Source organism: Artibeus jamaicensis, unplaced genomic scaffold, assembly GCF_021234435.1.
Source record: "Artibeus jamaicensis isolate MK-2021 breed Jamaican fruit bat unplaced genomic scaffold, CSHL_Jam_final contig_240, whole genome shotgun sequence".
Lineage (NCBI taxonomy): Eukaryota > Metazoa > Chordata > Mammalia > Chiroptera > Phyllostomidae > Artibeus > Artibeus jamaicensis.
The window spans coordinates 25,112,545-25,400,902 of NW_026521506.1; the positions used below are offsets into that span (position 1 = coordinate 25,112,545).

General features: G+C 41.8%; 2 protein-coding genes, 1 long non-coding RNA gene and 1 pseudogene across 8 annotated transcripts; 3 read left to right on the forward strand and 1 right to left on the reverse strand.

Moving 5' to 3' along the window:
* Positions 1-1,017: 1,017 nt before the first annotated feature.
* On the forward strand, positions 1,018-25,154 carry RLIM (ring finger protein, LIM domain interacting). 5 transcript variants are annotated; one of them, XM_037139555.2, is made up of 6 exons: positions 1,018-1,209; positions 2,590-2,688; positions 3,012-3,075; positions 15,938-16,130; positions 17,064-17,147; positions 18,368-25,154. In XM_037139555.2, exons 4-6 carry the CDS (start codon positions 15,962-15,964, stop codon positions 19,966-19,968), a joined length of 1,854 nt encoding a protein of 617 aa, XP_036995450.2. In that variant the 5' UTR covers positions 1,018-1,209; positions 2,590-2,688; positions 3,012-3,075; positions 15,938-15,961; the 3' UTR covers positions 19,969-25,154. The 5 variants fall into 5 exon arrangements, with proteins under 5 accessions (XP_036995450.2, XP_053518326.1, XP_036995452.2 ...); XM_053662351.1 differs by lacking the exon at positions 2,590-2,688 and adding an exon at positions 6,245-6,393; XM_037139557.2 differs by lacking the exon at positions 2,590-2,688.
* A 16,924-nt stretch (positions 25,155-42,078) lies between these two features.
* SLC16A2 (solute carrier family 16 member 2) lies at positions 42,079-160,828 on the reverse strand. Of its 2 annotated transcripts, none has more exons than XM_053662377.1 (6): positions 160,269-160,828; positions 53,891-54,035; positions 50,398-50,848; positions 49,281-49,424; positions 46,193-46,421; positions 42,079-44,579 (listed from the first exon to the last, which is right to left on the reverse strand). In XM_053662377.1, exons 1-6 carry the CDS (start codon positions 160,684-160,686, stop codon positions 44,359-44,361), a joined length of 1,608 nt encoding a protein of 535 aa, XP_053518352.1. In that variant the 5' UTR covers positions 160,687-160,828; the 3' UTR covers positions 42,079-44,358. The 2 variants fall into 2 exon arrangements, with proteins under 2 accessions (XP_053518352.1, XP_053518351.1); XM_053662376.1 differs by having other exon boundaries at positions 50,398-50,566; positions 160,269-160,781.
* Positions 111,846-114,830, forward strand: LOC119051365 (high mobility group protein B2-like; annotated as a pseudogene).
* A 112,202-nt stretch (positions 160,829-273,030) lies between the features above and the next one.
* LOC119044960 (uncharacterized) lies at positions 273,031-277,730 on the forward strand. The gene is made up of 4 exons (XR_005081705.2): positions 273,031-273,102; positions 273,308-273,414; positions 273,789-274,070; positions 274,611-277,730. It is a non-coding gene; the product is annotated as an uncharacterized LOC119044960 (long non-coding RNA).
* Positions 277,731-288,358: the final 10,628 nt, after the last annotated feature.

Consider the following 288,358-nt stretch of genomic DNA (forward strand, 5'->3'; position numbering starts at 1 on the left):
ATTCCAGCCTATGTAAAGTGGTATAGGTGGGAACAAGTTTGGTTTTTTGGAAAAATTGTTAAGAAAACCAGTATAGCTGGAGTGAGACTTGAAAATGCAGAAAACAAAAATGGAAAAGAAATGTGGAAACACTCTAAAAACTTGAATAAAGTGTTTTTTCTTTAACTGAGCAAACAAGTTACATTCTGTGTGAGTTATTCCCTAGCTGCCTACAGGCATTACCTTCAAAGGAAGGCCTTCCTTGACTGCCCTTTGACAAATTCCAACGTTATCGTATTTTCCAACCCTTTCACAATCCTCGCCCCTTTCAAGTATTTCAAAAATGTATGAGAACGCATCTCTGACCACTCTTTGAAATGGCAATTCGTGGCATTTCCTCACCCCCTTCCCCTGCTTTATTCTCTCTCAGTATATGTAAAATTGAACGTATAAACATATATATGTATATATAATTGTCCATGAGAACTGGTATTTTCGTCTAATTTTCGCCATATCCCCATTAGATCTACAACAGTGCCTGACATACAGTTGGCACCCACTCTTTATATATATGTATATATACACACACATATACCTACATGCATACACGTGTGTGTGTATATATGAAGAATGGTAGGATGATGTATGAATTAGTGTGGACTGATTGTGCGAAGCGGCCTCAGGTTACACTAATCCCACGTTTCTAGCCCTCTGAAAAAAAACAGGCTTCAAGTAGCATGAAGGTGACGTGCTTCAGTTCTCAAAATGGGAAAGCAAAGATTCCCACAATCCTCAGAACGAGAATTTCTCGCCACAATTCAAAATGGCGGAAGAAGGTGGGGCCTGTCCCACGGTGGGCGTCACAGCGGCGTTCCTTTTCCAGACCACGGCCCGCCTTGCCGCGTCGTCGGCTGCCCCGCACTCCTCCCGCCAAGCCTTTTTTGTGGAGTCACCTGGGATTGGTTAATCGGCTTGTGGGGCGGGGCTGCGGGGGTCGGGATGGGGTATCATCACTTCCTGTTGTGGGCAGTAGTTTCCTGTCGCTGCTTGGTAACAATGGGGGAGATAATGGCTGCCTGAGCAACGTTTCCCGAGCAGGCGCTGGGGTAGAGGCGGGTCTCAACGAGCGACTCATCGGAGGCGGGCTTGAGAGCAGCGACGAGGGAGGCGCGGAGGAGCCTCAGCGGCGGCGGCCCTTACGATCACTCGGATCCCGACAACTAAAACCGAGTAAGTGAAGCCTTGTGGGGACCCTGTGAGAAATGGATGGAGAGCGGGAGGAAGACAGCGAAGAGCTGGCTACCGCTTTTTCTCAAAATGACCTGAGTGGCCTGTTGTGGCCGAGGCTCAGCGCTGCTTCCGGACCCCAGGCGCCGGTCGGTGAGGGGGGCTCCGTGGCGTAGTCGCCGCTGCCATTTTAGTTGGGTGTACAGTCGACAGGCTCTCTGAAGGGGTTGGTGCCGGGTAAGTACTTTCCCTCATTTGCCCCTCTCGCCGCAGCCCGGGCCCTCCAGAGCCTAAAGAATTTGGGGGCGATTTTCGAGTGTTGGCCTCAGGCGTGAGAATCTCTAATCGGTTCAGGATTTTCTCTCCTTGGTTCTTTGGAGGTTTCCCTCGCTTCTCCCCGCCCCTCTTACACGATGGGCTTGAGTTTTGGAATAAGGGAGAATCAGACTGCTGTAAGTCAGATATTGGGAACTCTTGGGCCTTTAGATTTCCCAGGTTTTGCCAAACCCCATTTTGAGCACTTCTGCAGGGCACTATCAATTAGGCGCCCCCTGGGGCCATGATGACATCTTCCCTGAGGATCTGAGGCAAATGTGGTTAACTCCCTCGCTCGAAAAACCTTAGAATATCTCTTCCCAGATATCAGTGCAAATATCCCCCTACCCCCCAAAAGGAGGGAAAAGCCTTTGCGTGTTGGTTGTTTTTCTCTCGGAAAGGGTGGGAATTGGGCCAAATGCTTTTCAAGTTATTTTCCCTTCAATCAGCTAACTCCTCCCCCCTCGAAAAATGCCTAAGGGTCTTGGCTTCTGCGGGCGGTACCTGCCACGTACGCCCTAGCTTTAGTAACTAGTATTAACCGGTTGGGCTTCTGCTTCCTGAACACTCAGTCCCTTTTTCCCTTATGCTGATTAATTTCAAGATGGAGGAGACAGCCACGTTCCTTCCCTAGACAGTTTCACCATACTTATTCCACAGGTTAGTCCGGGAATCTGAGGCCTATCAGGCTTGCTAATTAGGTCAGTCTTTCGTTTGGGGGCAACTGGAAGCATTTATGTCAGGTTGTCATCCACTATTTCCAAAGCCCCACGATAATTTCTTGTTGGAAATAAGGAGCCTGCATTTCCTGAATGACAATTAACCGCAATATCTTGGGGTGATTGAAGGAAGAAATAAACGCACTACCACCAGTAATTTCTTTGATTCTTCATGATTAAAGACAAAAGGACTACTCATATCATTCTATCAGGTACATGATGTCCATCCAGGATTTCTTGAGAACAGGCAGGCATAGTTCCCCCACCACCAAAAAAAAGTCGGTTTTCTAAATTGTAAAAATGAAGTATCCAGGAAGACCAATCTAAATACTTTTTAAAATTATTTTAGGACCCACTTCTCTGAGTGAAAAGTATTTCATCCTGAAGATCTTTTATACTTTTTAGCTTCTGCCATAGGCCAGGCCACTGCTGGGACTACTTTACAGAGGTAACTGTAATGTGCCAAATAAGTTCTTTAAAGTAACTATCTAAATCTGCAAATACTGAACTGATAAAGTAAAGCCTATTTTTAAGCAAGCTTACATTAAAAGTTAAATTGGGAATCTTGTATCTAACATAAGATTCCTGATTCCTTCTGACCTTAATCTCCCCAAACATCTCAATACTAATAATGAATTAGAGTGGGTAGTGATGTGCATGTGTGCATGTGTTGTGTATGACTAAAGTATATAGGATATGTATTTGTTAAATGTGTCTATTTCAAAGAAAATTTATTAAAGAGGAAGAATAATGGATTCTTTTTTTTTCTAGAGCAGAGAGTGAAGAAAACTAAAATCCAGTTTATTGTATTACAATACTATGTCATAACAGTCAGGTAATTTATTTTTTTGTTGCGTCTCCTGATGATTTATGTATAGAATGCATGCTTTAAAATATTCTGTTTTGCAGGCCCTGTAATTGGATGGGCTTATTCGATATATGTTAGTTGCTGTTGGGCATGCTTCATGATGAGAATGTATTTTGCACTGGTGATTAAAAGGGTAGTGTTTCTGAGCAGCTGGAATTCACTAGTGCCTTATCTGTTAATTTCCCTCTTTTAAAATAATGTCTGAAGTTCGCCAGTACTTATGTAGAACAGAATGAATGAAATAGAAATTTGCTGGCTTAAATCATTGTTGAAATGGGGTGGGTATAAATAAATACTATTTATGTGTTCATCGAATAGCTAAGTAAAATGTCAGTAGACTTTCTTACAGGAATATAATCTTACATTATTTTGTGTGTTCTATTTTTTCTCCTTCAAGATCCAAAAAGTCATAATTGATATATAATACTCTAATTGGTATTAACTCTTTTCATCATCATCATCATCATCATCATCATCATCATAAAAGTAGCCACATAATTTATTGCCCTAGCCAGGATGTTTTTAAGAGCAAAAAGGACATTAATAATAATTATGCCTGGACAACAGGCACAAACAGGATCATCCCAGCCAAACTGGGATGGGTAGTTAGCCTAAGTTCATAAGTAACTTGTGTTGAATGCCTATGTGCTAGGTGGGTCCTGTGCTTCAGATGTATGATTTTATAATCATCACAGCAAACCTTCATGAGGATGTTAACTATTTTACAGAGGCAACTGAAGACTCCAGAAAGAGATTATTTATTAAGAAATGTGCCCTTAATTAAATAGCTAATAAGTGGTAGAGCCCCCATTTTAACCCAGGTCTGTCTAATGCCTGCAGTCACTGAACTTCTCTGCCTCTGAACTTAATTGCTCTCTATTAGATCAGAAATGCAAAGAAAATGAAAGGTTGTAATAAAAAAAATCTATAGGTTATATTGCATCAAGAACTTGTTAACACTTTTAAAGGGAAGCTGCTTTTATGAAGCAGGTGAGACATATTTAGCAATTATCCCCTCTTTTTTTGTCATGGTTCCTGTTTCAGCTATTACTGTATAATTTCATAAATAATTTAAAATCAGTGGCTTTATGAACTGTCTTAATTATAAAATGACATCTAGAAATGTTAGGCTGTTTGGGTATATTCTTTCAGGTTAGTGACCATGTAGTGAAGCCTTAAGTTACAGTAGGTCAAATGGAATAATAATGTGTATATTACTTTTTCCATAGCTCTAGTGGGTTGGGAAACAGAGCAAATCACTGATCAGGCTCCTGTTCTCTGAAGTTACAAATTACAATGTGAAAAGTCCTGTCAAACCCAGACCAATGAGGTGCTAGAATTTTAGGCCACTGTCTTGGTCTGGGACATGTTTTTTCTATTGTCAGTATAATTCCTTAACATTTCTGTATAACACAGAAGATTTCAGAAGGAGCCATTTTACATAATCTCTTGAGGTTTTGATAAGCAATGTTTAAAAAAAAAAAAAGCAATTGTACCTGTGTCGTCTTTTTGCTCATCCTTGAATATGGAAGTTTCCCAGAAAGTCCGTCATTTTTCTTTTTATCAAAAGAAATATCTATTGGATAAAAGTCTTGGCAGTTCTGAACAATTTAGGGATATATTTATGAACTTGTGGTTTTGTTTCTGAAATATATATAGTTGATATTTAGTTGTAGCTTTTTTTGTGTTTCAGTTCTCCAACCCAAGATTTTAATTTTATTAAGCCATAATAGTACCTACATGTGTTGAGACAGATAGCTGTAGACAGTGTGTGCTGTGTGTACAGATTTGTGGACCTCTTGCAATAATTTCATCATTACGGGTGGGCTTCTGTTAGGTTTGCATAGTGATCTATTTTCTGTAGGGTTAAGGGGATATAACCTTTTATGGAATGAAACAGTCTCTTTCCTCTTGCTCTCCACTTGCCTATAGGAAGAAAGGAGTTAATTCAATTACAGTTTCCTTTCTTTATTGACTAAAGTTACCATTTGTGTCCATTGCATCTAAGGTAACCATTTAATTTATCCAAATTGGGTCTTCTGAGAGTGAAAGAGTTCCCTGTTAAGTACAACAGGGCAACAGGACTGCTGCTGTACAAACTGGGGATATAGAGTCACCGTTGTCATTTCCATTTAGAAACACTGGTGCAGTAAGTACAGCTGTCAACATGTTTGGTTCTGTAACACAAAATTGATTTCCTCAAATAATGTAACAGCTGTTTGTGTAGATAATGTTTTCTTTCTTGGAAAAGTGATTTTAATTTTTAAAATTGGCGTCACTCTTAAAAAGTTAATTTTTTTCTCAAAAACTCATGTCCTTGAAAATACTATTTGATTTACCAATTATCACTGAAATTGGTAAATTTTGGTAAATTCATATCACCAGTAATCAGTGATTTTACATTAATAACTTTTTATAAATACACGAACCTCCTGAGCTTTGTGTCTTGTCTTTTTTGCTTCTTGTGAATACAGTCAAACCTCAGTTCTCAAATGTCTTGGTTCTGGGGTAATTTATCATGGTCTTGGTTCTTCAACCAGGTCCGTGAAAAAAAAAATGGCTTAGTTGTCTAACAAAACTTTGGGTCCCTACTCTCTACCTGATAACCTTTTCATGCTGAAACCTGTATGGTGAGTCACGTATCTCAGGTGACAGACAAATCACTTCTTCAGCAGTTTTCCACAACGAATTAAATTCAAGAACCAAGGTTCCACTGTAATGAGAAGCAAGTCAGAATTGAGTTTGTATGGGTAAGACCAAGTACTAATTTAGTGACTTAGCTCAGTGAAATGGGTAATCAAAGATTAAATTCTCTGTATAAAGTACTTGAGTGAATTGAAATGTCATCTAATGGCTTCCTTTTAAAACTAACTTGGCCCTATGAATTGGCAGTATTTGTCAATACTTTGATTTGACTTCCTTTTGATCCAACTGTTTCACAGGGTTATGGTAGTCAAAATTGTTTGTGAGCTGCAAGTCAGTAGATTTCTTGCAAAGAGATTGGACACATGAAGGGCATTTCTGAATCCTGTTGTATTGTTCCTCTCTAGTGATAGAAACAGAATGTAAGTGAGGTTAAACTAGCATTGCCATGCAAATAATATTTTATAATCTCATATTGCTATATTATCAGCAGTGATGGAGCCTTTGGTAGCAACCTCTGGTGGGCCAGTACTGGAAATAATCAACATTGTGTGGGTGGCAAGAGGTATCACAATAAGCAAAGACAGTGAACCATCAACCCAGCACTGTTTTTAAAAGAGGAGTGCTTCATATTTCACAAAGGTAAGATAGTCACAAAAAAGGAGATAGAAGTACATGAGTGAAATGGCATTGAGACAGCATAGCCTTTAAGCTTATGTCCCAGTTTCATGTTTCTTACTGTCTTATTCATAGTCATGGATTCACAGGACTGGAAGGTACTTCATAGATAGTTTAACCCAGTACTCTAATACTGATGGGGATCCTGAGGTGCAAGTGGTTAAATGAATTGGCCAAATTTATGTAACTAGTTAATGTGTGTAACTAGTTAATGTATGTTAATTTATGTAACTAGTTATTCCAGTGTCTCCTGTGGTTTTGTGGAGGTTTTTTGTTTTTTGTTTTCTTTTCACAGAGTTGACCACCCTGCTACTCACAAAATAAAAAAGGCTACCTGGTTGTTTTCAACCTTTTATTTGTCTGTTACAAACACCATAAAATTTTAAATAAACATTCTATATATGAATATTTCCCAACACTTTCGGTGCCTAAATATGTGATGGTACATTATGTCCTGACCTCAAGTTCAGCATTTCTTTGTGACTTGATTTTTTTAACTGCAATATTTCTTATTTTGGTGATGGTGTTACTGAGCTAACATTTTCTTTATTGACGAGGATAGCATACCATTAATTTACATCTACTCTGTGAGGTTCTTACCCCTGTGAAGTCTGCAGGTGATCTGAGAAATAGAAACTCTTTTCTTAAATATTGTTACATCTGTTGGGTGCATACGCATTTGTGCAGGACTAAGGTTAAGCCATAATGTCCCAGCTAGTCGTGATCTTGAACCTGTGCGCCTGATAGATGTAATGGTATTTCAGAAAAGAGTTTGTATCTTACACATCAGCCACCTCTTCAGGGAAACTGTTGCATACAGAATAATGCTTGTCCTTTTTTCAGTGACGCATTTTTATGTTGATATATATGTGCCTTTTTTTATACAATAAGCATATTCTGCTTGAGAACACTATTGAGTTTAGAACTTGTGTGAACATATGCAAAAAAAAATGCTCACCATACTTTAGTAGCTGGTCGATCTTAGGTTACCTTGATTCCTCCCTCCCTTTTTGTTTTGAAGACATTATTTCTTCCAGACTTAATAGATGTATGTGGCTCATTTTTAAATTCGTACTCAAGCAAGCATTTGAATTTCAAAATTCAGTTCTATAAAGCCTGTTGTTTTCTTATTAGTATAGTTTGTCCCTTAAATCTCCTTAATTGGGCGGTGTGATGCAGTATGTCCATTGAATACAACATGTGTGCTTACACTTAGCACCAGGTCTCTTAACCTGTTAGTGCTGATCAAAATGTTTTAAATGACTTGTCACCCTAATATCATAAAGAATTACGTTTTTTAAGCATTGGTGTACATGGATTAAGGGAATTAATGGAATACTTTTTAGAAGTGGTCAGAAACATAGTAAGTAGTCTGAATGATTTATGTTAATATATGTTAATAATTGTAGGAGCAATGGAGATTGCTAGCAGTGCTTTAACATTCTCAAGGTGAATAAATTCGGTTTTAAAGTCCCTAATTACAGTTAATAAATCTCAGGCTTGGTTTTCTTCCTGGCTCTTTCTCCTCAGAATTAAATTTACCTGACACAATCATACATTTAGTGGCAGTAGTTTTTGAAGTGACTGGGCAAAATTTCTAATTTGGCTGTTTGTTTCCAGGAGTGGATTTGTGTATGTTGGCACAAACTATGCTGACAGAGATAAGGTTAATAAAATATGTGGTTTATCCAAGGGACAGCTGTATTTAAATCAAATATACTGAAAGTTGACTGATTTAAACGTCAAGTCCTGCTAGGTTTATACTGCTTATAAAGGTGTTTGTCATTTTGGAAATTTTTATACCATGAGTGAACCTGGTATAAAAAGTTCATATGGAGATTGAATATTTTAGAAATGCCTGTTGGGGTAGAAGGAATTTATTTTCAAGTGTATATGTAGTCTTGGGATATATTGGGAGGCAGTTGTCCATTTAGTGGAAAGTTGACTGAATATGGAATCAGGACACCTGTATTTAATTACTGGCTCTTTCCACTTACTAGCCACATGGCCTTTGGTAAATCACTTCCTCTCTCTCTGCCTGTTTCTTATCTGTAAAATAGCGGTAATGAGACCTACTTCATAGGAATGTTGTGAGGGTTAAATGAAATACAGGTATAGGTGAAGGGGCTGTGTAAATAGAGTGGTGGGTATTGCTTATTATTAGTGGGAAGAACTAAGTGATTTAAGAACATTTGTATATTTTTCCTCGTAAGTTGTTCTATTGGTAAGTTTTTCATAGAAATAGTTAAGTTTAAATGTAGCCGGTGCTGATTGTATATGCAAATCAAATTTCATGCACACGAATATCATGACTGAGAGTGAGATGACAAATAGATTTAAATGCCTCTCTTTTACGATGATAGGAGCCCAGGGGTGTGTGGGGATTCTTTTTACCTCTTACTAGTTGAACTGGAAGTGTACCACAATGTTGTTGATCAGAGTAGACTCTAGGACTGATTTTATTAACATAATTCTTCACTAATATTTTCACACCAAAATGAACAGAGATGTATGTGATCATTTAGACTGTGGTTCCCTACATCTTTGGCATGGTTCTTTAACCTTTTAACATTTTAGTGTTCCTTTTCACTTAACAAGCACCAGTGACATTACATCTACCAGGGGCTGAACTTGTGGTTTAGAGCTATTATGTTTTTCCATTATATACCACTTAAGTGGTAAAAGAACTGTTTAAAATGAGACCAGGCTCTCATTGGGTATGTGTAAGACTATTTTACAAGGCATCTGAGGGCATTGCTTACGTTCAGGATTTCCTTCTCTTTCAAAATGCACACATGGGCACTGGACACTTGAAACGTCACTAGTGTAGCTGTGGAACTGAACTTTAAATTTTCTTTAATCAAGTGAAATAAACTGAAGCAATATAAAACTTGTTTTTCATTTAACACAACTCTTGTTCTGGTAGAACTGCATTTCACTTTAACCATTGCTGTAGCATCCAGTTTGAGATGTGCTGTGAGAATAAAATGCACATCAGATTTCAGAGACTTAGTATTAAAAAAAGAATGTAAAATACTTCACTAATTTATATATTGATAGCATGCTGAAATGATGTTTTTGTTATGTTGGATAAATGTAAATAAAATTAATATTTCAAAAATATGAAAGACTATATCAGGCACTGAAGGGGGGATAAAATGGGGAGGGTCTAAGAAGGGACTCAGGGAACAGCATTGGTAGAAGTGTGAAGGTATTGGGTTGGCCAAAAAGGTGTCATAGTTTTTTCTGTACAATGGCTCTTAATAGTGCTTAGGACTTTATTCAAAACAATTTTGTTAGATTGTATTGTGACAGCTGTCATATCAGCATGCGTTTTTTTAAAAAATCAAAATCTGTGAAGTTTTGTGCAACCATTTTAATATTGAAAATGGAAGAAAATATACAACATTTTTGGCATATTTATGCTTGATTTCAAGAAACGTAAAAATGCAACTGAAATGCAAAAAAAAAAAAAAGATTTGTTTAAGGTATGGAGAAGGTGCTGTGACTGATAGAATGTGTCAAAAATGGTTTACAAAGTTTCTTGTACTGTTGGCATTTTGACCAAATACTTCTTTGCCGTGTTATACATCAGAAGATGTTGAGCAGCACCACTGGCCTCTACCCACAAAGAAGCCAGTAGCAGGAAATAGCATACTCAGAATATCCGAATCAGTAAGTTATTGGTGAAAATGAAAAACGTGTCTTTTATTTTACAGGAGAAAACGTAATGGACCTTTTGACCAACCCAATAGTAAGGCGCAGGTTTGTTGGCAGGGGATGGGGCAACATAAGTGAATTGGTTTGTCAAGAAAGTGTCCTAACAGAATTCTGTCATTGGAATATGTAGCTTACTATGACCTGTAGGCCCAGAATTGAAAACCAAGAGACTTAAATGACTTTTTAGTTTAAAGGATTTTTTTGAAAACAGTCTGTTCAAACTCCTCCTTAATAAGGAATCCTCTCTTTAATATAAAGCCTCTGCTTGAATATTTCCAGAAATGGGTAGTTTGCTTCAAGATGCTGATTGCATCTCCACTTAGGGACAATTTCACTAGTTAGGTTATTAAAAGAAGGAATTAAATTGTATTAAGAGGAGGAATTATATGCTTCCATATTACTTCAACTATTGGCCCTAGTTTAACCCTATGCTTTTGCTCTTTCATGTTATAACTCTAAATATTTGAAGATGGTAATCATGTGCATTTTTAATCTTGTCTTCAAACTAGGTATTAAACACTGGTCTGAGAAAGCAACATATGACTATGTTAGTTTCATAGACAGCCAGGTCAAACAGGCTTTTTATTTAGCTTTTGTTAACTAAAAACTTTAGATCTTATTCATGTAAACTTCCAGGATAGCTTTTCCCCCTCCTCTGCAGTACTCTTACCATGGGGGAATTTTAGCTATATAACCCTTAGTAAAATGTTGAAGGTGACATTGCTCCATAATCTTTGAGAGTGGTAGACAATGATGTGAAACTTTAAGTCTTAAACTATTATCCTCAAGGTCCTTGGTACTCAAACTGATCCTAGGATCAGCCACATCACTTGGAGGCTTATTTAAAATGCAGATTCTCAAGCCCCACTCCCAGCCTACTGAATTAGAATCTACATTATAAAGATAGCATAAGAAACCTCAGTCTCATTACAGAAACCAAACCTAGAGTAGTCAGTGGTATTGTCTTGATGTCCCTGTTATAAAAAGGTTCTCCACTCTGGCTGCACAAGAGAATTACCTGTGAACTTTTAAAAATATTGCTGTGGGTGAACCCCAGAGTAGGCTCTTCAGGTGATTCTGTTGTGCAAACCAAGGTTAAGAACCATCCCTTGGTAAAGCATATGAGGTTAATTTGGCAGTGATCCTCACTTCTGGTGAATATATTTTCTTTCCTGGGTTTGCAGCATATCTGACAACATACTGCAGAATTTTCCCTTAGGTTTACCATCAGGTGTTTGCTGTGCTATAGTTTGTAGGCTTCACTTTGAAGATTAGATCACTTTTAAATCTAGTATTTTAGTATTCTAATTTCTATCATTTCTCAAAGCTTATCATTAGAGGTTTTGCAGTTTGGACTTTTGGTTCTCTCTTTGAAAAGTTTGGTTTTTACAAATTTCCAGTTGCAGGGTGGTTTTTCTTACTGAATAAAATAGAAAGAAAATAGACGTTGGGAGCTTCTACCCTACATCTTCTGTTACTATATCAACACCCACACCACCCACCCCCATACTCAGTATAAGACCCCTTTATTTCTTGTTTTAGATACTGTTTTTTTAAAATCTGTCATATTTTTCAGGCTTTTGTTCCTTATGGGCTTTAACTGCCATGAAGCTAGTAAGACTTTGTGCCGTTCCTGTAACAGTCATTGGTACATGAGTTTTCTGTTACCTTTGGTTCATGTCCTTTAACTGTCAGGATGTATGGGACATTTTCTGCCATGTTTGAAATATTTGTTTTTAAAGCCTTTCCACCCTACTAAGTTGTACTTTTTATAAATTAATTTCAGAACTCAGTGATCCTTCACAAGTGAACTTCATCCTAACTTGCATATTAGTAGCATTCAAAATATTAACTGCTTGAGTACATTAGCCAGATATTATTGTGGTTTTCTTTGACTTGAGGAATTACAGCTGAAGTACTTTTTCCTTTGTGCTTTTCCATATTTTTAAAATTAGCTGCTTACTATTACCAATACCTAATTGTATTACTTAGCTACATGTGGGAAAATGTAGTTTCCTTTTGTTACTTTTTTTTATTGCCTGGCCCATGTAACTTTTATGAGTGTTTTATTTAGGTCATCTTAAATTCTATTTTTCTTAAAGTTTCAAGTTAGGATAAAAAAGAACATCTTCCAGAAATTTCTATAGTTTAGGTTTACCAAAATCAACAATGCCTGGTTTGCAGGCATTGTCCTGCAAACCAACAAAAGGTCATGGATTTGATTCCCCATCAGGGCACATGCCCAGGTTACAGTTACAGTTCGGCCCTATTCGGGTTGGTTGCATGGGAAAGGCAGCCAGTCACTATTTCTCTCCTCTTTCTCCCTTCCTTCCCCTCTCTCTAAAATCAGTAAGCTGTCCTTGGGTGAGGATAAAAAATAAGGGTTCTTAGTTATGAGATGAAGGAGCTCTTTCCAAAAATACTAAGGTTACCTTCCCAACCCCTTCCTTGATGCCTCCATCTTTGTTTAAACAGTGATAGGATAGTTCTAAGAATAATGATCTAAGGAAAACAATGGAGATCTGGATATGCCTGTGTCTGGACTAAAATTTGTTTAGGCTCTGCAGACAGGTAGAGAGGCTTTTTATTGTTGTTTTTTTAATATATGAAAGGTTTAGTTTTATTTGTCTCTTTAGTATTAACTTGTGAACATCCAGGTGCTAAACTTATTACGAGCGAGATTAAATCTTAATACCAGTATAGATCACCTCTTTTCCACAAGTCAGATTATCATGTTCTTAGTATTAACTTTTTTATTTTGTTAATGTGAACTTAAGATCAATCTGAAGTTAGAAAAAATAGAGAATGAAATTTATTTGTAGTCTTTAGATTGTTTACTACCAGTTCATTGAGAGTGTGGGGAAATCTGCTAATATAGCAACTTCCTAAGGCACATAAGTAGTGAATGATAATTAAGAATTTTTGGCTAGCTTTGTGTACTATCCAGAGAAGGGCTTGTCAAACTTTTTCTGTAAAAGGCCAGAAAGGAATTTTTTTTTTGCTTTGCTGATCAAAAAGCAAAATTGAGCATATTATATAGTTATTTATGTAAAACGAGAGAAGCCACATTTCCACCAAGTTTTGATAAAACTGAAAATGTAAAAGAAATCGCATTTTTTCAAGTATTTTATTATAAAATGCAGTTTTAATGCTGAGTTTATAGTAGAAATAAATGTTAATAGAGAAACTTCAGAATGGATATTTCCCCCAAAATAAAGATTTTGGGAAACATGTATACAAAATTCTAAAAAAGTTAACTATTCTAATCAACAAAAGCAATGATTCATACCTTTTCCAGGGGCAACTTAGAAATAAATCAAGAAGACGTCTTTGATTTTTAAGATCCGTATAAATTATGCTGAATTCCAAGAAGGAGAGGGGCAGATGTATGAGTTACACATCCACAGTCACATGCATCAGAAATTAGGATGATGTTTTGTAATATATGTCTACTAATGAGAAGAATGGCATTCTTTGGGTGGGGGGGGAATAACATTTTGCTTAATTAGGGCTAAACATATTCCTTGTCATCAAAGTCATCTGCAAATGTTCATCTAGCACTACTCACTTAAAATGAGCTCTTCCATGTTTCATTTTTGGAAATGTCCTTTCATACATATCGGTGTTGCCATCTAATCAGTCCACAAGCATGTAATTTTAATTAAGTATATTCATTCCTTATAAGGCATTTATGGAATTCTGTTAGAGTCTTCTCTTGATATATTTACCTTTTAGCATATCCTTACACTGCAGGATTGTTATTTTCAGTTGAAGGTTAGGTGGAAGTTCCTCAGTTACACAGTTAAATGGATTTTGAAATGAGGAGATTTTTTTTTTTACTTGCCCAGAGCTCCAAAAATCCTTCTGGAACTGTAGTTTGTACTCAGAAAATACATCTGCTCCAAATTTGCATGGGGAAGCAGCTTGACATTGTGATTCCAGTGTTAGTCATTGTTGAAATGACTTTACTGCAGGTTAAGTGTTACATATAAACACTGTTTTGCCTGTAATTTTAGGTTGAATTCACTAAGAAACATCATGAAGTCTGTAGCAAAAGCTAATTTCCCAAGTCATTTATTTTTCTGTAATGGTAACTGAGGGTGGTCCTTCTCATTCAGAAAAAAATTCAGTCTTGGATCTGGGACTAAGAAATCACAATAAAACTTTACCAATGCCAAGCCATTAAAATGACCAAGTAGTAGAGTAAGTCAGGATATTTAGCTTTTATTTCTGACCAAAATTCTCAGAACTGATGATGGAGAAGTCCACGTTAATGAAGTTCATCGTTGACACTACCAGTTCAATAATACGGATTTAAATATTTTTCTGCATACTCCTTGTGATAAACAATATAATCAATAACCACAGACTTTACACACCTTACATTTTCACAAGCTTCATAAATTACAACTAGGTCTGTTTCTGCTGTACACATTTTGCCACTGTTTTAATTGTAGTACATCTTAGCAAATGCCACTTCAGGTTGTGCTGAATTAGTGTTTTCCCAACTTCTTTGAACAGTTAATCCATGCAGATTCATAGAGGTTACTTCTGTGGCTCAAACTCCTCGAATAATCAGCACTTGACTCCATGAATAAACAACAGTGAATATAGTGAATAGTATTAGTTACATTTGTGGACTCATTGTGAGCCAAGGAAAATCACTCAAAATCATTTGCTGCCTTGTATCTCAGTTGATTGTTGACATATCCCAATATCCTCAACTTTTTGAGCAACTGTAATCACCAAAACACTAATCTTAAACAAGTTTATCTTCTCTAGACACGTTTAACTTCTGCAATCAGGCACAATTTAACTCACCATCAGTAAATGATTTTCCTTGCTTAGCCAACAGATGAGCCACTGAAAACTTACTTTGAAGCCTCACTTTTTATTTTGTGGAGAAATATTTTGTGCTTAGATATTCCATTTTAATTTTTCAGACCATACCTTTTTTTTTCACATTTTTATTGTTCAAATACAGTTGTCTCCACCCCACCCTAGCCATCCCCACCTCCCACCCCCCCATATACCTTTCTTTTGAATTAGGAATATTGTGATGAATACTTAGTCTGATAATATCAATGTACATTTTATCACAGTGTGATGCTGCTGTTGCATAATAAACATAGTTACCATCTAATCTGGTAACAAAATAATCCACACTCCTCTGTACCTTTAAGGGTCACATTCAAAGTCCACCATCTCTTGATTTGACATGATGAGTGTGCACCCGTAATTTGTTTTAAGTGCCACAGTATAGTTATGTACATGGCACTTGAAATGCTGTCAAAGTATAATTGCATCACTGCAGTTTACAGTGCACACTTCACCATTGCAAAGCAGTGAGAGTGCCGCACCGTCTGTCACAACTGCTCAGTTCTGTCATAGCATGAAAGCCATAGACAATATACAAACGAATGTATATGACTATTGTAATAAAATGATGAACACTGAAATTTGAATTTCATATAATCTTCACACATGACAAAAAATTCTCCTTTAAAAAAAAACATTTAAAAGTGTAAAAACCATTCTTGGGTCTCAAGAAGAAAAAATAGGCACCAGTACTTAATTTGGCCCATGAGCCATAGTTACCCAGCCTCCGACCTAGTCTTTTTTCCTAGTATAACAGGGCTTTTGGGGAGTTTTTGTGTTAAGAAATTTCATGAGGTCTTAAAATCCACGTCTTGAACTGCATTCTGGATTTTCACATAATTGAAACTGTTCCATACATAGAATACATCCTGACTTGAGTTTTCAAAATTGATCTCCTTTCTCCTTTTAGATAATTTTCCACTTGTTCATCAAGATGGAAAGCTCAGATTCGAACGATAAAGGAAGTGGCGATCAGTCTGCAGCACAGCGCAGAAGTCAGATGGACCGATTGGATCGGGAAGAAGCTTTCTATCAATTTGTAAATAACCTGAGTGAAGAAGATTATAGGCTTATGAGGGATAACAATTTGCTAGGCACCCCAGGTATGCAATATGTAGTTTAAGAATTTATATATGTAATTGCTGGTCTTTAAAAAATAGCCTGTTTTGAAAATTGGTTTCTTTAGCCATTATCAGGTAGAATTGAATGCAAGAATATAGAATGACATTTACTGCTGTATTTGTTACCTGATTCTGTTGACTCACATTTGGAATTATCCTATATCATGTTTTTAGTTATGAATTATATTTTGAATTATAGTGATTTTGAAAGGAGAGGAGCTGAACAGTTTTTTGTTAAGTTTATTTAAATTACTAGAGATGAGTAAGTGTGGAAGAGCTATAATGGGAACTTGAGTTCCTAGGACAGACTTATTCTGTTTTGTGATCTCTGATTCTCTGAATATGCCCCAGTCATAATCCTCCAGAGCTAGCCTTGGGTAAAGTTATCAATTATTCAGAACTTCGTGTTTGGTTATTTTCTTTTGTCCAGTTAGGTCCCATTTGATCCTAGTTAAAAATCCACTGTTTTTCATCATCTTCATTTCTGTTTAATTTTACTAATCTTTGAGTGAGTGTGGAAATTTTAAAAGGTCAGGTGTTAGTTAATGAAAGGAAGTGCCTTTTAAATTAACAGCACCAAATATGAATCAAAATGTCTGAGTTGGCCTTCTGAGTCTGCCATTTATTAATATGTCAGTCTCTCATTCATTCAGTCTTGGTGTCCTTGTTTTAAAACACAGATAGTAATATCTACCTCCCAGAGCTACCAATTTAAAGAATGAGGTATTATATGCAAACGCATTTAGTAAGCTAGAAAACTTGTACAACTATAAGTTGTAATGTCATGCTCCCAAAGAAATGAATTTTACTCAGGTTCCCTACTCCTTGCTTTTCCTCTCCAATGACCATTGGAGAGGAAATAAGAGTCATTGGTTTTTATTTATAATTTGCCAAATATTTTAAAACCATTTTCAGGTGAAAGTACTGAGGAAGAGTTGCTGAGAAGACTACAACAAATTAAAGAGGGCCCACCACCACAAAGCTCGGATGACAATAGAGGTATATTTTGCTTTGCAAGGTGTGGGTAGAGAATGGAATGGATAAAGGACTTCCTAACAGTAAATGTCAGCCAGATATTATGCAGAAATGGCATAAATTAATTTGGTGCTAAGTAACTGCTCATAAAAAAGGGAAATAGCATTTTCTTGATACTTGGTAAGAATGTGAATATGTTTTTTTTTCTGTTTCATCTTTCAATTGTTTGTGTTCATTGGGACATGGTGAGAAATGGCCTATTTACATGATTTTTTTTTTCTTCATGATTTTCCACATCTGTTGAAATTTTCCTTCTACTTACTGGATTATTCCTTCCTAATAAACATGTGAGTTCCTCACAAGCATAAAGAAATGCTACCTCCTCTAACATGCATTTCTTGCCCCTTATGGGGCATTGGCAGTGCCTGGAGGCATTTTTGCTTGTCATGACTGGGAGTTTGTTATTGGCATCTAGTAGGTGGAACCAGGGATACAGCTACACATCCTAACATCCTGATGTTTCTCTCCCAATGTGAAGTAGAGAATTTCACTATGTAACCTAAGAGGCTTTAATAGTCTGGCCTTCAGTGTGCCATTATATGTACTGTGCTAGGTTCAGACTATTCATTTGGTTTCATCTCCAGTTTCATGTTATTTTAAAATCCTGGTAACACGATAAAGTACTCTAATACTTTTAAACCAGTAAACTTTGTTTATATTATATTTATGCAGTGGCTGCAACAGTCTTCTATTTTAAAATATCTTATGTTACCAAAGGCGCTTGAAACCAAGAACCTAGAAGAAATGTTACAAACTAATGAAAACTTGGCAAAAATGTAATTTGCACTAAAATACTAGTCCTATACCTTAACTGGTGTTTAACTTGTTTGATTACAAGAGAGTTTTGACAGTAGGCTGGAAAACATTGTTTTCTGACAGTCCACAGTGGCATGTTGGGCCCTTTTTATATGATGAAGCACTGAAAGTAGACTTCTTCCAGATTCCCTTTAAGAAAATTCTCTAAATTTTTTTGAGATTAGCTTGCTCTTTCAAAATGAAATGGAAAGTTTTCTGCTTTTACTTGCAAGTCTATGCAGTGTTGTTTCTAAAAATCTGTAAATGTGAAATCTGTTTGAATCTTTGTTCTTGTTTTCCTAATACAGACTTTCAGAGCACTATTCTATGATTGTCCTAATTTTAGCAGTTCTTTTTTCTCCCCTCTTTTCTCCCCTTTTTTTAAACAGGTGGAGGAGAATCTTCAGATGACGTGTCTAATGGTGACTCTATAATAGACTGGCTTAACTCTGTCCGGCAAACTGGAAATACAACAAGGAGTGGGCAAAGAGGAAACCAATCTTGGAGAGCAGTGAGCCGGACTAATCCAAACAGTGGTGATTTCAGATTCAGTTTAGAAATCAATGTTAACCGTAATAATGGAAGTCAAAATCCAGAGAACGAAAATGAGCCATCTGCAAGACGTTCTAATGGAGAAAGTGGGGACAACAACAGCCAAAGGCAAGTGGAAAATCCACGATCTGAGTCAACATCTGCAAGGCCATCCAGATCAGAACGAAATTCAACTGAAGTGGTAACTGCAGAAGCCCCACCTACTAGAGGTCAGAGAAGAGCAAGAAGCAGGAGCCCAGACCATCGGAGAACCCGAGCAAGAGCTGAAAGAAGTAGGTCACCTCTGCATCCCATGAGTGAAATTCCACGAAGATCTCATAGTATCTCATCTCAGACTTTTGAGCATCCTTTGGTAAATGAGACTGAGGGAAGTTCTAGAACCCGGCACCATGTGACACTGAGACAGCAAATAAGTGGACCTGACTTGCTAAGTAGAGGTCTTTTTGCAGCTTCGGGCATAAGAAATGCCTCACAAGGAGCAGGTTCTTCAGACACAACTGGCAGTGGTGAATCTCCGGGATCAGGACAGAGACCTCCAACCATAGTCCTTGATCTTCAAGTAAGAAGAGTCCGTCCTGGAGAATATCGGCAGAGAGATAGCATAGCTAGCAGAACTCGGTCAAGGTCTCAGACGCCAAACAACACCGTCACTTATGAAAGTGAACGAGGAGGTTTTAGGCGTACATTTTCACGTTCTGAACGGGCAGGCGTGAGAACCTATGTCAGTACCATCAGAATTCCAATTCGTAGAATCTTAAATACTGGTTTAAGTGAGACTACATCTGTTGCAATTCAGACCATGTTAAGACAAATTATGACAGGCTTTGGTGAATTAAGCTACTTTATGTACAGTGATAGTGATTCAGAGCCTAGTGGCTCAGTCTCAAGTCAGAGCGTGGAAAGGGCAGAGTCGCGGAATGGAAGAGGGGGTTCTGGTGGTAGTAGCAGCTCTGGTTCCAGTTCGAGCTCCAGTTTAAGTTCCAGTTCCAGTCCTAGTTCCAGTTCCAATGGAGAAAGTTCAGAGACTAATTCGGAGGTGTTCGAAGGTAGTAATGAAGGAAGCTCATCATCAGGCTCCTCAGGTGCCAGGCGAGAGGGTCGACACAGGGCCCCAGTAGCATTCGATGAAAGTGGCTCTTTGCCCTTCCTTAGTCTGGCTCAGTTTTTCCTCTTAAATGAGGATGATGATGACCAACCTAGAGGACTCACCAAAGAACAGATTGACAACTTGGCAATGAGAAGTTTTGGTGAAAATGATGCATTGAAAACCTGCAGCGTTTGCATTACAGAATATACAGAAGGCAACAAACTTCGTAAACTACCTTGCTCCCATGAGTATCATGTCCACTGCATTGATCGCTGGTTATCTGAAAATTCTACTTGTCCTATTTGTCGCAGGGCCGTCTTGGCTACTGGTAACAGAGAAAGCATTGTGTAATTAAGATCTGAGCTCTCAGCTATGTACCTGGTATAGTGATGGGCAAACAGGAATCACTTGCTTCATGTCCACTTTTTGAGTGGTGCTGAAATGAAAAGTTGCAACCTGACTGAGTCATTGCCTTCTGAATGAACCACCATCTTTACTCCACTTTCTGTCCCAGGATAAAAGGAAATATTGAAAAAAGCAACCTTTTAGGACATAAAATCTGATCTCAATATCAGTAACTTATATTACTGATGATTTATTGTATATGTTTATCAGGTTTTTTTGTTATCTTAAAAGATCTGCCTTAGCAATGGCTCTTATCTGCATCAAGTTGCCATAGGAGAGAGGGGCTAAGGAAGTTACCAGTTTAGACTAAGTTACAGTATGTGTTTCATAAGTGATTGCTTAAAGCTATACCATTCCCAGTTATTAGTTGGCACAAATTCAGCTCCATGCTGAATATCATTTGTTCACCTTTCAGACAAGGTGATATTGGACATGTCAGTGTAAATAACACTAAGGTTAGATCTAAGTGTATAACTGTCTCCTAAGCCCATCACTGTGGCACACTTTAGAGTGAGTTTATAGTTTAATTGAGATATTTATCTTGTGGAAATATTAAAAAAGCCTATGCTTGTGTAAGTGAAAAAAAATCACATTCATTTGTTTAAAAATGTAAAGCTATTTTGTAGAGGCTCAGTACTTTTCCAATGCACTGTTGTAATAATGCATAAAAAATTGTAAACTACCATGCATAGAAATGAAAGAAAAAAATGCTTTTTGTGAGCCAGCATAGTAAAAAAACACACACCAAACAAAGTACAAAGCTGCTTTTGTAAGTGTGTACATGTCAAGAGCAAGACATATCTATAATATTTAATGTATGTGAACAGCTACTGTGACATGCAAAGGAAAGGTCAGGGTGCAGAATTGAGCTGCACTGAAGACCAATGGAGAGTGTGTACTTTAACTTGGATTTAGGCAGGAAATGAAAGACTGGAGGAGAAAAGAAAACTACTCTGGAAGAATTTTTAAATTTTTCATGAAGACCATAATCATACTGGTTTCTTATGGTGAGATCTTTGACACAGTATTCTACTTGAGCAGATGAAGTAGATCAACAACTTTGGCAGAGCTTTGGTTTAAGAAAAACCACTACCACCTAGCACAAGTTACATTGTTTTTTACAAGTCTGCTCCTCAAAGAAGAAAGTGGAGGAAGGAGACCATAAACCACTTTTAACATAGGAATTGGTACAGATGTGTGTACTAATAGGAAAGTCTCGAATTTGCATTGTTTTCGAGATTTGTCATTAAAGGTACCAGTGCGCACTTGTTAATACTTCATTACTATATCTCTAACATAGACTTAACACTTCACATTTAAAGACCAGTTGAATAATTAAGAGATTTTTTTATCCTTTGTAGAAAGTGAGTTGTGTTGGGTTATTTGAAATTCAAAATTATAATTGTGCTGCCCATATTTGAAGATGGACCGCTATGGTTTGTGGGCCATGCACTTTATGTTGTTTCCTTAGTAGTAAAACAGGTTTGTGAAGAACCTCAGTACTCTCACTGAATTTCTCTTTTGAGGCTGGCTGGGATTAGGATTAGTCTGATAGTGAAGGACTGTTGTTTGTTTTTCTGGGAAAAGCTTATGGGTCCAAAGAGGAATTGAACACATCCTTGGCCTTTAAAAAAGTGAGCTGATGAGCCAGGCATAATCAGCTACTTAACAAAATAAACAAGTCTGCTTTAGGAACTATCTGGTTACCTTAACTGCTATCAAATTGGCTGTAAAGCTCACACTTTGTCATGTTTTCCTCTCACTTTCAATCCTACCTAAGTATCAAGGAAATTAACTTGTAAATATGGTAGTTGTTTGCTAAGGATATGTACTGCTCTTGCAAGGAAATAATGTTGAAACAAAGCTTCACTTATTTTTTTTAATATAAGCAGAATCACTGTTTATGGCGCTTATATAATACATTTTATCTTTTTAAAAAATTGTCCATGTAATAGTCAGGATTCCTTTATATTTGTGAGCCTCCTTGTCTTTTTCTAAGGGTGTAATCTATGGTTTTCAGATCTGCAGGGTAGTCCTGATTGGCTAAAAACAACCCCATTTTCTTCTTGGTACAAAGTATCTTCATTACTCTGGGGGTGTTCATTTTATATATAGTTTAAAAACAACTGCAGCTCATTCTAAGCATAAAAATTATTGACAACAGGTACCTCCCTAACCTCCCAAGATGTATTACTCATTTGTGAAGTATTAAAGTATGAAGTAACTCACGCAGAATTCTGGTTATGAATGTAGATATTGATGAACCTATTCATAAACACTGGAAATAAGATTTTAAGTTTTTAACCCTCCATAGAATGCACATACTGGGCATGTGCATGTGGACACCTTTTTCAATAGCACTCATTAATTTCCATTGGATTGTGTAGAATGGATACAAATATTTTAGTAGAATTTGCTACTTTTTTTTTTGCAAGATCCATGACTAATATATGCTTACTAGTAGACATTGAAGACAAGGTCATTTATAGGTGTGAGATGAACAATGAAGAAGAAGGATCTTTTCCCACCAGCATCCAAACACCTATTCCCTTGAGGGAGCATTTTCTTGCAAAAGACTTTACGTTTTGTTTTATATTGCACTTTTTCTTTATTAAAGAAATGTTCTGTCATGGAACTTCATGCAGTAATAGGAACAAGAAAAAACAATGTTGGGAGTTTACATTGTTAAAAGCATAGGGAAAAGTACTAAAAATGAATATCCTTGAATATTTCAGATATTTTTAAAAATTCACTTACTAATCTGAAACGTTTGAGGTGTTTTGTTTACCTCCAAGCAGCTGACAAGGTTGTGATTTATAAGTACCAAATCAAAATTGAACAAGTTAGGCTTAAAGTTTTCAGACTTTGTAGCAACACTAGAAGATGAGCCATGTTGTTAATTTGGAATATTTGCTCTGAAAAGAACACATTAGTTATACCTCAGTGGTGTTAATGGTTAATGGAGGTGGGGATTGAGAAAAGTGTTCACGTTAGTATCAGCGTGTAGGGAATAATTGCACAGTTAACAAAAATATTTACCACCATGTTACATATATGAAATCTCTGAAAACATGATCATAGGAAACTGGTTATCTTTAAGTGTTACCTCAAGTAATTTTGTCCTTTCTGTGCCAAGTATTCTCTTAGTGTCAGTGTCTCAAATTATATTTATGAAGCGTTATCAAGAACGCTTAATATTTAAACACCTGCTTCCCAAATGCCCATGATATGAAATGGGTCAAGCATCAGCCATGACTTTCGGTCAGTTCCCAAAATACCCATGTGGTAGGGAGGTGAATGTTGCAAAATGCCTCACAAAAGGCCGTTTTTACAGCTTGCTAGAATACAGGGGCACCTTGTAGTTGCTGATACTTTTAAAAATGGAGGATATTTTTAATTACCCCCTTTCTTTGTTCCTTTGAGAAGGAAAGATATTTGTAAATTGCCTTATTTGAATTTTTAAGTTTTACTGGCTTTCCTGTCAAATTTATTACCAACATTAAGTACTTAGAAGCCATGTTTGCAGGGCACTTTTATTCTTGTCTTATAAGACTATGCTGATTGCTACTTTCTAAAGTATTCTGTATCTTAGTAATGCAAGAGATTGATAAGGCACATGTTAAAGTGCCAGGCGTTTTCTTCCTTAGTATAATTTTTCAGATGTTTAATATTCACTAAGTGTTGTAATTCATTGAGTTAACTTAGTAAATGGTATGCTTTTGAAAAAATATTTGAAAATGTAAATCACCATAACATGCTTTATTTGGAAAGTTAAAGTGTAAGGTCTGAAGAACTAGTATTTAACTTATTTTTAAATCAGATTTTTAATAAGCAACTAAGAAACTGCTATGAAAACAACTTTAAAAATTTTAGCATTCTGAAATTGAGTTCTCAAGTGGAACATTTCTAAAATATCTAATATTTTCAACGAGTGGTGATCTCACTTGGTAAAAATCCATTTTGTATCTAAAATACAGCATAGAATAGAGTTATTATTGGAGTGTTGGAACTTTTAAGTGATAACAGTTTATCAGTCTTATGATTATTTTTATTTCCATATAAGTGTTTTAACTCAAATCTGAAGGAAATAGGCACACCCTCTAACACAAAATTATAGTGAGGTATTTGTTTTTGATTAGTATTTCTTGGCTAAAGGCCCACAATCTGCTTTCTAGTTAGTCACTTGGATTGAGTGATAGATATCTTAAAGACATGCGGTGAAAGTGAACCCCATAATACCACTGTGCCTAATTATTTCAGGGTTCCTCTATCAGTTCCTCATCTTGCAGATTTATTCCAATACCAAGGTATGGTTGAACCACCTGCCCAGCCTTAACTCCATTTAGTGCCCCTCTGCTAACATTCTTTTAACTGATTGATTTGTATGTGTTTTAACTTTCTGGTGTTTGGATTTTACCTCTTGATAGGTCCACTTGTCCCTGGTGCTGCTTTTAAAGATGTAGGGCCATGTGATCAGGTATCAAGTTGAGTAGGTACGCAGTTGGCCTGGATATGTCTCTGTGCCTGTTTTATCTTCTCCCAGGAAGAGCTGCTTTGGTATAGATGTTTACTTGGGTTTATTTAAGAACTGGGCAGCAATTGTGGAAAGCTTTCTGAAGTCTTAAGATCCTGAAGGGATTTGGAGGAGGAATAGTAACAAAGGCTGCCTTTACGTCTTTGAACACAAAGCACATATATGTATGTTGTATAAAGACTAAAATGATTGTTACACCAGGGCTTCCTGACCTCTGGGAGAGACTTGCAAAAAAGCAGAAAGGAGCACAAAATGATGTGAATTTGGTTAGCTTGTTTTATCCAGTTTCTCATTTCCTTTACATTTAAACCTGAACATTACACCCTTCTCCAGTATCTAGGCCACAGACTCCTGGTTGGGAAGCCCTGTATCAAATTTTCAGAATGTACCCAGTTTCCCTTTTTTTTTTTTTTTGTACAGTGCTTTACACCTGCTAAAAATTAACTTGTTTAATGCAAAACAAGACCTTGAAAGGTCATCATATTAAAGCTGGTTTAATTATAATAGTTATCTTTTAGGAAGAAGCTTTTTCCCTATGTAAGATGTCATACTGCAGATTTAAAATATAGACTATCAATAAAATGCATGAAGTGATTGATCATTTGTGCTTGATCATCTCTCCTTGGGGTTTTTTCTTCAAAGGGGGAATTTGATAAAGGTGCAGTTTCAAACTGATGTCAAATGGACTTGATTTTTAGACTCAAGTGGAATTAAGTACAACCTTGATTTTGATTCCCCTCAGAGCTATGGGTGTGGGGAGTTACTGGTTTATGGGATATAACTTCCATTATAATGACTTAATCTTGGAGTGGTAAAATAAAAGATTATATTCCAATACAAGAGTCCTGGAAAGATTTATGAAATGACATTTTAACTAGGTGCATCTTTGCTGTTTCACCATTGCCCTGAATTCCCTTGTTTGACCTTCAGTACAAAAACTTGTCTGGGCATGCATGTATGCTCATGCAGCTTTTGTCTTCCATTCCTACTTTCCAGCCTCTTAACACATGTTGCCTGAGCCACTAAGATGGCCTTGTTTCTAAGTAGCTTGTCACATTCTGATACCTGGGTAACCCCCTTGCTGTTGGTATTCATTTAGCTGATGGTAACTTACTATAATTTCATTTCCTCTGCTTCCCACAAAGTCGTCATTGACATAGGAACCCAGTTCCTTGCAGTAATTTTGGTGTGGTCAACTCTAACATTGTGACCTTCCCAGGATTTTACTTTTTAGAGCCGTTCATGATTCTTTGAAACTCAAGTACACCACTGGAAAAGTTTACATTCCTAGACCACAGAGTAAGTCAATGCACAGCCATCTTGAGGGATATTCAGTAATAAAGGACCATTACCTACAACAGGATCTGGTAAATCAGATTATAAGCTATACTCTTAATGGTCATTTGAAAAAATAGGAAATAAAAGCTAGGGTCCAGTTTCTCTGCAGCTCTTGAATTCAGGCAACATTAAAATCTAAAGCCTTGCAAATGGGTTACTAACAGCTAAATTTTTCTGATTGCTCTCAGGTAGTGTATTAAGCACTTTACAAATTATTTAACCCTCACAGTGTTTCCATGGTGTATTTTACCATCCTGTTTTATAAGTGATGCAGCTGAGTGAGATACAGGCATTCAGTAATTTGACCAACATCACCAAGTGGCAGTATTTGTAGGCAGATCTCTGATTCCAGAGCTTAGTTTCATTGTGTTCTTAATCCTGCTACTGTATGACCCCTGTTTTCTAATATTTATCTCGAGCCCCAGACTAGATTACTTATGAGGTACGATTTCTTAGGCTAAATAATGGTTTTGGCTAGTTTGCCAAGGAAAATTTAAAGGGCAAATCTGAGGAGAATTTAGATCATAAATTTTAGTAAATCACTTTGGGCATTACCAAATACACCTTTGCACTATACCGTATTTTGCCATGTATAACATTTTGCCCAAATTTTTGAGGGAAAAATAAAGGTGCACATTATACATGGGTGGTACTAATTCCATATCTACATAGATGTTTTCATGCTTGTGCATTAAAAAACTCTAGAAGGCAATAACAATATCTGCATGCAAAATAATACCCTGGGATATGATAATCGGTTTTGTTTCTAAATATACGGATAAAAATTGAGTTGAAATTAAAGGGGTTTGTTTCCCTGAAAGTTTGGGCAAAAAATGGGTGTGCATCATACACGGGAGTGTATTATACATGGCAAAATATGGTATTTCTGAAAGTCTCAAAGGGGACTGGAGTAGGTTTTGGGACTCTAGTATCAATGGTCTTCTCAGCCCCTCATTCTGTGTGCTCGGCCCCAGTTATTACTTGATTTGAGAATAGGAAATGAGTCCTGGCTGGTGTAGCTCAGTGGATTGAGTGCAGGCCTAGGAACCAAACAACCGCAGTTGGGTTCCCAGTCAGGGCACATGCCCGGGTTGAAAATAGGAAATTTTCTAGAAAAAAAAATTCAGCTTTTTTTTTTAGTATGCCAGCCAGCTTATTGGCATCCAAGTATATGCCCTTTAAAGTTGCCTTAGGCAGACATAGGCATTCCCAAAATGCCATTGCTCAGAAAATATTTGGAACTTGTTTAAAATTGCTTTTAGAAACAATTTTATGAGCATCTGAGAGATGAAGCCCTCTTCAGTATGTTCAAGTTATTTGCCACCCTTAAGATGACTTGGCTGTTTCCAAGAACTATCTTTTTCTCAGTGAATGGAGATTTGCCACCTTTAAGCATATTGAGAAGAATGCACTATTTAAAGGCAATCATACATAAGGCATGTCAAAATCATAGGTGCAGTAGTATTTAGAGTAAATGGCTATGGAGGAGAGTATTTTGAAAAGATTCACACCTCAATATTTGAAGCACAGGGAGAAAGATAAAGGCATCAGTGGGGAAATATGTAAAGGTTGGTAAAACTACAAAAACCTTAAAAATACACATACTATAGTTATGCATCCCCATTCAAATATTTGAAAGGAACAGTGAGCAGTAATGGAAACGGGCTCATCTGTTTAAGAGTTTGTTTCCTCAGCTAAAGAGATAAATGTGTATTGGCTTCCCACTACGTTCTAGGCATTGTGCTGGTGCCAGGTTTCTCTTTCCCCTGTGTTTGACAGAATGGGGACCTGAAGCCCCCAAAATATTGCTGGCTTTCTCAGTGGATAGTGTTGGTAGCTATGCTATACCTACTTGTTAAAAAGATTCACCACTTGGTCCCCTATCTGCACCAAATGTTCTAGAATAGCACTGTCCAGTAGGAATATAATCCAAGTCACATGATTTTAAAATTTCTAGCTCTGGCTGGTGTACCTCAGTGAATTGAGTGCTGACCTGTGAACCAAAGGGTCAGTCGCTGGTCTGATTCCCAGTCAGGGCACATGCCCGGGTTGCAGGCCAGGACCCCAGTAAGGGGCGTGCAAGAGGTAGCCACACATTGATGTTTCCCTCTTTCCCTCTAAAAATAAATAAACTAACATTTCTAGTAGCCACATTATAAGAGGTGAAATTAATTTTAAGGTTAAAATATTTTAACATGTAATCGATATAAGAATTATTCATGAGATTTACAACATATTTTCATACTGAGTCTTCAAAATCTGGCATTTTACACTTCAAAGTACATCTCATTTGAGACAACATACATTCCAAATGCTCAATAGCAGTAAGTGGCTAGCAGCTACTATGTTGGACAGTGCAGTTGTAGACCAATATGGGATAGAGTGATTAAAGTGGGTAGGATGCAAATGGCAAGGATTTAAAAGTTCACCTGTAGACACACACTATATCTGCTCATCTACATTACCCTAGAAGTAAATAGCATCATTCTGTGTGTCAAAGCTGTGGCTTGGAGTATCTATCCAAGTTTACAAAACACTCTGCTTTGAGGTTAAAAGCATATGCTGCCTACCAAAGCTTGAAATCTCACTACTAATAATTAGCAAAAGACCATAGCTAGTTGTGGGCCCCGTGATTAAAAAACCTTGGGAAGCCCATTATAACGAGAAGTATGTAGCAGCTAATAGTGATTGTTACAATTACTTATTGCAGGAACAAGCACCTACTGTTTTAGGTGGATTCTGTTAGTTCAGCTATGTTAAAATTGTACAAATAAATAATTTCCACATTTCAATATCCCCAGGTTAGCTCTATTAGAAAGAGCTAACCTGGATTTATAATCTGTTTCTGCATTGTAGTTCGATAGTAAGTAGTATATGTCTAAATGAGTTTCTTGGGATAGGAGGGGCAAGTTTGACAACATGTGAATATAGGCTACCAGATCAGACTTTAGTCCCAGTGAAAGCAAGTATTTCCCAACACCAAATCTCTGCTGCCATTGCTGACAGTTTATTTTGTTTGGCAACATAAAGTAAAATATTAACTCCTGTGAAAAAAAGAGCCTTTGAATTTGAAGGTTTGGAAAAAGCTGATTCATTTGGCTTGGCTTAGTTGTATTTTCTGTGTGGATATAACATTTTCTGTGGTCTTTTTTATTTAAGAGTGTGAAAACTCATTTAGTAGTATAGGATAAATGTTGGTTTCCAGCCTGGGTGATTCAAATCTATCTCTATAACTGCTTGCTTAAAAGAAGCCAGAGGAGCATGTCACTCAGCTTTTTTTTTAATTTTTTTATTTTTATTTTTATTTTTTTTTTCAGAATATTGGGTGCAGCCCTTCTACATTAAAGGTGAAAATTCAGAAAGAGTCACTCTCTTTTGTCATGGCCCTCTCCTTCCGTAGGAGAAGGAAAAGAATAGGAAAGTATCTGAGGCTTTGTTAGCAAAAAGGTACAGGATTATTCCCAAGAAGCAGAGACCAACTCAGCAACTAAACCCAAATTCTGCCCTATTGCTCTAATGAAAAAGAAACTTCTCCCCAATGATGCTGTCTCCTCTAGGTCTGAGTTAATCCCTTTTCTCCTCATTTCAGGACCATCTACATGTTTAATCAGGAAATCTTTTTAGCCTAATCTGCTAAATAGAAATACATTTTAACCTTCATTTTAGTATAGATATCTAACAGCCCTTGTACAGACATGGACACCAACTGGGCCCTTTCTGTTATTTTTTAAAAGTCTGAGGTCAAAGTCACTTGGGAAAAAAAGCTGGATAAGCCCTTCTACTTCTTTCTCTCCATTCCCCCTCCCAAGATTTTCTCTTCAGTTTACACTACTGGTACATTTGATTTTGAACATCTTATACATTAACTGTCCAACATATATATTAACTAAGACTACCCTAGGCCTTATTTCCTGCTTAAGATGCCAGTTTATAAATTGAGCCTAGAAATTTCAGTGTGCTAGATTCCTGACTCTGAAATCTTGTGGATGACCGAAATGTCTACCTGACTGTTCCAGAGAGGTATTGTAGGACCCACTAGAAAGCATACTGTGATTTACTGCACCTACCCTCCAATCAGCAACACTGTATACACACTTTAATTCCACTGAAAGGTTGTGAACTGCTAGCATGGTCCTGAAAGAAAGAGGAGGTGGAGAAATGGTTAAAGATTGAGATTAATCGATGTGTTGAATACCTACCTGTTCATAAGCCACTGGGCTAGGCCTTTTCCTATTTGTCCTCTTATTTGACACTCAAATAATAAATAAACAATTGGGGGGCAATTGAATATTTGCATTTTATAAACTAAATAGAATCAGAGGTTAGGTGACATACTCCAGGTTCCACTGCTAGTATTGGTTATCAAAAAATATTTTTTATTAGAATCTACATTTCAAGCACCATTGTAGGTATAGGGGGTACTGTGGTGAACAAGAAAATGCCCTTGCCTTCATGGAGCTTACATTCGAGTAAGGTAGAGGCAGATGATACATTTGTAAATACAAATTAAGACAGTGATTACATGCCAAGAAGAAAATAAAATGGTGTGGTGTAATTATGACTGCGATGGAGTAAGGTGGCTAGAGAAGACCTTTCTGAGGAGGTGACACAAGCTCAGACCTGAGTGAATAGGAAGCAGAACATTTCAGTTTCAGGAAATGAGTTTGGCTCAGTAGGTGGAGGGAAGAAAAGGAGCAGTGTTGAAATGGGGTGAGAGATGAGTCAGGGGCCAGTGTATGAGAGATTATTCTGAGACAAAAAGCTGTTGGAGTCTTCCTTGTACATGGAAGTGAAGGGTTCTGACTTAAATAACTCCTCGGTAGCAGAATCAGAGCTAGAAGACAGATCTGACTCTAGGGCCTCTGTATGTTCCATGACACTACAGAAGACACCCTTCCTTGCTCCTTTCCATCACCAAGTGCAAGTACATGGAATCTAGGTCCACAGTACCCTGGAGAGGGCTCTGCAATGATCTAGTAGGGGTGTCCAACCTTTTGGCATCTCTGTGACACGCTGGAGGAAGAGTTGTCTTAGGCCGCATATAAAGTACATTGTGACATGTAATCACACAAAAAGAAGTCTCATCATGTTTTAAGTAAATTTACAATTTTGTGCTGGGCCATATTTGCAGCCCTCCTGGGTTTTATGTGGCCCACAGGCCACAGGTTGGATACTCCTGCAAGCTTTTGACTTCCTTTTCTAGGTTTTCTTGTTTTCCTAAGAAACTCAGTTTGTGGGACTCGTATAAACAGAAGTTCAGTAATTTTATCTTATTTACTCTAATCTGATTTGAATGACTCTATTTTGCTATCACTGAGAAAATTCTCAAGTAGTGGAATTCAATGCCATAAATAAAATGAACACTGATAACGGCCAGTCTAGCATCACTCTGTTTTACTTGACTAAAACCTGCAGGGGGCAGGATTGCCCATATAATGAACCAAAGAGACAGCTGATTTTTAAGAGCTGTTAATTGAAACCTTTTCCATTAGATGCCTCTTGGTGACTTCTTGTGAGTGAGTTTACTAATGAGTAGACTAAATTCAACAAACTCAGGTAAATCTGGTAAATTTAACTTACATTTATGGAGTAGCTGATATGAGCTGGCATTTAAAAATGACAGTCACCTAGTTCAGTTTCCTATATCTAGGCAGGTCTACATTCAAACCATCCTGACAGAGAATTGGTAGGTGAAAGGCTGAAGACTCTGGATTTAATGCTTCCAGTTATTGAGGGGATACGAGCCCCTAACCTAACCATGGGTATAGAGGCCCCAACCTCAGTATCCAAGTTCCTAGTTCACCTTCTGGATTTCAGACACAGGAACAAACAGTGAAAGGAAATACGGCCAAAGGAAAAGCAGTTGCAGGCTACAACATAGGAATCAGGCCAAGCTACATGGAAATTGGCCCCTTTTCTGCTTGTTATGGTGGCATACGTTGCTTTCCTAGTCTAGTTACTAGATCCGTGTTGCAGTCCCACCTCATTTCTCTGCCACACCACCATTAACTGTTGGGATGGATCTGACAGGGACTTCATAGCCATATTCTTTCTGGACCTTAGGAAAGTCTATGGATTTTGAGGGCTGCAGGTGAGTGCACATGGAGCTTGACTCATTTGCAGAGTTGTCTTCTCAGGCTAAGCAACAAGTTTTGGGCAGAGGCTCTTCAATGGGTATGGCAAGAACTACTGATTCTAATCTTGCCCTAAGTTGCTATGACAAGGTGCTTTGCCAATAGCATATTTGATATGGACCCTAATCCTGTACAAGATACTTGCCTGGGAAAGTTAACACCTGGTGGTTTTTACCCCCTGAAACTTTCCCCTATCTTTGCTCCTTTGAAAGAATGTATTCACCTGGATATCTAACTGAACTATTAGAATTGAGTGTGGATAAGGACACATGGCTCCAGAAACTTTGTTTAAGAGGCAATATAGCTCTGGCTGGGTGGATCAGTTGTTGGAGAGTCATCCCATACACCAAAAGATTGGGGAATTAATTCCCAGTCAGGGCACATACCTAAGTTGAAGGTTTCATCCCCAGTCGGTGCACATATGAGAGGCAACTGATCTATGTTTCTGTCTCACATCAATGTTTCTCTCCCTTCCTCTCTAAAAGCAATGAAAAAGTGTCCTCAGATGAGGATACATAAAGAAATAAATAAAATGGAATTTTAAAAAAGAGACCATATAAAGGTCCAGGGCCTTAACAGTAATGAACACCAATGATCCTATTCAGCAAATGGCCCCTGAGAAAGACATCTGGGGACCCAAATGTACTGTGAAAAGAACATGGATTTAAGAGCCATCAGATTTAAATTCATGCTTCTTACAAGCTGTGTGGTTTTAAACGACTTTTATCTTCTTTTGAGTCTCAATTTTCCTTCCTATTAAGCCAGAATAATGATACCTACTTTGTTGCAAAGTTTGAAGGTTACATACGTAAATTTCCCAGCACTTTAATGGAGGGACATTCTATTGAGGTATTAATAATATATGAAAGCATTATTGCCCAGTATGAGACAGGTGCTGAGCTAACCTTCAATAGCTGTGAAGTCTGTACCTCTGACTTCAAGACATTTAAAAATCACTAAGCATGTGCTTTGGAAAACCAGTTTCAGTAAAGATGGATACATCTGTCCAATGTTGTTCTTCTTTTTCTTTAAGATATTTATTTATCTATTTTTAGAGAGAGGGGAGGGGAGGGGGAAAGAGAGGGAGAGAAACATCCATGAGTGGTTGCCTCTCACATGCCCCCTACTGGGGACCTGGCCCACAATCTAGGCATGTGCCCTGACTGGGAATCGAACCTGCAACACTTTGGTTCACAGGCCAGCACTCAATCCACTGAGCCACACCAGCCAAGGGCTATTTCTCCCTCAATTTTAAATGATAGCCTTGCTTGGTAATCTTGGTTGTTGGTCCTTACTTTTTATCACTTTGAATATTTCATGCCAATTCCTTCTGGACTATAATGTTTCTGTTAAGAAATTAGCTGACAGTCTTGAGGGAGCTTACTTGTAGGTAACTAGTTTCCTCTCTTTCTGCTTTTAAGATTTCCTCTCTGTCTTTAATCTTTGCCATTTTAATTATGATTGGTCTTGGTATGGGTTTCTTTGGCTTCATTTTGTTTGGGATTCTCTGAATCTCCTGAACATCTATCTCTTTTTTCTTTACCAGGATAAGGAAAGTTTCAGTCATTAGTTTTTTTAAAAGTTCTCAATTCATTTTTTTCTATCTTCTCCTTCTGGTACCCCTATGATGCAAATGTTTTGCTTCATGTTGTTCCAAAGATACCTGAACTATCCTTATTTTTTAAAATTCCATTTCTTTTTGGTACTCTGAGTGGGTGTTTTCTGCTACCTTGTCTTTCAAATCTCTGATTCGATTACCTGCTTTATCTAACCTACTGTTTATTTCTTCTAGTGTATTCTTCACTTTGGAAATTGTGTTTTTCATTTTGGACTAGTTCTTTCTTATGATTTGTATGTCCTTTTTCATGTTTACTGTCTCTTGTTTAAGATCTCTCCGAGTTCATCCATTCTTTTCCTAAGTTCCTTAATTATCCTTATAATCATTATTTTGAATTCTATATCTGGTAGATTGTTTGCCCCCATTTTATTTAGTCCTTTTGTGGGGGGGAATTTCTCCTGTTCTTTCATTTGGGGCATGCTTCTTTGTCTCCCCAGTTTGGTTGCCTCTTTGTATTTGTTTCTATGTATTAAATATATCTACTATGTCTTCCAGTCTTGGTGGGGTAGCCTTATGTAGTAGATGTTCCGTGGGACCCAGTGGTACACTTTACCTTATCACCTGAGCAAGGCGCTCTAGGAATGTCTCTTGTGTGTTTTGTGGACTTCGCTGATTTAGTTCAGTCTTGTTTGCTGTTGGTCCATTTCTTCATAGGGTTGGCTGTCAAGCTGGCTGACAATGAGGATTTACCCTGACAACAATGTATGAGGTGCTGTGTGGGGAATGGGCCAAGAAAGCAGAATTTGCCCTAGCAGAGTCTGCTGCCTACCAAAATCTCCCTTTGGAGGTGCCACTTGTAGAGCTAATTGGGTCCTGCTCTGATGTTGTCTGAAGTCTTCCACTGGGTTTGTTGGTTCTGGGGCTTCTTGGGAGGGACTCTGGTACAAGTCAATGTCAGATGCTGCCTGTGAGTGGGCAACCCATTTTAGCTACATAGTATTTCATAGTTTGTGAGTGTCTCTGTTTGGCCTGGTTGTGCATGGAAAGGACCAAACTGTGCACCAAAGCCAGCTTCCACCAGCACTGAGCACGGGGCAGGTCAGCTAAAGGCCTAAGATTCAAAAATCGGCCTTCACTACTAGTGTCTATTAGGCTCAGTCTCTGAAAGAGCCTCTGGAGGTACACAAGTTGCATGAGGTAGGTTCTCAGTGGGTCACAAGGTAGGGGCAAGTGGTGTTTACCAGACTGACACTGATTCAAACTTGGTGCAAGTGCTGTATCTGAAGCCACTCAACAAAAGTTCCAGGGTATACCAAGGCCTGCAGCTACCTCCTGAGTTCCTCTGGGCCTTTGTGGTTGGGCAGGATGTTAGAGAGTCATCGTGGTGGGGCCAGCAATGTTCATCAGGCCTAAAAAGACTGAGATTTGGCCATGTGAAGGGAAGGCTCTACATAGGAACTGTGGTGCCAGTCAGTCATGGGAAAGGAAAATGTGCCCCACTCTAGAGCCACACTACACACTCTCCTGGATTCTGCCCAAATCACCTTGAGAGCCTGAGACATACATGGAAGGTCTGCCTGTAGTGGGGAGGGTGAAGCTAGTGGACCTCTTGGCGGGGTAGTGCCTGTCAGACTCATGGAAAGTGGGAATAGCTCCTGCTCCAGAGTCACACAATTTAGTTTCTGACACCCCTGAGTCCACCCAGACCTCTGTACCAGGGACCCAGACAGCTGACTCCTCCACAGGGCATGAGCTTGGCAGGGTGGGGCCACAGGGAGTTGGGTGGTTGAGATTATTGCATTCCTTCAGGCTAATAACCTATGGAGAGGAGTTCTTGAGGCAAGAAACATAGTGTCTGTGGGTGGTGTGGGAGAGGGACTTAGCTAGGTGACCCTGGCAGCTGTCCCACAGCTCTGTCTTTAGAAGTACACAACCCAGTCCCTCCTTGCTCAACTTTAATCTTCTCCTAGCTGCTCTTCCTCTGCCAGAGCCCAGGGCAAGTGGCCGGGAATGAGATTTTGTGCACTGACCCTTTAAGAGGGCACCTGAGCCTTGGATGAGTGGCTCATTTGGTTGGAGAATCATCCTGCACACCAAAAGGTCATAAGTTTGATTCCCAGTCAGGGTACATATTAAGGTTGCAGATTCAATCCCTGGTCAGAGTGCATACAGGAGGCAGGAGGTAGTTGATCAATGTTTCTCTCATGTGTTTCTCTCTCTCCCCCTCCTATCCTCTCTCTGAAATCAATAAACATATACTTGAGTGAGGATTTTTCTTTTAAAGAGGGCACTTGGTTTTCTAGCAGACGCATGTCTCTCCCTGGCAGACAGAATTCCTTCTGATTTTCACAGTCAGATGTTACATGGGCACCTCTTCCCAGCTCTGGTACTTTGAGCTAGGGAGCTCGATTTTGAGTTGAGACCCATTGCTCCACAAGGGGGACCTTTGCAAGTGTGCTATCCCTTCAGATTCTCAGCCTCCACACATGGGTGTGGGGCCAGCTCTTTTCACATCTTCGCCCTTCCTACCAGTCTCAATGTGTCTGTAAAGTCTTGGTTATGAGATTTCTGTTCAGCTAGAATTCAGTTGGTTATTCATGTTCATTGTTCTATAATTTAGTTGTAATTCCAGTTTGGTCCTTGGAGGTGAGTGTAACTTCCACCTGTTCTACTACCATCTTGGATCTCTGATTTCAGGTATTTCGAACTTGTTGAAGTTGATTTTATGGCTCAGGGTATGGTCTATTGGGTGGGGTGAGGCCATAATTTTTCCCATGGTGTTTGACTGGAGTAGAATGGTTGTTGTGTAAGTTTTTCATTTTTCTAGGCTGTGCCTTTCCTGATTCTTTGGTTAGAGAGAGAAAGGTTTTCTTGGGATTCTTAATGTCAATTTCCATTGACATTTCTGGTTTCTGGGTTCTCCACCACCAAGTCTGGGATGTATAAGGCAAAAAGGAAATCTAGAGCACTCACCTCAAGTGAGCCATTCCACAGGTACTGCAGTCTCTAGCTGGTCTGCTTTCTTACCTCAACCTTTTAGAGCCTTCCTAGGTTTGTTGTTCCTCATGACAGTAATAGGGAAAAATCAATCCCAGAAATTTTAGTGGACTCTGAAGTTACTCTGTGACTCCCCCAGTCACAATATGCAGTATGAAAACTACTGGATCTGAAGCTCTCCACCATTTTAACTCTGGCCTTCTTTGGCTCTTTGGTTTCCTCCTGGTAAGATAGCCCTTAACTGTGTTGACAAAGGATTGTGAAAAAAAGAACTTAATTGGCTAGAAAAAGGGCATTAAAGTAAGTTTGTTAATAGGCCCTGTGATCTGTCAATATAATGCTTAAAGTTCTCCTGAAAATCACTAGTTACAACTATTTACAGAGTTTCTGAATAGGAGCTAGCTTTGACTAGAACTTGACTTTCCCTGAACTTGGCTCTTCCTGCACTCCAGACCCAATGTTCAAACGTTGGAGGACATGGCCTGGATTCTTGAAGCTATTCCCCTGAAGGAAAGGTTTAGGCTAGTACTTATTAGGATCTGGAAGTTTAGAGTCCACCAAACAATATGATACTAGGGGTGGCGGCGGTTAGATGAAACCAAGCTCCTCTGCAGATAGAGGGACTCTCTCAACTGGAACAGGGGAGACGAGGATGGTAATAGCCACAGTTCCTTGTGAAGCATGTTGAGGACAAGTCCACCTCACTGAGGTGTGTAGACAGGGGTTTAGGCATGGTCTCCACTTTTCTTTTCCCCAAGTGCTGCCATGGGAGTTCTCCTACACTTAATTGTATGTATTTGCTACTCTTCCCCATCCCCTCTCTGTAGCTTGTCAAAGCACTGGAAGTCTAGAACAGAGGGAGCTTCTGAGCTAGTTATATTGACCACTTAGCACATTAATCTTTTCAAAAAAAGCAGGGCCTCCCAATAATTGTTCCTCATACTCTCTCCCAATAACCAGCCCAGACAAAGGACCTTTTCAGGGCCTCTGGGCATCAAGAAAGGCTCTGGAAATTAGCCCTTACTGGTGATAATGTTATTGAATAATGAGAGGACTGGAGGAGTGAGGCACAAAAACAGCACATTTGGGAGTTTTACCTCCATTTTGTGGCAAAGAGGAACCCAGAAGACAATGTCCTGCACTCCCGGGGAAAAATAGATCAAAGACTCCCAATTCTTACACATTCCTCTCTCCCTCCATAGAAGAGGCTAAGGTGGGTGAATGGGAGGTGCACAAAGACTCTGGGTCACTTCTGCTGTTTTCCATGCCTCCATCTCAGGGCTCTGGTGCTGCTTACTATGCAGAGCTTTGCTTATGGGATGGGAGAAGAGTGGGCCTAGGGACTGCAGGTGCTGAGTCCAGGAGCAACAAGCAGGTTTTCTGAGGTGTCAGGGGAAAAGAAAAATTCACTTCCCTACTTTCTGGGAGGTGGACTGGAAAGAGCCTCGGAGAAGAGTTTTTTGTTTGTTTGTTTGTTTTGTTTTTAAAGGAAAATGGTAAAGACTTTATTTATTTATTTTTAGAGAGAGGAGAAGGGAAGGAGAGAGGGAAAGAAACATCAATGTGTGGTTGCCTCTCAAGTGTCCCCCACTGGGGACCTGGCCCACAACCCAGGCATGTGCCCTGACTGGGAATCAAACTGGCAACCCTTTGCTTCACTGACTTGTGCTGAATTCACTGAGCTACACCAGCCAGGGTGGAGAACAGGTTTGAAACCTGTCATTCAGTTTCCCCTCTGGGCCTCACTTTCCCAAATCTGTATAAAACAGGTATAAGAGCAGCAATTCCCAGGGCTGGGGAGAGGGTCAATCAATTGTGATAAGGAATATGGGAGCACCTATGAACTGTAAATTGCCCACTCAAAGCTGAGAGTGCCCTGTTATTATTGAAGGAGGCCACTGTGTCTAGATATGCTGGGTGTGGGCAGTAAGCCCTTGTGTTCATGGAGCTGAAGGATGAAAGGAGTGTGTCTGTGTATCTGCGCATGTGTATGGGGGTGGAGAGGAAGCCAATGAGGCAAGTAGCTGGAAGATCTAGGACTGACAGGAGAAAATTGGCCTTTGCAAGGCTTTAATGCCTGAAGATCTGCAAGGCTGTCCCCCACCAGAAGAATCCACCTTGGGGTAGGGAGGGTGTATGTGAGAGAGGAGTGGACCTGGTTACCCTGGTCCCCTCCTTCACCTCATTTAGGCAACCTGCTGAAGAAAGCAGGTTGGTGGAGTGACTGGAGGAGTGTTAGGTGGCAAACAAATTGATGAGCTCTTATCATTCTTGGTAGGAAGTGCCGCTAGTTCACCTGTGTGAATGTAGGGCAGCCAGTGTGTTTCGCTGCGGCAGGGCGGAGGGGTTCACCTTTTCACTGGGTGAGATCTGGAGTCTGTGTGGTGTGGAAGTGGGCCTGAGTTGGGAGCTCCCACCAGCGTGGTTGCCCCTGGGAGTTCTTGGACAACTTTTATGGTGACTGGGGAGGAAGGAGATTAATGGGTATGCCAATGCTTGGGCAAAAGTAACTACACTGTGCTGAGCTGCATGAATGAGGCGGCTCCACTGGCCCAGACTAGGGTTGGAGGTTGGAAATGAAGGCGGAGGACGATGGCTACTCTGACTCCAGTGTTTCCCAAAGCAGTTCATGTCCCTAGTCCCCTCATTCTGGCCCGCCTCCTGCTTGGAATCACTTAGGACTTCCATTAGCTGCTGCCAACATTGCCCTTGGGGCCTTGGGGCCAAATCTGTTCGGGAGGGGAGTAGCAGTTTCCCACTGGCTCAGCCCGGATTCCCTTGAGGGCTCTGGACCCAGCGCTCAGCAATGCTGCAGTCCGTGGTAACAGTGGCTCGGGCAGCTCTGTGGGGGCGGTGGATCAAGAAGCAGCTGAGCCCAGCACACAGGGCAGCTGCTGTCTCTGGCTCCGTGAACAGTTGGGTGCACCTGGCACTGGACTCTCCCACCTTCCTTCTGTTTCCCTTCCCCCAGGGTGGGAAAGGTGACTATCCTGACCTGGCATGATTCCCGTCTACCAGAGGCAGACGTATGTCCACGGCGCGCCTCCCGGGTTCTTCTTAATCCGCCCAGACCAGGTAATGGATGGAGGGCTACGGAGGGCCGGGAAGCGACCCGCTTTCCGCCCAAGGTGACCCGAGGCCAGTAGCAGAACCAGGAGCAGCAGCCACGGCCCTGTTCGGCCTGCCATCCCCCAGGCCCATCTCTATCCCCAGGCATTCCCCGAGTGTGGAGTGGGCGTGGGGACCTTGTGGAAAATGGCACTCGTTAGCACCCCCACCCTGTATCCCAGGGCCCAGTAGTTGCAAGGGCAGTGTAGGGTGGGTGTGTAGTAGAAAAGAGTTGCATTCACTCCCTGCACATCTCTAGCCCCTATCCCTGAGGCGTCTACGGTAGGAACCAGGGAGCCAGGTAGCGCGGAGGCTCTGGGTGTGGGCGCCAGACAGGTGTTGAACGTCTCTGACTGGCCCTGGCGGGAGCGGGCTGGGCTCAGCTATGCCCTTCCCTCCCGCAACTGGACGCAGGCTAGACGCTTGTTAGATTTGCACAATGGGCTAATTTTATCCGGCTCCCGCTCAGCAAGAAACCAACGTTGAGGAAAGCCTAGTTCTTCGGGGTGGCTCTGACCCCGCCGAGGCCAGTCAAGGGGGCCGTGAAGAAGGGCAATGCTGTGGCCTCCGTCCCAGAAGAGAAGCGGTCATCTTTTCCTGCTCCTAAGGCGCTGAGGTTGGTATGATCAGGGCCACTGGGGTCCAGAAGAGGAAAAAGTGTTCTGGTAAGAAGATAGTACAAATTCCTCCTTGTGTTTGTTCTCTTTGTTTTCTCTACCTCTGTTCCCATCAATCCTGAAATCCATGGGTTCTAGCAGAGTGACCATCACAAACCACGTCTTTAGAAAATATTGCTGAAATGACTTTAAAACTAGGCATGCAAGCCTGCTTTTGGTGACCACTGGGGAGAGCTGAAAGACAGGAATAAAAAAATCTTCTAAAGCAAAGGCTCCTCAGCTCCTGCAGGAGTTGGGCATGGAATTATTTTCCTTGTGCCTCTGGAGTCTCCTCCACATTTCATTTAAGAATTTACTTCTGGCTCTGGTTCAAACCAGCACCTACCCTATCTAGGTACTAGCTGTCAGACACCAGGGATTTGTTGGGGGCACCTGTAACCCATCAGCTGGCCTGCTCTGCTTCCATGAAGTGGCAGGGAGCTGCTGTCAGACATGAAAAGGCCCTAGAGGAAAGCATATGCTCATACAAATTATGGGATTCCACAGTTTTGAAATGTAATGATCACATACAAACTGGGGCCCTAGGGCCACTGGGGTTGGGGATGAGGGGCAAGTGAACTTTGCTGCAAGAGCCTGGGGCCAAGTCGCAGGACAAAATATTTAGTCTCAGTGGAAGATGAAGAGGCTGGCATACTAAGGATGTCTGCACTGAGTCAGGAGAGAATCCAACAATAGTCAAGAGTTAGGTGGTAAACCAGCCTCTCTCAAAAAGCTAGTCTCCTTTCTTTGCCTCTCCCTTGCCAGGTATGTGGTCATAGGGAGATGGACTTTATTTGTGCCTGTTTGTTTCTGAAGGTGAAAGGGCAGTAGGTGGGACCAGCTCTCCAGGCCAACACTGCATGAAGGTCTGGAATGCTTGGGAAGAAAGAATACCAAAAGTACGTCAGCTGGAAGTTAGAGAAGTCGTGAAAAGATGGGATGTGCTGAAAATAAGACTTGGATCAGATTTTATTTTCACTCAGAGCTGTTCCTGCTGACACCCCTATGGATATGGTCTCATTACATAGTCACTGAATGAAGTAGGCAACTCAGTTCCCCCTCCTTGGGTCAATTTTTCTCATCTGAAAATGAGGGGTTTGGTCTGGATTGGAAGTCAATTACCTTAGTTCAAGCCTCAACCTGCTCTGTCACTGATGAACTGCATGAACCCCTTCCTATCTGTAGGCCTCAGCTTTCGCACTTCAACTTAATGTACAGGATAGACCTGAGAGACCTGAAGGTTACCCCCAGCTTTATCATTGTTGTAGGCCTCTTCTGCATCACCATTAATGTCTTCTGTTGCTGCCTGGATGTGTAAGCCAGGTATACTAGTTCCTTCAGGTTCCCCCATCAGTAACGAGTGGTAGGAAAGGGGACTTGAACTGTGTTATTGCAAGGTCTTTGCTAATTTTCAACATGGAATGCTTGTAACAAGGTGGTGACCCTTGGGAAGGCCTGCATGCCCACTCAGCCACTAACCAGTCATGTTCCCATTTTGTGAAGTAACCACTTTTTCACTTCAGAGCTCCCTTAAAAATCCAATCCTCAACAGCCTGCCCAACTTCAAACCCCTAAGAAGCTCATTTTCAAATTTCTGCTCTCATAGAGAATAGAGAATTTAGACCCTGGCAGAAATTTGATTTGAAATCAGATGTCAGTTCTGAAACCAAACTTCCTGTTGTTAACCAGGTTGAAACTGTTTCACACTTGTAGGCAAGTTACATACCAAAGTTAGAGTTTTAGATGTTTATTTTGTTCCAAACCTTTTGAGGATTTAATTAATGTACCAGGTCTCAAGCTCCCAAATTTTATTCATTCTGCTAGATTTGACTATAAATTCATAAGAGGCTGCATCATACCCTAAATATTAATACTGTGCTGCTTTCGCCAACCAATATTCTCTCCAAAAGCATACAGGCCTACACATGCACATGCATGTGTGTAGAAGTAAATTGACACCCTGCTGTGTTATGTGACACCTGATAAGGCAGATTTGGGACCTATGAATGACTTTCCTTCACCTTGAGAGAAGTGGGTGGTAGCCTGATTCTTAAGAGCTATTCACACCATGTACAACAAAGGAGGCTCTGCAGAACTGCCCTCTAGTGAGTTGGTGGGTATGGGGCAGGAGAAATGGAAGCAGGGGTTTTTGTGCTCATTTTCAATGGTCTCTCCTGAGGCCCAGCTTCTCCTGTTTCACTGCTGTTTGAGCTATTAGGATAGTAATTAGGCCCCTTCCTACCCACAAAGCCAAGAATCAGTGTGTTTTTGTTTGATGAGTTGATAAGGGCCGAACTGGGACCAACAGAGCAGGATCGTGACTTTGACCTTGGTTCAGCCATCAGAGGCCAATGATGCCCCAGTTGCCAGTTTATAACAGAAAGACTCATTGATAGGGACCACTGTCTTCTTTGGAGCCCTTAAGCATCAACCTCATTCTCCTGACCCTAGGATGGCCCTGGCTCGGGAAGGCAAGTTACTATTAGCTCTAAGTCACAGCCAGGGATGCCTGGCAAGAAGATGAGAAAAAGTTTGAATGATAGGGACACAACATACCAAGGCACAGAATAGGGAGAAAGACACACAAAGAGGCTGAGTGAGGAGAGTGGTTGAGCTGCTAATGAGGTGAGTTGTGATAGCTAGACGCGGCAAGACTATTGCTTAGAGTGTGGGCATAGGAAATTGCCTGGCAGCAATTTTGGAAGGTGAGTGTGGTCTAGAGTCTACCTTTCCTGGCACGTTTAATGCCAGCCAACCAGAGTGACCACAAATGCACAACATGATGGACACATTTGTTGGTAAAGGCTAGCAAGGTTTCACCTTCCTAAAAGAAACTGTCTGAACCTTTGTGTAGCTGCCGCCTCTACCTTTTGGGGATCCAAGTTGGGAATTGGGTTTTCCCTAATAAAGTCTCTTTCCTGGCCTACCCCAGGTGGAAATATTGACCTGTCATGAGTCTGTACTTTACCAGGTCAATAACTATTGCCCCTTCCCCATACCATGCCATCTCTCTGTCATCAGGCCTCCTCTGCCTGCTGAGATGAAAGAGATTTCTTCACATTTTGACAGATGGATACAAGGATGGGGAGCTGGGCCTGCAGACTGCATTGGCTTGGGAAATCTGTAAAAATCAGTGAGTGCTGTTTAAGACCCCTTCTCTATGTGATATTCTACTCTTCCAGTCTATGATTATAGCAGCTTGAGCCAAAAGGTGAGGTGTGGCTCAGCCTGAGATGAGTGGGACTAATACTACTATTGGGGGTGGGCTGGACCAAGGTAAGGCTGATTGGCCCAAGCTCTGGGTTCCTCCTTTATTTAAGCACCCATGTGTCTATGACAGTCATAAAAAGAAATAGAAAGGGAAGAGAAATGATAAGGAAGTAGAGGAAAAAAAGGAGGAAGGGTAGAAGGAGGCAGACTGTTAACCAACCAGATAATAGGGAGACTATCTATATACTTGTAAACTAACAGCACCCACAGTTCTTGGGAAGCCACAGTCCTCAGAAACTCTAAGGCTAAACAAGGCTCCTTGTTTCATTTTACCTCTCTGCCCTCCCCCACCCCCTCCATCAGTGGCTCCTAAAGTAAGATGGCAAGGAGCTTCTCAGCACACAGAGGCTTGAGTCTTCCCACTAGGCTCCTGAGGACACAGTAGCACCTTTGATAGTTGCTTCTATTGGGTTACTAACAAGCTGGGGCCAAGAGGTCCCATGCCCCTCCCCCCCAGGGGTTAGAAAGTATACAGAGAGGTTCCAAAGGCCAGGGGGTGATCCAAAGGTTTTCTAGATCCTGGGAGAAAGACCCTGGCAAGTTTGAAGGCATTCACAAAGAGGATTTGGTTACTAAGTTTGGAACACCTGGAGCTTTGGCTCCAAAGGGATGGTCAGGTGGCTAAAATGCTGTGTGCATAGGTTTGGGGACAAGTGTGCTGGTGGCAAAAATTTAAATGCTGAGCAGGGTGGGGTAAAGGGTAGGGGTTGGAGAAGAGCACACGATGACAAGGAAGAGGCATTAGATTGGTTCCTCAGGGATGGGAGAGCCTGGCAGCAGCTCCCTACTGGGTTCTGGGTCAGAGGCCAACATCTTGTCCTTGCTGGAATCCCTTTGCTCTTTCTTGAACATCCTTTGATGCATCAGAGGGACGAAGAAGAGGATTACAGCTCCAATTATTGGGGGCACACCAGCAAAGTAGAAGGCCACATGGTAGTCCCCAAAACAGGTACGGAGGAGGCCTGAAATAATTGAGAGAGGAAAGTCAAGCTCAGCTTTGCCCTACTGTCCAAAAGTGCTTTCTGCCTCTTCTTAGGGCCATCACAATACCTGTACAGAGAATTTTGGCCTAAACTACCTTGACCTAAAAGACTTGAAATACTTCTAGTTGTAATAAATTAAACCTTTATTACAAAGGTGGATGACTCCTCCAAGGTAATGGGGCTGCAGTCCTTTGAGGTTAATGCTGATTATGAAAGAAGCTGATGAAACTTCTTTTAAAATTCTCCATTTGTGACTTTCATGAAACTACAGCTAACTTCTAGTCACTCCTAGGTATGGAGTTAATTTAAAAGAAGGAAGCTAATTTGGATGAACTTCATAGAATACGGCCAAGCCTTGTCTTGGTTCACAGTGACATAATCTTCCACCCCAAAGTTGGACTAAAGTGTTCTTATAGAACAATTCAGCCAAATTCCTACTCATACTTTCTCTTAAGTTCCCATTTGCCCTAACAGAGGGGCTGTATGTGTATCCTTCCTTCCAGGTACAGATATGGTTTGTCCCTCTCGGTTCCTCTAAGTTAAGAATACCACCTATATGTTTGGCATGGGATGCTAGGCCTCCTCAACTCACCTTCAGAAGCTAATGTGAGCCACCTCATAGGAGGAATGAACTCAGAAACACTACTGAGGAAAGGCAAGTAGGCTCTTGTGCTGCTTAGGAGGTAAGCAAATTGGAAAGGGATGTGGATCCTGGAACCCACCTTTGGGATCTGTGGCTGGGTAGAGGGTCCCCTCTCCCAGTGGACAATGTGATTGGCACAAAGGGTGTGAGTAGAAGCTTTTGCCAGTCATAGAACATGATGAGAGATGTTATAACATCTTGCACAGAATTTGTGTTCAAGGAATATTTGTTGAGTTAGCCTAGTTGGCCAGCCTAGGAAAGGCTAGCCTATAAATTAGTATTTGCAATAAATCCTAAAGAAAGGAAATGAAGTTCTCTTTCCATTGGTTTTCCTTGTTTCCTATGTTTCCTGGGGTACCAACAATGTCCTTCCTGAAGAGTGGAGAGAAAAACTGGAAGTGCTGAAATACAGCAAGCCAACACTTTGCTTACTCCTTATAGGAAGTGAGCCACACTAACCCAGTCCTGGGATGAGGTCATACTCAAATCTCTTCTACAGGCTCAGTTCAGAAGCCAGTAGAAGAGGAAGGGGTGTCTCTAAGTCTTGATAAAACAGGGCCCATTTTCTCTTCTCTTCCTTCCCAGCTACCTTGCAAATAATCACTTACCTGTAAAGAGAAAGGGGATACTAGATCAATAAAATGGTCAAGAAGGCCAAATCCTTTCTCTCTCCACCCTCTTGGAATCAGCCATGCTGCCCACAATAAAACTCCACTGAAACACATATATAGCTATGAAAAGCCTATTCCCCAAAATGAATCCATGCACATACACTGTGCTTAATCCCTTTCACTAATAGTTGTAACAGGTTCCATGCACTCTGACTAGGCTGCTTAAACAAAGAATAAGAAGAAGGGGAACTTTGAGTAGAGGTACTTAGGCAAGCTACCACCCAGAAAAGACAGGACTCCCACACTCCTACCTCCCACCCCCGTAAAATCAGCCTCACCTGCAATGGGGGGCCCAGCAATCATCGGCAGGGCCATCATGCCCAGGAGGTAGCCAATGGCCTGTGAGGCCTGCATTGGGCCCACCAGTTCAAATGCGATGGGGGCCATGATGGTGATGAAGAAGCCATCACACAGGCCCAGGAAGAGGCAGACAACGATGAGGCCCCCGAAGCCCCGGCACAGGGGAATCATCATGGACATCAGGCCCAAGAGCAGGAAGGAGATGACCTAGAGGAGCAAGGCCTGAGGTTGGTCATGTTATGCTTGCCAGTCAAGACCACATAGCAAATCATACCTCCTTTATCAGGGTCTCATTCCTACCATGCATAAAATGAGGTAGCAGGGTGACAACAGAGAAAGCAGCTAGACTAAATAGTTACTTAGGTCTCTTTTAAGTCCTACATTAAAGGATTCAAAGTTTTTTTTAAGAGAGCTCCTATTTAACTGCGAGTCTATGTTGTTGCTGTCAGTGGGTTTGTTAGGTTCATCAGTTGGTTTTTAGAAAGAATAAGAAGTGTCCTAGCCATGCCATGTGAGGAAATCTCTTTGCTGGGGGGACTTTTGAACTTTTCCAGGCTGTTTTGGGATATTTAGGCAAAATCTAGGAATAAGAACCCAGATACCCCAGCTTCTCTAGGAGATTCATGCATGATATCAACAACCAAGCCACAATGGTATAGCAATATAGCAAGAGTTAATACCATTATATAACACAAAAGCCCATTAACTGATTTCAATCAGTTTTAATTACTACCTATTTTATATAGCTGCCTGTTAACATCCTCTATGTGGCCCTGCCAAGGTTTGAAAATTAAAAATCCCTCTTAGAACTGAGAATCAGACCTGAAGAACTGGCCTAAAGTGAGGCTATTCTGTAGGTTGTCACTATTTCCTTCCCAACAGACTGTCCAGGGGCTTGACACCAGACACATGTACCTGTCTTCTGCAATAGTAGAAACTACAGGGTCTAGTGGATGGCTCTTCAGAACACCTGAAGCTATGTGCACACTCCTTTCTTCTCCCAGTCTTATACTCAGGGAGAAGGGCAGGGGTGGGGGACAAATTTCTGTGATAGAGTATTTTCAGTAGCTCAAGAGAAAGAAGTTCATCCATTGTCTTGTGCTCATAGACTTAGACACCAGCAGGATGAGTTTAGACAAGTCACTTTCCCTCTCTGGGCCTTGGTTCCTCATTTGTGAAATGAAGAAGTTGGACTCCAAGTTGATTGTTTCAGCTACAACACTCTAAGATTGTTTTATATTATTCTAGGTGGTAAAACTGGGTCAAATAAGAGTGGGAATGGGGAGAGAGTGGTGGGTGGGCAGGGTAAGTGGTCAGCAGAAGCACTGGGCCCTAAGCCTAGTTCTGCTTCTGACTAGCTAATTCTTCTGCTTCCATTGGAACTCACTCTGCTCAATAGAAAGCAAGAGCTGCTTGGGCCCTACCTCTCTCCTAGGGACTGTGGTGAGAAATGAGCTATATGGCTAGGCAAGAGCTACTGCCTCTTCTCAAGATAAAGCCCTGGTCCTGTGCTAGCTTCCCCAGATTTTCAGTACCCTTTGGTATCTTGGAGCTGCTAATACTGGCAGGAAAGACACACCGGGGTGGCATGTAGAAGAGGCTGGGAAATCCACACATAATCTAATGTAAAAATCCACCCAGATAAGGCACTTGCTAATATTTGCGCAGGAATTCAAACTTTCACAATTGGTTTATCTCAATTATAGGCTTTTGGTTTGACTTATTATCTCTGGGACTTGGCTTTGCCTTCTAGCACTTAAGGTAAAGTAGAATATGAAAAGAGCATTACATAGGAGTTCAGCTCTGCCACAACTGGCTGTAGGTCTTCCTGTTAGTCTACCCATCAGTACAATGAGAGATAGGACTAGATGAATCGTAAAGGCACTCCTAGCTCTGACAAAGCAGATTCACCAATTCTTGAAAACCTAACACAGAGTTAAATACAACAAAAAACTTTGTCCAAGACATCTGAGGGTATTTAAGAAAACCCTTGGGATTGTCAAAAGACAGAGAGATCCCTGCTGTGAGTGTAGTTAGGCCCCCTTGCAAATGATTTTAGGGCTTTCTTAGGGAGTCAGTACTCAAGTACTTCCTGATAGATTATTTGTGGTCACATGTTTTCTGGGACTGCCATTGCCCCTCCACAGGGCTTCACACTTAGGCATCTTCTAGTAAACTCAACTGCAGAAGCAATAAGAATGAGCCAGGTTAGAAAGGCAATATTGCTATCAGGTAGACGAAGATAGACAGCTTAAGCAGGAGTCTGTATTCAATCCAGACCAGAGTCCAATTCACACAGAAAGTGGCCTATTGATCTATTGCCCACAATATGAGGCTACTTGAGTCACTATCAGAAGGATTAAAACCTTGCATGGCTATAAGACTTTTCAACTTCCCAAAGCGTAGTCATGCCTATAATTGTTTTAGTCCTTACCTGTAAGGTGAGATAGGAAAAGCAAGAATTATTCTAATTGCACAAATGGCTAAAGTAAGGCCTAGAGAAAGGGAGTAGTCTGGCCTTGCATGGTACTCTTTTTGTGTCAAAGAAGAGGGTGGCATTTAACAGCCAGTGTTTTGTGCCAACTAGCTCTGGAAGTATAAGAGATTATGAACTTGACGCTGGGCCTACAGGAGACAGACATTGGGCCACAAGGTGTTACACATGTCCAAAACCCTCCAAGAGAATATAGGATGGCCATGAGATCACCCCTCACTGGTGGCAGCATCTAACTGCTAGCCTCACTTTCCCTCTTTCAGATGGGAGATCCATTATTAATAAAAACTTTCTTTGAAAATGTTCTAAAAGTTACATTTAGACTGTTCTCACTGGGTCCTCACTCCACCTTGATGAAAGAGGCAGAACAAGAATGATTATGTTTATTTGAAAGTGAGGCAAACTGAGGCTCAGAGAATTTTATTGACTTTCCAATGTTGCATAAGCTGGTGTCCAAGTTGAGGCCCAGGGCATAACAATGACATGACCTACCAGTATATCCTAAAAAGTGGGGATGAAGTAGCATCTGTGGCTGTATTCTTCCCCACAGTGGACAGGGTGGCCACACTCACCTGCAAGTAGATCTTCTTAAGTCCAGGAATGGAGTCACTGACACGGCCTGACACAAGGCGCCCAAGGCCTGAGGTAGCCCCAATACACACCAAGAGCACCCAGGTCTGCTTGATTTCCAAGAACTCCTCTTCCACATACTTCATCTGAAAAGCACAGCATCAGATCCCCCAAGACAAGAGAAAGAAGAGGAGCTGACTGATTAACTGTTGGAATATCCAGAACCCTCTATTGCTTACTTGTCTGGACTATGATAAGAACTACCTTCCTTGTAGCCCTAGCTCTGGGACAAACTCCATGGCTGCTTCTAAGCACTTAAAAGGCTGCATATTCCCTGGCTCTCTAAATTCTGGGCTATTTAACACAGCTGAGGGGAATGGGTATCTCCAAGCCCCTTCCAAGCCCTTGCAGGACAGAATACAGCCTTAACAACTGAGAAAAATCCAATGGTTCCCCTACAATCTCCCCATTCCCTGACCCAGAACTGACAGACTGGGGAAATAGCAGCTCACCAGGGGAGAAGGATCCATCAACTTTCAGGTACACTTCTAAAAGTGTGTTTTAAGAAACATGAGGTCTGTGGAAGATAATGAGAGTACAGCTGACAATTCCAGTAAAAAGTTGGGTGGATGCTGGTTAAACAAAACTGAAGGATTTGTTTACTGCAGGATTTTTTGGTACCTTTAAAAGATTGCTACATAATATGAAGCTAAAGAGATCTAATGTATGTTATTGCCTAAACAAAATCATTTGACCACAAAGACCAGCATTCCATAGAACACACTTTTAGACAACCCTATTCTTGGGTCATCTGGGCTAGTCTCCTCCACACCAGTGATGCTTATCTTCTGAAAACCTACCCATCTAGACTTATCAGTGGAAGAAACTTCATGCATAGGCTTTTCCCTAAAGAACTAACTCCCCTTATTTCCCACTGAAGTCTTCCCTCAACCTGTCCTCTTTCCCACTCTGAGTCTCTCCAACTACTGTTTGTCTGTTTTTCCAAAGGTCTCACTTTTGCCCTTTCAATATCCTCCACCCCTACCCTCTTGCACTACAGGCAGGTTAATGGCAGATTCTTGGGACCAGGTTGGGTGGGCCCACCCTGGTATTCCTCACCAGGTGTACATAGGGAACGAAGTAGCCAAGGGCAGCAGCAGCAATCCCAAAGGCCCAGATGCGGTAGGTACGTTGGCGAAACACTCGCATGTTGAAATACTTCCTGAGTTGAGCCAGAAAGCGTTGGCACACGGTATGGACACCTCTCTTGCTTGGGGTGTCCTGGGAGCTGGGCAGGAGGGGCCGGTAGGTGAGTGAAAGCAGTGTAAGGATAAACATGAAGGTACTCAGCACCTGGAAGGTTTGGGCGAGCTTTATCTTAGCCCCCAGCGTCTTGATGAGAAGGGGGAAGGATATGGAGAAGATGCTACTCCCAGCAGACACTACACCATTGGCCAGACCCAGGCGGCGTTGGAAGTAGTGGCCCAGGATGACGAGAGATGGCTGAAAGGCGAAGGAACAGCCACAACCAAAGAGAATCCCATAGGTGAAGTAACGCAGGCTTAATGAGCTGTGGGAGAGACACCAAGAGCTATCCTCAGCAGCCTTACCAAAAAATTTACCTGCCCTTTCCCCTTTACCCTCCTGAAACCTGCATGGCCCCCATCATTAACCCACAGCCCCACTTACCACTGACCCTCAAAACAGAAAAGAAGAACCTTCTGATCCCCATTTTGCAGATGGGGAGACAAGCTCAAAGAAGTAAAGTAATTTACCCAAGGTAGCATCACTGTGGATCAGCAAAGTTTGGACTTGACTCCAGATCTGTGTGACTCTTTTGAATCATAGCATTCAGAGATGATTGGTCAAAACAAAGTCAGAACCAGCCTATTCAAAGGCTGGATGAGGGGCTATTCAGTGCTTTAGAGAGAACAGTTTCACCTATTGCTCACCTAGGCAGCATGGGTTGGCTGGTAGCCAAAGCTTTATCCCAAGTAACAACAAAGGCCTGCAAGGAGCCAAGATCCTGGAAGGTTGACACCCTCCACAGGACTCTTCAGTATCTTTATCCATGCTCAGAGTTCTTAATATTTCAGAGAATGTCTGGTGGTCCCTTGAGAGATAGCCCATCCTCAACCTACCCAAAGTCTGAATATCTCAGCATAACCCAGCTGCTTGACGGGAAATGGAGCCTCAAAAAAGTTATGAGTCTCACAAAGTAACACAGGTTCTGGCTTAAAATTCTTAAGCCTGCAGGGGCCATAAGCCTCTGTAACAGAAGGCAAAGTGGTCAGCAGGGAAAAGGCCATGTGAAGGTTAGCTTGGCCAGCCATCTGTACCTCCAAAATATTGGCACAACCTAGTGAGAAATTTTATTTTCTTTTTGAAGCCTCCACATATTTTGCAATAGTTTTTATCTGACAACTTAATTATCTACTAATTTTCATGGTCAGGCAGTTTCTCCCCATAGATAGAGCCAGTCCTCACACTAAAAAGACTGGACCTATGCTGAGGGATAATATGGTGATTGCATGCATGATTCCAACCACAGCAATCATTACTATTGCTTTCCATCTGCTTGTATTCACTGGATATGAGCAAGGACTTTGGTTTCAAAAGGGTTGTCTCCACTTGGAGCACATAGCTAAGCCAACTGCTCCTCTTCCACCAGATTCCTTGGGGCCTGCTCTCCTGAGATCCTAGGGACTCAATGGTATGGCATGGGTGAAGGATTTTGTCTAAGGGACAGGAGTTAGACCAGCAGAGTGAGGGCTAGTGAGGGCAAAGCATGAGGTTCTGTCTAGGTTGTTATGTGGTAGATCTATTTCTAGCTGCACCCTAAGACAGGAGGCCTCTGAACAGGCTTGCAAGTCCTCCCAAGCCCTGTCTGCATTCTATTCCACATCATACCACCCAAAGGAATTCAGAGCCCTGATTCAAGGAACAGGAAGGATGACTTAGAGCCCCAGCCACAAGCAGAACCATTTTTCCACTGGGTGTGAAGCCACCCAGAAAATTTCTCAGCTTTGAAGAAGTTGTTATAGAAAAGGAAAAGAGGTTGAGCGAGGAGCTTAGGGGCCTGGAGAACAGAATGCCTACTCCAATGTGCCTAAAGATGAGTGCCAGAAAAAAACACACCTGAGCTTCTTCCCTTTCTGCAACAGCTCATGTGGATTACAAGGGAAATGGGATCCTTATGTTGCTAATTTGTTTACACTTTGCTATTCTTGTCCTTAAACACCAGGCCTCTACTGTGTAGTGCCAAGACTGGAGCTACTTCTGAGGCCTAGCTCTTTCCCACAAGGAGCCAGGCACCAGCTTGCTAAGGATGAATGAGACCAACCACTGGAGAGGTTCAAAAAGGGTTTGGAGCTGCTTGCTTGGGAGGACTGAGCAGGTTCCAGGTAGGACATGGTTTTCCTCTCCTCTGAATTAGGTGGGACTGACTCAAGAAAACATTGCAGGACACATCTAAGCTTTGCTGGAGGGTAGGCTGAGCAGCCAGAAATACTCAAGTCATAAAAAAAATCTGGCTCATCCTCAAAGGGCCCAGTTGTGGCAGAGCACTATTTATCATTCTCTGATGTGAGTGGAATATTAGACCTAGAAAGCATAACCATGGCCCTACTCTGGGGAACAAAGCTCAGAATGCAGATCTCTGACAAATTAACTGTATCTCCAGGCCAGCATTTTTCTACACAAACCCAGGCAGATTGGAAGTAGGAGCTACCATAACTTCCAAAGTGTTTTTGGCAGAAAGTCAGTGGAATCCCCTATTTCTCAGTTTGTAGTGGCGGGTTTTCACTTCTCCCCTCAACTACAGACATGCTTCTGCAGGGCTGGCAGAAAGTAAGCAGGAAATGAACCTGTAGCTTGCTCCTTGTCTGGTACTACTAACTTCTGCCAATGCAACCAACAGGACAAGAGTTTGACTTTAGCTTAGGCCTGGCTGAGTAGCTCAGTGCTAGGTTTGTACCTCAGTCGGGATGCTGCTAAATATCCCTTCTCATGCCCAAGATACGAATCTTTATCTGTTTCAAACCAACCATGCATTGGCAACCAGAAACGTCCTGAAAAAAGCCAGAAATGCTTAACAGCCTGGGGCTCAGCTGACCTCCTTCTCAGTATAAGATTCCCTCAGGAGTACTGTGATGGTAGGTGTCTACATGCCTTTGCTCTAAAAGCTCATTACCAAGAAGGCAGATGAGGTCATGAGATGTGTGGTACATTGAAGGGGAATAAAATGGCAGAGCTGGAAGAGACCCCAAAAGACCATCTGGCTTAATCCCCTCATATTAGAGATACAGAAATTGAGGCTCAGAGAGGGAAATAGTACTCATCAATTGTTCCATATCTATTTAGTGGCCAAAACTGGACATGGGCCCAGCTCTATAAACTCCCAAACTTAGATCCCTCCTACCAGTTTGTGTCTTCTTTGGGGATATTCCCTACCAATGGGCACTGGGGACCCTACCTAGATGAGTCCCATTGGACAATGAGTATTCTGCATGAAAAGGGTCACAGAAGACTCTGCAAGGAGAAGAGTGTCCCTAGTTAAGTCCAGAAAGAGGCCAACCCTCAGGCATAGGCTTCCACCAACTCCTAGCCTTACCTGGTGAAGGAGCTGGTATGGAGGCCGATGAAAGCGACAGCAGCACCTGCAGTTGCTGTGATTCGGCAGCCCAAACGATCAGTAAATATACTCACAATGGGAGAACAGAAGAAGATCATGCCCATTGAGAGGGCTCCTACCCATGCTGCAGAGAAAACAAGCACAAAGATGCCTTAGCTTAATGTGGTATCTGGTGGTATGACTGGTATCTCAATTCTTTTTCTCTCGCCTTTCACAGGGGCATTGCATTGGCCTGTGCTGCAAGCCAGCTACTCCCTAGTGGCCAGAGAGCTTGGGCAATTTTCAAAGTACTTGTAGCAGGGCAATGTAAGAACGAAGAGTCTAGTTTATAAACACACCCAGAACTTGAAAACTGAGGCAGAGGAGCTTTAAAGATCAAGCAAATAATGAAACCTAACTAGTTACCATGCAGCTGTACATTTCTCAGCCTCTTTGGCTGTTTAATAAAACCAAGTGACTGAATTCTAACCAACAGAACGTGGTTAAGTGATAAACACTACTTCCCGGCCTGGACCATAAAAATGTCCCATCACGTTTCTGTGTTCTGATGGGCTACAAATGCAGAGTGACTTTGGAAGCAATGTATTAAGACTGGCAGAACTGCCATCAGTTCTATCTGGGTCACTGAATAACTATATTGAGCAAAGTTCCCCTTCCCTCTCCAATATGGAATCCCTGTTCTGAATGATACATAAGTAATAGAGAAATATTTTGTCCTTTAAGCCATCAAATTTTTAAATTGTTGCATCCACTTTGAAAATCTTTTATTGAATTTATTGGGTTGACACTGGTTAATAAAATTATATTGGTTTCAGATATACAACTCTATAATACATCATCTGTATATTGTATTTGTGTGTTCACCACCCCAAGTCAAATCTTTCATCACCATTTATCTCCCTTTACCCTCGTCTACTTCCCCTAATCCCCTTTCCCTCTGGTAATCACAGTACTGTTGTCTGGGTCTATGAGATTTTTCTTTACTTAATCCCTTCACCTTTTTTACCCAGCCCCACCAACTCCCCACCCCTCTCACAGCTTCCAGTCTGTTCTCTGTATCTATGAGTCTGTTTCTATATTGTTCGCTTATTTATTTTATTCATTAGATTCCATATATAAATGAGATTACATGGTGTTTGTCTTCCTCTGGTTTATTTTACTTAGCATAATACTCTCCAGGTCCATCCATGCTGTCATGAAGGGTAAGATTTCCTTCTCTTTTACAGCTGAGTAGTATTTCACTGTGTAAAACATACCACAGCTTTTTAATCAACTCAATTTTTGAAGGCCATTTGTTACGGCAGTCAAACCAACAGAAACTAAAACAAAGATATCCCTCCACTACCATTTTATTGGTAAATAAGCAGATCCAGAAATGTGAAGGAACTTATCAAAGATCATGCATCAAGTAAGTGGCAGAGTTGGGACTCAAATCTAACTGTCCTTATTCCTAGTCCAAATTAATTGTATTATTTTATATCTTCCATTGGGATGAATAAAGTTTCCCATCATTGGAGGTGTACAAGCAGAAGCTAGATATAAAACAGGGGACTCAAGCATTGGGGTCATATTTAGACTAGTCTACTTTTTAGGCCCTTCCAGGAATGCTAAACCAGATCTATAGCCTTAAGCACTTAGCTACTTGGCTTTGGAGCCAAAAGGTATGGGCATTAAGCCTTTAAGAGCTAACGTAAGACTCATCTTAAAGATATTAAGACTAAGCCCTGGCTGGTGTAGCTCAGTGGATTGAGCGTGGGCCTGTGAAGCACACGATCTCGGTTTGATTCCCAGTCAGGGCACATGTCTGGGTTGCAGGCCAGTTCCCAGCAGGGGATGCACAAAAGGCAACCATACATTGATGTTTCTCTCCCTCTCTCCTTCCCTTCCCCTCTAAAGATAAATAAATAAAATCTTTAAAGAAAAGAAATAGATGTAATGAGAGTTTTTTAAAAAAAGATATTAAGACTAAGAAGCAAGGAAGGTCACAAACACAATACAGGTTCAGGAGCCACCCAAAGATTTCTAAAGACACTGTACAAGAGGATCATGTAACCATTATGCCGAAGTTTTTCATCGGAGCCCATGTTGGGCAAATCCCTGGCTCCAAACTTGAATAAGAAGAGTTTATTCTGTTTAAAAAGGCTCTTAAGTGTCTGTAACAAAGCTCACCAGAGAGAAAAAAAATTTGTCCTTTTAGTTAACATTCTTCTGCCCCATTTCTCCTTGTTCAACCCTCAGAACAAAAACCCAAGGATTTTTGTTTGTTTGTTTGAAGACTGTTATCAAGTTTCATCTTGGGCCTCTCTTTTCTAGGTTAAATAATTTTAGTTCCATTAACTTTTTTTAATCCTTAATTTCTAACTCTGTTATTACTTTCAGAGCTCTCCTCTGAACACATTCCAAGTCTTCATCATCATTATCAAAAAGCATCATTGAGTATCATCTGAGCAAGGCACCAAGCCAGCTTCTGGCTTTCATCAATTGTGGAGGCCCAGGTGGGCCAGAGAAGGGCAGTCTGAGTGAGGTCAGGGCTAGCTGACTGCCTTTGTCTCTTACTTCAGTGCCTAATAGGTGTTTCAGATCCCCATTGGGAAAATTTGCATTGCTGGGGTGCCATCTTGAGCCCTACCTGCCTGGCTCTTAAAGTACTGGTATGGGACAGCTGGGAGACCTGAACTCTCATCACAATTTTACCTCCTACCTTGCAAGTTCCCGTCTTATCATCTCTCAGACCTTGAGTAAGTCACACAGCCCTTCTCTAATCCTCAATTTTATCATCTGTAAAATGGGAATTAAAATTCCTTATGTGCCTTCCTCAAAGATTTTGTTAATGAGATCAGATGTAGGGATATGTATCACAGAGCTTTGTAAGTACTAATAGTCACATCATATTAAAAAATTTTAATGGAAATGGTCCATAGACTTAAACGTAAAACTTAAAACTAAAAAATTCTAGAAGAAAGTGTAGGAGAAATCTTTCTAACTTTTAGTTAGTCAAAAATTTCACAGATATTTACAAAAGCGAGATTCATAAAAGAAAAAAATTGATACACTAGACTTAAAAATTTGAAACTTATGCTCTTTGAAAAATACTGTTATAAAAATGAAAGGGCAAGCCACAGGCTTGGAAAAATATTTACAACACACACATCTGATAAAAGATTGGTATTCAGAATCCAAGTATGCATTGACTCTCACAACTCAATAAGAAGAAAACAATGCAATTTAAAACATGGGCAAAAGATCTGAACAGATATTTACACATATATACAATATGAATGGTAATTAAGCATATGAAAAGGTGTTCAATATCACTAATAATTCAAGAAATGTAAATGAAAATTACAATGGGATACCCTCTACAACCCACTAAAAAAGTTTTTTAAAAATGGCAATACCTAGTACTAATGAGAATAAAGAAGAACTGGAAATCTCATATACTACTGATGAAAATGCAAAATAGCCAAGTGCTGGAAGCAACCTAAGTGCCCATCAATAAATGAATGAATCAAAAAACCGTGGTACATTTACAGTTGGAATACTACATAGCAGAAAGAAAGAAGGAACTCTTACCCTTCATGACAGCATAGAAGGAACTGGAGAGCATTATGCTAAATGAAATAAGCCAGGTGGTGAAAGACAAATACCATATGATCTCACCAATAAGTGGAACCTAATCAACAAAACAAATGAGCAAGCAAAATATAACCAGAGACATTGAAATTAAGAACAAACTGACAGTAACCAGAGGGGAGAGGGGAGGGAATAATGGGGGAAAAGGGGAAATGGTTTTCAGAAACATGTATAAAGAATACATGGACAAAACCAATAGGGGGTAGGAGCAAGGGTGGGAAGTGGGGATGGCTGGGGTGGGGGTGGGGGAGTGGTGGGTGGAAAATGGAGAAAACTGTACTTGAACAACAATTAAATAAAAGTTAAAGAAAAAAATGCAGAATAGTATACCTACTTTGGTTAACAGTTTGGCAGCTTCTTATAAAGCTAAATATACAGCCCTGGCTAGTGTGGCTCAAACGGTTGCCAGTTCGATTCCCAGTCAGGGCATATGCCTGGGCTGAGGGCCAGGTTCTCAGGTGAGAAGGGTGTAGAGTCTGTGTTTAGATTCTTTTTTTTCTTTGGAAATGTACAGTTGTTCCAGCACCATTTCTTGGGAAAACAAAAACAAAAACAAAAAACCCACCTTTGCTCCACTGTATTGCTTCTGCTTCTTTGTCAAAATTCACCTGGTTATGTATATGTGAGTCTATCTCTGGGGTCTCTAATCTGTTTCATTGATCTGTTTGTCTGTTTTTAAACCAATAATACACTGTCTTGAATATTGTAGCTTTATAGTCATAAAGTCATAAGTCAGGTAGTGACCGTCCTTCAGCTTTGTTCATTTCCTCCAATACTGCATCAGCTATTTGGGGTCTTTTGCCTCTTCATATAAACTTTAAAATCAGTTTGTTGATATCCATGAAATAATTTACTGGGATTTTTATTAAGATTGCATTGAATCTATAGATCAAGTTGAGAAGAACTGATATCCTGACAATACTGAGTCTCCCTATGCATGAACATGGAATATCTCTGCATTTATTTAGTTTTTTTGATATTGTTCATCAGAGTTTTGTAGTTTTACTCATGCAGATTTTGTACATATTGTTAGATTTATGCCTCAGCATTTCATTTTGGGGATGCTAGTGTAAATTGTATGTGTTTTTCATTTCAAATTCCACTTGGTTATTGCTGGTATATAGGAAAGTGATTGATTTTTCCAGGAGTTTTTTTGGTTGATACTTTCAGATTTTCTACATAGATGACCATGTCATCTACAAAGACAGTTTTATTTCTTCCTTCCCAGTTTGTATACCTGTTATTTACTTTTCTTGTATTGAATTAACTAGAACTTCCATTATGATGTTGGAAAGGAGTGGTGAGAGGGAATATTCTTGCATAGACTTGATCTTGGTGAGAAACCTGCCTGTTTCTCACCATTAAGTATGATATTAGTATTAGGTTTCTTAGTATAGATTTTTAAAAAGTAACCTATTAAGTTTTTACCTTTTAAAATTAGAAATAATTGTAGATTCACAGGAAATAGTCAGGAAAATTCAGAGAGATTCCATGAACCCATCACCCAGTTTCCCCCAATAGCAAAACTTTGAAATTGACATATGTACAATATATGTATTAAATTGTATATCATTTTATCATGTGTAGATTCCTGTAACCACCACCACAATCAAGATACAAAACTATTATATCACTACAAAAATCTATTTTGTGCTACTCCTTCATAGTCACATCCAATCTACTCTTCCTTCATCCCTAACTTCTGGCAACCACATATGTTTCACATCTCTATATTATTTCAAAAAAGTTGTGTAAGTGGAGTCATATAGTATGTGACCTTTCCAAATTGGCTTTTTCACTCAGAATAACTCCCTAGAGATACATATTTAAAGTGACTTTCTTGCACACACCATATAGCTTGGGCATTTCTTTTAAAAGTTTCTGTCCATGCTGCCAATCTGTCTTTTAAATATTTGAAAAATGTTTCAATTAAAGTTGACATTTAATATTAATTTCAGGTGTACAGCATACTGCTTAGACATTTATATAACTTACAAAGTGATCCCCTCCAATAAGTCTTGCACCCACCTGACACCATATTTCTTTATTAAAATATTACTGATTAGCCCTGACTGTGTGGTGCACTTGGCTGGGTGTTGCCCTGCAAAGTGAAGTCGCTGGATCAATTAGAGTCAGGGCACATGCCTGGGTTGCAGGTTCAGTCCCCAGTCAGGGTACATGTGAGAGGCAACCAATCCATATTTCTCTCTCATATCAATGTTTCTCTCCCTATCTTTCTCCCTCCATTCCCCTATCTCTAAAATTTAATAAAAATAAAATCTTTATAAAATATTACTATATTCTCTATGCTGTATTTTACAACCCCATGACTATTTTGTAATTATCAATTTGGGGTGTTTTTTGTCTTTTACTTAGAGTTTTTATTGTATTTTTTCCATTACCATTCAGTTCCCATGTACTCCCCTCTCCCTCCACAATCACCACACTGTTGTCCATGTCCATGACTCCTTATTCCTTTTTGCTCAGTCCCTCCACCCCCAACCTCCCCTATTAGCTGTCATCCTGTTCTCCATCTATGACTCTGTCTCTATTTTGCTTGTTACTTGGTTCAGATTGTTCATTAGATTCCACATACAAGTGAAGTCATATAGTATTTCTCTTTCTGATGTGTTTATTTCCCTTAGCATAATGTTCCCCAGGTCCATCCATACTATTGCAAAAGGTAAAGTTTTCTATTTTATGCCTGAGTAGTATCCCATTGTGTAAATGTCCCATAGTTGTTTTATACACACATCTACTGGTGGACACTTGGGCTGCTTCCATATCTTGGCTATGTAAATAATGCTGCAATGAACATAGAGGTGCTTATGTTCTTTTGAATTAGTGTTTCTGGTTTCTTCGAATGTAATTATCAATTTGCACTTCTTAATCCCTTCACATTTTTCACCTAGCGCCCAACACTCTTCCCATCTGATAACCATCAGTTTGTCCTCTCTATGAATTTGTTTTTTTAAAGATATTATTTATTGCTTTTTAGAGAGAGGGGAAAGAAGGGAGAAAGAGAGGGAGAGAAACATAGATGTGTGAGAGACACATCAATTTGTTGCCTCTGATTCACTCCCACCTGGGGATCTGGCCTGCAACCCAGGCATGTGCCCTGACCAGGAATTGAACAGGCAACCCTTTGGTTTGAAGGCAGGCACTCAATCCCCTGAGCCACACCAGTTAGGGCTGTTTTCCTTGTTTATTTATTTTGTTTTTTAATTCCACATATAAGATAAATCATATAGTATTTATCTTTTCTCTGTTTGACTTATTTCATTAGCATAATACTCTCTAGGTCCATCCATTTTATCACAAATGGTAAGATTTCATTCTTTTATGGCTGAGTAATAGTCCATTTTATATATATATGATTTTATATATATAAAATATATTAAAAATATATAAAAATATATATGATTTTATATATATAAAAATATATATGATTATATATATATATATATAAAATCGCATCTTTATCCCTTCATCTTTTGGTTAGAAAATTTAATCTATTTACATTTAAAATAATTATTGAAAGGTATGTAGTTATTGCCATTTTATTAATTGTTATCTGTTTGCTTTTGTCATTCTTCTCGATTCCTTTCTCATTCTCTTCCTCAATTCTTTTCTATGTTGATGACATTCTATACTATTGTGTTTGGATTCATTTTTCTTTATTTCTTGAGTAACATTGTAGATTTTTGGTTTGTGGTTACCATGTGCTTCATATATGCTAAGCTATGTTTATAGCAGTTTATTTTAAGTTGATGGTCACTTAAGTTTGAACACATTCTTTTTTAAAAAGTATATATATTTTTATTATGCTATTACAGTTGTCCCAATTTTTTTCTCCCCTTTCTCCCCCTACTCCCTGCACCATCCCCCTCACCCTACTCCACAGTTCATGTTCTAGGGTTGTACATATAAGTTCTTTGGCTTCTCCATTACCTATACTATTCTTAACTGCCCCCTGTCTATTTTGTATGTACCATTTATGCTTCTTATTCCTTGTACCTTTTCCCCCATTCTCCCCCTCCCCACTAGTAACCCTCCATGTGATCTCCATTTTTGTGATTCTGTTCCTGTTCTAGTTGTTTGCCTAGTTTTTGTTTTTTAGGTTCAGTTGTTGATAGTTGTGGGTTTGTTGTCATTTTACTGTTCATAGTTTTGATTTTCCTTATCTTACATAAGTCCCTTTAACATTTCATATAATAAGGGCTTGGTGATGATTAACTCTAACTTGACCTTATTTGAGAAGCACTTTATCTGTCCTTCCATTCTAAATAATAGCTTTGCTGGATAGAGTCATCTTGGATATAGGTCCTTGCCTTTTATGTCTTCAAATACTTCTTTCCAGCCTCTTCTTGCCTGTAAGGTTTCCTTTAAGAAATCAGCTGACAGTTTGATGGGAACTCCTTTGTAGGTGACTGTCCCCTTATCTCTTGCTGCTTCTAGGATTCTCTCCTTCATTTGAATCTTGGCTAATATAATGATGATGTGCCTTGGTGTGTTCCTCCTTGGGTCCAACTTCTTTGGGACTCTCTGGGCTTCCTGGACTTCCTGGAAGTCTATTTCCTTCACCCAATTGGGGAAGTTTTCCTTCATTATTTGTTCAAATAAGTTTTCAATATCTTGCTCTTTCTCTTCTCCTTCAGCATTCACATGATTTAAATGTTGAAATGTTTAAAGTTGTTCCAGAGGTTCTTAAGCCTCTCCTCAGTTTTTTGCTCTCGTTTCTTCATTATGTTCCAGGTGGATGCTTATTTTTTTCCTTTTGTTCCAAATCATTGATCTCAGACCTGGTTTCCTTCCCTTCACTGTTGGCTCCCTATATATTTGGCTCTATTTCACTTCATGTAGCCTTTAGTTCTTCCTTCATTTTGTGTCCAAGCTCAATCAAGTCTGTGAGCATCCTGATTACCAGTGTTTTGAACTGTGCATCTGATAGGTTGGCTATCTCTTCGTTGCTTGGTTGCATTTTTTCTGGAGCTTCAATCTGTTCTTTCATTTGGGTATTTTTTTTTGTCTTGGTGCACCTGCTACATAGTAAGGGGTGGAGCCTTAGGTATTCACCAGGGCAGGGAAACCCATGTCGCTGCATTGTGGTGCTGTATGGGGGGAGGGGTCCAAGAGGGAGCAATGGTGCTTGCTCTGTTCTCCGCCGGATTTCAGTCACTTCCCCCACTACCCACAAGCAAAGTGGGCCCTCCTGGTTCTGATTCCCAGGTGGGTTGGTTTATGTACATTCTAGGACAATGTAGGTCTCTCCAACGAACTCTCCTGTGAGGCTGGGAGTCTCTCCCTGTGCCTCAACCCCCACAGGTGTTTTCAATCAGTGGTTTGAGGCTTTATTTCCCCAAGCTGGGACTCCAGGTTGTGAGGTCTGTCTCACTCCCCAATTGTTTCTCCCAGTTTATCTGAATGTAAATGTGGAACTGCAGGCTGAACCAGCTGCTGCCTTGCCACCCAGCTGCAGCATTGCCCACCCAGCTCCGCAGTCCACTGCCTTGCCCACCCCTGCCCTCCACTGCCACTTTGATGGGAGTCTTATCCATCTGGTGCGTCTCCAACTCTCCTACTGGTCTGGATGAATGTGTCGTCTTGGTTGTCAGACTTCCATACAGTTCGATTTTCTGGCAGTTCCAGTTGTTTTTTGCTTTTAAATTGTTGCTCTCTTTCTTTTGGTTGTGCAAGGAGGCACAGTGTGTCTACCTATGCCTCCATCTTGGCTAGAAGTTTCATTATTTTTTACTTCTTTTACGTGTGTGTTTGTGTGTATCCCTTAATTTACTGTTGTAATTTGACATGCTCTTCCTACTTTTTGCCCTTTAATCTTTATACTAGCTCTAGTGTTGGTTGATCCACTGACTTTTATTGTGTTTTCCCTTGTCAGTGAGAATTTTTTCATTGCAATATCTTCATATTAATATTTTTAATTTCTCCTTAAAGAAGTCCTTTTAACATTTCTTGTAATGCTGCTTTGGCAGTAGTGAATTACTTCAGCTTTTTCTTGTCTGGGAATGTTTTTATATGTCCCTTAATTCTAAATGATAGCTTTGTTGGGTAATCTTGGTTTTAGTCTCTTCCTTTCATTACTTTGAATATTTCATGCTATTACCTTCTGGCTTGCCAGCCTAAGGGTTAACCAGACCCACAGTTTTTAGTGGACTCCTGTCTCTCCCTGGTGGATGAAATCCCTGATAATCTTCATAGCCTGATGTTATGAGAGCTCCTCCTCCCAGCCCTGTAGCTATGTGCTGTGGAGGCCAGGAGGGTGTTGAAACCCCTCACTCTTTGGGGAGGACCTTTGTAGTTGGCATATTTCTCTCCATTTTCAACCACTCCATGGGACCCACCCATTTTTGCATCTGTCCTTCCTGCCAATCTCAATGTGTCTTCTTCTATAAAGCCTTAATTATAACACTTCTGTTCAGCTAGCCCTCAGTTGGTTACTCAGGTTGATTGTTCTATAATTTAGTTGTAACTATGTTTAGATCCTGGGAGGAGGTGACTTCCACTTGCTCCTTGGTGTATATTTCTTTCTCTTTTATTTTTGAAAGTTATTATCATTATTATTATTATTGTTATTTTATATTTATTTACTCCATTTTCCCACCACCACACCCACACCAACCTCCCACCCTCAATCCTACCCCACTTTCACTTTGCCCATGGGTCCTTTATACATGTTCTTTGATGATCCTTTCCCTTCCTTCCCCATTATTTCCCTCCCCACTGTGCTCTGGTTACTGTAGGTTTGTTCTTAATTTCATTGTCTCTGGTTATATTTTGCTTGCTTGTTTGTTTTGTTAATTAGGTTCAACTTATAGTTGAGATCATATGGTATTTGTCTTTCAACACCTGGCTTACTTCACTTACCATAATGCTCTCCAGTTCCATTCATGCTGTCATGAAGGGTAGGAGTATAAAATGGAGCAAAATACTTCTTTCCTTTGGTAGCATAGTATTCCATTGTGTAAATGTACCACAGTTTTTTGATCCACTCATTTGCTGATGGGCACCTAGGCTGCTTCTGGCACTTGGCTATTGTAAATAACACTGCCATGATCACTGGGGTGCATAGGTTCTTTTGAATTGGTGTTTCAGGGTTCTTAGGGTATAATCCCAACAGTGGAATTGTTGGGTCAAAAGGCAGTTCCAGCCCTGGCTGGTATAGCTCAGTGGACTGAGCAAGGGCCTGAAAACCAAACGGTTGCGATTTGATTCCCAGTCAGGGCACATGCCTGGGTTGTGGACCAGGTCCCCAGTAGAGGGCATGTGAGAGGCAGCCACACATTGATGTTTCTCTACCTCTCTCCTTCCCTTCCCCTCTAAAGATAAATAAATAAATAAAAATTTAAAGGCATTTTTAGTGTTTAATTTTCTGAGGAAATTTCATACTGTTTTCTATAGTGGCTGCACCAGTCTGCATTCCCAGCAACAGTGCACCAGGGTTCCCTTTTCTCCACAACCTTGCCAGCACTTCTTGTTTGTTGATTTGGTTTTGATGGTCCTTCTGTCCGGTGCAAAGTGGTATCTCATTGTGGTTTTAATTTGCATCTCCCTGATGGCTAGTGATACTGGGCATCCTTTCATATATCTCTAGGCCCTATGTGTGTCCTCCTTGGAGAAGTGTCTGTTCATGTACTTTGCCCATTTTTTACTTGGATTGTTTGTCTTCTTGGAGTGGAGTCCTGTAAGGTTTTTATATATTTTGGAAATTAACCCTTGGTCAGATGTATGTTTTGGAGACTAAGCCCTTATCCGAAGTATCATTGGGAAATATATTTTCCCATACAGGTGATTCCCTTTTCATTTTGCTAATGTTTTCTTTAACCATGCAGAAGCTTTTTATTTTGGTGAAGTCCCATTTGTTTATTCTTCCATTTATGTCCCTTGCTCTAGAGGATATAACAGTGAAAATATTGCTGCATGGAATATCTGCGATGTTCCTACCTATGTTTTCTTCTAGGAGTTTTATGGTATCATGACTTATATTTAAGTCTTTTATCCATCTTGAGTTTATTTCTGTGGGGTGTAAGCTGGTGGTTGAGGTTTTTGTTGTTGTTGTTGTTATTTTGTATGTAGCTGTCCAGATGTCCCAACACTATTTGTTGAAGAGGCTATTTTTGCTCCATTTTATACTTCTGCCCCTTTGTCAAATATTAATTGAGCATAGAAACTTGGCTTTATTTCTGGGCTCTCTATTCTTTCCACTGATCTATGTGTCTGTTCTTATGCCAGTACCAGACTGTTTTGATTACCGTGGCCTTGTAATATAGTTTGATGTCAAGTGTAGTGATCCCTCCTACTTTGTTCTTCTTTCTCAAAATTATTGCAGCTATTGTTGTTTCTTGGTCTTCCCATTATTTGTGAGACTCTTCTTTTTTGCTTCTGTGTCTAAAATTTATGTTTTGACTTTCTGACTTTGTGATGTGAACTTCTATGGTAGGAGGCCTGTGAGATTCAGTGGTGCATTCTTCTTGATCACCCAAACTTGATGGTCTTGGGATGCCCTTTATGCCTTTTATGCTGGTTCTCTGGGTGCAGATGGGTTTTGATTGTTGTTGTGTCTTTCTTTGGTGGGTCCTTTCCCTTCAGCTGGTTTACTCCACCCACCACATCTTGTGTGCTGTTGTGCAGGTGGAGACAGGTTGTGCTGAACCTGATTCTTTTGTCTGTCTGAAGTTATAAGGCTTCTCTCTTGCTATTGGTCAGTTATTTGTTCCAGGTGGGTTCTCCACAATTGAGTTGTAATTCCAGATTGGCCCTCATAGGAGGTTAGTGTGAGTTCCATTCACTCCCCCGCCATCTTCTCCTTCTCTAAACCTCGGCATAGATTTCTTTCAGTTCATTGCCTTTGATGTTCACTCAGCTTCTTCTTCTTTTTTAAAGATTTTATTGATTTATCTTTAGAGGGGAAGGGAAGGAGAGAGGGAGAGAAATATCAATGTATGGTTGCCTCTTGTGCGTCCCCTGCTGGGAACTGGCCTGCAACCCAGGCATGTGCCCTTATTGGGAATGGAACCACAATTCTTTGGTTCGCAGGCCTGCGCTCAATCCACTGAGCTACACCAGTCAGAATTCACTCAGCTTCTTGATATTGTAGGTTTGTCTTTTGCCAAATTTGTGCATTTTTCAGCCATTATTCTTTGAGCACCTTTTCAGCCCCTTGTTTCTCCTCTCAATCCAGGAAAACTCTAATGACAGGAATGTTACATCTTTTATTGTAGCCCCACAGTTCCTCTGTGTTGTTAATATTAGATAAGTTCTATTTTTCTATCTTCACGTTAACTTATTCTTTCCTCTGTCCTCTCCATTCTGTCATGGAGCCTATTCAGCAAGAGTTTTTTGCTATTGTTATAATTATTTCAGTTGTTGTATTTTTAGTTTTAAAATTTTAATTTGTTTCTTCTTTACAGCTTCTATTTATTTGCTAAGAGTTAGTATTTCTTCATCTGTTTTAAGGATGATTGAAATTGCTCTTTGAAACGTTTTTATGATGGCAGCTTTAAAATCCTTGCCAAATAATTCTAACATCTGTGTCATTTTGGAGTTGGTGTCAATTAATTTTTTCTCATTGAAGTTAAGTTTTTCCTAGTCTTTGATGTGACAAGTGGTTTTTTATTGTATACTAACATTTTGGATATTATATAGTGAGACTCTGGATCTTATTTAAATCTTATTTTTAGCAGGCCTTCATGGAGGCCTGATATTGTGCCAGCAAGGCACCCGCCTTATTATTGCTAGATGGAGTGGAAGCAAAGGTGAAGTCCATGTTCCCTGCTTAGCTTCCACTGATACCCTGGGGAGGATGGATGCTTTCTTACTGCTGATCAGTGGTTGGTGTACAAGATTTCCATTGGGATTTTTCTGATACCTTTTTTGCTGGGAGAGGTAAAGGTCCCTTGTGACTATTTCCTACAGTGCTTCAATTGATACTATACGAAGAGATGTTGAAAGCCCTACTTTCCTGCTTGACTATTATTACCATCACCTTAGCACCTCTCCCAGAAAGAGAAGAGAGTTGGAGAGTTGGAGATTACAGTTTGGCAATGGTGAAAGTCCAGGTTTTCTTTCATAGTCTCCACTGATTTCATGGTGGAGGAGTAGGGTGAAATTCCTGGCTCCCTACAAAGTTTCCTCTGACACTATCTCAGCATGGGAGGGGTTGGGCAGGTTTAGGGACCTTGTTACAGCCGGGTGAATTTACAAGTCTAGGCTCTCCACTAGGCCTTTGTTAGTAGAGGTCAGATGAAATGCATTTTCTCCATGGCATTTGGCCAGAGCAGGGCAGTTATTGTCTAAAACGTTTCTGTCTTCCTAGGTACTTCTTTCTAGATAAATCAAGCTTTTTTAAAAAAGATTTTATTCATTTATTTTTAGAGAGAGAGGAAAGAAGGAACAGACAGAGAGAAACATCAGTGTGTGGTTGCCCCTCATGCGGCCCCTACTGGGGACCTGGACTGCAACCCAGGCACGTATCATGACTGGGAATCAAACCAGCGACCCTTTGGTTTGCAGACCAGCACTCAATCTACTGAGCCACACCAGCCAGGGTGATAAATCAGGCTTTTAATGGGGCTTATTTTGTCTGTTCCTATTGGTATTTCTGGGTTGGTGGCTTCTTCACCTCCATGTCTAAGGTATATGATGCAAAAAGAAAACCTAGGTAATTCACTTCTGTGTTGTTCCTCAGGCCCTGAGGTCCTGAGACCATCAGCCTTTTTCTCTCTACCCTTCAGCAACCCAGTAGGGTTTTATATTTGTTTCATATATAATATGCAGGGTTTTTTAAAGCCATATTTCATGGGAGGAATAGGAAAAAAGAGCCTTAATATACTTTTCAATGTAAATGTATATATATTTAAAATGAAGCCATTCAAAGATGATATTCAGGTATTCGATAGTTATTGAACAGCCTCTGTGGCAGAAAGAAATGGCAATCCTACAGGTATTGAGGGTGCTAAATAACTCACATATGCCCCTTGCCTTAAAGGATATTAGAGTAAAATAGGAAACACATTTTTAAAAAAATAAAGCAATGAAATTTTAAAATTTTGTGGTTGAAGACCAGAGTAAAATTTTCTACTTAAAGATTTTGAGACAAGTCAAACATTCCAAGTGAAAGAAAATTTGCTATGTTAAGGGAAAGTAAGGTAATTAATAGTTAGATTAGTGATTGAAGAATAGCATGATGTAATGGTGTTGGGAGAACTGGACAGCTACGTGCAAAAAAATGAAACTTGAGCACCAACTTACACCATACACCAAAATAAATTCAAGGTGGATAAAAGACTTAAATATAAGCCATGACACCATTAAAGTCCTAGAGGAGAACATTGGCAAGAAAATCTCAGATATTCCACGCAGCAACATTTTTACGGATATGTCCCCTAGAGCAAGGAATATAAAGGAAAGAATAAACAAATGGGATCTCATCAAAATAAAAAGCTTCTGCATGGCTAAAGAAAACAGTATTAAATTAAAAAGACAACCAACTGTATGGGAAAACATATTTGCCAATGATACCTCAGACAAAGGTTTAATCTCCAAAATATACAAAGAACTTACACGACTCCACTCTAGGAAGACATCGAACCCAATTAAAAAATGGGAAAAGGACTTGAACAGACACTTCTCTAAAGAGTACATACAGAATATCCAGAGACACATGAAGAGATGCTCAATATCGTTAGCTATCAGAGAGATGCAAATGAAAACCACAATGAGATACCACTTTACACCAGTCAGGATGGCTATAATAGACAAAGCAACAAACAACAAATGTTGGAGAGGGTGTGGGGAAAAGGGGACCTTAGTTCACTGTTGGTGGGATTGTAGACTGGTACAACCATTATGGAAAACAGTATGGAATTTTCTCAGAAAAATAAAAATTGACCTGCCTTTTGACCCAGCAATTCCACTGCTAGGATTATACCCCAAGAATCCTAAAACATCAATTTCAAAGAACCTATGCACCACAATGTTCATAGCAGCACAATTTACAATAGCCAAGAGTTGGAAGCAACCTAGGTGCCCATCAGTAAATGAATGGATCCAAAAATTGTGGTACATATACACCATGGAATTTTATGCAGCAGAGAGAAAGAAGGAGCTACTACCTTTTGCAACAACATGGATGGAACTGGAAAGCATTATGCTGAGTGAAATAGGCCAGGCATTGAAGGACAAATACCATATGATCTCACCTTTGACAGGAAGCTAAAGAATAAAACAAACAAGCAAACAGAATAAAAACAAAGACGCTGAAATAGAGAACAAGTGGGCAGCGACCAGAGGGGGAGAGGGAAGGGAACTTAAGGGGAAAAAAGGGGTGGGATTTTGAGGAACAAGTATGAAAGACACAGAGATGAGGACCGGGGGGGGGAATGGGAGGGAGGGGGGAGATCGGGCGGGGGGGGGAGAGAAAAAATGTACTTGAAAAGTAACTAAATAAAAATAAATAAATAAATAAAAATAAAAATAAAAATAAAAATCCAGTCAAAAAAAAAAAAAGAATAGCATGATGTAAGAGAAAGTATGTAAAGGATTGTTATCAGAAAACATTATAATAGGAATTTAGTACAAGAAAAATAATTGAGGGATGACTATATTTTAAAAAGGAAAACTAAGCCTGATAATAACAATGATAATTACAAACATTTTGAGGATAAATAAGTGCTATTGGTTATCCTTTACCTTTCTTCTACTCAGTTTTCTTTTTTAGAAAATCTAAGGCATTGGTAAAGGTATTCTAGGACCTTGACAGTTCTTGAACTCAAAGCTAGGTGGTATTTGTTGTTCCCTATATTACTCTTGCTCTCATATGATGAAGACAAAGAGATTTTGCTGAAGCATCTGAGACATGGAAGAGTTTAGAAGGATGAAAAGTAGATTTTAACAGGAGATGTAGAGGGTCACCTTTCTAAACAAACGGCAAAATCATATGTGGCATCCCACAATTTTCCATCAGTCAAAGAGCATTATTTCAACCCACGGCTGCACTAAGAGCTAAACAAATGACTAACTTCTGACTAACAAACTTTCTGTCCAACAAAGCCCTAGGACTTTGAGGATTAACTATGTGTAAACCCACCATCCACAGCTTTCATCCAGTGACTCCCAGAGTTCTCTTGAGCCTCAACCACTATCGTCAGGTGGCTTAACTACTCCCAGACAGTTGGTCCAAAAAAAGCCTGTACCTGAAGTAAACTCAATGTCTATATTCAACAGGCACCCCCTCCTTTCCTGTTCTAGGCACCCACAGCCAGCTGGGATTCTGATGGACCTACAAAGTACAAGAGCAGAAACTTGATCTTTCTAGCTCCACACTGGGCCTGCTGGCCCTCAGTATTCCTTATGCTAGAAGTATTTTCCCTCACATGCCTAATAAGTGTCCTGACTCCTTACTCATACTCACAGACTTTGAGGTACAGGGAGACCTCTGTGAAAGAACTGAAATGTGAGACCAGATTCCTCACCTTTGGCTGGCAAAAGGTGCAACCTATGTGAGTTCTCCCTCTGGGTTCAAAGAAGAGAGGATACTCCAAGAGCCAAACTCTCCAAATATATTACAGGCTTTCAGAAATTCCTGTTGCTGTGGGGAAACTAGCAGAAACTCAAATGACAGAATGATGGAGCAAAGCCAAAGAAAAGGCAAAGCTAGGAAAGGAGTAGATGACAGAGAAAAGTGAAGGTGGTTGACACTGGGGCACATATGGCTCCATTGAAGAGCCCCTACTTCCTATTAAGCTGTGCAGTACTATGCAGGAATAACAAATAGGAGCTCATTTCTGGGGCTTAGCTATCCAACTGATGTGCCCAATGCTAAGTGGAAAGAATGGCATTGTGAAATGGAGTCTCTGTTGCCTGAAATATTCCCCGATTTCTGCCCCATTTCCACCCATCTTCAGGGTCCCCAGAACATGGTAAAGAAACTAAACCTAATTGTGATAGGTGGAGATGGTAAGAATGGCTTAGGTAGGGCATGGGGAACATGTGGGGTCAGTGGCAAGCAGCTCAGGAATGTGCTGATGGTGTGCTGGCACATCTGGCTAGGTAATCAGCACATATTAGTGAGATGACTGAAAACATTGGTGCAATACATTTAAGAAGAAGCAAGCAAAGACAGTTTAGTTGTCAGTCATGGAGCTCCAGAGGGAGAAATACAACCCCTTGGTCTTCCTTGGGGCAGGAGCCCTGACCTCATTTTCTCTGTGGCTGACCAAAGAATGACCTCCAGCTGAGTTTCTTTTATTAACTATTTCTTTAGCTTTGTGCAGGACCCAGAGTTGAGTGCCAGATACTTATTTTTCCAGTGAATATATAAAATACTCTTGTTCAGGAATTTCAAACCTTTTTTCATTTTCTGAAAAATACTGTGTTGAAAAGCTCTTTCAGCTCTTAGTCTCTCTTAGGCCATTTACTGCAGTAGCTACTCACCATCCATTGTGTTTATAACTCTATTTCAAATTTGTACCAAGTCTGTATTTAAAAATTCCAAAAGTATTTTTATATTTTCCTGATATTTGATCCTGCCAATATTTTCATTTTTTTATTAGAACATAGTGGTGTTTTTCTAGATTGGCACAGCAGTACTGGAAAACATTATTTTCAAAGCATTCTGAATCTAAACAAATCCCACTTTTAATCTTCCACACTGTTTCAAAACATACCAATTTTAATGGGCTACTTTTGAGTGTCAAAACTTGTAAAGTCAAATATCACTGAAAACATAAGTTGTTTTATTACCCCCTTATTAGGTTATTTGGCTTCCTTCTCTCTGCTTTTATTGTATGTTTAGTTCCATTTTTGGAATCAAAAGATCAAGGGATTCAGTTCCTAATTTTACAGATAGTCAGACTGAGGCCCAGAGAGACTCACACTTAGGAGCATCCACATCCAATCTGAAAATGCAGTCCTTCTAACTCCTGCCCCAGTCTTTCAGGGGAGACTGGGTTTTACTTACTGGCCTAACTACTTTGGGAACCACTGGCTTAGCACAATGATTAGTTATCTACTCCAGTAGCTAATATATATCACGCATAATTCTTGAACCAAAAACCATCAGTGTTTACAGGAGCTATGAACAATTTCTTCAGCTTTCTCTGAAAAGGCTAGCCAGCCCCTACAAACTCAAATTGTCAGAAATTCACCTGACAGAGGCTATGGGAAAGAGGCAGAAGGCAAAGACAAACAGACAAGAAATAAGAAGACAGGAGAGACACACATCTGAAACAGAACAGTTGATGACAAGGGCCTTTATTGGAACTGCAGAATGTTCAAAATAAAAGGGTCATCAGGAATCATAGGGAGTAACCAAGATGGCTTTACTGGGGAATTACAAACACTTAAGAAAGAAATAATATCAATCCTATGCAAACTCTTATAAAAAGCAGAAGCAGAAGAAACACTTTCTAACTCATTCTATGAGTACAGTATTAGCCTAATGCCAAAACCAGGCAAAAACATCACAAGAAAAGAAAACCACAGATGAATGTCCCTCATAAACAAAGTCACAAAACCCTTAACAACATTTTAACAAATTGAACCCAACAATATAGAATAAGAAAAAAAACATCATGACCAAGTAGTATTTATCCCAAAATACAAGGTTAGTTCAACATCCCCCAAATCAATCAATGCAGTATGCAATTATAACACTACATTTTTAAAAATCTCATGTGATTGACTCAACAGATGCAGAAAAAGTCTTTAACAAAATTCAATATCCATTCAAGATACAAACACTCAGCAAACTACTAACAGAAGAGGACTTTCTCAAACTGATAAAAGGCAACTATGGAAAAACCTATAGCTAACATACTTAATAGTGAAAGAATAAAATCTTTTACCTTAAGATTATGAATGAAGCAAGGATGTCTGATTCTGCGACTTTCTATTTATCATTGCATTGGAGGTTCTTGCCAGTACAATAAGACAAGAAGAAATGGAAGACATATAGTTTACAAGTAAGAAGCAAAACTATCACTGTTTACAGACAACAAGATTTTTTACCTACAAAATTCAAAAGTCTAGCAAAAAGCTACTAGAATTAATGAGTGAAACAAGTTCACAGGATGCAAAGTCAACTTACAAAAAAACAATTATATTTCTATAGCAATGAAGAATTTAAAACTGAAATTAAAATATCACAACATCATCAGAAATTTGAAATACTTATGGGTAAATTTGATTAAAAAATATGTACAAGACTTCTACATTGAAATGACAAAATGTTGATGAGAGAAATTAAAGAAGACCTAAATAAATGGAGGGGTATATCTTATTTATGGGTCAGAAAACTCAATATTTTTAAAGAATCTTTTTAATTTTTTAAAAGATTTTATTTATTTTTAGACAGAGAAGAAGGGAAGGAGAAAGAGAGGGAGAGAAACATCAGTGTGTGGTTGCCTCCCCTATGGGGACCTAACCTGCAACCAAGTCATATGTGGGAATCAAACGTGATCTTTTGGTTCCCAGGCTGAAACTCAATCCACCGAGCCACACCAGTCAGGGCAAGACTCAATATTTTTAACGCATCAATTTTCTCAAATTGTTTTCTAAATACAATGCACTCCAAATCAGAAACCCCAGAAGGATATTTTGGGTAGAATTCAGCAAACTGATTCTCATAACTATGTGTAAATAAAAAGGATATAGAGTTGCTAAAATAATTTTGACAATGAAGAACAAAGTTGAAAAAGCATAACGACCTGATTTTATGAATTACTTACTATAAAGACTTACTATGCAGTCATAACATTGTAGTACTGATATAAAGAAAGACATGTAGAGCAATGGAACAGAATAGTGTGACTAGAAATGGGCCTACACATATATAGCTAGTTGAATTTGACAAAAATATCAAAATGATTCAATAGGGAAAGAGTAATATTTTTTTAACAAATGGTGCTGAGTCAACTGGATATCCACATGGAAAAGAGTAAACTTGAAGTGCTACCTCATAACATATTCAGAAATTAACTCAAAATGGATCATAGACCTAAATGTAACAGCTAAAATAATAAAATTTCTAGAAAACATAAGAAAAAATCATAGTGATGTTGGTTTAGGCAAAGAGTTCTTAAATAAAACACAATGGGTACAAAGTATGAAAAATGCATAAAATTGACTTCATCAAAATTTTTAAAATTTACTCTTTTAAAAATATACTTTTAAGATAATTAAAACACTATAAACTATAATTGAAAAATAAAATTTAAAAAGTTGAGCAATAAAGTAAATTATGCTCTAAAAAAGATAATTGAAACATAAGCTACAAACTAGGAGAAATATCTGTGGATTATATATCTGATAAAGAAGGACTCCTATACTGTGTGCATGTATGTGTACTCTCAAAACTCAAAAATAAGAAAATAAAGAACCCAGTTGAAAACAGACAAAATACATAAACTGACCCTTCACCAAAGAACATAGATAGATGATAGATAGATAGATAGATAGATAGATAGATAGATAGATAGATAGATAGATGATAGATAGATAGATAGATGGTAAACAAATATATGAAAAGATGGCCCTGGCTGCTGTAGCTCAGTGGATTGAGTGCCAGCTGTGAAACAAAGGGCAGTGGGTTCAATTCCCAGTCGGAGCACATGCCTTGGTTGTGCGTCCCCAGTAGGGGGCGTGTGGGAGGCAACCACACAATGATGTTTCTCTCTTTCTCCCTCCATTCTCCTCTCTCTAAAAATAAATAATATATATATATATATATATATATATATATATATATATATATGTGAAAAGATGCTTATAATCAATAGACATTAGGGAAAGTTAAACCCCAATGAGATGCCACTATACACCTGTTTTAATAAACATCTAAAATTTTATAAAACTGACCAACTATAGGTGAGGATTTGGAACAACTGAAACTCTCAGCTCCATTTACAGATGCAGGAAATGTAAAAAGGTGTAATCACTTTGGAAAACAATTTGGAAGTACCTCAAATGTTTAAACATACAGTTACAATTGACTAAGCAACCAAAAAGAAATGAAAGCATATGTCCACATCAAGACTTGTACATGAATTTTATAGCAACTATATTTGTAAAAGTAAAATACTAGAAACAACAGAAGCATCCATCAATATTTAAATGGATATTTCATTTAGCATAATGCTCTCCATATCCACCCATGCTGCTACAAAAGGCAGGAGCTCCTTTCTTTCTGCTGCATAGTATTCCATGGAGTAAATGTACTGTAGTTTTTTGATCCCCTCATTTGCCAGTGGGCACTTAGGCTGTTTCCAGCACTTGGATATTGTAAAAAATGCTGCTATGAACATTGGGGTGTATATGTTCTTTTGAATTGGTGCTTCAGGATTCTTGGCATATAATTCCAGCAGTGGAATTGCCAGGTCAAAAGGCAGTTCCATTTTTAGTTCTCTGAGGAGATTCCATACCACAGTGGCTGTACCAGTCTGCATTCCCACCAACAGTGTATTAGGGTTCCCTTTTCTCCACATCCTTGCCAGTGCTTGTTTGTTTTCATGTTTATGATGGCCATTCTGACAAACTGACAGTGACCAGAGAGTATGGGGAAGTGGGATAATGAGGGAAAGAAGGGGAAGGGTCAAGTCAAGGAACATATACATAAAGGACCCATGAACAAGGATAATGGTGATATAGGAAGGACTGAATGTGGGAGGGAGGGTGGGCAGGGCAGGGGAAAACAATGGGGAGGAAATGGGGGCAACTGTAATTGAACAACAACAAAAAAACAATTTAAAAAATATGAAAAAGAGGTTAAAAAAACATGAACAGTGAAAGGACAGCAAACTCACAGTTATTAACAACCACACCTAAAACAAAAGCAAAGTAAAAGGACAGCTAGATCAGGAGTGGAAACATAGAAATGAAGATCTCAAGGAGGGTTAGCAACAAGGGAGTGGGAGGAGGAGAAGGGGGGAGAAGGTACAGAAAATAAGTAGCATAGACAGTAGATAGAAAATAGATGGGGGGCAAGAATAGTATGGGAAATATAGAATCTAAAGAACTTGAGACACACGGTCATAAACTAAAGGGGGGATAACGGTGGGGACGGGGGGTAGGGTGGAGGGGAATGAAGGGGGGAATAGAACAACTGTAATGGCATAATCAATAAAAATAAATTAATTTAAAAAATAAATAAAAAATATGTCAACGGATAAACACATTGTGTTACACCCATTTCAAGAAACAGTACTCAGCAATAAAAAGGAATAAACTAATGATACATGCACCAACTCAAATGAACCTCAAAAAAAAATATGGTGAGTAAAAGCAACCAGACTAAAAAATAGCTACTTTTTATTCCACTTACATAAAATTCTGGAAAATGAAAACTAATCTGTGTTAACAGAAGGAAGAGCAAGCAATGGTTGTCTATGGATGGGAGGAAGGACTTTTGAGGATGATAGGTATGCTCATCATCTTGAATACAGTGATGACTTCACTATATATACATATAAAAATATATCAAAACTTATCACATGGTGTACTTTAAATATGGGATGTTTCCTGCATGCCAGTTATACCTCAATAAAGCTGTTTTAAAATATATTAATATTGGAAGTCCTACCCACAGCAATCAGACACAAAGAAATAAAAGGCATTCACATTAGAAAGGAGGAAGAAAAACTGTCATTATTTGCAGATTATATGAGATTATATATAGAAAATCTTAAAGACTCCACCCCAAAACTACTAGACCTAATAAATGAATTCAGCAAAATAGCAGGATATAAAATCAATACTCAGAAATCGATGGCATTTTTATATGTCAATCAGAAAGAGAAACTAAAAAATTAATCCTGTTTACTATTGCAAAAACAACAAAAAAGCTACCTAGGAATAAATGTAACCAAGTTGGTAAAAGACCTGTACTTGGAAAACTATAGGACACTGAAGAAAGAAATTAAGATACAAATAAATAGAAGCATGTACCATGTTCATGGGTAGGAAGAATTAACATCATTAAAATATCCCTACCACCCAAAGCAATCTATACATTCAACAGAATCTTATTAAGGCACAAATGCTTTAAGGCACAACACCTCCCCAGAAGGAAGAATGGGGAAAAGGCAGGAAGAAAGGGAGGGGAGAGAGCAAGGGTGGGAAGGAAAGACAACAAACAAGTGAGATATTCAACAACATTGATGCATTTCAAAATAATTATGTTGAGTAAACGAATCCAGAGCCTGCCAAACAAATGCATACTGTATGACTCTAACTATGTAAAATTCTAGAAAATACAGACTTATCTAAACAGAAAGCATATTAGTGGTTGACTGGGGCTGGGGAAGGAGAGAGAGTGAAGATGGAGAGAGGTGAAACTTTTGGCTGGATCTGCTCATTACTTTGATTTCAATGTCAAAACTTGTCAAATTGTATAGTTTAAATGTATGCAGTTTATTGTATGTTAATTGTTACTCCATAAAACTTCAAAAAATCAGAGATGGGGAAATATAGGCTCAATGAGGACACAAACTACTCAAGGACACACAGCAGGTCCATTGCTGAGCCAGGACTAAAACCATCGTTGGACTCCTAATCTCCTATTCTTTCCACTGTACCATGATGCTTAACAGGCTCTGGTGAGATTGCTGTACTCAAATCTCCTCTTCCATTGCTCTACTCCTAGGTCTTTCACTCCTGAGGATCCATGAGAAAGTTCCTGAGATCCTCTTGCCCCACCACAGACCTGCTTTTCACTCTCTGTCCCCTAGGCCATTTACTTGGACCTCTTTCTCCTTAGACGTTAACCAAATCCCAGGTTGCTTTTCAGTCATGTTTTCCTGCCTCAGGGGCACTTTTCCTGTGCTCAGGTAGTCAATGACTGTGGACTTGGCACTTTTGGATTCTTGGGTACTGCCTCCCAGTCTGGATCTATATAATGATCTTGGGTCTTTCTCTACCCTCAAGCTCTCTGCTCCATACTACTAGGCAACTTAAAGGTATTAAGCAAGGGCTGATCAATGATCCTCCTGTTGTTTATAGATGAAGACACTGAGACCCACAGACTTAGTTCATGGCACAGTAGAAAACACAGCCTCCATCACAATGCACTGTCTATTCCCCTGACTGACTCTCTGACATTTTAGCATCTCTGCCTTGCTACATCTAGGTTAGCTGGAGGCCTTATTTGACCAGAACCCTGTGAGGTTGGGAAAGAAACTCAGAGCCCTTGTGCCAGAAGGAGTGAGTGCAGCTGGGACAACAATGGTATATAGAGCTCACCAGCTGCTACCTACTAGGTTAGCAGGTGTTTGCACCCTACATGGAAATAAGTGGCTGCTCCAATGATCTGCCCCACCACTATGCATGAGCAGCAGGGGTCAGATGGGTAATTTTTTAAGCTGTGCTTTCAGAAAGCATCAGGGCCTTTGCAGAGCCAAAACAAGAAAAATGCTGAAACAATGAGCCCCTTCCTGCCCTGAGATTAAAACTGGATAGAACGCTGCCCTCATCTTTGAGAACACTTTTGAACTAAGGAGGTAGCCAATTTGGGTAGCTCCTTCCAGTTAGCAACCCAAGAAGACAGGTGATCACTCTGTCTCCAAAAATAGCTCTCCCCACACTTGGAGTCCAGCATGAGGAAGGAAACCTTGGAGGGAAATCCTGGGACAAATGACAAGGTGATCAATCCAGGGAAGATATGCTGCCAAGATCACCAAGGCTTCAGTTCTCAGAGCTGAGATAAATAAAGCTGAGATAAATACTAATGTTGGCTCCACTGTCAGGGACCACCTTCTGTGACTTCATGAAGTGTCAAAGCCAGAGTAAATCTCACTTTTGAGATTAGGCTATATTCCAACCTCTGAGCAAGATCCTGCTGACAATCCCTAGCACCCTTGGATTCCTTGTCAAAGCATAGGGATGGAGATAGAGAAAAGTGGGCAGAGGGAGGGACTGTAAAAACAAGGGCAGAGCTCATTTTTCAATCTAAAATGCCCTTTTCACTCTCTTACACATATGCAAAAATAAACTGAAAATAGATTAAAGACTTAAATGTAAGGCCTAAAACCATAACACTCCTAGAAGAAAACATAGGTAGTAAACTATTTGATGTTAGTCTAAGTAATATCTTTTTGGATATGTTCCCTTTAAGCAAGGGAAACAAAAGCAGAAATAAACAAATGGGCCTTCATCAAACTAAGAAGCTTCTACACAGTGAAGGAAACCATCAACCAAACAAAAAGACAACCTATTAAATGAAAGAATATATTTGCAAATAATATATCCAATAAAGAGCTGATAACCAAAATATGTAAGAAACTTATACAGCTCAAGGACAAAAAAAATCCAATCCAAAAATAGGCAAAGGACATAACAGGACATTTCTCCAAACAAGACATACAGATGGCCACAGATGAAAAGATGTTCAATGTCACTAATCATTAGGGAGATGAAAATTAAAAACATGAGATATCACCTCACACCTATCAGAATGGCTGTCACCAATAAACCAACAAATAGATGTTGGTGAAGCTATGGAGTAAAGGGAACCCTAGTGACTGTCAGTTGGAATGCAGACTGGTGCAGCCACTGTGGAAAGCAGTATGGGGTTACCTGAAACAACAAAATGTAACTGCCTTTTGACCCACTGATTCCACTTCTGGGTGTTATCCAAAGAAAACAAAAACACTACTTTGAGAAGATATAGGCACCTCTATTTCATTGCAGTGTTATTTACAGTAGCCAAGATATGGAAGCAACAACCTAAGTGTTCATTAATACATAGATAAATAATGGTTAAAGAAGATGTTATATATATTAGAATATTATGCAGCACTAAAAAAATAATGAAATCTTTCCATTTGTGACAGCATGAGTGGACCTACAGGGTATTATGTTAAGTGAAATAGGGCAGACAGAGAAAGACAAATGCAATATGATTCCACTTATATGTGGAATCTAAAGAACAAAATAAATGAACAAACAAAACAAAAACAGACTCATAGTTGCAGAGACTAAGGGGATATTTACCAGAGAGGATGGGGTGGGGATATGGGTAAAAAAATGTGAAGGGGAAGATAGTCAATAATAGTGTGATAAGTTTCCATGGGGAGAGATGATTACTAGAATTAGTAAGGTGATCACATTGTAAGATATATAAATGTTGAATCACTATACTATACACCTGAAACTAATATAACTAATATAATATTTTATATCACCTATACTTAAATTTTTTCAAATGCCTTTTCTGGGGATACTGACACTTTCTGTTAAGTGTTTTCTGAGGGAGATGGGGAAAATGAGGGAAAGAGCAGAGGAAGGAAATTAAAAGTCTTTGCAGGCCACAGGATATTACAATGGTTGGCAACTTGCTTCCCAACTGAGAAATTTCTTAAGCCTCAGCTTGGCCATCCTGGAACCACACTTGGACTTTTACAGGAAGGTTCTGGGGTGGATTAGTATTTTATAATGTATTGTTTAAGAGTGCAGGTTCTGAACTTAGATTGACATGAATTTAAGAACAAGATCTTCTATTTATTTGCTGTATGACCTTGAGTAACTTATTTTATGTCTCCCTAAGCCTGTTTCCTCATCTGGATATTATAAAAGTATCAACTAAATGTTTGTTTTGTGAAGATTAAGTAAGGTGAAATAAAAGAGGTGGCATGCAGAAATGAAATGTTTTCCTGGGGAGAGAAGATGAGGACAGTCACTCCTTTCAAGCTGCTGCTAAAGGGAATCCCATACACATAACCTTCTTTAGCTAGCCCATGTTTGTTGAATGGCCCTCATATAACAGTTCATATTTGTGTGCAGAAGTTAATTACTGCTCAGAGCAATGAGTCCTCATGGCACCTCATGGGCTCCAGAATACCCCCAAACCTGAAATGCAGCAGAAGAAAGCCCAACTCCTATAGTATCCTTGCCCAAGGATACTATAGGAGCCAGACATTCAGTAGGACAAATGTGAAGTGCAGTCTGGGCCTGGGCCAGGAACTAGGTACTTACCTGAGATGTGCCTCTGCAGCAGGTATGAAAGTGGTACAGTTGGCAGAGGAACAGAAATCAAGGTTTTGAATTCCCTTTTCTAATTCAATCCACCAAGAAGAGCAAATCATTAAAATGGCAAGGATGAGTGGGTGGGAGAGGAAAGCAATAGCACTAATCATGCTAGTACTGAGCAAGCTAGAGCCTATAGACTCAAAATAAACTTCTTAGTAGCAAGAAGGAGAAGGTCCTAACACCACTGGCTTTTAATTTCAATTTCACTTCACTTTGAAGAGTCCTTTTATCCTCTAAAACCTTTTTCCAGCACGTATCTCATTATATCCTCCACTTATCTCATTATATCCTCCTAACAATTGTGTAACATAGATAGGCCAGCAAATGTTCTCCCCTATGTCTTCCTTCATAGTAGTAGTAATAGCTCACGCTTAATATAGGACTTAGTAGATGACAGGCACTATTCCTTATGTATATTAGCTATGTCATCTCATTTAATCCTTATAACGACCACATAGAGTAAATACTATCAATGATCCCATGTATTTTCCCTCAAGTAAGTTAACAAACCAAGAGAAATTTGCTGAGTAAACTAGGTCACACAACTAGTAATTGGTAGAGCTGAGAATCCAACCCTGGTTTCTCTGGTTTTAAAGCCCTTGCTCTTGGCTGTTATGCTTTATATACCCTATTTTTCAAAGGAAGAAATTAGAGTCAGAGAGCTTGAGTGGCTTGCCCAAGGATACTATAAAGCAAGCTATTACCAGAAGGAGGCCTAACTTTGGGACTTTTGACCCTCACTGTAGTATTCTTTCTCTTATTCCCAACTCTATCTTGCATCATCACTGCCATGACTTCCCAGTCATTAGTAGTATGCTCCAGATGCCCTTGGTCACCATGTGCTTGGAATGCCAAAGATCAAGTAGACATCCCATCTTCTAGAAAGTTCAGAGTTTAACCTCATTATTTTCATAACTGCTCAACAGATGAAGTAACCAAGGTGCAAAGAAGGCAAACAGCTTACCCCAGGTTCCCTGCTGTATCAGGAGCACAAAAATTCCTCAGAAGTTCTTAACTCTCAAGTCTGGGCTTGTTTCACTTGAATACTTATGTGTGTGCCCACAAGTCAGCAAAGAAAGCAGAATGGGTCAAAAGAAAGTCAGACAAAAGAAATATAGTATACTCCCTGTCTCCTTTTACTTATGTGTGGAGCCCTCAGGGCAGGGACAAAGGAAGCTGACATACACGTGAAGTAGTTGAAGAGAGAGTCAGGAGCTTGCAGGGATATAGAACAAGAGACGTTTGAAAAATATAATTTGGGTAGAGATAGAGGGAAGGTAATGTCAGGGTCTTGAAGGTTTAGAGTTTCTTCCTGTAGATGCTCTGTGGTGTGCCTGAAAGGAGCAATGAAAGGACAAAAACACAAGCAAAGTTGTAAACACATTTCCACCTTGGTCTTCAGCCAACACCGACTAAGAACCTGCCAGGACTTTGGCCTGGCACCAGGGCCTGAGGTGGCTATAAAGCAATGCAAGCCAAAGACCTAGACACTCCAAGCAGGAGGCTAGCACACATGTAAAAGGAGCTTTTCCAATGATTCCCAAATGCCAGCCTGGTGGCCATGCTTGGCTGGCTGTATCTGCACAACCTACGTAATTCAACAGCACTGCCAAGTTTAGGAACATCTGGATTGGCTCAACTAGAATTGTTCGTTGTCAGGGTCCATTATGGGGAGTGCAGAGAGCAGGGAGTCACAAGGGCCATTTGGCTGGAGATCTCGTTCAGAAAAGATCTTTAATATGGATTTTAATCCTGTAATTATCTTGCAAATGACATTCATTACATTGTATTTGCATGGTGTGTGTTTAAATATTTAGTTGTTAAAGGTATTCCAAAAGCATCACAATTTCTGATACCATAATTTGGCTTTTTTTTTCATTTAAAAATATCCAAAGAGCTTCACAAAATTGATGTATCCTGAGCCTGTCTCCAACTCTGAATGTAGAGAGCAGTGCCAGGAAAAGGACCTCGATCTCCAGGTACTAGAAAGTGTACGCATAGTTCAAGTGGAATGTTAAAAAGTTAACTGTGGTCACCCTGGCTGATATGGCTCAATTGGTTGGGCATCATCCCATAAAGTGAGAGGTCATTGGCTTGATTTGCTGGTCAGGATACATGTCTGGGTTGCTGGTTCAGTTCCTGGTCAGCGTACCTATGGAAGGCAATCGATCAATGTTTCTCCCTCACATCAAGATTTCTGTCCCTCTCTTTAAAAAAATAAAAAACAAAAAAAAAAATAAAAACATAGTTAACTGTGGTTATTGTATCCATAAGGGTGTGGAGGCAGCATTGTAAGCCACCACTGAGGAGGCTGGTGTCAGATTCTTAGGGAGGCTAGGGAGGAACTTGCCAATGGGAGCAGACTTAGGACTGAACCACACATACAAGAAATAGCAAACTTAGTGCTCATCTAAACCAGCCTCTTCATTTTTCACATGGAGAAAATGAGCCCAGAGAGATTAAAGTGTATCACCCAAAGTCATTAATCTGTCAGCGCCAGAAACTAAAGTAACATGTTATATTTTTCTAATACACCAGGACTTAAGATATTAAAAAGAGAGAGGACTCTTTCTGGAGAACAAGGAAGGGAGAGCTGAGTGGGACTCCAAGCATATATCTGCATCCTAGATAGAGCTTGGACATAATATCCCAAAGATGTTCTGTGGACCCTCCCACCCTGTGGAGGATGGGCATATTTTAGGGAACACTTCAAAGATAATAGCTGAAGTCCTACCCTTAGATCCAAGGCTGGGGTGCTTGGAAGACCCCAGGGGCTCTTTCCATATAGTGCACCAGGGACTGCTCTAAGTTCTGGATGAAGATCCCTGCCTGTTTTGTTTTGGTGGGGCAGCAGGTATCAGTAAAAGTCAGGCTTCAGAGCTCCCATTGTAGCCTATTTCATTCTTCTATGTGGGTGGCAATCCCCAAGAGCGGGGGTGGGGGCGAGATGAACAAGCTAGCAAGAGCCAGGGTGGAAGGAACAGGAGCTATTTGTTGAGACGTGCTCTTTGGAGAGGATGGCCTCTATGCCAAAACAAACTCCTTCAGAAGTAAATATTATACATAAAAGACTAATTATGTGTTTGAAGTTTGGGATAGTAGAAGAGAATTGGCTCTGCTCAGTCTGCAGTGCCAGGATGCACAGGGGAACATGAGAGAGCAAAGAGGAAAATAGGTGTCCCCAGTATCCCTCTGGCTAGGAAGTGATGTTTATGTAGGGGCAGAGAGTTTCACAAAGTTGGTTTTCCTGGGAATTGAAACAAAAGGGAGCCAGAGCAGAGATGAGGCCCACCAGAAGTAGCAGCAGCACCATTGGGTCTTGCCCCTTAACCTATTTGCTCAAAGGCCTACAGCTGCACCCTCTAACCTCCTTAATCATCTTGATTATGCTGTTATCATCAGCTGCTAATAAAAAGGCCTGGAGAGATTATCCCCCTGTACCCCCCCCACCCTCAGTTGCTTATTCTCTACATTGTCTGTCCAGCTCAGAAAAAATACCTTCTCTGGCACGGCACAAGTGGAGGTCAAGCAGCTAGCTGTTCTGTACGCAGGCCAGACCTTTATAGTAAGAGCTTGGTCTGCAGACACTAAAGAAGAGTCTGATAATTAAGTGTCTAGCACAAGCTTAATCATTTACCTTTTATAAACATACCTTCAGGTAAGTAACTTAACCCCCTCAAATTAGTTTACCTACTCTGTAAAATAGAATAATAGTAGTCCTCTTATGAGGTGATTGTAAGGACTATATATAATAATGCATATGAAGCAAAATGAATAGCATGTAAATAAGAGGAGCACATAATTTATTATAAAAACCATGCCAATTTTGAGAGTAAGTTTGAATTTCAATAATTACAGTGAAACAACATTCATAAAGTGGGGCACCTAGTTATTATACTTATAAAGGTTAACTATTACAAAGAAATGCAAATTTCAGTTCTGTAATTGATTGCTGTACAATATTAACCAAATGACCTCTTTCTCTGGAATCCACTTAGCCTATGTGTGAAATAAAACAGAGGGTAAAAAGGATAAATGCAGCATTGCACTGACTTGGATAATTGTTTCCTAGAGATTCATCAAGAATGTGTATTCTACTGCAGAATATAAACCTGCAATACCATTGCTTTAAATTACCAATAACTGAGTGAAATACAAGTTTCTGGATTTCCGATCATTGGAAAAATGGCAGGACCCTGTATTCTCTGAGCCATGCATCCCAGCTCAGAGAAAGAACAGGCTAGGTTGCTCCATACCTGTGCTTTATCCCTCCTCCAAGGTATGACAGGAGTGGGATTTGACATAGAGAAGAGAAGGGAGGTACAACCTGGGCCCCTAAAGGACTACAGGCCCACTGGGATCACTGTTTTCCCAGAGCACAGGCCTCCCACATCAGGGCCACTGGCAAGTACCCCCACATGGATGGAGAATCTCAGAGAGGTGTGCCCAAGGGACACAGAGGGTCTCTCTCTCTCTCTGTTCCAAGAAAGTGTATACCTTCTCAATAGCTCAGTACTTACAAAACTCCCTAGAAACAAGAAAACTCAGAAACCAAACAATGGGAATGACCAGGCAAATAAAACAAGGGATTTCCTTATTTTTTCCCCTGAAAGTTTCACTTAAACATCTCTGCGTGGCACTGAGCTCAGTGAATATAGAATCCACAGGATACCTTCCCATGCTTTTACCCCATTCCTTCCTGTGTCACTTCCTCCCACACACACAGGGGAACAGCAGCGGGGATGGAGAAAGGGGCAGCCTTGCTCAGTGTCCTTTATGTTCATTGCCACGATCAAGATAAATCACAAGCACGAGTTTGAAGAAGGAAACATCTCAGCCCACTGCATGAGTAGGGGCAGGAGAAAGAAAGCTTTTTGTCAGATCAGTTCAACTTTTGCCATTTTTTTTGAGACCTCACAGCCCACTCTTAGCACATCAGCACAACCAGCAAGAGAAAGTGCTCCCAGTTTGTATGCAACTTCTGCTCAGAAGAGCCACTGAAGACTCAAGAGTGAGCTCTGGGGTCCCAACCCGCTACTTCGAGAGCCTGCTGGTCTGAGGGAGGGGAGCCCCACCTCTCCTCCAAGACCCAGAATTTGCCCAGTTCTCACACCATATCTGCCCGACCCGACCAATCACTCCCCAAGGCTACCTTCCCAACCAACCAGAATTGACTCCTCCAGAAATGAGCACTACTGGGACAGTGCCGGCAGCACAGGATTTTTCCATGAGCCCCTGGCATGGGCTCTGCTGGGCTCCCACAGCCTCCAGCTGCCTTTGGCCTGGGGCTAAACTAACTTCCTGGGTCAGAATCTCCTTTTGAGCACTTGCCTGTCTAGCAAGGCTGCAAACTCTGAGGGGAGGGACCACATCCCACTTGCTCATTGTTTGGTTCCCAATAATCAGTCCCTATTTGCAAAACTAGCCAGAAGACTCAGTGGCTACCAGCTGAGTGGTCCTTAGTGTCCCAGCTCAGGCACTTGGTAGACAGACACGCTGTGACCTGCTCTCCTGTGGCATGCATGCTCGTGTGCCTGTGTGCCTGTGTGCATGTGTGCGTGTATCCTGTGTTCCCCAGGGAGAACCCAGGAGCTCCCTGGGGGTAGGTTTCACAACCTGGCTTCAGTTCATGCCACAACTTTGCTCCATAGGGGACTGGCTCTCCTCTTCACCATCCCCACATCTGCCCAGGAAAGTTACCTCCTGATGAGGAATCTGGCTCTTCCTCACCTCAAGCCCCTCACTGTCCCAAGTCTGTATGACCTTGGACACGTCCTTGTTTCCTTGTCTGGGAAATGAGGAGGCTGGGGCACAGGGAGGGCAGGGAGCCAATCAGTGCCACGACTGCTCATCTCCATGTCTGAACACTGCTGCCTCCTGAACACCATGGGGATTGGGGATCTGGAGCAGGCACTTGGGGACTCCAGAACCCACTCTCCCAACATTGTGACTTGAGTGTGTAGTGATGAAAATGCCTGATGCCCACCCAGGTACTTCTGGGACAATCAACATCCTTATCCAGGCCTGGGCCTCGGCCAGAGGAAATAAGGCTCAGAGAGAGTGGGAAGCAGGCAGGAAGACCCTTCTGACTGCAAAGATAATTAAGACCAGCAACCGTGTACCAGGGGAGGGTTGTGGGTCTCCCTTTCCTGGAGATCATAGAAACACGGAAGCTAATGAGACCCTAGAGACCATCTGTTCCAGCCCCTTCATTGTATAGAAAAGGAAAGTGAGACCCACAGGGAGGAAGTTGCCCACCCAGGGTCACAGATCAGGATAAGGAAAGAGCAAAGGACCAGCCCTGTTGCCAGGGCTCTCCAGCCAGAGCAGATTCCATTACTGCAAGCTGAGAGGCCTCCTTCAATCACAGGACAGACCTGTTGATTCTCTGGTGTGTCTTTCCTGCACAGAGGAGCACAGCCTGAGGCTCTCAGAGGGTAAATTGCTTATGGGAGGGGGTGAGGCCACAGAACCCTGTCCTCAGGATGCCTGAGACCAGGCTGCCTCCCTTCACACTCCCTCACCTCCTCAAGATGAAGACAGGCAGGCCTCCATCAGTCTGGAGTGGCAGACGGCTGCACCTGCCTGAGGTCCGGGATCTCACCTCTAACACAAGACTCACTTGTCCATCCAGCCCACCCACCTTCCAGGAGGCCCCCTCACTTAGGCGCTCAGTCAGTCAGTCAGTCAGTCAGTCCCTCACTGGGGAGCACCTTCCAAACGACTCTAGCTGACTCTGAGCTATCCAACACCAAGGTTCTGATGGGGAATTCAAATGTTGGAAAAAGTTTAGTTTCACGTAATAGCTATTAAGCTTAGTAATCAATGTAGGTAAAAAGCTATTGTTCCAAGAACTGAAGGTATGACCCACCCTGACTCCAGGAGACCATAAGCAGTTCCCCCTTTGTGCCTCAGGAGGACAGCAAGCAATCGAGATGGCATCTGAGCCACTGCACCCCAGGGTGAGATGCCCACCACCCCAGGCACAGATGAAGACCACCGCCCAGGACACAGATGAAAGAATGTTGCCACTTTTTATTTGATGAACTACGTCCCTGAATTCCAAACACCTTACCTACACTTTTCTTCTCCTTATAGAAAGGGTCCGTTTCAAATGGAATATAAGATGGCCTGATAGGGTATAAACCCACCATCTTCTCAGCTCGCCTGCCATCTGAATAAAGCACCCATAAAGTTTTAATCCCTGTCTCTGCTTATTGGGTCTGATAGGTGACAAGCAGCACAAACACTGGCTTTTCCCATTTCCCATTCTCGGGACTCCCCTGGGACAGACTTGGAAGTCTCTGGTAGGTCTGGCTATTTGGTGGGGAGTCGCATTGGCTGCCTGGACTAGGGGAACCTGGCGTGTGGATTTGGAGACTCCCTAGCAGCTGCCAAGTGATTTCACCTGGAGACTCTCCTCTGACTTGAGACCTACCATTGTTTTCACATTTGATTCAATCACTGTGCCTTCTGGTTCAGGTTGCAATCCTGGGCAATGATTTAGATCATTAGGAATTAAAGCGCCTTGCTCTTTTCCAGAGCTCTGTCTGGTAAAAAGGTGTCTTCTGGTTTAATTAAGGTGCTTTCTGGTTCTGGGTTTTTTTGTGTGTGTGTGACATTATAGAGCTCTGTCAGGTAGAATGGGGGGCGGGAGAAAGCCTCCATTCCAGGAAACAGCCCTTTCAGGTAAGTTTTGGCTGATTGGTCAACTTATGCTGATAAGCCTATGACTAAAGAAAAAGTGGTTTTTATTGTAATACTGTTTGGTTTACATACTGTATAATCTAGACTCAGAAGAGTGCTGGCCACTGGATGGGTCTTCAAATTACTGTATTATACTGTAACTAGTGTTGTTTCATCAAAGATTGGGGAAAAGGGGCAAAATGCCTTACCTAGAAACTTTCCTGAGTTTACATAATCAAGATAGAGGATTACAAGGAAATAGATTAATGGTCCAGAGAAAAGGGAACTTGCCTGTGAAAGACAGCAGAAACTCAGAGGAGAGGGCCCAGGAAGACCCTGATATTATGGCTGATGTGAGCATGGTCACGGTCCCCACCACCTCTCCAGACTTAGGAGATCTTCCTCCTTACTTGGCTGAGGGAACTGGGGCAAGTGAGCCTGAACTGATCTCACCACCTCAAACCCATCAGGGAACCAGATTTGGTGAAGGAAAAGCCACAGCCAGGGCAGAGCAATCCCCTTTGTGAAAACTTCCAGTGGGAATAGGGCCAGAGGGGCCAGCTGGCCAGCCCACTGGATGTTATTGGGCACAAACCCTGTTTTCTACATCAGATCTGTTAATCCAGAAGCACTCTGAAAGGACCAGATTATATCCCTTCAGGATGGACGAAACACTGCACCCAGGCTTTTGACTTCCTGAAGGCACACCTGGCTTCTGCATCAGCCTTGGGGCTTCCAAACCAACTAAAGCCCTCCTATCTAAACGTTCGTGAAAGGCAGGGCAATGCCCTAGGAGTCCTCACCCAAATGCTCAGTGACATCCTGCAACCCAGTGCGTACTCGTCAAGGAAACTGGATCACACAGTCCAGGGGTGGCCAGCCTGCTTGAGACTTGTGGCAGCTACCTGCGTGCTGTTAGGGGAAGCTGGGATTTTTCCTTGGGCTAGCCTGACCTTGTTATGCCCCCCAGCCAGTGCTGAGCCTGATGGAGCAAAAGGGGAAATATGTGGCTCACTGCTGGGAGTAGGGGCAGGTACCATGCAATTCTCCTTGACAATCCCAACTTCTCCCTCAAAAACGTAAGTAAGTTAAACCCTGCCTCCCTTCTCCCAGAGCCTGACTTGGCTGCACTCATTCATGACTCAGCTGAGATACCTGATGAACTTTATCTTAGCAGAATTGATTTACAAGACCATGCTCTAGAAGAGGGAGACTGGACTCTCTATGCAGATGGAAGCAGTTATACAAACAAAGGTAACAAAGGCTGGATATGGGGTTGTGACATTTGAAGGAGTAGTGGAGGCCAAGGCCTTGTCGCCAGGAACCTCTGCTCAGAAAGTTGAACTGATTGCATTGATGAGGGCACTGGAATTGTTGTGCAAAAAGAGAGTGAATGTGTATACCGACTCTCGGTAAGCTTTCCTAATTTTGCATGCACATGGTTCCACCTGGAAGGAAAAAGAAGCATTAACCACCAATAAAAAAAAAGGAGATTAAGCATACAGCAGGATTTTTTTTAATTACCAGAAGCTGGTAATTTTCAGGTCACTTTATAGGTGGTAGTTTTACACTGCCCCAGGCATCGGAAAGATGACACTGGGGTGGCTAGAGGAAACAATCTGGCTGATTGGGCATCGAAAGAAGCTGCTAAAGGGACGTTTATAATGCCTTTGGTACCTGTTCTAGACTTGTCACAACTTGACCCTGAATATTCGACTGCAGACTTAGAGCAATCTGAGAGCTGCTGGGCTTTTGATGAAGAAGGACCTGAAAGTGGATGGAGAAAGGATAAGAAGGGAGTGATACTGCTTCCCGAACATTCAGTAGAGCCAGGCATGAAGCATTCGCATGGGGCCACTCAGTATTGGAAGGGACTCATTAACCACGATTATTAAACTGTGGCTCACAGGTCCTGGAATCTCTAATGCCACATGAAAAGTAATTACTAGATGTGTTGTGTGCCAGAAGAAGCACCCCAAGACAGATTCCCATTGAAAGAAGGAGGGGAAATAATGCCAAGGACAGAGGACATCAGAGGAAGGCAAATAGACTGCCTAGATGCCAAGGGTCCAAGGGGTGGAAAAATTTGCTAGTCTTTGTGGACACCTTTTCTGGATGGATAGAAGCCTATCCCACTAGAACGGAGAACTCCTCAGAGGTAGTGAAAGCCCCACTGAAAGAAAGAATTCCCTCGCTTTGGCCTCCCTGGCAGCATCCAGAGCAATAATGGGCCTGCTTTTGTTTCAGAAATTACACAGAAGGCTAGTAAATTTTTAGGAATCAAGTGCAACTCCACACGGCATGGAGACCTGAGGCTTCTGGGAAGGTAGAGAAGATGAATCACACCTTGAAGGAAAATATAGCCAAGCTGTGTGAACAAGTTCATCTCCATTGGGATCAGGCTTTACCTACTGCCCTGCTCAGGCTAAGGGTGGCTCCTTCAAGTGGGATTCACTTGAGTCTGTATGAAATTGTGTGCAGGCAACCATTTCAGGCTATGATTGGGGTGGGAGATGTGCATAGAGATCAAGAAGTGAAGGTAAAGAAGATGTACAACACGTAAGTCAGACCTCAGCTGTAATCAGTGACCTTGCCTGTATTGGAGACCTCTCCCCCACAGGTTTGCTGCATTCCTTTGAGCCTGCAGACAAGGTGCTGCTCAAGACTTTGAGGACAGCAGCTCCAGAAAGACACCTAGAAGAAAAGTGGATGGGACCTTGGGACGTACTTCTCACCACACCCCACCACGTTGAAGTTGGCAGAAATAAAATCTTGGATTCGTCGCACCAGAGTAAAGAAAGCACCAGAGCAACAACGGACTGCTGAACCTCAAGAAGACCCAAAAGCCATCTTTCGAAAAACAATGACTTATATTCTTTTCAATACTTTTTCTTTAACCCTATGTTATAGAGAATGTGTTCCTTGCAAATGAGATAAAAATATTTGGGTACACTTAGCAAAAATGTTCTAAACATCTCTGACTTTTGTCTTGCAGGAGGAACTTATGTTGAACAAGCTTACACTGGACCTCTTAAAGGTGTTTGTACTCCCCTGGAAAGCCTTTGAAATTATACCTTGCTTCAGCATATCAGTAGGAAAAGAACCTACTCTGATATTTATCGTTGACAACCTGTGCTAGCTCTAAAGGACAGGGAAATGTTTTCCTTGAAAGTCACTAATGTAGTCTCAGCTGGACAGTGTGCAACTTTTGTCAATTGTGCTAAAAACTGTTCTGTGACTTCAGCATAGCTTGTGTGGTTGCATACAATGTGCAGCCTTATGTGGATCTGCAATTAAATGTACTCCTAAGCCCCCTACCAGATGGTCTAAAGCTAAGGCACGTGCTCAACAACAAAATGAGTATTTCCACATGAAACTGATCTCATAGAAATAAGATAGTTTAGACCAACAGTGGGGGAATGATGGGGGGAGGGAGTCACATGGTGGAAAAATGTTATTTTCAGGTAATAGTTAATAAGCTTAGCAATCAATGTAGGTAAAAAGCTGTTGTTTCAGGAACTGAAGGTATGACCCACCCTGACTCCAGGAGACCATAAGCAGGTTCCCCCTTTGTGCCGCAGGAGGACTGCAAGCAATCTAGAGGGCATCTGAGCCATTGTACCCCAGGGTGAGATGCCCACCACCCTGGGCACAAATAAATGTGCCCGGGGCACAGATGAAAGAGTGCTGCAGCTTTTATGTGATCAACTTTTCCCCTGAATTCCAAACTCCTTATCTACACTTTTCTTCTCCTTATAAGAAGGGTCAGTTTCAAAAAGAAATGCAGGATGGTCTGTTAGGGTACACACCCTCTGTCTTTCTAGATCATGGGCCATCTGAATAAAGTGCCCGTTAAGATTTAAGCCCTGTCTCTGCTTATTGGTTCTCCTGGGTGACAAGGCAGCACAAACACTGGCCTTTCCAGTTTCAGTTCCTACATTCAGGTAGCTTCTGAATGAGGGGCAGACTGAGGTATATGTATTCAAGGGAAGCCACTTGGGAGGAGAGAAATGGGCCAGGGAGCTCAGAGGAGGTGGGGTTTTGTGGGTCATTGACAGATGCTGGGTAGGACCTGGACTAGGAGGTGGGAGGGGGTAAAGGCCTCCCCTGCCTCCTTCCTAAAGCCTTTCCCCCTCACCTTTCTGGAGGTAAAACAGTTGGGGGGTGGCAGAGTGCAGTTGTCAGGGGGACACACAAGCATCAGGAGTTTGGACTCCTGACAGGAGTTAGGAGCCTGGGCCATTGCCTCCGAAGCTAAGGGATCTTGAACTCTTCATTTCACAGCTTCGAATCTCAGTCTCCTCATCCCCAAATCTGAGAACTGTGTAGTATTCCACTGTGTAAATGCACCACAGTTTTCTGACCCACTCATTTGCTGATGGGCACTTAGGCCGCTTTCAGCACTTGGCTATTGTAAATTGCACTGCTATGAACGTTGGGGCAATTAGGTTCTTTTGAAGTGGTGTTTCAGGATTCTACTGGTGCATAGCTAAGTGAAATAAGCCAGGCAGTGAAAGACAAACACCGTATGATCTCACCTATAAGAGGGGCCTAATGAACAAAACAAACAAACCAGCCAAATGGAACCAGAGGCATGGAAACAAGGAACAGACTGACATTGACCAGAGGGGAGCAGGGGAGTGGGATAAGGGGAGGACAGAAGGGGAAGGGCCCAGCTAAAGAAGAATGGCCCATGGACACTGTCAACAGGGTGAGGACTGACTGTGTGTGTGTGTGGGGGGGGTGGGAAGGGCAGAGGAGAACCACGGATGAAAATTGGGACAACTACAATAAAACGATAAGAAAATATTTATATAATAAAATCTGGGCACCAATGGTGCCTCCCAGAGCTCAAGGTGGAGCTTATGGAAGGAAGGTGTCAGGAAGAGCCTGGGGCCAGTGGTTTTTCATGATAATATCAGTTCCTTGCTATTTCAGTGTATTGTGGGGACCTCCTTGGAACCCCAGAGTTGGTATAAAGATTATTTAAAGGTGAAGACACTTGAGATTCAACAGATAACAGGAGGAAACAAGCCTTCTAAAAGCTTCCCTTATCTGGGAGATGTCCAGCCAAGATGGAGGTGTTGGTAGACACACTGTGCCTCCTCACACAACCAAAAGAAGGACAACAACAATTTAAAAACAAAAAACAATCAGAACTGACAGGAAATCGAACTCTGTGGAAGTTCGACAACCAAGGAGTTAAAGAAGATACATTCATCCAGACCCATAGGAGGGGCAGAGTCGGGCAGTTGGGCCAGAGAGGACTCAAGGCAAGGCAGGGGCTAGCGATTGGGCCATGCCACATTCCCTCACAGATAAACCAGGGGAGACTTGGGAGTGAGACGGACCGCACGGACCACTGTTCAAGCACAGGGAAATAAAGCCTCAAAACACTGACTGAAAACACGTGTGGGGGGTTGAGGCAGCAATGGGAGAAACTCCCAGCCTCACCAGAGAGTTCGTTGGGAGACCCACCCACATGGGAATCAGCACTGGAAGGGCCCAATTTGATTGTGGGAAGCGGGAGAAGTGACTGAAATCTGGCAGAGAGCAGAAAAAGCCCAATTGTTCCCTATCAGAACCCGTCCCCACGTATAACGTCACAAAGGAGCCACCACCTTGGGCCCTCAGTGGGTCCGCCCATTACTCCACACCTGGGATCCACCCATGGCTGCTGGCGCACCTGGGTTGTGCGCCCAACTTGGTCCGGTGCAACTATCCTGCCCAACCCTGCTGTGCTGCTGGTTGTGCCCCTCCTACTGGTTTGGCTGAAGGTTTCGTTGTTGTCAGATTTCTTTCTCAAAAGAGACCTCACAGGCAAGAAGGCGCTGGAAAGAAGTATTCCAAATCATGCAATCCAGAGACCTACATCCAAGATTGATCTATCCAGCAAAACTTTCATTTAAAATGGAAGGGCAGATAAAATGCTTCTCAGATAAGGTAAAGTTCAAGGTCTTCATACTCACCAAGCCCTTATTATATGAAACGTTAAAGGGACTTACCTAAGAAAAAGAAGATAAAAAAGATGAACAGTGAAAGGACAGCAAACTCACAGTTATTAACAACCACACCTAAAACAAAAGCAAACTAAGAGGACAGCTAGATCAGGAGCAGAACCATAGAAATGAAGATTACATGGAGGGTTAGCAACAGGGGAGTGGGAGGAGGAGAAGGGGGGAGAAGGTACAGAAAATAAGTAGCATAGATGATAGGCAGAAAATAGATAGGGGGAGGGCAATAATAGTATGGGAAATGTAGAATGTAAAGAACTTGAGACACGTGGTTATAAACTAAAGGAGGGATTGGTGGGGGAGGGGTATGCAGGGTGGAGGGGAATGAAGGAGGGAAATAGAACAACTGTAATGGCATATTCAATAAAATATATTTAAAAAAAACATCAAAGGAGCGACAGCAACGTGGGTTACCCAACCCTGGTGAACATATAAGGCTCCGCCCCTCACTAGGTAACAGGCACATTGAGACAAAAAAAAATATCGCCCAAACCAAAGAACAGATCAAAGCTCCAGAAAAGATACAACTAAGCAATGAAGAGGTAGCCAACCTATCAGATGCACAGTTCAAAACAGTGGTGATCAGGATACTCACAGAATTGGTTAAATTTGGTTGCAAATTAGATGAAAAAATGAAGGCTACGCTGAGTGACGTAAAGGAAAATGTACAGGGAACCAATAGTGATGGGAAAGAAACTGGGTCTCAAATCAACGGTGTGGACCAGAAGGGAAAAAAGAAACATTCAACCAGAACAGAATGAAGAAACAAGAATTCAGACCTGTGGCCAAGATGGAGGCATACGTGGAAATACTGTACCTCCTTGCACAACCAAGTTTAAACAGAACAAAGATTTAGAAAGAAAAACACAACCAAAACTGACAGAAAATTGAACTGTACGGAAGTCTGGCAACAACGAACCATTCAGCCAGATCAATAAGAGGGGCAGAGTAAGCGGCTGGTGGAGAGGGGTCTCGCAGGAAACCGCAGCGAGATAGACCCAGGTGCCCAGGTGGCAGTTGGCATATCCCAGGCGAGGGGTGGCAACGGGGAGGCCCAGTGAGGGTGCAAGGCGGCTGGCTGACTGCGGACACACATTCGTGCACAGATAAACCACGCAAAAGAGCGAGCAGTGAGACAGACCATGCAAACCAGGGCCCCAGCCACGGGAATAAAAGCCTAAAAGCACCCATTGGAAAAACTTTTGGTGGTTGAGGTGCCGGGAGAGGCTCCCAGGCTCACAGAGAGTTTGTTGGAGAGACCCACAGGGTCCTGGAGGGAGCACAAGCCCATACACCCAGGATCCACTACCAGAAGTGCCTAAGTTGCTTGTGGGAAGCAGCAGAGGGGACCGAAATCCAAGAGAGAGCAGAAAAAATGCCGTTGCCCCCTCTCTAACCCCGCCCCCACATACAGTGTCACAACCCAGGGACCTGGGTTACCCCACCCTGGTGAACACCTAAGGCTCCGCACCTCATAAGTAACAGGCGCAACCTGACCAAAACATTATGGCTCAAGCAGAAGAACAGCTCAAAGCCCCAGAGCCAATACTTCTAAGCACCAAGAGATAGCCAACCTATCACATGCACAGTTCAAAACACTGGTGATCAGGATGCTCACAGAACTGGTTGATTTTAGCCACAAATTAGATGAAAAAAAAAAATGAAGGTTACACTAAGGGAAATGAAGCAAAATGCACAGGGAACCAATAATGATGGGAAGGAAACTGGGACTCAAATCAATCGACTGGACCAGAAGGAAGAAAAAAATGACCAAACAGAAAAGGATGAAGAAACAAGAATTCCAAAAAATGAGGAGAGGCTTAGGAACCTCCAGGACATCTTTAAACGTTCCAACATCTGAATTATAGGCGTACCAGGAGGGGAAGAGGAAGAGCAACAAATCAAAAACTTATTTGAACAAATAATACAGGAGAACTTCCCCAATCTGGCAAAGAAAATAGACTTCCAGGAAGTCCAGGAAGCTAAGAGAATCCCAAAGAAGGTGGGCCCAAGAAGGAACACACCAAGGCACATCATAATTATATTAGCCAAGATTCAGATGAAGGAGAGAATCCTAGAAGCAGCAAGAGATGAGGGGCAGTCTCCTACAAAGGAGTTCCCATCAGACTGTCAGCTGATTTCTCAAAAGAGACCTTGCAGGCAAGAAGGGACTGGAAAGAAGTATTCCAAGTCATGAAATGCGAGGACCTACATCCAAGATTGCTCCATCCACCAAAGCTTTCATTTAGAATGGAAGGGCAGATAAAGTGCTTCTCAGATAAGGTCAAGTTCAAGGAGTTCATCATCACCAAGCCCTATTATAGGAAATGTGGAAGGTACTTATCTAAGAAAAAGAAGATCAAAAACATGTATAGTAAAATGACAGCAAGGTCACAATCATTAACAACTACAGCTAAAACGAAAACAAAAACAAACTAAGCAAACACCTAGAACAGGAACAGATCCACAGAAATGGAGATCACCTGGAGGGTTAGCAACAGGGGAGTGGGAGGAGAAGAGAGGGGGAGAAGGTATAGAAAATAAGTAGCATAGATGGTGGGGAGAAAATAGACAGGGGGAGGGCAAGAATCGTGTGGGAAATATAGAAGCCGAAGAACTTATATGTAGGACACATGGACATGAACTAAGGGGGGCGGGAATGTGGGTGGGAGTGGGTGTGCACAGTGGGGTAAAGTGAAGGGGGGAAAACGGGACAACTATAATGGTATAATCAATAAAATATATTTTTAAAAAAGCTTCCCTTGGCCCTGGCTGGTGTAGCTCAGTGGATTGAGCATGGGCCTGTGAACCAAAAAGTCACTGGTTCAATTCCCAGTCAGGGCACAAACCTGTCTCTCCCTCTCTTTCTCCTGTCCTTCTCCTGTGTCTAAGAATAAATTAAGAAAATCTTAAAACAAACAAGCAAACAAATAAAAAGCTTCCCTGAGCTGAGTAAAAGCAGCAACTTCTGTGAAATAAGGCTGCCACAAACTTCTTCTGGGGGTGCCTCCTCCCAGAAGGTAGACTGTGAGTGAAAATGACCCCAAATCCCTTCTGCAGTGGCCATTCTGTGGCCCTGAAAGACACAGAAAGACCACTGACACTTGTATAGACAAACCTTATCACACGCTGTCTTATGAAGTGCTGTTTCTCCAGAAAATCCATGTATCTTTACGAGAAGTCATTTATTTTCTCCACAGGTGCCTTTCCCCCCACCCCCTTTTCATGTATTAAGATGGTATATAAGCCCCAAATTCCAAACACCCCTTTCAGTTACCATCACTGAGTAGGCCCCCTGTGTATATGGAGGTTGAACATGTAAATAAACTGTTTTTCCTCCTGTCCATTTCTCTTTTATCAGTTTAACACACACACACCTCAGTTACTGAACTTAAGAGAGTAGAGCAAAAGTTTTTCCTCCTTTGCAATATTCAGAAAGGGGAATCTATCCATTGGTGTGTAGATTTTATTTAGGTCCTGACTCAGACACACTGGGAAAAAATATCCTTCATGATATGGATGAGACACTGATAGGGTTGTGGTGATATTATGGAATTATTGCTAATTGCTTTCGGTGTCATCAAAACACTCTAGTTGTGTTTTTTAAAAAAAAAAAGAGAATTCTTATGTTTCAGAGCTAGAACCCGAATACTTCCAGAGACAATGATGTCATATCTGGTGTCAACGTCAGAAACATCCAAAGCTTGGAAGAATTTTTATGAGTTCATTTGAGCCAAACTGACAATTGCCAGGAAGCAAAACCTCAGCAGATTGAGCAAGTGCTGTGGAAGATGGCAGTTTCGCAACTTATTTTATACATTACAATCAAAAGAGAAGATGTAAGTGGGTTCTGTGAAACCCACTGGTGACAGATTAGGGAGGCAGGAGAAAGCAAAGCAGGGAAACCTTGAGGATAGGATAGAAAGTAAAATGACAGAAGTGTACTTCTTTTATGTAGGTGGGTACAGGATGGTTAAGTCAACAATGAACAGGATAACAATAACAATGAGGGGATTAGAGGTCTCTGCTCTGGTGAGGCGGCTGAGCCCCAGGGGTTTGGAAAAAGGGGTTACTTTGACATTCCAAAGGTATGTTATCATAGATGCAAAACAACCCCAACAACAATAATAGAAGGACTGACTCCATTAAGGTCAAGACTGACTTTTGTCAGGGAAGATTCGAGCTTCGAACTAGGACGGGACTGCCGGCCCCAACCAGCTCCTAGTTAGAAAGCTCTGTCAGACCATCCTAGCGGGTCTTTATGTCTCTGAGTTTGTAAGGCCGTTATGCAGCCCTTCGCTGAGCGTGTCAGGTTTAGTGTGTGGCTCCTTCTCGTCCACCCTGGCCAGCTCTTGATAGTTGTTGAGGCTAGGTGTTGTGCACAAGAGGCCTCATTATGCTACTCCACTGGTGTGCAGGCTTGACATTTTCCGTAACAAAGCGTTTTCAGTATGAAATGGAGAAGGGTGGATCGCAGAGGTGTTTACCCCAATGTGGCTTATGTACTCAACTTTGGAAGGCTTTTCTTTGCTTGAAGAGAACAATTGTAAATTTAAGACACCGTGTGTGATTTGTGAACACCAGCAACATTGCTGGCAGAGGCTTATGACCGGAGACAGAAATTTCACCCCCCCCTCACTTCAGCCCCCTTCATCAGGCAGCATCTGTGCTGCTCCTCTCAGCCTGTGACGGCCTGTTCGTTGCCAGGCAATGGAAGCCAGGAGCCAGAAGCCCTTTTCTTGGGAGGGAGAAAGAGGGAGAGGGAGGGAGAGAAGCAAGGAGGGGGGAAGGTAGAAAGAAGCTGCCCAGGGGATGGCTTTCCTTGCCTAGGGACCGGGCCCAGGAGGAGAGATGGAGACTGGGGGCCCCCCATTGAATGCCAGTTTCCCACAGCCCCCACTTTCCGTGGAGTTTATTCCTGGGGGCAGCTCCATCTTCAGAGCTTGAGGCCGCTCGGAAGGGTTGGGGGAATGCATGCACTTCCCCCAAGTGCACTTCCTGTGGAGACCACTGAGATCTGTGATTGAGATACCTGTCAGCACCCATCCACAGGGCCAGAATGCCACACAGGCCTCTCCTGGGAGACATTCCCAAACTCTGATTAAGTTCAAACAGTCTATGAAGCAGCTCATCAAATGAAAAAACCTGCACCGCTGATCACCTGAGCTGGGACCATCCCAGAACATAGGAGGACTGGAGGCTTCTCCTTTGGGACAGAGAAACCTGCCCTCACTGACCTTTGGGGAAGGGAAGCAGGAGCATGTGGTGTTGCACAGTGGCCTGGCAGTCTCATACGCACTGACTGTGTGGAGGAACCAACCCTGTCTTCTGATATTGGTTCAGACTTAAGTGTCAACTGAAAGGTTGTGTGGGTGTGAGCCCATCCCTGGCTCTCAGTTTCCCGATCTTTGGAGGGGCAGTTCTCGTGCATGGTCCCTTGCCCCCTTTCAGGCACAGATGGGCTGGGATTATAATTCCCCCCACCCATGTGTACCCACCCTGCTCTCATTCACTAGGAAAAACTGGAAGCACCAACACAGCTAGTGACCTCTGTGTCTCTTTGGTCAGAGCACTTCCTACAGCCACCCGGCTGGGGATTCAGAGGGGCTCCAGGCTGTCATGGTGGAGGAATGCGGTCAAGCAGCTGCCTCAGACATCAACCTTGCAAGACCTGGCATCTCAGAGAGGAAGGGTGCCTGTATCCAAGGAGAAAAACATCAGGGGGGCCAGCAGTCAGGAGCTGAGCAAGAGCAAGGCCCAGACAGCCCCCGCCTTCGGCAGCATCTTTGTGGCTCCCGGTTGCTAGGAGCAGGCTATTCCATTGCTAAGCAACAGGAGCCTGGAGGATTAAATCCGATTTCCTGAGCTCACTGGAAGAGATGGGGGTGGGGGGACAGAAGGTGCAATGCAGATACCCTGGGGAAGCTCATCCTTGCTTCCAAGCTTTGTCGGGGGAAGTGGGTAGCTGGGGGTGGGGGTGGGGGGGTAAGGGAGGCACAGCTGGAAACTGATCCCTAGGGAGAGGTTCCAGAGGGTGGTAGTGGGTGAGCTGTACACCAGGTACTCCTTATAAAAACCAAAGGACCAAGGGTGAGACTAGCAATTAAGAGGCCAGTTAGAGAGCTAAGGAATGCTAATGATGATCCTTTTCTGAAAGCTCAGGATAGGCCTTGCAGTCCCTGGGGGTATTTCTGAGCCACCTGACCAGGCCAGAAGAGACTGGGCAGGCTTTGCCTCCAAATACGGGAGGATCAGAGCATTTTAGCGTCCAAGGGCCCCCAAGGGTCCTTGGGCCTACCTTCTTGCAGAACGACAGACTCTTTGAAAAGTGGCCCTCTGCTCTCTGCTTAGATAATAACCCAGGACGACAGGGAGCTCACTTCCTCCTATGACAACCCTTTCTGGACCTCACGCAGCCCAGTCGGCCTTCCTGTGGCTCCTTCTTGCAGAGGGCCAAGGGAGCTGGTCTAAATCTGCCCTGCTGTAGGGACCTGTATCCTCTCTCTTCTGTGAGCCTCACCTTCTGCCTCTTGCCACCTCTCAGGGGACAGGCTGTGTGGGCGCCTCACCATGGCTTGGTGCCCTCTGACTCCCCCGCACCCAAGCCTGGTACTTAGCTTCCTTATGGGCAAGGCAATAGGAGGACAAATTTACCAGAGTGTCCAGGACCCAACTTATGCCCCAGGGTCCAGGCTTCTGCCATGGCTTGGCTCATGTGGGGTCCTGCTGGCTCAAGGAAAGGTCTTGTTTCAAAGGGAAAACAGAAGAAAATATGTGTGGGTGGGCATGAGGGTGTTTACAAACCTAACAGGTGAATGGGCATGTGATGGATCCTGTAGACCCATTTTCTAGGAAAACAGTCATAAATGGTAAAATTATTTAAATTTGTTTAAAAGTTGTCCTAATGTGATGATAAACAGAGGAACATTTAATTAAGAAATCCCAAGAATCCCTGGCTGCTCTTGCTCAGTGGAGTGAGTGCCAGCCCGTGAACCCAAAGGGTCACAGATTTGATTCCCAGTCAGGGCACATGCCTGGGTTGTGGACCAGGTCCCTAACAGGAAGCATGGAAGAGATAACCAGACATTGATGTTTCTCTCCCTTTCTTTCTCCCTGCCTTCCCCTCTCTCTAAAAAATAAGTAAATAAAAAATCTTTTTCAAAAAAATCAGTAACCCTGAAGGCAGATGTGTGTGTGTGTACACACACACACACACACACACACACACACATACATAATATATATATTATGCAAACTGAGAAACATTGAGAACATAAAATGGTGAAAAATGAAGAGAGCTTCAGAGAAATGTGGAACACCATCAAGTACATCAATACACTTGCAATGGAATCACACAGGAGAGACAGAGACAAAACAAATAATTGAAAATAATAAAAATTCCTTAAATTTGAAGAAAACATTAATCTATATAGCTAAGAAGCTCTACTAATTACAAGTAAGAGAAACACAAAAGAGACACCCCATGCACATCACAATCAAAATGTGGAAAGTCAAAAACAAAAATCAAGAAAGCAGCAAGAGAAAAATGACTCATAATGGACAAGGAAAACTCTGATAAAATTAATTGCTGACATCTACCAAAAAGAATAGAAGCCAGAGGACAGTGGGATTACATTAAAAGTGATGAAAGGAAAAAAGTGTTAACCAAAATACTTTTCTGTAACATGTTTGAAATAGAAAAATTTATAGAAACAAAAATTAGATTACTGGTCACCAGAGGTTGGGAGATTGGAAGCTAGAGGAGAGACTGCTACTAGGTACAATCTCTTGGGGGTGATAAAAATGTTCTGGAATTAGATAATGGAAATGGTTGGAAAACATTGCAAATATACTAAAATCACCACGTTATACACTGTAAAATCATGAATGTTATGGTGGAGTTTTATCTTAATAAAAAAATTAAAATAAAGATCTCAGATCACTAATCTAACTTTTTAGTTAAATAAACTAGAAAAAGAAGAACAAACTCAACCCAAAGCAAGCAGAAGGAAGGCAATAATTAAGACTAGAACAGAAATAAGCAAAATAGAGAATAAAAAACAATGAAGAAAAATTTTTAAAAACGCAAGTTGGTTCTTTGAAACTATCTGCAAAATTAACAAATCTTTAACTAGATTGACCAAGAAAACATAGAGGTGACTCAAGTTAGCAAAATTAAGAATAAAAAAGAGCTATCACTACAACCTTATAAAAATAGGAAGAGCAAACAGGAACACTATGGACAATTTTGTGCCACTAAATTAAATAACTTGAACAAAATGGAAAAATTCCCACAAAGCCACAAGCTACCAAAATTGATGCAAGAAGAAACAGAAAATCTGAATGGAGATATAAAAACAGATTAAGTTTGTAATTAAAACACCCCCCCAAAAAATACCCAGAACAAATGTCTTGTACAGTTCATCTACTGGTGAATTGTACAAGTATTTAAAAGGGAATTAATACCAATCTTCACAAACTCTCCCAAAATAGTAAGGAACATCCCCCAACTCATTCTATGAGGCCAGTATTACTCTGATACCAAAGCCAGCCAAAGATATCACAAAGGAAGAAAACTACAGGCCAATATCTCTTATGAATATTAATGCAAACCATCTTCAGCAAAACACTAGCAAATTCAATACAGTAACATATAAACAAAATTACACACCACGACCAAGTGAGATTTATCTCAGGAATGCAAGGTTGACTTAACATCTGAAAATCAAACAATATATTGTAATATATCATATCAATAGAATGAAAGAAAAAAAACACATGATCATCTCAAGAGATGCAGAATAAGCATTTAACAAAACACATTTCCTCATGATGAAAACTTTTCACAACTAGGAATAAAAGGGAACTTCCTTGACCTGACAAAAGCCACCTGTGAAAAACCCAAGACTAATATAATATTTATTGGTGAAAGACTGATTGTTTTTCCTCTAAGATCAGAAGCAAGTCAAGGATGTCTGCTGTCATCATCTCTGTTCAACATTGAACTTAAGGTTGCAGCCAGACTAATTTACCAAAAAAACTGTTATCCACATTGGAAAGGAAGAAATAAAGCTATCTCTATTTGCAGATGACATTATCTTATATATAGAAAAGTCTAAGGAATCTACAAAAAAATCTATTAGAACTTATAAACTAGTTAAGCAAGGTTACAGGGTACAAGATAATATGCAACAATCACTTGTACTTTTGCATATTAGTAATAAACAATTTGAAAATAAAATGGATTAATTGTATTAACAATAACATTAAAATTTCAATTACTTAGAAATAAATTTAACAGAAGAAATATAAAACTTATGCTCTGAAAACTATAAAATATTGTTGAAAGAAGTTAAATAAAACCTAAATAAATGAAAAGAACTTCATACATCAACAACTTTAATACTGTTAAGGTGGAAATTTCTCTGAGTTGCTCTACAAGTTCAATTAAATCCCTATCAAAATCCCAGCTGCATTTTTTGCAGAAATTGACAAGTTAGTCTTAAAGTTAGTATTGAAATACAAGAGACCCAGATGGATAAAACAAACTTGAAAAAAGAAAAACATACTTGGAGGACTCATACTTCCTGATTTAAAATCTATAAAACTATAGTAATCAAGACAGTGTGGTACTGGTATAAGTATAGATGCATTCATTAATGGAACAAAACTGAGCATCTAGGAAAAAAAACACATTCATTATGAATTGATTGCGGCCGAGAGTACCAAGATAATTCAATGTGGACAAAATAGTCTTTTCAATAAATGGTGATGAGTCAATTGGATATCTACATGCAAAAAAAATGAAGTTGGATCTCTATACCACACTATATACAAACATTACCTCAAAATGAAACACAGACTTAAATGTAAGAAATAAAACTCTACAACTCTTAGAAGAAAGCACAGAAGTAAATCTTTATGACCTTAGAGTAGGCAATGGGTTTTTAGATATGACATAAAAGCATAAGCAACAAGAGAAAACAATAGATAAATTGGACTTTATAAAAATGAAGAACATTTTGGGGGGTTATATACTCCCTAAAATTAAAAACAGGGACTTGAACAATTCTTTGTATACCCATGTTCATAGCAACATAATTCAAAATAGTCAAAAAGGTATAAGTAACCCAAATGTCAATTAATGGATGAATGAATAAACAAAATGTGGTATATAATAAATGGAATATTACTCAACTTTAAAAAGAGAGGAAATTCTGACACATGCTACAACATGGATGAACCTTCTAAGTGAAACAAACCAGGTACAAAGGGCTAAATATTATGTGATTTTACTTATATAAGATACATAGAGTAGTCAAATTCATAGAGACAGAAAGTAGAGTTTTGATTGTCATGGGTTTAGGGGAGGAAGGATTAAGGAATGTTTGTTTAATGAATAGAAAGTCTCAGTATGGGAAGATGAAAAAGTTCTGGATATGGGTGGCAATAATTACCCAAAAATGTGAATGTACTTAATGCCACTGAAATGTACACTTAAATATGGTTAAAATGGTAATTTTTATGTTATGTACATTTTGCCACAACAAAATATTAAAAACCTTTTGTGCTTCAAAGCACAACAGTACCTTAGCAGATTACTCATGATACACATCACAGTCTGGTTTAATACTTATTCAATAATAAAATTGCTTTCTTCTCTTTTACAAACAAGCAAAAAAGAACCAAAGACATGGAAATAAAGAACAAACTGACAGTGACCAGAGGGGTGGGGGAAGGAGATAACAGGGGAAAGAAGGGGAACATATACAAAGGACCCATGAACAAGGACAATAGGGTGGGAAGTATTTTTGGGAGCAGGAGTTGGATGGGAGCAGGAGTTGGATGGGGCAGGGGAGAACAATGGGGGGGTGGGGACAACTGTAACTGAACAACAATAAAAAATAAATTAAAAAGAATAAAAGGAAAAAATAAATAAAAACAATATTGATGGAAAAAATAAAGTTGGAAGACTGACACTACTCAACTTCAAAACTTACTGTAAAGCTATGATAAACAAGACAGTGTGGCACTGGTGAAAGAATAGACAAATAGATCAATAAAACAGAAGAGAAAGCCCAGAAATAGACCCAGATAAGTATAGTCAACTGATCTTTGACAAAGAAGCAAATGCAATACAACAAAGCAAAGATAGTCTTTTCAACAAATTGTACAAGAACTAGGAAAAAATGTAAACACAGACCTTACATCCTTCACACAAATTAACTCAAAATTAATCATAGACCTCAATATAAAATGAAAACCTCTAAAACTCCTAGAAAATAATATAGGAAAAATCTAGATGATCTCAGTATGGTGATGACTTTTTACATATGATCCCTCAATGAAAGAAATGATAAACTGTACTTTTCCAAAATTAAAGTTTTGCTTTGTGAAAGACAGTGTCAAGAGAATGAGAAGATAAATCACAGGCTGAAAGAAGAAATTGCAGAATACCTATCTAATAAAGTCCTGTTTGTTGTTGAAAATATACAAAGAACTCTTGAAACTCAACAAGAAGGCCCTGGCAAGTGTAGCTTCGTGGATTGAGCGCAGGTTGCAAAGCAAGGGTCACAAAGTTCAATTCCCAGTCAGGACATATGCCTGGGTTGCAGGCCAGGTCCCCAGCAGTAGGCACAAGAAAGGCAACCACACATTGATGTCTCTCTCCCTCTCTTTCTCCTTCCCTTCCCCTCTCTCTAAAAATAAATAAATAAATTTTTTTAAAAAACTCAGCAAAAAGAAAATGAGCAACCCAAATAAAAAATGGATAACATCACTTCTCGGCCTTTTGGCTAAGATCAAGTGTGAAAAAAGGGTAACAGGCATCTTGCCACAGAAGATACACAAGTGGCAAATAGGCATATGGAAAGACGTTCCACATTGTGTGTCATTAGGGAATTTCGAATGAAAACAATAATGAGATACCATTACACCCCTATACTAGTGGGCAAAATCCAAAACACTAACACCAAATGCTGGCCAGGATGTGGAACAAGAACTTTCATATATTGCCAGTAGGAATGAAAGATTGTACAGCCACTAAGGAAGACAGTTTGGCAATTTCCTACAAAACTAAACATATGGTTACCATACAGTCCAGTAATTGTATTCCTTGGTATTTAACCCAATGAGTTTTAAAAAGCCTATCTCCACACAAAAATCTGCACATGATTGTTTATGGCAGCTGTATTTATAATCGCCTAAACTTGGAAGCAACCAAGATGTCTTTCAGCAGGTGAATGGCTAAATAAACTGTGCACATCCAGACATGGGAATATTATTCAGGGCTAAAAAAATGAGTGATCAAGCCATGAAAAAAAAATCATGGAGGAACCTTAAATGCATATTACTAAGTGAAAGAAGCCAAGCTGAAAAGTATGTATACTGTTTAATTCCAACTGTATGACAGTCTGGAAAAGGTAAAACTACAGAGACAGCAAAAGGATAAGTGGTTGCCAGAGATTCAGGGGATTAAAAGTAGGGCACAGAGAATTTTTAAAACCATGAAACTATTCTGTATGATAATCTAATAGGGGACACTACAGCATGGGAGTTTGATATGCATTAGATTTCACAGAATGTACAACACCAAGAGTAAACCTAATGTAAACTGTGAACTTTGGATGAAAATGGTGTGTTAGTATATATCCATTGATTGTGATAAATGTATCACTCTAGTGTGTGTGTTTATAATAGGGGAAGCTATGTGTTTGGGGGGGCAAGGGATATATGAGAAATCTCTGTAATTTCTGCTCAATTTTGCTGTGAATATAAAACTGCTCTAAAAATATAGTCTATAAATCAGGCAAAATATTTGAATAGACATTTTTACAAAGAAGATATATAAATGGCCAATAAATATATGAAAAGATGTCCAATATCATTAGGGAACTGCAGATCAAAATCAAAATAAGATACCACTTCACACTCCACTAGGATGGCTATAATAATAATAATTTTTAATGAAAATAAAAATATTGGTGAGAATGTGGAGAAAATGAAATCTCCATGCATTTCTGGTGAGGATGTAAAATTGTTCAGTTGCTTTGGAAAACATTTTGACAGTTCCTTAACATGTTAAATTTTACTCTCAGGTATATCCCAAAGACAAATGAAAACATATTTCTACAAAAAAAACTTGAACATGAGCCCTGGCTGGTGTGACTCAGTGGATTGAGTGCCAGCCTGAGAACCAAGGGTTTGCTGGTTCAATTCCTAGTCTGGGGCACATGCCTGGGTTGGAGGCCAGGTCCCCAGTAGGAGAGCTCATGAGAGGTAACTAACTGCACGTTGATATGTCTATTCCCCTCTCTCTCCCTAGGGGGCATGAGAGAGGCAACCACACATTGATGTTTTTCTCCCTCTCTTTCTCCCTTCCCTCCCCCTCTAAGAATTAATTAATTAATTAATTTTTAAAAATTAAAAAAAAGTGAACATGAATTTTCATGGCAGCATTATTTATAATAGCCAAAAAGTGGAAACAATACAAATGTTCATTAACTGAAGAATGGATAAACAAAATGTGAAATATCCATAAAATGGGATATTATTCAGGAATAAAAGACTAAATTATTAATACATGCTATGACATAGAAGAACCTTGAATATATTATGCTAGGTGAAATAAGTCAGTATAATTTCATTTATATAAACTATTTATAATATGCAGACATAGAAAGGAGACAAGTATTTGCCTAAAGCTGGGATGAAGGAATGGAAAAGTTGAGGGGTGATAGCTAATGGGTAGAGGTTTCTTTTTAGGAGATGACAATGTTCTAAAATTGATTATGGTACTTCACACTGGTCAGAATGGCCATCCTAAACAAATCAACAAAAAATAAGTGCTGGAGAGGTAGTGGAGAAAAGGGAACCCTAGTGCACTGTTGGTGAGAAGGTAGACTGGTGCAGCCACTGTGGAAAACAGTATGAATTCCCTCAAAAAATTAAAAATAGAACTGCCTTTTGTCACAGTGATTCTGCTGCTGGGAATATGCCCTAAGAATCTGAAACACCAATTCAAAAGAACGTCTGCACCTCTATGTTCATACCAGCATTATTTACAATAGCAAAGTGTTGGAAATAGCCTAAGTGCCCATGAGTAAATGAGTGGATAAAAAACTACAGTACATTTACACAATGGAATGCTACCCGGCAGAGAGAAAGAAGGAGCTCCTACCCTTTGTGACAGTATGGATGGAATTGGGGAGCATTATGCTAAGTGAAATAAGCCAGGCAGTAAAAGACAAATACCATATGATCTCATCTATATGTGGCACCTAATCGACAAAACAAACAAGCAAGCAAAATATAACCAGAGACATTGAAATAAAGAACAAACTGACAGTAACCAGAGGGAAGGGGGGAGAGGGATAATAGGGGATAATAGGGGAAGGGCCATCAAGGAACATGTATAAAGGACACATGGACAAAGCCAAATGGGGCAAGTTTGAGGGTGGGAGATGGGGATGGGTCGGGGGGACCTGGTGGGGGGAAAATGGAGACAACTGTACTTGAGCAACAATGAAAATAAATAAAATTGATTATGGTATTGTTTGTACAATTCTGTAAATATACTAAAAACCATTGAATTGTATACTTTAAATGGATTGATTATATGACCTATGAATTGTCTCAATAAGGATGTTATTTTTTTTTAAAGCTTAAGCAAACGGAAGGTGATCTTGAATTGAGCCCTGAAGCACAATCAAATAATCACACACTAAAGAAAGGTATTTCAAGCTGATGAACCAGCATGAGAAATGGTTTGGAGTCTTGAAATATGAATTATATGGTGTGAATGAAAAAAGTATGTGTGGGTGTTTAGGTAGGTGTTGGATAGAAGACAAACCTGGAAAGTAACATCGTGACTTGAAAGTTGTGTTCAGGCATTTGGATAAAAATCTCAACGACTCAATAGGGATTCATGAGTGGATTCTGGGATGGGAACTGACAAGATCAGATAGATTTCCATTTTATAGAGCAAGCCTTGACAACAACAATCAGTCTATAGAAATATATGGAAGGAGGCAAGAATACCAATTATGCTTTTGTAACCTGTGTAATCTACAAAGGCCATTATTGTGGGCTTTTTCAATATTTTCTCTCTTACTAATATTGGAGTTTTCACCGGAGTCACTAGGAATTTATAAGTCAACTGGGAGAATTGACATCTTTTGTATGTCATTTTCCTAGTCATAAGCATCAGCCATGTGTTCATTTTTTTAGGTCTTTGGTAGTTTATTTTTTAATACATTTTTATTTTCAATTACAGTTGATGTACAATATTATATTAGTTTTATGTGCACAACCCAGTGATTAGATATTTATATAACTTGCAAAGTGATCACCCCAATAAATCTAATAGCTATTTGGCACTATACATATTTATTACAATATTATTGACTATATTCTCTATTCTGTATTTTACATCCCCATGACTATTTTGTAACTACCAAGTTGTGCTTCTTAATTCCTTCACATTTTCCCCCCAGCTGTTCAAACCAGTTCCCATCTGGCAACCATCTGTAAAAAAAAAAATGTTCTCTGTATCTATGAGTATTTCTGTTTTGTGTTTTCATTTCTTTTTTCTTTATATCCTACATATAAGTGAAATCATATGGTATTTGTCTTTCTCTCTCTGACTTATTTCACTTAGGATAATAGCCTCTAGGGCCACACATGTTGTCAATGGCAAGGTTTCATTATTTTTATGGCCCAGTAATATTCCATAGTATGTATGTACCACCTCTTCTATATCCCCCCACCTATTGACAGACATTTAGGTTGCATCCATATCTTGGTTGTTGTAAATAATGCTGCAGTGAACATTTGAATGCATATGTCTTTTTGAATTAGTGTTTTTAAGTAAATACCCACAAGTGGGATTTCTGGGTCCTTCTTTGTCTCTTATTATAGCCTTTGTTATAAAGTCTATTTTGTCTAGTATAAGTATTGCTACCCCAGCTTTTTAAAAAATTTTATCTGCATGACCTTTCTTTTTCATCCCTTTATTTTCTATCTGTGTGTGTCTTTTGATCTGAAGTGCGTCTCTTGTAGATAGCATATATGTGGGTTTTGTTTTCCTATACATTTGGCAACCTGTGTCTTTTGATTGGAGCATTTAATCCATTTGCATTTAAAGCAACTGTGGATAGTATATATTTATTGCCATTTTATTATTCATATTTTTCATCTTTTTTCCTTCTTCTTAAAGAAGACCCTTTAACATTTCTTGTAATACTGATTTGGTAATAATGAACTCCTTTAGTTTTTTTTTGTCTGGGAAGTTCTTTATTTCTTCTTTGATTCTATATTATAGCTTTGCTGAGTAGAGTAATCCTGGTTGCAAGGTCTTTGCTTTATATTACTTTGAATTATTTCATGCCAATACCTTCTGGACTGCAAAGTTTCTGTTGAGAAATCAGCTGACAGACAATCTTTTGGGAGCTCCCTTGTAGGTAACTGACTGCTTTTCTCTTGCTGCTTTTAAGATTCTATCTTTGTCAAAACCAGTTCATGCCAGAGCCCAGCAAGAGAAGTGTTTTTGGTAAATACCGTCTGTCACCATGCCTAAAGGAGACCCCAACAAGCCTAGGAGCAAGATGTCCTCATATGCCTTCTTCATGCAAACCTGCCAGGAAGAGGACAAGAAGAAACACCCACACTCTTCTGTCAACGTTTCCAAATTCTCCAAGAAATGTTCTGAAAGATGAAAGACCATGTCTGCAAAGAAAAAGTCAAAGTTCGAATATATGGCAAAGAGTGACAAAGCTCTCTATGACAAGGAGATGAAAAATTATGTTCCTCCTGAAGGCGATAAGAAAGGAAAGAAAAAAGATCCCAATGCTCCTAAAAGACCTCCATCTGCCTTCTTCCTGTTTTGCTCTGAACATCGCCTAAAGATCAAAAGTGAACACCCTGGTTTATTCACTGGGGATACTGCAAAAATTGGGTGAAATGTGGTCTAAACAGTCAACCACAGATAAGCAACCATATGAACAAAAAGCAGCTAAGCTAAAGAAGTATGAAAAGGATATTGCTGCATACCATGCCAAAGGCAAAAGAGAAGTGGGAAAGAAGGGATCTGGCAGGCCAACAGGCTGAAAGAAGAACAAACCAGAAGATGAAGAGGAGGAAGAAGAGGAAGAGGACTTCCAGCCAAGAGGGAGGCTTAGGTATACACACTGTGCCACCTTGCACAATCAAAAGAACAAAAACAAATATCAAAACAAAAAACAACCAGAACTGACAGAAAATTGAACTGTATGGAAGTCCGACAACCAAGGAGTTAAAGAAAAAACATTCATCCAGACCAGTAGGAGCAACAAAGACAGGCAGCCGGGCAGAGAGGACTTGCAGCAAATCAGTGGCTGGAGAATTGGGGCAGGCAAGGAGGCCACTGATGGACCCCCCCCCCAGCGAGGCAGTGGATTGAGAACTGGGTGGTCCCACATTCACATGCAGATAAACTGGGAGGAACAATTGGGGAGCGAGACAGACCGCGCAACCCAGAGTTTCAGCGTGGGGAAATAAAGCCTCAAACCTCTGATTGAGAACACCAGTGAGGGTTGAGAAGCCAGCAGGAGAAGCTCCCAGCCTCACACAAGAGTTCGTTGAAGAGACCAACAGGGTCCTAGAATGTACACAAGCCCACCTACCTGGGAACCAGCACCAGAAGGGCCCAATTTGATTGTGGGAAGTAGGGGAAGTGACTGAAAACCTACAGAGAGCAGAGCAAGCACCATTGTTCCCTCTAGAACCCCTCCCCCACATACAGCATCAGAATGCAGCGACATGTGTTGCCCTGCCCTGGTGAGCACCTAAGACTCCACCCCTTACTCTATAACAGGCATGGCGAGACAAAAAAATGGCCCAAATGAAAGAACTGATCAAAGCTCCAGAAAAAATACAACTAGGCAACAAAGAGGTAGCCAACCTATCAGATGCACAGTTCAACAAACTGGTAATCAGGATGCTCACAGAATTGGTTGAATATGGTCGCAAATTAGATGAAAAAATTAAAACTACATTGAGTGAAATAAAGGAAAATGTACAGGGAACCAACAGTGACAGGAAGGAAACTGGGACTCAAATCAATGGTGTGGACCAGAAGGAAGAAAAAAACATTCAACCAGAACAGAATAAAGAAATAAGAATTTTTTTAAATGAAAAAAGGTTTAGGAACCTCCAGGACATCTTTAAACATTGCAACATCTGAATCATAGGGGTACCAGAAGGGGAAGAGGAAGAGCAAGAAACTGAAAACTTATTTGAACAAATAATAAAGGAAAACTTCCCCAATCTGGCAAAGGAAATAGACTTCCAGGAAGTCCAGGAAGCTAAGAGTCCCAAAGAAGGTGGACCCAAGAAGGAACACACCAAGGCACATCATAATTATACTTCACAGGATTAAAGATAAGGAGAGAATCTTCAAAGCAGTAAGAGAAAAGGAGACAGTTACCTACAAAGGAGTGCCCATAAGACTGTCAGCTGATTTTTCAAAAGAAACCTTACAGGCACGAGGGGCTGGAAAGAAGTATTCCAAGTCATGAAAGGCAAGGACCTACATCCAAGATGACTCTATCCAGCAAAGCTATCATTTAGAATGGAAGGGCAGATAAAGTGCTTCTCAGATAAGGTCAAGTTAAGGAGTTCATCATCACTAAGCCCTTATTATATGAAATGTTAAAGGGGTTTAATCTAAGAAAAAGAAGATAAAATATGTACAGTAAAATGACAGCAAACTCACAGTTATTAACAACCATACCCAAAACAAAAAACAAACTAAGCAAACAACTAGAACAGGAACAGAACTACAGAAATGGAGATCACATGGAGGGTTAGCAACAGGGGATTGGGTGGGGAGAGAAGGAGAAAAGGTTCAGAGAATATGTAGCATAAATGGTAGGTATAAAATAGACAGGGGGAGGTTAATAATAGTATAGGAAATGGAAGAGCCAAAGAACTTATATGTATGACACACGGACATGAACTAAAGGGGGAAATGTGGGTGGGAGGGGGTGTGCATGGCAGAGGGAAAAAGGGGGGAAATGGGACAACTGTAATGGCATAATCAATAAAACATACTTTAAAAAACTATTGTACATTTATACAATGGAATACTACACGGCAGAAAGAAGGAGCTCCTACCATATGCAACAGCATGGATGGAACTGGAGAGCATTATGTTAAGTAATATAAGCCAGGTGGTGAAAGACAAATATCATATAATCTCAACTTTAAATGGAACCTAATCAACAAAACAAACAAGCAAGTAAAATATAACCAGAGACATTGAAATTAAGAACAAGCGGACAGTAACCACAGGGGAGATGGGAGGAGATAATGGGAGGAAGGTGAAGGGTTTTCATAAACAACAGTAAAGGTCACATGGACAAAACCAAGGAGCAGTAGAATCAAGGGATAGAGATGGAGATGGCTGGGGTGGGAGGAAAGGTCAGAAGAAAGGGTAGAAAACTACTTGAACAACAATAAAATTTTTAAAAGAAGAAGAGGAAAAGGAGAAGGAAGAGGATGAAAATGAAGAATAAAAGGTTATCCTGTAATGCTGCATGTGGAGTATGTGGGTGTGCTCAATTGTTTTGCTAAGAATATGAATTCAAGCACAGCTCAATATTGGCTTCAGTATAAAAACTGTACAGATTTTTGTATAGCTAGTAAGATTCTTTGTAGAGAAAATACTTTTTTCAAAATGAGTGTTGTAGCTTTTTGAGGGGCTAGTACATAGAGTTAGATTTTAAGGCTTTGGATGTTAAATGTTTCTAAATATTTAATGGTTTCTTTAATTTCCTGACTTGTGTATGGTAGCACAGCAAACTTGCAGGAATTAGTATCAATAGTAAATTCTGGGTTATTTAGAATGTTGCATTTTGTATAATACAACATTCTAAATGTTGTATTATGTATATTTTAAAAGATTTTTCTCTTTGTCTTTAATCTTTATCATGTTAATTATAGTGCCCTGGTGTGGGCCTCTTTGGGTTCATCTTATTTGGGACTCTCTGTGCTTCTTGGACTTGTATGTCTATTTCCTTCACCAGGTTAAGGAAGTTTTCTGTCATTATTTCTTCAAATAGATTTTCAATTTCTTGCTCTTTTTCTTTTCCTTCTGGCACATCATACTGTGAGTGTTGGTATGCTTGATGTTGTCCCAAATGTTCCTTAGACTACCCTCATTTTTTTTTCTGCTGTGATTGGGTGTTTTCTGCTACCTTATCTTCCAAATCTCTGATTTGATCCTCTGCTTCATCTCATATACTGCTGATTCCTTCTAGTGTATTCCTCATCTCAGTTAGTGCATCCTTCTTTCTAACTGGTTCTTTTTGTTTCTTATCTCTTAGTTGAAGTTCTCACTGAGTTGATTTATTCTTCCCCTAATTTCATTGAGCATCCTCATAAACAGTGTTTTGAACTCTGCATGTTGTAGATTATTTGTCTCCATGTTTAGTTCTTTTTCTGGAGTTTTGTCCTGTTCTCTCATTTGGGACATGTTTCTTTATCTCCTCATTTTTACTGCCTTCCTCTGTTTGTTTCTATATATTAGGTTGAGCTGCTATATGTCTTCTAATCTTGGTAGAGTGACCTTAAGTAGGAGGTATACTGTGGGACCAAATGGCATGCCCTCCCCAGTCACCTGAGCTGGGTACTCCAGGTATGCCCCACACCCCTGTGTGGGCTATGTACATCTGCATGTTGTTGTTTAACCATAGTTGCTGTTGGCACCACAATGAGTGGAATTGATCCCAAGGTTTATCAGCTGTGAGGACTGGCCAAGACTGCAGTGAAGGAGATGCTACGTAGGGGCCCACCCTATAGACCAAGACTCACTTCAATGGGCCTCTGGTGCCTGCTGAGTCTACCCCTTGTGTGTGTCATTCATGGAGGTCCTTGGGTGGTGCACTCATGTAGTCTGAAGGTACATATTAGGTGTGCTGGTTCTGGTGACTCCAGGGATCTGCCCTGGAGAGGCCAAGCTGCAAACAGAGACTGGCTATTGCTAGTGCAAGGCTTCAGGTTGCTTAATAAGAAGTACAGGGCATGGATTCAACTTCCGCCAAGATGGAGGCATAGGTGAAAGCACTGCCCCTTCTTGTACAACTAAGTTTAAAAACAACAAAGTTTTAGCAACAAAAATGCAGCCAAACCACAGAAAATTGAACTACATGAAAGTCTGACAACAATGAACTCTTCAGCCAAACCGGTAAGAAGGGCAGAGCCAGCAGCAGAGTGGGGTCGGGCAGGAAAGATCCACCGGACCTACCAGTGCCCACAATCCAGGTGCGCCAGTAGCCGTGGGCTGATTCCAGGTGTGGAAAAGCAGGTGGACCCACTAAGGGCGCAAGGCGGTGGACCAACTGACGGCTGATGGCGGTCACACATTTGCGCACAGATAAACTGGTGAAGGAGCAAGCGGTGAGACTGACTGTGCAGGCCCCAGTGGCAGGAAGCGGCAGAGGGAACTGCCATTGTCCCTCTCTGACCCCGCCCCCACACACAGCATCACAAACCAGTGACCTGGGTGGCCCCGCCCTGATAAACAACTAAGGCTCCCCTCCTCATACATAACAGGCACAAACAGATAAAAAAAACGACTCAAGAACAACTCAGAGCCCCAGAGCCGATAAATCTAAGCAATGAAGAAATAACCAAACTTTCAGATGCACAGTTCAAAACACTGGTGATCAGGATGCTCACAGAACTGGTTGATTTTAGTCACAAATTAGAGGAACATATGAAGGCTAAACTAATTGAAATGAATGGAAATACACAGGAAACCAATAGGAATGAAAAGGAAACTGGGACTCAAATCAAGGGAGTAGACCAGAAAGAGGAAAAAAATGACCAAACGGAAAAGAATGAAGAAACAAGAATTCAAAAAAATGAGGAGAGGCTTAGGAACCTCCAGGACATCTTTAAACATTCCAACATCTGAATTATAGGGGTACCAGAAGAGGAAGAGGAAGAGCAACAAGTGGAAAACTTATTTGAACAAATAATACAGGAGAACTTTTCCAATCTGGCAAAGGAAATAGAGTTCCAGGAAATCCAGGAAGCTCAGAGAGTTCCAAAGAAGTTGGACCCAAGAAGGAACACACCAAGGCAAATCATAATTACATTAGCCAACATTAAAATGAAGGAGAGAGCCCTGGCTGGTGTAGCTCAGTGGATTGAGCACGGGCCTGCAAACCAGACAATCGCGGTTCGATTCCCAGTCAGGGCACATGCCTGGGTTGCAGACCAGTTCCCTGCAGGCCAATTCCCAGCAGGGGACGCATGAAAGGCAACCATACATTGATGTTTCTCTCCCTCTCTCCTTCCCTTCCCCTCTAAAGATAAATAAATAAAATCTAAAAAAAAAAAAGATTAAAAAATAAATAAATAAAATGAAGGAGAAAATCCTAGAAGCAGCAAGAGATAAGGGGACAGTCACCTACAAAGGACTTCCCATCAGACTGTCAGGTGGATTTCTCAAAAGAGATATTGCAGGCAAGAAGGGGCTGAAAAGAAGTATTCCAAATCATGAAAGACAAGGACCTACATCCAAGATTGCTCTATCCAGCAAAGCTTTCATTTAGAATGGAAGGACAGATAAAGTGCTTCCCAGATAAGATCAAATTCAAGGAGTTCATCATCACCGAGCCCTTATTATATGAAATGTTAAAAGGACTTACCTAAGAAAAAGAAGATAAAAAAGATGAGCAGTGAAAGGACAGCAAACTCACAGTTATTAAGAACCACACCTAAAACAAAAGCAAACTAAGAGGACAGCTAGATCAGGAGCAGAACCATAGAAATGAAGATCACATGGAGGGTTAGCAACAGGGGAGTGGAAGAAAGAGAAGGGGGGAGAAGGTACATAAAATAAGTAGCATAGATGGTAGGTAGAAAATAGATAGGGGGAGGGCAAGAATAGTATGGGAAATATAGAATCTAAAGAACTTGAGACACGTGGTCATAAACTAAAGGGGGGAATGGTGGGGGAGCGGGTGTGCAGGGTGGAGGGGAATGAAGGGTGGAAATAGAACAACTGTAATGGCATAATTAATAAAATATACTTAAAAAATAAGTACAGGGCATGCAGGGGCTAGATGATGCTTGTTCAGGGTTTGTGAACCCTTGAAAGATTCTAGGAAAATCTGTAGCATGAACCAAGATGATCAATTTGTATAGAAAAGCCACTGAATACAGTTTGGGTGTGCCTGAAAGTTGGGAGGGGAAGGGTCTCAGGGAATCACCAGGGTTGGGCAGTGTTAGCCAGGTTGATGTAGAACCTAGGCTGAAAAGTCTAAAACCTCTCTAAGGCCACATCACTAAGTATTGAGTATTGTGACAAAGCCATGAGCTTCTGTATCATGCAAAACCCATAGCAGCCCTAAGTTCTATCAGGACAACATCATGGTCTCAACCTGAACCACAAGTTCCAGAACTCCAAGACCCCTTTTACCAGATATTTCATTGTGTTCCCAGTGTCACTGAGCTGGTGCTCAGAATGACTGTGGCCAGGGTAGAGCTTAGTAAAATAATTTAGAGAAGGGCAACTTTGTTTTCATCAGGCACAATAGGTCAATGTCTTTGTGATGATTAGACACCTAGAAGAAGCGTGGGTCTGTAGCAAACCCTAGATAAAATACATTCAGATGTGAGGAATGGTGATTAGGGAGTCAAGGAAGCGGGTGGAGAACTCCGTAGCCTAAGCTACTGTTTATCTTTCATAGCTGTTTAGGAGCTAGGTCTAGAAAAAGCTCATAAAGACAATTAAAATAAAACGTTCACACCAGGTCCAAGCACCAGGGCTTTGAAGCTCTGGTGAGTATGGAGTCTGCATCCACCGCCCATCCGGACTGCTGGAACCCTGGGGCATTGGATGGAGCCTACACACTTCTTCCTAGACTTCCCTCAATGGCTTGCTGGGTTTACAGTTCTCCTTGTTCCCTTCTCCTCTCTCCTTGGAGGTAGTATTGACCAGCTTTCACACCAGATAAGAACATCACGTTCTTCCTGATCTAGAAGAGCAAAGCAGTCTGCAGTCCCTAGGGTTTGGGAGGGCCGGAGAGGGGAAGTTCTAATGTTTGTAAGTAGATCAGTCAGTCGCCTGGGCAGCCCCAGGGGCTCCTGGTCCAGATATCCTCCACCACCTCCTCATCTTTATCCTGCCCCCTCACACGGCCCCTTGACTGCTTTGTTCATTGCCCAGAGACGTGCAGTAAGCCAAGAACAATGCATCCCATCTCCCTGGAATTGTCACCACAATATGGGGGTTGGCTGAGGAATAAAAACTACAGTGTGCTGCTTACTAGGTCTCTTCCAACTCTCTCCAGTCCTTTCCTGCTTGCCTTTGGAGTCTGGTGCACAAACACTGTCTCCAACCTACAGGATGGGCTGAACAACACCCCCAGCCTCCCTAGCTGCCCAGCATAACAAAATACTATTCAAGCCAATTTGAGCGGCCTTGAAGCCCAGGGGAAGAATATGAAGGGTGAGCAAGGCCAGTGATAACCTGTGGGGTTGTAGAGGCTGATGAGTCAATAGTTTCTGAAGGGTTATGCTCTTGCCTTTCTCTGCAGTAACTCATTCTCAAGGACACATGCAGAAATTCCAGAGCTCAGAACAAAGTTTTTGTCCTCAGATTACCCATTTCAGACTACTCCTTTCTACCCCGAAGCAAAATCTCAAGGCATACTCTCTCCTAGCCTGAGAGTCACCCTTGGTTTCCAAATACTCCTATGGGGCTATTTTAAATTTTATTAAGGATCTATAAACTAAACTAAAATAAAAAGATAGGCCTTGGGGAGGCCTGAAAGGAAAACATGAGATAGATCTCAAATCTCATTTCATTAACAGTCCTATTAGCAGATGTACACCATGCTCTCTATCTCTCTCAATCCTCCTTCTGAAACAAGAGTTGTGTGCTGGCCATGAGCCTCCTCATCATTAAAGACCAACTTCCTCTGTGTTGCTATATTCCCTGGCTCAATGGCAAAGAAATAGATGTGAAATTGACTATGTTAGAATTGTGTTTTCTGCCCCAACTCTAGTCTCTCCTAGCTGGGTAAAGACCCTAGTCTTTACTAGGAGAGTGGGTTTAAAAAGAAATTAATACTGTCTTCATTTGATACTTCTTAGATTCTTTTAGTAAATGTATAATATTTACAAGTGCTTTGCATCTTGTTTCCCCCAAGACAGCTTTGTTTTCTTTTATGACATATTCTTTTTGGGGGCTACATTTTTTATTGTTCAAGTACAGTTGTCTCCAATTTCCCTTCACCACTCCCCCCACACCCCACCCATCCCTGCCTCCCATGCTCCATCCTACCCTCTTTGGCTTTGTCCATATGTCCTTTATACATGTTCCTTGACAACCCTTTTTATACAAAAATCTTAAGATTTCCAATTTGCATTCTTCCTGCATAGGTTTTCAGAAACCCATTCCTCATGCTTGCAGAAGTGATAGTGTATGATTAGCAATGAGTAGTTATTGTACATCAAAAGGATATAAAATATCATCACCAAAAACTGCCAAAATAACCTTGAGTACAAAAGAGAAACACAAATGCAATATTTGCCAAGTCAGTTTCTGCTAAAAACATTTTGAAATTGGAAGTAATCAGTTAAATTCAAAAGTACTTGTAAATGACACTCTCATTTGTAATACTCCAAAACTAGAAACAACCAAAATACCCATGAAGAAGTGAATGAATAAACAATGTTATGTTTCTACAATAGAATACTATGTAGCAATGAAAAGGAATGAAATATTAATCATACATTGAGTCCCAAATAATTATGCTGTGTGAAAGAATCTCTAGACAAAAAGAATTCATACTGTATGACTCCATTTATAGAAAATTCTTTTAAAATCCAACTAATTTGTAGTGACAGAAAATAGTTCACTGATTGCCTGGGATGGTGGTACTGCACAAGGGCAAGAAGAAATTTTTGTGGGTGATATGTTCATTATCTAGATTATTGCAATAATTTCATGAGTGTATACATTTTGCTAAAATTTACCAAATTATACTTTAAATATGTACAGTTTATTGTACATCAATTATAACTTCATTAGCTATAAAAATAATTAGATTTAGAGCAAAAAAATTAATTGTAGTAGGTGCTGTTGGGCTAACTCAACACCTATTTCAACTGTCTTCTCTATTTCTGTCACCATTACAGAAGTTGCTGAATGCTTATTTTTCCAGACTTGCAACTAGAAGTTAAAAAGTTTAAAATCTAAGTCCACAAAACCCCTTTTCTTATCCAACTGCAATCTTATAGTGAAGCACATTGTATAAATTATAAAGGCCAGGCTGCTGTGGTGTGATGGGGGTGTTTGTCAGGATATTGGAACATCCACTAATTTTTTTCTCATTTGCCTTCTCCTTATCCATCTTTTCTCTTTACTGTGGTCCCTGAGGTGTTCTGAATAATCTCTGCTTTTATACAGATCTTTTCTTTCCCAGGCCACTTACTATCTCACTATCTGTCCTAAAAAATGATAGAGCCTAGTCCTCCTCATTTCATAGGTGGGAAATTCAATCCACAAAGACATGAAGGGACCTACACATGGTCTCACAAGACAGAAGCAGAAGTTAGTGGCCCAGGTGTTTTGGGAGACCCAGGCCAGATCCCCATGTTGGACCTGTGGGCAGTGTTTCTGAAGGGCTTTATTTTGACAAGATTTTCCCTTTAGTTTCTTCACAGGTCTCTTGACCCCTAATGAATTCCTGCTACACCAGTTCTATGCACAACTACTTATATGGCCCATGCTCAGTTCTCTTTCTCTTTGGTGATGGTGTTCCAGGCTTGTGAACCTTCCTCCCCCCTTCTGGAGAAAAGCCCATTCTCCATAGATCTGTAGCAAAGTTTTGGTAGTGAAGTTATGATACGCTGGGACAAGAACAGAAAATTGGGAGCAAAAGCTGAAACACTAGCAGTCAGGAGACTATCTAGGAAACAAGTACCACCTCAAATGAAGAAGACATCAAGCCTCCAAAGGAGCCTGGAAACCAAAACACACAAAACAATCTTGAGTCCCAATCTTTCTCTGGATGGCTACAAGGGGCTCCACCCAAACTCAGAGGGTCAGCTCTGGACCCTCTTCAAACATACCAGGTCAATAGAGGTGGAGTTTCCTCCACTAGGGAGAAGAGGAGACAGGGAGAGAGACTTCAGGGGGAGGGGTGGCTATGAAAGGAGCTCTCCTGGCCTGGACTGAAAGACTCAGGAAGAGACACTCCAATGAGGGTAAGAGAGAATGAAGGCCACTGAAAGGGACAGGGTTAGATCTAGAGAAATCAGAAGTTCCGAAGAAAGCATCCTAGCCTCTCCAGATGGGACTGGTGTTAAATCTTTTTTAAAAGATTTCATTTATTTATTTTGAGACAGAGGGGAAGGGAAGGAGAAGCAGGAGAGAAACATCAGTGTGTGGTTGCCTCCCACACTCCACCCACTGGGGACGTGGCCCCCAACTCAGGGATGTACCCTGACAGAGAATCAAACCAATGACCCTTTGGTTTGCAGGCCGGCACTCAATCCACTGAGCCACACCAGCCAAGGCAAATAAATGAAATCTTTAAAAAAAAAAAAAAAAGCCTTGTTGTTGCAAATGTAGGTCACCATGTATGTTGCCTAACACTGAGTATGAGGGAAGCACCAATGAACACTGGAAATAAGCTGCAGGAGGAGATCTCTCCATCTCTCCATCTCTCCATCTCTCCATATTTCTTTCTCTCTCTCTCTCTCTCACACACACACACACACACACACACACACACACACACACACACACACTCCTTTTTCAACAGGGTGCTGTCCTTTAGAAGAACTTGAATACCACAAGTTAGATAAGAAAAGAACTGAAGAAACATAGAAAAAGTGGTAGTCACAAAAAAATGAGAGCTGAGGCCCAGAAAGAGAAGGTCATAGAGCATAAGAGAGTATAGGCACTAAGGTTGTAGAGAGTGTAAAAAACTTGTCCAAGGTGACAAACTTTGTCAGTGGAAAACCTGGAGCTAGATTTTCTGTACTCTCAATGCAAAATGGAGATCAGGATGAAATGAGTGATTCTTAGGCAACAATACTATAGCTAGACTAAAGAAAGATCTTCCTATGAAATCTTGCCATTTGTGACAACATGGATAGACCTTGCGGTCATTATGCTAAGTAAAATAAGTCAGTCAGAGAAAGACAAATACCACAGGATCTCATTTATATGTGGAATCTAAAAAATAAAAACAAATAAACATACAAGTGAAGTTCATGGATATAGAGAACACATCTGTGGTTGCCTGTGGCAGGAGGTGAAAGGTGGGCAAAATGGGTAAAGTGGTTCAAAAGGTACAAATTTCCAATTATAAAATAAATAACTCATGTGCACATAATGTACAGCATATTGAGTAGAGTTAATAATATTGTATTGCATATTTGAAAGTAGCTAGGAGAATAAATCTTGAAAGTTTTCATCACAAGAAAACAATTTTGTAGCCCTGGCTGGTGTAGCTCAGTGGACTGAGCGCAGGTCTGCGAACCAGAGGATCGCGGTTCAATTCCCAGTCAGGGCACATGCCTGGGTTGCAAGCCAGTTCCCTGCAGGCCAGTTCCCAGCAGGGGACACACTAGAGGCAACCATACATTGATGTTTCTCTCCTCCTCTCCTTCCCTTCTCCATTAAAGATAAATAAATAAATATTTTTAAAAAAGAAAAGAAAAAATTTTGTAACTATGTATGGTGATGGATGTTAACTGGACTTACTGTGGTGTTTATTTTACAATACATACAAATATTGAATTATCACATTATACACCTGAAACTAAAATACCGTTATGTCAGTTATATCCCAATTTTTAAAAGTTCTTCCTACATAAAAAGGCATATAAGATACTAACATGGAACACTGGGGAAAAAAAGAAAAAACAAAAACCTATTCATTTGAGATACTGATTTTGAGTAAAGCAAGGCAATAAATTTGGGTTATTCACAAAGTCTCACCAAATCCTACAGATTCTTCTCCAATGTTTGGAGACCTGCTGACTGTTTTCTAAGGTGGCAGATGGCATCTCATTTCATAGGACCTGGGTATAGGTCCACCACACTCCAGGCTAATAAATTTGATTTCATATTACTTAGTACTTTTGTTAGTGTGGGACCTCCAAGAATCATACAATTAAATGTGATTAATGTGCAAGGATTTATTAAGGGAAATGAAACCAAATGAGGAAGGAGCCTGGGAAAGCTAGGAGAGCCATGAGACTGCAAAAGAGAAAGGGAGTGAAGGTTGGGTGTAGTGTCCTAGTCTGCCTTATACTCTAAGAAAGTTTTAGCAAAACCATCAGGATTTCATTTCAGCTGGCAGTCAGAGGATCTCTATGTCTTTCAGGAATGAGCCTACCTTAATATCTCTGCTGTGTAACATGTGCCTCAGTAACAAATGCTGCAATGGATTTCAGAGTGTTGCAGTCAAGGCCCTTGGTCAATTATGCTCCTTGGAGTTGGAAGTCTGAAAGGTACTCTCGTGGGTGCATAAAATTCCACTTTAACCTTCTACTGAAACTTGGCACAGGCTCTTTGCCCAGCTGCAGCTGATTTCACCATGTCCACAGGCCCAAATGGGGCCTTGTATCTGCAGATAGGAAAAACAGAAGAGAACAGAAGCCAGAGAGCCTCTGCCTGAATCACTGAAATCAGGCCCACCATGAGCCATGGAAAGGAAGAACCATGGTTCTTCCTTTCCATGGCTCGGCCCTCTATCATGGGCTAACATGTTTATATCACTCATGTTAATTGTCAATCAAAGTCATTCAATTCTGGTAGCCTTTCTAGGTACTCTGAATGTACAGACCCTTTCTTGATAGAAGACAGCTCTTATCCTTCCTTTCTCTAGTCATCCAGGTCTGGAGAACACAGAGCAAAACAGAGAATGACCAAGAAGGTGGGGTGGGAGTTGGACAGAGTATCACATGCAACAGTTTTCCTCCAACAGAGGATCATTACATCACAATGTAACATAATATGTAACTATTGAAACCAGGAAAGGAAAAGGTTAAGAAACTAATATTTTATTAATGACCCCACCCTTACACATACCTAACCTGCATTACTCCATATACCTGCACTTATAGGTATTAGTGTGCCTGCTTGATGGATGAGAAAACTGAGGATACATGTAAGCCACTTACCTACAGTTATACAGCTCTAAGTGGCAGAGCCCTTAAACTCACAGTAAACCAGAATCCTAGTGGAAGAAGCCAGAACAGAGATGTGTAACTAGTTTGAGGGGATCCAGTGAGGGAGGGCTCTGGTGAGGCAGGGATTGCAGACTATCTTGGCTTTTTAGGTACCCCAGTCCACCCACCACCCACTGTAATGAACATAATAGGCTATTCTTCCACAACAAGGGCCCAAAGGGATTTCTTTATTGCTCTAGCTTTGATTTTACATTTTAAAAGCCCACATAATACCAGCTTAGAAGATTTAACAAGCACATTCTTGGGCACTGAATCATAGGTGGAAGGAGGTAGAGGAGGGAGCAGAAATCAGACCAAGGGAAGGTGTCAAAATACCGTAACATAGCAAATTGCCTATGTTGCCAAACAATCATTGATAATCCCTCCAGCCTGATTATTTGAAGATAGGTGTATGTAGTATGTTGACGAGGGTGTTTTGTTTATTTAGTATTAGTAATATTTACTTTTAGTACTGGAATATTTAGATAAATTTTACTTTTCTGAAAAAGGAAAGACCATTTGGTGGTGTGGGAGAAGATATTCAATATACATTTCTACTTTCTCATCCTTGGGCAAGTCAAGCTTACACATAACTATGGGCCCAGAGTCAACAAGAAGGCAGGCAAAGAGCTGAACAAGTATTGGGGGTCCCAGTGACCAGTGTCTCCTTTTCCCTGCTCTGTGCTAAACCTCTCTAAATGTCTGGTGCTTAGAAAGCAGGCTCTATGTGTGAGAACTGCAAGCAAATGGGGTGGAGGCTAGAGGGTGGTTCTAGATAGCATGAGCCCCTTGCAGAGAGCCAGAGAAGGGACATGCCATGTGTAGTGGGTCTCCAGGAAAATTCAGAAACTGGAGCCCACTGGAGGCAGGCAGTCTCTTCAGAGGCCTTTGTGATAGGTAAAGAAAGAGTACGAAAGCTGGAAATAAAATACTTCTAGAATGAGGGGGAACTTGATGGCAAGAGAGTCAATGGGGCTCTGGGTACCATCAGTGACACTGAAAATCAGGCTCCTGGGCCCTCTACATACTAGGATATAGGGGTTTGCTGACATACAAGATGGCCCAGAGTCAATGGAACAATGATTGCAAGGTCTGCTTTGTTGGGAGTCTGTCCCTCAGTTATAACAGATGTGAGGTTTAGTTTCTTTATAACATTGTTTTTCATCTTGACTGAATATTAGAAACACCTATACAGTTTTTAAAAATATAACTCCTCCACCCAGAGATGCTGACTCAACTGGCTTGGATAGGAACAGTGCATCAGAATATTTTAAAGCTCTCCAGTGGATTTTGATGGGCTGCTGGGGTTGAGAACAACTGCACTGAAAGAGGAATGTTGTCTCAGTGTGATTCCAGCTTAGGTGACATATCAACTCATTGGAGTTTGGTGGACATGTAAAATAGGAAATACCAAGAGGCATATGCTGGGAAAAGTGCACACTGGCCTATGTGAGCCAGGAGACCTAAGTCGGGGCCCTGTTTCTGACACTTCTTTACTGTGTAACCCTGGTCAAGTCCCTATCCAGAGCTGAACCACCATATCTCCACCAGTACAAAGAAGGAGTTGGACTGTATGACCTCTAAGGATCCTTCCAACTTCTTCAAATTTCTAGGAATTTATCAGGCAGGAGAAGGGATGGGAGATGGAAGATTGCTGCTGCTGCTGTGGATGCTGCTGCTGCTGTGGATGCTGCTGCTGCTGCTGCTGCATAGACAAGGCTTGGCATGCAGGCAGTGCAAAAGAGCACTGTTAATCCAGTACAGTGGGAAGGGCTGGTCCCAGGGGGCTGCCTACCCAAAATGGAAGGCATGGAAATTGTCCTCAGGTCCTTCTCAATTGTGAGCGTACTAGTCAGGGGCAGTGCCCAACTGCAGGCTCCCTTTGGTGGCACAACACAAATGTTTATTAATATAATTATTCTTAGTAGTAGTACTAGTCATAATGATCTTAATTTGACATCCAGCTTTCCCATCCTATAATAATGACTACTCAAATGTCTGCTGCAGCATCCAAAGGAACAGAAACCACATCAACTGCATCATCCTCTTCATTCTTATTATCTCCTCACTGGGGGGGGGGGGGAAGGCCCAGGGACACAAGGTAGTATATTTTACATGGTAACTCATATTTCAATGCCCTCATGCCTCCTGGAAGTTTCTTCATTTCTTGCCTCTCCCCACAGCTCAACTCATGGATTACACAACACAACTCATTAAATTTCACCATGCCACAACCACAACGCACACATAAGTCAATTACTTAGACTGGAAACTCCTTTGGAAAGAGATCTTGGTTCTTCTTTTGCTCAGTCTCCTACCTCTTAACACAGAACTGAGCAGATATCACATACCTTTCATAAGAGGTGAATTGGCTTATCTGAGCAAGTTGCCAGAGCTAATCAATTAAGGATTATAAGAGCTCAATGCATTAACCAAATATTCATGGATTTTGTGAGTAGGTATTTTAAAACACAGTTCCAAAGCCTTGACTTGCCACTACAGGTCCTCCTCCACCACCTCCCACACAGTATACTCCTACCCATGTCACAGAACTACTCATACCTGCTCCTCACATGGTTTCCATGCCCTGGTATCTCCTCTTTAGGTTCATTCTCCTCCTGACCCAGGTCCTCATACCAGAAGTATAGTGTAGGAGGAGCAACATGCCTCCTCCTTCACTACCCCCAACCCACTTGGGCCCCTTCTTCCTGGAATGGCCCAGCAGACTCTCATCAAGGCGAAATCTATCCTACCAATTCTTCATTGTTTCCTCAACAGCAGCAGCAAGCCTTCCCTACTCTTCCATCCAGAAGAACTTTTAAATTCCCAGGAGCCTTTTTCTCCCCGCCTCTTAATGGCCCTTGGCATCTTCTACTTTATAGTTAATCCTCCAATAACCCTAAGTCAGGTTACATGTTGTATGACTTTCAACAAGTCATTTAACTTCTTAAGCTTTAGTTATTTATTGAAAAATAGGGATGACAATCTCCACTTTAACCTCCTCCCAGATTAAATGAGATAAAATATGTGAAAGCATATAGCATATAATCCTAATAATAGTTAATATTTATTGAGTGCTTATATGTGCCAGGCACTGTTTTAAGAACTTTGTGTATATGGATTCACTTAAACCACCCAGCAACCTTATGCAATGCATATAGTTACTGTCCTGATTTTGAGGAAATTGAGACACACAGAGAGAAATGAGTTATATCCACAAGGACATACAACTAGTAAATTGCAGAACTGAATTTGAATCCAGGCAGTCATACAACCCACTTGCATGACTCAGTCAAACACCTCCAATGCAAGCAGTGAAATGTTAATTTATAGATATTCTTAGACCACTCAGCCATCCTGACAAAATATAAAGATATATATTCTTATGTAATATTAAGTATAAATCAATATCCAGAAATGCAATAGAAATTTAGGAATTCAAAGGCTAGATCAATGTGATTTAGAGCTCTTGAGCAAAGCATCATGGAAGATGAAGTGACTTAGGTTGGGTCTTCAAAAATGAATTAGAGCAAGGAGGGTATCATCACATGAGGGCTTAACATACTAAAAAGCCTGCAGGCAGAAATATGACTGCAGTATGGGAAGGAAAACAATGAGGACACTATCTTGGCTGCAGTGGGGGAATCATGGTAATCAGATGGAGAAAAGATAGATGAGCAGTAAAAGGGATGGTCTGGAAAAATATATATGGTCTGCTGACCAAGAGTCATATCAAACCCCTATGTGGGGTTTATATGCAGCTCTCTCCAAGCCAATGAAATCAGATTTAAATATTCATGAAGATGGTCATGAATGAGATGTATAAGTTGATTTTTGAAAAAGGTGAGTCAAGGTGAAAGGTAAATTATAACAAAGATAAATGACAGTTACTGTACTTGGATTAAAAAGCAACCTGCACAACTATAGAATAAGGGAACAGGGATAAAGGAATATGTCCAAGGTTAAAAGATGGGTCATTGGCTTATCTGGGTCTCCTGACTCAGCTAGCACTATTCCCTTTGGCTTTTAGGTCTGTATGATCTTCATTTGTTTAGCCATTATTCAATCAGCAAATATATATTGAGTATCTATTCTGTGTCATCCAGGCCTTGTGCTAGGCCCTGGGGCATACAATGGAAAAGTCCATAATTTCTCAATAAAACAGGCAGAAGGAAAACAATTTAGTTGGAAGGAGGTGACTAGAGGATTTATCTTAATGCTTTCTTGCATAGCAAGCACATGAGGCTTGGTTAGATTATCAGTTTATTAGTAATGGCTTTGGGGAACACTCAAGTTCCCCAAGCTAGCCCTTGCTGGTATCACTGGTGAAAAAAGGGTGGACCTCCTTCCACCACAGTGCCCCTTCCAAGACAAAGATCACCAATTATCCATAGGAGGTTGGGGCAGAAGGTGGAGAAGAGCAGGAGACTGGAAGTTGTTTGGAGGATAAGGGTTAGGCAGAGGAGAAATCCCCAGAGCAAAACTGTCAAACAGAAGAGTTCCCCATAACAGGATGAATCAAGGCCATTCCAGTCAGAGAAACCACAGGCTGATGGCACTGAGCCAGTGCCAGTAGGTGACCTAGTTAGAAGGGTAGGTAAATGAAAGGGTCAATGTCCTAAAAAGCCCCACAATGTTGTAGAGCAGACAAGAGAGAACTTGGGAGGAGATCCTGAAAGCAGAGTTAGCTATATCCTCTGGCACACACATCCAGTGGGAAAAAGCAGTTTTCTGTTAAACTGGCTGCCTTCAAGAAGCTGAAATATCCAGAGTGCAGTGGAACCTGGCTGCACTGAGATATTGTCTACATAAGTTCCACTAAAGCCAGCACAGGAGGGCATGAACATGTTATGGAAACTGCTTTGGAGGTCCTATCTTGAGCTTGGGGTAATAACACATCTCTTTCAAGAATGAACTCAAGATGTGGGATGAATAGGACACCATGAGGTCAGGAAATGGGAATCACCCATGAGGTGCCCCTCCCTGTTCCTACAGCTTGGCTTTTGGATTGGCACCATTAAATCAGAACTGAAAAGTTCTGGGTCCAACCTCCTCATGTGGGTGGGGAAACTGAGGGTTAGAGAGTTGATGGCCTACTCCACAGTCAAATAGCAAGTAAACATAGCACTAGTGAAGTAAGAATCTGTGTCTAATGATAGCGACTCCATATTCCTTCTTCGTCCATGTTCTCTTACCAACTAGGCACTGAACTCATCCCACAGCACAAAACTACAAACTACAGGTCAGCCCTGTCTTACCTACCACCAGCCATCTTTTCATTCTTTTTCTTGCCCTGGCCTTGAAGAATAGCAGGCCAAGGCTGTTGGCAGACTTGAAGAATTAGGCAGGGTGAAACACAGTAGGGTGAGAGTGATAAGCACAGCTTCAGATGTGGACATGAAGGAACAACTCCCAGGAGTTGTCTCAATGCTGGATAATGGAAGTTTGAGACATTTTTTAAAGCATGTCATTATCCTTGCAACTAAGGCTGCCGCCGGCGATACGGTAATGGGAATAAAGCCAAAATTCCTGGAGATGAACAAATAGACACTCAGCCTGAGCTCAAGCTTCAGGTAACCTGCCACTAGACATTCTGGCTCCCTCAGCTCAAGAACTGTGCTGCCAGCTCCCACAAAGCTCTGAACAGATCTCTGGCAGAACATACACTTGCAACTTTGCAGTCTGCTTTGCTCTTTTACAGGAAGGGGAAAGTGTAGCTTCTGCCCTAACCATTTACCTCTGGAAAATTGAGGTACAGGACCTAAGAATGTCTGCCCAGCATGTTGGGAGCCTGGCTTCAAGGAGCAAGCTCAAGGACTTTGAAGACTCAGAGATGGATCTTACATGGTCTCACCATCAAAGTACTCACAGTTCTGGGGACATGAAAAGATAAATAATGGCAGAATGAGGTAATGTGGGTGTTCTGTGCAAAGAAGGGATGGTGAAAACTGAGACAGAAGGGCTCTGCCCTTATTTTCCTATATGGCCACTTTGCTGAAGGCCACTGCCCCAGTGAGCCTCAGTTTCCTTATCTAAAAAGAATCAAAGGATGCAACCAAGCAGTTTCTAGCCCTTAGCTTATTATGGCTATTATCAGAATCACTGAATGAAATAAGTTAAAATACAAACTTTGGAGTCCCACCTCAGAAATTGTGAGTTAGTAGGTTTACCATGGGCTGGCCCTAGGAAACTGCACTTGAACACACTCCCTAGATGATTTTGATGGCCAGCCAGAGTCAGGTACCACTAGACTAGATGTCTGCTCAGGACTTTCTAGCCCCAACTTTATATGAATCTCAGTCAAGTATGGACCAAGTACTTTATTATGATTATCAATGTCACCATCCAAAAAGCCTTTATCATGCAACTGCCTTCACATAAGTCAGGTACGGGTATTTCACACAGATAGTTCACAGTCCTCTCTGAAAATGCACAAAGATTGAAATCAAACATATGTTCAAACACAAATGACATACTTAGAGTCTCCTAAACTTTGGGCCTTTTATTTAAACAAGTCAGGAACTTATTTAGTAAGAGGGCAAAAACCTATTGAGGGGTGGCAAAGGGAGAGGTATTCAGTTACAAGTTGGGGCAAAACTGGGTGGGGAGGAATGCATTCTCTATTGCAAACAGTTAGGTAACTCTGTCATTCTGTCATCCTCATCTTCACCCAGGCCCTCGGCCAAAATCTGAACTTCTCACAGTAAGAAAATAGAGACCTTCCTCTCTCTGGCATGACTGCAGGCAGGAAGCTCAATCCCAGGGCTATATCTGCAGCAGAGATTTATAATTCTCCAAGTTCAAAAGTTCTTTCTTCTACAATAATTTTCTTCGGCTGCAAGTTTACCTCCCTAGTACTCTAGTCTTTGTATGGGAGGTAGGCAAGCTTCAGTTAACAATCCCTGGATAATTATGTGTCAGAATCCACTTGAATGTGGGATGCAATCTGCTTGCTTCATTCAATGGTGTCACTGAGGTGGCAAGACAGGTGCCTGTTTCCCCTGCCAGCTTTTCTCATGGAGGGGAACAAAAGCAGAGAATTGACTTATGTTGAGTCTGGAAACTGAGGGCAGAGAGGCCAGGCTGTCCAAGGAAGGACTGTGCAGATGTCCAGCTACAACTGGAGTGCCAATTAGGCAGACCATGCTTTGGGAATTACAGACTCAGCCAGAAGATGAGTGAGAGTGTGGCTATACTCTGGAATTCAGAAACCTATTTAGTCCCAGGGGAAGGAGAAGAGAGGAAAAAATCTTGGCCCCACAGCTAAATTCAGAGTCCATAGGTAGAGGAAGGAGATTGAAAAGTCATTTGCCAGGAGTCTTGTAGGAAAGTACAGCTTGGAGGTTTCCTGTGGGATTTCTTAAGCAGAGTGGTATGGTCAGCAGTCAAAGGAAAAGCCAAAAACTTTGACTTGATTATTAAGAACAATGATTTGGAAAACAAATCCACCCATACATCGCTACTTTTAAAAGCTGCCTTGCAAATAAGACCTGAGTAGTCAGCAGTGGATCCCAGTTTTGGCTAGTATGGCTGGGGTAAACAAGTGGGAAACACTTGGGTCTTCTTGCCCACAATGCATTAACCTTTTCCTAAACATGCCCATGTTCTCCAACATTTGGCCCTCATTTCTTCATCACACATTTATCAAACATTTAGCATCTGTAGTGCATTGTGTTAGGTGCTGGGATCAGTACATCTCTCCTTATAAATCACTATACTTAATTGTATGTCTGTTCATACAGGCTTGAGACATGATGCTTAGTACTAAGTACTCTGTCTCCCCTTGATCCTCCAATTATAGCACCTAGCAAAATGTGAAATATAATTAATGTCCTTGCAGGAATTCAAACCATATAGAGAAGGAGATGTAAAGATACTACACAGTCAGTATTTTTTTGGTGCACTGCCTAATTTCAATTAGGCTTGCTGCCTGGTTTTATTTGAGTCTTAGAGACTGATGGTTATCTTAATAGCTAATCCAGACTTCTCGCCTCTCATATGCTTCTAGATGCACTTCCTTCTGACCTCAAAACACACACACACATACATATACCCCTTAGAACCTGCTACTTACTGTCTAAATGCCCTTTACTTCAGTTCTCTTAGCTTCAGTTTCTTCATCTATAATAATAGACTAATAATAACATCCTGAGACAAATTACATCTTCCCAAATAGATCTCTTCTACTAGTCTGCATTGAGTTGAGATTGCCATTGCTCCTGTGAGTGAGACAAAAAAGCCTTTCTGGCCCTGACCAGTGTGGCTCACTTGGTTGGACATCGTCCCACAAAGCAAGGGGTCATTGTTTGGGTTGGTAGTTCAATTCCCGGTTGGGGCACATGCCTGGGTTGTGGGTTCAGTCCTGGTTGAAGCATGTGCAAGAAGCAACTGATCAATGTTTCTCCCTCACATGAATGTTTCTCTCCCTGTCTTTCTCTCTCCCTTAACCTCTCTCTTAAAAAAGTTAATTAATTAATTAATTAATTAATTAATTATAAACAATAAATAAAGTGTTTTTTAAAAAAGAAAAGAAAGCCTTTCTGATGCAAAAAAAAAAAAAAAGCCCAGCTAAAGTTTGTCCCTGGGAGAAGAAAGAGGACTCTGTGGGAACCTTGCGATTCTCCACTATAGACTTAAAGATTGCAGAAGCATATGACTACCTAGTCTTTAAAGCAAACACCACAGGGGCACAGGACATTAACCAGGCTGAGTAAATTTGAATTACTGCATGTATGGAAAGGCAGCCAGGGAACAGGAAGTATTAACGATAGCAACTCCTACTGTATAAACAGTACTTTTTCCCAGTTTATTCTGCATTTCCAGTTTATTCTCTCATTTCACCCTTAAACAAGCAATAAGAATGCCCTAAATGGTTTGGCATTCATTTTTTTTTTCATTTAATTTCTAGTCAAACCTTAAAATACAGTCTGGTTTTTTTTAACCCGTTTTACAAATGAGGGAACTGAGGGAAGTTCTGGGCAGCGAAGTACCTAGCTCAAAGTCACACAGGGAGATTGTGGTGAAGTTTGTAGATAATGATAGAACCCATGTTTTCTGATTCTTTGTAGAGTGCTCTGTCCCTTGTACTACATAACAAAGTATGGAGATGGAGGTAGTATAAAACAGAGAGCATCAAAATGATGGAAGGTGAAGGGGAATGGGAAGGTATCTGAACCTAGCCCCTTCCCCATAGTAATTTCCCAAGAGCTGCTCAGGACCCATCTAGAGAAACTCCCTTCCCCATATGTTGCCTCCACAAACAACTTGGCTCATCCCAGACCCTGGCTACTAGGCACATCTAGGTATTCCTCTGAAGGAGTAGATCAATACCACCCCCACCAGGTACCAGACCTTGACTAATATCACTCTATGAGCCATACTGCCTTCTTCTGTTGCTCATGATTCAGAAAAAAATGAAAAATTCATCAGGAGATTTCAGGAGGAAATTGTCTAATGGAGTAGGCAGAAAAGGAAAGATCTCAGCCCACCAAAAGGAGGGCTATAGACAATGCAGAATCAAGGCTGGCCTCGGCAACTCCTGGGTGTACCATGCTCCCAGAAAAGCACACACAGAGACATAGGCACAATCACATATGGCACGGAGGCAGCTTCCCTGGGACCCTTTAGCAGGATTTTCTTATTTGTCAATTTAAGGAGCTATTTCCTGTTTTTCGCAGAGGAAAGGAGTTACAGTGACCAGACCTAGAGCCAAAGAGCAGCAGTTTCTGGAGACTGTTATAGAAAGCACCTCACCTAGAACCTGGGGCCAGAATTGGGAAAGCTAAGTCAGAGCCCCAGGCCACCTCAACCTGAACTGATTGGGGGCCACTTGTCCACTCTTCCTCTGTACCACACATGGAGAGACCCTAGTGAGAAGGGGAGCACAACAGGGGACTATAGCCAAGTAACTCAAGGCTGCTTGAGCTCATGGGAAAGGATTACTGTAGAGTTGCTGACCTCTAGAATGTCAAAGCTGGAAGGGGCTTTAGGAATCATCTAGATGGAGAATCTGATATGCATGGAGGAGATACCCTGGGCTCAGAAATCAACAGGTTATATCAATGCTATACTAACACTTGACCTTGTATAAGTCACCTAACATTTCTGCTCCTCAACACCTTTATCTGTAGAAAAAAGAGGTGAGTATCCCCCCATAAAGCTATTTTGAAGATTAAGTAAGAATCCACGGAAAAAATCTTAGCATAGTGCCTAACATGCAGTGGGCTCTCAATTTTTTTAATGTAAATGGATTTAGTACCATTAATCAAGCAGAGTTGGGGCTGAATTTAAATTACCTAAATGTCTCATTACTAGCCGCTTTACTTTGAGCAAACCAATTTACAGGCGATAGGCTCCCAATCCACATTATTGTGACTATTGCTAGTCTTCCCTCAACCACCAAGCAAAGCGTAAAAGTAAGTCTCAATACACATGCCTCAGCTTCCTCGCATGTAAAATGAGGTTGTGGTCTACATGATTGTTCTCTGGAAGGTAAGTATTCTGCAATTCAATGAACCAGGGAATCAGGGCTGGCTCTGCCATATCCATGCTCAATGCACACACATACACAAACCCTCATTTATCCTTACTACATCCACATTGCTACATTAACATGTCCATATATACATATATGCCCATACTTACAGTTACATATACTCATATTCTCACTCACATTCTCATACATTCTTTCAAAATTTTGACACATACAAAGCACAAAACCACAAACATACACACACACTTTTCAATCCATCTTGTGAGGAGCATTTACAGTTAGCCTTTTCTTGGTAAGATGGAGCAATATAACCTAAACCTAACATGAAAATTTTAGGTTTAGGCTATATTTTTGTTTGCCTGGGACAATCATGGTATTAGTAGTGCCCCTGTTCACTCTCAAAATTATTCCAGTTTGGATTATAAGTTAACTCATAGCCCTACCTAAACCTCTCCTCACCCTGGGATGGGGCCTGTCACATCAGACCTGTCCTATTCTCTTCCTGGAAAACTGTCTTGCTCTTTAACCATGCTTAACCCTTCAATTAGATCACTAAGGATTCTTTTTAGTGTTCCAACTTTGTATATAAGCAAAACAGTTTACTGGCCCATACCCCAGTGATTAAGGAGAGGCTGGGGTACTGTGCTATTCTAGTTGGCCTCAAAATGGGCTTTAAACCCTACTCTTTTGGTCTCGCCCAGTTTAACTCCCCAGCTATGTTCTTCCTATTTATAATCTTGGACACCCTAGCTTTTTTTTCTTCCTCTTCCTCCATCCAAAACCATTAGGCTCTGATGGCCTCAGGTTCTCTCTAAAGCAAATGTACTCTATGCTCCCTCTCTAAGGCTCAAAGATCCTTAGAATAAAAAAGGGTATCAAAAGGAGAGAGAGGTTGATTCAACCTCATTTAGGCTCTGTGGCTAATTTTTATTAGTCCTACTGCCTAATTTCTTTTAGTTTCAGGTCATGTGGGCCAGTAACTATTTTTATAGCTGGATTAACTGGCTTTTTTAAAAAAAATTTTTCTGGAAGTAGTACTATTTTTTGTGTGAACAGTTTATAAAACATTTTTTAAATTATTGTTCAAGTACAGTTTTCTGCCTTTTACTTCCATCCCATCCCACCCTCTAAGTGCTCCCCACCTCCCTCACATGTCCATCCCCCTTAGTTGTTGTCCATGTGTCCTTTATACTTGTTCCTGTGAATCCTTCCCCTTTTCCCCTGAAATTCTCTCCCCTCTCCCCTCTGGTCCCTGTCAGCCTGTTCTGTATTTCAGTGTCTTTGGTTATATTTTGCTTGCTTGTTTAGTTTGTTGGTTAGCTTCCTGTTAAAGGTGAGATCATATGGTATTTGTCTTTCACTGCCTGGCTTATTTCACTCAGCATAATGCTTTCCAGTTCCATCCATGCTGTTGCAAAGTGTAGAAGCTCCTTCTTTCTTTCTGCTGCATAGAATTCCACTGTGTAAATGTACCATAGTTTTTTGATCCATTCATTTACTGATGGGTACCTAGGTTGCTTCCAGCTCTTGGCTATTGTAAATTGTGCTGCTATGAACATTGGGGTGCATAGGTTCTCTTGGATTGGTGTTTCAGCGTTCTTAGGATATATTCCTAACAGTGGAGTTGCTGGGTCAAAAGGCAGGTCCATTTTTACTTTTCTTAGAAAATTCCATACTGTTTTCCATAATGGTTGTACCAGTCTGCAATCCCACCAACAGTGAACTAGTGTCCCCTTTTCTCCACAACCTCTCCAACACTTGTTGTTTGTTGCTTTGTTTATGATGGCCATTCTGACAGGTGTAAAGTGATATCTCATTGTGGTTTTAATTTGCATCTCTCTGATAGCTAGCGATATTGAGCATCTCTTCATGTGTCTCTGGATGGAGAAGTGTCTGCTCAAGTCCTTTTCCCATTTTTTAATTGAGTTATATGTCTTCCTAGAGTGGAGTCCTGTAAGTTCTTTGCATATTTTGGAGATTGTCTGAGGTATCTCCAGATACCTTTGTCTGAGGTATCATTGGCAAATATGTTTTCTTATACAGTTGATCCTTGTTCTATTTTAATACCGTTTTCTTTAGCCGTGCAGAAGCTTTTTATTTTGATGAGATCCCATTTGTTTATTCTTTCCTTTATGTTCCTTGCTCTAGGGGACATATCAGTAAAAATGTTGCTGCATGAAATATCTGAGATTTTCCTGCCAATGTTCTCCTCTAGGATTTCAATGGTGTCATAGCTTATATTTAAGTCTTTTATCCACCTTGAATTTCTTTTGGTGTATGGTGTAAGTTGGTGCTCGACTTTCTTTTTTTTGCACATAGCTGTCCAGTTCTCCCAGCACCATTTGTTGAAGAGGCTATTTTTACTCCATTTTATGTTACTGCCCCCTTTGTCGAATATTAATTAGCCGTAGAGACTTGGGTTTATTTCTGGGCTTTCTGTTCTGTTCCATTGGTCTATGTGCTTGTTTTTATGCCAATACCAGGCTGTTTTGATTACAGTGGCCTTGTAATACAGTTTGGTATCAGGTATTGTCATCCCTCCTACTTTGCTCTTCTTTCTCAGAATTGCAACTGCTATTTGGGGTCATTTATGGTTCCATATAAATTTTTGGAGTGTTTGTTCTATGTCTGTGAAATATGTCATTGATACCTCTAATAGGTATTACACTGAATCTATAAATTGCTTTGGGTAGTACGGACATTTTGATAACATTAATTCTTCCAATCCATGAACACGGTATATGTTTCCATTTGTTTGTGTCTAGAAGCAGTACTATTTTAACAGATAGAAAATACTTTATTTTATTTTTATTTTTTCATCCTCACCCAAGGACATGTTTATTGATCTTAAAGAGAGGTGGAGAGAGGAAAAGAGAGAGAGAATCATTGATGTGAGAAAGAAATGTCAGTTGGTTGCCTCCCATAAGCACCCCAATTGGGGACTGAACCTGCAACCTAGGCATGTGCCCTGACTGGGAATCAAACCCATGACCTTTTAGTTTGCAGGACAATGCTCCAACCAACTGAGCCACACTGACCGGGGTGACTTTTTTTTAACTGAAAAAGGTTGTCAGCTCTTTTAAAACATGTCTATAAATATTTTATGCAGAATAGAGTTGTAGTGCTATTCAAAGAAAGCAACTATACAAAGATCCATGTTCTACAGACACGTGGATAGTACATACTGCAGCTTGAATTTTGTCAGCAGGTGTGCTAATCTGCAAATAAGATGGAAGCAGAGAAGTGGTTCCAGCAAGGGCAAAAGGGACATCAACAGTATGAAGTGGGGGAAATTACAAACAGGGCCTTTCTCAGACCCTTAGAAAACTGAACAGTCTAGGAAGAAGCTGGATGGTATGGTATGCTTACCTGTATAGCTACGGGGCTGTACACATATGTACATATGATACACATACATACACATATACCTGCCTCCATGTGGGTTCATATGTGAGAAAAAGAGAAAGTAGCTATCCATGCAAATAAATGTGTATGTGTATGCATTTGAGTGTGTGCTTTTAGTTGTCTATGAGTTCAGTGTTAAGATTAGATTATGTGTATTGTTTTATATACACAAGTGATCATGCATACCTATATGCATCATTGCTGATACCTCAATCCAGCTATAATGCATGAGCACATGTGAAGATCTATAGATAAACTTATGTACATACCTCACAGCCATGATAATAATTCGTATGTCAGACTCAAAGCAGTTTTCAAAGGATTGTTACATCCATCTTCTCATTTGAACCTCATCACAAGACTGAGATAGAAATTATTACTCCTTTCCACCATTTTACAGATAGGAAAAGTGAGGCTCAGAGAGGCCAAGTGACTTGGCCAAGGTTACAGAAGCCTTTGCTTTTAGGTAAATAGCAAAGCCAGGACCCTAACACTGGTCTATGTGATATCATGTCCCATGCCTTACTTGATACCACAGAGCACAGGGAGAAATGAGACAAAGGGGATTTGAACTTTGGAGTCTTCTCTATGACCTACACTCCAAGGTCATCATTTCCGTTAATGTTGAAACAAATCCCATGAAAAGGAAGAGGGCCCCAGGGCCAGTGCTGTTCTTTGTTTAGCCATGGTATAGAGAGTGGCCTGCAAGTTGCTGGTCCTGCCTGGAGACACAGATGAGCCATGGCCTACTTGAATAAGTGTTCACTGGTGATACCATGGAGCCTATACAGGGGACTTCTTGGGGTTAGAGCTAAGACAGTAGGTTTGGTCCCTTCCTATTCTCTCTTCTTGCTATCTGTCTTTTTCTTCCTAAAAACCACAGGCTCCCAACATCTTATCTGACCAGTTCCACCTGAGCTTGCCATGTTTGAGGTGGTTTGGGAGGAGGACAGGTAGCACAGGCCTAGCTAGGCCTGAATGTGAGTGGTGCCATCTCAGGGAAAGACAGCAAATAAACCTGTCTGGCATCCTGCTAACTTCCCTTACCCTGGCCACCAGGTCCCTCCAGCTGGTTGGCCAGCAGATTTAAGAAAAAATTCCATTTAGCAGAGAGAGAGAAAAAAAATCAACTTACTGTTCCACATATTTATGCATTCATTGGTTGATTCTTGTATGTACTCTGACCAGGTATTGAACCCACAACCTTGGTGTATCATGATGACACTCTAACCAACTGAGCTACCTGGTCAGGGCTATAGCTTTTGTTTTAAAGTCTATGTTTTGTCCTATATAAGTATTGTTGCCCTGCTTTTGTTCATTACTATTTACAAAAAATATTTTCTTCAGCCCTTTACTTTCAGTCTGTATGTCTTTTTAAAAAATTTTTTTATTGATTATGCTGTTACAGTTGTTCTATTCCCCCTTTATTCCCCTCCACCCTACCCCTCATCCCCACCATTACCCCCCCCTTTAGTTTATGACCATGTGTCTCAAGTCCTTTAGATTCTATATTTCCCATGCTATTCTTGTCCCCCCCATCTATTTTCTATCTACTGTCTATGCTACTTATTTTCTGTACCTTCTCCTCCCTTCTCCTCCTCCCACTCCCCTGTTGCTAAACCTCCTTGAGATCTTCATTTCTATGTTTCCACTCCTGATCTAGCTGTCCTTTTAGTTTGCTTTCCTTTTAGGTGTGGTTGTTAATAACTGTGAGTTTGTTGTCCTTTCACTGTTCATGTTTCTTTAACTTCTTTTTCTTAGATAAGTCCCTTTAACATTTCATATAATAAGGGCTTGGTGATGATGAACTCCTTCAATTTGATCTTATCTGAGAAGCACTTTATCTGTCCTTCCATTCTAAATGAAAGTTTTGCTGGATAGAGCAATCTTGGTTGTAGGTCTTTGGATTTCATGACTTGGAATACCTCTTTCCAGCCCCTTCTTGCCTGGAAGGTCTCTTTTGAGAAATCCGCTGACAGTCTGATGGGGACTCCTTTGTAGGTGACTGTCCCCTTAGCTCTTGCTGCTTCTAGGATTCTCTCCTTCATTTTAATCTTGGCTATTGTAATTACGATGTGCCTTGGTGTGTTCCTTCTTGGGTCCAACTTCTTTGGTACTCTCTGAGCTTCCTGGATTTCCTGGAAGTCTATTTCCTTTGCCAGATTGGGGAAATTCTCCTTTATTATTTGTTCAAATAAGTTTTCCACTGGTGGCTGTGCCTTTCCCCCTTCTGGTACCCCTATAATTCGGATGTTGGAGCGTTTAAAGATGTCCTGGAGGTTCCTAAGACCCTCCTCATTTCTTTGAATTCTTGCTTCTTGACTCTTTTCTGTTTGGCAATTATTTGGTTTCTTCTGGTCCACTCCACTGATTTGAGTCCCAGTTTCCTTTTCATTGCTATTGGTGTCCTGTGCAATTCCATTCATTTCAATTAGTTTTGCCTTCATATATTTGTCTAATTTGTGGCTATAATCAACCAGTTCTGTGAGGATCTTGATCACCAATGTTTTAAACTGTGCGTCTGTGAGTTTTGCTATTTCTTCATCGCTTAGATCTATTGGCTCTGGGGCTCTGAGATCCTCCTGCGCCATTCTTGGTCTGTTCGGGCCCTTTAAGCGTGAGAAGCGGAGCCTTGGATTCCCAGGTCGCTGGGTTGTGACGCTGTATGTGGGGGCGTGGCCAGAGCGGGGAAATGGCGACCCCCCTCTGCCGCTTCTCACAGCTGGGTGCGGAAGAGCAGTGCCTTAGGTGGTTCACCTGGGCCGGGCCACTCAGAGTCGCTGGGTTATGACGCTGTATGTGGGGGTGGGGTCAGAGCAGGGAAATGGCGGAGCCCTCCACTGCCAATTGCCGTGGGGACCCGCCGGCCCAGTCCAACCGCCCACTCCCTCGCCTGTCCACCCGTGCACAAATGCGCGACCTCAGTCAACACGCAGCCCCGCTGCCCCGCTGTTTCCCCCGCGGTCGCTTGCCTGGTCGCTCGTTGGGTCGCTCACTAGGTCTGACCCTGCGCCTGGATTCCGCGGGCCTGAGTGTGTCTGGCCGAGTCCTCCTGTGCAACCCTGCTCCGCCAGCCGCTGGTTTCGCCCCTTACCGGTCAGGCTGAAGAATTTGTTGTTAACGGACTTCCGAAAAGTTTAATTTTCCGTGTTCTGGCTGTGTTTTCTGTTGCTAATATTTAGTTTTCTCTAATCTTGGTTGTGTGAGAAGGCACGGCACATCCACCTATGCCTCCATCTTGGCGGAAGTCCTTCAGTCTGTATGTCTTTAGATCTGAGGTGGGTTTCTTGGAGGTAACATATGTATGGGTCTTGTTTTCTTCATTTATTTAAATTATATTTTATTGATTATGCTATTATAATTGTCCCAATATTCCCCTTTTTGCCTCCCTCAACCCAGCCCCACCCCACTCCCTCGGGCAATCCCCACACTGTTGTCCATGTCCATGGGTCATGAATATGTGTTCTTTGGCTACTCTATTTATTAAGCTGTACTCTACATCCCCGTGACTGTTCTGTAACAATTAATTTGTGATTCTTAATCCCTTCACCTGTTTTGCCCATTCCCCTAAACCCCTCGCATCTGGAATCCATCAAAATGTTCTCTGTATCTATGATTCTGTTTCTGTTCTGCTTGTTTGTTTATCTTGTTTTTTAGATTCAACTGTTGATAGATATGTATTTTTTATCATTTTAGAGTTCATAATTTTTATCTTCTTCTTAAAGAAGACCCTTTAACATTTCTTATAATATGCATTTGGTGGTGATGAACTGCTTTCACTTTTTCTTGTTTAGGAAGCTCTTTATCTGTCCTTCAGTTCTAAATGATAGCTTTTCTGGGTAGAGTAATCTTGGTTGTAGGCCCTTGCTTTCACCACTTTTTTTTTTTAATTTTATTTTATTTATTTTATTTTTTTAACAGAGTTCTTTTTTTTTATTTAGTTATTTTTCAAGTACAGTTTTTTGTCTATTTTTCCCATCCGAGCCTCCCCCGCCCCTTGCTCCCCACCTCCCTCCCATTTCCACCCCCCTTAGTTCTCGTCCCTGTGTCCTTCCTATTTGTTCCTCCAAATCCCCCCCCCCTTTTTCCCCTTAACTTCCTTCCTTCTCCCCTCTGGTCACTATCCCCTTGTTCTCTATTTCAGTGTCTTTGTTTTTTTTTTTCCTGCTTGCTTGTTTGTTTTGTTGTTTAGCTTCCTGTTAAAGGTGAGATCATATGGTATTTGTCTTTCAGCACCTGCCTATTTCACTCAGCATAATGCTTTCCAGTTCAATCCATGTTGTTGCAAATGCTAGTAGCTCCTTCTTTCTCTCTGCAGCATAGAATTCCATTGTGTATATGTACCACAATTTTTGGATCCATTCATTTACTGATGGGCACCTAGGTTGCTTCCAACTCCTGGCTATTGTAAATTGTGCTGCTATGAACATTGTGGTGCATAGGTTCTTTGATATTGATGTTTTAGGATTCTTAGGATATAATCCCAGCAGTGGAATTGCTGGGTCAAAAGGCAGGTCGATTTTTATTTTTCTGAGAAAATTCCATACTGTTTTCCATAATGGTGTTACCAGTCTGCACTCCCACCAACAGTGAACTAAGGACCCTTTTTCCCCACAACCCCTCCAACATTTGTTGTTTGTTGCTTTGTTTATGACAGCCATCCTGACTGGTGTAAAGTGGTATCTCATTGTGGTTTTAATTTGCATCTCTCTGATAGCTAATGATATTGAGCATCTCTTCATGTGTCTCTGAATGTTCTGTATGTCCTCCTTGGAGAAGTGTTTGTTCAAGTCCTTTTCCCATTTTCTAATTGGGTTGGGTGTCTTCACCACTTTTTAAAAAATATATTTTATTGATTATGCCATTATAGTTGCCCCATTTCCCCCCTTCATTCCCCACCACCTTGCATACCCCCTCTCCCACCATTCCCCCTTTTTAGTTTATGTCCATGTGTGACACAGTTCTTTAGATTCTATATTTCCCATACTATTCTTGCCCTCCCCGTCTATTTTCTTCCTACCATCTATGCTACTTATTCTCTGTACCTTCTCTCTCCTTCTCCTCCTCCCACTCCCCTGTTGCTAACCCTCCATGTGATCTCCATTTCTACGGTTTTGCTCCTTATCTAGCTGTCCTCTTAGTGTGCTTTTGTTTTAGGTGTGGTTCTTAATAACTGTGAGTTTGCTGTCCTTTCACTGTTCATCTTTTTTATCTTCTTTTTCTTAGATAAGTCCCTTTAACATTTCATATAATAAGGGCTTGGTAATGATGAACTCCTTGAATATGATTTTATCTGAGAAGCACTTTATCTGTCCTTCCATTCTAAATGAAAACTTTGCTGGATAGAGCAATCTTGGATGTAGGTCCTTGCCTTTCATGACTTGGAATACTTCTTTCCCACCCCTTCTTGCCTGTAAGGTGTCTTTGGAGAAATCCACTGACAGTCTGATGGGAAGTCCTTTGTAGGTGACTGTCCCCTTAGCTTTTGCTGCTTCTAGGATTCTCTCCTTCATTTGAATCTTGGCTAATGTAATTATGATGAGCCTTGATGTGTTCCTTCTTGGGTCCACCTTCTTCGGGACTCTCCGAGCTTCCTGGACTTCCTGGAAGCCTATTGCCTTTGCCAGATTGGGGAAGTTCTCCTCACTATTTGTTCAAATAAGTTTTCTACTTGTTTCTGTTTCTCTTCCCCTTCTGGTATCCCTATAATTCGGATGTTGGAATGTTTAAAGATGTCCTGGAGGTTCCTAAGCCTCTCCTCATTTTTTTGAATTCTTGTTTCTTCATTCTTTTCTGTTTGGTCATTTTTTTTCTTTTTTCCGGTCCACTCAATTGATTTTAGTCCCAGTTTCCTTCCCATCATTGCTGGTTCCCTGTGCATTTTTCTTCATTTCCCTTAGTGTAACCTTCATTTTTTCATCTAATTTGTGGCTAAAATCAACCAGTTCTGTGAGCATCCTGATCACCAGTGTTTTGAACTGTGCATCTGATAGGTTGGCTATCTCTTGGTCGCTTAGAAGTGTTGGCTCTGGGGTTTTGAGCTGTTCTTCTGCTTGAGCCATAATGTTTTGGTCAGGTTGCACCTGTTATATATGAGGTGCAGAGCCTTAGGTGTTCACCAGGGTGGGGTAACCCAGGTCCCTGGGTTGTGACACTGTATGTGGGGGTGGGGTCAGAGAGGGGCAATGGTGTTTTTTCTGCTTTCTCTTGGATTTCAGTCCCCTCTGCTGCTTCCCACAAGCAAATTAGGCACTTCTGGTAGTGGTTTCTGGGTGTATGGGCTTGTGCTCCCTCCAGGACCCTGTGGGTCTTTCCAACAAACTCTGTGTGAGCCTGGGAGCCTCTCCCGGAATCTCAACTGCCGAAAGTTTTTCTAATTGGTGCTTTTAGGCTTTAATTCCCATGGCTGGGGCCATGGTTTTCACGGTCTGTCTCACTGCTCGCTCCTTTGCGTGGTTTATCTGTGCACAAATGTGTGACCGTAGTCAGCCAGCTGCCTTGTGCTCCCACTAGGTCTGCTCATTGCCACCTCTCGCCTGGGATCTGCCAACTTCCGTCTGGGCACCTGGGTCTATCTGGCTGCTTTTTCCTTCTTGATCCCTCTCCGCCAGCTACTGATCCCGCCCCTCTTACCAGTCTGGCTGAATGGTTCATTGTTCTCGAACTTCTATACAGTTCAATTTTCTGTGTTATGGTTGCGTTTTTGTTACTAAAACTTTGTTGTCTTTAAACTTGGTTGTGCGAGGAGGCACGATGTTTCCACCTATGCCTCCATCTTGGCTGGAAGTCGCTTTTCACCACTTTTAATAATTCTTGCGAATCCCTTCTGGACTGCAAAGTTTCTGTTGAGTAGTCAGCTGACAATCTTATGGTAGCTCTTTTGTAGGTAACTAACTGTATTTCTCTTCCTGCTTTTTTGATTCTCTCTCTGTCTTTAATCTTTGGCATTTTGATTGAAATGTTTCTTGGTGTAGGCTTCTTTGAGTTCATCTTGTTTGGGAGTTTCTGTGCTTCCTTAATTGTATGTCTATTTCTTTCATCATGTTAGAAAAGTTTTCCGTGATTATTTTTTCAAATAGGTTTTCCATCCCTTGCTTTCTCTCTTCATCTGTTACCCCTATGATGCAAATGTTTGTACACTTAATGTTGTCCCAGAAGTCCCTTAAACTATTTTCAATTTTTTTTCTTTGGGTGTTTTATGCTACCTTGTCTTTAAAGTCACTGATTTGATCCTCTGCTTCATTTAATCTACTGTTGATTTCCTCTAATGTATTGGTCATTTCAGTTATTGCTTTCTTCATTTGTTCCTATTTTTGTTTAAGTTCTCACTGAGTCTCTCTACCCCTAAATTTTTTAAGCATTGTTATAACCAATGTTTTAAACTCTGTATGTAATAGGTTGCTTGTCTCCATTTCATTTAGTTATTTTTTAGAGTTTTATCCTGTTCTTTTGCTTGGGACACATTTCTTTGTCTCCTCATTTTGGCTGCTTCCCTGTTTTGTTTCTGTGTATAAGGTAGACCTGCTATGTTTTGCAGTCTTGGCAGGACTGCCTTATGTACTAGGTATACTATGGGGCCCAGTCCTGGTCACCTGCACCAGATGTTCTAGGGATGTCCCTTGTGTGCCTTATATTTGTCCTCCTGTGGTATATGAGTCTTGATTGCTGTTGGCACATCAGTGGGTGGAGTTGACCCTCAGGCAAACTGGCTGTGAGGACCAGCCATGACTAAAGCAGATGAGCAGCTGTGTGGAGGCTGACCTCACAGAGTAGGATTTTCTTTAGTGGTTCTTTGATGCCTCCTGAGTCCTTCCTTTGGGTGTGTCACTTGTGGAGGTAACTGTGTAGTGTTCTATTGTGATCTGAAACCAGCCACTGTGTGTTGGTTCTAGGGCTTTGTTAGAAGGACTTTGGTGTTGCCCAAGTTTAGCTACTGCCTATGCCTGACCTGGGGCCTCCTGCTAGGAGCTAAAAAGTGATATGTGGTTGGTAGTTACCTCTGTTGGACTTGGGACACTTAGGTGAGACTATGCTGCAAACTGAGGTCACTTATCAGTAGAGCAGGGCTTGGTGCCACTTAGCAAGAGGTACAAGGTATGCTGAAGCCATATACTGCCTGTTTGGGGTTTGTGGACATTTGAGAGAGTTTAAGAAAGTCTGCAGTGCAGGCGGAGGCAGGCCAGTGACTTGTAAGGAACTGCTGCTGAAATAGGTTCAGGTTGGTGCATGAGTTGGGTGGGGCAGGGTCTCAGGAAATCACTAGGATGGAGTGAGAGGTGTTAGCCAGGTTGATATAGAGTCATTTGTGGTACCCACCTGCAGCTGAAAGCTTGGCTGGGGGCTGGATAACAAAGAAACAATGGCACTTGCTAGCACTTCTGTTCAGGGAGAGGTACCCCTGCAGCCCTCACCCTGACAATTCAGTTCATCCCTGAATGTCCTTAGAGCTTTTTGAGCTATTTTCCCTTCACTGGAGCCTAGGGTGAGTGTTTGCGAGTGACAGTCTCTGCTTGGGCTCTTTAAGAGTGCAAATAGGTCTATAACAGCCCTCCCTCTCATCCGGATCCAACCCACACTGATTTTCACAACCTAATGTTCTGGGGACTCCTCTTCCTGGCACTTGTGCTTTGGGCTTGGAAGCCTGGTATGTGGCTAGGACCCCTTACTCCTAAGGGGGTCTCCACAGCTGAGATATCCCTCCTAATTCTTAATCACCACATATAGGTGTGGGATCAGTTCATTTCCCATCCTGTCCATCCTACCAGTCTCAACATGGCTTCTACTTTATATGCTTAGTTATAAGACTTCTGTTCATCTAGTCTTCAGGTAGCTCTGAAGATTATAACTAACTGTTCTACAATGAGTTCTAATTTTTATGTTGTCATGGGTACTTCTTGGCAAGGGGTTGGCAGTGATGGTAAATGGTAAGTTAGTGAGTGTAAGAGAACAACTTCTCTGAGGACTATGAAAAACAGATACTCTCAGGACTTCTGGCCAAGATGGCAGAATAGGTAAATGCTGGATTTGCCTCCTCTGAAGGGGGCCTCTTTGGTTCAGAGAAACCATTAACTTGAAGCATCACTAAGCCTCGGAGAGGTCCAGTTTTGTCATTGCATAAGTGGAGAAATTGAGACCAAGAAAGGGGAAGGGACTTATAAGGACATTAGCAGAGCCAGAAGCAGAATGCAGGTCTCCTAACTCCCAGTCCAGTACTCTTTCTTGATCCAGTGCTAGCAGGCCTTAGCTATGCCTAGATCCTTTCTTCCATGACCTTAATTTCTGTCCCTCTTAACTTTCTGACTCCCAATTTCCTATTAATTTGTTTTTCATCATACCATAGCATTTCTCATCCATACCCTGAAACTCCAGGTTGCTATCAAGTTTAGAGAAAACTCTATTCTAGCTTTCAGGGAGCAACTACATGGATTTAGGAGAACTGGACTCTAGTCTTCTCAGCTTTGCTAAATATTGAGTGTATGACCTTAGGTCACTCACTTGCTTTCAATCTTCTCTCCATTTTCTACAACTATAAAATGGGAATATGAATCTTTATGCAGCACCTACCTGCCATGAACTTTTCCCTAAGTAATACAAACCACCTGCTCATTTTTTAGAACCCTTCAACATAGCACTTGTTGTGATCAAAGATGTTGGCACATGATGAAATTCAATTGAGTATTTTATTTTGTAACTGTCTCTGTTGCAAGGCTAAACATCAACTAAGATGTAAACTACAATGTGCCACATGCAGAAGAGATTATTATCACTCAATAATCTATTCCTCTCCTGGGGCTCACAGCATCTGGAGGCTAGTTCAGGACTCAGTGTGAGGGGCTAAGAGCTGCTGCTACTTCTATTCTCCGGACCTTTACTCCTCCTCTCAAACCTTTTAGAAAAAGTGCCTGGACTGCTGACATAGAAGAGAAGGTGATGTGGGCTGGGCAAACTATGCCATAAGCCATTTGCAGGCACCTCATTCTGTGGCCCAATGCCCAAACATCCCCCCACCCCATGATCTTCTCTCAAATATTCTAAGTATTTTCCTCTTCTCCTGCCCCTCCACTCCATCCCACCTGCTGGCTCAGAGCCTAACAAGGAACAGTGACTCACTGGACTCCCAGAGAGGGCAAAGATCCAGACTCTGAGCAACAACCAAACTGTCTAGTTCTCAACCCTCAACCAGCCACTGCCTGATTCATAGGGTCTCTCTCTACTTAGCTAAATTCCATTTCAAGTTATAACTCTACCAGCAAACTTTCTTAATTTCCCTGGCCCTCATACTTGTCTCTCTTTTTTCACATCATCACACAAAAATTGCATTCAATTTTGTATATACACATATTTTTACTACTTAGCAGTGATCTATGGTTGTTTGGAAGAGTACATCTTCTCAAAATAATTATAAACTTCTTGAGGGATACTTTTACTTCTCTGGCTCACCCAAAGTCCAGCCTAGCACATAATTTTTTATATGCCTCATCCACACCAATAATGACAATATTATTATTGTCAATATTTTATACATGAGAAAACTCAAACTTCAAAAAGCTAAAACCTTTGGCCAGCCATACAGCAAATAATTGAATCTATTGTTGTTTGATTCCAAAGTCCATATTCAAAGATTGGTAACAGCTTGAACTCTTATTAGCAAAGTGTTGATTAAATAAATTATAATATACCCATATTATGAAATACTGTGCAGTTATAAAAACAGAGTGAGAACTTTATGAACTTAATGTGTTTTGAAGTATAAAAGGCAAAATGGAGGATAATGTAAATTATAAGTTACCATTTGTGTTTTAAAAATAGGGTGTATAAACACACACACACACAATTGTTTGTACATATACAGAATATTTCTAAAAGGACACACCAGGCAACACTGGTGGCCTTTCTCAAGGGGTCAGGGTAGCTGGGAGGTAGAAGTGGGAGAGAGACTTCACCATTGTACCTCTTGAATTTTGACTAATATGAAATAAATGAAATTACATTTATTAAAATACAATATAATCTCTTTTCACAGAGTGGTGGCTGGGGATTGACTTTGGAAAAGTCCTGGGAAAGATAAAATGGTCAATATAATATGCCCATGATTGAATTGGGGAACTCACAGGGTGCCAATAGTCCCAATCTTTGCACTCACTTCCCAACCCCTGTGACAAACCAAGCTCTGCTACAATCATCTTCCCATAATGATGATCTCACTTCTTACCTATAAAATGGGAACCAGAAGGGGTAAGATCAGGTAGTCTCTAAAATATCTTCCAGCTCAGACATTTAAAAAACTGAAAATCAAAATAGTAAGTCCTAGTATATTTGAAATCTTAGTCTCAAAGAAGGTCTCGGGGATTTTGTTTTGTTGTTTGTAACAAAGAAAAGAAAGACTTCCATTCTGATTTGCCTATTAGATATTCTTTTTTAAAATATATATATTTTATTGATTTTGCCATTACAGTTGTTCTATTTGTCCCCTTTCCTCTCCACCCTGCACACCTGCTCCCCCACCAGTCCCCCCTTTACTTTATGACCACTTGTGTGTCTCAAGTTCTTTAGATTCTATATTTCCCATACTATTCTTGCCCTCCCCCTATCTATTTTCTACCTACCATCTATGCTACTTATTTTCTGTACCTTCTCCCCCCCTTCTCCTTCTCCCACTCCCTTGTTGCTAACCCTCCATGTGATCTTCATTTCTATGGTTCACTCCTGATCTAGCTGTCCTCTTAGTTTGCTTTTGTTTTAGGTGTGGTTCTTAATAACTGTGAGTTTGCTGTCCTTTCACTGTTCATCTTTTTTATCTTCTTTTTCTTAGATAAGTCCCTTTAACATTTCATATAATAAGGGCTTGGTGATGATGAACTCCTTGAATTTGATCTTATCTGAGAAGCACTTTATCTGCCCTTCTATTCTAAATGAAAACTTTGCTGGATAGAGCAATCTTGAATGTAGGTCCTTGTCTTTCATGACTTGGAATACTTCTTTCGAGCCCCTTCTTGCCCGCAAGGTCTCTTTTGAGAAATCCACTGACGGTCTGATGGGAAGTCCTTTGTAAGTGACTGTCCCCTTATCTCTTGCTGCTTCTAGGATTCTCTCCTTCATTTTAATCTTGGCTAATGTAATGATGATGTGCCTTGATGTGTTCCCCTATTACATGTTCTTAATGAAGGCTCCCTAAGTGGTAACTAAAATGTTTGCTCAAAATTCCTGTTGCTTTCTGTGGTCTATGTTCTTCAGGGTTATCCTGTTTAGAACACAAGGAAATTGGTCCACTCCAAAACTGAATACAAACAAACAAGGACCCTTCTGTGTTTAAAGTCCCCTGGCCCAGACCTTCTGACCCTAAATATCCCTTTTCTTCTTCCTCACTACCTGCAGGATAACAGAGGCTTGGTGAGAGATCCTCAGGAGGAAGTGACACCCTAACTCCACCCAGTAACCCCCTCTAATTCCTAGCAATTCTTACTAAAAGAACTCGGGCTTGACTCTCAGGGAGGTTTGTGAGCTCCTGCCAAGAGCTATAAATATTTCAATATGTCTTATTTCCTTGAATGTATATGACCCGGGATTTGGCCCCTCCCCTCCCTGAGCTCTTATAAAACTGAGGAACAACAACCAAAAAGAACACAGCCAGTTCTTAGCTACAGAACACCAGGGTCAAATTGCAGAAGAATATAAAGGAGAGATAGGGAAAAAATGGAGTGGGGAAGTGGAAGGGAGAGGGAGAGGTTCATTCATCTTCCAGAAATATTTACAGAAAGCTATAGCTGCTCAATTTCTAAGGGCTGAATAAGGTTACTGGATAGTAATAATAACAACAACATCTACCTCCTTTACAATTTACAAAGGTCTTTCACCTACCCAATCTCATTTGACCTTCATAGTCTTATCAAAGTAAATACTGTTAATCTCATTGTACAGATGAGAACACTGAAGCCTTGGAAACTAATGTGACTTATTCAGATCTAAACGAACAACTAAAAGACAGTTTCTCTGGCCATTTTTGGATCCAAGGATCATGACTATGGGTAGAGTAAGATGAATGGTTAGAGCAGGTTGTCACATATCACAAGACTATTGGACTTTTGTTTACCAAACATTTTTTAGTCATCTCTTTTTATCCCTTTGTCATCAGGATGCTATGAGGCTACAAGAATGAAAAACTCTGCAACAGTCCCCCTTGGTAGCTGCCTCCCCCACACATCTTTACTATGTAATAAGTAATATCCCAAAGCAGGAATTCTGAATCCATTCTCTGGATTCAAATCCTGGACCAGCCATTATTTGCTATAGGAGCTTAAGCAAGTTAATTAACTTCTGTGCCTCTATCTCTGTGTCTGGGAAATAGAGAAAATGTTATCTACCTCTTAGGGTTGTTTAGCATTGAAATGAGTTGGTACATGTATAATGTTTAATATAATGCCTGGCACAGAGTTATTTGCTAAATGCCAAATAAATGTTAGCTATTTATTATTATTATTATTATTATTATTATTATTATTAAACAAGAGTAAATGTCAAAAATCATACTGTGGAATGTAGCACAGCAGTTATCACTAAGCTATGTGCTTTGTGTTTTTTCCCCAGTAGCAAGGATAGTTTATAGGAAGTCATCCCCATACCTTTACTCAGTCTACTTAGGATTAATGGCAACCCCACATGAGGGGCATGCATGGGAAACAGAAGAGATTTTTCTTTGCGAGAAGCTCAGTGACTTGAACAAGTGACTGAACCTGTCAACTCAGTCTCATAGATATCATGTTCTAAGCAACTGTGCTAATTAGCCCAGACAGATATCACACACACACACACACACACACACACACACACACACATACACACACATCAGGGCACATGGGTGCATGCACATATCCTTTCAGCCTGGACAAACAGACTGTGTGGAGAGTGCTTTTTTAGTGACAGTTCCCTTGCTCTTCTCCCATCAGCTGCAGAGAAGTGGAGAAGCAACTAACCTAGGTAGGAAGAGGTTCACTTCCCTCTGTCCAGCCCCACTGAAGGTACTATTGACTGTAATTATGACCTGTGTATCTGTCTCCTCCTTTCTTCAATCCTTTGCAATCAATTCTGTAATGTTTTGACAAGATGATAAATGATGGCAGAACAAAATAGAATGAAGACTTCTGTTCTATCCAGAATTTCTGAAGATATTGAATACCAATCTGAACTCTCTGGAGGGTCAGTTGGCCCCAAAGATAGGGGACAATAATAGTGAGGATTTGAAGAGAAAGGGGTGCAACTGACCAGGATATTTTTGGATACTATTGGATAAGACCTGCTACAATACTATCTCCTTGGCTGGGGTCCTGGGGCTTTGAAAAGAAGAGGTGTGGAAATGACAAAAAGGGTTTCATAGCAGCTATCTTACTGCAAAAACCCAGAGGTGATAGCTTCCACACTTTTGGGTGCACCGTAGAAAGTCACCCTTTCCCCAGAAAGTGGAGAACAAGATGGGGGAGAAAGGGGAAAATGGAAGAGATGTCTCTGTGAGATGTGTAGAATTGGACCTGAGATCCAGGCTGGAGTTGGGCCTGTACTACATTCAACAGCCCAATTGTTCCTCTAATTGAGCAAGGAAAAAAAAGAGAAGAAAGAGAAAAACACTGGAGGAAGAAAAGGGCCATATCTAGCAAAGGTTGTACAACTGCACCATGGTAGATGGAGGAGCCAAGAAAATATGTGGTCAGGACAGCCAATTTCATTCCTTCTTCTCCTACCAACCTCAGAAACTGGAGCAAAGTATAGCATAGAGGAGGGCAAGACTATCACAGTAAAGAGGCATGTACTTCCTCAAGTCACCCAAATAGGCTACATTAGCCATCCACAAATAGGTGGCTGGTGATTTCACATTAGTTACCACAGCACCCATCTTCAAGGCAGATGATTATATGTCCCTCGGTTTGGTCCTCTTTTATCCTTAAAATGGAAGAAGGCTGGAGTGTCCTGAATCTCCTTTCCTTTAAGTCCTAAGAGAGATGCAGGATAAGGAGAGAATGGAAGCAAAAAGAAACTGTCAAGAAATGTTTCCAAGCCCCACTGTTGGGAAGTTGCAAAGGGGTACAGGCCAAGATATAACCAAGGATGGCCATATTCTCTTCATCACTCTCACCTAACAGGTTTTCCAGTCTGAGTCCTTTGCACTAGTCCCCCATTACCGCTACAGAAGCTTCTGTTACATTAAACCTGATCCCATAAACAGGTGGAAAAAGATTTTTTCAGATAAAATATTCATAATCTATGGCTTGAGGTATAGTGTGTGTGTGTGTGTGTGTGTGTGTGTGTGTGTGTGTGTGTGTGTGTGAGAGTAATAAAACATTTTCTCTAAGGTTTTACGAATAAAGGCTTTTCTCTAAGATTTACTCATTCAATCCTAGGTGAAACAGATCTTTTCAAGACAGGAAATCCTACTCCATTTTTCACACAATCTGAAAAGAGCTAATGATTCTTTCTTTTCAATATGCAACAGAACAAAAAGATGCTCATGGAAAAAGCAACACACTTCTGGGAAACTGGTCTGCTCAAAGCGTTGAGATGGCATCCTTTACATATTTCTGCAAATGTTGACAATCCAGCTGCTTGTTTACTCTTCATGACACTGGAAGAAATATTTCCAATGACAAGTAAGTATAAATTCAGAGAGAAGGAGAGAGAGCTCTGTGCCTGCTATTTCAGTAGCCACACTCTCAGCTAAGCCTTGAGTGAAGCTGCAGTTGAGCAGTGATTGTGGCTACCCAAGAGGGACTTCTCTAGGATCGCAAGAGGGAGCCTTCCCACACTCACCACTTAGGAATCTTGGTTTACTCTTCTATCTTGAAGTAACAGCAAATCAAGATCATAGAGTAACCATGAATTTCTGAGAAATGAGAATGAGATGTGAGAAATTAAGTTTCAGGAGAAGGGTCCAAATTTTTAGGCTTAAGGGAATGTTTACAGTATAAAGCTTTTTAGAACCAGTTCAAATGCTAGGAAACAGCAGCATACAGATCCACTCTGCTAACCTGCACCACGCCAAGTTGAGAAAATCCTCTTGAAGGCCCATTTCTAAGCAGAGCAGGATGTTCTGGGAGAAGCAGTTGTACATCTAGAGCTGCTTTTGGATACTGGGTAAAATAGGAGTGGGTTTTTTTTTCAACTACATCAGTACATATGAACAGCATCATAGTCTTTATATACGATGTGGAAAAATGATATCTACATGGCTTTTCATTTCTTTTCCAATTTCCTCCCAACCTAACTGTATCCTCATTCAGGAAGATTAACAAATTCCATTTGTCTGAATGAGTCGAAAATTATGCCAGGTAAGCATAAAGAATAAAATATCACAGAATTCTATAAAGATAGAATGGCAGAGCTAGAAAAATTCATCTAGTCTAGCCCTCTTATCTCACAGATAAACTGAGGTACAGAGTAGTAAAGTGCCTACTCAAAGCCACACGGCAAGTCAAGAATACAAGTCATCTAACTCATAGTCACTGCCTAGTTAGTATTACTGAGATCACCAGCCTTTTGGGATCCAGATTTAGACTTAGAATGAGCATTTGAGGCTGCTAGACAGTAAGCCAAGAATTCGGCCTCAACCGGCTACTCCAACTCAAACAAGGTTGAGTCCCCGGTTGAGTTCCAAATAGCCCAACCTCTCCTCCTCATGCCTTCCAGTATGAGTCAAGGCCTCAGTTTGGGACCCAGTTTGGTTGGAGAGGAGGCAGAGAGGAATTATTTGAAATATGCTAGGCCCTTCAACCTGAAGCTCCATAGCAGGCTCTGAGTCATCCTGATCTAGCTTCTCTGGACAATAGGCAAAGGCAAAGGCAAAACATTAGCAGGTTTGCTCAAAAGACACCTAGCTCCCAGTGTCAACAATTTAATGGTCAGCCTAGTGAGACAATGCACCAAACAATGAAAGCCCCTAAGGTGAAGAAGAGAAAGACAGCATAAATCTGCCACCGGCCTCACCTATACTTAGGAATCTGTTTGCCCAAAAGGCAGAGTGCACCATTTTCCCATGCTTAGAAAATTATATGTTTTTTTAAAGATTTTATTTATTTATTTTTAGAGAAGAAGAGAAGGAGAGAAACATCAATGTATGGTTGCCTATCGTGAGTCCCCTGCTGGGAACTGGCCTGCAACCCAAGCATGTGCCCTGACTGGGAATTGAACCTCGATTCTTTGGTTCACAGGCCTGTGCTCAATCCACTGAGCTACACCAGCCAGAGCAGAAAATTATATCTTCATCAGAGTAGCCCATGAGCCTGAACTATCTTGTGACCAACCTTCTTGACCATTGTCTTTGTTCCTGGGTGATGAAAGCCCTAGGCATACTCTCCCCACCTAGGAGTCTGGAAGGGCCATGCTTATAAACTGCCCAATAAAAGTCACCTCCCATCATATTTTATGGCTCAGTGCTAGACTGGCAGTCTAGGTGGGAAATGCAGGGTAATAGGTTTACTCTGGAGCACATTTAAAAAGACCTAAGCTTGGAGCTAGTGTTAACAACTCTGGCTTGTTCTGCCTTGTCCCCTGGACCTCCAACTCTAACCCTGCCCCAGCTCTAACTCAGAGTTCCAATAATGAGCTGGGACCCGAAACCAATGCCACCTTGCATCTCTTTCTCTTTTTCTTCAAAAGGCTTCTCTCTCATCCCAGGAAGACATGTTATACTTTTCACCATATTGCCTGGTTGCCTCTGTCCTGTCTGCTGCTTAGTCTGGGTTGAGGGACTCCCAAATTTCCCACAAGCTCTACAAAGAGTACAAGCTCATTTCTTTCCTGATCTTTTCCTTTTTTTCTCTAAATCAGACCTTGGTCACTTGCCTCCATTTCAGGAAACTTTTGCCTGGCAGTCCTCCCAGGCCTAAGACACAAGGAAAGTTGGCTTCCCTTTCAAAACAGGTGAAGAAAATGGACAAGATACACTGCTAGTGTCACGAACAACTGCACACATTAGAGTCTACAGAAACTATATATTGCATTCTCTGGGATGGCTTGAGTTTCACTTCCTTTTTACTCTTTGTGACTTTTCCCCATGCCCAGAGACCTCTATGATATGAATTTAGCCCCCAAATGTCAAAACTACCTTTCTCTAAGGGCTCCCTCACAACAGTCCAAATCACTTGCAGAAACGTACACCCATTAAGCCCATCAGTGCTGGTTTAAGGCTCTGAAGATATTAGGCCTAGCCAAAAAAAATTTTGGTTGTGGGGTGCATCCAAACATTACAGTCATAAATTTTAATAGATGGAAGGCATGTTACGCATTAATACAAATAGACAATGCTCCAACCTCCTTGACTGTGAGGGTGTATGTTCTTTGTTCCCCAGAATGGCTATTGGGAAAATACTGGCTGATAAAGATTTTGGCAAGCTTCTGCTGGCTTCTATCCCTTTGAGAAAACAGCCCTGTGGCACAGGTGGCTGGGAAATTTTGGATAAACTGCAGGAAGTATATGGAGGCAGACACATTTGGAATCTCAGGACCTAAACGGTTGCTTGAAAAGGCTGAGGGGCCCAAGAAAGGTAATTCTGAGGATGAGATTTTCTAGGAATGTGGGAATGAGGTGGGAATGTTCCTGACTTTTTCAAATTAAAAACCAAGATGTTCCCTAGAGCCTTCAGTATCAAAAAACAAAAACAAAAACAAAAACAAACAAACAAAACCCACCACCTTTCATGAATTCAAGACACACTCCAGCAAAGACCCAAGCCGAAGTATTCTGAGACGCTTGGGACATACCAAATTCCTTTCTGACCCTTCCTGACCTATACTAACCAGAATTTAAACCAGTAACTCCAGTCCCTCAATGCACCTAGTTGGTGTCAGAGTACCCATCAGCCGCACCTCTGCACAGCCCACCACACCCCCCTTCCCAGTTGCACTGTTAGGTCTTGACCGGAAAGTCCCAACCAGCCCTCCCTGTGAGTATCCTATGATCACCTACTTTGAAGTTTGCTCCCTAACAAACTTCAGTTAACCTCTTCCAGTGAACCTCTTCCTGGTAAAATGGTGGTTATTCCAAGTTTTACTACACACTCCTAAGGCCTCAGCTCTAGGCTTGCTCAGAAGACATGAGTGTGGGGCCTAGTTTCAACCCATTCCCCACTACCTCCCAGAGTAGTTTCACCCAGAATTTTCCACTGACCCCAAAAGCCAATGGCTTGCCTTCAACCATGCTCAGCAGGTGACCTCCTAGGTAACCTAGGCAATACCCAAAGGCCCTACCCTAGCTGCCTCCCCAAAAGCCCCTTGAGGGCATCAAAGCAGGAAAAGGTAATCCCAGGATTGAGCATGGCAGTAACTTCTGGGCAGAAGTTGTTCTACCCAGTCCAGCGACCCACTCCACTCAAGCATCAATGCCTCCTGGGCAATCCCGAGACTGCTCTGGACAGCTGCTGACACACACTCAAACTTTCAAGTGGGGCTCCCACACTGGCACCAATAGCTCACAATATCAGAGGCACCAAGAGCCCTTAAACCGCTTCTTCATTAGCAGCTCAGTGAAGCTAGAAAATAAAACAATGAGTCCTTGGTTGAGAGCTGTAGAAGCTCTCCAAGGGCCCCAGGGACCCACAGGTGGATGCCCTATAATTCAGGGTTTCTATCTCACGAAATAACGCTCAGACCTCCTCAGAGAGCAACGGATGAGTTGGGGGTGTGAGGGAACCCTTCAGCCCAGGGCAATACTGTGAGAAGCCACATATTCTGAGCTGCAAACTTGCAGCAGGTCACAAATGCAGCTGTCCTGAGGAGCCACAAGAGGGAGCGAGCCTTGAGGGAGAGGGCATGCCAAGCCTCTCAGCTCCCTTCTGAGACCCAACAGAACTGCTGAGGGGCTTTGTCGGTGGCTTGCTGAGAAAATGGGATGGCTCCTTTGACTTCTCTGAGCTCACATGCGGGCTAAATGCGAGGTGCGCACAAGCCCGAGGTCCTGGGGCCACCGGCCTGGAGAGTGAGGACTGTGCCTTCTAACCCCGCTTGTCTTAGGGGAAAGAGCGAGTTGGCCTCACGCGAAAGCGGGAGAGGAGGCGGGCATTACAATTAAGGGTGAAAGAGGCACCCCGAGGATAGCGGAGAGGCGCCGGGCACCCGAGAGGGCATGGCTGAAGTTGAGGGCGGCGCGGACTGAGCCACGGGGCCCAGCCTGCTAGCTGCTTCACGCCTCTCTGGGCACGAGACCTCGGAGACCGCCTCCTGCCTGCTTTGGGGTTCAGCACACAAGGGACAGAGATCCGCTTGCTCCCTCAGAGTGTCAGAGGACAGCCGGGCCCGGCTGGGCCGTAACCAAGGCGGGCAGAGACGTGCGCACACCCCCCACTCGCACTCCCTCCCTTCCTCTCTGTACTGCAGACACACACGCCTGCCTTGTGTTTGACTGTTCGCTCAGAGTCACCAGGATTCCTAAAGTGTCCGCCCCCCCCCAACAAGAACAGGGGCTGCTTGCAGAGAGTCCTCCCAACCTCCTAGCTGTCTTCTCTCTCCATGACTTCGACCCCACACACACCCCCAAAAAAATATTTTGCAAATATTTTCCCCAGTATACACGGTCAGGGTACTTAAAATTCAAAAGATGCGTCTGGATTTGTCCCAGGGCAATAAAGTTCATTCCTTGTCCCGTGATCAATAAATGTCCCATGTCTCACCCAGGGTGTCTTGCTCTTAACCCAGCAAGGCTGCCCGGAGCCCCCCAACACGCGCCTTAGCAGTTTTATGTGTAATGGGTAAGGGGAAGAATCGAAGCGGCGTGCTGGAAGGGCTCCTTGGAGCAGGAGGTATGGGGTCGGTAGCAGTGGGCACAGAAACCCTTGCCTTGAGAATGCCAGGTGGGGCGCTCGGGGGAACTCACCTGCTTGGAACTCCACTTGGCGATTCTTCTCTCTTTCCTCCTGCAGCAGCATGGAGTAGAGGATCCCAAAGGAGTTCTGGATGCCAAAGATAGAGCCGTTGCACCAGGTGGCAGCGAAGACCACCATCCAGCCAAAACCACCTTCGGGGGGCTGGAAGCCCCGCGCTGTACCACAGGTCTCCACGGTGGGCGTGGGCTCGGACTCATGCACCAGCTCAGGCTCAAACTCCAGCTCCGGCAGGGTGGCAGGGTCTGGTAGGGGCTGGGGCTCTGGCTGGGGCTCCGGCTGGGGCTCCGGTGGGGGCAGTGGCAAGGGCTCAGGCTCTGGCTCAGGGCTACCCACCCGCCCCTGCTGTTTCTCGTGTGCCTCCCGCTGGGGCCCCTTGGCTTCCTCGCTTGCAGCGCTTTTCAGCGCCATCGCGGCCAGGGTACTGTAGCTGCTCGGGCCGGAGAAGCTGCTGTGTGGCTGGTGCTTGTTTCTGCTGCTGCCGCCACAGCCTCCTCCTCCCGGCTCCTCGCCCCAGCTGGCCAGCCTGTCCCGCGACAGACGGCCCCTGGAGCCCTCTCCTCCTCCCCCTTCCAAGCCCCCTCCTCCTCTCCCATGTCATCTCTCTCCTCCCTCTCCTCCTCCCCCCACCCCCACCTCTTCCTCCCTCAACCGGCAGCCGCTACAGCCTCTCTTCTTCCCAGCCCTTCCTCCTCCTCCTACTTGTGTACCTACTCTAGCCGCCCCTGCGTACAACTCTCTTTCCAAACTCTTAAATCCTGTCGTCCTCGTCTAGACGCCCAGTAAAAGGAGAGTTAAAATGGAAAAACAAGGGCACAAAGTATCCTGTTCCCCTGCCCTCTTCTCCTCGCAAACTCCAAACGGATATCAATAAACTCCATCCCCAAGAAAGACCCCGCCTGTCCTTAGCTCCCACTTTTCTCCTTTCAAACAAGGAGTCTGGAACTGGGGTGCCTCTGGGGACCTCAGGATGAGAGCTGGCCAGTGAGAGACCCCACCCTGCGCTAGGGAATTTGTATACCCCCCTTGGACTTGAGGGGGCAACCTGGAGGGGACAACTTAGGCTTAGAACAGAGCGAGGACACAATCTTCTCGAGCCCAGGGCCTCAAACCTGCCTACACCCCCACAACCCTGTGTATTAACCCTCTAGCCTCTCCCCCTCTGCCCCCGCCCTTCCCGGCAAATCCCTTGTAGGGCGCGAAGGGGAGGAGGCGGCCCTGCTTTGAGGCCCGCCCCTCCCAGCAGTCAATCAGGGCTTTGTTTGCGCCAACCTGCAGCCCAACTGAAGTCTTAGAGGGCCGGGTCTGGGCCAGGGGCCGGACCAGGGAGGGAAAGAGGTGCAGTGGCGCCAAAGGGGGCCGGGCCTGGGCGGGGAAAGAGCAAGATTTAGCTCAGGCTCCTCCCAGCTGTCTGTAGTGCTGGGGGGGAACTAGGAATTGGCCTGATGTTAAGCCGCCAGGTTGGGCAAAAGCTGCCCGGCCCCGCCATCCCCGCTGGAGTGGTCCCTCAGGCCTCGGTCGCCGCAGTTTGGGCGCTCGAGAGTCGGAGCTGTTAGCAGAGGGATGTCTTCCCAACACACACAGCCCCCTTCCCGCCACCTTTGGTATGAGAGTTGTGAGTCCCGCTGAATGTCCTACACTAGGGGCCCAGCTCCAAGAGGGTAAAGGGGGGTTGCTCCCTCAGAGAGGCTCGGGCCCTGGGGAATGGGGGTGGAGCGAGGGAGAAGCGGGAGGGGTAATATGCCCTCCGGGAGGCCCAATCGGACTGTTCGGCTGTACTCAGCCTCAGCCCTTGGAGCCATCCCCGAGATCCCGGGAAGCTCTGCCTCCCCAATGGGCCCCGCTCTTCTAATACGACTAATCATGAGGTCGCAGCGTGGTTACCAAGCTACTCCGCTCCTCACCAGCGGGCGGGTGAGCGTCAAACCTTTTATACCCAGTATCTCATTAACCTTTTTGCTCAGTGAAAAGACTGCATGGCCTGCAGATCAGGGCTGCGCCAGCTGCCCAAGAACATGGAGTCATAAAGCACCTGAGGGCAGGCTAAACTAGGCGGACCTATAGGGAGGCTTTTGGTCTCACGAAAGGAATCGGCCAAATTCACAAATTACAGGGCAAGCATTGCTCCAGCAAACAGAGAGAGCACCCCCCTTATTGCCCTGAGGTAAGTATTATTATCATCAAATGTTTCCAAGCAGTAAACCTGAGACTCAAGAAGGTCAAGGCGTTTATTAGCCTAATGTTAAGGGGCAAGTCAAGTACAAGTGGGAATTCAAGGTAGGTCTCCATACCGCCAAGCCTCACACTCCACAGCAGCTCTAGGACTTGGTGCTCCCAGAGACAGTGACAGGCAGGAAAAAGCAGCATCTGGCTTACCTATCACAGTAGGCTTCTTGAGGAGGTAGTGACTTAGATGGACCTTAAAGGTTTGAGAAGTGTTTTAATAGGCTGGGGGTGCGGTGGGGTGTCCCTGCCTAAGAGGAACAAAGCACAGAGGCATACAAGGACTCTACTCATAGTAAGAGGTAAGTGAAAGCTAATCAGGCCAAAAGGTTTATATACAGGGTGGGGCAAAAGTAACTTTTGAGTTGCGGATATGCAAAACATACTTTATTCTTGTATTACTATGAATTATTGTTATTTTCAATACAAACTAAATCTACTTTTGCCCCACCTAGTATATGCTGCCTCTCCCAAAAAACGTTTGTATTTTAATAAAAATCCAGTGCTTCAACCATGAGGAGTGACAAATCATGGGTATTATGGGCACAGAGGCTTAAGATTTGCTAGTCAGGAATCTCACCATGACTGTTTTCCCAAGAGAACTCTAGCCGGAACCTGATTAAGAGCCTGAAAAAGGTTTTCTGCAACCCCAGACTAGGAATACACCCCAGAGCCTTACAGTTCATCCCACAACCCTACTGTCTAAATTCTGTTTTCCTCATTGTCTAAATGGAGTTTTTAGGCCACTGGAGTGGGGGTGACGGTAGGCGATGACACTCATTGAGATGCTCCTGTGAACCTAGAACTATGCTACTCCTTTGCATCTCATATAGTATTCATAATAACCCTTTAAGTTTTCTAAGTGAGTAAACAGAGGCTCTAAGGTTAAGTCAAATGTTCAAGTCTACAAAGCCATTAACAGATCTTTGCTCATTGTGTGAACTTCAAAGTATGTGCCCCACCCAGGAGACAGATTGTGTAACCATCCCACCATTTTAACAACACACATAGTACCTACCCTTTCTCCCCTCTTTAGAAGGTACTTTTATAATGGCTAGAGCACCAGCATGAGGCCACTTGAATTCTAATCTTGGTTCTGCTATTGTATACCTATGTGACCCTAAGCAAGCTGTTTCCTCTCTCTGAGCTTTTTTTTTAATCTGAAAAATGGAGTTAATACCAACTTCAAAGAGTTATTAAATGCTATGCTGAGAAGTATAGGCTTTATTTTGGATATTCAAAAGAACCACTGAAGATTTCTGAGTAAGATGTAACTTCCGCCAAGATGGAAGCATAGGTGGAAATACCTTGCATCTGCGCACAACCAAATCTAAAAACAACAAAGTTTTAACAACAATAAATGCAACCTAACCACACAAAAAAATTGACAACATGGAGTCTGAAAACAACGAAATGCTCAGCTAAACCAGTAGGAGGGGTGAAGCCAGCAGCAGAGCAGGTTGGCCAAAAAGATCCCCGACCGTGGTGGTGCGCAAGCAGCCAAAGGCCCGGATCCCAGGTGTGGGCTAGCTACGGGAGGTCACATGAAAGAGGCTTAGCTGGCTGTCTTTGGTCGGTCGCACATTTTTGCGTAGATAAACCAGTGAAGAGGCAAGCATTGAGACTGCATGGCGAAGGGCAGTGGGCTTGCACATTTCCACTCAGATAGGCAGGTGGGGGCGAGCAGTAGGACAGACTGGATGAGCAGAGAGGACCGCCATTGCTCCCTCTCTGACCCCACCGCCACATACAGCGTCACAAACCAGCAACCTGGGTGGCCCCACCCTGGTAAATAACTAAGGCTCCACTCCTCATACATAACAGGCACAAACAGATAAAAACATGGCTCAAGAACAACTCAGAGCCCCAGAGCCAATAAATCTAAGTGATGAAGAAATAGCCAAACTTTCAGATACACAGTTCAAAACACTGGTGATCAGGATGCTCACAGAACTGGTTGATTTTAGTCACAAATTAGAGGAACATATGAAGGCTAAACTAATTGAAATGAATGGTAATGCACAGAAACCAATAGTAATGGAAAGGAAACTGGGACTCAAATCAAGGGAGTGGACCAGAAGGAAGGAAAAAATGACCAAACTGAAAAGAATAAAGAAACAAGAATTTTAAAAAATGAGGAGAGGCTTAGGAACCTCCAGGACATCTTTAAATGTTCCAACATTTGAATTATAGGGGTACCAGAAGGGGAAGAGGAACAGTCACGAGTGGAAACCTTATTTGAACAAATAATAAAAGAGAACTTCCCCAATCTGACAAAGGCAATAGACTTCCAGGAAATCCAGGAAGCTCAGAGAGTCCCAAAGAAGTTGGACTCAAGAAGTAACACACCAAGGCACATCATCATTACATTAGCCAAGATTCAAATGAAGGAGAGAATCCTAGAAGCAGCAAGAGCTAAGGGGACAGTCACCTACAAAGGACTTCCCATCAGACTGTCAGTGGATTTCTCCAAAGACACCTTACAGGCAAGAAGGGGTGGGAAAGAAGTATTCCAAGTCATGAAAGGCAAGGACCTACATCCAAGATTGCTCTATCCAGCAAAGTTTTCATTTAGAATGGAAGGACAGATAAAGTGCTTCTCAGATAAAATCATATTCAAGGAGTTCATCATTACCAAGCCCTTATTATATGAAATGTTAAAGGGACTTACCTAAGAAAAAGAAGATAAAAAAGATGAACAGTGAAAGGACAGCAAACTCACAGTTATCAACAACCACACCTAAAACAAAAGCAAACTAAGAGGACAGCTAGATCAGGAGCAAACCATAGATATGAAGATCTCATGGAGGGTTAACAACAGGGGAGTGGGAGAAGGAGAAGGGGGGAGAAGGTACAGAGAATAAGTAGCATAGATAGTAGGTAGAAAATAGATAGGGGGAGGGTAAGAATAGTAGGGGAAATACAGAATGTAAAGAACTTGAGACACGTGTTCATAAACTAAAGGGGGGGAATGGTGGGGGAGGGGTGTGCAGGGTGGAGGGGAATGGAGGGGAGAATAGAACAAATGTAATGGCATAATCAATTTAAAAAATTTCAAAAGCTAAAAAAAAAAAAGATTTCTGAGTAAGAGACTAACACAAATCTCCATTTTAGACCGAAAACTGGCAGCAATGTAGAAAGATGCTGTTTTGGAAAGAAAAGAGGTAAGGATACTAAGAAATGAACCAGGTAAAAAAATGTTGATGGTCTAAAATAATGCACTCGCTGTGGGGATAAAGACAAAGGGATGGCTCTGTGAAGTTTATGGTAGAGTTGACAGAACAGATTTGCATCATAAAGGAAAAACAAGAAGTAAAGCCGATGCTGATATTTTTTCCTTGAGATAAGGAAAGGATGATGATAGTATTGATTGAGATACGGAATTAGGAGCCCAGGTCCAGAGATGCTTATGACTTCCTGTCCCTTTTTAAATTTTTTAATTGATTAACTATTTAAAAATATATTTTATTGGTTATGCTCTTACAGTTGTTCTTTTATTCACCTCCTCCTTCATCCCCCCTCCCACAAGTATACCCCCACCTTAGTTCATGTCCATGGGTTGTACATATAAGTTCTTTGTCTTCCGCATTTCCTATACTATTTTTTAAAGATTTTATTTATTTATCTTTAGAGAAAGGGGAAGGGAGAGAGACAAAGAGGGAAAGAAATGTGTGGTTGCCTCTCACATAGTCCCCACTGGGGACCTGGCCTGCAACTCAGGCCTGTGCCCTGACTGGGAATCGAACTAGTGACCCTTTGGTTCACAGCCCACACTCAATCCACTGAGTTACACCAGCCAGGGCCATTTCCTATACTATTCTTAACTTCCCCTGTCCATTTTGTACCTACCATTTATGTTTCTTATTCTCTGTACCCTTTCTCCTATTCTCTTCCCAGCCCCTTCCTGCTGATAACCCTCCATGTGATCTCCATTTCTGTGATTCTGTCCCTGTTCTATTTGTTTGCTTAAGTTTGTTTTCGTTTTTGCCTTTTAGGTTCAGTTGTCGACAGTTGTGAGTTTGTCATTTTACTATTCGTGTTTTTGATCATCTTATTTTTCTAAGATAAGTCCCTTGAACATTTTATATAATAAGGACTTGCTGATGAACCCCTTTAGCTTTACCTTTTCTGGGAATTACTTTATCTGTCCTTCCATTCTAAATGATAGCTTTGCTGGATAGAGCAATCTTGGATGTAGGTCTTTGGGTTTCATGACTTGGAATACTTCTTTCCAGGCCCTTTTGCCTGGAAGGTCTCTTTTGAGAAATCCGTTGACAGTATGATAGGAACTCCTTTGTAGGTGACTGTCCCCATATCTCTTGCTGCTTCTAGAATTCTCTCCTTCATTTGAATCTTGGCTAATATAATGATGATGTGCCTTGGTGTGTTCCTCCTTGAGTCCACATTCTTCAGGACTCTCTGAGCTTCCTGGATTTCCTGGAAGTCTATTTCCTTTGCCAGATTGGGGAAGTTCTCCTATATTATTTGTTCAAATAAGTTTTCCACTTGTTTCTGTTCCTCTTCCCCTTCTGGTATCCCTATAATTCAGATGTTGGAATGTTTAAAGGTGTCCTGGAGGTTCCTAAGCCTCTCCTCATTTTTTTGAATTCTTATTTCTTCATTTTGTTATGGTTGAGTGTTTACTTCTTCCTTCTGCTCTAAATTGTTGATTTGAGTCCCAGTTTCCTTCCCATCACTGTTGGGTCCCTGTACATTTTTCTTTATTTCATTTTGCATAGCCTTCACTTATTTCCCCATTTTGCAACCATACTCAACTATTTCTGTGAGCATCCTGATTACCAATGTTTTGAATTATGCATCTGATAGGTTGCCTATCTCTTCATCACTTAGTTCTATTTTGGAACTTTGATCTGTTCTTTCATTTGGGCCATATTTTTTGTCTCAGCACACCAGTCTGGATGAATGTTTCTTCTTTAACTCCTTGGTTGTCAGACTTCCATACAGTTCAATTTTCTGGCAGTTCTGGTTGTTTGTTTGTTTGTTTCTGAATTTGCAGTTGTCCTTCTTTTGGTTTTACAAGGAGGTAAAGTGTGTCTACCTATGCCTCCATCTTGGCCAGAAGTCCTTTTTCTTTTTCTTTTTAATTTTCAATTATATTTGATATTAAATATTATTTTATATTGGTTTCAGGTTTAGAGCATAGTGGTTTGACATTTACATAATTTACAAAGTCATCCCCCAATAAGTCACTATACACAGTTATTGAAATATAACTTTTAATAGTTATCTACAAAATAGAGCTATATTTTCTACTTAAAGGTGAGATCATATGGTATTTGTCCCTTACTACCTGGCTTATTTCACTTAGCGTAATGCTTTCCCGTTCCAGTCATGCTTTTGTGAGGGGTAGGAGCTCCTTCTTTCTTTCTGCTGCATAGTATTCTATTGTGTAAATGTACCACAGTTTTTTGATCCACTCATTTACTAATGGGCACTTAGTTTGCTTCCAGCACTTACCTATTGTAAATTGTGCTGCTATAAATATTGGGGTGCATAAGTTCTTTTGGATTGGTGTTTCAGGGTTCTTAGGATATAATCCCAGCAGTGGAATTGCTGGGTCAAAAGGCAGTTCCATTTAAAGAAAAAAGCAAGGAAAATATAACCAAGGACATTGAAATTAAAAACAATCTGACAGTAATCAGAGGGGAGGTGGAAGGTGATAATGGGGGGAAGGGTTTTCAGGAACAATTATAAAGGACACAAGGACAAAACCAAGGGGGAGGGTAGAAGCAAGGGAGGGAGGTGGGTTTGGCTGGGATGGGAGGAGTGGTAGGGAAAAAATGCAGACAACTGTAATTAACAACAACAAAATATTTTTTAAAAGTAAAGCAGAATAAAACCACCTATTAAAAATCCAGAAAATAATGAACTATATTTATTTTTAGGTATATTTTGATTATGCTATTATAGATGTCCCAATTTTCCCCTCCTATATCCCCCTTCTCCCTGCGCTGTCCCTCCACCCTCCAGCATCCCCTACCCACCTTAGTTCATGCCCATGAGCTATACATATATGTTCTTTGGCTTCTCCATTTTCTATACTATTCTTAACTTCCCCCTGTATATTTTGTGCCTACCTATTATGCTTCTTATTCCCTGTACCTTTTCCCCCCATTCTCCCTCTTCCCACTGATAATACTATATGTGACTATATTCCCCATGCTGTAGTTTATATTCCCAGCAATTGTAGCTACCAATTTATACTTTTTTTAAAAGATTTTATTTATTTATCTTTAGAGGGGAAGGGAAGGAGAGAGGGAGAGTAACATCAATGTATGGTTGCCTTTCGTGTGTCCCCTGCTGGGAACTGGCCTGCAGGGAACCTGCCTGCAACCCTGGCATGTGCCCTGACTGGGAATCGAACCAATTTATACTTCTTAATCCCTTCACCTTTTTCACCCAGTGCTTTAACCCCCTTACCCACCTTCCAACTGGCAACCACCACTCTGTTCTCTGTGTGAATGAGTCTCTTTCTTTTTTGTTTGTTCATTTACTTTGTTCTTTACATTCCATATATAAGTTAAATTATTTGGTATTTGTCTTTCTCTGCCTGACTTATTTCAGTTAACATAATACCCTCTAGGTCCATGTTGTTGCAAATGGTCAGATTTTATTCTGGCTCAGTAATATTCCATTATATGTGCACCACATCTTCTTTTTTCAGTCGTCTATTGATGGGACTTGGATTGCTTCCTTATCTTGGCTATTGTGAATAATGCTACAGTGAATATAGCAATGCATGTATCTTTTTGAATTAGTGTTTTGAATTTGTTCAAATAAATATCTAGAAGTGGAATTGTTGGGTCATAAGGCAGTTCTGTTTCTAATTTTCTGAGGAACCTCCATACTATTCTCTGTAGTTGCTGCACCAATATGCAATCCCACCAACAGTGCACAGAGGATCTCTTTTCTCCTGATCCTTGGCAATACTTGTTTGTTCATTTATTGATAACCATTCTGACATGTGTGAGGTGTTATTTCATTGTGGTTTTAATTTGTGTTTCTCTGATGATTAGTGATGTTGAGCATCTTTTTATATGTCTGCTGGTCATCTGTATGTCCTCTTTGGAGAAGTGTCTATTCAGCTCCTCTGGCCATTTTTTATTTTTATTTTTTCCACATTTTTTATTGTTGTTCAAGTACAGTTGTCTCCATTTTACCCCACCACTCTTCTCCACCCCAACCATCCCCATCTCCCACTCTCAATCCTACCCTCCTTTGGTTTTGTCCATGTGTCCTTTATACATGTTCCTTGATGACCCCTCCTCCTTTTCCCCCATTGTCCCCTCCTACCTCCCTTCTGGTTACTGTCAGTTTGTTCTTTATTTCATCTTTTCATATGTCTATTAGTCATCTGTATGTCCTCTTTGGAGAAGTGTTTATTCAACAGTGGACATTTTTTAATTGGATTGCTTGTTTGTTTTTGGTATTAAGTTATATGAGGTCTTTATCAATTTTGGATATTAACCCCTTAACACATGTATCATTGGTGAGTATGTTCTTTCATACAGTGGGTTCCCTTTTCATTTTGTTAATAGTTTCTTTTGCTTTGCAAAAACATTTTTTATGTAGATCCATTTGTTTGTTTTTTCTTCTGTTTTCTTTGCCTGAGGAGATATATCAAAAAATATTACTAAGAGCAATGTCAGGCAGTTTGTGATTTCTAGGTGACAAAGCTTGGTTTAGGGACTTCCAGCCAGATGGAGGCATAGGTAGAAACACTGTACCTCCTTGCACAACCAAGTTTAAATACAATAAAGATTTAGAAATGAGAACGCAATCAGAACAGAGAGAAAATTGAACTGTACGGAAGTTTGACAACAATGAACCATTAAGCCAGACCAATAAGAGGAGTAGAGTCAGCAGCTGGCAGAGAGGGGTCATGTAGGGAAAAGCGGCCTAACCAACCCAGGTGCACAGACATGGTTGGCAGATCCCAGGTGAGGGGTGACAATGGGTAGACCCAGTGCAGGTGCACGGCAGCTGGCTGACCATGGTCACACATTCACACGCAGATAAACCAGGCAAAAAAGTGAGCAGTGAGACACACCATGCAAACCAGGGCCCCAGGCACGGGAATTGACGCCTAAAAAGCACCAATTGAAAAAACTTTCAGGGTCAAGGTGCTGGGAGAAGCTCCCAGGCTCATACACAGTTTGTTGGAGAGACCCACAGGGCTCTGGAGGGTTCACAAGCCCATACGTCCGGGAACCAACACCAGAAGAGCCCAATTTGCCTGTGGAAAGCCACAGAGGGGACTGAAATATGAGAGAGAGCAGAAAAAAATGCCATTGCCCCTCTCTGACCCCACCCCCACATACAGTGTCACAACCCAGGGACCTGGGTTGACACACCCTGGTGAACACCTAAGGCTCCTCACCTCATACATGACAGGCACAACCTAAACAAAACATTATGGCTCAAGCAGAAGAACAGCTCAAAGCCCCAGAGCCAATACTTCTAAGTGACCAAGAGATAGCCAACCTATCAGATGCACAGTTCAAAACACTTGTGATCAGGATGCTCACAGAACTGGTTGATTTTAAGCACAAATTAGAGGAACAAATGAAGGCTACACTAAGTGAAATAAAGGAAAATGCACAGGAAACCAATAGTAATGGAAAGGAAACTGGGACTCAAATCAAGGGAGTGGACCAGAAGGAAGTAAAAAATTACCAAACAGAAAAGGATGAAGAAACAAGAATTCAAAAAATTGAGGAGAGGCTTAGGAACCTTCAGGACATCTTTAAACATTCCAACATTTGAATTATAGGGGTACCAGAAGGGGAAGAGGAACAGAAACAAGTGGAAAACTTATTTGAACAAATAATACAGGAGAACTTCCCCAATCTGACAAAGGCAATAGACTTCCAGGAAATCCAGGAAGCTCAGAGAGTTCCAGAGAAGGTGGGCCCAAGAAGGAACACACCAAGGCACATCATCATTACATTAGCCAAGATTAAAATGAAGGAGAGAATCCTAGAAGCAGCAAGAGATAAGGGGACAGTCACCTACAAAGGACTTCCCATCAGACTGTCAGTGGATTTCTCAAAAGAGACCTTCCAGGCAAGAAAGGGCTGGAAAGAAGTATTCCAAGTCATGAAAGGCAAGGACCTACATCCAAGATTGCTCTATCCAGCAAAGCTTATATTTAGAATGGAAGGGCAGATAAAATACTTCTCGGATAAGGTCAAGTTCAAGGAGTTCATCCTCACCAAGCCTCTATTATATAAAATGTTAAAGGGAATTATCTAAGAAAAAGAAGATAAAAAAACATGTTTAGTAAAATGACAGCAAACTCACAGTTATTAACAAGCACACCTAAAACAAAAACAAAGAGGACAGCTAGATCAGGAACAGAACCATAGAAATGGAGATCACGTGGAGAGTTAGCAACAGGGTGAGTGGGAGGAGGAGAGTTGGGGAGAAGGTACAGAGAATAAATAGCATAGACAGTAGGTAGAAAATAGACAGGAGGAGGGCAAGTATAGTATGGAAAATATAGAATCTAAAGTACTTGTGACACATGGACATGAACTAAAGTGGAGGGAATGGTGGGGTAAGGGGCATGCAGGGTGGAGGGGAATAAAGGGGGGAAATGGAATAACTGTAATGGTGTAATCAATAAAACATTTTTTAAAAAGCTTGGTTTAGGACTTCCGCCAAGATGGAGGCATAGGTGGAGATGCGGTGCCTTCTCACACAACCAAGTTTAGAGACAACTAAATATTAGCAATAGAAAACACAGCCAGAACACAGAAAATTGAACATTTCGGAACCCTGTTAACAACAAATTCTTCAGCCTGACCAGTAAGGGGAGAAACCAGCAGCTGGTGGAGCGTGGTTACACAGGAAAACTCGGTCAGACGGACTCAGGCACACGGAATCCAGGCACAGGGTTGGACCTAGTGAGAGACCGAGCAAGCGACCGAGCGAGCGACCGTGGGGAAACAGCGATGGAGCAGGGCTGCGGGTTGACTATGGTCGCACATTTGTGAGCGGATAGACAAGCAAGGAAGTGGGCGATTGGACCAGGACCCAGCGGGCCCCTGTGGCAAGCGGCAGCAGAGGGCACCGCCATTTCCCCGCTCTGACCCCACCCCCACATACAGCATCATAACCCAGCGACTCTGAGTGGCTAGGCCGTGGTGAACCACCTAAGGCTCTGCTCCTCACCCAGCAGCTCGAAACAGCAGACGGTACCACCGTTTCCCCGCTCCGACCACGCCCCCACATACAGCGTCACAACCCAGCGACCTGAGAGTCCAGGGCTCCGCTCCTCACACTTAAAGGGCACAAACAGACCAAAAATGGCTCAAGAAGATCTCAAAGCCCCAGAGCCTATAAATCTAAGTGATGAAGAAATAGCAAAACTCTCAGACGCACAGTTTAAAACACTGGTGATCAGGATCCTCACAGAACTGGTTGATTATAGCCACAAATTAGACAAACATATGAAGGTGAAACTAATTGAAATGAATGGAATTGCACAGGACACCAATAGCAATGAAAAGGAAACTGGGACTTAAATCAATGGAGTGGACCAGAAGAAAGCAAATAATGGCCAAACAGAAAAGAGTGAAGAAGCAAGAATTCAAAGAAATGAGGAGGGTCTTAGGAACCTCCAGGACATCTTTAAACGCTCCAACATCCGAATTATAGGGGTACCAGAAGGGGGGAAAGGCACAGCCACCAGTGGAAAACTTATTTGAACAAATAATAAAGGAGAATTTCCCCAATCTGGCAAAGGAAATAGACTTCCAGGAAATCCAGGAAGCTCAGAGAGTACCAAAGAAGTTGGACCCAAGAAGGAACACACCAAGGCACATCGTAATTACAATAGCCAAGATTAAAATGAAGGAGAGAATCCTAGAAGCAGCAAGAGCTAAGGGGACAGTCACCTACAAAGGAGTCCCCATCAGACTGTCAGCGGATTTCTCAAAAGAGACCTTCCAGGCAAGAAGGGGCTGGAAAGAGGTATTCCAAGTCATGAAATCCAAAGACCTACAACCAAGATTGCTCTATCCAGCAAAACTTTCATTTAGAATGGAAGGACAGATAAAGTGCTTCTCAGATAAGATCAAATTGAAGGAGTTCATCATCATCAAGCCCTTATTATATGAAATGTTAAAGGGACTTATCTAAGAAAAAGAAGTTAAAGAAACATGAACAGTGAAAGGACAGCAAACTGAGTTATTAAGAACCACACCTAAAACAAAAGCAAACTAAAAGGACAGCTAGATCAGGAGAGGAAACATAGAAATGAAGATCTCAAGGAGGATTAGCAACAGGGGAGTGGGAGGAGGAGAAGGGGGGAGAAGGTACAGAAAATAAGTAGCATAGACAGTAGACAGAAAATAGATTGGGGGGGCAAGAATAGTATGGGAAATATAGAATCTAAAGAACTCGAGACACGTGGTCATAAACTAAAGGGGGGGTAATGTTGGGGACAAGGGGGTAGGGTGGAGGGGAATGAAGGGGGGAATAGAACAACTGGAATGGCATAATCAATAAAAAATAAATAATTTTTTTAAAAAAGCTTGGTTTATACTCATGACAGTTAAGTGAGGTATGAACCCTGTAAGCACTTTAAATTATTTTCCTTTCTGACTGTGGACCTTGGGAAACTCCAGTGTAAGTTCCTGGTTTATACTGCAAGTGAAAGAATGTGCTCTTTTTGTCCACAATGGAGTCATTCCAATTATTTACACCCTTGATTACCCTTACTAGTGGGTGAACCACATCAGTGGTTCCCTTACATGGTTGCACACCAGAATCACCTGGATTTTGTAAGAGTATTGACTACTGGTGCCATTCCACACTTGCTAAATTAGAATATCTGGTGGTGAGAGCCAGGAATACATAGTTTTAACAAAGCTTCCAGTAGTATTAATGCATACCACATTTTTAAACCATTACACTAAAACAATAACCTAAAATTTGGATCTGAAAGACTAGTACAATTTCTTCCAAAATTTTGGGACCAACATAAAAACTTCAATTTTAATGTTGCTATGTGAAGACATGGTTCATCATACAATATTAATAAAATGATATATTTTTATTATATATTTTTATTTTTTTGATTATGCCATTACATTTGTTCTATTTCTCCCCCTCCGTTCCCCTCCACCCTGCGCACCCCTCCCCCACCATCCCCCCCTTTAGTTCATGAACACGTGTCTCAAGTTCTTTAGATTCTATATTTCCCATACTATTCTTGCCCTCCCCCTATCTATTTTCTATCTACTGTCTCTGCTACTTATTTCCTGTACCTTCTCCTTCCCCCACTTTCCTGTTGCTAAGCCTCCATGTGATCTTTATTTCTATGGTTCACTCCTGATCTAGCTGTCCTCTTAGTGTGCTTTTGTTTTAGGTGTGGTCCTTAATAACTGTGAGTTTGCTGTCCTTTCACTGTTCATCTTTTTTATCTTCTTTTTCTTAGGTAAGTCCCTTTAACATTTCATATACTAAGGGCTTGGTGATGATGAACTCCTTAAATTTGACCTTATCTGAGAAGCACTTTAACTGTCCTTCCATTTTAAATGAAAACTTTGCTGGATAGAGCAATCTTGGATGTAGGTCTTTGGTTTTCATGACTTGGAATATTTCTTTCCAGCCACTTCTTGCCTGTAAGGTCTCTTTTGAGAAATCAGCTGACAGTCTGATGGGAAGTTCTTTGTAGGTGACTGTCCCCTTATCTCTTGCTGCTTCTAGGATTCTCTCCTTCATTTGAATCTTGGCTAATGTAATGATGATGTGCCTTGGTGTGTTCCTTCTTGGGTCCAACTTCTTTGGGACTCTCTGAGCTTCCTGGATTTCCTAGAAGTCTATTGCCTTTGTCAGATTGGGGAAGTTCTCTTTTATTATTTGTTCAAATAAGGTTTCCACTTGTTTCTGTTCCTCTGCCCCTTCTGGTATCCCTATAATTCAGATGTTGGAGTGTTTAAAGATGTCCTGGAGGTTCCTAAGCCTTTCTTCATTTTTTTGAATTCTTGTTTCTTCATATTTTTCTGTTTGGTCATTTTTCCTTCCTTCTGGTCTGCTCACTTGATTTGAGTCCCAGTTTCCTTTCCATCACTATTGGTTTCCTGTGCAATTCCATTCATTTCAATTAGTTTAGCCTTCATATGTTCCTCTAATTTGTGACTAAAATCAACCAGTTCTGTGAGCATCCGGATCACCAGTGTTTTGAACTGTGCATCTGAAAGTTTGGCTATTTCTTCATCACTTAGATTTATTGGCTCTGGGACTCTGAGTTGTTCCTGAGCCATGTTTTTATCTGTTTCTGCCTGTTACGTATGAGGAGAGGCACCTTAGGTGCTCACCAGGGTGGGGCTACCCAGGTCTCTGGTTTGTGACACTGTATGTGGGGGCAGGGTCAGTGAGGGAGCAGTGGAGGTCCTCTCCACTCACCCTGTCCGCATCACCGCTCGCCCCACCTGTTTATCTGAGTGCAAATGTGCAAGCCCCCCACCCTGCCCTGCCGAGGCTGCGAGATCTGTCTCACTGCACGTCTTGTCACGGGTTCATCTGCTCGCAAATGCGCGACCAACTGCAGACAGCCAGCCCCTCCTCTTCCCAGTGTCCGCCAGTAGCTAGCCTGCACCTGGGATGCGCACGCTGCACCGTCAGCTGCCTGCGCACCACCGTGGGTGGGGGATCTTTTTTGCCCAACCTGCTCCGCTGCTGGCTTCACCCCTCTCACCGGTTTAGCTGAGCAGTTTGTTGTTTTCAGACTCCGTAGTGTTCGATTTTCTGTGTGGTTTGGTTGCGTTTATTATTGTTAAAACTTTGTTTTTAGATTTGGTTGTGCGAGGACACAAAGTGTTTCCACCTATGCCTCCATCTTGGTGGAAGTCCTAAAATGATATTTTAACACTGAAATATAGAAAATGTAGAAGGGACATAAGTCTTTTACTAAGGAAGGTCTTTTAATTTTTTTCCAGTTACAGTTTACATTCAATATTATTTTTGCATTAAGGAAACTATTTTTTTCCTTAGCCAAGAATATGTTTATATTGATTTTAGAGAGAGAGAAAGAAACAAACATTGATGTGAGAGAGAAACATCAATTGATTGCCTCCCATACACACCCTTATCAGTGACCAACTCATAACCTAAATATGTGCCCTGACTGGAATCCAACCTGCAACCGTTTGGTGTATGGGACGAGATGCTCCATTCAACTGAGCCACCTGGCCAAGGAAAAAAAGTCTTTCTTGAGAATGGTTAGTTGGCAACAATTTTTCCTATGTGTCAGCAGACTGATGAAAATGTCACAAACTGTCATGGATCTACAGGTTAAAGCTTGAGACTCATTGAACTGGATGATCTCTGAAAGCCCTTCTATTCCTGATGTTCTCTATTTTAGGCCAAAGGCACTTCCTTGTTTTAGGCCTCTCACGTTCTTCGGTAGTATTTTCTGGCTAAAGTGGAAACCAGTGGGTCATTTGCATTATTCCCTTGCCCTGTGCTTAAATCAGCCTACCTACCTGAGAATGAATAATATGTTGAGAAGTTATTCAAGAAGACAAGTACATCCCTGGCTGTTGTGGCTCAGTGGGTTGAGCACGGGCCTATGAACCAAAGGGTTGTCAGTTCATTTCCAGGTCTGGGTTATAGGCCAGGTCATGCAGTTGAGGGTATGTGAGAGGCAACCAATCAATGTTTGTCTCCCTCTGTTTCTTCCTCCTTTCCCCTTCTCTCTAAATAAATATATAAAATCTCTTTTTAAGGTGAGTACAAATATCTCTCTCCTTCATTCACTTTTTTAAAATTTAATCTTTATTGTATTTTTCCATTACCATTTAGTCCCTATACATCCCTCATTCGCTTTTATTTATTCATCTCTATGAGGGTCACTTAAGAGTTGTGATGTCACAGTATCACTATGGATCCAAGATCCAAATGGGTTGATTGTAAAAAGGAGCCAGGATGCTCTAATAGTTGCAAAAGAAGGCAGAGAAAAAACAGAGGAAGCCTCAGTTTTATTGTCCATAGTCATATAAGGGTATTGATGAGAACCTCATATTACTGGGAAATAAATATGAATGTTGACACCCTTTTGATGGCCAAAGTATAGGCATGGAAGGGAAAAGATATTGGTTGTAGTGTAATTTCAGCTTGAGTAGGCAGGCTATTCATAATAATAGGTGCATTAAAAACAAATCAATCAGTCATATTCATGAAACTGCTTCCTGAGTGCCAAAGAAGCAGTTCTGCTCAATAGTTGGTCTATTATTAGAGCATACATAGAGGGGGAAGATGCAGAAGCAATTGGAGCATTACAGAAAACAACATGACAAGAAATACTTAACCCTCTGAGGGAGAGCACAGAATAGCAAAGCTTCAAGTGTGAGGAAGGATGAAACAGATTGGTATCATGATCCAACAGAAAAATGGAACGGGCTATTTAAGCCATTTGTTCACTAAAGAGACATTTATTGAGTGCCTACTATGTGCTAAACATTGTGATAGACCCCATCTGAAAAGTTTCCTATCCTGAGAAGTGGAACCTTTATAGGGCTGGAACAGAGGTATCTCAGATATAGGGTTACAATGCTGTGTAACAATGGGCCTTGTCCTTGTTACATCTCAGTTTCCTCTCATAGACTGTGACCTCCTTGAGAATAGGGACAGCATTATTTATTTTTGTATCCTTAGCATTTAACACTATGCCTGATACAAAGAAGGTACTCCAAATACATACATATATATGAGTATATGAGTGTGTGTATATACATGTATACATGTATACATGTACATATATATACACACATATAACATACAGCTACTTGATGTAACAAAGCCTACAAACAATAAGCATAAGGCTCATCTTTTAGGTTTATTATAAAAATTAGAAATAAGTTATGTAAAACACCTAACATAGCACTTGTCATGTAGTAAGTGGTCAGTAAATATTAACAGCAATATGATTTGAATATTGCTTTCATTGGAAAAGGAAGAAAACAACCTAGTCATCTGGCATTGGTTCATTCCAAAATCTGGAGCATAGAATATCAGAACTGGAAGGGACCTTCCACAAAGTCCAGTCTCCTCATTTCACTGGTGGAAAAACTGAAACCTAAAGACAGAAACAGGCTTACTTAACTTGACGTCTAAATTATATAAGCTTTTCCTTCAAATTACCCCAAATCCTTATGGAACACAATATGATATACATATATACCAGATAGGGACATCACTTTATAATTAATACAGAGAAATATTAAATCATTTGTCCAAGGACCTATGATTCATATTGTGATATCTGACTTGAGTCTGTGATTTAACCACTACACATCTGTATCACACTTGTAAAGTTCTATTAAAATTACCCATTTAATATTTGTCTTCCCTAGAACCAAAGCTCCTTGAGGGCAGAAACTGTGTACAACTTCCATTGTGGTTAGATATTCATTCCCTTAACAAATATTTATTGAGCAAATATTATATACCAGGACCTGCTAGCCCTAAAGAACAGGTCATATCTTTGAAGCCAGATTATCTAGCTCTGTAGTTCTTTTGATGTTCATTTCTCTTTTTTTTTTTGTCATCTTCTTCCCTTTTCTAGTGTATTGAACATTTTAGCTTAGTTTTGTCTTTTGTAACAGGCAAAGTGCTCTATGTCCATGCTTGGTTTGTGTTGTAAAAGGAGAGTAATCAGTGAGAAACTTCAGGGGAAAAGTGAAATGTCAGAGACATGATGTGATCTGGGAGTTCCTCACCCCATGTAGAGGTTCGTTTTAGGAAAGACTTCGGGGTATTACACTTGGTTGGTTTTTTTGTTTCATTTTGTTCAATTCAGGAAATGCTCTGACCTTACAATATCCTTGGCCTGCCCCTTTGTTACTTGTGGTTGAGCCCAAAGAGAGCTCCTTGTCCCCCCTCCTCCCTGCAGCTCTGTGTTGCAGCATCTCAGCTGTGCGACTTCCCAGCCCAGAGGTGGCAGGAACCCTGGCAGACACCACAAGAACCGGGATGCTTCCTCCCGCAGTGAGAGCAGGGGTTGGGCTCAGCTGTAGTAGAGGCATTTACCTGGAGATGGTTGAGCTATTGCAGCTGCTGTGACACAGGCCAAGGCCCTGTCAAGACAAGCAGAGTCAGGGGTCTCCCCTACTGTTGGGATGGTGGCAGGGGGAGGTTCTTACACCGAGTGCAATGAAAGCTGGAAACATGAATAGACAGGGCCCAAGCACACACAGAAAGCTAGAAAGATGAATGGATGGGGCTGAGCATGCCTGGATAGAGTGATAAACGGATAGGACCCCAGGGCACTGAAAGCTAGAAAGATAATTGGATAAGAAGAAAAGCCTTTGCCCTTGGCCTTGCTCTTCTAGTACCAGATTGGGGGTGGGACTAGAGGAAGACAGGCACATGTGCCATAGAAGTCAGAATAGCAGCAAGGAGAGGTGCTGGACCAAAGAGGTCTGTCAGTCTAGCCTGGGGAAAGAAGGGATTGGTTAGGATACAAAGTGCAGGGAAGTTGAGGAAGTTAATTGGTCTTTCTGAGAAAGCATCTGACCCATCCCACACCCAAAACAGAGATAACCCAAGCTGAAAAAAGAAATGCTTTCTTGCTCATTGCTCACTGCTCAGGACCTTTACTCCAGTTGCTTGTTGCTCACTGCTCAGGACTGGCTCTCTCCCTTGCTGGTTGCTTGCTCTTCAGACCAGCTCTGCTTTCGCTTGTCACTTGCTTCTCAAGCCTGGCTCTACTCTTGCTCATCACTCGCTGCTCAGGACCTGCTCTCTGACTCATTGCTCACTGCTTGGGACCTGCACTCAGACAGTACTACACTGAACTGTCCTCTCCATGGGCCACGTGGCCATAGTAGCTGCATGGCCCGTGGGCTCAAGGAGCGAGTCTCTGTATCATGCCAATCTGGTGACGTATGTACCACAAGACCACATGATCCTAGCAGCAGCATGGCCCATGACCATGCCAGGTCCACAAATAACCTCCAGGAGGGAGCCTGAAGCCAGACAACTGGGAATAACCTAAGCTACCTGGATGACCACTTAGTAGCCACCCAAAAGCTCCAAAGAATTGTGCTTTAAAATGGAGCATAACTCTGGGCACACTGTCTTTTGTTTTGGTGTTGCTGAGGATAGCTGGGCTTGGTCTGGGTTTTGCAGAGGAGATGACCTTTGAGTCGGGGAGTCTGCCATTCTCCAAGATGGTGCAGCATCCGAATAAAACCTCTTTCCTTTTGCATTAGCACCCATCTCACAGGTTTGGCTTTTGTGGCAGCAGGCAGGTGAACCATCCTTTTTTGTCATTATTGTTCAGTAACACCCTCCCATTTGGCTTTCTACATATTCACAGTGTAGCTATAAAGATAAGTCATATTCATCCAGAAAAATAACTCCTTGGCACCAGGTCAGTAGCAGAGACACTAACTGCTATAGAGACCGAAGGAGGACAAGGCGAGGTTGAGGTAGAGGAGGAGGTAGAGTGGGTGGGCAGGGTGGTGTTCAAGGTAGCAAAGGAAGGCTGGAAGTAGACATTGTGTGCTTGGTCCACTTCTTTGGGTGTGACATCTCAGACTCCAAGATAGCCACAGAAATAGGGCCTTAAGAACCAGAAGGTTCTTGCACTGAACTTTCTAGAGAGTAAGAAACAGAAGGACAAAACAATGGTGGGCATTAGAGCCAGAATCAGGTATCAGCTACTACTGCATTAGAGGAAAGTGACTGGTGTGCTCTGGCTTAGTGGTCAAGTTTCAAATCCAACTTGCTAACCTTGCACATAAAGAAAGGCAGTTAAAGGGCAGGAAAAAAATCATTCAAATGGAGCAGGGGCAAGGGAATTAGGTGGAGGGTAAAGGACAAAGAACAGGCAGTTTATTTTTCTCCTTCAGTATGTACATAAATTCAAACCCCAGTTCTTGAATGGCTCCCATCTCAGACAATTTGGTTCTCAAATAGCCTTCCAGAAAGAATAGAGTTTGAGAACTGAGGTTCCACTGTATTTACAGAGTTCCTTCTGCGCCTCATTAAACTCAGTTTTTCCAAGGCCTCTCTCTGGATGAAGGAAGAGACAAAGGGAAGTAGTGCACTTCGTTGAAACTTTCCAAGACCTGAACTTGTTAATCCACTTATCCTGCATCATATTGTGAGTGGGGCCAGAACACTTGTCTCTTACCTTCTAACTATAAGACATTTTCTCTGTGCCACACTATCTCCTATTATGTCATTCAACTGCTTAAAAATCTGAAATTATTCCTTAATACCTAAAAGAGAAAATCCAAACACCTGAACTAACACATTGGGCCCCTTATTATCTGAGCCCTGTTCAACTTTCCAATTGATTCATGGGCCACTTCCCACAGAGAAGCAACACTGAGCCCTTTCCTACCTTACTGTCTCCAAATGTTCTTGTCTCCTTTTCCCCAACTCTTCCCCCTCACCACATTGAAAGAATTTTACCACCTGTATACCCACCACTGGATTCTACCATTAACATTTTACACTATTTGCTTGGTCACATATCTTTCCATCTATCCAACTCTCCATTGATTTATAAATCCATCTTATTTTTAATGCATTTCAAAGTAAATTGAAGACATTAGTGCACATCTTTATTCTAATATTTCTGCATGTATATTAACTAGAGTTCAATTTTAGCAGCTTTTTTCTTTTGAAGTAAAATTTGCATACAATGAAATATATAAATCTTAAAGGAATATTTACTAAGGTTTGACAAATGCACATTCCTCTGTAACCCAAACCCCTATAACTATATAGAACATCACCATCACCCCAGAATCTTCTGTAAAGCCTCTTCCCAGTTAATCCCATTCCTACCACATCCTAGAGAGAACAACCATGGATTAGTTGTATCTTTTCTATAGATTTATATAAATGGAATAATATATCATATGAAGTATGGCATATTTCAAAGCATAGTGTTTTTGAAATTCAGCTATGTTGTAGTGGGTGTTGTATGTATGTTGTATGTATGTGGTAGTATTTAATTATATTTGTATTATATTCACCAGTTGATGAACATCAGGATTATTCCTAGTTTGGGGCTATTATGAATAAAGCTGCTATAAACATTTATATACAAGTCTTTTCATGGGCATATTTTCATTTGAGTAGATACCTACAAGTATAACTGTTAAGACATAGAGTAAGATGTATATTTAGCTATATAAAAAACTGCCAGAACTGTGTCAAAAGAAGTTATTCCCTTTTACATTCCAGCAGTATATAAGAGTTCCACTTACTCCACATCCTCACCAATAGTTGGTATTTTCATTTCTTTTAAGTTTTATTTTAGTCATTCTAGTGGATGTATAGTGTTTTTTACTTGGAATTCACTGATGACTAATGATATTGAGTTTTTTTCTTTCTTTCTTTTCGTTCTTATTGGCTGTTCACGTCTTCTTTTGTGATGTATCCATTCAAATATTTTGTGCAATTTTAAATTGGGTTGTTCATTTTTTATTATTGAGTTGTTGGAGCTCTTTACATATCTTGCATACCAATCTTTTGTCAGATGTGTGCTTTGCAAAATTTTCTCCCAGTATACAGTTTGCTTATGATTTTCTTGACAATGTTTTGGATGGGCAGACATTTTAAATTTTGATAAAGTCTGATTTCATTTTTCTTTTCTTGTTAAGGTATTCCTCTCAGTGACCTGTTTAAGAAATCTTTGCATACCCCCAAAACATATTCTCATATGTTTTCTGCTGAAAGCTTTATAATTTCAGGTTTTATGTTTAGACTTATGATCTACCTCAATTAATTTTTGTGTATGGTGTAAAAGAAACATTGAGGTTTCATATGGATATTCAATCATTCTTGTACCATTTGTTGAAAAGACTTTGCTTTCCTGCATTGGATTGCCTTGATTTCTTATCTTTTTGTTGTAATCTGTATTATTTAGAAAAGTGGATACGTAATTGAATTTTCACAAATAAAACACTTACATTTAAGCAGCCCCATTTCCCAGAAACCATATCATTCATTACCAGCATCTCAGAAATTCTCTTTGTGCTGACACAATTACAACCTCTCCTGCTGCAGCAGTAACCACTATACTGATGTCTACTGCATAAATTAATTTTGCCTATGTCTATAGTTTATGTAAATGGAATCATATCTCGTGTACTCTTTTGTGTCTGACTTCTTTCTCAATATTATGTTTATGAGAGTCATCCATGTTGTGTATAGCAATAGTTCACTCATTTTCATTGTTGCATATTATTTATTGAATGAATATACTACATCAACATGGACATTTGGGTTGTTCCCAGTGTTTAACTATAAATTAATGGGGCTGCTATAAACATGTCTTTTGATGCACATATCTATGTATTGCTGTTCGATATATACTTAAGAAGTAGAACGACTAGGTTATAAAGCATAAATATCTTCACATTTTAGTAGATGTTGCCAAACACTTTTATGAACTACTTGGTCCACATTTTTAACAACACTTAGTATTGTTTACCTTTTTCATTTTATTTATTCTGGTGCAAATAGCATTGCACTATTAATTTCATTTTCTTAATTAAAATGATGAGTACCTTTTCATATGTTTATTTTTTTTAATATTAAATTTTATTTGGTTACTTTTCAAGTACATTTTTTTTTATCTATTTCTCCCATCCCACCCCACCCCCCCGCCCGGTCTCCCCCCTCCCTCCCATTCCCCCCCCCCAGTCCTCATCTCTGTGTCTTTCATACTTGTTCCTCAAAATCCCTCCCCCTTTTTCCCCTTAACTTCCCTTCCCTCTCCCCTCTGGTCGCTGCCCACTTGTTCTCTATTTCAGCGTCTTTGTTTTTATTCTGTTTGCTTGTTTGTTTTATTCTTTAGCTTCCTGTCAAAGGTGAGATCATATGGTATTTGTCCTTCAATGCCTGGCCTATTTCACTCAGCATAATGCTTTCCAGTTCCATCCATGTTGTTGCAAAAGGTAGTAGCTCCTTCTTTCTCTCTGCTGCATAGAATTCCATGGTGTATATGTACCACAATTTTTTGATCCATTCATTTACTGATGGGCACCTAGGTTGCTTCCGACTCTTGCCTATTGTAAATTGTGCAGCTATGAACATTGTGGTGCATAGGTTCTTTGAAATTGATGTTTTAGGATTCTTGGGATATAATCCTAGCAGTGGAATTGCTGGGTCAAAAGGCAGGTCAATTTTTATTTTTCTGAGAAAATTCCATACTGTTTTCCATAATGGTTGTACCAGTCTGCAATCCCACCAACAGTGAATTATGGTCCCCTTTTCCCCACACCCTCTCCAACATTTGTTGTTTGTTGCTTTGTCTATTATAGCCATCCTGACTGGTGTAAAGTGGTATCTCATTGTGGTTTTCATTTGCATCTCTCTGATAGCTAACGATATTGAGCATCTCTTCATGTGTCTCTGGATCTTCTGTATGTCCTCTTTAGAGAAGTGTCTGTTCAAGTCCTTTTCCCATTTTTTAATTGGGTTCGATGTCTTCCTAGAGTGGAGTCGTGTAAGTTCTTTGTATATTTTGGAGATTAAACCTTTGTCTGAGGTATCATTGGCAAATATGTTTTCCCATACAGTTGGTTGTCTTTTTAATTTAATACTGTTTTCTTTAGCCATGCAGAAGCTTTTTATTTTGATGAGATCCCATTTGTTTATTCTTTCCTTTATATTCCTTGCTCTAGGGGACATATCCGTAAAAATGTTGCTGCGTGGAATATCTGAGATTTTCTTGCCAATGTTCTCCTCTAGGACTTTAATGGTGTCACGGCTTATATTTAAGTCTTTTATCCACCTTGAATTTATTTTGGTGTATGGTGTAAGTTGGTGCTCAAGTTTCATTTTTTTTGCACGTAGCTGTCCAGTTCTCCCAACACCATTTGCTGAAGAGGCTATCTTTACTCCATTTTATGTTACTGCCCCCCTTTGTCGAATATTAATTGACTGTAGAGGGTTGGGTTGATTTCTGGGCTCTCTGTTCTGTTCCATTGGTCTATGTGCCTGTTTTTATGCCAGTACCAGGCTGTTTTGATTACAGTGGCTTTGTAATACAGTTTGATATCAGGTATTGTGATCCCTCCTACTTTGTTCTTCTTTCTCAAAAGAGCAGCTGCTATTCGGGCTCGTTTATGATTCCATATAAATTTTTGAAGTGTTTGTTCTATGTCTGTGAAATACGCCATTGGTACTTTAATAGGTATTGCATTGAATCTGTATATTGCTTTGGGTAGTATGGACATTTTGATGATGTTAATTCTTCCAATCCATGAACACGGTATATGTTTCCATTTGTTTCTGTCTTCCCTGATTTCTTTCTTCAGTGCTGTGTAGTTTTCTGCATACAGGTCTTTTTACCTCTTTGGTTAGGTTTATTCCCAGATATTTTATTTTTCTTTTTGCTATATCGAATGGGATTTTTTCCTTGATTTCTGCTTCTGCTGATTCATTGTTTGTATACAAAAATGCCTTTGATTTCTGGATATTGACTTTGTATCCTGCTGTTTTGCCAAATTCATTAATTAGTTTGAGCAGTTTTTGGGTAGAGTCTATAGGATTTTCCATGTACACTATCATGTCATCTGCAAACAGTGACAGTTTTGTTTCCTCCTTTCCTATTTGGATGCCTTTTATTTCCTTTTCCTGCCTGATCGCTGTGGCCAAAACTTCTAATACTATATTGAATAGAAGTGGTGAGAGTGGACATCCTTGTCTTGTTCCTGATCTTAGTGGAAAAGCTTTTAGTTTTTGTCCATTGAGTATGATATTGGCTGTAGGTCTCTCATAAATGGCCTTTATTATATTGAGGAATGTTCCCTCTATTCCCATTTTGCTGAGTGTTTTTATCATAAATGGGTGTTGTACCTTATCGAAAGCTTTTTCTGCGTCTATTGATATGATCATGTGGTTTTTGTCTTTGCTTTTGTTTATGTGATGAATTACATTTACTGTTTTGCGAATGTTGAACCATCCTTGCATCCCTGGGATGAATCCCACTTGGTCATGGTGTATAATCTTTTTGATATATTGTTGGATGCGATTTGCCAATATTTTGTTGAGGATTTTAGTGTCTATGTTCATCAGCGATATTGGCCTGAAGTTTTCTTTCTTTGTTGTATCTCTATCTGGTTTTGGAATTAGGATGATGCTGGCTTCATAAAAGGAGTTTGGGAGTTTTCCATCCTTTTGGATTTTTTGGAATAGTCTGTGAAGAATGGGGGTTAGCTCTTCCTTAAATGCTTTGTAGAATTCTCCTGTGAATCCATCTGGTCCAGGGCTTTTGTGTGATGGGAGTTTTTTGATTACTGCTTCAATTTCTTTTGCTGTTATTGGTCTATTCAGGTGTTCTACTTCTTTTTCATTGAGTTTTGGGAGATTATATTTTTCTAGAAATGTGTCCATTTCCCCTAGGTTCTCAAATTTCTTGGCATACAGTTCTTCATAGTAATTTCTTACAATCCTTTCTATTTCTGTGGTATCAGTTGTAATCTCTCCTCTTTCATTTCTGATTGTGTTTATTTGTGTCCGTTCCCTTCTTTTCTGGATGAGCCTACTTAAAGGCTTGTCTATTTTGTTTATTTTTTCAAAGAACCAACTCCTGGATTCATTGATCTTTAGAATTGTCCTTTTAGTCTCTATGTCATTTAGTTCTGCTCTGATCTTAGTTATTTTCTTCCTTCTACTTGCTTTGGGCTGTTTTTGTTGTTGTTCCTCGAGTTCTTGCAGGCGTAGAGTAAGGTCATTTGTTTGAAATGTTTCTGTTTTCTTTAGGTAGGCCTGTATTGCTATAAACTTCCCTCTCAGGACTGCCTTGGCTGTATCCCATAAGTTTTGGGTTGTTGTGAGATCATTTTCATTTGTTTCCAGAAACTTTTTGATTTCTTCCCTAATTTCATTCTTGACCCATTCATTGTTTAATAGCATACAGTTCAGCCTCCATGATTTTGGGTGTTTTGGGTTTTTTCCTTTGGGGTTGGTTTCCAGTTTCAGTCCCTTATGATCAGAGAAAATGCTTGGTATGATTTCAATATTCTTGAATTTGTTGAGGCTTGTTTTGTGCCCTATCATGTGGTCTATCTTTGAGAATGTTCCATGTGCATTTGAAAAGAATGTGTATTTAGCTTCTTTGGGGTGAAGAGCTCTGTATATATCAGTTAGGTCCATATCATCAAGGGTGTTGTTTAATGCCGCAATGTCTTTGTTGATATTTTGTTTGGAAGATCTGTCCATTTTTGATAGTGGGGTGTTAAAATCCCCCACTATAATTGTGTTGCTGTCTATATCTTTCTTGAATTCCTCTAAGATTTTCCTTATATATTTTGGTGCTCCTATGTTGGGTGCATATATATTTATGATGTTAATGTCTTCTTGGTGGATTATTCCCTTGAGTATTATGAAGTGACCTTCTGGGTCACTCTTTATGGCTCTTTTTTTGAAGTCTATTTTGTCTGATATGAGAATTGCTACTCCAGCTTTTTTTTCTTGTCCATTTGCTTGGAAAATTTGTTTCCAGCCTTTCACTTTTAGTCTGTGATGGTCTTTTGTCCTGAGGTGGGTCTCTTGTAGGCAGCATATGTGTGGGTCATACTTTCTTATCCATGACGCTATTCTGTGTCTTTTGATTGGAGCATTTAATCCATTTACATTTAAGGTTATTATTGATAAATACTTATTCATTGCCATTTTTGTACCTGTGTTCCTCTCTGTCTGTCTCTTTTCCTTCCTTTCCTTAAAGCAGACCTCTTCGTATTTCTTGTAGAGCTGGCTTGGTGGCAGCAAATTCTTTTAGACTTCTTTTGTCTTGGAAGCTCTTTATTTGGCCTTCTATCTTGATTGAAAGCCTTGCTGGGTAAAGTAGCCTTGGTTGTAGGCCTCTGGTTCTCATTACTTGGAATATTTCTTGCCAATCTCTTCTTGCTTGGAGTGTTTCCATTGAGAAGTCAGTGGCTAACCTTATTGGGACGCCCTTGTATGTTATTTCTTTTTTCTCCCTTGCTGCCTTTAAGATTCTCTCTTTGTCTTGGAATTTTGCCATTTTAATGATGATGTGTCTTGAAGTGGGCCTCTATGGGTTCCTCTTGAATGGGACTCTGTGTGATTCCTGGATTTGTGTGACTTTTTCTTTTGTCAAATTAGAGAAATTTTCTCTCATTACTCTTTCAAATATGTTTTCTATCTTTTGTTCTTCTTCTTCACCTTCTGGTATTCCTATTATTCGGATATTATTACGTTTCATATTGTCTTGCATTTCTCTTAATCTCTCTTCATTCTTTCTGAGCCTCTTTTCCCTTTCCTGTTCTTTCTGTGAGATACTTTCTACTTTGTCCTCCAATTCACTATTCTGATCTTCTGTTTCATCCACCCTATTTTTAATGCTTTCCACTGTGTTTTTTAATTCAGAAATTGTATTCTTCATTTCCTCTTGGCCCTTGCTAATAATTTCCATTTCCTTTTTCATGTTGATATAGTTCACAGTGAGATCACTGTAGCTTCCCTGTAGTTTCTGGTAGCTGATTGTGAGCTCTTTGAACTTCCTGATCACCAGTGCTTTGAATTCAGTATCTGATAGTTGACTTGCCTCTGTTTCATCTAACATTCTTTCTGAGGATTCCTCCTTTCCTTTCATTTGGGGATTGTTTCTTTGTCTTCCCATTGTTTGTGAGACTCTTCTTGTTAGCCTCAGCTTCTTAGATTAATCTGTTTTGACACCCTGGGTTTATGGTATGAACTTTTGTGGTGGAATGCCTGTGAATTTCAATGGTGCAGCCTCTTTTGGTTATCCTGTTGTTCTCTGCTTCCACCTACTCAAATATGCAGCAACTTGTGGCTTCTCTCCCACAACAATGTGCAATTTGTCTCTCTGACTCTACTATTGGGAGACCTCTTCTATGGTTCCAGCTCTGGTCTTTTTATATTTTTGAGTTGATTGTGACTCTTGTGGGTAAAAGAAAGAAATGATAAGGAAAGAAATAAAAGGAAGAAAGAAAAAAATGGTAGGGGAATGGAAGAAAGAGCAATAAGTTTAGAAAGAAAAGAAAAAGAAATAAAACAGAAAATCCGGGAAAAGAGGACAAAAGTATGGAAAGATGAAACAGTAATAAAGTTTTAAAGAAATAACAGATTACTTTAAAAAAGTAAAAAGATAAAGAAAAGGAATGGAGAAGGAAGAAAGGTAAATAAAAAAAGAAAGAATAAAAATAAAATAAAGTAAAAAAACAAAAAACAAAAAACGCACAAAAATAATCTCTCAAAAACAACCTCAGAAAAAGGAATGTCACTTGTTGGCTTCAAACTAGCCGAACCGGTTTTTCTCGTTGCAGTTGGCTGAGGGTCGATTGTTGTGATTTTTTCAGCCAGCCCCTCTCAGGATCCAGACACTTGGCGCCTCTCCCCCTGCTCCCTACAATGGGGAACTAGGACTTTCTCGCAGCGCTCCCCTCCCAGGGGTTACTGCCATAGTCTGGTTTACTGTGTTTGCAGGCACCTGCACTGGCCTAGTTGCCTGGTTCCCTCGGGATTGAGCACAGGCCTGCCCCCGTTCAGTTGGGAAGCCCCAGACCCTCTGCCCAATCCTGGGTTTGCTGCCAAGCTGGGTGTGAAGCAGACCAGGCTGCCGTGTCTACTGGATTCAGAGCCCCAGGCTGCACCTCTGAGTTCTCCTGGGCTGGCAACCACAGAGTCTTTGGTTGGGGCCCTTTGTCCTCCACACCCCCTCTGTAAACTCTATCAAACAAGTCTCTCCTGGCCCCCCACCTTGCTTGGCCAGAAAGGGAGGGGGTTGAGGGTCTCAGCTCTTTTCCCAGGACCCCTCAGCGCCCCGGGCTTCCAGATAGTCTGAGGGGGGTAGACTGGAAGCTGGGAGCCGATCTGAGGACTGGGCGCCGACCTAGAAACTCTGTGTGCTCGTCATGGCACGCTGCGTGGTGTGTATCCCTTTTGCTCCTGTGTTTGTCTGGGTTCCCTGGCCAACCTCTGGCAAAAAAAAAAAAAAAAACCCTAGGGATGTAGCAGCACCACGCCGGGTGCTGGACCCAGAACTGTGTGCAGGCTTAAATCTCCTCTGCTCCCATCTAGATGGGTCTCTGGCCGGTCCGGGCCCAAAAATCCTAGGGAGGGAGCTTTCTGGGCGCTGAACGTTGGCCTAGGCGCCCTCAGGCAATTGCCCAGACACACTGCGTGTGGAGCAACTAGTTCCCCAACTTGCGTGCAGGCTGAGGTTTCTTCCACACCTCTTTGCCTGGGCCACTCGGCCTGCCTGGCAGAAAAATTCCAGGGAGGGAGCCGTCCGGGCGCTGAACACTGTCCCAGGCGCCTTTAGGCACTCTCCCAGACACAGTTCCCACCAGGCGCTGAACCTCCGAGCTATGCACAGACTGAAATCACCTCTGCTCCCCTCTGGTTGGGCCACTTGGCAGGTCCCCGGCCCAAAAATCCTAGGGAGGGAGCTTTCTGGGCGCTGAACGTTGGCCTAGGCGCCCTCAGGCACTTGCCCAGACACACTGCGTGTGGAGCGACTAGTTCCCCAACTTGCGGGCAGGCTGAAATTTCTTCCACACCTCTTTGCCTGGGCCACTTGGCCTGCCTGGCAGAAAAATTCCAGGGAGGGAGCCGTCCGGGCGCTGAAGGCTGCCCCAGGAGCCGTTGGGCTCTCGCCACAGGGCGCTGGTTCCCCTACCCTGCACCGGCTGTTTCTCCCTGCTCTGTCCCAGAGACTACTGTACCGCTGCTGTCTCCCTACCTTCTGGTTCCTCCGTGACCGATGAGGTTTCTGGTCTCTTATTTTCATATATGCTTGGCAACTGCTGGCTTGCTGGCCTCACCTCCTCCGATCGGATAGGTTTCTGTCTCTTTTGTACTAGGAACTGGTATCTGCTCCGTCCTAGTCCACCGCCATCTTGAAACCCCCCTGTTTATTAAACATTTACTTATCCTCTTGGAATTGTCATATTGTTACTTGTGACCATTCTGGTGGGTGAATTACCTTCCTTTCTACTTACTAAAAATCTATTTTTTTAAGATTTTTTTCAGAAATTACTTTTATTTTATTTATTTTATTTTTAAGTATATTTTATTGGACTTCCAGCCAAGATTGAGGCGTAGGTGGAAACACTGCGCCTCCTCGCACAACCAAGTTTAAAGACAACAGAGTTTTAGTAACAAAAATGCAACCAAAACACAGAAAATTAAACTGCATGAAAGTCTGACAACAACAAACCATTCAGCCAGACCAGTAAGAGGGGCAGAGTTGGCGGCTGGCAGAGTGGGGTTGCACAGGAAAAACTGGCCAGACTGACTCAGGCACGCAGTTGCCAAGGCAGCAGTTGGCAGATCCCAGGCAAGGGGTGGCAACGGGCAGACCCAGTGAGGGTGCAAGGCAGCTGGCTGACCGAGGTCACACATTCGCACGCAGATAAACTACGCAAAGGAGCAAGCAGTGAGATAGACCACGCAAAACAGGGCCCCAGCCATGGGAATTAAAGCCTAAAAGCACAAATTGGAAAAACTTTTGGGGTCAAGGTGCCAGGAGAAACTCCCAGGCTCACAGAGAGTTTGTTGGAGAGACCCACAGGGTCCTGGAGGGAGCACGAGTCCTTACACCCAGGAACCACAACCAGAAGTGCCTAATTTGCTTGTGGGAAGCAGCAGAGGGGACCGAAATATGAGAGAGAGCAGAAAAATGCCATTGCCCCTCTCTCACCCCACCTGTACATCCAGCGTCACAACCCAGTGACCTGGGTTGACCCACTCTGGTGAACACCTAAGGCTCCGCATCTCATAAGTAACAGGTGCAACCTGACCAAAACATTATGGCTCAAGCAGAACAGCTCAAAGCCCCAGAGCCGATACTTCTAAGTGACCAAGAGATAGCCAACCTATCAGATGCACAGTTCAAAACACTGGTGATCAGGATGCTCACAGAACTGGTTGATTTTAGTCACAAATTAGAGGAACAAATGAAGGCTAAACTAATTGAAATGAAGAAAAATGCACAGGAAACCAATAGTAATGGAAAGGAAACTGGGACTCAAATCAATCGACTAGACCAGAAGGAAGAAAAAAATGACCAAACAGAAAAGAATGAAGAAACAAGAATTCAAAAAATTGAGGAGAGGCTTAAGAACCTCCAGGACATCTTTAAACATTCCAACATCCGAATTATAGGGATACCAGAAGGGGAAGAGGAACAGAAACAAGTGGAAAACTTATTTGAACAAATAATACAGGAGAACTTCCCCAATCTGGCAAAGGAAATAGACTTCCAGGAAATCCAGGAATCTCAGAGAGTTCCAAAGAAGTTGGACCCAAGAAGGAACACACCAAGGCGCATCATAATTATATTAGCCAAGATTCAGATGAAGGAGAGAATCCTAGAAGCAGCAAGAGATGAGGGGATAGTCACCTACAAAGGACTTCCCATCAGACTGTCAGGTGATTTCTCAAAAGAGACCTTACAGGCAAGAAGGGGCTGGAAAGAGGTATTCCAAGTCATGGAAACCAAAGACCTTCAACCAAGATTGCCCTATCCAGCAAAGCTTTCATTTAGAATGGAAGGAAAGATAAAGTGCTTCTCAGATAAGGTCAAGTTCAAGGAGTTCATCATCACGAAGCCCTTATTATAGGAAATGTGAAAGGGACTTATCTAAGAAAAAGAAGATAAAAAAGATGAACAGTGAAAGGACAGCAAACTCACAGTTATTAAGAACCACACCTAAAACAAAAGCAAACTAAGAGGACACCTAGATCAGGAGCAGAACCCTAGAAATGGAGATCACATGGAGGATTAGCAACAGGAGAGTGGGAGGAGGAGAAGGGGGGATAAGGTAGAGAGAATAAGTAGCATAGAAAATAGATAGGTAGAAAATAGACATGGGTGTGTGAAATGTAGAATCTAAAGAACTTGTGACACATGGACATAAACTAAAGGGGGGAATGGTGGGGGAGGGGGCATGCAGGGTAGAGGGAAATGAAAGGGGGAAATGGAACATCTGTAATGTCATAATCAATGAAAGATATTTTTAAAGTATATTTTATTGATTATGCTATTACAGTTGTCCCATTCTTTTTTCTCCCCTTTATCCCACTGTTCCTGGTACCCCCATTTCCTCCAGAATCCCCCTCCTTAGTTCATGTCCATGAGCTATACATATAAGTTCTTTGGTTTCTCCATTTCCTGTACTATTTTTACCCCCCCGTCTATTTTATAACTACCAATTATGCTTTTTATTCCCTGTACCTTTTCCCCCACTCTCTGCCCTCCCCCTCCCCACTCATAACCCTCCATGTGATCTCCATTTCTGTGATTCTGTTCCTGTTCTAGTTATTTGATTAGTTTTTTTTAAGGTTCAGTTGTTCATAGTTGTGTGTTTATTGTCACACAATAAATTGTTTATAGTTTTGATCTTCTTTTTCTTAAACTGTTTTTCTTAAACTGTTTTACTGTTTATAGTTTTGATCTTCTTTTTCTTAAATAAGTCCCTTTCACATTTATAAAATGAAGACTTGGTGATGATGATGATGAACTCCTTTAACTTGACCTTATCTGGGAAGCACTTTATTTGCCCTTCCATTCTAAATGATAGCTCTGCTGAATAGAGTAATCTTGGGTATAGGTCCTTGCCATCCATGACTTTGAATACTTCTTTCCAGCCCCTTCTTACCTGTAAGGTTTCTTTTGAGAAATCAGCTGATAATCTTATGAGAACCTCTTTGTAAATAACTCCTTTTCTCTCGCTTCTTTTAAGATTCTTTCCTTATCTTTAATCTTGGGTAATTTAATTATGATGTGTCTTGGTATGTTCCTCTTTGGGTTCAACTTGCTTGGTACTTTCTGTGCTTCCTGGACTTTTATATCTATTTCCTTATCCCATACTGGGGAAGTTTTCTTTCATTCTTTTTGCTTTTTTTCCTAGTGAAAAATACGTTATTTCTTTATTGTTTTTCAAGTACAGTTGACACCATTTTTACCCCACCGTGGCCCCCAGCCCCACCCATCCCCACCTCCCACCCTCAAACCTACCCCCTTTGTCTTTATCCATGTATCCTTTATACATGCTCCTTGATGGACCTTCCTTTATGTTCCCTCATTATCCCTCTCTCCCCTTCCCTCTGGTTACTATCAGTTTGTTCTTTATTTCAATGTTTTTCAAATAAGCTTTCAATGTCTTGCTCCTCCTATTCTTCTGACACCATTATGATTTGGATGTTGGGATGTTTAAAGTTGTCCCAGAGGTTCCTAAGCCCCTCCTCCTTTTTTGTGTCCTAGTTTCTTCATTCTGTTCCAGTTAAATGTTTATTTCTTCCTTCTGTTCCCAATCATTGATCTGAATCCTGGTTTCTTTCCCTTCAATGTTGGTTCCTGTTAAATTTTATTTTTTTAAGATTTTATTTCTTTATCTTTAGAGTGGAAGGAAAGGAAAGAGGGAGAGAATAACTGGTATGGTTACCTCTCTTGCGTCCCCTGCTGGGAACTGGCCTGCAACCCAGGCATGTGCCCGGACTGGGAATAGAACCTCAGTTGTTTAGTTTGCAGGCCCACGCTCAATCCATTGAGCTATACCAGCCAGGGCTAATTTTCTTTATTTTATTTGGTATAGCCTTCACTTTTTCCTTTATTTTGCAACCATATTCAACCAGTTCCGTGAGCATCCTGATTACCAGTGTTTCGAACTCTGCATTTGGTAGGTTGGCTATCTCATCATCACTGAGTCCTCATTCTGGAGTTTTGATCTGTTCTTTTTTGGGGGCCATATTTCTTTGTCATGGTACAGCTGTTACTTTGTAAGGGGTGGAGCCTTAGGTATTTGTCAGGGCAGGGCAACCCATTTCACTACATTGTGTCACTGTATGTGGGGGAGGGCTCAGAGAAGGAACAATGCCACCTGCTTGGCTCTCGCCCAGCTTTCAAAAAACTAGCAATTTCTCCTGCCACCACAACCCCCACAGTTTTTTTTAAAAAGATTTTATTTATTTATCTTTAGAGGGGAAGGGAAGGAGAGAGGGAGAGAAACATCAATGTATGGTTGCCTTTTGTGCATCCCCTGCTAGGAACTGGCCTGCAGGGAACCAGTCTGCAACCCAGGCATGTGCCCTGACTGGGAATTGAACCGCAATTGTCTCGTTTGCAGGCCCATGCTCAATCCACTGAGCTACACCAGCCAGGGCACCCCCACAGTTTTTTATAGCCAGAAGTTCTGAGGCTTTCTTTTCCCATGCTGGAACCCTGGGTTGTGCAGTCTGATTCACTCCCCATTTGTTCCTCCTGGTTTATCTACACATGAATGTGAGATTGCCGGGTAAACCAACCGCTGCCTTACCATGAGTCCTCTCTATCCCAGCTACCCATCTCTGCACCTCCTACCAGTCTGAATGAATGTTTCTTTTTTAACTCCTAGGTTATCAGACTTCCATACAGTTCAATTTTCTGGCAGTTCTGGGGAGGGGGTTTGTTTTGTTTTTAAATTGGTTGTTTCTTTCTTTTCATTTTGTGAGGAGGGGAAGCATATGTACCTGTGTGGTCAGAACACCTATTTATTTATTTATTTATTTATTTATTTATTTATTTATTTAGAGAGGGAGTGAAACACCAATGTGTGAGAGAAACATTGATCAGCTGCCTCTCATACAACCCCAACAAGGGACCTGGCCCACAACCCAGCCATGTGCCCTGAACTGGGAATTGAACCAGAGACCTTTCAGTTCTTGAGCTGGAGCTCAGTCCACTGAGCCACACCAGCAGGGGCTTAAAAATACACTATACCTTCAAGGTCCAGTTCAAATGTCACCTCTTTGATGAACTTTTCTCCATTCCTTAGTTCATGTAAAAATGAATCTCACAGCACTTTGCACTCCATTATAAATTTCACTTTTATTGGGCATCTATTTTCATTCATTACTGGGTTAAACTATTTGTTACAGCAACTCCAGCTTTGTGTCATGGGACCTATCTTTTTGTAAATTATTCCCCTTACTAGGTTGGTAGCTCTTCAAAGGCAGAAACTCCACCTTATTTAATTCTGTACACCTTCCTCCATTCACTATTGCCACACTTACAGAATGACAATCACATAGTGGACATTTAATATATATTTGTTGAGTTAAATGCTTGTTGTCGAATACATGACATTGAATACATGACATGACATGTCGAATAGATTTGCATTGGGAAAATGGTTGATATTGTTGAATTAATGTTAAGTTAGATTTTTTTGTGTCCTGGCTGGTGTGGCTCAGTGAATTGAGTGCAGGACTGTGAACCAAAGGGTCACTGGTTCGATTCCCAGTTTAGGGCCCATGCCTGGGTTGCAGGCCAAGTCCTCAGTGGAGGGTGTGCAAGAGGCAACCACACATTGATGTTTCCCTCCCTCTCTTTCTCCCTCTCCTCTCCTCCCTAAAAAATAAATAAATAAAATCTTTTTGAAAAAAATAGGTTTTGTAAAGGAAGGATTAAATCGACTCAAAGAAAGTTCTTCAAGAGCTCTGAGGCTGAAAACTAGACCTTGGATTCATTTTCCAAGGCTGGAAAAATAGGGGCTATTTTTCTTAGGTCTCTGCCATATTCCTAAAATGTCAGCTCAATGGAGACAGAGATATTTATCTCCAATATCTAGAAGAATGCTCAATGCATCGTAGATAATTTAATAATTGGTTCTCAAGTAAGTGATAATGAAGTCAACAAAATAGTCTGATCCACCATCTTCTATCCTACCCTTTCTTGATGTTTAAAATGCTGTATTAGTGGCTACTTCCTTCAAGATATTCTTTCAAAATACCAGGTCCAGAGATAGTTTACTCAGTTACCTTTTACATGTGCACTGTCATTGGCTCTTTACAGTACAACTTCTTATCCACTATTCCCTTTGAACTGTACAACAATTCTCTGAGGTTATCTGAGATTGGGCAGATATCATGTCTGAGATTATCATTCCCATTTTGCAAAGGAGAAAGTGAAGCTCAGGTAGGTAAATTATTTTCTTCCAAGTTACTCAGCTAAAAAGCGAAAAAGTCAAGACTTAAACCTAGGTTTTCTTTTCTCCATCCAGAATTTTTTTTATCATAAAGGAATTTATCAGATTGGTGAGGGTGGGGGTACTTGAGGTCTCTGGGGATATAAATGGAGTTAGAAGCAGTCAGGGAGAAAACTACAAACACAGAGAAGGATCCTGAAGGGAGAAATAGTTGAAGATGAATCTGGTGCTGTGGCTGGTCTGCCCCCTCCCTAATCATTGCCTCAGGAGTCCCAGTTCTGGCAGGGAAGAGGGCTAGCCTGGTAGCAATATCAGTGTAGCTCCCTCAGGTTGTACACTTCCCTGGCTGAGAGGAATACAATCCAGGAAATACTTTTCAAAGAAACAATATTCAGGCCCTTTTCCTATTAGAAGATCTAGGTTTTTAGGGGCTAGGAGACTTGGTGGAGTGCTAGGGGGTACAGGGATGGTGGTAAAACTAGTCCTCAAGGCCCTGCCAGGCAATCAGTAACAAAATCACTATGTCCATATTTCTGGGGTAGCACCACATGTATGGTGGGAGTGGGTCCCCAGCTTCTCATTCATCTAAGGAAAGCCAAATAGAGCTACCAGAATCAGACAATACTAATCAGTTAGAGACAGATTTTCAACACTTCCTTTTTGAAATGCCTCATGAACAAGTTTGAACAGGGGAGGAGGTTGGGAGGAGCCACAGCTCAGAGCTCACTATTCTTGGAGTTGAGTTTCTAGCCACATTGATTTCTGGCCTCATTTAGAGGGTGCATTCTGTGTTTGCATATGAGATGAAGGACTAGGGGAAAGGGAGGGACATGGGTGAAAAATGTCAGTGATTTTATAAAAAGCAAAGAAATGTATGGCCATAGCCTTTGTCTGGCATTAGTTTGCAAACCTCAGACTTTTTGAACACCTATCAGTCCCCATGGTTGAGAGAAGAGAAAATCAAGCCTTTGGAGTAAGGTTGCTGAACTTTTATATAGGACAGGGCTTATGCCTACTTTCTCCTCTGCTCTTTATTCCCATCAAGTTTTCCTCTGTGCTCTTCAGCACTTTATGCTCCACATTGCAGCACTCTAATCAGCTGTTTACTAAGCTGTTTCACCCACTAAAATGTGAGTTCTTTCCTGTGTCCTCAAGCACACGGTAGGTACTCTATAATTTTACATTGTACATATGAGCAAAACAAACCAGGCTTTGAAAGATTGGGCCTCACAAGTATTTAGCCCAGAGAGATATAGGAAATCATTGTACCTCATACTTGCCTGTTTTCCTGAACCACAGCTTCTCTACCAGTCCCAATTTAGTAGGCAAGTAGTTTTTTTCTTCTCCCTCTATTTCTTCCTTCTTTTCTTCCTTCCTATAGGAGAGTCTAGATGGTGGAAGGGCTTCCTAATGCCTTGGAATTTGGTATAGTGAAAAGAGCAAAGGACTGGGAGTCAGTAGACTTGGGATTAAGTCTCATCTCTATTGCTGTCACTGAGTGACCTTGAGTTGAGCCCCTTATCCCTTCTGCATCTCTTAGTGTATTTACCTGACAATAGAATACACTAGGATAAGTACTGTCACAACCGTGCTGTTTGGTGTCATTTTCCAAAGTGTAATACAAGCACATGAGACAATTTTGGGTGTTATCAGAAACAAATGTTAAATTTCAAGAGCTGTGGGTATATTTATTATAACTGGAAAAATATGCCTAGAGCATTAAATCTATGATATTATGTAAGTTGAAGCTGAATTTATTTAAGAAAATATTGAGTCATTTTAAAGAAACATATTAAATAAATATTAGCACATTGGCTGGCAGACATAGTAAAAATAATATAGATGTTCTGGGTGTGACTGAAAGTTGGACAACACTGTCCTAGAATTCTGTGATATCTTTACAGGACAGGGTTGTTCCCAGGGCCTCCCACTGTCAACCATTACCACTATCCTTTAACCAAAAGAGTCATACCTTTAGTTTGAAGAAAGAAAAATAAAAACCCCAAACCCAGGTCCAGGTAATCTCCAAGGGCCCTCCCAGCACTGATATTCTAAGACTTTAAATCACAGCAGCCAGACTTGGATGTTCTCCTGACCTGAGGGGTAACTAGATGACTATGTACAAGTCAGGTGATTTGAGAAGCTGCCCACTTTCCTGCAGTTCACTTCAGGCTCCAGGGTAAAGCTATGGGAAGAAATTTGAAGGCTGCCATCTCAAGTTATTCAGGAGGAAGGGGGAGGCAGTAATAGTCTCCAAAGTCCAGCTGCCCCCTGGTGGCCATAGACATGGATGTGTGTGAATGGAGAGTTCCTTTTGGCCTAGATTGACATCTATGCAGAGCAGCTCATTCCAGAGCATGGTGGTTCTCAACAAGCTTCAAAGACTGTGGATTTGGGGGAATTAGAGTGGGAATAAACTTGAGAAGTATTTACAGGCTATGTGCCTTCTTCAGCTCAAGAGCAGGACGATAGAAAACAGCTCAATAAACCATGGGATAACCCAAAATTCACACCAGTTTGATTGACTCCCAAATCCCTCTTAAGAAGAGGGACTATTGGTGGTTGACCAGGTTCATCTTCCAGTCCTGACATGTACTTCTTGAAAGCACCTTCCTAATTAAATAACTGCTTGCTACTAAAGCAGCACCAATAGAGGCCAGGGGAGAATTTAACACCTTGCCCCATAATTTTAATCAGTTCTCATACATGCAAGATATTGACAATTGGCATTTTCTCAAATGTATGCAATGTGCTTTGCAAACACATTTTGAAGAAAATTTCACCAGACCTCTCCTCTAACCAGCCCTTATGCCAACCTTAAAAATTGCCTATTTGGAAATTCTGGAGGCACTTCAGTAGCACTCATAAGTGTATATTTTGGCAAGCAAAATGGTTTAAAAATCAGGGTAGATCGGTGACTGAAAATGATGGAGGAAGGAACTTCAGGCATACCACCCTCCCAAAAAGCAACTAATGGGCTAGAAAAAAAATGTCAGAATCAGCTTTGGAAAAACTCTGGAATCAAAAACTTACAATTGCCCTGGCTGGTGTGGCTCAGTTGGTTGGGTGTCATCCCACAAACTGAAAGGTTGTGGGTTTGATCCTTAGTTGGGGCACATGCAGGAGGCAACCAATTGATGTTCCTCTCTCACATCAATGTTTCTCTCCCTCTCTTTCTACCTCCCTCCCTCACTGTGGAATCAACAAAAGAAAAACATTTACAAAGAAAGCTTACAACAACAAGGGGACTCACACCACTAAGATTTGGTGAAGAAAGACAATGTTGCTTTGTGGTAAGAGAGTGCTGTGCTGTGGTGTTTTAAATTATTCACTTACCATACGCCACAACCCAGATCAGCAGTAGCTATGAGGACCATAGCTGGCACAACTGGTACAAGTTGCTAGTGCCAAAGGAAGGAATATGGACTTTACTTTTAAAGAATTGCATTAAGGGTCTCAACTTGCCTATAGGCACCTTCAAGGACTGGCACATAGTTTTCTTTTTTGTTTTGCTTGACTCTGCATGTTCACAGGGCTCAGGAGGCTTTCAGGGAGGCTACTGTGGAAAGCATTTAAAGACATAGGTAATGCCCATAGCAGCCTGGGGCATGGGACAACACTTAAGAAAAGCAGTAGAGCCCTGGCTGGTGTAGCTCAGTGGATTGAGTGAGGGCCTGCGAACCACACGATCGCGGTTCAATTCCCAGTCAGGGCACATGCCTGGGTTGCAGGCCTGTTCCCTGCAGGCCAGTTCCCAGCAGGGGATGCACGAAAAGCAACCATACATTGATGTTTCTCTCCCTCTCTCCTTCCCTTCCCCTCTAAAGGTAAATAAATAAAATCTTAAATAAAAAAAAAAAGAAAAGCAATAGACAGACCTAGGAGACTGGGAAGGAGATATGCGTGGGCATAAGGGCTTTAAAAAACTTGTATGTATGCCAGGTAATCAAGAAACCCATGTGCTTAAACAGGAAAGGACATGTGCTTATTTATAAAGGGCTGAGAAGACCCTCTGCTTTCATCTCTGCCTGATCTTCAGGCTTGACATGTGCAGAAAGTGAAAGCTAAAGCAGAGTTATAAATGACCATAGCTAAGCATTGAAATAATGCCCCATGGGTCCTTTATACGTGTTCCTGAAAATCTTCCCCCATTCCCCCACATTATCTCCTTCCACCTCCCCTCTGGTTACTATCAGTGTGTTCTTAATTTCAGTGTCTCCGGTTATATTTTGCTTACTTGTTTATTTGGTTGATTAGGTTCCACTTGTAGAAGAGATCACATGGTATTTGTTTTTCACTGCCTGGATTATTTCACTTAGCGTAATGCTCTCCAGATCCATGGACAAAGCCCAAGGAGGGTAGGATCAAGGGTGGGAAGTGGGGATGGCTTGGGTGGGGGGAAGTGCTGGGGGGAAAATGGAGACAACTTCACTTGAACAACAATAAAAAATGTGAAAAAAAGAAAAAGGTAATAAGAAAAAAACAAAGAAAGAAAGAGTACCTCAACACAGAACCAACGGGCAGAGATTGGAATTTTTTTTCCTTTCTTGTTTTTTTTTTTTTTTTCATTTTCGACTGTAGATATTTAAGGTAACTGTGGAAACACCAGCTGGCCACCCTGGCCGGGTGGTTCAGTTGGTCCAAACAGGTGGAGGTGGATTTCTGGGTGCTTGGAAACATTTGCTGACCTGCTCCTGTGAGATCAGTGCTGATAAAGGCTGGCCTTGGTGCACAACTTGGTCCTTTCCACATATACCCACACCTCGCAGAGGCAACCACAAGCTATGGATTGCTGATAGCTCCAAACAGGTTGCCCAGGGCAAGTCACAGGCAGTATCTGATATATTACTGCACCAAATTCTTTACAGATCTGCCTAATACATAAAAACAAACACAAGGAAGCAGCCAAAATGGAGAGACAAAGACACAAGCCCCAAATGAAAGAACAAAAGAATTCTCCAGGGAGAAGGTACAGAAAATAAGTAGCATAGACAGTAGATAGAAAATAGATGGGGGGGGCAAGAATAGCATGGGAAATATAGAATCTAAAGGACTTGAGACACATGGTCATAAACTAAAGGGGGGGTGATGGTGGGGATGGGCGTAGGGTGGAGGGGAATAAAGGGGGAATAGAACAACTGTAACAGCATAATCAATAAAAAAAGTAAATAGTTAAAAAAAAAAGAATTCTCCAGAAGAAAAGCTAAATGAAATTGAGATAAGCAATTTATCAGATCTAGAGTTCAAAATAATTATAAGGATGCTCAACAGCATAAAAAAGTACATGGAAGTCTTACCAGTTGTCCATAAATCATCTACATATTGAACTAGCGTGGTGGGAAAATTCTTCTAGTCGTTTTATATATATCTAGGGAATATAATAGGCAAATTCATTACTGCATACATTGAAATCCTCCATAGGTAAACACAAAGAGGGACCTTGATTCCTAAGCTAAAGATGAGAGGGAAAAGCTGAAAATAAGTATATTACAAAAAAATATTTAGGTGATACAGTTATAAAAGTTAAGAGAGCCTCCTTGGGTTCCTCTTGATTGGGACTCTCTGTGATTCCTGGATTTGTGAGACTTTTTCTCTTATCAAATTAGGAAAATTTTCTCTCATTACTCGTTCAAATACGTTTTCTATCCCTTGTTCTTCTTCTTCTCCTTCTGGTATTCCTATTATTCGTATATTATTACGTTTCATATTGTCTTGCATTTCTCTTAATCCCTCTTCATTCTTTCTGAGCCTCTTTTCATTTTCTTGCTCTTTCTGTGAGATGCTTTCTACCCTGTCCTCCAACTCACTAATCCTATCCTCCGCTTCATCTATCCTACTTTGGAAACTTTCTACTGTGTACTTCAACCATTATGGAAAACAGTATGGATTTTTCTCAGAAAAATAAAAATCGACCTGCCTTTTGACCCAGCAATTCCACTGCTAGGATTATATCCAAAGAATCCTAAAACATCAATATCAAAGAACCTATGCACCACAATGTTCATAGCAGCACAATTTACAATAGCCAAGAGTTGGAAGCAACCTAGGTGCCCATCAGTAAATGAATGGATCCAAAAATTGTGGTACATATACACAATGGAATTCTATGCTGCAGAGAGAAAGAAGGAGCTACTACCCTTTGCAACAACATGGATGGAACTGGAAAGCATTATGCTGAGTGAAATAGGCCAGGTGCTGAAAGACAAATACCATATGATCTCACCTTTAACAGGAAGCTAAACAACAAAACAAACAAGTAAGCAGAAAAAAAGAACCCAAAAACCAAAGACACTGAAATAGAGAACAAGGGGATAGTGACCAGAGGGGGAGAAGGAAGGGAAGTTAAGGGGAAAAAGGGGGGAGGGATTTGGAGGAACAAATAGGAAGGACACAGGGACGAGAACTAAGGGGGGGGGGAGGAAATGGGAGGGAGGTGGGGAGCAAGGGGCAGGGGAGGCTGGGATGGGAAAAATAGACAAAAAACTGTACTTGAAAAATAACTAAATAAAATTTAAAAAAAATAAAATAAATTAAAAAAAAAAGTTAAGAGAGTAGCATGGGTGGGTATAACAGGTGTCAGGAATAACTAACTTCTTTTTTAAAATACTTTTCCATTTTTAAGACTTTATTTATTTATTTTTATTTTTAAAAATGTTTTAAAATTTTTTATTGATTATGCTGTTACAGTTGTTCTATTCCCCCTTTCATTCCCCTCCACCCTACCCCCCTATCCCCACCATTACCCCCTTTAGTTTATGACCATGTGTCTCAAGTCCTTTAGATTCTATATTTCCCATGCTATTCTTGCCCCCCATCTATTTTCTATCTACTGTCTATGCTACCTATTTTCTGTACCTTCTCCCCCCTTCTCCTCCTCCCACTCCCCTGTTGCTAACCCTCCTTGAGATCTTCATTTCTATGTTTCCTCTCCTGATCTAGCTGTCCTTTTAGTTTGCTTTCATTTTAGGTGTGGTTGTTAGTAACTGTGAGTTTGTTGTCCTTTCACTGTTCATGTTTCTTTAACTTCTTTTTCTTAGATAAGTCCCTTTAACATTTCATATAATAAGGGCTTGGTGATGATGAACTCCTTGAATTTGATCTTATCTGAGAAGCACTTTATCTGTCCTTCCATTCTAAATGCAAGTTTTGCTGGATAGAGCAATCTTGGTTGTAGGTCTTTGGATTTCATGACTTGGAATACCTCTTTCCAGCCCCTTCTTGCCTGGAAGGTCTCTTTTGAGAAATCTGCTCACAGTCTGATGGGGACTCCTTTGTAGGTGACTGTCCCCTTAGCTCTTGCTGCTTCTAGGATTCTCTCCTTCATTTTAATTTTGGCTAATGCAATTATGATGTGCCTTGGTGTGTTCCTTCTTGGGTCCAACTTCTTTGGTACTCTCTGAGCTTCCTGGATTTCCTGGAAGTCTATTTCCTTTGCCAGATTGGGGAAATTCTCCTTTATTATTTGTTCAAATAAGTTTTCCACTGGTGGCTGTGCCTTTCCCCCTTCTGGTACCCCTATAATTCGGATGTTGGAGCATTTAAAGATGTCCTGGAGGTTCCTAAGACTCTCCTCATTTCTTTGAATTCTTGCTTCTTCACTCTTTTCTGTTTGGCCATTATTTGCTTTCTTCTGGTCCACTCCATTGATTTAAGTCCCAGTTTCCTTTTCATTGCTATTGGTGTCCTGTGCAATTCCATTCATTTCAATTAGTTTCGCCTTCATATATTTGTCTAATTTGTGGCTATAATCAACCAGTTCTGTGAGGATCCTAATCACCAATGTTTTAAACTGTGCGTCTGAGAGTTTTGGTATTTCTTCATCACTTAGATCTATTGGCTCTGGGGCTTTGAGATCTTCTTGAGCCATTTTTGGTCTGTTTGTGCCCTTTAAGTGTGAGAAGCGGCTCCTTGGAATCCCAGGTCACTGGGTTGTGATGCTGTATGTGGGGGCGTGGCCAGAGCGGGGAAATGGCGACCCCCTCTGCTGTTTCTCACAGCTGGGTGAGGAACAGAACCTTAGGTGGTTCACCTGGGCCGGGCCACTCAGAGTCGCTGGGTTATGACGCTGTATGTGGAGGTGGGGTCAGAGCAGGGAAATGGTGGCGCCCTCCACTGCCGCTTGCTGCAGGGACCCGCCGGGCCCCGGTCCAACCACCCACTCCCTCACCTGTCCACCCGCGCACAAATGCACGACCACAGTCAACACGCAGCCCCGCTGCCCTGCTGTCTCCCCCGCGGTCGCTCACCTGGTGGCTTGCTCGGTCGCTCACTAGGTCCAACCCTGCGCCTGGATTCCGCGCACCTGAGTCCGTCTGGCCCAGTCCTCCTGTGCAACCCGCTTCACCAGCCACTGGTTTTGCCCCTTACCGGTCAGGCTGAAGAATTTGTTGTTAACGGACTTCCGAAAAGTTCAATTTTCCGTGTTCTGGATGTGTTTTCTGTTGCTAATATTTAGTTGTCTCTAAACTTGGTTGTATGAGAAGGCACGGCACATCCACCTATGCCTCCATCTTGGCGGAAGTCCCTATTTATTTATTTTTAGAGAGAGGGGAAGGGATGGAGAAAGAGAGGGAAAGAAACATGGATGTGTGAGAGAAACATCAATCAGTTGCCTCTCGCACGCAACCTAGGCATGTGCTATGACCTAGAATCTAACTGGTGACCTCTAGGTTTGCAGGAGAATGCCCAACCCACTAAGCCACACTAGTCAAAGATTGTTTTCTTTTTTTTTGGAATGTATTTATTTATTTTTAAAGATTTTATTGATTTACTTTTAGAGAGAAGGAAAGAGAGGGAGAGGAACATCAATTGGTTGCCTTTTGCACGTCCCCAACTGGGGATCTGGCCTGCAACCCAGGCATATACCCTGACTGGGAATCAAACCAGCAGCCCATTGCTCAACCCACTGAGCTACACCAGCCCGGAACAACTTCTTTATTTATCTCAGATCTTGTAAAAACTATAGTAAGTCAGACTTTTTATGTCAAAGTTTTTTGTTTTTCAGAGATAAAATAAAAATTTCCCCTATTTAATTATGTCTTTTCTTTCTAGTTCTCAAATTACAGGTCCTAATTCTTGTTTTGAGCTAGCAAGAGAGAATATTTTGTGACAATGGCCATGGTTTTTATTGTCGTAAGATATAACATTGGTGTTGATCCCTTTTATTAAAGTTATCATTTGTTCCTAGGATTTATAAATTATAATTTCTAAAGATGAATCTATTTTCACCCTGGATGGTGTGGCTCAGCAGATTTAACTGCTGAACTGCGAATGGTTCTGTTCCCAGTCAGGGCACATGCCTCAGTTGCTGGCCAAGTCCCTAGTAGGGGGTGCTCAAGAGGCAACCACACATTAATGCTTCTCTCCCTCTCTTTCTCCCTTCCTCTCTCTAAAAATAAATAAATAAAATTAAGAAAAACAATACTAGCAGATTCTTGTTTTAGAAAATAAAAATAAATCTACTTCCTATAATTCAAGGTGATTTTCCAGCATCAGGTCAAAATGTTACTCTCCTATGCTGCTTTTGTTTCAGAAGGATATACTTACTGGCTGAGGTGCTTTGCATCCTAAGCACCTCATAAAACTCCATCCAGAGCACAAAACATGGTAACCCTTAGTTTATACACCAGCACAGTAACCTAAGAGGAGATGAAACAGGTAGGAGGCTCTCCAGATGTATCCACAACTTAGATATTTTTATGGGCTAAGGAAAAATTATAAATTAGAAAACAGCATTCACAAGAACAATCAGGGAAAGAGTAAGGAAAAAGAAACATACAGTATAAGTTTTTCACAATCTCAGCTACAAGACTCCATGATTATGCCAATTTTAATCGTTAATTTGCACCATTTGCCACATATTTCCTGTATGAATGGGGGTAAGGGTAATCTCTTTGAGGCAGTTAAAAAGCTTCTGAGTTAGTTCCCATCCCTTGTGTCTTCCTCAGTTTTTTCTGGTATTCATTTTTCCAATGCCCTGTCTTCTTTTAATAGTGACATAATTATATTAAAAGTAAGGAACTCCCCCTTACATGCTAAGAGCTCCAGAAAAGAGTTGGTTCCCTTAAAGAGTAATTCTAACTAAGAAGCTAACACTGAAGTCTTAAGTTCCTTTTTGTCTTGTTTAGCTTTCTCCGTATTTTCCCAAAATTCAGTTGGTGCTGCCAATATCTGAGAAACTATCCTTGCCATCCAATACTTTTCCCCTTACTTGTGTTTGAGTTCAGGGCAAAAATGCTGCCACAAAAGTGGAGAGGACCAAGGTTTTTTTTCCAGTCTGCCTCTGAATCCATCTGTGTAAACTTAGATGATGCCTCAATAAACTACTGGTGAAAATCAATGAGGATTCATCCAGCTTCTTAGTGCAGCATTGTAGTTCCTTCCAGTTTACCTTCTACAAAAAGGCTTTCAAGGATTACCAACATTAATTCCTGCATTGAGTTGCCAAGGCACAAAGAGTAGCCTGAGTTGGAGAAAGCAAACGACAGGCTTCTTGAGGCCATGGCACTCCCTGATGAGTTATTATTTGATTTCTGTTAGGAACTGAAATATCTCTCCCAAAAAGATAAGTTCTAAACCCTGGTACCTGTGAATGTAACCTATTTGAAATTAGGGCAGATGTCCTCAAAGCAATGGTAGGCTCTAATTCCATATGACTGCTGTACTTTTAAGAAGAAGAAAGCAGCATATGAAAACAGAGATGTGTGGAGAATGAATGTCATGAGGCAGAAATTGGATTAATGCAGCTGCAAGCCAACAGAACCAAAGATTTATAGCCAATCACCAGAAGCTAGGAAGTGACAAGGAAGGACTCTACTCAATCTCAGAGGGAGCATAACCATGTCGACACATTTATTTCAGACTTCTTTTTTTACTGTTGACATTACAAATGTCTCTCATTTCTCCCCCTTCCCCCTCTCAGCACCAGCCTTCACCATATTGTTGTCTGTGTCCATGGGCTATGCATATATGCATATATGTTCTTGGGCTAATCTCTTCCAGTCCTCCCCTCCCCCCTCACCTCAGATATGTCAGTATGGTCCATGTATCCATGCCTCTGGTTTTATTTTGTTCATCGGTTTATTTTGTTCATTAGAATCCACATATGAGTGGGATCATATGGTATTTGTCAGTCTCTGACTGGTTTATTTTGTTTAGCATAATAATCTTCAAGTCCATTCATGATGTCGCACAGGGTAAGAATTCCTGTTTTACAGCCATGTAGTATTCCATTGCATAAATGCACCACATTGTTTTTTATCCACTCATCTGATAGGCACATAGGCTGTTCCCAGATCTTGGCTATTGAAAATAACACTGCTATGAATATAGGGATGCATATATTCTTTGTGGTTAGTGTTGTAGGATTGTTAGGAAATATTCCCAGCAGTGGGATCACTGGATCAAAAGGAAGTTTCATTTTTAGTTTTTTATCACCCTCACCACCACTTGTTTGTTGATTTATTGATAATAGACATTCTGACAGATGTGAGATGATATCTCATTGTGGTTTTAATTTGCATCTCTCTGATGATTAGTGATGTTGAGCACTTTTTCATATGTCCATTGGCCACTTGTTTGTCCTCTTTGGAGAAGTCTAAGCTCTTCACATATTTTGTAAAGTAACCCCTTTATCAGAGGTATCATTGACAAATGTTCTCCCATAAAATGGGTTCCAACTTCATCTTGTTTTTTTGTTTTTTAAAGTATATTTTATTGCTCATGCTATTACAGCTGTCCCATTTTTTCCTCTGCTATATTCCCCTACACCCTGTACCCCTCTCCTACCAGCATTCACCCCCCCTTAGTTCATGTCCATGGGTCATACATATAAGCTCTTTGACTTCTCCATTTCCTATACTGTTCTTAACTTCCCCCTGTCTATTTTGTACCTACCATTTATGCTTCTTATTCCCTATATCTTTCCCCCAATCTCCTCCCACCCCCTCCCTGCTCATAACCCTCTATGTGATCTCCATTTCTGTGATTCTGTTCCTGTTCTAGTTGTTTCCTTGGTTTGCTTTTATTTTTGGTTTTGTTTTTAGGTTCAGTTGTTGATAGTTGTGAGTTTGTTGTCATTTTACTGTTCATAGTTTTGATCATCTTCTTTTTCTTAGATAAGTCCTTTTAACATTTTATGTAATAATGGCTTGGTGATGATGAACTGCTTTAACTTGACCTTGTCTGGAAAGCATTTTATCTGCCCTTCCATTATAGATGATAGCTTTGCTGGATAGAGTTATCTTGGATGTAGGTCCATGCCTTTCATGACTTAGAATACTTCTTTCAAACCCCTTCTTGCCTGCAAGGTCTCTTTTGAGAAATCACCTGATAGTCTTATGGGAACTCCTTTGTAGGTAACTCCTTTTCTCTTGCTGCTTTTAAGACTCTCTCCTTACCTTCGATCTTAGGTAATGTATTTATGATGTACTTGGTGTGTGCATCCTTGGGTCCAAATTCTTTGGAACTCTCTCAGCTTCCTGGACTTCCTGGAAGTCTCTTTCCTTCCCCAGATTGGGGAAGTTCTCCTTCATTATTTCTTCAAGTAGGTTTTCAATTTCTTTCTTTCTTCTCCTCCTTCTGACACCCCTATGATTTGGATGTTGGAATATTTAAAGTTGTCCCAGAGGCACTGGATGGTGTGGCTTAGTGGAGTGAGTGCCAGCCTGTGAACCAAAGGGTCGCTGGTTTTATTCCCAGTAAGGGAACATGCCTGGGTTGTGGGCCAGGTCCTCAGTACAGGGTGGGCAAGAGGCAACCACACATTGATGTTTCTCTCCCTCTCTTTCTCTTTCCCTTCTCCTCTCTATAAAAATAAATAAATGAAATCTTAAGAACAAAAACTTGTCCCAGAGGAACAACTAAGCCTCTCCTAAGCCACTTCTCCTTTTTTTGAATTAGCCTTTCTTCATTCTGTTCTGCTTGAATGTTTATTTCTCCCTTCTGTCCTAAATCATTTTTTTTCTTACAGTTTGGGTTTAGGTACCCAATATTTTTAAATATATTTTATTGATTATATCATTACAGTTGTTCTATTTTCCCCCTTCATTCCCCTCTACCCTGCACACCCATTCCCCACCACTCCCCCCTTTAGTTTATGGCCACATGTCTCAAGTTCTTTTTTTTTTTTTGTCCTAAATCATTGATTTGAGTCCCAGTTTTCTTCTCTTCACTCTTGGTTTCCTGTATATTTTCCTTTATTTCAATTTTTTATGGCCTTCACTATTTTCTCGATTTTGCCACAGTACTCAACTATTTCTGTGAGCAACCTAATTACCAGTGTTTTTAAGTATTTTTATTGATTGTACTATTATAGTTTTTCCAGTTTTCCCCCTTTATTCCCCTCCACCCTGCCCCCAACCCTCCAGCATTCCCCACCCCCCTTATATCATGTCCATGGGTTGTACATATAAGCTCATTGAGTCCTCTGTTTCCCATACCATTTTTGTCTCCCACCCGTCTATTTTATGCCTACTAATTATGCTTCTTCTTTCCTGTACCTTTCCCCATTATTCCTCCATTCCTCTTCCCACTGATAACCCTCCATGTGATCTCCATTCTCTGATTCTGTTTCTGTTATGGTTGTTTGCTTAGTTTTTGTTTTTGTTGTTTTTCTTTTCTTTTAGTTTCATTTGTTGATAGCTGTGAGTTTGTCGTCATTTTACTGCTCATATTTTTATCTTTTTGTTAGATAGGTCCCTTTAACATTTCATATAATAATGGCTTGGTGGTGATGAACTCCTTTAACTTGACCTTATCTGGGAAGCGCTTTATCCACCCTTCCATTTTAAAATATTTTATTTATTTGTTTTTTAGAGAAGGGAGGGGAGGGAGAAAGAGAGGGAGAGAAATATCAGTGTGTGGTTGCCTCTCACATGCCCCCAACTGGGGACCTGGCCTGCAACCCAGGCATGTGCCCTGACTGGGAATGGAACCAGCGACCCTTTAGTTAGCAGGCTGGCGCTCACTCCACTGAGCTACACCATCCAGGGCTGCCCTTCCATTTTAAATGAAAGCTTTGTTGGATAGAGTAATCTTGGATGTAGGTCCTTGCCTTTCGTGACTTTGAATACTTCTTTTCAGCTCCTTCTTGCCTGCAAGGTTTCTTTTGAGAAATCAGCTGATAGTCTAATGGGAACCCCTTTGTAGGTAACTCTCTCCTTTCCCCTTGCTTCTTTTAGGGTTTTTTCTTTATCTTTAATATTGAGTAATTTAATGATGATATGTACCTTGGTGTGTGCTTCCTTGGGTCCAATTTCCTTGGGACTCTCTGAGCTTCCTGGACTTCCTGGAAATCTATTTCCTTCACCAGATTGGGGAAGTTTTCCTTTATTATTTGTTCAAATAAGTTTTCAATTTTTTATTGTTCTTCTTCTCCTTCTGGCACCCCTATAATTCAGATATTGGAACATTTCAAGTTGTTCCAAATGTTCCTAAGTCTCTCTTCATTTTTTTTGAATTCTTGTTTTTTCCTTTCCTTCTGGATGGATGTTTAGTTCTTTCTTCTATTCCAAATCGTTGCTTTGAGTCCTGGTTTCCTTCCTGTCACTGTTGGTTCCCTGAATATTTTGCTTTATTTCACTTTGGGCATCCTTAATTTTTTTTTAATTTTTTGACCAAGCTCAATCAGATCTGTGAGCATTTTGATTACCAGGGCTTTAAATTCTCCATCAGATAGGTTGGTGATCTCCTTGCTTAGTTCTCCTTCTGAGGCTTTGTTCTATTCTTTCATTTGGGCCATATTTCTTTGTCTTGGCACAGCTGACTTGTTGTAAGGGGGTGGGGCCTTAGGTATTCACCCAGGAAGTGCAGTACTCTGTGGTGCTGCCTGTGGGGGAGGGGCCAGAAGGGAACAGTGCAACTGGTTTCCTGGTCTCCAGTGCACTTTTCAATGAACTCTCATGTGAGACTGGAAGCATCTCCCACCGTGGCAACCCTGGCTATAGCTCGCAGTCAGCTCTGAGTCTCACTTTTCCCCTTAAGTCAGCCCCTCCAGTGCAGCTCACTGAGCTTGGCAGCCAGCTCTGCCCCACGGTCTACCAGGTTGCCATAGTTTTTGTGAGTCAGCCAGAGTGGTCCGCTGCCTTACCAGTCTGGTTATTCTGGTTGATTTTTTCTTTAATTCCTTGGTTGTCAGAGTTCCATGCAGTTTGAGTTTTCTGGCACTTTTGGTTGTTTATTGATTTTAGATTGGTTGTTACCCTCCTTTTACTTGTGCAAGGAAGCGAAGGTTTCTACCTACACCTCCATCTTGACCAGAACTCAGAACTTTCTTGGCACACATCATTCACATGAACCTCGCACTACTGCATGTCCTTCCTGGGGCCATTCCTCCTGAGTCCAGGGGGTGTGCTGCCAAATGACTACCAGTGTTTTGAACTCTGCATTTGATAGGTTGGTTATCTCTTCATCACTTAGCTCTTTTTCTTCGGTTTTGATCCTTCATTTGGGCCATATTTCTTTCTCTCAGAGCATCTTTTACATTGTAAGGGACCGAACCTTAGATATTCACTAAGGCCAGACAACCCACATTACTGCATCGTGACATTGTATGTGGGGAAGGGGTCTGAGAGGGAACCATACCAGTTGCTCAGCTCTCGGCAGGTTTTCATTCATGTCTCCTGATACCCACAAGCAAATTGAGCCCTTCTGGTGCTGATTCCCAATGGGAGGGTTTTTGTGTACATTCTAGGACCCCGTGTGTCTCTCCAACATACTCTCCTGTGAGGCTGGAAGTTCCTCCTGCTGCCATAACCCTCACAGATTTTTTTCAGTCAGAAGTTTTGAGGCTTTATTTTCCCATGCTGGAAACCTGGGTTGTTTGGTCTGTCTAGCTCCCCAGTTGTTCCTCCTGGTTTATCCGCATGCAAGTGTGAGATCACCAGCCACCACCTCACCCGCCTGGTCTTCCAGCTGCTGTCTTGCTGCTCATCCTCTCCACCCCAGCTGCCCGACTCCACCCCTCCTACCAGTCTGGATGAATGTTTCCTCTTCAACTCCTTGGTTGTTGGACGTTCATACAGTTCACTCTTCTGGCAGTTGTAGTTGTTTTTGTTGTGAAATTTGTTCTTCTTCTTTTGCTTGTGTGAGGAAGCAAAGTATATCTACCTATGCCTCCATCTTGGCCAGAAGTTGTCATTTCATTTTGTTGATGATTTCTTTAGTTGTGCAGAGCTTTTTAATTTGATGTAGTCCCATTTATTTTTTTTCCTTTCTTTCCCTTGTCCTACAAGATATATTGGCAAAAAAAAAATATTGCTACACAAGATTTCTTGAGATTTTACTGTCTTTGGTTTTTTTCTATTATTTTGATGGTTTTGTGACTTACGTTTGTCTTTTACCCATTTTAAGTTTATTCTTTCTATGGTGAAAGTTGATAGTCTAGTTTAATTGTTTTGCATGTACCTGTCTTATTTTCCCAGTACCATTCATTGAAGAGAGTGTTTATTTACTTACTTACTTACTTGTTTATTTTAGAGAAGGGGAAGGGAGGGAGAAAGAATGGGAAAGAAACATTAATGTGTGAGAGATATATCAGTCGGTGGCCTCTTACATGCCCCCAACTGGAGACCTGGCCCACAACCAGAGTCATGTGCCCTAGTTGGAAATCAAACTGGAAACCTTTCAATTTGCAGGCTGGCACCCAATCCACTGAGCCACACCAGCCAGGGCAAGAGAGTATTTTTGAGATCTATTCTCCAGAATGCTGAGAGGATAAATTTCTATTATTTAAAGATACCCAGAACTTCCAGCCAATATGGAGGTGTAGGTGGAAATACTGTACCTGCTTGCTAAACCAAATTTAAGGACAACAAAGACTTAGAAACAAAAACAAAAGAAGAACAGACAGAGATTGAACTGTACTAAAGTCCGACAACAAGGAACCATTCAACCACTCTGGTAAGAGGGGCGAAGTCAGTGGCCAGCAGAGGGGTCCCGGCAAGAAAAGGTGGTGGTTGGTGACCCAGGCATGGGCAGAAAACCAGCAAACCCAGTAAGGCATGCAAGGCGGTTGCCTGACCTTGGACACACATTTGTGCACAGATAAACCAGGCAAAAAATGGGCAATGAGACAATCCATGCAACCCAGGGCCCCAAGGATAAAAAATAAAGCCTAAAATCACCGACTGAAAAAACTTTTGGGGCTTGAGGTGCTGGAAGAGATGCCCAGCCTCACAGGAGAGTTTGTTGGAGACACCCGCAGGGTTCTGGAGAGTGCACAAGCCCACACATCCAGAACCAGCACCAGAAGGGCCCAATTTGCTTATGGGAAGCAGTACAGTGGACCAAAATCTGAGAGAGAGTAGAAAAAACGCCACTGATCCCTTTCTGAACCCACCCCTACATATACTGTCACAACCCAGCGACTGGGTTGCCCCATCCTGGTGAACACCTAAGCAATAATGGGCAGCAAGACAGACAAAGCAATCCACGGCCACAGTGACGGGAAATAAAACCTAAAAGCACCAATTGAAAAGGTGCCAGTTTGTGGGAAGCAGCAGAGGGCACAGAGTACCGGGAGAGCACCATTGCTCCCTCTCTGATCCCGCCTACACATACAGTGTCACAACCCAGGGACCTGGGTTGACCAACCCTGGTGAACACCTAAGGCTCTGCCCCTCATACTTAACAGGTGCAAACAGACCAAAAATGGCTCAATCAGAAGAAGAGTCTAAAGCCCCAGAGCCAATAATTTTAACTGACCAAAAGATAGCCAACTTAACAGATGCACAGTTCAAAATACAGGTGATCAGGATGCTCACAGAACTGGTTAATTTTAGTCGCAAATTAGATGAAAAAATGAAGGCTACACTAAGGGAAATGAAGCAAAATGCACAGGGAACCAATAGTGATGGGAAGGAAACTGGGACTAAAATCAATCGACTGGACCAGAAGGAAAAAAAAATGACGAAACAGAAAAGAATGAAGAAACAAAAATTCAAAAAATGAGGAGAAGCTTAGGAACCCCCAAGGACATCTTTTCTTTCTTCTTTTTAATATATTTTATTTATTATGCCACCACAGTGTCTTATTTCCTCCCCTTAATTCCCCTCAACCCTGCATACCCACTCACCCACCATTCCCCCCTTTAGTTTATGCCCCTGTGTCACAATTCTTTAGATTCTATATTTCCCATAGTATTCTTGCCATCCCCCCTGTCTGTTTCCTACCTACCATCTATGCTACTTTTTCTCTGTACCTTCTCCCCCCTTCTCCTCCTCCCATTCCTCCTCCATGTTCCGCTCCTGATCTAGCTGTCCTCTTAGATTGCTTTTGTTTTGGGTATGGTTATTAATAACTGTGAGTTTGCTGTCCTTTCACTGTTCATGCTTTCTTATCTTCTTTTTCTTAGATAAGTCCCTTTCACATTTCATATAATAAGGGATTTGTGATAATGAACTCCTTGAACTTGACCTTATCTGAGAAGCACTTTATCTGCCCTTCCAATCTAAATGATAGCTTTGCTGGACAGAGCAATCTTGGATGTAGGTCTTTGGGTTTCATGACTTGGAATACTTCTTTCCAGCCCCTTCTTGCCTGCAAGGTCTCTTTTGAGAAATCAGCTGACAGTCTGATGGGCACTCCTTTGTAGGTGACTGTCCCCTTATCTTTTGCTGCTTCTAGGATTCTCTCCTTCATTTGAATCTTGGCTAATATAATGATGATGTGCCTTGGTGTGTCCCTTCTTGGGCGCACCTTCTTTGGAACTCTCTGAGCTTCCTGGACTTCCTGGAAGTCTATTTCCTTTGCCAGATTGGGGAAGTTCTCCTGTATTATTTGTTCAAATAAGTTTTTGATTTGTTGCTCTTCCTCTTCCCCTCCTGGTACCCCTATAATTTGGATGTTAGAACGTTTAAAAATGTCCTAGAGGTTCCTAAGCCTCTCCTCATTTTTTGGAACTCTTGTTTCTCCATCCTTTTCTGTTTGGTCATTTTTTTCTTCCTTCTGGTCCAGTCGATTGATTTGAGTCCCAGTTTCCTTCCCATCATTATTGGTTCCCTGTGCATTTTGCTTCATTTCCCTTAGTGTAACCTTTTTTTTTTTTCATCTAATTTGTGACTAAAATCAACAAGTTCTGTGAGCATCCTGATCACCAGTGTTTTGAACTGTGCATGTGATAGGTTGGCTATCTTTTGGTTGCTTAGAAGTATTGGCTCTGGGGCTTTGAGCTGTTCTTGAGCCACAATGTTTTGGTCTGTTTGTGCCTGTTATGTGTGAGGGGCAGAGCCTTAGATGTTCACCAGGGTGGGGCGCCCCAGTTGCTGGGTTGTGACACTGTATGTGGGGGTGGAGTTAGAGAGGGGCAATGGCATTTGTTCCACTCTCTCTCCCATTTTGGTCCACTCTGCTACTTCCCGCAAGCAAACCAGGCTCTCCTTGTGCCAGCTCCCGGGTGTGTAGACTTGTGCACCCTCCAGGACCCTGTGGGTCTCTCCGAAAAACTCTCTGTGAGCCTGGGAGCTTCTCCCAGCACCTTGACCCCGAAAGTTTTTCAAATTGATACTTTTAGGCTTTAATTCCTGTGGCCGGGCCCTGGTTTGCGTGGTCTGTCTCACTGCTCGCTCCTTTGCCTGGTTTTTCTGTGCATGAATGTGTGACCGCAGTCAGCCAGCCCCCTTGCACCCTCAGTGGGTCTGCCCGTTGCCACCCCGCACCCGGGATCTGCCAACCACCGCCTGCATGCCTGAGTCATTCTGGCCACTTTTTTCTGCGCAAGCCCTCTCCGCCAGCCGCTGATTCTGCCCCTCTTACTGGTCTGGTTGAATGGTTCATTGTTGTTGAACTTTTGTACAGTTCAATTTTCTGTGTTTTGGTTGCATTTCTGTCACTAAAACTTTGTTGTCTTTAAACTTGGTTGTGCAAGGAGGCACAATGTTTCCACCTACGCCTCCATCTTGGCCGGAAGTCCCAGGACATCTTTAAATGTTTCAACATCTGAATTATAGGGATACCAAAAGGGGAAGAGGAAGAGCAACAAGTGGAAAACTTATTTGAACAAATAATAAAAGAGTACTTCCCCGCTCTGGCAAAGGAAATAGACTTCCAGGAAGTCCAGGAAGCTCAGAGTTCCAAAGAAGGTGGGCCCAAGAAGGGACACACCAAGGCACATTATCATTATATTAGCCAAGATTCAAATGAAGGAGAGAATCCTAGAAGCAGCAAGAGATAAGGGGACAGTCACCTACAAAGGAGTGCCCATCAGACTGTCAGCTGATTTCTCAAAAGAGACCTTGCAGGCAAGAAGGGGCTGGAAAGAAGTATTCCAAGTCATGAAACCCAAAGACCTACATCCAATATTGCTCTATCCAGCAAAGTTTCATTTAGAACAGAAGGGCAGATAAAGTGCTTCTCAGATAAGGTCAAGTTCAAGGATTTCATTATCACAAATCCCTTATTATATGAAATGTGAAAGGGACTTATCTAAGAAAAAGATGATAAAAAAGATGAACAGTGAAAGTACAGCAAACTCACAGTTATTAACAACCACACCTAAAACAAAAGCAAACTAAGAGGACAGCTAGATCAGGAGCAGAATCATAGAAATGAAGATCACATGGAGGGTTAGCAACAGGGGAGTGGGAGAAGGAGAAGGGGGGAGAAGGTACAGAGAATAAGTAGCATAGACGGTAGGTAGAAAATAGATGGGGGAAGGGCAAGAATAGTAGGAGAAGTATAGAATCTAAAGAACTTGAGACACACAAGTAGTCATAAAGTAAAGGGGGGACTGGTAGGGGAGGGGGTGTGCAGGGTGGAGGGGAATGAAGGAGGGGAATAGAACAACTGTAATGGCATAATTAATAAAATATATTTTAAAAAATTTAAAAAGACACCCAATTTGTGGTACTGTGTTATAGCATCCTTAGAACACTAATACAGCCACATCGTGTTTACTCCATTAGTGAAGCAAAGTCAGCTAGAAGCAACAGTTTATGCAATAGCTAGTGTACATCCCATGCTTATGGCTGTAGATTGAAAACAGTATATGAAGCACCTCAACAAGAATACACAGATTTTTCTGGAGCACTGGAAAAATTCTTAAAAGAGTAATATCAGGTGATAAAAGTATACATGGACTTTATACCATTTCTTCCCAGTAGTCCTGGGAAACTTCTAAGAGGCATTTGAATCATTGGAGGTCCAAAGGGGTAGGACTGATTTTCTTTATGTTAAGATGAAGAATGGGGAGATTTCGAAGACACCGTGGTTTCCATTCTCACTTTTTCACGTTAGTACCACACTGCTCTTTTTAAACTATTTTTGCAAGTTACTAGACTAACCATTTGTCAATAAAACACCTTAATCTTAAGGCACGGTGTCTTCACCAAATTGTCAATGACTCCTTGTTCTTTCCTTTTAATCACTCCTGCTTCCATAACAATATTTTGTATGTTTGGTTTTCTTTAATTCTCAGAGGTGAAATTGAGAATTGGGCTGCCCATATCAGGGTATTTGAATAAGGCTAGCAATTCTTCCCTTCCAAAAGGAAGTAATCTCTGGGCCCCATACCCATTGAGAACCATCAATCTAAGAGGTCATCACCCCTCCACCTAGGTCCAACACTGAATGAAGCAAGGAATAGTAAAAGGAACAAAGGGCACAGAAGAAGCAAAAGTAGGGAAGGACTGCAAACCTGGAGAAAGAAAAAGTTTTCAGTTTCTTAATTTCTTCCAATATATTAATTCACTATTTATGAGTACCCAATTAATTCTTACATTTATTTCCTGAGAAATATTCATCTCAGAGATACCAATAGCCCATTTAGTTGGATAGGGTTTTTTCTAAAAAACCCTGTATGTATACCAATTTGTCTGCCTTGGAAGAGCCTTCCTGTAGCCATTGAAATATAGGGCTTTCATAAGAATCTGCATTGCAAATATGACAGTGAAATGAGCCTTTAAATAGAGACCTGCCAGCAACATTCCTGGCTTTCCATATTTTTCTACCATTGAAGCTAATGGTGAACCAGATGGGATATTAGAACCTATATATTACCAATTTTCTCATTAGTAACTAAAGAATATTTGTGGGCATTTGGAATTTCCCTCAGGAATCTAAGCTCAAGAAGCCAAAATAGTCAATTCTGATCAAAGGTGGCCACATTTCCTGTCACAAATTCATCCAGAAGGGTTCACTTACATAATCCTATCATCATTGCTAAATTATTGGGAGGGGAGAAAACAAACCCAAAGAAACATACCAGTTAATAAATATAGAATTATCATTGAACAAAACAAATATTTGGAATGCATGTAGGTAATCAACAAGTGACTACAAAGTTTAGTGAATTTTGAGCTGTATTTGTATGAAATTAAAGCCATAGCTGTTGTGCATCACCCTACTGTTAACAAACAATCAGCTGATATTCAATTTATATAATTGTTACTGAAAAGTTTTTTCAGGCTCCGCTGAGGAAGAAAATGCCAATCAACCACAAAGTTAGGCAATATATTGAGCTTTATTGGGGTATGTGCACCTGGGTGAAGTTCTCCAATCTGCACATAGATTGGATCACAGAAGTTGACGCGTGAATAGGGAAAATGGCGGGGTTTTATTTTCGTTTGCTCCCCGTGGGAGTTGGGGATTGGTCCCCTCTGAACAAAGTGGCAACACAGCATTGGTGGTTTCTTCCTCCAACTCAGGTCACTACACAATATCCGTTTCAGCAAATCCCACCCTTCCGGCTTTCTGGTTTGACGTCAGCCATCTTTTCCGGATTTTAGTCTGGGCACCATTTTGATTATAGTCTGGCCGACATTTTATCCCACCCCGTCCACCCTAACAGTTACATATTCAGAAGTCTTATTTTTCATAATTCTTTTTAAGACTTATTTTGGCATTCTGTTCTTTCATAATGCTTTATCAGGATTATTCTGAACTTTTGTTTTTCATAATTCTTATGGTTTCCCTGACAGTGTATCTAGCACATATAATTAATCACATCCTTCAACATTTTTCAGAAAGGTTAGGTTAAATTCAGTTTTCCACAAAACATGACTTTAATGGCTGCATGATATTGTATCATATGATCATGTAATAAGTTACTTTAATACCATTTTCCTCTTGTTAGACATTATATGATTTCAAATATTTTCCCATTATAAACAACACTAAAATAAATATCCTATGCTTAAAACATGCTGCAGATTTCTAATATTTTCCTTAGGCTATCTAGAAATTGATGCTCATGGGGATGAATATTTTTAAGCTTTAGTACATATTGATATATCACCTTTCAGGAAAAACCCGTACTAATTTATACTCCCAAGGGCAGTGAATTAGAGGGTTTATCATCAAAGATATATATGTCTTCATGTTGCAGAAAGGGAAAAGAATAATAAGCTTTGATGTGAGAATGAGGTACTGCTGATTACAAATAATGCAGCTGAAAATGTTTGGCATATAATAAGAACTTGTTTGTTTCAATATAACAACTTGACATGGGCAAGTGATTACTCATAATAAAATATAGAATGCCTAAGATGGGAGTCAGGGGAATCGCATGATATAGGCCCATAAGATGCGGATCTGTCAAGATGACACGCATTAGTGCCTGAGGTTGTTGGAGGTGACTCAGAAAGTTGGCTTTTATTTTTGAGGTTTCGAAATTCTTTCTAACCTTTAAAAAATTGTTTTTAAGAAGATTTTATTTATTTATCTTTAGAGAGGGAGAGAAACATCAATGTCTGGTTATCTCTTCCATGCTTCCTGTTAGGGACCTGGCCCACAACCCAGGCATGTGCCCTGACTGGGAATCAAATTTGTGACCCTTTGGGTTCACAGGCTGGCACTCACTCCACTGAGCAAGAGCAGCCAGGGATTCTTGGGATTTCTTAATTAAATGTTCCTCTGTTTATCATCACATTGGGACAACTTTTAAACAAATTTAAATAATTTTACCATTTATGACTGTTTTCCTAGAAAATGGGTCTACAGGATCCATCACATGCCCATTCACCTGTTAGGTTTGTAAACACCCTCATGCCCACCCACACATATTTTCTTCTGTTTTCCCTTTGAAACAAGACCTTTCCTTGAGCCAGCAGGACCCCACATGAGCCAAGCCATGGCAGAAGCCTGGACCCTGGGGCATAAGTTGGGTCCTGGACACTCTGGTAAATTTATCCTCCTACTGCCTTGCCCATAAGGAAGCTAAGTACCAGGCTTGGGTGCGGGGGAGTCAGAGGGCACCAAGCCATGGTGAGGCGCCCACACAGCCTGTCCCCTGAGAGGTGGCAAGAGGCAGAAGGTGAGGCTCACAGAAGAGAGAGGATACAGGTCCCTACAGCAGGGCAGATTTAGACTAGCTCCCTTGGCCCTCTGCAAGAAGGAGCCACAGGAAGGCCGACTGGGCTGCGTGAGGTCCAGAAAGGGTTGTCATAGGAGGAAGTGAGCTCCCTGTCGTCCTGGGTTATTATCTAAGCAGAGAGCAGAGGGCCACTTTTCAGAGTCTGTCGTTCTGCAAGAAGGTAGGCCCAAGGACCCTTGGGGGCCCTTGGACGCTAAAATGCTCTGATCCTCCCGTATTTGGAGGCAAAGCCTGCCCAGTCTCCTCTGGCCTGGTCAGGTGGCTCAGAAATACCCCCAGGGACTGCAAGGCCTTTCCTGAGCTTTCAGAAAAGGATCATCATTAGCATTCCTTAGCTCTCTAACTGGCCTCTTAATTGCTAGTCTCACCCTTGGTCCTTTGGTTTTTATAAGGAGTACCTGGTGTACAGCTCACCCACTACCACCCTCTGGAACCTCTCCCTAGGGATCAGTTTCCAGCTGTGCCTCCCTTACCCCCCCCCCCCCCCCCCCAGCTACCCACTTCCCCCGACAAAGCTTGGAAGCAAGGATGAGCTTCCCCAGGGTATCTGCATTGCACCTTCTGTCCCCCCACCCCCATCTCTTCCAGTGAGCTCAGGAAATCGGATTTAATCCTCCAGGCTCCTGTTGCTTAGCAATGGAATAGCCTGCTCCTAGCAACCGGGAGCCACAAAGATGCTGCCGAAGGCGGGGGGCTGTCTGGGCCTTGCTCTTGCTCAGCTCCTGACTGCTGGCCCCCCTGATGTTTTTCTCCTTGGATACAGGCACCCTTCCTCTCTGAGATGCCAGGTCTTGCAAGGTTGATGTCTGAGGCAGCTGCTTGACCGCATTCCTCCACCATGACAGCCTGGAGCCCCTCTGAATCCCCAGCCGGGTGGCTGTAGGAAGTGCTCTGACCAAAGAGACACAGAGGTCACTAGCTGTGTTGGTGCCTCCAGTTTTTCCTAGTGAATGAGAGCAGGGTGGGTACACATGGGTGGGGGAATTATAATCCCAGCCCATCTGTGCCTGAAAGGGGGCAAGGGACCATGCACGAGAACTGCCCCTCCAAAGATCGGGAAACTGAGAGCCAGGGATGGGCTCACACCCACACAACCTTTCAGTTGACACTTAAGTCTGAACCAATATCAGAAGACAGGGTTGGTTCCTCCACACAGTCAGTGCGTATGAGACTGCCAGGCCACTGTGCAACACCACATGCTCCTGCTTCCCTTCCCCAAAGGTCAGTGAGGGCAGGTTTCTCTGTCCCAAAGGAGAAGCCTCCAGTCCTCCTATGTTCTGGGATGGTCCCAGCTCAGGTGACCAGCGGTGCAGGTTTTTTCATTTGATGAGCTGCTTCATAGACTGTTTGAACTTAATCAGAGTTTGGGAATGTCTCCTAGGAGAGGCCTGTGTGGCATTCTGGCCCTGTGGATGGGTGCTGACAGGTATCTCAATCACAGATCTCAGTGGTCTCCACAGGAAGTGCACTTGGGGGAAGTGCATGCATTCCCCCAACCCTTCCGTGTGGCCTCAAGCTCTGAAGATGGAGCTGCCCCCAGGAATAAACTCCACGGAAAGTGGGGGCTGTGGGAAACTGGCATTCAATGGGGGGCCCCCACTCTCCATCTCTCCTCCTGGGCTCGGTCCCTAGGCAAGGAAAGCCATCCCCTGGGCAGCTTCTTTCTACCTTCCCCCTCCTTGCTTCTCTCCCTCCCTCTCCCTCTTTCTCCCTCCCAAGAAAAGGGCTTCTGGCTCCTGGCTTCCATTGCCTGGCAACGAACAGGCCGTCACAGGCTGAGAGGAGCAGCACAGATGCTGCCTGATGAAGGGGCTGAAGAGAGGGGGTGAAATTTCTGTCTCCGGTCATAAGCCTCTGCCAGCAATGTTGCTGGTGTTCACAAATCACACACGGTGTCTTAAATTTACAATTGTTCTCTTCAAGCAAAGAAAAGCCTTCCAAAGTTGAGTACATAAGCCACATTGGGGTAAACACCTCTGCGATCCACCCTTCTCCATTTCATACTGAAAACGCTTTGTTACGGAAAATGCCAAGCCTGCACACCAGTGGAGTAGCATAATGAGGCCTCTTGTGCACAACACCTAGCCTCAACAACTATCAAGAGCTGGCCAGGGTGGACGAGAAGGAGCCACACACTAAACCTGACACGCTCAGTGGAGGGCTGCATGACGGCCTTACAAACTCAGAGACATAAAGACCCGCTAGGATGGTCTGACAGAGCTTCCTAACTAGGAGCTGGTTGGGGCCGGCAGTCCCGTCCTAGTTCGAAGCTCGAATCTTCCCTGACAAAAGTCAGTCTTGACCTTAATGGAGTCAGTCCTTCTATTATTGTTGTTGGGGTTGTTTTGCATCTATGATAACATACCTTTGGAATGTCAAAGTAACCTCTTTTTCCAAACCCCTGGGGCTCAGCCGCCTCACCAGAGCAGAGACCTCTGATCCCCTCATTGTTATTGTTATCCTGTTCATTGTTGACTTAACCATCCTGTACCCACCTACATAAAAGAAGTACACTTCTGTCATTTTACTTTCTATCCTATCCTCAAGGTTTCCCTGCTTTGCTTTCTCCTGCCTCCCTAATCTGTCACCAGTGGGTTTCACAGAACCCACTTACATCTTCTCTTTTGATTGTAATGTATAAAATAAGTTGCGAAACTGCCATCTTCCACAGCACTTGCTCAATCTGCTGAGGTTTTGCTTCCTGGCAATTGTCAGTTTGGCTCAAATGAACTCATAAAAATTCTTCCAAGCTTTGGATGTTTCTGACGTTGACACCAGATATGACATCATTGTCTCTGGAAGTATTCGGTTTCTAGCTCTGAAACATAAGAATTCTCTTTTTTTTTTTTAAAACACAACTAGAGTGATTTGATGACACCGAAAGCAATTAGCAATAATTCCATAATATCACCACAACCCTATCAGTGTCTCATCCATATCATGAAGGATATTTTTTCCCAGTGTGTCTGAGTCAGGACCTAAATAAAATCTACACACCAATGGATAGATTCCCCTTTCTGAATATTGCAAAAGGAGGAAAAACTTTTGCTCTACTCTCTTAAGTTCAGTAACTGAGGTGTGTGTGTGTTAAACTGATAAAAGAGAAATGGACAGGAAGAAAAACAGTTTATTTACATGTTCAACCTCCATATACACAGGGGGCCTACTCAGTGATGGTAACTGAAAGGGGTGTTTGGAATTTGGGGCTTATATACCATCTTAATACATGAAAAGGGGTGAGGGGAAAGGCACCTGTGGAGAAAATAAATGACTTCTCGTAAAGATACATGGATTTTCTGGAGAAACAGCACTTCATAAGACAGCGTGTGATAAGGTTTGTCTATACAAGTGTCAGTGGTCTTTCTGTGTCTTTCAGGGCCACAGAATGGCCACTGCAGAAGGGATTTGGGGTCATTTTCACTCACAGTCTACCTTCTGGGAGGAGGCACCCCCAGAAGAAGTTTGTGGCAGCCTTATTTCACAGAAGTTGCTGCTTTTACTCAGATCAGGGAAGCTTTTTATTTGTTTGTTTGTTTGTTTTAAGATTTTCTTAATTTATTCTTAGACACAGGAGAAGGACAGGAGAAAGAGAGGGAGAGACAGGTTTGTGCCCTGACTGGGAATTGAACCAGTGACTTTTTTGGTTCACAGGCCCATGCTCAATCCACTGAGCTACACCAGCCAGGGCCAAGGGAAGCTTTTTAAAAAATATATTTTATTGATTATACCATTATAGTTGTCCCGTTTTCCCCCCTTCACTTTACCCCACTGTGCATACCCACTCCCACCCACATTCCCCCCCCCTTAGTTCATGTCCATGTGTCCTACATATAAGTTCTTCGGCTTCTACATTTCCCACACGATTCTTGCCCTCCCCCTGTCTATTTTCTCCCCACCATCTATGCTACTTATTCTCTATACCTTCTCCCCATCTCTTCTCCTCCCACTCCCCTGTTGCTAACCCTCCAGGTGATCTCCATTTCTGTGGATCTGTTCCTGTTCTAGGTGTTTGCTTAGTTTGTTTTTGTTTTCGTTTTAGGTGTAGTTGTTAATGATTGTGACCTTGCTGTCATTTTACTATACATGTTTTTGATCTTCTTTTTCTTAGATAAGTACCTTCCACATTTCCTATAATAGTGCTTGGTGATGATGAACTCCTTGAACTTGACCTTATCTGAGAAGCACTTTATCTGCCCTTCCATTCTAAATGAAAGCTTTGGTGGATGGAGCAATCTTGGATGTAGGTCCTTGCATTTCATGACTTGGAATACCTCTTTCCAGCCCCTTCTTGCCTGCAAGGTCTCTTTTGAGAAATCAGCTGACGGTCTGATGGGAACTCCTTTGTAGGAGACTGCCCCTCATCTCTTGCTGCTTCTAGGATTCTCTCCTTCATCTGAATCTTGGCTAATATAATTATGATGTGCCTTGGTGTGTTCCTTCTTGGGCCCACCTTCTTTGGGATTCTCTTAGCTTCCTGGACTTCCTGGAAGTCTATTTTCTTTGCCAGATTGGGGAAGTTCTCCTGTATTATTTGTTCAAGTAAGTTTTTGATTTGTTGCTCTTCCTCTTCCCCTCCTGGTACGCCTATAATTCGGATGTTGGAACGTTTAAAGATGTCCTGGAGGTTCCTAAGCCTCTCCTCATTTTTTGGAACTCTTGTTTCTTCATCCTTTTCTGTTTGGTCATTTTTTTCTTCCTTCTGGTCCAGTCGATTGATTTGAGTCCCAGTTTCCTTCCCATTATTATTGGTTCCCTGTGCATTTTGCTTCATTTCCCTTAGTGTAACCTTCATTTTTTTCTTCATCTAATTTGTGGCTAAAATCAACCAGTTCTGTGAGCATCCTGATCACCAGTGTTTTGAACTGTGCATGTGATAGGTTGGCTATCTCTTGGTTGCTTAGAAGTATTGGCTCTGGGGCTTTGAGCTGTTCTTCTGCTTGAGCCATAATGTTTTGGTCAGGTTGCGCCTGTTACTTATGAGGTGCGGAGCCTTAGGTGTTCACCAGGGTGGGGTAACCCAGGTCCCTGGGTTGTGACACTGTATGTGGGGGCGGGGTTAGAGAGGGGCAACGGCATTTTTTCTGCTCTCTCTTGGATTTCGGTCCCCTCTGCTGCTTCCCACAAGCAACTTAGGCACGTCTGGTAGTGGATCCTGGGTGTATGGGCTTGTGCTCCCTCCAGGACCCTGTGGGTCTCTCCAACAAACTCTCTGTGAGCCTGGGAGCCTCTCCCAGCACCTCAACCACCAAAAGTTTTTCCAATGGGTGCTTTTAGGCTTTCATTCCCGTGGCTGGGGCCCTGGTTTGCATGGTCTGTCTCACTGCTCGCTCCTTTGCGTGGTTTATCTGTGCACGAATGTGTGTCCGCAGTCAGCCAGCCGCCTTGCACCCTCACTGGGCCTCCCCGTTGCCACCCCTCGCCTGGGATATGCCAACTGCCACCTGGGCGCCTGGGTCTATCTCGCTGCAGTTTCCTGGGAGACCCCTCTCCACCAGCCGCTTACTCTGCCCCTCTTGTTGATCTGGCTGAATGGTTCGTTGTTGCCGGACTTCCGTACAGTTCAATTTTCTGTCAGTTTTGGTTGTGTTTTTCTTTCTAAATCTTTGTTCTGTTTAAACTTGGTTGTGCAAGGAGGTACAGTATTTCCACGTATGCCTCCATCTTGGCCACAGGTCTGAATTCTTGTTTCTTCATTCTGTTCTGGTTGAATGTTTCTTTTTTCCTTCTGGTCCACACCGTTGATTTGAGACCCAGTTTCTTTCCCATCACTATTGGTTCCCTGTACATTTTCCTTTATGTCACTCAGCGTAGCCTTCATTTTTTCATCTAATTTGCAACCAAATTTAACCAATTCTGTGAGTATCCTGATCACCACTGTTTTGAACTGTGCATCTGATAGGTTGGCTACCTCTTCATTGCTTAGTTGTATCTTTTCTGGAGCTTTGATCTGTTCTTTGGTTTGGGCGATATTTTTTTTTTTGTCTCAATGTGCCTATTACCTAGTGAGGGGCGGAGCCTTATATGTTCACCAGGGTTCGGTAACCCACGTTGCTGTCGCTCCTTTGTTGTTTTTTTTAAATATATTTTATTGATTATGCCATTACAGTTGTTCTATTTCCCTCCTTCATTCCCCTCCACCCTGCATACCCCTCCCCCACCCATCCCCCCTTTAGTTTATAACCACGTGTCTCAAGTTCTTTACATTCTACATTTCCCATACTATTATTGCCCTCCCCTATCTATTTTCTGCCTATCATCTATGCTACTTATTTTCTGTACCTTCTCCCCCCTTCTCCTCCTCCCACTCCCCTGTTGCTAACCCTCCATGTAATCTTCATTTCTATGGTTCTGCTCCTGATCTAGCTGTCCTCTTAGTTTGCTTTTGTTTTAGGTGTGGTTGTTAATAACTGTGAGTTTGCTGTCCTTTCACTGTTCATCTTTTTTATCTTCTTTTTCTTAGGTAAGTCCCTTTAACGTTTCATATAATAAGGGCTTGGTGAGTATGAAGACCTTGAACTTTACCTTATCTGAGAAGCATTTTATCTGCCCTTCCATTTTAAATGAAAGTTTTGCTGGATAGATCAATCTTGGATGTAGGTCTCTGGATTGCATGATTTGGAATACTTCCTTCCAGCGCCTTCTTGTCTGTGAGGTCTCTTTTGAGAAAGAAATCTGACAACAACGAAACCTTCAGCCAAACCGGTAGGAGGGGCACAACCAGCAGCACAGCAGGGTTGGGCAGGAAAGTTGCACCGGACCAAGTTGGGCACACAACCCAGGTGCGCCAGCAGCCATGGGTGGATCCCAGGTGTGGAGTAATGGGCGGACCCACTGAGGGCCCAAGGTGGTGGCTCCTTTGTGACGTTATACGTGGGGACGGGTTCTGATAGGGAACAATTGGGCTTTTTCTGCTCTCTGCCAGATTTCAGTCACTTCTCCCGCTTCCCACAATCAAATTGGGCCCTTCCAGTGCTGATTCCCATGTGGGTGGGTCTCCCAACGAACTCTCTGGTGAGGCTGGGAGTTTCTCCCATTGCTGCCTCAACCCCCCACACGTGTTTTCAGTCAGTGTTTTGAGGCTTTATTTCCCCGTGCTTGAACAGTGGTCCATGCGGTCCGTCTCACTCCCCAGTCTCCCCTGGTTTATCTGTGAGGGAATGTGGCATGGCCCAATCCGCTAGCCCCTGCCTTGCCTTGAGTCCTCTCTGGCCCAACTGCCCGACTCTGCCCCTCCTATGGGTCTGGATGAATGTATCTTCTTTAACTCCTTGGTTGTCGAACTTCCACACAGTTCGATTTCCTGTCAGTTCTGATTGTTTTTTGTTTTTAAATTGTTGTTGTCCTTCTTTTGGTTGTGTGAGGAGGCACAGTGTGTCTACCAACACCTCCATCTTGGCTGGACGTCTCCCAGATAAGGGAAGCTTTTAGAAGGCTTGTTTCCTCCTGTTATCTGTTGAATCTCAAGTGTCTTCACCTTTAAATAATCTTTATACCAACTCTGGGGTTCCAAGGAGGTCCCCACAATACACTGAAATAGCAAGGAACTGATATTATCATGAAAAACCATTGGCCCCAGGCTCTTCCTGACACCTTCCTTCCGTAAGCTCCACCTTGAGCTCTGGGAGGCACCATTGGTGCCCAGATTTTATTATATAAATATTTTCTTATCGTTTTATTGTAGTTGTCCCAATTTTCATCCATGGTTCTCCTCTGCCCTTCCCACCCCCCCACACACACACACAGTCAGTCCTCACCCTGTTGACAGTGTCCATGGGCCATTCTTCTTTAGCTGGGCCCTTCCCCTTCTGTCCTCCCTTATCCCACTCCCTGCTCCCCTCTGGTCAATGTCAGTCTGTTCCTTGTTTCCATGCCTCTGGTTCCATTTGGCTGGTTTGTTTGTTTTGTTCATTAGGCCCCTCTTATAGGTGAGATCATACGGTGTTTGTCTTTCGCTGTCTGGCTTATTTCACTTAGCTATGCACCAGTAGAATCCTGAAACACCACTTCAAAAGAACCTAATTGCCCCAACGTTCATAGCAGTGCAATTTACAATAGCCAAGTGCTGAAAGCGGCCTAAGTGCCCATCAGCAAATGAGTGGGTCAGAAAACTGTGGTGCATTTACACAGTGGAATACTACACAGTTCTCAGATTTGGGGATGAGGAGACTGAGATTCGAAGCTGTGAAATGAAGAGTTCAAGATCCCTTAGCTTCGGAGGCAATGGCCCAGGCTCCTAACTCCTGTCAGGAGTCCAAACTCCTGATGCTTGTGTGTCCCCTGACAACTGCACTCTGCCACCCCCAACTGTTTTACCTCCAGAAAGGTGAGGGGGAAAGGCTTTAGGAAGGAGGCAGGGGAGGCCTTTACCCCCTCCCACCTCCTAGTCCAGGTCCTACCCAGCATCTGTCAATGACCCACATAACCCCACCTCCTCTGAGCTCCCTGGCCCATTTCTCTCCTCCCAAGTGGCTTCCCTTGAGTACCTGTACCTCAGTCTGCCCCTCATTCAGAAGCTACCTGAATGTAGGAACTGAAACTGGAAAGGCCAGTGTTTGTGCTGCCTTGTCACCCACGAGAACCAATAAGCAGAGACAGGGCTTAAATCTTAACGGGCACTTTATTCAGATGGCCCATGATCTGGAAAGACAGAGGGTGTATACCCTAACAGACCATCCTGCATTTCTTTTTTAAACTGACCCTTCTTATAAGGAGAAGAAAAGTGTAGATAAGGAGTTTGGAATTCAGGGGAAAAGTTGATCACATAAAAGCTGCAGCACTCTTTCATCTGTGCCCCGGGCACATTTATTTGTGCCCAGGGTGGTGGGCATCTCACCCTGGGGTACAATGGCTCAGATGCCCTCTAGATTGCTTGCAGTCCTCCTGCGGCACAAAGGGGGAACTGCTTATGGTCTCCTGGAGTCAGGGTGGGTCATACCTTCAGTTCCTGAAACAACAGCTTTTTACCTACATTGATTGCTAAGCTTATTAACTATTACCTGAAAATAACATTTTTCCACCATGTGACTCCCTCCCCCCATCATTCCCCCACTGTTGGTCTAAACTATCTTATTTCTATGAGATCAGTTTCATGTGGAAATACTCATTTTGTTGTTGAGCACGTGACTTAGCTTTAGACCATCTGGTAGGGGGGCTTAGGAGTACATTTAATTGCAGATCCACATAAGGCTGCACATTGTATGCAACCACACAAGCTATGCTGAAGTCACAGAACAGTTTTTAGCACAATTGACAAAAGTTGCACACTGTCCAGCTGAGACTACATTAGTGACTTTCAAGGAAAACATTTCCCTGTCCTTTAGAGCTAGCACAGGTTGTCAATGATAAATATCAGAGTAGGTTCTTTTCCTACTGATATGCTGAAGCAAGGTATAATTTCAAAGGCTTTCCAGGGGAGTACAAACACCTTTAAGAGGTCCAGTGTAAACTTGTTCAACATAAGTTCCTCCTGCAAGACAAAAGTCAGAGATGTTTAGAACATTTTTGCTAAGTGTACCCAAATATTTTTATCTCATTTGCAAGGAACACATTCTCTATAACAGGGTTAAAGAAAAAGTATTGAAAAGAATATAAGTCATTGTTTTTCGAAAGATGGCTTTTGGGTCTTCTTGAGGTTCAGCAGTCCGTTGTTGCTCTGGTGCTTTCTTTACTCTGGTGCGACGAATCCAAGATTTTCTTTCTGCCAACTTCTATGTGGTGGGGTGTGGTGAGAAGTACGTCCCAAGGTCCCATCCACTTTTCTTCTAGGTGTCTTTCTGGAGCTGCTGTCCTCAAAGTCTTGAGCAGCACCTTGTCTGCAGGCTCAAAGGAATGCAGCAAACATGTGGGGGAGAGGTCTCTAATACAGGCAAGGTCACTGATTACAGCTAAGGTCTGACTTACATGTTGTACATCTTCTTTACCTTCACTTCTTGATCTCTATGCATATCTCCCACCCCAATCATAGCCTGAAATGGTTTCCCGCACACAATTTCATACAGACTCAAGTGAATCCCACTTCGAGGAGCCACCCTTAGCCTGAGCAGGGCAGTAGGTAAATCCTGATCCCAATGGAGATGAACTTGTTCACACAGCTTGGCTATATTTTCCTTCAAGGTGTGATTCATCTTTACCTTCCCAGAAGCCTCAGGTCTCCATGCCGTGTGGAGTTGCACTTGATTCCTAAAAATTTACTAGCCTTCTGTGTAATTTCTGAAACAAAAGCAGGCCCATTATTGCTCTGGATGCTGCCAGGGAGGCCAAAGCGAGGAATTCTTTCTTTCAGTGGGGCTTTCACTACCTCTGAGGAGTTCTCCGTTCTAGTGGGATAGGCTTCTATCCATCCAGAAAAGGTGTCCACAAAGACTAGCAAATTTTTCCACCCTTGGACCCTTGGCATCTAGGCAGTCTATTTGCCTTCCTCTGATGTCCTCTGTCCTTGGCATTATTTCCCCTCCTTCTTTCAATGGGAATCTGTCTTGGGGTGCTTCTTCTGGCACACAACACATCTAGTAATTACTTTTCATGTGGCATTGGAGATTCCAGGACCTGTGAGCCACAGTTTAATAATCGTGGTTAATGAGTCCCTTCCAATACTGAGTGGCCCCATGCGAATGCTTCATGCCTGGCCCTACTGAATGTTCGGGAAGCAGTATCACTCCCTTCTTATCCTTTCTCCATCCACTTTCAGGTCCTTCTTCATCAAAAGCCCAGCAGCTCTCAGATTGCTCTAAGTCTGCAGTCGAATATTCAGGGTCAAGTTGTGACAAGTCTAGAACAGGTACCAAAGGCATTATAAACGTCCCTTTAGCAGCTTCTTTCGATGCCCAATCAGCCAGATTGTTTCCTCTAGCCACCCCAGTGTCATCTTTCCGATGCCTGGGGCAGTGTAAAACTACCACCTATAAAGTGACCTGAAAATTACCAGCTTCTGGTAATTAAAAAAAATCCTGCTGTATGCTTAATCTCCTTTTTTTTTTATTGGTGGTTAATGCTTCTTTTTCCTTCCAGGTGGAACCATGTGCATGCAAAATTAGGAAAGCTTACCGAGAGTTGGTATACACATTCACTCTCTTTTTGCACAACAATTCCAGTGCCCTCATCAATGCAATCAGTTCAACTTTCTGAGCGACAAGGCCTTGGCCTCCACTACTCCTTCAAATGTCACAACCCCATATCCAGCCTTTGTTACCTTTGTTTGTATAACTGCTTCCATCTGCATAGAGAGTCCAGTCTCCCTCTTCTAGAGCATGGTCTTGTAAATCAATTCTGCTAAGATAAAGTTCATCAGGTATCTCAGCTGAGTCATGAATGAGTGCAGCCAAGTCAGGCTCTGGGAGAAGGGAGGCAGGGTTTAACTTACTTACGTTTTTGAGGGAGAAGTTGGGATTGTCAAGGAGAATTGCATGGTACCTGCCCCTACTCCCAGCAGTGAGCCACATATTTCCCTTTTGCTCCATCAGGCTCAGCACTGGCTGGGGGGCATAACAAGGTCAGGCTAGCCCAAGGAAAAATCCCAGCTTCCCCTAACAGCACGCAGGTAGCTGCCACAAGTCTCAAGCAGGCTGGCCACCCCTGGACTGTGTGATCCAGTTTCCTTGACGAGTACGCACTGGGTTGCAGGATGTCACTGAGCATTTGGGTGAGGACTCCTAGGGCATTGCCCTGCCTTTCACGAACGTTTAGATAGGAGGGCTTTAGTTGGTTTGGAAGCCCCAAGGCTGATGCAGAAGCCAGGTGTGCCTTCAGGAAGTCAAAAGCCTGGGTGCAGTGTTTCATCCATCCTGAAGGGATATAATCTGGTCCTTTCAGAGTGCTTCTGGATTAACAGATCTGATGTAGAAAACAGGGTTTGTGCCCAATAACATCCAGTGGGCTGGCCAGCTGGCCCTCTGGCCCTATTCCCACTGGAAGTTTTCACAAAGGGGATTGCTCTGCCCTGGCTGTGGCTTTTCCTTCACCAAATCTGGTTCCCTGATGGGTTTGAGGTGGTGAGATCAGTTCAGGCTCACTTGCCCCAGTTCCCTCAGCCAAGTAAGGAGGAAGATCTCCTAAGTCTGGAGAGGTGGTGGGGACCGTGACCGTGCTCACATCAGCCATAATATCAGGGTCTTCCTGGGCCCTCTCCTCTGAGTTTCTGCTGTCTTTCACAGGCAAGTTCCCTTTTCTCTGGACCATTAATCTATTTCCTTGTAATCCTCTATCTTGATTATGTAAACTCAGGAAAGTTTCTAGGTAAGGCATTTTGCCCCTTTTCCCCAATCTTTGATGAAACAACACTAGTTACAGTATAATACAGTAATTTGAAGACCCATCCAGTGGCCAGCACTCTTCTGAGTCTAGATTATACAGTATGTAAACAGTATTACAATAGAAACAGTATTACAATAGAAACCACTTTTTCTTTAGTCATAGGCTTATCAGCATAAGTTGACCAATCAGCCAAAACTTACCTGAAAGGGCTGTTTCCTGGAATGGAGGCTTTCTCCCGCCCCCCATTCTACCTGACAGAGCTCTATAATGTCACACACACACAAAAATACAAAACCAGAAAGCACCTTAATTAAACCAGAAGACACCTTTTTACCAGACAGAGCTCTGTAAAAGAGCAAGGCGCTTTAATTCCTAATGATCTAAATCATTGCCCAGGATTGCAACCTGAACCAGAAGGCACAGTGATTGAATCAAATGTGAAAACAATGGTAGGTCTCTAGTCAGAGGAGAGTCTGCAGGTGAAATCACTTGGCAGCTGCTAGGGAGTCTCCAAATCCACACGCCAGGTTCCCCTAGTCCAGGCAGCCAATGCGACTCCCCGCCAAATAGCCAGACCTACCAGAGACTTCCAAAGTCTGTCCCAGGGGAGTCCCAAGAATGGGAAATGGGAAAAGCCAGTGTTTGTGCTGCTTGTCACCTATCAGACCCAATAAGCAGAGACAGGGATTAAAACTTTATGGGTGCTTTATTCAGATGGCAGGCAAGCTGAGAAGATGGTGGGTTTATACCCTATCAGGCCATCTTATATTCCATTTGAAACGGACCCTTTCTATAAGGAGAAGAAAAGTGTAGGTAAGGTGTTTGGAATTCAGGGACGTAGTTCATCAAATAAAAAGTGGCAACATTCTTTCATCTGTGTCCTGGGCGGTGGTCTTCATCTGTGCCTGGGGTGGTGGGCATCTCACCCTGGGGTGCAGTGGCTCAGATGCCATCTCGATTGCTTGCTGTCCTCCTGAGGCACAAAGGGGGAACTGCTTATGGTCTCCTGGAGTCAGGGTGGGTCATACCTTCAGTTCCTGGAACAATGGCTTTTTACCTACATTGATTACTAAGCTTAATAGCTATTACGTGAAACTAAACTTTTTCCAACATTTGAATTCCCCATCAGAACCTTGGTGTTGGATAGCTCGGAGTCAGCTAGAGTCGTTTGGAAGGTGCTCCCCAGTGAGGGACTGACTGACTGACTGACTGACTGAGCGCCTAAGTGAGGGGCCTCCTGGAAGGTGGGTGGGCTGGATGGACAAGTGAGTCTTGTGTTAGAGGTGAGATCCCGGACCTCAGGCAGGTGCAGCCGTCTGCCACTCCAGACTGATGGAGGCCTGCCTGTCTTGATCTTGAGGAGGTGAGGGAGTGTGAAGGGAGGCCGCCTGGTCTCAGGCATCCTGAGGACAGGGTTCTGTGGCCTCACCCCCTCCCATAAGCAATTTACCCTCTGAGAGCCTCAGGCTGTGCTCCTCTGTGCAGGAAAGACACACCAGAGAATCAACAGGTCTGTCCTGTGATTGAAGGAGGCCTCTCAGCTTGTAGTAATGGAATCTGCTCTGGCTGGAGAGCCCTGGCAACAGGGCTGGTCCTTTGCTCTTTCCTTATCCTGATCTGTGACCCTGGGTGGGCAACTTCCTCCCTGTGGGTCTCACTTTCCTTTTCTATACAATGAAGGGGCTGGAACAGATGGTCTCTAGGGTCTCATTAGCTTCCGTGTTTCTATGATCTCCAGGAAAGGGAGACCCACAACCCTCCCTGGTACACGGTTGCTGGTCTTAATTATCTTTGCAGTCAGAAGGGTCTTCCTGCCTGCTTCCCACTCTCTCTGAGCCTTATTTCCTCTGGCCGAGGCCCAGGCCTGGATAAGGATGTTGATTGTCCCAGAAGTACCTGGGTGGGCATCAGGCATTTTCATCACTACACACTCAAGTCACAATGTTGGGAGAGTGGGTTCTGGAGTCCCCAAGTGCCTGCTCCAGATCCCCAATCCCCATGGTGTTCAGGAGGCAGCAGTGTTCATACATGGAGATGAGCAGTCGTGGCACTGATTGGCTCCCTGCTCTCCCTGTGCCCCAGCCTCCTCATTTCCCAGACAAGGAAACAAGGACGTGTCCAAGGTCATACAGACTTGGGACAGTGAGGGGCTTGAGGTGAGGAAGAGCCAGATTCCTCGTCAGGAGGTAACTTTCCTGGGCAGATGTGGGGATGGTGAAGAGGAGAGCCAGTCCCCTATGGAGCAAAGTTGTGGCATGAACTGAAGCCAGGTTGTGAAACCTACCCCCAGGGAGCTCCTGGGTTCTCCCTGGGGAACACAGGATACACGCACACATGCACACAGGCACACGAGCATGCATGCCACAAGAGAGCAGGTCACAGCGTGTCTGTCTACCAAGTGCCTGAGCTGGGACACTAAGGACCACTCAGCTGGTAGCCACTGAGTCTTCTGGCTAGTTTTGCAAATAGGGACTGATTATTGGGAACCAAACAATGAGCAAGTGGGATGTGGTCCCTCCCCTCAGAGTCTGCAGCCTTGCTAGACAGGCAAGTGCTCAAAAGGAGATTCTGACCCAGGGAAGTTAGTTTAGCCCCAGGCCAAAGGCAGCTGGAGGCTGTGGGAGCCCAGCAGAGCCCATGCCAGGGGCTCATGGAAAAATCCTGTGCTGCCGGCACTGTCCCAGTAGTGCTCATTTCTGGAGGAGTCAATTCTGGTTGGTTGGGAAGGTAGCCTTGGGGAGTGATTGGTCGGGTCGGGCAGATATGGTGTGAGAACTGGGCAAATTCTGGGTCTTGGAGGAGAGGTGAGGCTCCCCTCCCTCAGACCAGCGGGCTCTCGAAGTAGCGGGTTGGGACCCCAGAGCTCACTCTTGAGTCTTCAGTGGCTCTTCTGAGCAGAAGTTGCATACAAACTGGGAGCACTTTCTCTTGCTGGTTGTGCTGATGTGCTAAGAGTGGGTTGTGAGGTCTCAAAAAAAATGGCAAAAGTTGAACTGATCTGACAAAAAGCTTTCTTTCTCCTGCCCCTACTCATGCAGTGGGCTGAGATGTTTCCTTCTTCAAACTCGTGCTCGTGATTTATCTTGATCGTGGCAATGAACATAAAGGACACTGAGCAAGGCTGCCCCTTTTCTCCATCCCCGCTGCTGTTCCCCTGTGTGTGTGGGAGGAAGTGACACAGGAAGGAATGGGGTAAAAGCATGGGAAGGTATCCTGTGGATTCTATATTCACTGAGCTCAGTGCCACGCAGAGATGTTTAAGTGAAACTTTCAGGGAAAAAATAAGGAAATCCCTTGTTTTATTTGCCTGGTCATTCCCATTGTTTGGTTTCTGAGTTTTCTTGTTTCTAGGGAGTTTTGTAAGTACTGAGCTATTGAGAAGGTATACGCTTTCTTGGAACAGAGAGAGAAAGAGACCCTCTGGTCCCTTGGGCACACCTCTCTGAGATTCTCCATCCATGTGGGGGTACTTGCCAGTGGCCCTGATGTGGGAGGCCTGTGCTCTGGGAAAACAGTGATCCCAGTGGGCCTGTAGTCCTTTTGGGGCCCAGGTTGTACCTCCCTTCTCTTCTCTATGTCAAACCCCACCCCTGTCATACCTTGGAGGAGGGATAAAGCACAGGTATGGAGCAACCTAGCCCGTTCTTTCTCTGAGCTGGGATGCGAGGCTCAGAGAATACGGGGTCCTGCCCTTTTTCCAGGAAACATAAGGGAAATATGATGAAAAGTTTAAAATTTTCTATTGAATTTGTCTAGTGATATAGGTTAATGAAATTATGTAAGTTCAAGTGTACAATTCTATGATCCATCATCTATATATTATGTTGTTTGTTTACCACTTCAAGTCAAGTCTCTTTCCATACATTTATCCCCCATTTCCCCTCATCTACTTGTCCCATCTCCTATTCCTCTGCTAATCACCCATTGTCTGTGTCCATTAGTTTTGCTTTTTTGTTGTTGAATTTATTGGGTTGACACTGGTTAATAAAGTGGTATAGGTTTCAAGTGTACAATTCTATAATACATCATCTGTATGTTGTATTGTGTGTTTATCACCAAAAGTCGTTTCCTCCCATCACCATTTATTTTTACATTACCTCTTCTATCTTTGTTCAGCCCACTTCTTCTCTGGTCATCCCCATATTCTGTCTGTCTCTGTGAGGATTTTTTCTTTGTTTTTTACATAATACCTTCACCCTTTTCACCCAGCCCCCAAAACCCATCTTTCTGACAGCTGTCAGTCTGTTTTTCATATCTGTGAGTCTGTTTCTATTTTGTTTGTTACTTTATTTTGTTCATTAGGTTCCAGATATAAGTGAAATTATGTAGTGCTTGTCTTTTTCTGACTGACTAATTTCACTCACGATAATACTCTGCAGGTCTATCCATGCTGTTTGAAAGGGTAAGATTTCTTCTTTTTTATGGTGGAGTAGTACTTCATTGTGTAAATATACTACAGCTTTTTTATCCACTCATCTACTGATAGACACTTGGGCTGCTTCCAAATCTTGGCTTTGTAAATAATGCTGCAATGAAAGAGGGATGCATATATTCTTTCAAATTGGTGTTTCAGGTTTCTTCAGATAAATTGTCAGAAGTGGAATCACTGGGTTATAAGGCTGTTCCGTTTTTAATTGTTTTTTAAGGAAACTCCATACAGCTTACCACAGTGGCTGCACCAATCTACATTTCCACAAAGAGCGCAAGATGGTTCCCCTTTCTCCACATCCTCCCCAGCACTTGTTGTTTGTTGACTTATTGATAATAGCCATTCTGACAGGTATGAGGTTATATCTTACTGTAATGTAAATTTTCTTTGAGTAATGACACTGAGCATCTTTTCACATGTCTACTGTCCTTCTCTATGTCTTCTTTGCAGAAGTGCCTGTTCAGGTTCTTTGACCATTTTATAATTAGATGTTTGTTTTTTGTGTGTTGAGTTTTTAAATTTCTTTATAAAATTTGGATATTAACTTCTTAGCAGATCTATCTATGAATATGTTCTCCCATTTACTGGTAACCCAGGCTAAAAGAGAACAGGGGGGGAAATGGGTGGCTGATTTTTAACTTCGGCTTCTCAATTGGAATTGCTTTCTGAGAGACTGAACTACTTTTTTTTTACTGCATAAATGACAGCTTGAACTCTTTTCGCTCTGAAGATAAAGGGCACTCCCTCCCTCCAGCTCAAATCTTGGGTGGTTTTAGGAGACTAACAATCAATGTAGAGGTGTCAGAAAGCATACCTCTTGATGTGCAGGAGCCCCATTGGAAATTCTAACTCAACTGTAATTAAATACTTGATTTGTCAGGGGACATGCATACAAAGGTTGGTTTTTTAGCATTCTAAGTCCTCAAGGCTGTTAGACAACCAGGGACAGAACCAAGATATGTAAGAGGATTAAGGTTGGTGAGAGTCCTTTGGAGCTCAACCCATAAGCAGCACACTTGAACCCACCACACAATATCCCTAGAAATTTGTTCAGACTCTGTATATATGCAAAGAAAACAAAAATCAACATAGGAAATCATGCCTCCAAGGCTAAAAACTCCAAGCTCCAGGCTTTATTAATACTTCTACAGGTATACAATAAATAGGAAAGCTTTAGTTGTATTACAGAAATAGGAATACTTAACTAGAAGTAATATCAACTTAAGATGGTCAAAATGGAGAGTTTTTTGGCACCTTAATCAAAATTTTGTGTGCACAATTACAAAGTGTCAGCTCTAAGTATAAAGTAAATGAATGAGCTTATCTTTTATTGAAAAATTTTATTGATTGATTTTAGAGAGAGAGAGACATTGATTTGTTGTTTGTTCCTCTTATTGATACATTCATTGCTTGATTATTGTATGTTCCCTCATGAGAGAATCAAATCCACAACCTTGGTGTATTGGGGATGACACTCTAACCAACTGAACTACCTAGCCAGGGCTGAGAAGCTTACCTTAATTGGAAACTAGAAAATCCTAGGAGGAGCACAGATAAATTCTTCTCCACAAGAGGTTTACCAGAGCTCTGGCTGGCATGGCTCAGTGAGTTGAGCACTGGCCTTCAAACTGGAAGGCTGCTGGTTTGATTCCCAGTCAGGACACATTTCTGTGTTGTGGGCCAGGCCCTCACTTGGGGGTGTGTGGGTATGTGAGAGACCACCAATCAGTGTTTCTCTCCTTCTCTTTCTCCTCCCTAAAATACAAGTAAATGAAATGTTCTTAAAAAGGAGTCGATCAGAACTTTTAGAGCCTGTGTCTGAATAAGGAAGTCTTCTGAAGCTGCTCAATGCCAACATCCCACTCTTTCCCATTCTTCAACTGCCCTGCTGTACCATTTACTTTATTGTCTGGACTTACTCTCCCTTCCTCCTTCTCATTCTCTCTCTTTTCTTACTTCCTCCACCCCAGTTCCCTATTGACCTCAGGGACAATGAGAATGGAAAACCAAACCTGTATAGAGTAGGAACAAAAAAAAACCCCAGAAATTCTGGAAGCTTCCTTTAGAGAAAAGCTGATTTCAGGCAGATGGAAACAAGTATTTGTATAATTGTGTACATTCCTTGGACTAGAACAAAGTTAAGAAATTTACATACAGATTTTCACTACTTTCTCTTGAACCCTAATGGGTTCACAAAAGAACTTAATTTAGTTGTTAAAACATGTGATCCTGGCTATTCTTGCCTTTTCTGGGAGAAAAGCAACAGAATTACTAAGAAGGGTTTGCTGGGAAAGCCCTGTAGGGAAGTCTGTTTTTATTGTAGAAAGCCAGGTCACCTGAAGAAGGGTTATAGAAAACTGAAATTGGATTTAGGAAAAAACAGAAGCAAGCATATGGTTGCTCTGACTCAGTTGCCTTTCCCCTCAGAGTAAAAATTCTGTGCAAATGGTAGGGATATGTAATCAACCAATGACTGTTTTAAAATCAGAAACTGTTTCCTTCCAACTGGGTAAAGTTGTGAAAGAATATGCATTTTTGCTAATCTAATCTGCCCCAATTCACCTGATAGGGCAAGATTTTCTTGAAACCAATGACACCCACATACTCTTTTTCAGAAGAGTGAAATATATTTTTTTATTGATTATGCCATTACATTTGTTCTATTCCCCCCTCCCTTCCCCTCCACCCTGCATACCCCTCCCCCACCATTTCCCCCTTTAGTTCATGAACACGTGTCTCAAATTCTTTAGATTCTGTATTTCCCCTACTATTCTTACCCTCCCCCCTATGTATTTTCTATCTACTGTCTATGCTACTTATTTTCTGTACCTTCTCCCCCCTTCCCCTCCTCCCACTCCCCTGTTGCTAACCCTCCCTGAGATCTTCATTTCTATGGTTCTGCTCCTGATCTAGCTATCCTCTTAGTTTGCTTTTGTTTTAGGTGTGGTTCTTAATAACTGTGAGTTTGCTGTCCTTTCACTGTTCATCTTTTTTATCTTCTTTTTCTTAGGTAAGTCCCTTTAACATTTCATATAATAAGGGCTTGGTGATGATGAACTCCTTGAATTTGGTCTTATCTGAGAAGCACTTTATCTGTCCTTCCATTCTAAATGAAAGTTTTCCTGGGTAGAGCAATCTTGGTTGTAGATCTTTGGTTTTCATGACTTGGAATACCTCTTTCCAGCCCCTTCTTGCCTGGAAGGTCTCTTTTGAGAAATCAGCTGACAGTCTGATGGGAACTCCTTTGTAGGTGACTGTCCCCTTAGCTCTTGCTGCTTCTAGGATTCTCTCCTTCATTTTAATCTTGGCTAATGTAATTATGATGTGCCTTGGTGTGTTCCTTCTTGAGTCCAACTTCTTTGGGACTCTCTGAGCTTCCTGGATTTCTCGGAAGTCTATTTCCTTTGCCATCTTGGGGAAATTCTCCTTTATTATTTGTTCAAATAATTTTTCCACTGGTGGTTGTGCCTTTCCCCCCTTCTGGTACCCCTATAATTCGGATGTTGGAACGTTTAAAGATGTCCTGGAGGTTCCTAAGCTTCTCCTCATTTTTCTGAATTCTTATTTCTTCATTCCTTTCTGTTTGATCATTTTTTTCTTCCTTCTGGTTCTCTCCCTTGATTTGAGTCCCAATTTTCTTTCCATTACTATTGGTATCTTTTGTATCAGCATTCATTTCAATTAATTTAGCTTCCATATGTTTCTCTAATTTGTGACTAAAGTCAACCAGTTCTGTAAGGATCCTGATAACCAGTGTTTTGAACTGTGCATCTGAAAGACTGGCTATTTCTTCATCACTTAGGTCTATCGGTTCTGGGGCTCTGAGTTGTCCTAGAGCCATTTTTGGTCTATTCGTGCTGTTAAGTGAGCGGAGCGAAGCCTTAGTTGTTTACCAGGACGGGGCGACCCAGGTCGCTGGTTTGTGACGCTGTGTGTGGGGGCGGGGTCAGAGAGGGAGCAATGGCGGTCCTCTCCGCTATCCCAGCGCATCCAGTCACTCTCACACCTTGGGCTTGTTTATCTGATCCTAATTGTGCGAGCCTGCTGCACCGCGCGGTTTTCCCTTCTCACTGGTTTCTCCGCACGTAAATGCGCGCGACCGACCGACCCACTGCGTCTCTTCCCTGTGCGCTCCGGCAGCCAGCTCGCTGGCGATCAGTGCCCTCGGTTGCCTGCGCGCACCGCGCACCGCCCCGGGAATTTTTTCTTGCTAACCTGCTCTGCTTCTGGCCTCGCTCCTCGTACCGGTCCAGCCGAGTATCTAGTTGTCCTTTGGACTCCGTATTGTCGATTTTCCGTGTGGCTTGGTTGTGACTGCTGTTAAAAATAGTTGTTCTTAGATTTGGTTGTGCACAGAGGCGAGGTGGATCCTCCATCTACGTCTCCATCTTGGCGGAAGTCCCAGAAGAGTGAAATATATTTTTAGAAGTAAATAATATACTGAAACAATTTGAAAAATGATAATATTTTTAAAAACCTCCACAAGACGAAACTAATCTTGAGACTGAATGTTTGCTGCAGGACATTCCAAGGCAAATTTGGCCCTTTCTAGTACAGATAGTGGCAAGGTTAAGTCAGCCATTCCTATTAAAATAACTATTATATTGATAATACTTTGCCTCTACCTAATATTTGTATTCACCAATATCCTTTAAAATCTGATGCACTAGCTGAAATTAATCCAAATATACAAGATTACTTTTCTTTTTTCCTTTGTTTTTTTATTGATTATGCCATTACATTTGTTCTATTCCCCCCCTCCGTTCCCCTCCACCCTGCACACCCATCCCCCACCATCCCCCCTTTAGTTCATGAACACGTGCCTCAAGTTCTTTAGATTCTATATTTCCCCTACTATTCTTACCCTCCCCCTATCTATTTTCTATCTACTGTCTATGCTACTTATTTTCTGTACCTTCTCTCCCCTTCTCCTTCTCCCACTCCCCTGTTGCTAACCCTCCTTGAGATCTTCATTTCTATGGTTCACTCCTGATCTAGCTGTCCTCTTAATTTGCTTTTGTTTTAGATGTGGTTGTTAATAACTGTGAGTTTGCTGTCCTTTCACTGTTCATATTTTTTATCTTCTTTTTCTTAGGTAGTCCCTTTAACATTTCATATAATAAGGGCTTGGTGATGATGAACTCCTTGAATTGGGTCTTATCTGAGAAGCACTTTATCTGTCCTTCCATTCTAAATGAAAGATTTGCTGGATAGAGCAATCTTGGTTGTAGATCTTTGGTTTTCATGACTTGGAATACCTCTTTCCAGCCCCTTCTTGCCTGGAAGGTCTCTTTTGAGAAATCAGCTGACAGTCTGATGGGCACTCCTTTGTAGGTGACTGTCCCCTTAGCTCTTGCTGCTTCTAGTATTCTCTCCTTCATTTTAATATTGGCTAATGTAATGATGATGTGCTTTGGTGTGTTCCTTCTTGGGTCCAACTTCTTTGGGACTCTCTGAGCTTCCTGGATTTCCTGGAAGCCTATTTCCTTTGCCAGATTGGGGAAGTTCTCCTGTATTATTTGTTCAAATAAGGTTTCCACTCGTGACTGTTCCTCTTCCCCTTCTGGTACCCCTGTAATTCAGATGTTGGAATGTTTAAAGATGTCCTGGAGGTTCCTAAGCCTCTCCTCATTTTTTTTGAATTCTTATTTCTTCATTCTTTTCTGTTTGGTCATTTTTTTTGTTCCTCTGGTCTGCTCCCTTGATTTGAGTCCCAGTTTCCTTTTCATCACTATTGGTTTCCTGTGCATTTCCATTCATTTCATTTAGTTTAGCCTTCATATGTTCCTCTAATTTGTGACTAAAATCAACCAGTTCTGTGAGCATCCTGATCACCAGTGTTTTGAACTCTGCATCTGAAAGTTTGGCTATTTCTTCATCACTTGATTTATCGGCTCTGGGGCTCTAAGTTCTTCTTGAGCCATGTTTTTATCTGTTTGTGCCTGTTATGTATGAGGAGCGGAGCCTTAGTTATTTACCAGGGCGGGGCCACCCAGGTTGCTGGTTTGTGACTCTGCATGTGGGGGTGGGGTCAGAGAGGGAGCAATGGCGGTCCTCTCTGCTCGCCCAGTCAGTCCTAACGCTCGCCCCTGCCTGCCTATCTGAGCAGAAATGTGTGAGCCACCGCCGTGTGCCATGTGGTCTCAATGCTCACCTCTTCACTCGTTTATCTGCATGCAAATGCGCAACCGACCAAGACAGCCAGCTGTGCCTCTTCCTTGTGTCTGCCTGTAGCTAGCCCGCACCTGGGATCCATGCCCTCGGCTTCCTGCACACTACCTCGGTCAGGGATCTTTTTGGCCAACCTGTTCCGCTGCTGGCTTCGCCCCTCTTACAGGTTTAGCTGAGCATTTCGTTGTTTTCGAACTCTGTATTGTCGATTTTCTGTGTGGTTTGGTTGTGTTTATTGTTGTTAAAACTTTGTTGTTTTTAGATTTGGTTGTGTGCGAACGCAAGGTATTTCCACCTACGACTCCATCTTGGCAGTAGTCCACCACAAGATTACTTTTCAAAAGGTGCTTATAGTTTCATGTACAAGCCCCTGTAATTCTGGTGTCCATCCAGTAAGGAAACCAACATAAAAGGATGGAGATTCATATAGAATCTCATAGTTATAAATAAAATAGCTTTTCCCACACTACCTGTGGTTCTAATCCAATCCAGTGTAACTTATTATCAGGCATTCCTGTGGACTGCCAATATTTTTCAGTGATAGATATATATAGTGCCTTTTTTAAGCACTTCTGTAAAGAGAGACAGGAGAGAGAGAGAGATCTTGTTTTTCACCTGGGAAGATCACAAGTTTAATTGAATAGTAATGCCCCAGGGTTATGCAGAGTCCCACTTGTTGTCTTAGATACGAAAAGCTGATTTGGATTGAATTAATTTACCAGAGATTTCACTCTAATCCAATATGTAGATGCTTTATTTTTATGCTCTAGGACATATTAGACTCCCAACAGGATACAATTTACGTACTGCAATAACTAGCCCTAAAGGGACATAGGATATTAAAGAACAAACTCTGATTCTGTTTACCCCAGGTAAAATATTTTGGTTATCTAATATCTACAGATAGGCTACTAATTAACCCTAAAAGACTCAGAGTATGTCTTGTAAAATCAAAATGACCTGATCCAATGCAGTGAAACCCAGAAAGGGAACCCAGTAGGAAAATAAGCCATAAAATATCTAAAGAATTATCTAAAGCTCCCACTCTGAGATACCTTACTTATAAACTTGATGGCTTTTTTAAAAATTATATGTTTATCAATTTCAGAGAAAGAGGAAGGGAGAGAAACATTAGTCAGCTGCCCCCCACACATGCCCCAACCTGGGGATGAAACCTGAAACCCAGGCATGTGTCCTGATTGGAGATTAAACTCTCAACCCTTTCATATAAGGGGTGACACTCTAACCAACTGAGCCACACCAGCCAGGACTAAACTCGATAACTTTTCACATAAAAATAAAGGAAATACTTTAGAAGTTTTAACTAAGAAACATGGAAATTATCATAGACCTACAGGATATTATAGTCAGCAATAAGACAGTACCCAAAGGGTAGTAGCTTTTCTGCATGACAGCCATCTCTCCTGTAGGCAAATATGTGATAGTTATGATTTGTATGTCTCTTTCACTGGGTAGAGGTATTTCTCTGCAGGAGAGCAACAGCCTTAATGGTAGATAAATTATTATTGGGAAAAATTATTTCCCAATTGGGAATTCCCTCTGAGTTACAGTGACTGGGGGACTCATTTCACTGGGCAAATAATGCAATTCTTTTGTAATGTTTGGCCTATTCTGCAGTATTTTCATGGTGCTTATCGCCTCCAGTTCTCTGAATTGGCAGAATATACAAATGATACAGTTAAAACTCAACTAGTCAAATTTTCAGAAGCTTTTAATCTCCCTTGGCCAAAAAGTCTCCTTACAGTACTCCTCAACATGACATCTACTTCTTTTGGTAAACTTATGGCTTTTCTCCTCATTAAATAGTCACTGGTCACCCTTTGCATCTAGATAAAGGGACATATAAATCAATCTTACTAAACAGAAACATTCTGCATATTGTCAAGAACTTATTAACCAGCTTATAGAGACTGATAAATCAGTAACATTCACTTCACAAGTATGCTTGTGAAGACTTCAAAAACCATGACTTACAACCATGAGATTTTTGTCCATTGGAAAAGACATTAATTAAAGACCCTTTCTCCAACATTGTTGGAAGGGATCTTATCAGGTGCCTAACAACAAATGGAACTCTACCTCTGTCTCTGACGCCTCCACCTACAGCAGAGATCAAAGACCTCCTGAAGATAAGCTACCAACAGCAGAAATAAACAGCTTTCCCAAGATATCAATTAGGCCTGTATACCTACAAATTGTTGTTGAACTTTATTAGCTTGTCTTTACCTATCTGCTAATATTACTATTAATAATAATATTTGTTCTTTGGGCTTTTCTCAAACTTTGTGTATATAGCTCAACTGTTAGTAATCGCTAAAGGTATATAAGATAATTTGTATCATCAGTAACACACTTTTTATGGTTTCTCCTTGAAACTAAAAAGAAATGCTGTTGCAAGAGGAAGAAAACGGATGTGTGTGTGCTTTTTAAAAATATTTTTTATTAATTATGCTATTACAGTTGTCCCAATTTTCCCCTTTGCCCACCTCTGCCAAGTACCCCCCTTACCTCCAGCAATCCTCCCTCTTAGTTCATATCCATGGATCATGCATATAAGTTCTTTGGCTTCTTCATTTCCTATACTGTTCTTAACATCCCCCTCTCTATTCTGTACCTACCAATTTGTACTTCTTAATTCCTTTACCATTTCCCCCATTCTCTCCCTTCCCCCTCCCAACTGATAACCCTCCAAATGATCTCTATATCTATGTTTCTGCTCCTGTTCTGCCTGTTTGGGCAGACCTCATATAGGTTCCAAATGTACATTTTTATGATATATCATCTGTATATTGCACTGTGTGCCCACCACCCAAAGTCAAATCATATTTCAGAAAGTTCAGTGTTCTCAGAGCTTTTTGTAGCCTGATCATTTCCTTATGTCAGTAAACGTTCTGCTAAAACATGATTTTTAGTGGCAAAAAAGTATTTTATCTAATACATTTGCTATATTTTCATTTTCTACTAATTAACAATAAATATATTATTTACTCTGTAATAAATAATGCTGGGCTAAATATTATTTTAAATATATGTTTTGAGTATGTGTTTATGATTATTTTCTTAAGATAAATTTTTGGAAATATAATTACTTTTTCAAAGAATAGCACTTTTTAAAGGTTTTTTATCTATAATGCCAAATTGCCTTCTATAAATGTTATACTAATTTCTGCTTCCAATAGAAGTGTATGGGAGTTCTCATTTCTCTATATTCTTGTCAATAAAATGATTTGACTTTGGGTGGTGGGCATAGAATGCAATATGCAGATCATGTATCATAGAAATATACACTTGTTTATAAGTTTTATAAAATTTATTAACAAATATCACCCTAATGATTGTAATAAAATTGTATATATTATGTCTTGCCTAGATTGGTGTGGCTCACTGGGTTGAGAGCCAGCCTGCAAACCAAAAGGTTGCTGGTTAGATTCCCAGTCAGGGCACATGTCTGGGTTGTGGGCCAGATGGGCGCATGCAAGAGGCAACAAAACCATGTATCATATCTCTCACACATTGATGTTTCTTTCCCTCTTTTTCTTTCTCCCTTCCCCTCTTTCTAATAATTAAATAAATACATTCTTTTTTAAAAGGAAGACAAATAAGATGATGAGGTTCCAGCCAAGATGGAAGCATAGGTAGAAACCCTTTGCTTCCTTGCACAACCAAAAGGAGGATAACAACCAACCTAAAATCAATAAACAACCAAAGATGCCAGAAAATCAAATTGCATGGAACTCTGACAACCAAGAAATTAAGAAAAAATCCACCAGAACAACCAGACTGGTAAGGCAGACCTCGAGGGTCAACTCAGAAAAACTGCAGGAGGCAGCTGGGGGGCAGGGCTGACTGCCAAGCTGCATGGGAGGAGCTGACTTAAGGGGAAAACTGAGACTCAGAGCTGACTGTGGGCTAAGGCTGGGGTTGCCACAGTGGGACATACTTCCAGTCTGACATAAGAGCCTGTTGGAAAGTGTGCTAGAGATGAGCAGGCAAGCTGCATTGTTTTCTCTTTGGCCCCTTCCCCACAGGCAGCACAGCAAAGAGGGTTGCCTCAACCAGGTAAATATCTAAGGCCCCACTCCTTACAATCTATGAGGTGCTCCAAGACAAAGAAATAATGGCCCAAATGAAAGAACACAGCAAAACCTCAGAACTAAGCGATGAGGACATTGCCAACCTAACTGATGGAGAATTTAAAGCCCTGGTAGTCAAAATGCTCACAGAACGGATTGAGCTTAGTTGAAAAATAAAAGAACAAATGAAAGACACCCAAAATGAAATAAAGCAAAATATTCAGGGAACCAACAATGACGAGAAGGAAACCAGGACTCAAAGCAACAGTTTGTAACAAAAGGAAGAAATAAACACCCAACTGAATCAGAAGGAAGAAACAAGACTCTAAAAAAATGAAGAGAGACTGAGGATTCTTTGGGACAACCTGAAATATTCCAATATCTGAATTATAGGGGTGCCAGAAGGGGAAAGAGGAAGAGCAACAAGTGGAAAACTTATTTGAACAAATAATGAAGGAAAACTTTCTCAATCTGGCAAAGGAAATAGACTTCCAGGAATTCCAGGAAGCTCAGAGTCCCAAAGAAGTTGGACCCAAGGAGGAACACAACAAGGCCCATCATCATTAAGTTAACCAAGATTAAATATAAAGAGAGAATCCTAAAAGCAGCAAGAGAAAAGGAGACAGTTACCTACAAAGGAGTTCCCATAAGGCTAACAGCTGATCTCTCAAAAGAAACCTTACAGGAAAGAGGGGCTGGAAAGAAGTATTTGAAGACATGAAAGGCAAGGACCTACATCCAAGATGACTCTATCCATCAAAGCTTTCATTTAGAATGGAAGGGAAGATAAAGTGCTTCTCAGATAAGGTCAAGTTAAAGGAGTTCATCACCACCAAGCCCTTATTTTATGAAACATTAAAGAGACTTATATAAGAAAAAGAAGATAAAAAATAAACAATAAAATGACAGAAAACTCACAACTATTAACAAATGAACCTAAAAGAAAAGAAAAACAAAAACTAAGCAAACAACCAGAACAGGCACAGAATCAGAGAAATGGACATCACACAGAGGGGGGTCAGGGGGGAGGGTTATGAGAGGGTTATGGGGAGAAAGGTACAGGGAAGAAGAAGCATAGTTAATAGGCATAAAATAGATAGGGAAAGATAAAATGGTATAGGAAACAGAGGACTCTAAGAACTTACATGTATGACCCATGGACATGAATTAAGGGGTGGGGAATGCTGGGGGGTTGTGGGAGCAGGGTAGAGAGGGGATAAAGTGGGAAAAATTGGAAAAACTGTAACAGCATAATCAATAAAAATACTTTAAAAATAAAATTAAAAAAATCTAGATACGGAGACTTCCGCCAAGATGGAGACGTAGGTGGAGGAACCACCTTGCCTCTGTGCACAACCAAATCTAAGAACAACTATTTTTAACAACAATCACAACCAAGCCACACGGAAAATCGACAATACGGAGTCCAAAGGACAACTAAATACTCAGCTAAACCGGTACGAGGAGCGAAGCCAGCAGCGGAGCAGGTTAGCAAGAAAAAATTCCCGGGTGGTGCGTGGTGCGCGCACAAGCAGCCGAAGGCGCTGATCGTGAGCGAGCTAGGTACAGGAGCACGCAGGGAAGAGGCGCTGCGGTCGGTCGGTCGGTCGCGCATCTGCGTGCAGAGAAACCAGTGAGAAGGGAAGCCTGCGCGGGGCAGCAGGCTCGCACAATTCCAATCAGATAAACAAGCCCGAGGCGTGTGGTGCGACTGGATGGGCTGGGCTAGCGGAGAGGACCGCCATTGCTCCCTCTCTGACCACGCCCCCACACACAGCATCACAAACCAGCGACCTGGGTCGCCCCGTCCTGGTAAACAACTAAGGCTTTGCTCCGCTTACTTAATGGCACAAATAGACCAAAAATGGCTCTAGGACAACTCAGAGCCCCAGAACCAATAGATCTAAGCGATGAAGAAATAGCCAGTCTCTCAGATGCACAGTTCAAAACACTGGTGATCAGGATGCTCACAGAACTGGTTGATTTTAGTCACAAATTAGAGAAACACATGGAAGCTAAACAAATTGAAATGAATGGCAATACAAAGGAAACCAATAGTAATGGAAAGAAAATTGGGACTCAAATCAAGGGAGTGGATCAGAAGGAAGAAAAAAATGATCAAACAGAAAGGAATGAAGAAATAAGAATTCAGAAAAATGAGGAGAAGCTTAGGAACCTCCAGGACATCTTTAAACATTTCAACATCCGAATTATAGGGGTACCAGAAGGGGGAAAGGCACAGCCACCAGTGGAAAACCTATTTGAACAAATAATAAAGGAGAATTTCCCCAAGCTGGCAAAGGAAATAGAATTCCAAGAAATCCAGGAAGCTCAGAGAGTCCCAAAGAAGTTGGACCCAAGAAGGAACACACCAAGGCACATCATCATTACATTAGCCAAGATTCAAATGAAGGAGAGAATCCTAGAAGCAGCAAGAGCTAAGGGGACAGTCACCTACAAGGGAGTTCCCATCAGACTGTCAGCTGATTTCTCAAAAGAGACCTTACAGGCAAGAAGGGGCTGGACAGAGGTATTCCAAGTCATGAAAACCAAAGATCTACAACCAAGATTGCTCTACCCAGCAAAGTTTTCATTTAGAATGGAAGGACAGATAAAGTACTTCTCAGATAAGATCAAATTCAAGGAGTTCATCATCACCAAGCCCTTATTATATGAAATGTTAAAGGGACTTACCTAAGAAAAAGAAGATAAAAAAGATGAACAGTGAAAGGACAGCAAACTCACAGTTATTAAGAACCACACCTACAACAAAAGCAAACTAAGAGGACAACTAGATCAGGAGCAGAACCATAGAAATGAAGATCTCATGGAGGGTTAGCAACAGGGGAGTGGGAGGAGGAGAAGGGGGGAGAAGGTACAGAAAATAAGTAGCATAGACAGTAGATAGAAAATACATAGGGGGGAGGATAAGAATAGTAGGGGAAATACAGAATCTAAAGAATTTGAGACACGTGTTCATGAACTAAAGGGGGAAATGGTGGGGGAGGGGTATGCAGGGTGGAGGGGAATGGAGGGGGGAATAGAGCAAATGTAATGGCATAATCAATAAAAAAGTTTTTAAAAAAATCTAGATACTTTGAAAGTGACAGAACTAGTAAAAACTGAAAACTTTGTGAATAAGTTTACGGTTAAAAGCAACAGCTGAACAGAAAAATAGTGAACTGGAACATACATAAAAGGAAATTATTCACAATGCACCATGAAGAGACAGGCAGAAAATTTATTTTGTAATAGAAGTTAAGAGACATGAAGAATGGAGTGAGAGGGCCTTAACTATATGTATTCCAAGTCCCCCCCAAAAAGGAGAGTGAAATATGGCAAAAGGAATATTTAAAGATATAATGGTGAAATTGCCAAGTTTTACAAAATTGATGAGAAACTAGTCCGAAGATACAAGAACAACAAATAGGATAACCATAAAGAAATTCACACCTAGAAACATAATTGTATATTTGAAGAATACCAAAAGCAAAGATCTCAATAGCAGTTAGAGAAAAGAGATGTTCTTCACAAGACCAGTCATTAGGTAGCAACTGACTTCTCAACAATAACCATGGAAGCCAAAATAAAATGAGTTTGCTGATAGAGACTGCCAGTTTTATACCCTAGAAAATAAATTTCAAGAATAAGATCAAAATTCATTTTGGAGTTAAACAATGAAGATTTGGACTTCTGGCCAAGATGGAGGCATGGGTGAAAACACTATACCTCCTCGCACAACCAAATTTAAGAAAAAATATTTAGAAACAAAAACACAGCCAGAACAGACAGAAAATTTAACTGTACGGAAGTCTGACAATGAACCATTCATCCAGGCCAATAAGAGGGGCGGAGTTGGCGGCTAGTGGCAGACGGTGGAGAGAGGTCCCAGCAGAAAAAAGTGGTGCTTGGCAGACCTGGGCATGGGGAGGAAACGAGCAGACCCAGTGAGGTGGGCAAGGTGATTGGCTGACCACAGATACACATTCGTGTGCAGATAAACCAGGCAAAAATGAGCAGTGAGACAGATGGCACAACCCAGGGCCCCAGCGACAGGAAATAAAGCCTAAAAGCACCAATTGAAAAAACTTGTGGGAGTTGAGGTGCTGGGAGAGAGTCGCAGCCTCAAAGGAAAGTTCATTGGAGAGACCCACAGAGTCCTAGAATGTATACAAGCCCACCCACCTGGGAACCAGCACCAGAAGGGCCCAATTTGCTTGTGGGAAGCCACAGAGGGGACTGAAATATGAGGGAAAGCAGAGCAAGCACCATTGTTCCGTCTCTGACCCCTCCCCCACATACAGTGTCACAACCCAGGGACCTGGGTTACCCCACCCTGGTGAACACCTAAGGCTCTGCCACTCATTGTAACAGGCAAGACAAGACCAAAAAATTACGGCTCAAGAAGAACAGCTCAAAGCCCCAGAGCCAATACTTTTAAGTGACCAAGAGATAACCAACCTATCAGATGCACAGTTCAAAACACTGGTGATCAGGATGCTTACAGGACTGGTTGATTTTAGTCACAAATTAGAGGAACAAATGAAGGCTATGCTAAGTGAAATAAAGGAAAATGAACAGACAACCAATAATGATGGAAAGAAACCTGGGACTCAGATCAATGGAGTGGACCAGAAGGAAGAAAGAAACAACCAAACAGAAAAGAATGAAGAAACAAGAATTCAAAAAAAAGTGAGGAGAGGCTTAGGAACCTCCAGGACATCTTTAAATGTTCCAACATCCAAATTATAGGGGTACCAGAAGGGGAAGGGGAACAGCAACAAGTGAAAAACTTATTTGAACAAATAATACAGGAGAACTTCCCCAATATGGCAAAGGAAATAGACTTCCAGGAAGTCCAGGAAACTCACAGAGTCCCAAACAAGTTGGACCCAAGGAGGAACACACCAAAGCACATCATCATTACATTAGCCAAGATTAAAATGGAGAGTATCCTAGAAGCAGCAAGAGAAAAGGAGACAGCTACCTACAAGGGAGTTCCCATCAGACTGTCAGCTGATTTCTCAAAAGATACCCTGCAGGCAAGAAGGGGCTGGAGAGAAGTATTCCAAGTCATGAAAGGCAAGGACCTACATCCAAGATTGCTGTATCCAGCAAAGCTTTTCTTTAGAATGGAAGGGAAGATAAAGTGTTTCTTAGATAAGGTCAAGCTAATGGAGTTCATCATCACCAAGCCCTAGTTATATGAAATATTAAAGGAATTTATCTAAGAAAAAGATTAAAAAACCATGTATAGTAAAATGACAGCAAACTCACAATTATTAACAATCACACGTAAAACAAAAACAAAAAACTAAGCAAACAACTAGAACAGGAATAGAACCATAGAAATGGAGATCACATGCAGGGTTATCAACAGGGCAGTGGGAGGAGGAGAGAGGGGGAAAAAGGTACAGAGAATAAGTAGCATAGGTGGTGGGTAGAAAAGAAATAGGGGAAGGCAAGAGTAGTGTGGGAAATGTAGAAGCTAAAGAACTTATGACACACGAGAACTTATGACACATGGACATGAAATAAGGGGGGGGATGTGGGTGGGAGAGAGTGTGCAGGGTCGAGGGGAACGAAAGGGGGAAATAATGGCATAATCAATAAAATATATTTTTAGAAAAAGACAATTCCAGACCTCTTATCACTGGAAAAAAAATGAAGAGTTAATGCTAGCAGCAGATCCTTGTAAAAGATATTCTAAAGAATATAATTTAAACAGAAAAACAAAGTAATCCCAGATGAAATATTTGAGATGGAAAAAGAAATAAAAGCAAAGAAAGTGAAAAATATGTGAGTAAATCTAAATAAATTCTGGGTGTGTAAAACAACAATAATATTATATATTAAAGAAAGAACATAAGCACATAACAAAAACACAGGAGAGGTTACATGTATTAAAGTATTCTAAACTTGTTTGTCTAAGAGATAAATAGAGTTGATTAATTATAAAAAATAAGATGATTAATTGCTTTAAATTCTCATGAAATCTTCATGAGAAATCTAAATATGGTTGTTTAAAACAAATGATTTAACTAAAGATAAGTGGGATAAGGGTTTTTAAGTGAATTTTCAACCAATATTTCCCAAATTCTTTGGTTACTCAAACCCTTAAAGTCTGCTAAGTGATTAATTAAACTTTAAAGAAGATCTCCAAGGATTTCATGCATGCCATTGAGATCATGAGAAAACATTGGTGTTTTTATGTTGGGCAAGATATTACAGAAAATCTGCAGCTGTTCCTAGGGGAATTTCTACCCAAGCTTCTAGATCCTTGTGCAGTAATAATTATCGTGAAGGAGCCTCCAACTATTTGACCAAATTCTCCTTATGACCTCTGCAGCCAACTTGCAGTTACCATGGAATAAATTTGGTTTCACCTGTGACATTGAAATGAGTCCTCATGTATTCAAGGCCCATTCTGGTCTTTGTTTGCCTACCTGTTGCACAGAAATCTGTAACAGTATTTACCTTGGAAAAGGAATTAGGTAAAAAAGTAAGATTCAGATCCATACTCCAACCATGCTGTGTATAACAAAGGATTGAAAATAAAATTGCACTTTTTAGAACAAAATCACAAAAGCAATTTTACTAAAAAAGGCAGAAACCAGTGTATTAACGTATTGAATTATGCCAGAAAACCTAAAATGGCGTCTTGTACCTGTGAAAATTTTTTAGCTTTTCTAAGCCTTTAGCCACTTTTTAAATTACCTTTCAGGCACAAATATTTTTGACAGCAGAATAGATGGATGATTTATCAGAACCTGAACCAGATGAACAGCTACTAGTTATTTTATCAAATACAGATGACAGTAAAATATTATTAACTTCAAAACATGAGAAATATAAATCTTGCCTGGCTCTTGAAAGATCACAAATTGGATTGCTGATGAACCACCACCATTCGTTTACATGTGGATAGAATATAAGGTCATGTGTCATTAAGATGTTGAAAAGTCAAAAGAAAGCTGACTCTCCTTTCTTTCTTCTCTCTCTTTCATATTTTAAAATAAATCAGAAAACATTATGCTTAGTACTGAGTGAAATAAAGTGTTGGGGTGGTTGGAGACTAGGGCTGTGAAAGAATCCACAGAGAGAGGAACATGCAGAGAGTAAAGTTTTTTATTGACTCTCCATGAGGGGTGAGGGGCTTGGTGTGGAGAGATACACCAACCCTGAGGGGTGGGGGCTTTGACCTTTTATTATGCTATTGGGGTGGTTGTAGATCAGAATGCTTCAGTTGGTCTCGGTGTAGGCTGCAGCTTGTTTTGATGTTATCTTTTGGTGCAGGTCTGGCATGTCCTGTTTGGTAAGTTCCTGGAGCCTCTACACCTTCAGGGCGCTTCCAGTAAGTAATTTTCTAGTTCTGAGAACAGAGGCTCATAACAAGAGTCAGTTATGCTTTATGGGGGCCAGATAGCTCTGGCAAAGAGGGCCTGAAAAGGGGGCTGTTGTCCTATTAGAAAGGAAAGCATTAAGGATTTTAGACAGAATAACATTGTGAAACTTGACAAAAGGTAGTAGGGGTTTTTTGGCCAGTTGTTTTATTTTTATATTTTATTATTTTGATTGAATCTATTGGGTGACTTTGGTTAACAAAATTTATAGGTTTTAGAGGTGCACTTCTATAAGACATCATCTGTTGATTGTATTTTGTGTTCACCAGCCCAAGTCAAGTCTCCTTCTGTCACCAATTATCCCCCTTGACCCTCTTTTAGGTGAGTGGGGTATTTTATTTTATTTTTCCATTTAGGTATACTTGGTATGCAATAGTATATTACTTTCAGGTGTACAATATAGTGATTCAATGTTTACATATCTTTCAATATCATCATGCAAAGTCAAATAATCATTTGTCACCATGCAAAGTTATCACAATGTTATTGATTATATTTGCCTTCACCTTTTTTTACCCATTACTCCCACTACCACCTCTTACTCCAACAAAACAAAACAGATTCTTAGAAACAAAGATCAAACTGATAGTTAAATATAGCATTTCGATAGTTCAATAGTTGTTAATCATTTAGGTGAATTGTCAAAAACATGTCTAAGGCTGCTGTTGACCCAAAAGAAGAACATTTTGATGCCCTCCCTCTTTTTGCTTTGAAAAATAAGAAATGTGGGTTTGTAAACAGAAAATATATATATGTGTGTGTATATATATTCAAGATAAGAAACATTGGAACCTGTGGAGAATTTTTGGTGAATTTATCTGAGCCAAACTGATAACAATTGCTGGGAAGCAAAACCTCAAAGAACTGAGAAATACTCCAGAGAATGGCAGTTTTGCACCTTGTTTTATACATTACAATTAAAACAGGAGGCATAAAAGGGTTTACATAAAATCCATTGGTGTTAGATTAGGGAGGCAGGAGAAAGCAAAGCAGGGGCCCTAGTGGGGGCAGCGGCTCTGGGATTGGATAAAAGATAAGATGATAGACACATGCTTTTACACAGGTGGGTAGAGGATAGTTAACAGTTAACAATTAACATGATAACAATAACAGTGAGGGGATTTCGATCTCTCCAGGGTGCTGTGCTTGTACTTGGAGGGGCCCAGAAAAAAGGAAATTTGACATTTCAAAGGTCACTTGTCAGATATGCCCAGTTAAAGTAAACATTGACCTTTGTCAGGAAAAACATACCGGCCTAGGACACGACTTCCGTCCTGAACTGCTTTTAGTTAGAAAGTTTAAATTTCAGACCATCCTACGTGGTTACTTTAAGTCTCTGAGTTTGTAAGACCACGATGCAGGCCTCCCCTGAGCGTGTGTGTGTGTGTGTGTGTGTGTGTGTGTGTGTGTGTGTGACGCAGGCCTCCCCTGAGCTTGTGTGTGTGTGTGTGTGTGTGGAGAGAGAGAGAGAGAGAGAAAAGAGTATTTCCTGTTAACCATTTTTAAAAGGTTTCGCTTTGGGTATTGTGGGGGTTTTTATCCTCACCTGAGTACACAAGGTCTGTCCAGAAAAAGTCCAGCCATTGTTAATATAATAACAGTGTTCGTGACATCGATGTAATCTGTCAGCAGAGGAGAGTGAACTGGATTGCATATGTGTAAATAATGACAACTTCACTGTATTAGTCATGTTGAGTGAGCATGTGTACTGTGTGGCTGCCGCATTAAAAATGACTGAGCAAGTAGAGCAACAAATCTGCATCCAATTTCGCATTAAGCTTGAACATTTCTCCAAGGAAACTATTCAGATGATTCAGAAGGCTGCAGCAATGAGCAACCAGTGATTGGCAGCTTCATCACGTGACAATGCACCTGCTCTTGCATCACCTCTTGTGCAGAGTTTTTTGGTGAAACATCAAATCACCCAGGTGACTCAGCACCCCTTACAGTTCAGATTTGGGGTCCTGCAACTTCTGGCTTTTCCCAAATCTAAAATCACCTTTGAAGGGGAAGGGATTTCAGGGGAAGAGATCTCATTAATGAGATTCAGAAATACAATGGGGCAGCTGATGGTGATTGGGAGAACTGTGTGAGGTCCCAAGGTGCCTACTTTGAGGGGACTGAGGTATTATTGTCCTATGTACAATGTTTCATGTATCTTCTATCTTCTTCAATAAATGTCTCTATTTTTCATATTACATAGCAAGATAACTCCTGGATAGACTTTGTATACTGATTTGAGAGAAAAGGAAAAACATCAATGTGAGAAAGAAACTTCATTTGTTTGCCTCCCATATGCACCCTGACCAGGCATTGATCTCAAAACCTAGGTAGGTGCCCTGACCTGGAATTGAACCCTCAAACTTTTGGTATACAGGATGATGCTCCAACCAACTGAGCCACCTGGATAGGGCTGGCTATTGTGTTTTAACCAAATTTTAAGATTAGTAATGGAATTGTGGGAGGGAAGAACACTTGATACAACCATGCATATTTTATAAATGTGCAGTAAAAGTATTTTTTAATAAAGAGGACATGAGGGAGAGCACTCAGCAGGTGACAGGGACACAGGACCCACTTGGGTGTGATGGAGGTGAGGACATAGCAGGAGAGGCTTGACACTGAGGACTTGCTGGGGACTAGAGGAAGGCAAATGACCTGGCATTAGAAGGCTGATCTGGGACTTCCGGCCAAGATGGAGGCATGGGTGGAAACACTGTGCCTCCTCACACAACCAAGTTTAAAGACAACAAAGTTTTAGTAACAAAAATGCAGCCAAAGCACAGAAAATTGAACTATACGGAAATCCGACAACAATGAACTGTTCAGTAAGAAGGGCGGAGGTAGCAGCAGATCAGGGTCAGGCAGGGGAGATCCCCTGGACTGACCCAGGCCCGCAGGTAGCCATTGGCAGATCCCAGGTGTGGGGTACCAATGGATGGACCCAGTGAGGGCTCAAGGTGGCAGGCTGACCATGGTCACACACTTGCACACAGATAAACCAGTGAAGGAGCGAGCATTGGGACAGACCGTGCAGGCCCCAGTGACAAGAAGCAGCAGAGGGGACCGCTATTGCCCCTCTTTGACCCTGCCCCCACATACAGCATCACAACCCAGCGACTGAGTTGCCCCACCCTGGTGAACACCTAGGGCTCTGCCCCTCATATGTAACAGGCGCGAACACACCAAAACACTATGGCTCAAGAAGAACTCAAAGCCCCAGAGCCAATAACTCTAAGCTACCAAGAAATAGCCAACCTACCAGATGCACAGTTCAAAACACTGGTGACCAGGATGCTCACGGAACTGGTTGATTTTAGTCACAAATTAGAGGAACAAATGAAGGCTAAACTAATTGGAATGAAGAGAAATGCACAGGAAACCAAAAGTGATGGTTTTCTGTGCAAAAGGAAACTGGGACTCAAATCAATGGAGTGGACCAGAAGGGAGAAAAAAATGACCAAACAGAAAAGAATGAAGAAACAAGAAATCAAAAAAATGAGGAGAGGCTTAGGAACCTCCAAGACATCTTTAATGTTCCAACATCTGAATTATAGGGGTACCAGAAGAGGAAAAGGAACAGCCACAAATGGAAAACTAATTTGAACAAATAATAAAAGAGAATTTCCCCAATCTGGCAAAGGAAATAGACTCCCAGGAAGTCCAGGAAGCTCAAAGAGTCCCAAAGAAGTTGGACCTAGGAAGGAACATACCAAGGCACCTCATAATTATATTAGCCAAGATTCAGATGAAGGAGAGAATCCTAGAAGCAGCAAGAGCTAAGGGGACAGTCACCTACAAAGGAGTCCCCATCAGACTGTCAGCTGATTTCTCAAAAGAGACCTTACAGGCAAGAAGGGGCTGAAAGGAAGTATTCCAAGTCATGGAATCCAAAGACCTACAACCAAGATTGCTCTATCCAGCAAAGCTTTTATTTAGAATGGAAGGACAGATAAAGTGCTTCCCAGATAAGATCAAATTCAAGGAGTTCATCATCACTAAGCCCTTATTTTATGAAATGTTAAAGGGACTTACCTAAGAAAAAGAAAATAAAAAATATGAACAGTGAAAGGACAGCAAACTCACAGTTATCAACAACCACACCTAAAACAGAAGCGAACTAAGAGGACAGCTAGATCAGGAGTGGAACCATAGAAATGAAGATCACATGGAGGGTTAACAACACGGGAGTGGGAGGAGGAGAAGGAGGAAGAAGGTACAGAGAATAAGTAGCATAGACAGTAGGTAGAAAATAGGGGGGAGGGCAAGAATAGTATGGGAAATATAGAATCTAAAGAACTTGAGCCCTGGCTGGCGTAGCTCAGTGGATTGAGCGCAGGCCTGCGAACCAGAGTATCGTGGTTCAATTCCCAGTCAGGGCACATGCCTGAGTTGCAGGCCAGTTCCCGGCAGGGGACACATGAGAGGCAACCATACATTGATATTTCTCTCCCGCTATTTCTCCTTCCCTTCCCCCTCTCTCTCTCTCAAAAAAAAAAAACATTAAAAAAAAAGAACTTGAGACACGTATTCATGAACTAAAGGGGGGGAATGGTGGGGGAGGGGGTGTGCAGGGTAGATGGGATTGAAGGGGGGGAATAGGACAACTGTAATGGCATAATCAACAAAATATATTTTTTAAAAAAAGAAGGCTGATCGGGAGACTTTTGTCAACCCAGGGAAGTCTGGCAGCTGTTTCTACATGGAGTGAGTGCTGATGACCTTCCTAATGCTCGTTTCAGTTTTGTGCAACTTCCTGGAGTGGCATTTCAAAATGGAAAGTCAACAAAGTCCCCCAGGCCTCTTCCTCCACCTCAATTTCCCCAAAGATCTCTGAGGTGCCAAGAGACACAGCACGAGTTTCCTTTTGCCTCCTTCATTCCCAGATCACCAAAGAGTTGTCCTTTTATCAAGATCAGAGGTCCTCTGAGCTACAGCTGGCCTTCTCCCCTATCCCTCCAGCTACTCCTGCCCACCTTTTCCTCATTCTTGGGGCCATTGGAGCTGCAGACCAAGACTTTGCCAAATGATCAGTTACAGTGTTCCTGTGAACTAGCTAAGGTGCCCCTGTGTCCATGTGGGCATCACTGCTCACCCAGAACAAAGCTGGACAAGCACCTCCTAGAGTTGTACGACCTACAGTAGATCTGAGCAATATCCACTGAGTGTCACTTCCACACATGTCCAAGGCCCCTCATGCTCCAAGAGCTTGTGTAGGCACTGCTAGAGCAGAGCTGGGTCAAGCTCAGGGCTGGACCAGTACCTGTGCTCTTTGGGTGACCTGTTGTTGCCACACAGAACTGCAGGCCCAGTGTCTTCCTATTTATCATATCTTCCTATTTATTCAGAGAATTTTCTGTGAAACATCCTGATTTTAAATATTAGTTGCTAATACAGTTCTGCCAGATGCAGAGAATTCCCATGGGAGATTTCTGCTGCCAGCCTCACCTGAGCCACACCTCCTAATGTGGAAGAGACTATAGTTCACAAGAAAAACTGTTCCCTTCAGTGTCTCAGGCTCTCTCCCAGGCTTGGAGAGTCACAGGAGTCAGTGATGCACTTGCCTCCTAACCAGGCCTCCCAGTGTTAATGACGCAACAGCCCCTCTTGAGAGGCTGGCCAGTGGTCACCCTTGGAGGCTACTGCAAGCCTGTATAGGAAATTGCGCCCAGTACCTTTTGTTGCACCACCATATCAGTGTATCAGATTACTTTTCCTGTGCTTTACATTTTGGTAAGTCATCTCAGTGAGTGAGTGGGTCCATCTTTGCTCTGCCTTCCTTAAGGCCCTTTCCACCTTACTCATCTCTATGTATACCTCAAGATGGAGCTCTCCACACATACCCCTTTCCCCACACTGGGAAATCAGTTTCTGAACTCCCCACTCCAGCTAGGTTTCACTGTCTTATGAAAAAGCCATCAGAGTACATGGTCAAAGATGTTGGGGGAAAATGTATCTTAAAAGATATGTTTGGCAGTTAATAAAAGTATATTGTATAATTTTTAATATATTTTATTGATTATGCTATTACAGTTGTCCCTTTTCTTCCCCTCATTCCCCTCCACCCTGCACACCCTCTCCCACCCACATTCCCCCTCTTTAGTTCATGTCCATGTGTCATAAGTTCTTTAGCTTCTACCTATCCTATCCTATTCTTGCCCTCCCCTTGTCTATTTTCTACCTACTGTCTACGCTACTTATTTTCTGTACCTTCCCCCCTTCTCCTCCTCCCACTGCCCTGTTGATAACCCTCCGTGTGATCTCCATTTCTGTGGTTCTGTTCCTGTTCTAGGTGTTTGCCTAGTTTGTTTTTGTTTTAAGTGTGGTTGTTAGTAATTTTAAGTTTGATGTCATTTTACTATACATGGTTTTTATCTTCTTTTTCTTAGATAAGTCCCTTTAACATTTCATGTAATAAGGGCTTGGTGATGATGAACTCCTTGAACTTGACCTTATCTGAGAAGCACTTTATCTTTCCTTCCATTCTAAATGAAAGCTTTGCTGGATAGAGCAATCTTGGATGTAGGTCCTTGTCTTTCATGACTTGGAATACTTCTTTTCAGCCCCTTCTTGCCTGCAAGGTCTCTTTTGAGAAATCAGCTGACAGTCTGATGGGAACTCCCTTGTAGGTGACTGTCCCCTTATCTCTTGCTGCTTCTAGGATTCTCTCTTTTATTTTAACCTTGGCTAATATAATGATGATGTGCCTTGGTGTGTTCTTCCTTGGGTCCAACTTGTTTGGGACTCTGAGTTTCCTGGACTTCCGGAAGTCTATTGCCTTTGCCAGATTGGGGAAGTTCTCCTATATTATTTGTTCAAATAAGTTTTCCACTTGTTGCTGTTCCTCTTCCCCTTCTGGGACCCTTATAATTTGGATGTAGGAACATTTAAAGATGTCCTGGAGGTTCCTAAGCCTCTCCTCATTTTTTTGAATTCTTATTTGTTCATTCTTTTCTGTTTGGTGTGTCTCTCTTTCTTTTGGTCCACTCCATTGCTTTGAATCCCAGTTTCATTCCCATCACTACTGGTTGCCTGTCCATTTTCCTTTATTTTACTTAGCTTGGCCTTCATTTGTTCATCTAATTTGCGACCAAATTTAACCAATTCTGTAAGTATCCTGATCACCAGTGTTTTGAACTGTGCATCTGATAGGTTGGCTATCTCCTTGCTGCTTAGTTGTTTTTGCTATGGAGCTTTGATCTGTTCTTCTGTTTGGGTCATTTGGGGGGGGGGTCTTGTCTCACCTGTTACATTGAGGGGCAGAGCCTTAGGTGTCTACCAGGGTGGGTCAACCCACATCTCTGGGTTGTGATGCTGAATGTGGAGGATGGGTCAGAGAGGGAAGAATGGCACTTGCTCCACTCTCTGCCTGATTTCAGTCCCTTCCGCCACTTCTCCCAAGCAAACGGGGCCCTTTTGTCACTGATTTCTGTGTGGATGGGTTTGTGTACATTCTAGGACACTGTGGGTCTCTCCAACAAACTCTCCTGTGAGGCTGGGTATCTCTCCCAGCACCTCAACCCCCACAGGTGTTTTCAATTGGTGTTTTTAGGCTTTATTTCCTCATCTGTGGCCCTGGGTTGTGCAGTGTGTCTCACTCCCCAGTTTCATCTAATTTATCTGTGTGCAAATGTGTGACTGTCCAGTCAGCCAGCCTCCTTGTATGCCTTGCTGGGTCTGCCCACTGTCACCCCACGCCCGGGATCTGCCAGCTGCAGCCTGCGTGCCCAGGGTCTGCCTGCTGCCATCCTGTGTGCCTTGTGCACCCAGGGTCTGCAGCCACTGCTTTTTGTTGCCACAACCCCTCTCCACTCAGCTGCAGGACTCCGCCCCTCCTACTGGTCTGGATGAATGTGTCTATTTTAACTCGTTGGTTGTCAGATTCCATACAGTTCAATTTTCTGTCAGTTCTGGTTGTGTTTTTGTTTGTTTGTTTGTTTGTTTCTAAATTTTTATTGTCCTTATTTTGGTTGTGTGATGAGGCACAGTGTGTCTACCTATGCCTCCATATATTGTACAATTTTAAAAGAAAAGATTAGAACATGCGGTTGTTCACTGTTCTGTTAGCTTCAGAGCTAGCAGATTCAATGAGAAAGCAGGATAATAAGTTTGTACACCTTAGTGTGCCTCTTTGTAAGGCTAGAAAGGCACAAGAAGCCTCAGATTAAAATCAAGACTTTTACAACAAAGCCTGATCCAGAGCTGGAATCTCTAGGAAAGTGATGAGAATGAAGAGAATGCATGATGATTGAAAATGATTGTATGTGGAGAGTAAGATATATGAATGTTGGTAAAAGAAGCTACAAGAAATAGAAATAACTTTTTGGTGAAGAAAAAGAAAGTAACTTTGTCCTAAAGTAAAATGATTATTCCAAACAAAGAAAGGAAAAGGATAGAATAAAAGCGGAAAGGTTTATACAGGTTGCAAAAGGACTTAAAAAAGTTGCAGAAGGTTATGGAAAAGGAATTGAAATAGCAATCTTATGGGTGATCAAGCTAAGATTGGGATGGATTCATTTAAGTTGACTTTCCTTTAATATAAAAAAGCACACTGATACAGAATTAAAGTATGTTTTTCCCCATTAAAAAGGATAGTTTACCAGACTATTGGTTTGCTGTACATAAGAATTACTAAAAAGTATTTTGTTTTTATTACAATTACCTCCTGTGCTCTATATCATCACTTCTTTCAATTGCTTAAGTAAACCTGAACTTAATATTTAGAGAACCAAATTTTGTTTCAAACTACTTAACTTTCTGCAATTGCTTGTGAAGTCTTTAATTGTGACCATGAATAAATGGGTAACTAAAGTGAGGAAATTTCTCTTTATAAAAGGGAGAAATCAAACTAATTATGCCTAGAATGTTGTAGGTTAGAAAGTTAATTTTATCAAATTTCCCCTTACTCAAGGATAAAAAGGAACTAATGAAGATTTGTGTGTATCTCATTGGGTAAAAGCATTCCTATGTCAAAGGGCTACAGCCACAGCAGTTACCATAATACAGAAAGATTTTTTCCTGTTTAGAGAATCTTCACAGAGTTCCACAGTGGCCATGGAACCCATTTTACTGGACAAATTCTATACCAGCTATATAAAATTTGGGCAATACTACATTTTTTAAATACTACATTTTTAACAGTTCTTTTTATTTGAATTGCCACAAAGTACTGACATTTTATATTTTCCCCTACCACTCCCCCAACCCCAGCCATCCTTACGTCCCACTCCTATCCCCCTTTGGTTTTGTCTATGTGTCCTTTATAGATGTTCCTGAAAACCCTTTCCCCCTTTCCCTTCATTATCCTCTCCCACCTCCCCTCTGGTTGCTGTAAATTTGTTCTTGATTTCAATGTCTCTAGTTGTATTTTGCTTGCTTATTTATTTTGTTGATTAGGTTACACTTACAGGTGAGATCATATGGCATTTGTCTTTCACTACCTGGCTTATTTCACTGAGCATAATGCTCTCCAGTTCTATCCATGCTGTCATAAAGGGTAGGAGCTCCTTCTTTCTTTTTGTTGCATAGTATTCCATTGAGTAAATGCACCATAGTTTTTTGATCCATTCATTTACCGATTAGCACTTAGGTTGCTTCTAGCACTTGGCTACTGTAAATTGTGCTGCTGTGAACATTGGGGTGCATAGGCTCTTTTGAATTGGTGTTTCAGTATTCTTAGGGTATAGTCCAAGCAGGGAAATTGCTGGATCAAAAGACAGGCCCTAGCTGGTGTACCTCAGTGGATTGAGAGTGGGCCTGCAAACCAAAGGATCATAGTTCAATTCCCAGTCAGGGCACATGCCTGGGTTGCAGGCCAGTTACCAGCAGGAGACACATGAGAAGCAACCATACATTGATATTTCTCTCCCTCTCTCCTTCCCTTCCTCTCTAAAGATAAATAAATAAAATCTTTTAAAAAACACTTTAAAAAAAGACAGTTCCATTTTTAGTTTTCTGAGGAAATTCCATATTGTTTTCCACAGTGGCTGCACCAGACTGCATTCCCACCAACACTGCACTAGGGTTCCCTTTTCTCCACAACTTCACCAGCAGTAGTTGTTTGTTCATTTATTTATGATTAATGTTCTCACCAGTAAGAAGTGGTATCTCACTGTGGTTTTAATTTGAATTTCTCTGATGGCTAGTGATGCTGAGCATATTTTCATATGTCTGTAGGCCCTTTTTGTGTCCTCCTTGGAGAAGTGTCTGTTCAAGTCCTTTGCCCACTTTTTAATTGTTTTTTGTTTGTTTGTTTTCCTAGAGTGAAATTATGTGAGTTCTTTATATATTTTGGAGACCAAACCCTTGTCTGAAGTATCACCAGCAAATATGTTTTCCCATATGGTTAGTTCTCTTCTCATTTTAATGCTGTTTTCTTTAGCTATGCATTAGGTTTTTATTTTGATGAGATCGCATGTTTATTCTTTCCTTTATGTCCCTTGCTCTAGGATACATATTGGTGAAAATATTGCTGTGTGGAATATCTGAGATTTTAGTGCTTATGTTCTCCTCTAGGACTTTTATGGTGTCACAACTTATATTTAAGTTTTTTATCCACCTTGAATTTATTTTTTTGTCTGGTGTAAGTTGGTGATCAAGTTTCATTTTTTTGCATGTAGCTGTCCAGATCTTCCAACACCATTTGTTGAAGAGGCTATTTTTACTCCATTTTATACCATGCTCCCTTTGCTCAATATTAATTGACCATAGAGACATGGGTTTATTTTGGGGCTCTCTATTCTGTTCCATTGGTCTATGTGTCTGTTCTTATGCCTGTACCAAACTGTTTTGATTACAGTGGCCTTGTAATACAATTTAATGTCAGGCATTGTGATCCCTCCTACTTAGTTCTTCTTTCTCAATATTGCTGAGGCTATTTGGGGTCATTTATGGTTCCATATAAATTTTTGAAATGTTTGTTCTATATCTGTGAAATATGCCATTGGTACTTTAATGGGGATTGTGTTGTATCTATAAATTGCTTTGGGTAGTATGGACATTTTGATGATGTTAATTCTTCCAATCCATGAACATGGTACATGCTTCCATTTGATTGTGTCTTCCTTGATTTCTTTCTTTAGTGTTGTGTAGTTTTCTGAGTACAGGTCTTTTACCTGCTTGGTTAGGTTTATTCCTAGGTACTTCATTTTTCTTATTGCTATAGCAAATGGGATTTTTTTTCTGATTTCTGTTTCCAATATTTCATTGTTGGTATACAGAAATGCCTTCAATTTCTGAATATTGACTTCATATCCCACTGTTTGGCCAAATTCACTTATTAGGTCAAGTAGGTTTTTGGTGGAGTGTATGGAATTTTCCATGCATACTGTCATGTCATCTGCAAACAATGACAGTTTTACTTCCTCCCTTCCAATTTGGATGCCTTTTATTTCTTTTTCTTGTCCCATGGTTTTGGCTAGGACTTCAAGTACTATGTTGAATTGAAGTGGTGAAAGTGGACATCCTTGTCTTGTTCCTGATCTTAGTGGAAAACCTTTTAGTTTTTGCTCATTGAGTATGATGGCTATAGATCTCTCATATATGGCCTTTATTATGTTGAGGTATGCATGCTCTACTCCTAGAGTGTGTTTGCTGAGTATTTTTTATCATAAATGGGTACAGCACCTTATCAAATGCTTTTTCCACATCTATTGGTATGATCATATGATGTTTGCCTTTCTTTTTGTTTACATGATATATTATGTTTATTGATTTGTGAATATTGTACCATTCTTGCATCCTTGGGGTGAATCCCAGTTGATCATGGTATATGATTTTTTTAACATATTGCTATATGATTTTTTTAACATATTGCTGGTTGTGGTTTGCCAGTATTTTGTTGAGGATTTTAGCATCTATGTTCATCAGCGATATTGGCCTTCAATACTACACTTTTTTCTAATACTACATTTTTTAAATATTTTATTTATTTATATTTAGAGGGGAAGGGAAGGAGAGAGGGAGAGAAACATCAATGTATGGTTGCTGGGAACTGGTCTGCAACCCAGGCATGTGCCCTGACTGGGAACTGAACCGCGATTGTCTGGTTCGCAGGCCCACGCTCAATCCACTGAGCTACACCAGCCAGGGCTCTAATACTACATTTAAAAAAATATTTTATTTATGTATTTATTCATTAACTTATTTATTTTTGGAAAGAGGAGAAGGAAGGGAGAAACTGAGGGAAAAAAAACATTGACGTGTGAGAGAAACATCAGTCAGTTGCCTCTCACACATGTCCCAACCAATGGCGGATCAGGCCCGCAACATTTGCATGTGTCCTGACCAAGAATAAAACTGGCAACCTTTCACTTTGTGGGAAGATGCTCAACCAACTGAACTACACCAGTTAGGGAAATAGGGCAACATTACAACATTTCTATTGTGCTTACTATCTCTAATCTACTGGTTTTACAGAGCCGATGACAAGGATAATTAAGACTCAGTTGGTAAATTAAAAAAAAAATTTTTTTTCCTCACTAGAGGACATTTTCCTTGCTTTTAGAGAGAGAGGAAGGTAGAAAGATATACATATATGGAGAGAGAGAGAGATCAATGTGAGAGAAAAATATTGCTTGGTTGCCTCTAGTATGCATCCCATCCAGGGATGGAATCCACAACCTAGGTATGTGCCATAAACGGGAATCAAATCCACAACCTTTGGTGCATGGGATGACACTCCAACCAACCAAGCCACACTGGTCAGGGCTCTCAGTTGGTAAATTTCTTCACTCCTAATCTGCTCTGCCCTAAAGCCAGCCCTTTACAGGGTAGTAATTAACCTAAGATTCACTCCCTTTAGTAATAATCATTGATTGTCCTTATCTATCTCTCTATCTATCTATTTATTTAATTTATTTGGTTCCCTTTTAAAATTGAAGACTTCTAAGACTACATCAGGGAATGTACAAACCTGCCTTATTAGGGAGACCTCTGATTTATTGTAAAGAATTTACAAAAGCCTCTGAAATTGATTCCAAATTCATAGAGCAATATTTCTACAGTGCACTCCTGGGCCTACAACCTGGAGAAATGGCCTATTGGAAAAGACATCTTCCCAAGGACTTGCTCCAGCCTCACTGGAAAGAATTATACCAGATGTTGTTAACTAGTCCTTGTGCCATAAAGGTAAATGACATTGACTCATGAATTTATACTTCCCATTTAAAAGACTCCCTCATGTGTATCTCATTTGCCTAAAGGAAAACTCAAGTTAAAGTTATTTAGAACAGAAAACTGCTTGGATAAAAAGCAAAATGACACTTGAAGCAGATAACCTTCCCCAAGACCCTGGACCAGGCCAGCAAAGTCAACTCCTGCTGTGTATAAGCTTTATCTTTATTTCATAGTTTTTATAATGATTATATCCCAGGGCATATTAATGTTTCTAATACTCTCAAGACAAGCCAGTTACCTTCCCTAGGTTTTAGATTGTATATTCTAGTTATTCCATATTATTAGTCCTTCACTATTGCAGTATTTCCCCTTTCCTTCTGTTTTAACACTTGTAAGTGGGAAACCTTGGCATAAAATTATTGATACAACACTCTGAAACCTTAGCCTCTGCAGGGAACCTGTATGCATGCAGGATTTGTTATCTGATGCCTGCCTCTATCTTTGGTAAAATTGATGATGCTTTAGTTATTACTGCTAGCAATTTCTCAACTATCCCTAACTTTATTGTTGATTATATAATACCCCCCACCAAAACTGCTATGGCAGGAAACAGCACTGTTCAGCATGCTCTCACCTCTCTGTCACTGAAATTGACATTCCAGTAGTTTCACACACCACCTAATTGGGAAATAGTTAATTATTAAGGAATAATTATAGCCTCACATTCAAATATAAAAATTTCTTTCAAATAAGGGTAATCTATTTTTTTTATTTTATTTTTAGACAGGGGGCAAGGGAGGGAGAAAGAGAGAAAGAGAAATGTTAATGTGTGGTTGCTTGTTGTGCGCCCCCTACTGGGGACCTGGCCCACAACCCAGGCATTTGCCCTGACTGGGAATCGAACCATCGACCCTTTGGTTTGCAGGCCAGCACTCAATCCACTGAGCCACATGAGCCAGGGCAGGGTACTATCTTAACAGTAGTCAGTATACCAAGTTAAGGTTGTAACTTTTCTTACTTGTTTCTATGGGATAATTGTACTGAATAATGTTCAGTATTTTGAAGATTACTTCCTTTTGTAAGTTTCTTATCTTCTAGCTAATGCCAGTGTTGTTGTTTTTTTTCTTTAATGCATGTTGTGATGTCAGGGAAAATAAGCCTAATATTTTATTTTATTTTTTAAAGATTTTATTTATTTTTAGAAAGAGGGGAAAGGAGGGAGAAAGAGAGGGAGAGAAACATCAATGTGTGGTTGCCTCTTGTGCACCCCCTACTGGGGACCTGGCCCACAACCCAGGCACGTGCCCTGACTGGGAATTGAAGCAGTGACCCTTTGGTTCGCAGCCTGTGCTCAATCCACTGAGCTACACCAGCCAGAGTAGCCTAATATTTTAAATACCCTTTAGTATGTAAAATATTTAACATAATTATAAAAAGTTAATGGTTCTATAAACTGTTGTTAGTGGAGTTAAAATATAACATGTAATGGACTAGTACTTCCTCTGAGACAGAAAATCCTTGTCCCTAATATTATCTGCCAACTGGTACTGATGCTGATATGTAATCTCTTAGTGACTAAGAGAAAGCAGTCATCCTGACTAGTGTGGCTCAGTTGGTTGGGCATCATGCTGCAAAGCAAAAAGCTGTTAGCTTGATTCCCTGTCAGGCCATTTGCCTGTGTTACAGGTTTGTCCTCTGGTTGGGGCATGTACAAGAGGCAACCGAGCGATAGTTCTCTCTCACATCAATGTTTCTCTTCCTCCCTTCCCTCCCTTCCTCCTCTCTTAAAATAAATAAATAACATTTAAAAAATAGAAAGAAATGAAGAGGCCCAAATGGTTTGTTCTCTCTTAAGCAATGGTAGAAAACAAGTGCCTGTTCTTCAGTGACATCAGAGATTCCCTCTGGTGACTGACTGCCTTTTAAGTGATTGGTGAAGTAAGACTTCACCATGACCACATTCACTCTTGATTCAGTTCCTGCCCCATCACTAATTATTTCCTTGAGTATATATCTTTGTCCAACACTTTAGTATGTACTATAGAGGATACAGGAAAAAAAGGAGACCTGGTCCTATAATGGGGTGCAGAACTGAAACCAGAAAAGCTGGTGTTCATGCTGCTGCCTGTCACCTACTAGACCCAATTAGCAGAGACACGGATTGAATCTTTACAGGTGCTTTATTAAGATGGTTGGCAATCTGAAAAGATGGTAGGTTTGTACCCTAACAGACCACCTTAAATTTCATTTAAAAATGGTTCTTTTATTTTTGTTTTTATTTTTATTTATTTACTTATAGAGAGAGGGCAAGGAAGGGAGAAAGAGTGGGAGAGAAACATTAATGTGTGGTTGCCTCTTGGGTGGTCCCTACTGGGGACTTGGCCTGCAACTCAGGCATGTGCCCTGACTGGGAATTGAACCAGCGACCTTTTGATTCCCAGCCCATGCTCAATCCACTGAGCTACAACAGCCAGGGCATAAAATGGTTCTTTTTATAAAGAGAACAAAGTGTAGGTAAGGATTTTGGAATTCAGGGAAAAGTTAATTGGATTAAAAAAACTGCAGTATTTTCAACCTGGATGGTGGTCTGTAGCTCCATTCTTGGCAGCGGTCACTTCACTCTGAAGTACAAGGGCTCAGATACCATCTTAAATTGCTTGCAGTCCTCCTGAGGCACAAAGGTGGAACTGCTTATGGTCTCCTGGAGTCAGGCTTGGTCATACTGATACAGGGTGTAGCCAAAGGGGGGGCCTAGAAAAGGATTTGGGATGAGGTCCAGAGTTCAGGGTGTCCAGGAAATATTAAGATGTCCTCACCACCCCACCCCCCATCCCCAGGGGGAAGGCACAAATGGAGCCAGGGTCATTGAGAGCTGTTTTGCACAGCAACAGTTTTGCAGCTAACCTCTGGAATGGTCATTTAACATATCTATAACCTTTAACTGGTTTCATAGATATGTTAAATAGCCTTGGCCAAGTTTTGAGCCAGGAAGAAGGGAGTGGCTTCTACCCAGGATGTAACTGGGGGGCTGGTCCCTTGAGTTACAGCGCCTGCGTGAGAGCTTGGAATTGATTGGCTCCACACCATGGGGGGCCATATCTGCCCAGACTAATGATGGCAGCCCAGTAAAGCTGGAAAGGTATGAGAGTCCTGGCAGGTGTAACTGATTGTAGGAGGAGTCGGAAATGGGGCCGCAAAGGAGGATGGGTGCAGAGATTTAAACCGAGACACGGAAGCCATTGGAAAGAGAGCCACGCGGTTCTAGAAAAGTAAGTGTCCCCTCTTGGCCAGGTGAAGGGAGAGCCATGCAATTTCAGCAGAGTTAAGACCCCCCCTCTTGCCAAGGTAAAGAGGAGGGAGAACCATGCTGTTTTGGCCAGAGTGCAGACCCCTGCAGCCAGGTAAAAGAGAGAGCCACGTGGTTTGGGGCAGAGCGAGGACCCCTGCAGTCATGTAGGAGAGAGCCACATGGTTTCAGCAAAGTAAGGGTCCCCTCTTGGCCAGGTGAAGAGAGAGCCATGTGGTTTTGGCAGGGTGCAGACCCTCTCTTTCCCAGGTGAAAGGGGAAACCACGCATCTTTGCCAGAATGGAGATCCCTGTAGCCAGGTGAAGAAGAAAGACATGCATTTGGTGGAGTGTGGACCCCTGCAGCTTTGGTAGAAGAGGCCCATGTGGCTTTGGGGTGCCACCATTGGTCACATGGCCTGGAAAGCAGAAGAGACTTTGACTGGAACTGGGTACAAAGAACTCTTGCCAGTGGACCGTGAGAGGGTACCACATGACTTTGGATTAACTAGAGATCCTCCCTGACTGTCAACACAGCTGACGATGCCAGCAACCTGGAAAAACGAACGTGTGCTCTTTTCCTGATTTACGGTACCCGGAGTTGGGACAGTGGGAGAAGGGAGAGGGGTGTGTGTGTGTGTGTGTGTGTGTGTGTGTGTGTGTGTGTGTGTGTAGGGGTATACTCTAAAGGACTTTGATATTTTAGAGGAGGCGTTAGGCCTGAATAGCATTAACTAAACATTTTGTTTCCTTTTCACAAATGTTTGGCACTGAGAAATGTCTTTCCAATTGGCAGTGGACAGAAGTAACTACTGACATAGCCAGGGGTAGTGGATGCCTATCCCAAATGTCCCTGTGTAACTGGGAACTCTCGCCCTGACTAAAGATAGCAGCTGAAAGAAGGTAAAAGATACTGGGGAACTGGCAACAGTGGTGGACACTAACACATTTTAGGAGGGGCTGGATATGAGGTCACATAGGAAGTTCTAGGTTGAGCATTTAAATGAAGTTGGGTTGAGAGGGAAAGAAAAAGAAGCCATTTGGTCTGAAAGGGTGTAGAGGGAAGTCAGCTACAGGGTCTGGGGTGTAAGGGGGAACCCATGCAGTCTGGATTAAGAGCACATCACATGGACTATACTAAGAAGAAGACAGCAGCAGAGCTGATGTAGCTGTTTGGGGAACTGCCTAACTTTGGGGAACCAAACAGATTCATGAGAGATGCTTGGAGGTGAACTATGACTGGGAATGCTGAGTTGCAGACTTCTGCTTCTCTGAAGGATGTATGGAGAAGCCACTCTCTTGGGACGTGTGCCTCCCTGGACTGCACTATGACACAGCGTAACACGACACATGTTTTCCTGAACCACTACGTGAAGGCTGAGAACCGTGCACCCTAGATCCTGAAGGGAGAAGTGCTATGAGAGGATGGGGACTCTGAAACCCACAAGTGCACATTCCAGAGATGATGGAGACATGTTTGTGCACTCAGCTTAAGAACAGAGAAGGATATGGGGAACTTTCTGGGCATGGATTTGGCTTGTAGCCTTTTGGGGAGCAAGGTAAGTGCTGGTTCTCATGGCAGAGGATGGCTCTGAGCAAGAGTACTCTCAGCCCCGCCCCCTGAGGTTGGAACTCTGTTAATAAAAACTTATTTCCTTCCACACTAATTGTCAGGTCATGTGTCAAAGCACCACATGGCCAAGCCCTGGTTTGCTTGGTTACAGTCCTATTCACTAAGAAATTTTAATTTGATAGAGAAAATCAAACTGTTATCCAACAAGTAGGGAACAGCTGGACATCACTGGCAGCTGGTCTTCTTTTCTCAATTATGATCCAAGAACATGGCTTTCTGGCAAACAAGCTTATTGTACTACACCAGCAATATTCTAGAACCTAGAAATTCAATCCATGCACCCTTTAGAATACCTACATTGGTCTAGACAATATAATAACTCTATCAGATTTATGATAATGGGGAAAAGTGATAAGAAAATGGAATTATTTTTTATTAAACATGATAATATATTGAAAAGATGAATATTTAAAATCTTGTGGGGTAATATTTAGGCAAAAATTGTGGTTTGTTTGTTTTTTGACAGATTCTGCCTCAGGTTTATTGGAACAAACACCCCAGGAGGACACCAGCTCCATGCAGACAGCAGCCTGGGGGTCATACCAGTCCTTCCACCCTCCCATCTGCAGACAGGTGTATACTGTGGGGCCTTCATGGTGGGCTGGGCACCTTTGGGAGCTTAACCATGAGTTGGAGCTGCAGCTGCATCTGCAGTCTGGGACTTGGTTTGAGCCTTGGCTTTGATCTTTAGCTGTCAGAGCCTGAGACCCTTGACAATGAGGCACAAGAAAGTTTCCCAAGATAGGGGCAAGCAATGTAGGCAAGCCAACTGAGCTTGCGTCTGCCACCCTTTGGGATCTTCAGCTTGACCTCCTTGGACTTATTGAGGGTTTTGATAGCCTCGCATTATACAGTCATGGCTCTGATGTTGTCGGCCTGCAGCTTCTTCAGGCCCTTGTACTTTTGACCAAGCAAATGTTCCTCAGAAACTTCAAGTCTACTCCCTTAAAAGATTCATATTATTTTTGTGATCAGGGTTTCTTGATTCCATTTCCATGCCATTTTTGGGACTGGTTATGCATGGTGTGGTTCTTGGACTTGGCCATATCTAGACCCAAGCCCTGAAACCATGTTAACACTAAGATGAATGCTTAGAAGTTCAGCAATATTGGATTTTTCCTCTTAATTTGAGCTGCTTACTTAATTGGTGTAATTTGCTATACATCAGTACTATGTTCATAAGTAATTTGTTCTATTAACCATTTTAATAGCTAGTTGGTTCTATTAACCATTTTAAATTTCACAAATAGCTAGTTGCATAGTAAACAGGGTAGTATGCCTCTTTACAGATCTGAATATGATTCAGATATAAATGTTTCTACAAATATAAATGCTTCATTTCCTAAATTCCAACACTAGCTTATGTATATAGAAATACATCCAGTTGTACAATTTTTAAAGGCCATCATTAGAGAGCAAGTAAGACTGTGGCTTTTTTTAAGCTCCTGATTTATTTCTTCCATTTGTTTTAACTGTTCTCAGATGTAGCTGAATCTTGATCATTCCAGGATGATGGCAGGTAGAATTTGGAGATTAATATGAAAGCAAATTCCTCCTTAGAATTGTAGTTATGTACTGGTTTTGGCACTGTTTAATTAGATATAAGGATGCAGAATCTAACCAGAATTGTTAAGAAAGTAGCTTGCTCAACTGCTAGGGCCATTGGAACTTAACAAAGATCTCCATAAGTGCCACTAACTGATTAGGATTTAAGTTTTCTGACATGGCTCCCATCTAAACTCAGGGCTTTTTTAAGGTATGCATTGAAAATTGTCCTACTTATTGTTCTAATTTGTTTAATGTATCTCATCATCAAACTTCATGTTCTGTACAACCAGGTACTTAAAGTTCCCTATGAAGATCCAACTAATAACTGCATCAAGCCACTACATAAACTTGTCATAATCCATGACAGTTAAAATCTTTTTCCTATTGCATAATAGATTAGTTGTTGATCCACCCAAAATCAATAAACTTTTACTGACCCTGGCCAAGTGGCTCAGTTGGTTGGAGATTCATCCCATACACCAAAAGGTTGTGGGTTCAATCCTCAGTCAGGGCATATACCTAGGTTACAGGTTTGATCCCCAGTTGAGGTCTCTTTCTCTTTTTCTCTGTCTCTTCCTTTCTCTCTAAAATCAATAAACATATCCTAGGGTGAGAATTAAAAAAAAGAAAAAAAACTTTAACTTGAACAAGCCCCCAGTGCTGAATGTCTTTCACCAATGCCCTATGATTTTCTTAATGTTATAAAATGAGTGCCTTTGGTTGTTCTTTAATTCTTCTTGAGTTGTCTTAGCCATTGTATAGGATATTGTGAAGAAACCTTACTGAGACCATGCTAAATCAACATCTTGAGACAGGCTTTCCCTTGGAAAATTTCTCTAAGTTTGAGAGGTGCCTTATAAAACTCTTGTAAGCAAATGCCCTAGTTACAGGATTGACAACTTTCCAACCACAGGAGTCCCACCAAATGACTAAATAGACTTGGAGCAGGTAGCCAAATCATAGAATTTATATGGAAAAAACTGGCCTGATAATCATTAACACTGTCTGCCAACAGATTTTGATCAACAGGAGGAAATGTGAACCCTGGGGGAAAATACATCTGTCAAAATGAACTTGTGAAGTTCATTGGGACCAAATTCATAACCAGAGTCTAGGGGCAGTTGCTGACAAAGACCTCTCACATACTCTGCATGTCAGGAAAGCCATAAATTGAGCTTTCAACTTCCTGTATTATGCTTCTGTTACCTGAGTCAACCATTATAAGGGAGTTCTTAGATTCATCTTTCAGCCAATGGACTGACACCTGCCCCATCCAATCAGAGCTGCAAAATTATATCCTCATTTGCATCTATTCTGGACAATCAGAATGCATAATGGTGACCAATCAGAACTGCACAATTTGGACCAATGGGAACTGTATTATTTTGAAACTTCATTTACATAAAATGGACCAAATTGGGAACCTGGGAGGGAACTTTCTGTATAAAAGGTGCCACCCCACTTTGTCTCAGCGGAGTACACTTTCAGTTTTCCACTGGAGGCTGTTTTCCCAGTTTGCAAACTGTTCACCTGAATAAATTTGCTCATTGCTGTACCTCTTTGGGAATTTTTGCTGACAAAACTGATTGTACTATTTTTTTTTCAAGATTTTATGTATCTTTAGAGGGGAAGGGAAGGAGATAGGGAGACAATATTATTGTATGGTTGCCTCTCATTGGCCCCCTGCTGGGCACTGGCCTGCAACCCAGGCATGTGCCCTGACTGAGAATCAAACCATGATCCTCTGATTCACAGGCCTGCACTCAATCCACTCAGCTACACCAGCCAGGGCTGATTGTACTATTTTATATTCCTACCAGCAGTATATGAATAATCCAGTTTTTCTTCATTTTTGCCAACATTTGATTTTATTGTTTCTTATTTTGGCAATTTTGATAGCTGTTCTGATATTCTACTGGGTTTAAATTTCCTAATGGGTAATCATGTTGAACACCTTGTTTATTTGACACTCATGTATCTTCTATTTTGTAGACACTAGTCCTTTGTTGGGTATGTGGCTTTTACATTTTTTCCCTATTCTGAAGCTTATCTTTTCATTATATTTATTGGATATTTCAGAGTAAAAGTTTTGAAATTTGATAATATTTATCAATTTTTTCTTTTATAGGTTGTGGTTTTGTTGTCCTATCTTAGAATTCATTATTTACCCATAGATCCCAACATTTTTCTCTTCTTTTTTCCCTAAAAGTTTTATACTTTGCACTTAAAATCAAGACTGTGATTGATTTTCAGTTAATTTTTATGTAAGATTGTGAAACATGGATTGAAGTTCATTTTTTGCTTATTGATGTCCAATTGGTCCAGTATCATTTGTTGAAAAGACCTGACCTCTATTAAATTGATTTCATACCTTTTTCATAATTCAGTTACACATATGCATATGGATGTGCTTCTGTGTTTTCTGTTACACTGATCTATATGTTCGTTATCTGCATATACCACTCAGTCTTGACTACTATAGCTAATTAATGTCTTGAAAATGGATAAACCAATACTTCCTACCTTATTCTCCTTTTTCATAATTGCTTAGCTACTCTACTTTCTTAAAAGCTTTTTTAAAAAATTTATTTATTTATTCTTGCAGGGAAGGAGAAAGAGGGAAACATCAATATGTGGTTGCCTCTCATGTGCCCCCTACCAGGCACCTGGCCCAAAACCCAGGCATGTGCCCTGACTGGGAATCGAACCAGTGACCCTTTGCTTTGCAGTCTGGCACTCAATCCACTGGGCCATACGAGCCAGGGCTAGCTACTGTACTTTCTTTACCTTTGTCTATAAATGTTTGAATAATCTATATGTACAAAAAAATTTTGCTGAGATTTTGATAGGAATTACATCAAGCCTGTATATCAATTTAGGGATAATCCACATCACTTCTATGTTCAGTATTCTAATACATATATATATATATATATATATATATATATATATATGGTATGTCTATTTATTTAGATATTTGACTTCAGTATTTTGTACCTTTAAGCATGCAATTACAGTACATGTTTTGTTAAATTTATGCCTATGTATTTTTGAGCAATTATAACTGGTGTTGCATTTTTATTTTCAATCCACTGAGCTACACCAGACAGGTGCATTTTTATTTTCATTGTTCATATATTCATTGTTAGTTTATGGAAATGTAACAGATTTTTACATGTTTTTATTATATTCTGCAATCTTGTTGAGATCACTTATTTGTTCTCAGAATTTTTTTATGATTATTTAGGATGTTCTATGTATACAATTATGTCACCTAGAAATATTAACAGTTTTAGTTCTTCCTCTCCCATCTATATGGTTTTCAGTTACCATTATTATCCTTGTCAGGATGGGTGGGGTAGGACAAAATGGCAGCTTGACTACACATGGCAGCTGTACTATGATCCAAAATGGCAGCTGACATCAAACCAGAGAGCCAAAAGGGAGGGCTTTGCTAAATTGGATATCTGCATAGTAACCTGAGCCTGAAGAAAACCACCAATGATGTATTGCTGCTTTGTTCAAAGGGGACCAATCTCCAGCTCCCACAGAGAGCCAATGAAAATAAACCCCCCCACATTTTCCTGCTCCAGTGGGCTGTGACTTCTCTGGCCCCACACTTTGCAGACCATAGAATCTTGCCCAGGTGCACAAACCCAAATAAAGCTCTGTACTGCCTGACTTTCTGGCCGATTGGCATTTCTTCCTTGGCGGAGCCTGAGAAAACCTTTCATTTGCTGTCAAAACCCGGGAGGAGTTGTCTCCTGAAGAACGCTCCTCTCCCTACTCATCAAGGAGGCCTCGCAGCCAACACACTGGTCCGGAGTAAGAACCAGGGTAAGTGCCATTGTCCTTTAGTTTCTGGTCCCCGAACGCTGATTCCGGGCCCCCATCTGCTGGGGGAGACTGCTGGCACACCAAAACTGCAGTGCTGTGTCGGGGCAACCCTTCTGGGAGAGGCTGTCCCCCCCCCCCCCGCTGAGAGGTTCTGGGCACCAGAGGAGACGTCCCTGGACCCAGACCCCCATTTTTACTAGACGGGATCAGCAGATTGGGTTGAGGGACGCCGATTCCCAGTTGCTGATCCTCGTGGGACCAGGAATGGGAGGGCAGGAGTCTAAGCCAGATCCTAAGTCACCTCTAGGGTGCCTTCTGAAAAATTTGCCAGCAACTGACCTTGGCCTCAAGCGAAAATGGCTGATTTTTCTATCCACTATGGCCTGGCCATTATATCAGCTCAATAATCGTGAAACCTGGCCTTCTGAAGGCACTTTCGATTCCGTTACCCTTACTGACCTAGATAATTTTTGCAGATACACTGGCAAATGGTCTGAGGTCCCCCACATTCAGGGCTTTTGGGCCTTGCAATCCCGCCCGGATCTGTGTGCCCAGTGCTCCACAGCCCAAGTTCTCCTCACCCGAGGGAACCCTGAACCCATCTGGCCTCATAAGCCTACTGCCCCAGAACCTCCCTGCTCCTTTTCTGACTCCCCTGAAGATCTTGCTTCTCCTCCCCCTCCCCCTCCTTATCAGCTCCCACCAAAGGCTACTGCAGCCCTGGCCCTCCCCACTCAACCAGATTCTCCCCCTCCCTCTGAAGACCTTTCTTCCCAGTTAGCTCACAGACTCGCTCCTGCCTGAATGTGGATCCCCTAGACTCCGGAATCTGCCCCCTCTGGGAAGTGGCGGGAGCAGAAGGTGTCATTCGGGTCCATGTCCCTTTTTCACGCACTGACCTCTCTTCAATTGCAAAACGCCTAGGCTCGTTCTCCACTACCCCTGCCAATTTTATCAGGGAATTCCAGTACCCAGTCCAGGCTTATGACCTGCACATCATTTTAACTTCCACCATGACCCTGGACCAGTGCAACCGCGTCCTGACTGCAGCTGGGGCTCATGCAGACCAAACCCACGTCACCAATCCCCTCATGCCAGTAGGGGCTGAAGCCGTGCCAGAGGTGGAACCAGGCTGGGGCTACCAGGTAGGACAGACGGGTTGAAGGTGCCCCGACCAAATGGTCAAGTGCCTGATAGCAGGTATGCACCAATCTGCCCGGACAGCAGTCAATAAGCTCAGGGAGGTCACCCAAGGCCCCGAAGAAAATCTGGTGCTGTTTCTCAACAGACTAACTGAGGCCATGGTGCTCCATACCCACCTTGACCCAGCTTGTAACACTGGGGTCACAGTCTTAGCTACTCACTTTATATCCCAGTCGGCCCCAGACATTAGAAGGAAACTGAAATAGGCCGAGGATGGCCCCCAAACCCCTATCTGAGATCTGGTAAATATGGCATTTAAGGTTTTCAATAACCCAGAAGCAGAGGCTGAGGCTGCTCGCCAGGCTCACCTACAGCAAAAGGTGGCCCTGCAAACCCAGGCCATCCTAGCTGCCCTACGGCCAGCGGCAAACACTGGCTCGGGGGCGAAGCCTAAGTCCGGGCCAAAGGACACCCCACCGGGGGCCTGTTTCAAGTGTGGCAAAGAAGGGCACTGGGCCCACAAGTGTCCTTAGCCTCGGCCACCAACGAAGCCTTGCCCCGATTGCCAACAGCTTGGCCACTGGAGGGATGCCTGTCCCCTTAGAGGCTCGTCCCTGGTGCCTCCAAGTGGGGGACCAGCCGATCAAGGTGTGGACTCTTCCCTGGCCCAACGGGAAACCTCGGACTCCTAGGCGATTGAAGCAGCCCAGACTCAAAGACCCCCATCACCCTTGCCAAGCCCAGGGTAATGCTGCAGGTAGCGGGTAAGTCTATCTCTTTCCTAGTGGACACGGGGGCTACCTACTCTGTTTTACCATCTTTTTCAGGACCTCTTACTCCTTCCCAGATCTCGGTCATGGGGGTTGATGGGACCGTGTCTTACCTATGGTGAACCCCCCTGCTTAGCTGCAGTCTGGACGGCTTTCCTTTTTCCAATTCATTCCTTGTAATACTCTCCTGCTGTATTCTGCTTCTAGGACGGGGATGTTCTCCAATTATTAGGCACCACTCTTCAGCTTGCGCAAAAACCCAACCCCTTCCTCCTCCCCTTAGCCTCCTGCTGTTGGAGAACCCAACTCCTCCAGCTCCTCCCATTTCCCCTTCCCTGGTCAACCCACAAGTATGGGACACGTCTATCCCAACTGTGGCTTTTCATCACCTGTCTGTCGTCATCCGCCTGAAACAGCCCAACGTTTTCCCATCCTGATCCCAATTTCCTATCTCCCTCATAAACTTAAAAAGATTACACCCTATTATCACCCGCCTCCTAGACCAAAAACTTCTTGTCCCTGTTAATTCTCCATGCAATGCTCCCATTCTCCCGGTGAAAAAGCCGTCCGGAGCCTACCGCCTGGTCCAGGACCTTAGACTCATCAACGAAGCGGTCATCCCTATCCACCCGGTAGTCCCTAACCCCTCTACTATTCTCTCCCACATTCCTCCTAATACAACCCACTTCTCAGTCCTAGACCTCAAAGATGCCTTCTTCACTATCCCCCTACACCCGGAGTCCCAGTTTCTTTTCGCCTTCACATGGACAGACCTTGACACTGCTCTGTCACAACAGCTCACGTGGACAGTCTTGCCACAGGGGTTTAGAGATAGCCCCCATTTACTTGGTCAGACTTAGCCTCCTGTGACCTAGGCTCCAGCAAGGTCCTCCAATATGTAGATGACCTCCTTCTCTGCAGCCCCACTTTACAGGACTCCAGACAACATACTGCAAATCTCCTTAACTTCCTTGCCCAAAAAGGATACCGAGTCTCTCCTGACAAGGCTCAGTTGTCAAGCCAGCAAGTCACCTGCTTAGCTCTCTCTCTCTCTCTCTCTCTCTCTCTCTCTCTCTCTTTCTCTCTCTCTCTCTCTCACCTACCTCGCGCAGCCTTACAGCAGACTGCATTCAACTCCTCCGTAATCTCCAACCACCTACGACAGGAGATCAAATTCTCTTTCTTGGGGCTAGTTGGATTTTTCAGACATTGGCTCCCCAACTTTGCCCTGCTCGCCAAGCTGCTGTATGAAGTGGCCAGACACTCCTACTGGTCCCCTCACATCCCCCAAGCTAGTGCAAAAAGCCCTTATCATCCTGCAGGACACATTTTTACAGGCCCCCTCCCTTAGCCTTCCCAATCCCTCTCGCCATTTCCATCTATTCACAGACGAGAGGCAGGGAATTGAGGTTGGAGTCTTGGCTCAGCCGGTAGGCCCAACATACTGCCCAGTAGCCTACTCATCAAAACAGCTTGATCCTACCCTATGTGGATGGCAGCCATGCCTCCGGGTATTAGTGAGCGCGGCAGAACTTGGGAAGGAAGCCCTCAAACTCACTCTCTGCCAACCTGTTACCGTATTTTCCTCTCATCGCCTTACGGACCTGCTATCGGACCTGCTATCCCACCGAGCTCTCTCTCTGTCGAGCCCTTCCTGTCTACAGGAATTCCACCTCCTGTTCATTGAGGGGACGGCCCTGTCTCTTCAGCTCTCGCTGCGCCTCAATCCAGCTACCCTCCTTCCGACACCCACTACAGACACAGAGCCTGCCCACTCTTGCCCAGAAGTACTAGACTTCCTGGGTCAGCCTCTGGACCGTATATCTGACAAGCCTCTCCCCAAGGCAGATCTCACTCTGTTTGTAGATGTAAGTTCAGTGCTCCAAGCTTATGGCTGAAGACTAGCGGCCTATGTGGTAGTACTTTGACTGAAACCCTTGAAGCCAATAAGCTCCAAAGGTACCACCTCTCAGAAAGCTGAACTTACAGCCCTTACACGGGCACTCACCCTGGCCCAGGGTAAGAAGGTTACCATCTACACAGGCTCCAAGTATGCTTTCTTGATTGTTCACAGCCACTCGGCTTTGTGGAAAGAAAGGGGCTTCCTCACTACTAAACCTTTGCCCATTGTTAATGCCTCCCTCACTGCCAAACTTCTCCAGGCCACAGATCTGCCTGCTGCCATAGCAGTGGTCCACTGTAAGGGTCACCAGGCCTCACAGGACACTGTTTCCCAAAGCAATGCCTAGGCGGATGCTGTGGCTTGAGAACTTACCGCACATGCCCCACCACACCCCATCCTCTTTCTGACCACCGATATTCACCCCGCCTATACCCCACCCCCAAGAGTACTCCACCCTCCTCCAGCAGGGCCGGTACCCAGGAAATGAGGGTGGGTCTTCCTCAAAGGAAAAATAGTCCTACCCCAAGAACAGGCCACTGCACTTCTCTCTGAAATTCACCAATCTTTACACATTGGTCCAAAAAGCTCTGATGAGGTTTCTAGACCCCTTGTTTATTCATTCCACTCTTTTCTAAGCCATCAAGGAAGCCCACTCTAAATGTGCTATTTGCTCCAAGAAATCCATCCAGGGAGGAATGAAGCCTCAAGTCCCAGGCCACCAACTACGTGGACACCTCCCGGGACAGAATTGGCAGGTCGACTTTACACACATGCCTCCCCATAAGAAATTCCGCTACCTTTTAACTTTTGTTGACACGTTTTCAGGTTGGATTGAGGCCTATCCCACGATGAGAGAAACAGCAAACACAGTAGCGGACTTCCTCCTGAACCACATTATCCCACGATTTGGACCGCCCTCCTCTATTCAGTTGGACAACAGCCCAGGCTTCATCTCCCAAATTGTCCAGCAGGTCTCCACCTCCCTTGGCATCACCTGGAAGCTGCACATTCCTTATCATCCCCAGTCTTCTGGTAAAGTAGAACGGGCTAATGGCATTCTGAAAATCCACCTAACCAAACTTACCATAGAAACCAGAAATTCCTGGCCCTCTCTGCTCCCTCTGGCCCTCACTCGAATACAGGCAGCCCCACAGGAACCAACAGGACTTAGCCCTTTCGAACTACCGTATGGCCACCCTTTCCTTATTAACCATAACCTGCCAGTATAGACTCCCCCTGTGGCCGCCTATCTGCCCTATCTCTCTCTCCTCCAGCATCTTCTCAGTGAACATGCTGACAGAGTTCTTCCTCTGGTGGGGGGGGGGGCAGTGTCTAGTGACAGGCCCAGTCACTCTCCTACAGCCTGGACACCAGGTATTACTCAAGGAGCTCCGACCTGGACCACTCCAGCCCAAGTGGATGGGGCCCCATACTGTTATTCTAACCACCCCCACAGCAGCAAAACTAGTGGGTCAGCCAGTGTGGGTCCACCTCTCCCACCTTAAGCTGGCCCCTGCCTCAAGAAAGTGGTCAGCACAGCTCATAGGAGATACCCAAATCCACTTTACTCAAACACCAGGTTCTCCCGATGAAGTCTCCACAAATCCTCCTTCTCTTCCTTCTTGCTTATCCATCCCTGTCAAAAACCCCTCCTAAACTACAAAGCAAATACATTTGGAGGTTCTTTGTATGTGAAATATATGACAAAGATGGATGGGTAATTTTTCACCCTGTCACTTCTGCAGACTGCCCTCCCTCTGGTTGCTCTACATCCATCCTTCTCTCTGCTCCCAAAAGTAGCTTTAGAGGGCTAGGCAGCTGGACTGCCCAGTATGGATGGCACGCTCTCTGCTTCCTCTATGATCAGATGGATGGTAATTGCAAACTCTGGCCAGACATATATGGAGGCTGCCCCTACTACTATTGCAAATACCTTGAATGGAGTACTCTCCAGCCGTGCCACTTTACCATTTATGACCCATGGGACTCCAAATGGGAACAGGGAGTGAAGGGAAAACTATACCAAAGCCTCTCATATTCTCATCCCCAGAGTTCCATTGAAATATACCAAACTCTTGTTCCAGGACCATGGAATAAAACCCTATTGACTAGTACCATATTAACACATGAACAATCCTTGCAAACACTGATCCGACAAGAAAAACAGGAGAGTGCCCCTTTCTCTTGGCTAAGCCTCATACACCAAGGAATTGAACTCTTCAATATCACTGACATAGGAAACGTGACTGTTTCCTGTGTGCTTTTCTTGACCGCTCCCCTATTACAGCAGTCCCCGTACCCACTCCTCTCAAGGTCATGAACTCCCCAACACCTTTTTTCCTAAAAGATGTACCTCTCTTTCAAAACATAATGAACAGTCCCAAAGTATGTTATACTACTGCGGGTACTTCTTCCTGCAACCAGACCATGCAGATATCGGAAACCACCACCAGCCCCCCAGGTATGTTTTTCTGGTGCAATGGAATGCTGCTGCAAACCCTTAATTCCTCCTTGGCCTTCCCCTGCTTCCCAACCATGCTGACCCCACAGTTTATGCATTATGGAGAAGGAGAGCTCAGGGACAAACTAACCAGGCATAAAGAAAAATGAGTCATCCTCCTGCCCATGCTAGTAGGTCTAACCTTCACCACAACCCTGGCAGCAGCTGGGATAGGCAGCGCTGGGTTAACACACAGTCTCCAAGCCACTCGCCAGTTACGGGCTGAGTTGGAGCAGGCCCTTGATGCCTCTGCCACCACTCTAGCATCTTTGCAGAGACAGATATCCTCAATTGCGCAGGTTGCCCTCTAGAACCGCAGAGCTCTAGACCTACTAACAGCAGAAAAAGGGGGAACATGTCTCTTCCTGCAGGAACAGTGTTGTTTGTATGTGAATGAGAGCGGCATAGTAGAAGAGAATGTTAATACCCCACAGAACCTCAGGGACAAATTACGCCCAGACCCCACCACTCTCGAAACAATAACTCTGTGATGACGTTCCCTACTCTTTACCACCCTAGCCCCGGCCCTAGGGCCAGTCATAATAATCTGCATACTATTAATGCTTGGCCCCTGTATCCTGAGATTCCTCCAGGAAAGAATTCACAAAGTCTCCCAGGTTACCTTTAACTAGATGCTGGTTCCGGCCCAAACCTACTCGCCCCTCCCTGACGAACCAGAAATGGCCGACCTGTAGCCCCTCCCCCCTACACTCCCTTGACAGCAGGAAGTAGCCGGATGGAACATGGCGTCCCTTATCCTATCAAAGAGGTCGGAATGTCAGGATTGGCAGGGTAGGACAAAATGGTGGCTGCACTATGATCCAAAATGGCGGCTGACATGAAACCAGAGAACTTTGTCAAAACGGATATCCGCATAGCAACCTGAGCCTGAGGAAAACCACCAATGATGTATTGCCACTTTGTTCAAAGGGGACCAATCCCCAGCTCCCACAGAGAGACAATGAAAATAAAACCCTGCCACATTCCCTCCTTGGGCGGTGACTTCTTTGGCCCCGTACTTTGAGGACCTGAGAATCTCGTCTGGGTGCACAAACCCCAGTAAAGCTCTATATTGCCTGACTTTGTGATTGATTGGCATTTCTTCCTCCACAGAACCTGAGAAAACCTTTCAATCATACTGCAATAAGAGTGGTGAGAACTGACATCTGTTCCTTTTTTCTGCTCTCCAGAGAAAAGCATTCTGTTTTTCATTATTAAATATGATGTTAACTGTAGGTTTTTACTGGTTTTTAAAATCATGTTCTGGATATTCCTCTCCATTCCTATTTTTCTCCATTCCTAGTTGTTGTTTTTTTTCAATCACGAATGGGTGTTGAATTTTGTGAAATGTTTTTTTTCTACAACAATTTATATGACCATATGACTTTTCTTCTTTAACATATTAATATGCTGACTTACATTTTTTTATTTTTGAGTATTGAACCAGCCTTATGTCCTTGGGGAAAATAATCTCACTTGATTATGAGTTATAATTCTTTTAATATATAGCTGAATTTTATTTGCTAGTGTTTTGTTAAGGATTTTTTTAGAGATCTTATTTATTTTTAGAAAGAGAGGAAGGAAAGGTGAAAGAGACAGAGAGAAACATCAATGTGTGGTTGCCGTTTGCATGCCTCCAACTAGATACCTGGCCCACAACCCAGGCATGTGCCTTGGCCAGAAATCAAACCTGCAGCCTTTTGGTTTTCAGGCAAGCACTCAATCCACTGAGCCACACCAGCCAGGGCTTGTTAAGAATTTTTACATCTATATTCATATGGGATACTGGCCTATAGTTCTCTTTTTTTGTACTGTCTTTGTCTAATGTTGCTACCAAAGTAATTTTAGCTTCATTAAATGTATTGGGAAATGTTCCTTCCTCTTTTATTTTTGAGAAGAGATTACATTGAATTGGTGTGAATTCCTTAAAAGTTTAGTAGAGCCCTGGCTGGTGTAGCTCAGTGGATTGAGCGCAGGCCTGGGAACCAAGCAACCGTGGTTCGATTCCCAGTCAGGGCACATGCCTGGGTTGCAGGCCAGTTCTCTTCCTCTCTCCTTCCTTTCCCCTCTAAAGATAAATAAGTAAAATCTTAAAAAAAAAGAATTAATACATAATTAATGCTCTCAAAGACTTAAAAAAAAAAGTTTAGTAGAATTTTCCAGTGAGACTATATGAGCCTGAAGATTTTTTTGAGAGGAAGTATGTAATCACTAATTTAAGTCCTTTAATATTTATGGGGCTCTTCACTTTATCCACTTTATATTGGGTGAGTTGTGGTAGTTCATATTTTAAAAATTATTTCATTTAATTTGTCCAATTTATGTGTGCAGGGATGTTCATCATAATCCTTGATTATTCTCTTGATGTCTTCAGGGTCTGTAGTGATAGCCTCTACTTTATTCTTAATACTGGTAATTTATTTATTTTCTTTTTTTTTTTCCTTTGTTAGTCTTGCTGGAGGTTTGTCAACTTTTATAATCTTTTCAAAAATCCACTCTGTTACTGCTGGGCT

Bases quoted from the DNA above. Each gene is read 5' to 3' on its own strand.
- RLIM (XM_037139555.2), top strand. From the start codon at position 15,962: ATGGAAAGCTCAGATTCGAACGATAAAGGAAGTGGCGATCAGTCTGCA. The intron at 16,131-17,063 runs GTATGCAATATG...AACCATTTTCAG, and splicing joins CAATTTGCTAGGCACCCCAG to GTGAAAGTACTGAGGAAGAG. The intron at 17,148-18,367 runs GTATATTTTGCT...TTTTTTAAACAG, and splicing joins AAGCTCGGATGACAATAGAG to GTGGAGGAGAATCTTCAGAT.
- SLC16A2 (XM_053662377.1), bottom strand. From the start codon at position 160,686: ATGGCGCTGAAAAGCGCTGCAAGCGAGGAAGCCAAGGGGCCCCAGCGG. The intron at 49,425-50,397 runs GTGAGGAATACC...TGTGCTTTTCAG, and splicing joins TCGTTCCCTATGTACACCTG to ATGAAGTATGTGGAAGAGGA. The intron at 44,580-46,192 runs GTGAGGCTGATT...CAATTATTTCAG, and splicing joins TGCTGGGCCCCCCATTGCAG to GCCTCCTCCGTACCTGTTTT.